General features: G+C 49.7%; 9 protein-coding genes across 48 annotated transcripts in view; 4 read left to right on the top strand and 5 right to left on the bottom strand.

Annotated features, from left to right (window-relative positions):
* PTPRF (protein tyrosine phosphatase receptor type F) overlaps nt 1–85,662 on the bottom strand; it is a 101,306-nt gene extending 15,644 nt beyond the window's left edge. For 2 of the 22 annotated variants that reach the window (XM_074334563.1, XM_074334566.1), the window contains exons 1-21: nt 59,342–59,360; nt 56,692–56,827; nt 48,079–48,224; nt 47,775–47,916; nt 34,445–34,633; nt 28,453–28,470; nt 25,585–25,695; nt 16,112–16,381; nt 13,974–14,555; nt 13,578–13,714; nt 13,018–13,162; nt 8,907–9,212; nt 8,067–8,260; nt 4,959–4,985; nt 3,502–3,619; nt 2,844–3,422; nt 2,082–2,179; nt 1,653–1,906; nt 1,472–1,565; nt 629–847; nt 137–291 (exon numbers count right to left, since the gene is read on the bottom strand). In XM_074334563.1, the coding sequence (XP_074190664.1) occupies nt 137–291; nt 629–847; nt 1,472–1,565; nt 1,653–1,906; nt 2,082–2,179; nt 2,844–3,422; nt 3,502–3,619; nt 4,959–4,985; nt 8,067–8,260; nt 8,907–9,212; nt 13,018–13,162; nt 13,578–13,714; nt 13,974–14,555; nt 16,112–16,381; nt 25,585–25,695; nt 28,453–28,470; nt 34,445–34,633; nt 47,775–47,916; nt 48,079–48,224; nt 56,692–56,782 (3,875 nt within the window). In that variant the 5' untranslated portion in view covers nt 56,783–56,827; nt 59,342–59,360. Of the gene's footprint in view, nt 1–136; nt 292–628; nt 848–1,471; nt 1,566–1,652; nt 1,907–2,081; nt 2,180–2,843; nt 3,423–3,501; nt 3,620–4,958; nt 4,986–8,066; nt 8,261–8,906; nt 9,213–13,017; nt 13,163–13,577; nt 13,715–13,973; nt 14,556–16,111; nt 16,382–25,584; nt 25,696–28,452; nt 28,471–34,444; nt 34,634–47,774; nt 47,917–48,078; nt 48,225–56,691; nt 56,828–59,341; nt 59,361–63,481; nt 63,559–70,436; nt 70,646–83,381; nt 83,577–83,730; nt 83,879–85,507 lie in introns of those variants that run through there. The other 20 variants (XM_074334565.1, XM_074334570.1, XM_074334564.1 and 17 more) reach the window with 17 other exon arrangements.
* Nucleotides 85,663–128,738: 43,076 nt separating this feature from the next.
* Nucleotides 128,739–131,467, top strand: HYI (hydroxypyruvate isomerase (putative)). The gene is made up of 8 exons (XM_019751086.2): nt 128,739–129,003; nt 129,081–129,192; nt 130,213–130,327; nt 130,539–130,617; nt 130,707–130,756; nt 130,859–130,928; nt 131,067–131,201; nt 131,308–131,467. Exons 1-8 carry the CDS (start codon nt 128,805–128,807, stop codon nt 131,379–131,381), a joined length of 834 nt encoding a protein of 277 aa, XP_019606645.1. The 5' UTR covers nt 128,739–128,804; the 3' UTR covers nt 131,382–131,467.
* On the bottom strand, nt 131,459–181,653 carry SZT2 (SZT2 subunit of KICSTOR complex). 2 transcript variants are annotated; one of them, XM_019751075.2, is made up of 72 exons: nt 181,533–181,653; nt 172,656–172,781; nt 172,170–172,343; nt 171,703–171,873; nt 167,636–167,767; nt 166,755–166,896; nt 166,232–166,338; nt 162,406–162,616; nt 162,043–162,213; nt 161,377–161,611; nt 161,066–161,195; nt 160,133–160,275; nt 159,731–159,883; nt 159,477–159,591; nt 159,073–159,290; nt 158,758–158,973; nt 158,288–158,366; nt 157,954–158,048; nt 157,517–157,685; nt 157,219–157,333; nt 156,993–157,106; nt 156,605–156,775; nt 156,337–156,428; nt 155,990–156,113; nt 155,705–155,884; nt 155,170–155,374; nt 154,788–154,903; nt 154,426–154,672; nt 153,360–153,501; nt 153,114–153,206; nt 152,879–152,957; nt 152,482–152,775; nt 152,172–152,313; nt 151,887–151,994; nt 151,738–151,801; nt 151,312–151,497; nt 150,780–150,947; nt 150,605–150,692; nt 150,395–150,466; nt 150,007–150,208; nt 149,075–149,174; nt 148,233–148,362; nt 146,274–146,426; nt 146,088–146,190; nt 145,893–145,998; nt 145,693–145,804; nt 144,947–145,065; nt 144,670–144,834; nt 144,304–144,388; nt 143,990–144,154; nt 143,735–143,902; nt 143,219–143,358; nt 142,617–142,783; nt 142,397–142,494; nt 142,175–142,307; nt 141,923–142,053; nt 141,703–141,803; nt 141,453–141,629; nt 140,988–141,255; nt 140,822–140,901; nt 140,611–140,736; nt 140,285–140,484; nt 138,359–138,449; nt 138,043–138,123; nt 137,889–137,963; nt 135,377–135,590; nt 134,854–135,007; nt 134,590–134,712; nt 134,079–134,484; nt 133,834–133,950; nt 132,443–132,511; nt 131,459–132,340 (listed from the first exon to the last, which is right to left on the bottom strand). In XM_019751075.2, exons 1-72 carry the CDS (start codon nt 181,557–181,559, stop codon nt 132,197–132,199), a joined length of 10,317 nt encoding a protein of 3,438 aa, XP_019606634.2. In that variant the 5' UTR covers nt 181,560–181,653; the 3' UTR covers nt 131,459–132,196. The 2 variants fall into 2 exon arrangements, with proteins under 2 accessions (XP_019606634.2, XP_019606635.2); XM_019751076.2 differs by lacking the exons at nt 162,406–162,616; nt 166,232–166,338; nt 166,755–166,896; ... (3 more) ...; nt 172,656–172,781; nt 181,533–181,653 and adding an exon at nt 161,698–161,767 and having other exon boundaries at nt 162,043–162,083.
* On the top strand, nt 181,634–186,593 carry MED8 (mediator complex subunit 8). Of its 2 annotated transcripts, none has more exons than XM_074334556.1 (7): nt 181,634–181,770; nt 183,103–183,221; nt 183,900–184,044; nt 184,339–184,479; nt 184,676–184,757; nt 185,118–185,366; nt 186,213–186,593. In XM_074334556.1, the coding sequence occupies exons 1-7, from the start codon at nt 181,765–181,767 to the stop codon at nt 186,275–186,277; spliced, it is 807 nt and encodes a 268-aa protein (XP_074190657.1). In that variant the 5' UTR covers nt 181,634–181,764; the 3' UTR covers nt 186,278–186,593. The 2 variants fall into 2 exon arrangements, with proteins under 2 accessions (XP_074190657.1, XP_019606644.2); XM_019751085.2 differs by having other exon boundaries at nt 181,762–181,905.
* An 11,458-nt stretch (nt 186,594–198,051) lies between these two features.
* On the top strand, nt 198,052–204,326 carry ELOVL1 (ELOVL fatty acid elongase 1). Of its 2 annotated transcripts, none has more exons than XM_019751087.2 (8): nt 198,052–198,152; nt 202,107–202,166; nt 202,351–202,541; nt 202,721–202,801; nt 202,937–202,993; nt 203,084–203,189; nt 203,278–203,414; nt 203,587–204,326. In XM_019751087.2, the coding sequence occupies exons 1-8, from the start codon at nt 198,116–198,118 to the stop codon at nt 203,806–203,808; spliced, it is 891 nt and encodes a 296-aa protein (XP_019606646.1). In that variant the 5' UTR covers nt 198,052–198,115; the 3' UTR covers nt 203,809–204,326. The 2 variants fall into 2 exon arrangements, with proteins under 2 accessions (XP_019606646.1, XP_019606647.1); XM_019751088.2 differs by lacking the exon at nt 198,052–198,152 and adding an exon at nt 199,323–199,459.
* Nucleotides 204,327–204,497: 171 nt separating this feature from the next.
* On the bottom strand, nt 204,498–208,610 carry CDC20 (cell division cycle 20). Its single transcript, XM_019751078.2, has 10 exons — nt 208,030–208,610; nt 207,767–207,915; nt 207,583–207,679; nt 207,271–207,399; nt 206,977–207,173; nt 206,783–206,877; nt 206,405–206,633; nt 206,111–206,236; nt 205,099–205,216; nt 204,498–204,761 (listed from the first exon to the last, which is right to left on the bottom strand). Exons 1-10 carry the CDS (start codon nt 208,208–208,210, stop codon nt 204,583–204,585), a joined length of 1,500 nt encoding a protein of 499 aa, XP_019606637.1. The 5' UTR covers nt 208,211–208,610; the 3' UTR covers nt 204,498–204,582.
* A 4,056-nt stretch (nt 208,611–212,666) lies between these two features.
* Nucleotides 212,667–226,421, bottom strand: MPL (MPL proto-oncogene, thrombopoietin receptor). The gene is made up of 12 exons (XM_019751099.2): nt 226,253–226,421; nt 225,972–226,104; nt 225,503–225,681; nt 224,727–225,025; nt 224,176–224,338; nt 223,794–223,920; nt 219,740–219,921; nt 219,436–219,578; nt 216,875–217,034; nt 216,582–216,678; nt 214,208–214,295; nt 212,667–213,999 (listed from the first exon to the last, which is right to left on the bottom strand). The coding sequence occupies exons 1-12, from the start codon at nt 226,329–226,331 to the stop codon at nt 213,712–213,714; spliced, it is 1,938 nt and encodes a 645-aa protein (XP_019606658.2). The 5' UTR covers nt 226,332–226,421; the 3' UTR covers nt 212,667–213,711.
* An 11,253-nt stretch (nt 226,422–237,674) lies between these two features.
* Nucleotides 237,675–255,803, bottom strand: TIE1 (tyrosine kinase with immunoglobulin like and EGF like domains 1). Of its 2 annotated transcripts, XM_074334555.1 has the most exons (24): nt 255,716–255,803; nt 255,374–255,504; nt 252,411–252,728; nt 252,184–252,294; nt 250,591–250,746; nt 250,296–250,427; nt 250,000–250,140; nt 249,650–249,778; nt 248,706–248,851; nt 248,319–248,463; nt 247,039–247,194; nt 246,721–246,858; nt 246,227–246,523; nt 245,467–245,757; nt 244,944–245,134; nt 242,503–242,713; nt 242,241–242,351; nt 241,837–242,027; nt 240,714–240,827; nt 240,537–240,607; nt 239,468–239,508; nt 239,286–239,382; nt 239,105–239,204; nt 237,675–238,145 (listed from the first exon to the last, which is right to left on the bottom strand). In XM_074334555.1, the coding sequence occupies exons 2-24, from the start codon at nt 255,429–255,431 to the stop codon at nt 238,074–238,076; spliced, it is 3,417 nt and encodes a 1,138-aa protein (XP_074190656.1). In that variant the 5' UTR covers nt 255,432–255,504; nt 255,716–255,803; the 3' UTR covers nt 237,675–238,073. The 2 variants fall into 2 exon arrangements, with proteins under 2 accessions (XP_074190656.1, XP_019606657.2); XM_019751098.2 differs by lacking the exon at nt 255,716–255,803 and having other exon boundaries at nt 255,374–255,576.
* Nucleotides 255,804–272,104: 16,301 nt separating this feature from the next.
* On the top strand, nt 272,105–276,095 carry LG06H1orf210 (linkage group 06 C1orf210 homolog). Of its 15 annotated transcripts, none has more exons than XM_019751112.2 (5): nt 272,105–272,264; nt 272,389–272,475; nt 274,085–274,115; nt 275,049–275,157; nt 275,302–276,095. In XM_019751112.2, the coding sequence occupies exons 4-5, from the start codon at nt 275,139–275,141 to the stop codon at nt 275,622–275,624; spliced, it is 342 nt and encodes a 113-aa protein (XP_019606671.1). In that variant the 5' UTR covers nt 272,105–272,264; nt 272,389–272,475; nt 274,085–274,115; nt 275,049–275,138; the 3' UTR covers nt 275,625–276,095. The 15 variants fall into 15 exon arrangements, with proteins under 15 accessions (XP_019606671.1, XP_019606664.1, XP_074190662.1 ...); XM_019751105.2 differs by having other exon boundaries at nt 274,085–274,132; XM_074334561.1 differs by having other exon boundaries at nt 274,085–274,178.
* The last annotated feature ends 5,561 nt before the right edge of the window (nt 276,096–281,656 follow it).

Below are 281,656 nucleotides of genomic sequence, written 5' to 3'. Positions count from 1 at the left end.
TCCTGGCTTCCCGCTGAGCCCGGGGCTGAGGTGCAGGCTGGTGCTGGCTGCCCTGTGCCTGGATGCACCACGCCTGGAGGGCCTGAGAGTCCAGGGCCAGGTGGCCGTCCCCTGGAGTCCTGAGTGCAGCACTCACCTCTTGAACAAGAGGATGGCGATGACAATGAGGATGATGAGGATGACCGCCAGGACGGGGCCTGTCACCCACAGCATCTCAGGCTCCTCCTGCTGCTGGGCTGGTGCCACCTGGACCACGATCTCATCGGAGTAGGGGCTGGAGGCATAGCGCTTCTGTGGCCCAGTGGAGGAACAGCACGGCTGGTGAGCTCAGCGTGAGATCTCCCACCCTCTGCCCACCAGACTTAGAGAAAGGGCTCTGGGGCTGGGCTATGCTGGGCCGGGGGGGGCCTGGTCTCTCAGACCTAAGCCCGGTCAGCTGATTGGGTCCCTAGGGTAGATTTGGTCTGGCCTTCTGGGTCCTAGGGGCTGGTGTCTTGAGATCTCTTGTGTAGGTCTGGGGCCTCTAGGGCTGCCCCAGGCCTGGGATCTCAGGGTCTTAGAACCTGGCCTGGTCTCAGGTCAGGCCTGGGGTCTTGGGGTGCTGAGGGCCTAGGCGGCTCAGGCAGACCTGGTCCACAGGCTCCTTCAGGGAGGCGAGCACAAAGCACTGGTAGCTCAGGTCCGGGGACAGGGGCCGGTTGTAGAAGCCCCGGTAGCTCTTCTTGTCCCCCAGGGTGAAGGTCTCGGGGAGCACGTCCACCTGAGCGGCCACGTACGGCTTCAGCCGCTCTGTCTGCCGCCGCCTCCGCCGCCGCTCCCCACCGCCCTGCTCGATCGCCTCCAGGAGCTGACGGAGCAGAGCACAAAGTCACACGGGTTTTGGAGCACATGCCCCTGGGTCTGTGGCCTGAGACATTAGTTTCCGGGGCTGAGACCGGAGCTCATCTTCTGTGTAAGGGGCCCGAACCCGTCCACTGCCTGGCCCACTGTCCTCACAGAAAAATGTCAGACTCCAGACACGACAACGCCACTCCTTCCCGCCAACCCAGTATAAAGACACCCTCTGGGTAACCTGCCTCTCTACCTAACTAGAATGCGCTGGTTCCACACTGCAGTGACAAGAGGAAGGCGATTCCAAATGAGCTGGGGACTCCGTTCTAGCCCCACCCTGGCCTCCAGACCCTCAGGACCCTCTAAAATCTACAGGACTCGGGGCTCTCTACACCCACAGAGATGTCTCTGCGTCTTCTCACCCCAGGAATCCTCGGCAAACCCCTCCAGGGGATCCTCTGTAAGCCTCTAGGAGTTCTCTAAAACTCCTGGGGGCCATTGCAAGAGTTCCTCTCCCCTGGGAAGGGGCCGGCTGCCAGCCAGAACAGCCAGAGAAATTCCAATTTGGGGAAGCCACTGGGGCCACAGCCAACCACTGCCATGGGGCTTTCATAAGTGCCACCTGGGCCCATCTCTATACCTCGTCCAGCTCCAGCTCCTCCGGTGTGTTCCACCTCGGTGTCAGCAAGCTCCCGCCCACACGGTCAATGGGCACGACCACCACATAGAACCACCTGGGGGGCAGAGCAGGAATCGGAACTGTCATTACCTGTGCGTGTGTCACTAGCCCTGCCCTCCTCCCCAAGGCCTCGTCTACACACCTAATGAGCGAAGGGTCCTGCACATGGGGCATGGAGAGGGTGAAGCGGCCATCCTCTATATAGGCGGAGGCAAGCAGCGGCTTGTGCTGCAGGAGGTCAGGGGCCGTGCGGATGGACACGAGGTGCTGCAGGCCCCCGGCGCTGCTGCCACGATTCATCAGCACAAACGAGTATTCTGTGTTTGGCTGCAGGTCTGCGATCAGCTTCTGCATCGAGTGCCCATCCACCTCCACACTCTGCCCATTGTATAGAATCTGCGGGGAAAGGGGCCGGCAGCATATGGGGGGAGGCGTCTCATCCCTGGCCTGCAGAGCAGAGCTCGCATGCACATCTAACTAGGATCCTGCATCACGAATGCACACAATGGGACTGAAACGATGCCCGCAGCAACCTCGAGTGTGGGCTGGGCTGGCCGTGGCCCTCACCCACCTTGAAGGGTACAGGTGACTTGTAGGAGTCGGGAACCTCCCAGCTGAGCAGCACAGATGTCTTCATTGCAGCTGCTACCCGGAAGTTCTTGGCAAACACTGTGGAACATAAGGAAGAAGTCAGTACTGGCTGTGGAACAGGTAGAGTGAATGGCCTGAAGGGTTCCCCGCCAGGAAGATACCTGTTGGGGCGCAGGGCTTAGGAATGGTTGTAGAGAACCATGTACCCCACTGCCAGGCAGTTTCAAATTACATAGTTCAGCTCCCAGACCCCCAGATCTTCCACACAGTAAGCACCCAATCGGCAGATGCCACAGCACCCACAGTCAAGGATCTCCGCAAGTGCTTGGGTCAAAGCTGGAGCTCACAGACACCAGGTGAGAACGATCACAGGTCAGTGGGATTTGGTCATGAGAAGCATGTGGCCACACACCAGAGCACGGTGGAGCATGTTCATTAAAGGTCAGTGGGTCGTGGCCCCGAGATTAGTGTCGTATACTCAAGAATGGTGATACAGTTAAAAGAGATCAATGGGTCAAGGTCACAAAAGATTGGAGTCACACAGAAGAGGTCAATAGGTCAAGACAGCAGAAGTCAGGGGGTCACACACCGAGAATGTGGCGCCCATTCACTAGAGGTTAGTGGTCACGGTCATGAGAGACTGGAGGGTCACACAGCAGAGGCTGGTGGATCAGTCGCCAGAAATCAGTGGGTCAAGGACAGCCGAGCTCCCCAGGCGCAGCCGCATGCCCACAGCACACACCTTGCTCCATGGGCATGGTCCGGGACTGGATGCTGGGGCTGAGCGGGCCGGCGCCTTTGCTGGTATGTGCGCGGACCTTGACGTCATAAGTGGTGTCTGGCTTGAGGCTGAAGAGAGTAAGGCAGGTGTCCGCAGTGGTGTTCTGCAGCTCCTGCTGGCTGTTGATGTCACGGTACACCACGGTGTAGTTGGTGATGCGCCCGTTCCTCTCCGCCAGCACCGGAGGGTCCCAGGTCAGTTCCGTGGTAGAGGTAGTCAGCCCTATCACACGCAGGTTTTGGGGGAAGCCGCTGGGCACATCCTCGGGGGTCATGATCTCCTTCTTGAACTCCTCACCTAGGCCAGCCCGGTTCTTGGCAGCAAGCCGGAAGATGTAGGTCGCCCCCTTGTGCAGGCCGGTGACCGTAAAGTGCTGGTCGTCCTTGCCAAAATCTATGGTGTTGGGGCTGACCTCGTCGGCCCGGTGGTACTGCAGCCGGTAGCCCAGCAGCTCACCCGGCAGCTCTTTGGGTGGGTGCCACTGGAGCAGGGCGGTGTTCATGGCTGTGGTGCTGACCATCATGGTGGGCCGGCCTGGGACTGAACAACCACGCACTGGGCTCTGGCGCTGCCCTCCTCGCCGCCCCACCCTTGGCTCTGTCCCAGACCCCTCACTCACCTGCCCCTGTCGTCGTGACGATTTTGGGCTTGCTTCGGGCACCATCTCCTTTGGTGGTATAGGCGGCAACAGTAATGGAGTAGGTGGTCTCTGGAGTTAGGCTACTGATGGTGGTTTCCTAAGGGAGGAGGAGGGGCCCATTCCCATCACAGGAGAGCAAGGAGAGGCCAGACCAGGCTAGCCACCTCAGGATCTTAGCTGGTGGGGAGTCCCCGGGGCACACAGGGCCAGCGGTCCTGAAAGAGGGTGCTGTGCAATGCTGGCCTCTGCTGGAGGCAGGGCAGGCAGGTGGGATGTGTGCCCAGGAGGATCCCGCCCGTCCCAGGAGCCGCACGCCGGGGCAGACAGCTCATTCTTCCTTTCAGACAAGAACAAAGGGCCATACTGTCCCTTCGCTCCTTTGCACTGTGAATGACACCTCAAGAGATCTATGTACACATGACACACAGGGCACAGGGCCTTGCACGCACGTAGCATCTCGCACGGCTCCTGGCACACACGTGCATGCAGCCTATAGCTATTCCTGCATAAGCAGGTGGAAGGCCACCTGTAGGTAAGAATGTACACCTACATACACCCACAGAGCAAGGTACAGGGGTGGGCTAAGGTGTTAGCCTGCAGGACCAAGTCAGGACCCCATCTGACCCCCATTAAGGCACTGGCTCTGCAAACACCTTATGCCCTGCAGGACCCCTGAGACAAGGAGGACAGACAAGGACAGGGAACCCCCACCCTGGGGAAGGCACTTCCCCATCAGCCCAGTGATGCCTGAGAAGTCAGCCAAGGCAGTGTCCCCTCGCCTTGGCAGGCCCTGCCCATATGCCCATGTCCAGCCAAGGCATCATTACCGGACATGCTGAGAAACACCATGGGAGGCCAAGCCACACCACACAGAGGGAAGAGTGGGAAGAAAGGAGGGACCACTGTGCAGTGGGGACAGAGCTGTCACCACCAGCCCTGGTATCCCTCCAGCTCTGAGCCCCGGGTGGGCCACTGCAGCCAACACCAACCCCTCACAGGGCCCCTCCTGCCCCAGCTGGAGGGTCTCCCAGGGCTGGGGCTCCCAAATGCACCAACGCCAGAACCCGGCTCTCCAGACTCCCCTCCCAGCCTGGGCCCAGAACAGGTGATTGATTTTTCACTTCAGGGATCAATAAGGCCTAACAATCAGGACCAGATTTAACTCCATCCCCTTCTGGCCAGAGCAAGGGCCAGGCCCTGGTCCATCATGAACATTGGCCTGAAACTGCAGCTCAACAGGCAAGAAGTAAGGATTAGAGGAAATGCCAATTGCTGCTCAGCTCAATGCTCCTGTCTAAATGCCTATTTTCTCCGGATGTGGCTGGTGCCCTGTAGATCTTGGCAGCTCAGGCTTGGAGGAAAGGCAGGGGAGGGGGAGTGGCCCACGAGCCCAGCCTGACCCAGGTTTTGTCCGTGCTCGCACACCTGTTACTTACATAGTCCTCGGACTCCTCTGGTTGCCACTGACCGCGGGAGAGGGAGAGAAAGGGAGACAGGATGTGAAGGATTCTGGCCAGCAGGGAGCCTGGCCCAGGGAAGGCAGATGGAGGACAAGGGCCTCTTAAGTGCCCATGAGGTAGCACTCCAGGACCACTCCCCACCCGACGACTCCAGTTCCTTCCTCATGAGCCCAACTGTGTGTAACGGCGCGGAGGAGGGGAGAGCTCCGGGCCACTGAGGGGTCAGAAGGTGCCACCTGGAGGTGCTTTGAGGGCCAGGCTGCCAGACTTGGACAGTGGGCTCGACAACTCAGAGGGGAGGGAAGACAGCATGGATGAGCAGGGAGGGTGACTGTACACCCTGGTTTGCCTGAGACAGCCCTGGCCTATGCTTATTGCTGTGGTATGATTATTTAGTGTGTCCTTTCATTTTCAAAAGTATCCCACTTGGAACGATCAATTATACAGTCATCGTAGGCAGAAGTGTCCCAGAGACAGTAAGAGCTGTACTGTGGCTGGGGGGTGAGGCTGGCTGGCCAGAAAGACGATGGAGGTGTGACTGCCAAACTTAGCGCGTGGGTCCTGCCTTATAGGTACAGGGGAAGCACTCAGACCCCTGCTCCTTCCTAGAGATGCCTGAGATCTCAAGTGAGGAAGGCAAGTTTCAGGGATGGCAATGTTGCTATTTCTTGACACATTCAAGGCCAGCCATGGTGCATGTGGAGATGTAGTAACTAGATAGATGGAGGGATTAACATCTCCATTCTGTGGTCCTGTGGCACTGGAGGTTGGCAGATGTACAGCACAACTCAGGGAGATGGTTCATGACATTTCCAAGATAGAGGTACTATGGGGTTCTCCAGCCCAGCCACCCCCATAGTGCTGGTCTGGCCTGTCCACCAGCCCCAGTGCTGGTCTGGTCTCTGTCCATTGTGCCAAGTTCCTCCTATTTTGGGAAGCTCTGTTGCAAAGTCCTTACAAGGAGAGTGGGACAGGATATGGGGAGAGGCCACTGACAGGCCCCTATAGGCCCCACTTTCCAAGGTGTGGCTGGGCCCCGTTCTGCTCTAGATCCCTTGCCTGGTGGGAGACCTGCACTGTCCAAGCTGGGCCTGGGCAGGGAGGTCCTCACAGGGCACATCTCCTGTGTAGAAGGCAAAGTGAGAGAGCAGAAGGAGAGACAAAGCGGGGGGAGCAAAATGGAGGGAGAGAGGATGGGAAAGGATCAGAGGAAAGAAAAAAATGAGACACAAAAACAGTCAGTGAAAGGGACAGAAATAGAGGAAGTAAAACAGAGACCATGAGAAAAGGACAGGAGGACACAGGCAGGTGCAGTCAGAGACCATGAGAAACAGACAAACCTGAGGTGGAGACATACGTAAAAGGAGATGAGTCTGGCTACACACTCGTGGGGGGCACGTACCCCACGGCTCTTTCAGAACAAATGGGGGCCCTGTGTCTAGCAGATGGTGCTGCTGGGTGAAGGGCAGGCTGTGGCGTCCTTGACAGGGCACTCAGGGGACAGCTAGGCCCTGTGGCCAGGCTGGGGATCAGGTCCCATCTGCTCTCCTACTGGCTTGGAGCAGAATGCCTCAGTCCCACAGGGCCGCAAGGGCAGGCCCACCGTTTTCAGTCGGCTTCCCTGGAGCCTGGGCTCATGTTTACCCATCGCGGGATGTCTGGGGCCAAGAGGGCCGTGCCTTTCCTTCTATGGCCCAGTTCCCTTCAAACCATTTGGGACCAGAAGGGGGCACCCGAAGTGGCTTCCCTGGAACCCCACTGGCTGCAGCTGTGCTGCTGGCCCTTAGGATGGGAGGGGCTGAAGAGAGCCCATTCCCGGGATGTTTCTGGGTGGGTGTGTCCATGAGGTTCCAGGAGGAGCCCTCAACCTGCCCCAGGAATGCAGGCGGGTACACATGCCCACCTTCTCCACCCTGTTCTCTAGGCACGGCATCGGCAGGCTGAGGAGAAGAGAAGGGCAAAAAGGAATTTTGTTCAGCGGGCTGAACCCAGTAGGAGACACAAAGGTCCCTGTGTGGGTGGGTTCACCCCAAGCACAGCACGTAGAGCACAGGGCATGTGATAGCACCTCATTCCAACCTGGGATGGGGTGAAAAGCTGGACAGGGAAGGCATGTGGTACTGGAGAGAATCTGGGCTCCTTCCCCCAGGCCTAGCTCAGCACTGCCCCATGGATGCCCCCCAGGCCGATTCTGGATGGGGAGACCCTGACAGCACACCACACCAGGTATGACTCTTCAGCAAAATATTTTGGGAGGGAACTTGAAATAGCAATTACAGCCCTTTCCCAGAAATCCAGAGAACTGGCTTCTTATCCAAGTTCAGCTACCCACTTACTGGGAAATTTGGACCACTCACATCACCTCCCAGGACCCCAGGTTCTTCACCTGAATGGCAATTCAGTGCTGAGGCTAGCCCCAGGGACCTCACCCCAAACTCATGGGAAGAATTATCATCCCGAGGACAGAAGCACGGAGGGAGATGTGAGGCTGTCTGGCAGGCCCGGCCCTTGAGAGTAAACATCAGGGGATGAGCCAGCCTCCTGGGGGCCGGTACAGAGCGACACTCCAGCCTGGCCATTCACAGAACGTGGCAATGGCCCAAGAGGGGGAGAAGACTGCCCAGGAGAACTTTCCCTGCCCTTGGCCATGGGAAGAGTAGCTGCCCAATATAGCACTGTCTAGGAGGAAGCCATATCTCAAAAGTCCAGCCTAAGGTGACAGTGAAAGTACTCCCTGCAAACCATAAAGGAGGGCTTAGCGGGGCTGAAGCCTGGGCAGGGGTGACAACGGAGGCCTGGGTCTGTGGAGACAGAGCTCCTCAGTGCTAGTGATGGTGACTGCCAGGCTGGGACTGTCACCAGGGCCTTGTTTGGCACAGTTTGGGCAGATCTGAGACAGAGGTTCCTGGAACCTAGCCCTAACCTCCTGGTCTCAGTGCCGCCCATGCCTGACATAGTAGGATGTCTCAGTGTCATAATCCATTTGAGGGCAGGCAGGGGAGGAAAGCAAACCTAAGCTCCAAAGAGGAAGCGAGCGCGTTGGTCTCACCCACCCTCCCACCCCACTGCCTCCCAGGGGCGCACCTGGGCCTCGGCCAGCATGACGTCCTGGATGACGGGTGGGCCCCGGGGCTCGCCATTCTCTAGCCGCACATAGGTGACCTGGTAGCCGCGGATCTGGCCATGCTGCTTGCTGGGGACAGGCAGCTTCCAGGAGACGTGCACAGCAGTGGAGTTCAGTGGCTCTACCTCTACCTTCCGTGGTGGCCCACTAGGCACTGGGGACCGGGAGACAAGGAAGTCAGATGGTATGCGTCCTGGCTCAGGTGGACACAGTACACTCCAGGGCCTCGCCTTTGCACTCTACTGCCCCAGGAAAGGCCCTGACGTAGCCTCTTTAGACGGTCTGTCCTTGGAGCGGAACATGGAGGGCTCCCTTTGCCTGGAAGAGGGAAGAACCCAGGACCCTGTGACCCCTATGGCTCAGGGCTACCTCACTTGGCGGGGAGGGGAGAGGGCTTCGACTACCCCAAAGTCAGCACAACCTGTTCTATCTCCTCCTGGGGCCCCATATCATGCCAATATCCACCCCAAGTGGAGTCTCGTTGATTCTGGTTTGAGTGTCTCTTGCACCAATCTTCCCAACTTTGACCTCTCAAATGTTAGGTGGGGCTGCTTCTTCCACCTTAGCCTCTTAAGGCTCCAGCTGCCTTGGGGACAGCCCCAAAGGCTGGGATTTGGGCATAGACTATCCCATAAGCTACATCTCCCCAGGTTTAGCCATTAAGCCTGCACCAGGAAGAGGAGTCCTCCTGGGCTTGTGAGAGGCCAAGGACCTGGGTGCAAGCTGGGTAGTGTCCAGCCAGAAGGCCGCCCCCGCCAGCCCCGCCCGGCCCCACCCATCCCCTCAGGGCCACTGCCTACCGTCCTCATTGGTGCGCACCAGCACCGGGCTGCTGTCGGGGCCGGGGCCCACGTCTGTGTGCGCCCGCACCCACACCCGGTACTCCGTCCACTTCTCCAGGCCCACCAGGTCCCAGCTGGAGTGCTCGCGGCTGATGCCATTCACCACATGCCGCCGCCGGTCCTCGCCGTCCACTGCCTCGTAGGCCACCGAGTACTGGGTGATAACGCCATTGCGGCTGTCGGCTGGTGGCGGGACCCAACTTACCCGGACTGTGGTAGAGCCCGTGCTCACACAGGTCACCTTCTGGGGAGGGGCGGAGGGGGCTGGGAAAGACAAATGAGGGGAAGCAGGCAGATGGAGGGGGCGGGTCACAGGCACGGCGACGAGTCACAGAGGAGGGAAACTCACCCGGACAGGCCATTCCCCAAGTACTCAATGGCTACTCCAGGGCCCCCCAGGAAGTCCGCTGTCACTGCTGCCAGACAGCCCAGCTACCTCTGGACCACAGACGCGCATGCACACTCCCTCTCTTCCTCTCCCTTTTTTCTTTCTCACACACACACACATACACACACACATATACACGGTGTCTCCCACACACACATATGGTGTCTCTCACACATATGGGGCTCTAACACAGCACCTCACACGCATATGCTGTCTCACCCAAAACACACACGGCATCAGACGCACATAAGCACAGGGCCACACCACCCCCGCCCTGCACACCCGGTCACACACACAACCACATACAGAGAACTCCAGATGCTGTGCCCACAGCTAGCTCTTGTCTTTTGAGGACAAGTGGCCCCAATGGCTCTTCCAGCACAAGGATGCCTCAGCCTGTGCCTGCCTGAGCCACAGGTGACCACAGAGACTGAAGGCCAGACGTGAAGGAGGCCAACAGCCCTTGGGGGAGTTTGGAGAAAAAGTACCTGACTGAGGTGCTCTCACTCAGCGGGTTCCTTGGGGGTTAAGAGGCAGGCCTGTGTCCTCCTTGCTCCCAGTGACACTCCCAGAACTATCCCCCCTCAGGATTCTGCTGCTATTGCATGGGCTTCCTTGCCATCTCAAGTTCTGCCACCATCCCCTACCCAGGCGACTTCAGCAGTCCTCTTAACCCACTGGCCCCAGAGCCCTTCATCTCCAAGGTTCTCTCCTCCCCAGCACTGCTATGCCCAGGCCCTGCATAATGACACTACTGGGAATGGCCCTACCTCCCAAACCCTGGCCTCCAACGTCCCCTCACAGATCTCACCTCTTGTCCCAGCCAAGCTACTCAAGGCCCCTGGCACTGCTCTTCACCCCATGGGGACATCCGTCCATCAACCTACCATCCTTAGCACCCTCAATATTCAGACTAGACAATAAAGTCCATCCACCATCCTACCAATATCCCAGACTCCCTCGCCTCCTTCTTGTTCCTCGCTCCTACCTGGCCCACACTAAAACCTGAATGAATCCAATTCTCTGCCCTCTCCAAGGTGGCGCTGGGGTGGGTTAGAAAAAGTCACCTGCCCAATCGAGCTGGCATCCTCTGAACACATCCCCTGTGGCCTTGACTGGGCCCTCCACACAGCTTGCCAGCCTGTTTTCTGTCCAGCGCCCTCTGCCGAGTGACACAGAATAGTTTCAACCTCCTCATGCTCCTAAGACCTTCAGCTCCTGGCACCTCCCTTCGTCTCAGCGCATGATCCTGTCTTCTACTTTGCAGAGAAAACCAAGCCTCCCAAAAGCAGCTCCCGCCATCTCTTGCTATCAAACCCACGGACGGGACAGAACTGTATTTGCACCGATTCTCTCTTTTCCTCCCCCAGAAGGGAGGGCTATGCCCTCCTGTCCAAGGCCAGTCACTCCCATCACCGGTGCTCTGCTGCTTTCCCTCCTCCTGACCCTCCCATTAGCCTTCTCTTTTCCGTATTTTCTACTTCTTGTCAACTTCTTCCCACTAGCATTTAAATATGCTCGAGAATTTCCTATCTTAAAAGACAAATCCCGTCCTCAGCCCCCAGGTCCCCCAGCTGCAGTGGTCCCCTCCCTCCTGACTAAACTGCCACCATCTGAGCTCTCTGTCTTTAGTTCCTCGCCTCCCATGACACCTTGTGAAATCCAGTCGGCTTCAGTCCCTCAAGCTACCCAAACTGTCCAGGTCCACTCCTGCACGTTCCTGGCTCCAGCAGGCACTCCACATTCCTCTGGCCCTGAACCCTCAGCAGCAGTGTCTGGTCTGCTTCTTGAAACTCTCTTCTTCCCACCTCCAAGACCGCTTCTCCTGGATCTCCTCCCATTTTCAGCCATCCTCCTCAAGGTCCTGCACCTCCTGCGCAGGCCCTGGATTCCAGCAGCCTGGCAAGCACCACCATTCAGACAGCAAACGGCACCTTGAGCTTTGGTGCCTGCTTCTGTCCCTCCCTACCTACCCTCGGCAGGGCCACCACTCTCCTCCCAGGACTGCACATCAGAAACAGAGGATTCCCTTGATGCTTCCTGATCCCCAGCAGCCCCATACCTCCTCCATCACCAAGTCCCAGGCAGTCAGCCTCCCAGACAGCTCTCAGATCCACCATCACCGCTTCCCCCGAGCCGTCGTCTTCTGCCTAGACTGCTGCACAGCCTCTTCACTGGTCTCCAGGATCCTGTCAAGTGGCCCCGTGCATTCCACACGGCAGCCAGTGACCCCTCCTGCCTGCCCTCTGTCCCTGTGGTGTGGCGGCTGCGCCACACTGGCCTTCTGCTCACCCCTCACCACAACCAAGCACCTTCCTCCTTTACTGCCTTGGCACTGATGACCCCCTGCCTGAGGCCCCCGTGTCATCCGCAGAAGCCCTCCCTGACACCCCCAGACCAGATGAGGTTGCCGTTCCATCATCTCTCCACTGTGTGTCTCCTCCACAGCACTCGACACAAATATAATTAAAAGCTCATTTGGATAATGGCAGGTTTAATGGCTGTCTGCCCCACTAGACTAGGATCCCCACGGGCAGAGGCCATGTCAGGGTCGTGCTGCCAGCTCTGTACTGTGCGTGGAGCCTGGTGCCCAGCAGGAACGCAAGAGGTACTTGTGGAATGAATGCATGACCATCAGGTCACACATGGCTCCCTGACATCACTGGTACATTCGCACCGTCGCATGTGGCATGGACCGCCTCCCAGACACTACTGTGCTTAGGGTCACCACCATGAGCTCGATGTCTCAGTGCCACAATCCATCCAGCCGCAGCCCTGTTACAACATAGAGCCTCATGGCCAGTGGCCCACTGTGGCCACGTAACCAGACAGCCAGCCGTGGTCCCATAGTCTGTCATTGAGGAGCTGCACAGACCCACAGACGGGGTTACGGGCCAGACACCCAGAGACACGCTCGCTGGATGCCAATCCTAAGAACAGCCTTACAAACCTAGTTACAGGAGCACAACAGAGACATACTGACACACACCTGCATTGTCAGGTGGTCGGACACGGTCACACATGCTCACAGCGTCAGCCTCACACACGTGGGGATACAGTAACACAGCAGCACAAGGACGTCAGACAAACGGACTAGGAGACAGTCCCACACACAGATGGCCACACAGTCCCCGTGTGGGCACAGGGACACGCTCAGTCACACAGTCGCATTCCTACAGATGTGCTCCCATGTGCAGTTGGCTCAGAGGCACGCACGGCTCACACGCATTTCTTCTTATAGTTGGGGGCAGGAGGCAGGGAATATGGGTGATGGGGAGATGAGATGTGGAACTATGGGGAGGGAGATGGCTGCCAAAGCAGGTCTGGGACACAGCGACTGTTGTGGCCCCACCACTGGGGACAGCCCAGTCAGCTAGTGACCAGCGCAAAGGGGTGGAGGAAGATGAGTGACAGACACAAAACTTACCTGGATGGGGTAAGGAGTATGTGGGGGGACGAGGGGGCAAGAGTCAGGCAGGGAGAAGCGAGGGCATCAGCCGCCTGGACGGAGACCAGAGGGCACTTACCTGTCCCTCTCTAGGGGTCCGGACCCGAAACCCAGACCAGAGCCCAGTCCAGGGCCCAGCAGACCTGACCACTTGCCTGGTAGGGGGGCGGGGGTGTGTGTGCGTCTGTGCCCCGGCCCAGCGGGAGCGGGCAGTGGCCTCAGGAGACACTTACTGGACTGAGCAGTGCGGGCCTCAATGGCGGGGGTGAAGACACCCACTCCTATCTCAGAGCGGGCAGCCAGCTGGAAGTGGTACAGCGTGTCCGGCTTCAAGTCCTCTAGGGTGTAGGACGAGGTGGGGTCGAAGGTCACCTTGCGCTGCAAGAGCAGAAAGCAGTCAAGGTCAGAGGCTGGTCCCCAACATGGGCTCCAGGGCTGGCTTCACGCCGTGTGACCACCTGGACCACACAAGGGACTCACTGCCAGGCTCATGCCACAGGCACCTCACAGAACACATGGCCATGTGACCCAGGAGAACTTTGGGGCTGTGCTCCGGCCATGTGAGCCACAGCCTGGGAAACTCAAGGACAGACCTAGTGACTGCCCCAGCGCAGGGTGACAAAGACTACAGAACCCCATAGGTGGCATGAGCCACAGAGCACCAAGGAGAACCCCAGGGACTGTGCCCACGGGACTACAGAAGTCCAGCAAGACCTGCCTGGGTGAGCTTACCACAGACCTTACAGACCAGGAGGAGCCCTCCTGCCTCCTCTTGTCCCTGCCGGGCACTCACCTGCTGGCCTTCGTCCTCTGCTGCCCAGTACAGCAGCTCATATTTGACGATCCGCTCCTGTGGGGGTAGCAGCCACGAGAGCTGGATCCTGGTGTCCGACTCCACCTCGGCCTGGAAGTCGGCCGGCTGGGCAGGCACTGCAAGAGCCCACCCCAGGCACCATCAGCCTTACCAATTCACCCAAGAGCAGGGACATCCAGGGGAAGGAGGCAAGGGAAGGCAGATCCTCACCCCCACACCCTTATCCTACATCCCAAGTGACCACATGGGTGTGGAATACGGGCCCTCATCCTCCCAGAGCCCCCAAGTGTACGGCCTGAGGAAGGAGGTGCTGCCACAGCCTTGCACACCCCAGCTCTGCCACGGCTGTCCAGTCAGCATACTGCCCACACCTACCTCCCTGCTGCGTCTTGACCTGGATGGTGGGGCTGGGTGGGCCGTCACCCACGGCGGTGAAGGCCAGTACGCGCAGGCTGTAGGTGATGCCAGGCAGCATGCTGCCCACAGTGGTGAGAAGCCCCGCATCTGTGTTGTGCTTGTGCCAGGCGCTCAGGGGGCGGCGGGAGTCGGGAGTATAGTAGACACGGTAGCCCCGCACCAGGCCGTTGGGCTCCTCCGGCGGCTCCCACTGCACCAGCATGGTGCTGGCACTCAGCATGCGTGCCTGCACACGGCGCGGCGGGCTGGACGGAGCCTGCTCCCCCGTGCGTGCTCGCACGGCCTCACTGGGTGGCCCTCGCCCAATGCTGTTCACTGCCAGCACACGGAAGGCATATTCTGAAAAAGGGCTGAGGCCACCAATGCTGTAGCGAGTAGTGGCCACGCCGTCCACCTCCTGGTAGGGCCCCTCGGTGCCCGCTGCTCGGTACTGAATGCCGTAGTAGGACACAGGCTCCGAGTTCCCAGAGTCCCATGTCAGGGTAACGCTGGTGGCAGTCGTCTCTGTTACCACAAGGTCAATCGGAGGTTTCGGCAGAGCTGGGGACAAAGCAGGAGGCTCAGGGCTGCCCAAGGTCATGACTCCAGGAGCCAGGCCTGCCCATGGGGGTCATCCAACCAGTTGGGTTGACACTCATAGCCCACCTTAAAGAACAGCATGGAAAGCCCACAGTAACCTCTGAGGATACCTAGTGGAGGATGGTGGTCAGACCGAACAGCGGCCCTAGGGGCCTTGGATCACCTAGTGTCTACTCACGTCACTTCTGGGACTTCCTGGATCAGCCCCTGTGACTCATATACCAAACAGACCCAGAGGTGATGTGGCCTGCCTAGGTTCCATGCAGATGGGAGACACACAGCCTGGGGAGCAGAGACTTGCCTCTGCAGCTCACCTGAGCTCACCTGTTGGCGGGTATGTGTAACATGGACTGGGGAGGGGGAAAGGTATTTCCTCAGGGAATGGCCTTGGATTTTAGAAACAGTGATGGGGCTGATGGCTTCATAGACACTGTAGATTGGCTCAAATCGAAGGTGGAGAAGTCCAAGGGCCACAGACAATCATTCAACAAATAATTATCGAGAATCAGGCACTGCGCTGGGGCTAAGGACACAGGCCACACAGTCAGCCAGCTCCCTGCTCTCATGGAGTTTGTAGTCCAGTGACAGAAGCAACCAACACGTCAATAATGAGGATTCTGGTATGTGCAAGGACTGAAGAAAGCAGGGTGCTAGGTGGGGAAAACGCCAGGGGATCTCCTGGGATGGTGTGATCAGGGAAGGCCTCACAGAGCTGAGACCTGGAGAGCAAGATGGAGCCAGTGATGACCAGGGCTGGGCGAGGAACCCGGAGCATCAACGTGGGGTGCACAGCAGTGAGGGAGGCCGCAGTGAGGGTCCTGGTCTTTATCCTAAAAGCCATGAGAAGGGGCTGGACGGCTTCTTTCCCTTCTTTAAAGGGAGTGACATGATCCTGCTTTACATATTAAAAAGACCACTCAAGTTGCAGATTGGAGGATGGATTGGAGGGGGCAGAGTGGAAGCCCATAGGAATCTGCTAAGGATGTGCGCCTAGGGCTCCAGGGAGCCCACATCCCCCTTGGCTACTAGTATTTCACATCCTTCCTGCCAGGAGACTAGGAAACCCAAGGGACTGATGCTATATAGTGGTTGGAGGGGCACACTGTGGGATCAGACCACCAGGGTTTAAGTCTCTGCTCCATCATTACTTCTGTGTGACCCTGTCTCTCAGTTCCCTCACCTATAAAAGGCGGATGATGAAAACATCTACCACCCAGGGTGACAATGAGACTGAACAATGTAATCTGTGCTTCCCAGCATGGCGTCTGCCTCCAGGACTCAGTACCTGTTAGCTATTATTATTAAGACTATTAACAACAGAATCCCCTCCCTCCACCACTGAGGGCCAGGAGGACCCCAGAGCCAGTATACCCAGGAGAGAGCAAAGACCCCCGACACACCCTGGCCTCACAGCAGTCACTCTCGCCCACCACGGGCGCCAGGACTCCTGCTGCATTCTGCGACAAGGCAGGCCATAGGCCACGGCAGGCACGCCCATGGGAGTCACTGCCACTCACCTTTCACGGTGACCTGGGCCATGGCCTCGATCATGCCCAGTGAGGAGATGGCCACACAAGTGTAGTTGGCAGAGTGCATGACATTGCTGAGCTCCAGCACACTGCGGCCGACTGGCATCTCGTCCTCCTTGGTGAGCTCCTCGGCCCCCATCATCCACTTCACGTAGGGCATGGGTGCACCCACTGCGACACATGTCAAGTTCACGCTGCCGCCCGGCATCACCTCCTGGCTGCTGGGAGGGATGGAGAAACGAGGAGCCACACGGCGCACTGTGGGAGGAGGGAGAGAGGTACTCACAGGCTGGGCAAGACATGCGTGAGGACGGAAGGGCAGGGGCCCCTCATCCAGGAAGCCCCTCTTGGCAGAGTCAAACCCACCTCAGAGATAGGAGGGAAGGTGTCTTTGGGCCCCGGCTTACAATCTCCCACCCCACTTTTGGGTCAGAAGTAGCCCCCACTCAGGGACTATCTGGAACACGAGAGAATCCGCAACCAAGCTCCCATTTTACAGCCTAGAAAACTGAGGCCCATAAAAGTCCTGTCTGCCCAGAATCACACAGGGACTCAGTGCAAGGGCTAGACCTAGTCAGGGCCACATCCCAGGTCACCTTCCAGTGCCCACCCCTATCTGCTCCTGATGCCCCCCACCAAGGGTTTCCAGAGCAGCTAACTCGGGCACCAGTGAGAGAAGTCCAGGCACCCCAGGATGGAGGGTCCTTAGGAGCATGGCTGGGGCAGGGCAGAGAGTCAGTCTGCGAGTGACATGGCCACTTTCTCTGGAGTCTCTACCGCTACCTCCAGGCCCAAGGGGAAGAGATGAGGGTGTAGCATGACCACCTGCGGGTACCTCAGCCATGCTCAAGGCACAGCCTAGGAACCCAAGAGGAGGGTCTGCTCCTCAGGAGGGACGGGCAGGGGCAAGGGGTCATCGGGGCGGGCCAGGAACGTGGTCCGCGGGCAGGATGGGCATGACGATGGCAATAACACGATGAGGGCGCCAAGCAGACGACTTTCTGCGCCAATGAACAAGGATCTCAAGGGGGAGGGTGGCTGTGCCTGGCCACAACCTCCAGCCTTGGGCTCCACGGATCAGAAGCTGTTCTGAGCTTCTCAGTCCAAGGTGCAGCCCAGTGACCCCCCCAAAGTTGCAGGCTTGGCAAAGACATCCGAAACATGCAGAGGGAGGGAAGGCAGGCAAGACCTAGCCATGGGCAGGCACTCTTGTCATGCAGACTGGTCATGCAGCTGGTGGGCAGAGGCTGGGGTGTCTCCTTCATGGGCACCACTGCAGACAGGGCCAAAGAAGGCAGGCAGCAAGGCCAAGTGACCAGAGGGTACCATTGAGAGTGTGGGTCTTAGAGGACCCTTGTTGGGGAGCCCAGGCATGCAAGACCCATGGTGCCCCATCAGAAGCACCTGCACTATAGGTTTCAGAGTCTGCTGCTCACACAGCGCACAACCACAGCATCAGAGCTGGAAGCAAACGCAGAGACTACCTGCTCCAACCTCCAACCTCACTGCACGGGGGTGAAGCTGCGGCCTAGAGACCAGACATCCAGCAGTCATCAGGTCCTGTTAACGTACTATCTAAGGTACCTTTCAAACCCATTAATTTCCACGGGCAACTGGCACCACCAAAATCTAAGCCACCACCACCTTTCCCTGGATTGCTCCATTGGGTGCTGCACTGTTCTCCTGCCTTGCCCCCTCCAGGCGCTGCCCCAGTAGCTGGCCCTCCACAAACAGCTGGCACAAATCTGCTCACATCCCTGTTGAAAAAACTCCTGCATGGTTCCCCAACAACTCCTCAGCCCAGACTACAGGACCCCACCGTACTCAGCTCCTGCCTCCACTCCATCCACACCACCTCACTCTGCAGAGGCCTCCAGACAGAACAGAAACACTGCAAGTCCTGAGTGGGCCAGGCATGACTGGTATAGGCTGGGTCATTTCCCTGTGTCCCCAGGCTCACTGGGGTCTCAGTGTCTCACAGACATGTAGCATTCTACCTTTTAGAACTAGCATCCTCATTTCCTTTAGAGGAACCACCCCATTCTTGCTAAGTGAGGTGTGTGACCCAGATCTGGCTAATGAGATACAGCCTTTGGAACTTTTGCAAAAACTATCAGAACAGAGACCTTTTCTCTCTCCTGTGGTGGTTAACCTTAGAGGGACTGGGAACCACCTTTCACAACATGAGACCTGCTTGATAACAAAGCAGTCAACTCAGGCGAGCAGAGCTGAGACAAGGACAGACAAAATGCCCACCCAAACTGTTTAAATATCTGGGTCCAGCCCTGCCTAACACACCAAATCTACTTCTATGGTAAGACAGCTGTTTTCTTGTTTTGCTTAAGCTGATATAAGTGGGTTTCTGTCACTTGTCCTAACGCTGGAAGTCCACACTGAACGATGATAGCACGTCAAGGATAGAGTTCTATGTGGCAGAGAAAAGGTGGATCCCAGGGCACAGCTGGCAAGAAGCTGCAACAAAGAGCCTCTACTGAGCACATTCCCCAAATTGCACAACGGTGCAGCTAGAAGGCACAGACAGAATCACTGACTAGCCTGGTGGTGTAGGCACCCTCTGGGCTCTGGAGGTAGGCCTGAGGGGCAGGCCATGGGAGCAGAAACGTAGGCAGGCCTGTCTGCAGACCAGGCCCAGGCCTGCCAATGAAACGCAGGTCAGGCTCGAGCAGAAAGGCACAGGGGAGCAGCCTTAACTGACCAAGTCTCTCAGCCAGTGACTGCCTCATCTTCTCGTTCATGGCATTTTGGGAAAGAGAAACCACTCGTGAGCACTTACTATGTGCTGAAGGTTTCCATGCTCCCATTTACAGACAAAGGAACTGACTTAAGGCTGATACTGTAAGTGACATGCCCAAGTTTACGCATGTACTACAAGTAGGTCTGTGTGATAAGCTCATGTCCTTTTGAGCCCTGGCTGACAGCTGAAAAATAAAGAGACCCAGGAAGCTCCAGGGAGAAGCTTCTGGGTTTCTGGGTTGGCCAAAGCTGGCAGGAGAATATATTCTCCAGTTGGTAAAAGAATGGGACTTAGAGAGCCTGTGTCAGGGGAGAGGTCTTGGCTGCAAGCTTGACCCCAGTCAATGGTGGAATCTTGGGGCCTGCTCAGGTCCCTGGAAATAAGAACAAAGAGCCCCAAGAAAAGGAAGTAGGTCCTTGATCAATAAACCCTAGGTTCCAACCTAAGCAGTATAGAAAGTTGACTGGACTTAACCCCAAATAGCCCCTAAAGGACAAGGTCTTCTGTTCCGTTAGGAAATGGAGGCCCTACAGGAGCTAACAATGAGAAGAGTTTTATTTAGTTATCCCCCCGCCCCCAACACACACACACACACACACACAGATGCAGGTGGAAGGGAGAACTCTAGGGGCTAAGGATGAGTTTGGGACCCTCAGGGTCATCCTTAGTACTAGGCAAGAGACTCCTGGGTGTGTAACCCTTGATGCTTTCACAGACACTGGGCTTCAGCCACACAGGCAGAGAAGTGAGAGACGACCTCCTGGGATCGCCAGTGCCTGTGGAACCCCGCATCCTGCATCTGCCCGGACAGCCCACCCATCCCAACAGCCAGAACTGGCTGGCACCTCACTGCAGCAGCACTCCCCACCCCCCATCATTCCTCTCGCCGTCACAAACGTAGGGCCTCCAAAAGGGACTGGACTTGCCCAGGACCCAGTCTACTGACAGAATCAACAGCAGGGGAGGAAAAACCAGAGCCGGGAAAAATGTACTTAGGGTCTAATCTTCAGCTCCAACAATACTGGTCTCTTACTGTTCCCTGTGCATCCTGAGTGCTGACATTTTATAGACAATTTCCAAAACAGGGCCCTGCCATTTCTGGATTATATTTCAGCTGTAACTTTTAAGTCTAATTATTTGCGCTGACAATCTCTATAATAGGGTGGTGTGGCGCCCGGAGGCACCAGCATTCAGTGGAGTGACAGCCTAATCGCAGGGGGAGGCTGCCCCGCAATCTGTATTCATTCGCGGAAATTTCTCTGATGAAAATAACACAACATTAAGGAAGGGATAAGGGGCAGGATCCACTGTATCAAGATAAAATAACTCTTTAATAAATAACCTTGTGGCTGCCGCAGAGCAGTAATTAAATGCTGGCGCGCTCGGCACACAGTTTTAAGTAAAGCTAGAAAAATGTAAGATGTAATTATCAGCGCCAAACAAATTACCAGCCCAGCAAATCTCCCCGGAATATTTAGAAACTCATTTCTGCCTTCCCGTTAAATATTTGTGTACATGCTTATCTTTGGTGGGACCACTGATGGGAGAAGGCAGACAAGGGACCAGGGACCAGGTAGGCGGGGGAAAGGGGCGTAGGGGGAGGCAGCTGTGGCCTGGGCTGTCTCTGCTGATGACTGTTTTCTTACTGCCCGGGGAGATCCGCCTGGTCAGCGAAATGGTGTAACCGAAATGCCCCCGAGCTCAGGAGTGCGTATGGATGGGTGCTCAGGGCTGATATCTGAGCCGAGGCCGCAGCCCTCCTCCAAACTGGCTCCCTCTCCCTCATGGAGGAAACTCAAGCCAGAGATGATGCAGAGGGGACCAGGTGGCCCAGCTCTGCTCCCTGGGGCTCAGTACAAAGCCCAGTGGACAGGTGAGCCTCTTCTGACCAATCAGACCATGTGACACAAGAAGAACCGCTAGCCCGTATGGGTGGGCTGAGAACCGAGCCCCATGTAAGCCTGCTCTGGACTGGGCTGGAGCAGAGTCCCCAGGAAGCCCTTCCCAACCTGTGACTGAGCCTCTTCTGGGCTCCTACGTGGGCCTCATTAAGCTGTAGTTGACCATTCAGTCAGGTGTGAACTCCTTGGGTCTGAATGTCCAGCACCCAGCTTGGAGCTGAAGAAATGTGAGCTGTCTGGGAGACTCGGGTAGACAGAGGGGCCTGGGGTAGGTGGGAAGCTTTTCATTTGGATCTGGCCAGAGAGGGAAAAGACAAGATAGGAGATTTCTTCAGTGAGCCAAGATGACGCCACCCAGCCTGTGCCACGGACACTAAGCTCAGTAGGCAGGACAGGCAGTGCCCCATTGAGCCTTGGTAGGGGCAAGATAGGGCAGACACTGCAGGACTTTGGTCCTGTGCTGCCGGATCTGGAGGGGTGAGCTCATTCTAGATGAGCCTTTTCCCTTTGTCTTCCCAGTGGTTTTAGCTGAACTCAGGCAAACATGGAGTTTAGGTGAGTGCGGGTTGTGGAAAGCCTCACAGGTACACATAAAGCACTATGGCTCTTACAGCTCCCACAACCTCGCCTGAGCTCCACCTGGAACAGACATCTGGCCTGGCCCGGGCACAAAGGTGGGGTGCAGCTTCGTGCCATGCACCATGCCTGCCCAACCACCCCTGCAGGGGAGCCCAGCTAAGGGGACATGCAGATATGAGGTGCATCAGGGACCCAAGCAGCAGAAACATGCGGGGCAGGGGGGCCTGCCCACCCACCCCTGGTCCTGCCCGCCTGCCGGCCCAAACAACAGAGAGCAGAGCCTGACTGGCGGGCAGGCCTGGCTGGAACGAGCCCGAGGGAGCTGGCCGTGCCCGCTGGTCCCTACTGATGGGAGCATCCCATCGACGGGCGAACTGTAGATGGATAAGAAGTGAAAAGGACCAACCTTCTCGCTGATCTGAGAGATGAGAGTTTGGGTTGATGGCAGAGTGCGATGAGGATGAGGAGGGAATAAAAAAAAGACAAGGAGAAACACAGAGAGAGTAAAAACAGGCCAACCTTCATCTGCCCACACAGCACGGAAACGAGACAAGACTCTTGTGCCCCACGCACACACACGTGCACGCAGGTGCACACGGACCACGCCGCTCACGAAAGACTCAGGACTCATGGAGGACACAGTGGACAGGGCTGAGTCACTCTGGCAGGTGCTGGGACACCAAGGGCGGGACGGGGAGGGGTGGAAGGGGGCACAGGCAGGCCCCCATGTCTCACGCATACCCCACAGCTCGGACAGACCCAGAGAGCTGGGCTCTGGGGTAGGAGCCCACCCAGCCCACAAACCCACCAGGAACATGGGCCACTAGAACCCCGCCACCATGAGGAAGCCCCACGCTGCACAGTACCACAGTGTGCGGAGCTGGTCTGGGCACCTGTGGGGAGAAAGGCCGTGGAGATATCGTCCTGTTTAGAGACAGCTGTGGCCCAGCAGCTAGCTCTCTGAAGAGAGGGGGGGAAGTCAGGGGCAGGTAGGGCGGGCTCTGCAGAGGGTGTGGCCCTGCCCTGGCCCAGGCAGCTGTACGTCCTGAGAGCTGGAGGAGAGAGAGGCTGTGAATGGAAGGAGAGAGTGAGTCACTGGGGGTGGGGGTGGGGGGAGGTGGATGGTGAGAGAGAGAGGCCGGTCCGCCAGGCCTGCCTGGGCCTGCCAGACTGTGGGTGGAGCTGTGTGCAACTGTGGGCAAAGTCAGACGTAACTGGAGGATACATCCATCTCCCAACAGTGCTATCCCAACAACAGCGGTGGCTACTGACTGCCAAGCACTTCCTGCACGCCTGGCGCCATGCCAGGAGCTTTACACTCACTGTCCCATTAAATGAGTCAACCGCAAGGCCTCAGAGAGGCAGTGGGAGCCCCGAGAGTCTGGGGGACAGATGAGGGATGTGGGGTAGACACTGAAGCCAAATCTGAGGAGGAGACGCGGCCTTGAGCTTACTGGACAAGAGTGAATGGCAGGTGGAGATGGCTGCCAGTGGGAGGCCATTCATCCAGAGCAGCGGTTCTCAACTGGGGTGGGGGGGGTTCTCCAGGTGACACTGAGCAAGGTCTGGAGACAGTCTGGGTTGTCATGACTACGGAGTGTTCCTGGCATCTAGTGGGCCAGGGATGCTGCTAAACACCCTACAATGCACAGGACCGCCCCACACAACTAAGTTATCTGGCCCAAAACCTTAATAGTGCCAAGGTTGAGAAACCCGGCTCGAGTCTACTTCACTGCCCCAGATGCTGAGGCTCAGATCCTGCTAGCTGACGCCCAGGGAGGGTATCCCACCGGCCTGGAGGATTAACACAGCTGCTCTGCAGACGGGCAGGCGAGCCCTGGTGGTGGGGTCGGGGGAATCTCCATGGGCAGCCCACCCACAGGCCGAGTTCAGGATACTGAGCTGGGGACCAGCACAGCAGAGGCTGGGGTAGAGGAGCTGGGCCGGTGGGCCCTCAGCACTGCTGGGAGCACAAAGCAGGAGCTGTGCCAGGACTGAGATGAGGGCAGAGGCAACCCCAGAGGCAAGGGTCCTAAGAGCAGGGTTTCCCAGGTGTCTACAATCTGGACAGTAGGGCCTGTCTTAGGGCAAGTCCTTCTCGGCGGCGCAGGGCAGGTGCAAGTTCAGAGAGGGCCTGGAGACAGACTGAGGACTGGCCCTGAGATAGCAAGGCCGACAGAAATGTGTGTGCAACACAGAGCGGGAGAGACAACTAAAGCCAGGTTGGGACAGCCTGTTTTAGGGTCCCGGGCAAGTGGCGCTAAAACTAAAAGAATCCCCACATTCCCTGCCCAAAAGACCATGGGAATGGCAAGGAAGGCAATTCAGGAAGACCTGGTGGGGTTGTGGGATGGGACATAGCAGGAGCTAGTCAGAGTCCTGACTGAGTCCAGCAGGTACGGACAGTGGGGGCCCCATAGACAGAGAGGCTCCAATGGGTTGAGGGTCAGAGCTCAAGCTGTCAGCTACAATAGCCAAGCTCAGGTCATCCCCAAAGAGACCCACTGTCCTGCCTCAGGGCTGAGGCCAGTGTGATGGTGACTTCGGAGAACACTGCCCAGCCAAGATGACAACACAGGGTTCATCCACCCGTGGGTCTGGGCCTTCTCCTGCCTCTATATGGCCTCCTGCAGCTCTGCCCCAGGAAAGGTGCCCACACAGCTTTCTTGCTGAGCTGCAGGATCTCCACTCTCTGCACCCTATGGTCTTTTGGAAGAAGTGCTTGGTCAGGACCGCCTGACATTTGGAATGGTCCAGGTGGGAGGATGCAGTTCTTTGACAAAGAATGGTCTTTCCAGCTGCTCGTCTCTTAGAGGGGACTTGTCAGGCCCGTGTGCCTGTCAGAAGCTCTGCCTGAAGCTTCAGTGGGGAATGGGGGCAGGCTGTGTAATTTACAACATTCATCTTGGCCTTTTGAGGTAGCTCTTAAGCTCCTGGCCTCCCTGCCCTGATGCCGTTCCTTAAGACAGGCTGTGGAACAGCGCAGGTGAGCCTCAACGTGCAGGACACCTCACAAGGGAGGCAGCATGGACTTCCCATCTTACACCCCACCCCCAACTCCAATTAAGCACCATCCATTGATAGGCAATTTGCCTAATAACAAACGGGCTGGGAGCCTGTGGTCTCTCAGAAACCTGTGCCCTGACACACAGCAGCCCTTCAGTAAGTACATACTTGATGGCCTAATTCTCTCTGCCCTGTCTGACCATGGAGCCCCAAAAGGTGGGACAGGCCACTGCCATTGTCCCACCCTGTGCCTGGCCCTGGGCAGACAGGAGGCAACCCTTGTGAAGCTGCACTAAGTGTGATGAAATCATCAGTGCAAGGAAGCTGTAGCCACTTTCCTTCACAAATCCCCTGAGAGAGACGGGTTCCCTTTAATGATGCCCATCTGTGCAGGAGAGCTAAGCGAGGGGACAGTGCGGGGCAGGAGGGGCTCCCAAGGTCCCTCCCGGGCTCTGTGCACACCAGACTCAACGTGGTCTCAGGAAGCAGCAGGTGGTCAGCTTTGGTCGCCCTTGGGCTGTGATCATAGCAGAGACTAGACACTCCAAAACAGTCCCCAGACCCTCTCTGCTGTGCACCTAGACTTGTGAAAGTGCATGATCCACTTAGTCCCAGCAAGGGACACTGGAGCATGGTAGGTGCTCACCTGAAGGGCTGCCTCAGCCTACCCCCTACTCAAGGGTCCTGGCAGGTGACAGGACAGCTCGCTCCCCCTCCAGGAAGGCCCTAGGCAGACCTGGCCAGAGGGCAGGCACACCTGGCCTGGAGCGCACCCTGCTGGGGGTGGGGAACAGGACAGACTGGAGGAAGACCAGGCTGGTGTGCACGTTTACACATAAATGTTCATGCCTGCACTCACACTCACACACACTCACTCACACACACACACTCACTCACACACGTCTGCTCGGAAGGCTCTAGACTCCCATGGGGCTCTGGGCCCATGTGGCAGGACCTACAAGAGACACAAATGCTCCCAAGAGTGGCTGCTTCCCAAAGGGCCTGCAGGGAAGGAAGGTAGAGTAGTGGCGGACATCAGGAGGCTGCCCAGCGGGAGCTGCTGCGGCTGCTGTCATGACTGCTGTGAAAGAGGCGGGAAGAAAGAGAGACTGGGCCCGTGACAGCCCCCCATGTGTCCACACCAAGGGCTCCGGGCAGCATGCCCAGCAGGAGCAGCTCAGCTTTGTGCAGACAGGGCCGGGCACTGCCTGAGTCCTTACCTCGCACATACAGGTTGGCAGGGGCCGAGTAGCGTGTGCCTGCAGAGTTGGTCGCCACACACTCGTACTTGCCTTGGTCCGATTCCTCGCTGCTCTCAATCTGCAAGGCACCTGTGGGGGCATAAAGAGAGTTCAAGCCTGGAACATGGGGAGGAGTCTTGACAGCATTTGTGGCTTGTGCTGACCAGACGCTGCATTGGGGCCATACCCCAGTGCCAGTGCTGCTTCCTGGAAGTTCTCCCTGACTAGCCCAGTGGCCTCCTGGCTGGAACCAAGGGTTGCACTCTGGAACACAATCCTGCCCCATCCTGCAGTCCAGTTGGGCCTATCGGCTCTGCCAGGGGCTCTACCCCTACCCCCCAACTCCACTGAGTGCCCACCATGCTGCAGCCATTACTGGAGCCTGTTTGCCAGTGAGCATCCCCATTAGTGTTCCCGGCTGGGCCAGGCCACAAGGAGCCAGGCGTGGGTGGGAGTAGCTTGTAGAGCTGCCAGCCTGGGATTTGCAAGCATGCAATGCCCTCATAAGACAAGAGCCTGGGAATCTGCCATCCACCAGAACCCACAGGAAAGAAGGGGCTTGCCTTGGGGGTCTGGTACCCAGCAGCTTCTGCTCACAGCACCCATCCTTCCTTCCCACCCCACACCCACCCTGCCAGACCCACCCATTCCGGCTCCTCTCCTCAGCTTGGTCCCACTAAAGTGCTTCGACCCACCACGGCTCCTGCATAATTCAGGAGGCTAATGGAGGCTGTAGCTCCTACTCGGGCCGGTGCCCTGAGGGGCTGCTCTGGCCGCAGACGGACACACAGGAGCCAGAATTGGGGGAGCAGCTGAAAAGGACTTCACAGAGGGTAGAGAAAACTTGGGCTCAGGGCCAGTCCTGGTAGGGCTAGGTGGGGGAGCCCAAGGCAAGGGTGGCAGTGGGTGGGGGGAGGCCGAAACCACTTCACTTGGCCACCTACCCCCAGCCCAGGCAAGAAACACTTGAAGAAACTGCTTGTGAGAGTACACTGGGCAAGCTGTCTGTGACAGTAACACCCTAAGGCACAGGTAACAGCGCTTCCCTGGAACAAGCCGACAGACAATCACACCCACACAGGACAGTCCAGCAGACAGTTAATAACCCCATAGGACACACCCTGACAGAAAACCACCACCTGCACAGAACAGCCAGAGTGACCCTCAGAACCCCAATCCTCCCAGGGCCCAGGCTGGCTTACAGTCATTCCCACACAGAACACAGACAGAACCTGTGGGACCCCACCTGACTGGACTGGACAGGAGCCACAGGTAGAGTTCCAAGAAACCCTTTCACAGCCCGGGCCCCAGGGGAGGACCACAATGGGTCCGAGCTCTATCGCCTTCACTGCCTCGCATCCCTCTTCCACCACCCAGACCCAGGGCAGCAGGAGGGGCTGTGAATACCCAGGGGCCCAGGAGCTAGAGATGGGGGAAGGGGTTGCCCAGGCTCGGCCCGGATACAGAACAAAGGGCTGGCCTGCTCTGTGGTCCTGGCGTCAGCCCTCCCCACTGGGCATCAAGGAGCATGAGGGCCCAGGGCACATGTCAAATACCCATCTCCTGCAAGAGCAGTCTAAGGGCACCCAACAGGTCATGTTCATGAAATGGACGGACGCTGTTACAGAAAATGTTCATTCGAGCAGGTGGGGGTCACATCCCTGGACGGGCAGGGCTGCACTAAGGTCAGCTCAGCTGGGGCGGTGGTGCCACAGACTGGTGCCACAGGCAGGAACAGGAAGTAGTGCCTGGGTGAGACCCCTGTTGGGTGAGGAGGCTCCCCTAGGCCAAGAGTCAGAACTGATCCAGGGACCCAATATAGACCCTGAGCCTATTTGTACACAGAAACCCCCAAATCTGGAACCAACCTCCATAGGGAGGCAACTGCTCTTCCCAGGCCCAACTTCTGTGCTGAGACCACCCTGGCCTTGAACTCTGAGGGTCTAGAAGTACCCAAGGACACTGAGAGGTGGGGAGAAAATGATAAAAATAAATCACAGTAGAAGCAACCATTTACAGGGTGTCTGCTCTGAGCCAGACACTGTCCCAATCCTCATCCTCTCCTCCATCCTTACAGTCCCACGAGGTAGGACCAGGGCCCCAATTTAAAGAGGAGTAAACAGACTTCTGAGAGAGGAATTGATTTTCTGAAGGTCATGCAGGTGGTGAGTCGCACTTGAATGGGGATCTGAGTCGAGTCTGGGCTTTGAGCCCCCAGGCTGTAGGGCCCTGCCGCACGCAAGCAGCCAGGGCTGATGGTCACGGAACCTAGTCACATCAGACCCTGTACTTCTCAGTTGCCATTTCAGTATCTACACTAAAATCTTTACTGCATGTTCCTCCTATGTCTGCTGGGCTGAGGGATTTATGGGTTGGTCCTCATTCTACTCTAGGGCCAGGATGTTAAACAGAAGATAAGTAATAACTGAGGGCCCACGACAAAGCAGGTTCTCAAGAGAAAAGGCAAGGCTTGGTCACACTCCCCCACCTCACAGGAAGACTCCCTCTGTGGCCAGCCTTGGGGACGAGGCTTGGCTGGCTTCACTGCGGTAGCCGACAGGTCCCTTCTGTGGGGCTGGCCCAGAAGGCCCGGGCAGTAGGGCTTGCTGTCCCCAAGGCAGGGCTCAGCCGAGTATTTGCACAATCCAGACTTGCAATGGATGAGTCCACAGGAGGGAATGACCGAGAGTGGATGTGTGTGGTGGCCGGTGGTGTTGAGGGGGCCAGAGCTGGAGATGAGGAGGCTGGCGGTCAGGATGGGGATGGGGGAGGTGACGGACTGGACGGGATGGAGTGGTGGTGACGGCAGTGGCAAGGCGTGGCGAGATGCACGGACAGCATTCTTACCTCTAATTGGTGAACCACCTGGCGAGGTAATTTGAATGCAAATAAGATCAGAGAGAAGCATTAGTACAAAAGGAAGGAAAGCCACAAAAAGCCAAATCAGATAAAAATAAAACACGAGAAAGGGCCTTCAATACATGAAGAAATCGAGGCTTGGGTTAGGCTGACGCAGGTAATGTGTGGGCAAGCACCAGGTGAGTGTGGGTGAAGCAGGTCACACTGGCACTGCTCTGAGGAAGGAGAGAGTGGGGCAGGGGTCAGCAGGGCTGGGGGTGACAGGAATCAGGATGGTGAGTCAGGGTTCCTACAGACCAGACCCTGCGGGCTGAGGCCAATGGCGGGTGGTGGTGAAGAAACGGTAGCAACCCCACCGTGCAAGGCCACCCAAATCCACAGGTGGGTAGATTGCAAAACAAAGCACTTACCAAAACAAACCAGGGCATTTAAGCAGACACAAGGGCCAGGTCTCCCTGAACAAACACACCAGCCCACCTGCCATGGATGTGGTTGAGCTCACAACCCAGTGGCAGATTCCCTGTGAAGCCCAATCAACCCTGCTAAAAACTGAGTGACTATTGAGCTTCTCCCCAACCTGACTGGTGAGAGCCAGAGGCCAGTGCCCACCCCTTGCCTCTTCAGAGCTTCACAACCCTGGGAATCAGGAACCAGAGGGCCAAGTGCTCGCCCTCCAAATGTCCCGTGCAGGGCCAGGATGTGGTCTCAGCAGGCTCCCTTCCCAATGGGGGCCTCCTCTGAGGCAGTGCTCATGCCCTTCTTCTACCACTGCCTCACCCAGAGCAGTGAGGAGCCTGTGGGCAGGCCCAGGCCCAGAGCTGTCCATTCTGCTCCTCTCTGTCCACTTCTGGGGGAGGGAAGTGTGCCGAGAGACAAACACTGATCACTAACTATCTCACTGAACTTGATGATACCCGCCCAGGAGGAATTATCCTTCTCCATGTAGGAACGAGGACACAGAGGCTGAGAAACATTAAGCGAACTGCCCAAACTCAGGAGCACAAGCTTGCGAGTGAAGTGGCAGGAACTGACCCGATTTGTCTGGCTCATGGCCTTCCCACTGGACGAGGCTGCCGCCGGCAGACACAGAGGCTGGGGAGAAGACGAGCAGCTGTGGGGACCTGTGGTGTGTGGCAGGGGTGCAGAGAGATTGTCTAGAAAGAACCATCGTCACAGTGATCCGCCAAACTCGGTCCAGGGCCCTTTAGTGTCCGAGACCCTTTCAGGGGCTCCACAAGGTAAAATAGTTTTCATAATACTAGAAATTATTTGCCTTTTTCACTCTTGTTCTTTCATGTACAGTTGAGTTTTCCAGAGGCTCATGAAGTGATATCGCCATACGAATAGACCGAAAGCAGAAGCAGATATGAGAATCCAACCCATCTTCTATGAAGCCCCCAATTAAAAAGATTTGTAAAAATGTAAAACAACGCTACTCTTTTCTCACTAAATATTTTTGTTTTAGAAACTATAACTATTTTTCATTAAAAATGTTATATTAACATGTAATGGATTTTTAAGTTATTTTAAAGTGGATTAATAAATATTTATGATCTTCTCAGTTTTAATATATAACATAGTAAATACTGGTGGATAAACAAAAGCTCTTTGAGGTCCTCTGATATTCAGAATCAGAAGTCCTAAGACCAAAACGTTGACAGCTGCTAATGTATTCCTACAGTCCTGGCCTGACCTGGGAGTGGGTGGCAGTGTAACTGGCCAAGGTCTGAGATCCTTAGCTTCAGACCCCAGCTCTTCTAAAACCTAACCTGCTGTGTGACAAGTCTCTGGACATCTCAGAACAGCCATTTGCACACCAAACTGAAAGAAGAATTTGCCTTTTCCATTTCACAAGAAGGCTGTGGGAGACTGGAGAGAACCCAGACGTCAGAAGTGCCTGGGAGAGGTGTTAGTGTACTAAGGCCAAAGGGAAATCGTGATACACGTAGATGGCGTGCCTCCTGGCAGACCCATTGGATGGCAGGGCAGAGTAGGGGGACAGGCCCTTCCCATGAGAGCTGGGGCTGGCCAGCAGAGTGCAGGGCCACAGGCCTCAGGCCCACAGGCCTCAGGCCCACCCCAGGGACTGCTCTGCACTTCCCACTGGGTCCCATCTGCTGGGGCCAGCGGGCCTCCTCTGGCAGCCCGATGCTGGCATCTCTGCTCGAGGTCTTGCAGTTTCAGCTCAGGAGCCAGAGGTGTGGAAGAACACTGCTCTCTGTGTGAGCACGTGAACATATGCGTTAGGCTGTCCTCGACGGTAATGGAGATGACAGCTTCCACACTCAGGCTGCCAAGAAGAGTGGAGCATGGAAGGTTTCCTCAGGGCCCTGTCCAGGTTTGGCAGAGCGTGTGGCCAACAGCTCCTCTCAGGAGCCAGCAGCAGCTCAGAGCCTCACTTGGGAGGTCAGCCCCCACTCACTGCTCTGGTGACGCTGCCTACTCCTGATTCGATTTCCACTCTCCCGGAGCCTGTCCCCATTTCTCTTGGGTCCACCCTGGGTTTCAAGTTCAAATTCTCCAGGAGGCTTATGCTGTGGCAGCACGTCACATCACTTCAGTGAGGAATGTGCCTGTTGAGCAGAGCTCACAGCTGGACACATGCTGCCAGCTGCCCTTACCTAGCTCTGCTCTGGGGTCATGCTCTGGTGACATGTGCTGTGGGTTGGCCCACTGATTCCTGAGTTCTGGGAACCAGTTGGGGGGTGAGGGGGCGTGTGGTCTGGAGAGGATAGGACTGTGGAGTTCTGCCCAGCAGGCTCTAGTTCAGCCCTAGCAGGGTCTGGCCGTTCCCTGGGCACCAGGTTCTGCATATGTAATACTAGAAGGCTCCTGGGAACCCCACAGGGGAGCTCCCTGACCCTGCATCTCCATGTGTGACCCCAGGTGACTCCCTTAACTCAGCTGTAGAGTGGGCAGGATAATCCCGGCCTGTCCTACTTCTCAGGGTTGCAGGAGAATCAAGTGCAACCAAAGGCAGCAAAGCACTTTGTAAACTGTCAATGATGCATAAACTGTGCAAGTCCCTGTAAATAGCTGAGTGCTCGGGGGCCCTGATTCCAATCCATGAAGAGATGTCCCTGTAAGTGTGAAAGGAATAGCCCCAGCACCTTCCTAAGTGGTAACAGGACAGGGGCCGCAGCCACTAGGGTCAGGAACCAGGGGCTAGGATCAGGCAGTGATGGGGGCGAGTCCTGTCCATTATTGCTAAGGGGGATGACCGAGTCCTCTCAGGCGCCATCTGGTTCCATCCCAACAGCTACTCAGCCCACAACTCTCAGGTCACAGCTGCCAGGGGGCAGGAAAGGTCAAACAAAGAGGTCTTCCCTGGACTTGGGAAGCAGGAGTGGACATCAGTCTGCAGGGACAGGGCCCATAGGTCACGTTCATGAAATCATTCTTCCACAAGGGCTCAGAGACACCTGTCCTAAGCTGGGTTGTGCTGGCCACTGGGGGTGGGGACCTCGCAGAGGGAAGGCAGACCCAGGCCCTCCCTGTAAAGAGTACCCAGCCTAAGTGAGCAGAGCTGGAGCCAGATGATAAAAATGTAAAGTGGGCATCCTGAAGGAGTAGCCTTAGGCAGAGAAGGTGGGGCTCCACGTACTAGGGAATGTGAGTGAATGGCCAGGATGGGGTCAGGGTGCCTCAGTGCAAGTGGGGAGAGACCGGATATAAGAAAAGCTCTGTTCCTGGGTCCCTCACCATACACCAGGCAGTAAACTAAAGCTCTGACTTACACTGTCTCCCTTAGTCCTAACTGCAACTCCTTTTTACGGATGAAAATACTGGAGCTCAAAGAAGTTTAGTAATTGAGGCCACAGAACGAGTAAGTGATGCAGGCAGGACCTGAGGAGATAAAGCGGGAATCGTGAGCAGGGTTAGATAGAGAAGGGTTCTGTGTGCTCTGTTTAGGGGCACACCTGACAATGTAGGCAGGGAGACTGTTAGAGCACCGAGGGACATTAGCAGAAAACTCTGACAGCTGCTGGAGGATGGATTGAAGGGGAGAGCCCAGAGGCAGGGAGAGCAGTGTCGGGCGACCTGAGACACGGCTAAGGCAGTGAAAGGAAACAAGGGGACCAACTTGAGAGCCATGGGGGTGAGAAATCAAGAGGATTTGGTGGTTCCTTCCTGGAGGAGGAGTCAGGGTGTGTCCCAGATTTCAGGCTGGGGGGCTGCTACTCACAGAGAGAGGGTCAGTGGGAGAAGAGCAGGCTGTCTGAGGAGGTCATCACTCACCATGGTCAGAGGGACTCCCACAAGGCAGATAAATGTGTTGGTCTAGAGCTCAGGCAAGATGTTTAGGTTGGAGACACAGAACTGGGAGGTGCAAGAGTAGAGAGGGCACCTAAAGCTACAGGAGTGGGTGAGCTGGCCCAGGGAAAGGCTCTGTCCATGGGGCAAGGGCCAGGCTCACGGGTTCCCTACCTGGGGGAACAAGCAGAGGAAGAGGCTGCAGAGCAGATAGAGAAGTAAGAGAAAAGCCAGGAAGGTGTGGGAGGGAGTGGTGAGGAAGGAGGAAGGGGTTCTGACGGCTGCTGAGAGGACCAGGAGGGTGTAGTACTGGGCAGGAGCCAACTCACAGGGCAGTGAATGGGTGGCACAGGGCCTGGCACACAGCAAGCACTACATAAATACTTGATGAACGAATGCGCGAGACAGCGTGCCTTCCCAGAACTGCTGCCACGGACAGTCAGTGCCATTCAGGGTGGAGGCCAGACCTGCGGGTAGGACCATCTGGCTGCTCGGGGAGCCTGCCTGGGGGACTGTGGGGAAATGCAGAGGAGCTGAATCGTGCCGGCCGCTGGGCAGCGCTGGGCAACGGCTGTAAATGCTGCCGGACTGTTTCCTGCCTTGATTATGGCTGTTTTAATTAACTGCGTTACAGCTGCCTCCATCTTGTTGAGTTTTAATTAAATTAAATGATCTAACACTTCGTAGGCTGTCTCAGGCGGCCATCGCTGGGGCCGGCATCCTGCCCCTGCTGGGCAAATCATCTCTCCCTCCTCCCCTGGGCCCTATGGGGGTGTCGACCTGGTGGGAGTTAGTGGGGAGGGGCTGGCACCCCAGGGAGTGGCAGGGTGCCTCTGAAGCTGGCAGAGCCCTGAACAAGCTGAGTCGTGTCCTCCCGTGCAGTGCTGATATAACTGAGGGGCAGCGGGGGCTCTGACCAGTACTGGCCACACTGACGGAGCCCCCAATCCCACAGCTGGCAGGAAGACTTCTAGACCGAGGCCTATCGGTCCAGCCATGCTGGCAGCAGATGCAGAATGCAGCTAAGCTGGTTCCAAGCCTCCTTTCCCGCCTGCTCCGTTCCCACAAAAACGGAATCAATTATCCTGGCGGGAGCCTCATGGGCAGATCGATCAATGGGGCGACACCTCCCTCCTGGTCAAGACGGCATCCTTGCTCCCAGGGCTCCAAGCTGGCTCTACTGAGACATCCAGAGGAGACAGGTGGCCCTGGTGGCTGAGGGACGGCAGCAAGTCCCCCTGGCTCCAAGCCTCTAAAGTCTGGCCTTTTGAAGCCTGATGAATCAGGCATCTTTGGCCTCTGTCACTGCGGTCTGGAGAAGCAAAAGGAAGCATCATCCAGACCCCTCTCAGTCCAGGCTCCAGGAAAGGTGGAGGATGAACACCCACAGAACAACTTCGCAGAGCCCATCACCAGACTGGGCATGGCACCCATGCTGTGAGGAGCAGGGCTGGCCCAAAGTCTGGAGTCTGACAATCTCGGGAAGGTAAAAGAATCACCAGTAACTAGCCCTCACTGACCAGCTCTCTTCCCGGGCCAGGTGGGCCTATAGCAAGATCCAGTCCACCCACTGGGTGCCCTCTGCTTAGCCATGGAGGGTCAGCCCCAGGCTGAGGTCTCCTGTGGCTCCCAGGCACCCAGGCCCAAGAAGGAAGGCTGTGCTGGGTTCTGGCCAGATACCTTTCCTCACGCCTGCGTGGCCTCTTGACCCTCGCCCTCTGCTCACCTGAACGCAGCTGCTTGATACGGCCATTGCTGGTGGTGGGATCCACGGGGAGGAAGTCCTTAAACCAAGAGATCTCAGGATCTGGATTCCCGCCTGCTGCACACAACATGGTGGCTGTGCGCGCTTTCTCCACCACCTTCAGCTGAGGCCCCATGTCGATGGAGGGGAACCCTGCGGGCAGCTGGTCCTCTGCAGACAAATAGCAGATGTGCATGTCAGGGCTAGGACACCCCTCTGTGGGCAGCTTCCCCTGACTCCCAGGTTGGCTAGGATCCTCAAGATTCTTCTCTTTCCAGTCCCTGACTTCTAAACAGCCCTGAGCCCCAGTGCCCAAGCCTGCCCTTCACAGGGCTGGGGGCTGCAGTGGGGCCCACACTGCCTTGTCAGGGAGTTGGTTTTCAGGTCTGAGAAGCAATGCCTCAGACTGAAGATGTCAGCACTTACCTCTCTGGGCCCTAGGAAAACCAAGGATTGATGCTCTGCTGGCTGCAGCAGAAAGTGCTACACAAATGCTGGGCTGTGGGTGGCCCACAGCTGACACGGTGGCATCAACAGCCACACTCAGCCTGAAGGCTCCTCGTGCTGTCCAGCACCCCCTCCCCCATCCCCGTCTGCACATGCAGTGTCCCCGATGCTGCCTGCATGCAGCCTTTAGCTCCACCGCATAGCAGAGCCGCATGTCACAGCCTGGGTTCCGGCCATGACTCCAAAGACCTCCTGCCCTACCAATGAGCCACCCTCACCCCTGGGCTTGACTCTGGCCCACTCTCTACTGCAGCCTTGACCATGATCTCCTCCCTCACTCAGGCTTGAGCTTGCAGCCCACTGTCAGGCCTGGGGACCATGTCTGAGCATGTGGAGTCTAAGGAGATAAAAAAGCTCTGAGGAAACCAAAAGTTGACGGGGGAAACAAAACTCCTCCCTGGCTGCATCTCCCAGTTCAAAGAGGAGTCACTTCCACGGGTGTAACAGAAGCAGACATCCGCAGCACACCCCCACTCCCACTGCACATGGACTCCTAAACCAGCCCTCAGGGGCTGGGGAGCAAGGCTGCGTTCTCCCCACTGTGGAAGCGTAAGGGGCTGGGAGCACAGGTGGTGCAGACCAAGTGGGACTCCCACTTCCACCGCTAACTAGTTGTGACCTGGGTGTGTGACTCATCCTCTCTGTCTCTTTTTATCTGTAAATGGTGTTCAAGTGCCCACCTTGTAAAGCCATCGTGAGAACTACCGTATTTCCTCGAAAATAAGACTGGGTCTTATATTAATATTTGCTCCAAAAGACACATTAGGGCATATTTTCAGGGGATGTCTTATTTTTTCATGTACAACAATCTACATTTATTCAAATACAGTCACGTCATCTTCTTCTGGAACATCATCATAACGTACTAAATGCGTCCGTCTGGCTGACGGTCTTACCTGGGGCTTATTTTCAGGGAAACACGGTACATATGATAATGTGTGTGAGGTGCTGCAGAGTGTCTGACAAAGACTCTGCTCTCAATGACTATTAGCTGACATTATTACTGTAACTAACAAGGGCTGCACCACTGGGGCCGACAGGTACCAAGACTAGGGCCTGGGGCCCCCTTCCGCATCCTGGGCTGGAGAGAGGCCCTTCCCCAAGAACAAACCACAGAGTGTGTAGGAGAACTCGCCAGAGCCTCTCCACCTGTGTGGATGTCTGGCACGCCCAACAGGGGAAAGGGAACACTGTCCATTGTCAGTGTCCTGGTAGGGGAGACCAGGAGACTAGCACAGATCTGCACCTCCCTCCTACAGGCCCAGCACAAGAGGGGTGTTTGGGGACATTTGCTGAGGTTAGGTCCTATGCCAGGGAAAAGGCATGTGGCATCCTTAGGAGGAAAGTAAAGACTGGCAGTGCTGTCCTCCCTGGAAACTCTGAGAGACCCAGACGGACTGAGTGGGGGTGAGGGGCAGGCAGGAGAGGGAGCTGGAGGAGCCCCAGCAGGCAGGGGCGAGACACCCTTCTCTGGGATATCAGACCCCCAGGATGGACTGCCAAGGCTCCAACTACCAGGTGCATCCCAAAGGGACCCCATCAGGAGATGGGGTTTAGGGGTAGGGAGCAGAATTCCCAGTATGGCCTCACCTCCCAGCCTCTCCCGGTAGCTTCCTGACCTGCAGCCCTATAAATTCCAGATGTGACCCCAGCGTCTCCTTGGCTGTAAATATGACACCACAGCATCCTAACTTTCAGCTGATTTTAAAAAGGAAAATGTTCAACAGTGGCAAGAAAAAGGAGAATGGAAACGAGGCAGGACTCGGGATGCACCCAGCAGGGGAACAGCTTCCTTTGGCCCCGCCGCCGCTTGCTTTCACAGAAAGCCCCAGGAAGGGCCTAAGCCCCAGCGCTCCCCACCCGCCTTCCCTGCCCTCCTCAGCAGCTAGGGGACACTCAGAACTGCCAGAGCCAACTTAGCCCACCGGGCACCAGTCTAGCTCTTCCCAGACATCAATCCTACCTCCTAAGTACCCCCATCCTAAACAGTGGGGTGCGGGGTGCAGAGGGGGTTCAGGGCCTGCCAGAGTTAGAGTCCAGGAGTCAGTTGGCCCCCAACTCTACCAGCAAAGTACTGATCAAGGAGAAGGAAAGAAGTACAAACATCTGCAGCCCTGTGTCCCAGCAATCTACTCTGAATTCCTCACACGGGGAAGGTCTTTGGGATTTATGCCAAATTAAGGACAATTAATTTTCTTCCCTCAATTATCGCACCCTCAATGGCTCTGTCCTTGGCTCAGATCATACCTTAGGCCCCACTGCCAGAGCTTAAAGCCGGCGTGTATAAAGAGCTGTCCATAAAACAGCAGGACCCAAAGCCAGTCCCTTGTGCCAAGGAGGCTTCCAGGCAGAACTCACGAGGCTGCATGTCTGCACCTCAGGATGGAGACGCGTGCCTCACAGGCAGACTGCAGCCCCTCAGGAGTCAGTGCTGTCTCTTCCTTCTAAGCTCACTCGGGGGCCTCCAGCACATTCAGACATAGCCAAGGACTGCAGCCGGTTACTGACGGCCGCCGTATGGCCGGCCAATCTGAGCGCATGTACACTGTTGTAACTGACCCATCACCGACTGGCACATTTACTCCCTTCAACCCCCAGTACCCACAGGAGCTGGGTTCACTGTAGCCTAAACCGCTCAGGCTAAAGACCAGGCGAATTCCTCATGTAGATGTCACATGATCACTCCAAACCCAGCAACAATTGTGAAAACTGAGGTCCAGATGTGAGGCAGAAAAGGTTACATTAATGAAGCATTCAGTACCTTCTAGGTATTAAGTTAAAATGCTTAACAAAGTAATTTAATCTTTACCAAAACCTTGAGGTATATGAACGGGGGCTTAGAGACATCTAAAAACCTGCCCAAGGTCACACAGCTAGATGGGAGGGGGAGCTGGGATGAGACCAGGTGTTGGGACCCTACACCTGGCAGGGCTGGGCCTGAGCAGGGCAGGCGGAGGTGAGGACGCACCTCTGGGGGTGCCCTGCCACTATCCTGGCTCACTTCCTTAAGGTTTGCCCCGCCTCCCCACGCCTTCCGATGTCTTCAGGCTCAGTGGCTCCACAGCAGACCCCTCTGCACACAAACTGCTGCGTTTTTATTTACTGCAGAACACTCGACTGTCCCCACACGTGGCCACCCGTGGGCAAGCACCCACGTTCCAACACCCTAATGTACAGGTCACACAGAGTCCCCTCAAAACCTGTTCTGCAGAACTGGAGGAGAGGAAGGGCCCCTCCCCCTTCCAGGCCACCCGGTAACCATGGCAACGGCAAGGCGGCTGAAGGGTTGCGTGTGCACACGTGTCCATGCATCACTGTCCAAGAAGCTGCAGCCCCTCCCTCCTGGCCTGGGTGGAGCCTCTGTGCCCCCTCCCAGGACCCAGATTCCCAACTCCAGGGAACCCTCCCTCTTAGGTGTCCTTCAGGATCAACGGATGCTTAGCTACTTCCAACACCGTTTGCGCAGCACAGCACGGGGGAGGTCCCCAAACCTGCCGCACAGCCTCAACGCCTGGCATCCGCAGCGTCTGTCCCTGTGGGGTCGAGGTCTCTCCACCCTCTCGTAAGGGACAGGAGAAGACCATGGGGACTTTAGGGGACTTCAGAGGTGCCAGGAGTCCAAGTCTCGACAGCTGTTTGTGGACTGCAGCAGCACACACATGTAGGGTGCACGCACATTCCCCAGGCTCTGCTGGCACAGACCTCTGTGTACCTGTGGTGGGCGCCCATGTGTACAAATGGCTCCTGCTCCAAACCGTGCTTGTTTTTAGATACTGCAGAGGGAAGCCTGACCCCTTTCCTGCTGTCCCCACTAGGCAGAGGAAGATGACAGGGTTGTGTGTGTGTTGGGGGAGGAGGTGGTAAAGGGGGAGGCTGGGAGCCTAAGGCTCAGAGAGGTGCAGGAGTTTGGCTGAGGTACCACAGCAGTGGTGTGTATCCGTTCAAACCCAGAGCTCACCTGCTACCTTGGTGGCTTCCTGGAAGAGGAAGGAGATGTAAGAGTAGGAAACACTTGAGTAGGGGAGGCAGGCGGAGCTTTCTGGGGGGAGGGAGGGACTGCCTGAGCAAAGGCTGTGGGAGGATACGGAGACAACAGGAAGGTGAGTATGGCTGGAGCTAAGGAAAATGTTGGGGTCCTGACAGATGAGACTAGGGTGGGGGTGAGCAGAGGATCAGCTTATGCTGGCTGAAATGACAGGACGGGGAGGCGGCTGGAGACCCCTACAAAGCACACACAAGTCTCTTTGTCCAGTTCGGCCTGGGATGCCTGAGGCAGAGTGTGGGCCAGAGGGAGGGGGCTGCACCAGGGAAGCCGACAGATGGAGAAGCCTTGCAGGGTCCCTGGGTGGGCAGCACCTTCTGTCAGCACAGCCTTCTCACCCTTGTTTACCCAGCTCCATGGCGTCTGTGTGTACATGCAGGCACACACCGGCACACACATATACAGGCTCCCTGGGGTGGCACCATCTGTAAGCCTGACCCCCTTCGCTGCGTGTGAATGTTGGGCCTGGCCACCCTGTGTCTAAACACACAGACACTTAGAAACAGGCACAGCCACAGAGATATACATGGGGAAAGAGACAGGTGCAAAAACAGAAACCTACATGTGCATGCGGAGGGGCACCTGCAGTGACAGGCACCTGTGGAAACAGACTCATGCAGCAGAGGCAGTGCACACAGACGCACACACACACACACGTAGAGACATGCAGTCACAGATACATGTGTGCTGACACACGTGCACCTGGAGAGACACGCAGGAACAGAGACATGGAAAACACGAAGACTTATAGACATACGAAGCACCTTGTGGGTTGCTGCTGGCTCCCCCAGCCCTCACGCACTCTGAGGAAACCAAGACCACCTCAGGCCCTTCCCTGAGACAGCTCCATCTTTAGCGGAGTCAGACTAAGATACCCCCTAGCAAGTCAGAAGGCACCCCCAGACCTGAAGGATCCCACACTCTTCCAGAGAGCCCCACCCCGCCCCCAGGCTTCCAGGCAGTGAAGGGGGGCCTGGGGAGCCTTGCCCATCTCCCTTCACAGCTTTCAGTCTTGATTTTCAGCTTTTTCCAAGAGAAAACTCCCACCTCTTCCAGCACTCAGATTTCATCAAACTTGGCATCTTAAAAGCCTGTTTTGTTTTTGAATCTGAGCTGTTTGGGGCCTGTCAGCAGTCCTGGCCTCCCCTCCCAGTCGCCACTCCCAACCCGGGGCTTACCTGGCACCTCACACAGCCCTAGTCACCCTTCCCAGCAATACACACCCAAGTGACCTGGGGGCCATCTCCTGGGCACACACCCTACCCACACTACGGCTTCTGGGCCCTGGCCCATGCCGGACTCACCTCCTGGAGGTTCCCCATCTCCCTCCTACTCCAGGAAGATTCCTTTGATCCATTTACACCTCACCCTCCCAACCCCGTGCAAGCCGTGTCACTCCAGACCACGGACAGCCTCCCACTCATTCCTGAGGCCCCTGCAGCCCAGCTGCCACTGCTTCCTGCCAACGTGCTCCCCAAGATCAATCATGACTCCATGGAGATAAACCCAAAGGATACTTCTCAGCCATCTTGCCTCACCTCTGGACAACACTCCTTCCTCCTCCAGGTCGTCTTTTCTCGTGACTTCCATGGCCTCACTCTGTTTCCCTCCTACCTGTCAGGCCCCTCCTCACTGGATTTCTATGCAAACTCCCCTCCCAACATGAAGAGTTAGCTTCTGGTGCTCCATGCAGGTCCCCTTCCTCCCCTCTTGGCTCTGGCTTCCTGAGATTTCCCATTTCTTGGCCTTCAAAACTCTATCTCCATATGTCCCTTAAGAGTGCCAGGCAAATCTGAACAAGGCCTCCCTGACACCTCCCCTGGATGCCGATACAACAGATTTCTAACTGGACTCACCAACCTGCCTCTTCAGACTTGGTCCTCCTCCCACACCTGAATCTTGGAAAACAGCACCGCTATCTACCTGGCCCCAGAGCCAGTAACCCAGAGGCTCCCGCCTCCCCAATCCCACAAGTAGCCAGGCAGGCCATCACTCTTTCTAAACTACTTGTAACCCAGTCTCCCTTCCTCCCTCACCCACTGCCTGGGTCTGGGCCTCTGCCACCAGCTTCTCACTGGCCTCCCTCCACCTCACTCTGCACTCCCAGGGACCTTTCGGAAACATACATTTTTTATTTTTTATTGGGGAAGGGGAACAGGACTTTATTGGGGAACAGTGTGTACTTCCAGAACTTTTTTCCAAGTCAAGTTTTTGTCCTTTCAGTCTTAGTTGTGGAGGGTACAGCTCAGCTCCAGGTCCAGTTGCCATTTCTAGTTGCAGGGGGCGCAGCCCACCATCCCTTGCGGGAATCGAACCAGCAACCTTGTGGTTGAGAGGACGCGCCCCAACCAACTGAGCCATCCAGCTCAGCGGCAGCTCAGCTCAAGGTGTCGTGTTCAATCTTAGTTGCAGGGGGTGCTGCCCACCGTCCCTTGCGAGACTCGAGGAATCGAACTGGTAACCTTGTGGTTGAGAGCCCACTGGCCCATGTGGGAATCGAACCGGCAGCCTTTGGAGTTAGGAGCATGGAGCTCTAACCGCCTGAGCCTCCGGGCCGGCCCCTGAAACATACATTTTGATTATGTCATTCCCCTGATTAAAATCCTTTCTCCTCTGGGAGCCAGGGGGAGAGGGCACGTCACATGGAGAATGTGCACACACAGGGGCACTTAAACCCTCCAGCTTGGGGTGGCCAGATGGCTCAGGTGGTTAGAGCGTGAGCTCTCAACAAGGTTGCTGGTTCAATTCCCACATGGGATGGTGGCTGCACCCCCTGTAACTAAAGATGGAAAACGGTGACTGGACTTGGAGCTGAGCTGCGCCCTGCACAACTAGACTGAAGGACGACTTGGGCCCGGAGAAACACACTGTTCCCCAATACAAAAAAAAATAAAAATAAAAAAATAAAACCAGGGGCCAGCCCAGTGGCTCAGGTGGTTGAAGCGAAGCGTGTGCTCCTAACACTGAGGTCGCCGGTTTGATTCCCACATGGGCCAGTGAACTGCGCCCTCTACAGTTAAGATTGTGAACAACAGCTCTCCCTGGAGCTGGGCTGCCGTGAGCTGCTGTGTGCTGCTGTCGGCTGCCGTGAGCGGCCAGTGGCCAGCGTGAGCGGCCGTGGGCTGCTGTGTGCTGCCGTAGGCTATCGTGTGCTTCCATGAGCGGCCGGCAGCCAGCGAGAGTTGCCGTGAGCTGCTGTGAACGGCCGACTGACGATTGGGTGGGGAGGAATGCAAGGCTCATAACACCAACATGGGCCAGGGAGCTGTGTCCTACACAACTAGACTGAGAAACAACAGCTTCAACTGGAGTGGGAGGGGGGCAGAAGAAGGTGGGGGGAATAAAAGAAAACCTCCAACTTGGCTAGCTGTTCCCAGAACTTCCAGTGCCGCTGTGGTCATGAGGCTGGGGGAGAGGGGAGTATTGAGGGGGCCATGTATATAGCAGGGTTTTGTAAGCACCTGTGGCTACAGAGGTTGGGGGGCCATGTGAGCACAGGAGAGGTGAGGTGTCAAGTGTCTGTGGCTAATAGAAGAGGCAGGTGTACTGCCCACCCCCAAGGAGGATCCATTCAGAACGAAGTCCGCTTGGGCCCTTGAAGGTAGATCAGAACTAGCAAGAATGAGGGATTCCAGGTACCAAGAAACCCAGTTTGACTTTCAAGGGCCTCCTGGCAGTGCCCACCTACCTGACGTCTCTCCCACCCCATGCCTGGGGCCTAGAACTCTCCAGGAAATGGTTGGACAGTCTCATATCTGGATGGTTTCAAATGCTACTTTGGTCATGATAGGGGTTGGAAGGTCAGAGACCAGTCAGTGGACCAGAAGCATGAAGTTTTGCCTCAGCTGCAAGGGGAGGGGCAGAAGCTGGCCCAGGTCCTAGGTTTTCTGTGGCTGCAAATCAGGAAGGTGACAGGCCCTGCTTCCACAAAATGAGCCTGTTACCCAAACACAAATGCAGGCAACAGGAAGGGGGTACATCCTGCCACTTGGGAAGTCATCCTCTGCCGGCAGTAGCCCTTTACCCCCCAAACTCAGGCCTGGGCCAGGGGGAGGGAGGAGGGTGAAGCAGGCAGAGCTGACTCCTTGGAAATACAAGCTCCCTTACCAGCTCTGCTCCAGGTCCAGCCCAGCCCAGGACTGCTCAGGACAGGGGCACAGGTTGCCCATCAGCCCTCGTGTCCCTGGGTCTGTTTCCAAAGAGATTATGGGTGGAGGTGGGTGGAAGGGGGTTTAAGAGGTCCTTCATTACACCACAGGTCCCAAAGCTGGCCAGGGTCAGAGCCAGGGCAGAGCCCAGGGATCCAGGCCCAGCACTGACTGTTATCCCACTCCAGTTACTACCCCACATGCCTGAGAGTCGGCCCCCCAGAGCCTGCCCTGAGGTAGACAAGACCAGGCACTCCATGCAGGCACCAGGATTTCTCGGTGCCTTGGCCAGTCAGCAGACACCAAGGCCAGGTGGGAACAGGTAAAAGGGTACCTAGTCTTGGTGGGGGGAAGGGGAGGGGAGGAGAGAGTCCCAAGGTCTAGGCAGGATCCCTGTCTGGTGCACCCTCCCGTCTGGCCTAGTTGCAGAAGAACTGCTGAGGTGCTGTTGCAGGCTCTGAGAAGAGCTCAGCCCGACCACTCTGTCCCACATTCATCTCTGGCCAGCTGCTCCAGCTGACCAACAACTCTGAGCAGGGATCCTGTAGGGTTCCAGAGACAATGAGCCCAGACACAGCATCTCTGACCTCCCACAGCACCAGACTGACAACACGTTCAGCTCAGGCTGTTTGCTGAGCACCTCCCTTGCTGTAGACACAGCCTATAAGGTGCATACCACCTGCTGTATAGACCACACCATGCACACACACTGTTGTGCGCATGTGTGCATGTACACACACACACACTGCGTGATGTATACCATCTCCTGTACACACCACACACCCCCAGTCTGCTACTCACCTCCTCCTGTATATACAGCCTGTAAGCACACACCTGCTATACACACTGCACCACACACCTCACACGCACACTGCCTTACACATGGCACACAGGGCACCCACACCACACACAGGGCGCACATTATCTGTTTCATCCCTGACCACAAGTCAAACGCTGCCGCCTATGCCCGAAGCCCTCAGAGCCAGCCCCTCCAGGACAAAGTCAGAAACAGCTCATCCCTGCCTTTTGCCTCTTCGACCTCCCCTCCTTCCTGGCCTTTTCTGAACCCACCCAAGTCACCTCGGCCACACCTCTGCTGTCTGGCCACCTCTGGGGCTTTCCTGACTACTGTCCTGCCTGGCCAGATAAGTCTGTGACCTCGAGACTGAGCACCAAGACCCTCACTCCCCCCACCTCCAGGAGGGAAAGGCCAAGAAGCAAGGCCTGCTTCCCCTCCCCCTCTGCTCCCCCTCCCCCATGAGGGAAAATGTCAGATTCCCTGTCTCAGTGGCGGCAGCGGGCGGGTTGGAGGGGGAGTGATTCAGCTGCCTCAAGAGTGTGGAGCGAGAAGAGCTTTTCCTGCCATTACCCAGCGAGGGAGAGGCTGGTGCGCTAATGGCTTCAATTACCACTCAGACAGGAACGCTGGGCGGCGGGCCCTGTGCTCCTCACGGCCCAGGCCAGACTCACCCCCAGCCAGCTTGTGCTGCTGTACAGCCACCTAGGCATTACCGGGCAGTGGGGACTCTGCCTGGGCAGCTGGGTGCAAAGGCCACGATCGGGGCACTCCCAGAAGCTCCAGGGGAGCTGAGTATGAGGGAAATGGGGCGAGATGGACTTGTAGACCTGGGCTCCCTTTTGGGGGAACACCGACCCCTCCTCTGATGCAGACTGACCTAGGTAGCCCTCAGCCACTGCCCTGAAGAGCCCAGATTGTGGTGACGGCCCCCGTCCAGTGCCAGTCATCCTTTTGCCCTGTTCCTAGACACACCAGGCTTTCCTGGCGAGCACAGGAGGCCTGGAGGGACAGGGTAGGGAGCGGGCGGGGCAGTCAGTCTGGGCTGCACCCTCGGCCCCGCCCCCTGGCACCTTCCAGGCCTCCCACCCCACTCTTTTCCGCCAAGCTCAGAGTCGGTCAAGGTTACACAGACCAACATGGTAAGTCAGCATTTCGCCTTCCGGGTGCTATGTTTCAGGAGAAGGAGGGGCTCATTCAGGCCCACAGCTCCACCCCCACCCAGACAGGGAGCAAGGGTAGAACAAGAACCTGCTCCATACTCTCCCCAACCTCCTCAGACACCGCCCATATCCTGGGAGCACAAACATACCCCAGACCCTGCTAAAGAAACCCTCATCTATGGCTCCCCAGGATGGAGCGATCCCCCTGCAAGTCTGACTCCCTCACCTTGGGCCCTGAAAGACCATCCTCCTCCTCCTCAATCTTCTAAAAGATAAAGCTGCCCAGGGCAGGGTGGGGGTAGGAGTTTGCCCACAAAGGACCTGGGGGGAGCGCCAGAGCTGGGGCACAGGGGCCTTGGGGGGACTTCTCTTTCAACATTAAGGAGGCCCTTTTCCCAGTATGAGAGCCCGAGAAGATGCCCTCCGGACCACAGTCTGGCTCTTCAGCCACTTCCCAAATGCCAGGGCAGGGCACACAGCTCCCTGCTGGGGCAGATACCAACAGGAGAGAAGGCAGTACTGAAATACTGTCCTCAGGTCATGAGTGGGGAAACTGAGGTCAGGGGTAGCAGAATCAGAATACTCAGCAATCAGCGATTCTGACCCAGGGCCCATCCTCTAGTCCCCCACCACACAGGTAAGTACCCCCTATGGGAGTAGAAGGTAGGGGCTGCATGACCCAGATAAAGCCAGGCAGCACAGAAGCTGCACATGCCTGGGCCTCCGGAGGTGCAGCTTCCAGCCCAACATTCTAGCTACCATTCATGATGGAATCCTGTGAAGTACTTAACTACATCATATTTAACCCTCCAAACCAGCATGGGCGGTAGGTATTATATCCCTGTTTACAGATAGAGCAAACAAGGCTCAGAAGCACAGTTACTTGCCCAAGGTCATAAGGTGACAGTAAGTGGTCCAGAGCCCCTGCTCTTAATCACTGTCCTCCACTGCCCCTTGAAGCTGGACGGTCCCACCCCATCTCACGGGAGACACACAGACACAAAGGAATTACTGAATGGATGTGTGAACAAATAAAGCCACAGCGTAAAAATGGCCAATGTGAAAAGATGCTCAACTGCTCTTGTAATCAAAGAAATGCAAATTAAATCGAGATGCCATTTTTTGCCTATTAACTTGGCAAAGATTTTTTTTAATGGTAATTCCCACGGCTGGGGAAGATGGGCAGAAAAGAGGCCCTCTTATAACCTGCTTGGTGGGAGTGTAAACTGACACAATCTTCTGGAAATATTGAAAGGCTTAAAAATTCATGTGCCATTTGATCCAGCAATTCCACTTCCATGAATCTAGAATAAGGAAATAATCAGGAAAGTGAACACATCTTATCTGCAAGGACGTGTATAGCACCTTATTTATAAAAGCAAAAAATTGGGAACAACCTATATGTCCAACAATAAGGGAATGGCTAAATAAATTAGGGTGCTTCCATGTGACACCCACAGCCATTAAAAATAATGATGCAGAAGAACACTTAATGGAAAGGAAGATGTTCACGAGATATATATGTGTATGTGTGTGTGTGTGTGTGTGTGTATTTTTTTTTTTTCAAGTAGTCTACAAATCACTGGGCAAAATGTGATCCCATTTTTGTTACATATATGTGTGCACACAAAATGAACTATAAGAAAATAATCAAATATTAATAGTAGAGGTAAAACAACCGATGATTTTTATTTTTTCCTATGTGGTATTTTATACTTACCAAATTTTCAACAGTGAACAGGTATTGTTATTGCAATTTTTTAAAAAAGCAATAATGAAAGCTATATTTTGAAAATATGTGCAGACATAGTCAGATGGATGAATCCAACATAGCTGGGGGGCTGATCAAATCACTCCCCACACCATTCATGGCTTCATATGCCCCCAGGGAAGTGCTGAATTGTTCTTCCCAACTTTTCTCTGTGCCCTCCAGCTCCACCCACCACCCAAAACCAAACTGAGCTGCTCAGGGTTCCTTGAAAGGTCCGTTCTCTCCTGCCTTCTCCTGCCTCCAGGCCTTGGCACATGCCAATGCTGTTCCATCTGCCTAGGCCCCCATCCCAACTCCCATGTATCCTCAGGACTAGCTCAGACAAAGCCCCCTTCTCCCCAATGCTTCCCCAGTCCCCTGGGCTGCCCCCACACTACTTAGTGCAGACTGAAGTCTTTAGGGCCCGGTCAGATGACCCTCTGGACGCACGGTAGCATGAGATAGTTTTTGTGAATGAACGGAGGAGCCACCAAGTGAGAGAAGAACCTAGGCTCCCCGCCTCAGGCCCTTGCAACAGGGAACACACCTCTCTGAAGCCCACCGGCAAGCTCCACATGAAAGTCAGATCCATTACCACAAGCCATGAAACCAAGCAATACAGAGCTGCAGCCCCTCACCTCAAGCCATACCTTAGGCCCCACCCGAGCAATGCCCTGGTCACTGGTCAGCAGGAGAATACGCACAGCTGGCCTCAGCACAAGCCAAACAATCCAGGCCAGATCCAATGACCATTCCTGGCCACCGCTGACCTTCGTCAACCCCAGGATGGCCAGTTCTCCTCTGCCAAACACACACCAGCCCATGGCGGGGACAGACGTGACTGGATGGATCTTCCCACACGTCAGTCTCTCTGTCCACCATGTCATGTCCCGCCCTGGCACATACCTTCAAGCACTGAGAGTTTGGCACTAGTGTTGATTTCTCCCAGACTGTTGGTGGCTGTGCACTCATAGATGGCTTCATCTCGCTGTACCCGCAATGGCTGGATCCTCAGCACAGACCCTGCCCCATCATCAAACTCAATTACCTGCCAGAGGACAGACGCGTGGTCACAACTTGCTCTGGGTCAGCCATCCTCCCGCTTCCAAAATGCCCCAAAGGAGGGAGACCAAGGGAAGTGGATTTAAGACCAGATCTAAGAGTAGGCAGACTCTGAGCCCTACCTGCCCCTTCCCACCCAAGCACGTACCTCGAAGCGCTGGGAGCTGACTTTCTTCCCCTTCTTCATCCATGTGATACGTGGCTTGGGTTCCCCTGTGGCTTGGCACACGAAGGAGGCCACCCCTCCTGACAGCCCAGTCTGGTCCTCGGGGACCTTAATGAAGACAGGTTTGCCTGGAGAGATGGAGACACTAAGTCACCATGGTACGGTCACTACAGACATGGTGGCAGTCATGGGGATGGGGGCTGTGGCAAGAAAGATCTCCAGAGAAAATAATAGCAGTGACATCTAACCATTATACAGTGCTTACTATGCGCCAGGCACTATTCAAAGAGTTGTAGGCTTATGAGGAGGGTGCTGTAATTACCTCTGCTTATATAGAAGAAAATTGAGGCACAGAGAGGTTAAGGGATTTACCCAGCATGACACAGCTGTTTAGTGGCAGAGCTGAGATGTGAACTCAGGAGTTCTGAGTCTGGAGTCCACGCTGTAACCTGTAACCCGCTACACGTCTCCCATCCCCCCATCAATTCCAAGCTCTAGGACAAAGGCACGCTGAGAGCTGCCAGGAACAGCCCCAGCATCTCCCCCAGATCTGTGTCTTCCTCACTGCTCTCTACCTCAGTAATGGTACCTCCATCTACCTCAAGCTCAAGCCAGAAACCATGACTCCTCCTCTCCCCCAGCCCCCACATACCAGCAGTCCCAAAGGCCTAGACATTCCACCTCCTAAGTATCTCTGGAAATCTTCCCAGGTGAATGCTTTCCTGTAAATCTGCCCCCCTCATCCCGCCCCCACTGACAGGGTTATTGCCTTCTGACAGCCTGGGTGTCTCCCCAAAGTGTCCACAGGGAGGTAGGGGGAGAGGACAAAGGAGGGGCTCAGACACTGTACTGTCACGCCCACAACACCTTGAGGCACACACCACGGCCAACCTGGAGCACCTGTGTCTATGAACCCCACCACCAGGGTCACATGACCAGAGCAACCCAGTCTTCACTAAGACGTAGCAACGCCTCGTTAATCCTGACAGCGGATCCATTTCCCATTAATCAGGCCAATGAACAGCTCCAGGAAGGCTAATACCGTGAGAAATGACCTTTCAGTCCACCTGCTCGGTGCTGAGTCCAGGCCTGGCCTGGTCCCTGGCACAGAAATGTGTATGCAGTGACGACAATACTTCACTAAGCACCCACTCTGCACCCGGTACTTGATATCATTTAGTCCTTCATCAGTAGTATCTCCAGTTTATAGGCTCTGAGAGGTCAAGTCACTAGCCCAAGGTCATACAGCCAATGAGTGGCACATTCGAGATTTGAATTCAAGCCTGCTTGAGTCCAAAACATCAGGCACAAAATAGTTTGCATGGTATTGAAGGCCTTGTCAAGAGCAGGGTCAGTGGTGTGTGGGGACCAACGCCAGGCCAAAGATTGAGGAGTGAGTGGGAGGTGAAGAAGTGAAGAGAAGAGTGAAGTGACTATTTAAACAAGACAGGCTGTGATGGGGAAGATAAAGAAAACATGGCACCCGGAGGGGATGAGGGCTGGAGGGGGGTTTTACATTTTGTGTCTTCTTTTTTTCCTAAGATGTGAAATAATGCTTAAACGCTGATGGGAAGCAGCCAGCAAAGAGGGACAGGGAGCCAATCCAGCAGTGAGAAGGACAGCAGGTGGGGCAAAGTCCCTGGGGAGGGGAGGGTCCAGGGAGACCACCAAGGTCAGGAGTCACAGGTACAGAGAGTAGGGGGTGCTTAGCCTTTTGGGAACAGGGAGGGAACCATCTTACTGAGCACCCTAGGGCCCAGTGGGTTCTGGAGGTTTTATGTAGCTATTAAGCAGGATACTCATCATCTCTGAGCCTCCGTTTTCTCATCTGCAAAGTGTGACACGGATCTGTGCAGCCGAAATATGATGCTGTCTGCAAACTGCCTGCACTGGCTCAACACATGGGGGGCCTTTCATGAGGGCAACCATCACCCTCGTCAGCATTATCAGTCTTAAAACAATCCCATAAGGTGGGTAGTACTATCATCCCCATTTTAGAGATGATAAAATGGAGGCTCAGGAGGTTGAATAATGGGCAAATCAGAGGGATTTGGGGGTAAAAAAGGGTTTGATCCAACGTTCCAAATCCTAAACTCAGGGACCCACCCGACTGCTCTTGGAGTAGTAGAGGGGCAAGGGCAGCTAGCTCAAAGGAACCCAGGGCAGTCTTGGTGGGAAAACACATAAGTGTGGTAGGGACCAGAGTGGCATGGGGACAATACAAAGGTTCAGGAAGCCTTAGTTTGTCTTACCCTTCCCCCAAATGCCCCCTGAAGGAAGCTCCAGACTCCCCTGTCTGCAGTTGTCTGCACAGCCTGTTCCTTTCAGATAGGTGCTCTCAGATTGGACGCTGACCACTCAAACTCCCCCAGGGGGTGGGGAGGATTCGCAGCCCCCCACATACACACACTGCGTGCCCCTCCCCCACACCTGCAGCCCTCCAGGCAGAGGCTCCCAGCGCTCCTTCTGCACTGCCACCACCTCAGTCCAGGCATCACCTTCCTTTGGACACTCCACCAACCTAACAAGCTGTGTTCCTGCCTCGTCTTGCCCCCTGTGGTCTATATTCTTTATTCAATAGCCAGGGTGAATTGACAGCCTCTCTCCCCTAGTTAAAACCCTCCAAAGGCCTCTTACTGCTCTCCAAACAAATTTAAACTCTTATCATGGCGGACAGAGCCCTGACAGGTCTGATCCCAGCCACGCTCTCCATCCCCTATGGCCACCTATGGTCCCCTATGGCCTCAGGGCCTTTGCATAGACTGTTCCTCTGCCACAAACCACTTAGACTATCTCTTTACCCACTAACTCCTGTTTACCTTTCTGAACTCAATTTAAATATCATTTCTTCAGGAAAAGTTCCTTGGTCCCCCTGTCACCGTCCCTACTTCCATTAGCTCAGTTCCTGGTTTAAAGCTCTGTGGTAACTCCATCTGCCTCTTTCATAGCGCTGCTCATGGTTTGTTAATATACGTGTGTGAGGTTATTACTTTTGCTCATGGTTTGTTATGTACATGTGTAAGGTGCCTGCTTTTTCCACATTTGGGGGGAGTATTTGAGTCATAGCCACTTTTCCACCTAGAACAATAGCCCTGGTCAGGGCAGACACCATGCATGCCTGCCTTGCTTCCTGCCCTGTTGCAGTGCCAGACCTACTTGCTGGCACCCAGAGGTGTGGAAGGAACGAAGGAGCGACTGACAAGTGAAGGCCTGAGGCGGATGGAGTCTGCAGCCCCTCACACACCAAAGGGCAGCCCCTCACATACCAAAGGGCAGCCCCTTATATACCAAAGGGGAGCCCCACCACGAGGGAGAGAAGCCCAGGATAGAAACCCTCCTTGGCGCCTATCTCAACGTGTCTGCACAGTAACCAGAGACTGTAACTTGCTGAACCGGAATGGCTGGGCGAGTGTGCCTGGGGGGTGGGGCGGGGCCTCAGCGCCAAACAAAGAACCAGAAACTGGGGAGAGCCAGGTATGGGTCATGAGAGAGAGCCAGAGAAGGGGAAAGGCCTTAGAACTGTGTGGAGGCTGGACAGGGCCCAAGGCCTGCGGCCATGGAGGGGGCAGAACACCCCCTGGAGCCTGGAGAGGGGCCAGTCCCCAGCAGGGCCCCCCACCCACCAGACTCTGGAAAAGACTAGCAACTGCTGCCCAAGCCTGGTGCAGCCCAGGGGACAGGCCCTTCCCCTTAGTCTGGCCTCACCCCTGCTTCCTTCGAACCCACCCTTACCTCTACACCTCCATCCCACCAGAGGCACCTCACACAAGCTCAGGAGCCAAACCAAACTGCAGCTCATCCTTGTCTGAAAGCCCTGCCAAGCCTTTGCCCCTTCTGTTCACCAGGTGGACTTTTGGGGAGCACAAATCTGACCACGTTTCTCCCGAGCTCCAAACCCTGTGTTTGTGTGTGTCCCCCCCACTCCCCGCCCCATGTTTTGCTCCTACTGACCTCTCCAGGCTCACTTTCCTTGACATTCAAAAAGGAGAGTCTGCCGTGGGCAGAGCACTGTGCTGGAACCCAGCTCAGCCCGGTGGACTCGCCAACCCCCACCCAGGCCTACTCCAGCAGGCCAGGCCGGTGGGCCCCTCCTTGACTTTGTGTGTGCCCTGCCCCTCTCAGGCATGCCCCCTCCGCCCAGCCTGTGGGAGCCTGCTCTGCATCACTAAGCCCCTGGGGCTCCCTTCCCAGCACTCATCATCCTATGCCATGGTGACTGGTCAGGTCCCCAGGAAGGTGGGCAAAACTAGGCAACTTGACCACTCTGCTCAGTGCTGACCCAGAGCTGGTGTTCAGTGAGGGTCTGAACAGAGCTTCTGAGACCTTGTGCCAAGAGGGGATTTCTGCTCCACCAGAATGTGGCTCTGCCTGTCTCCCACTCCCACCACGTGGGTGGCACAGGCCTTTGGGCAGCAGCTTCCAGGAGCATGCCCTGTGACACTCTCTGGCAGCACAGACGCTGAGTCCATGCAAGGTGGGAGGGAGCGGCCTATGAAAGCAAACAGTAGGCTGGCCTGGGGGTGGGTGGGCATACTGCCCAGGGTCCAGCCCTGGGGACAAACTGGGCCACTTCCAAAGTTCCTCCATGGGAGACAGAGGGCTATTTTGTGCCTTCACTACAGAGTACCCATACACACTACACAAACAGCACACGGAAGCAGAGAGCAGACACGGAAGCAGAGAGCAGACACGTAGCAGCAAGGGACTGCCAAGCAGGGGAGGGAGCTCCTGAAGAGGCGGATTTCCCAGGCAGGCCCTGAACTGCCTAATGAGCTGGGGACTCATTAGTGCTGGCTCTTGTGACTGCTCCTGGCGCCCCCCAGAGGGAGCCTGCTCAGAGACATCCGTGTTCTCCAGCACACACAGGGAGCCCTAGTAGGTCATGGCCTTGGAGCGGGGAGCACATGCTAGGTGCCGGGTGCCTTGAACACGTGACCTCAGGTAACCTTTCCAGGTAGGAGTGCTCACTCTCATTGTGCAATAGAAAAACAGGCCTGAGAGAGAAAGCAGGCCGCTGGCAGTTCCACAGAGGGCAGAGTCTAGACGGGCCAGCGGGTCCCGCCTACCCACCTGTAAGGACGAGGGGGAGGACGTGCAGAACGTGTGCAGCACCCTGCCATGTTCCAGCTCCACAGGCTCTGGGCGGCAGGGGGAATATGATAGACACATCCTCAGCTACTCAGGCACTTGTCCCCATCTACCACCCACCCCTCCCGCCATTAGGCATCCTGCTCTGGGCTCCTAAGATTCCAAGTAACTGGGCCATAACCCGGACCCCACTCATACCTCGTCACCTGGTCCTGCATCCCCGCCTCTGTCCCAAGCAGTCTGGGGACAAACAGGGATGGTTCTCACTGTGCCTCTCCCATAAGCTCCATGGAGGAGCCCAGGCTCCTCCCTTCTTCTTCCCCCAATCTCATCCCATTATGCAATGTCCCCAATTAGCAAATGCCCACTCACCCTTCAGGGCCCCTCTCTTCCAGGAAGCCTCCCAGCCCTCCTCCTAAGATACTTAGGTCACTGCCTCTGTGCCCCAACACAGCACACACTGCAGTGACCCACACTGCAGGTTCCAAAGGCAGGCCTGTCAGGATTCTTCCCACCTAGCACCTGACACACACGGCAGATCAGCAGAAACCTCTTCCTGTTCAGGACCACCTCTGGCCCCACAAGCTTCCCCCTTAGAAGCCACCAAGCCCCAGCCTAGGGGAGTCGCCCAAGCCTCTTGTGCCTAAGTCCCCATCAGAGCTGACTCAGCATTGGCACTGGGGCCTCTGGGCTAACTCTTGGCAGCTGCTTCTCCACCCCACTTCCCTCCATTCCCCTCAGAGGCCAGGGCCCCCATTCATTTGTCTCGTTAAGAGGCCTATAGAAACACATTTGTCCGCTCCACGCTTCACTGCTCCGGTCGTCAATTCTCTGGGGTGCCTGCCCTACCTTTTGCAGAAGCTCTGTCCATGTTTGCTGCTCGACCCTGGCTAGAAGTCTCCAAAGTCCAGCCCAAGCCTGGCCAAGACGGGGGACAGATCTAAAAGTGTCTGCAGAGTAAGGCAGGCCTGTAGGACAGACTCTGCCTCCCGGGGCCAGGTCCCCATGGCCCCCAGCCCAGGTCCCTGTCCCACAGCTCTCTGCCTGGAAGCAATGCCCAACTCACCTATTTCAGGGTCTCCAGCTGGTTCCTACATTCAAGACCCTGGCCTTTGGGTTCTGGTCCTTCAGGGAAGAGCATGAAGGTTCTTAGACTCTGCTGTATAAACTGTTCTGCTCTGCCTCAATTTCTATTGGGGGTCCAGGCCTGACTCCACCCCTTCACTTACTCACCTACTACACTCCAGGACTTAAGCTGGACAATAACCTGAGCCCCCCAGAACTCACAGTCCAATGGGACAGGCAGGCCCAAAGCAGATGGTCACAGTCATGCAATCCAAGGGGAATACAGAGGAGCAGCACAGGCTCATGGAGGAAGTGAGGTTCCAGGTGAGCAGGAAATGGTCAGGTGAAGGGGATGGGGAAGTGTTCCAAGCAGAGGAAACAGAAGGAGAGGAGGCCTGGGAGCACGTGAGCAACTAAGAGAAGACAGCATGGCGGGGGTGTGGGGTAGTGGGTGGAGTGCAGGATGAGACTGGCAGAGGCTTGACAACACAGGGCCTGGAGAAGGGTTGAGACCCCTAGGCTTGACCCTGAAGGCAACAGGGGAAGAGAATGAGGGGTGACACACTCATGCTTTCATTTTGCAACATGACTCTTACTTTGGAATGGAGCATTCTCCATTATAGGGAAGAGAATGGAGGCAGGGAAGCTATCAGGAAGCGGTTACATACAAAAGCCCAAACCAGAGCTGAGGGTGGCTTGGGTGAATGCAGCGGAGAGAGAAGTGGATGCATTCCAAAGATATTTAGAAGGTAGAAACAAGAGAACCTGGTGATGGATTAGATGTGTGGGGTATGAGGGAGGAGGCTGGGAGGAGGCCCAGGTTTCTGACTTGGGTGGCTGGGTGGGTGGTAATGCCATTCACCAGAACACAGGAAGACGAGCAGGTCTGGGGGGATGAGAGTGAGGGGTACAGGTTGGGGCATGTTGGGTCTGAAGCAGGAGGGGAAGGCAGTTATTCTCCTAGGATGTGTTGACTCGGAAAGCCCAGCTGGGCGGTCTTCCCTGTGCCCTCAAGCTCCCATCTGAAGGCCCTGAGTGTCCAGGGTGGGGGTAGGGGCGCAAGATAGTACTGCAATGTCCGAGAGCTACTGACCACACCTGACTCTCGCCAAGCCTTCACCTTCCTGCCAATGTGGGAGTCACACCCGATGACTTCTACCCCAACCTGCCCCTGCAGGCTCAAGCTCTCCCAACAGCACCAACCAGGCCTGGAGATCACCCCCATCCCCTAACCCCACCCTATTCAGGCTTGCCCAGCCCTCTCATTGCCAGCACCTCAATGCTCCCAGTACCCCTCACCCCCACACCCAGGAGGAATGCCCTCCCCTTCCTCTTGCCCTTCTAGCCCTACCAGGGCCCAGCTTAGGAGGACAAAGGGCGGGAGCTCTAGTCCAACCCCTCGCCAGATCTGGTCCTGAATAATTAATGAGCCATTAGGAGAAAGGGCCAGGGTGGGGCAAGTAGAGATCTTCGCCTAGAGACTTGGAGAGGGGGAAACCCTATGGCCTGCTGACCCCCAGGGTGACCCCTGGGTTGGCCCTTGGCCATCTCTGGGCTCCTGACAAGCTGGGAACAACCTCCTCCCCCAAGGACCTTGGCTCCGACCTCGCCCCTCCCCCTCAGTGTACAGATTGGCTAAATAGGCTCTGTGCCCCGCCTCCCACCGGTAACCAAGCAGAGGTAACCATGGTGACGGGGCGGGCTGCGGCCAGTCTCCCAGTGCCAGGCAGGGGGAAGGGCGCAGGAAAGGGACCAAAGTTCTGAGTTGGATCTGAGCAGGGCACAATCCCACCTCCCCCAACACACATAGACAGAGGGGCGCTGGAGCCCAGCTTCCTCCTGGCCAAGTGCAATCTTCCCGATTCCTGGGGCTGAGGGGCTGGGAGAAGGGGAAGGGCTCAGTATCTCCACACCTGGATATCCAGGGTCTAGCCATGGGAAAAGCTATAACAGCTCTGGTTTCTGGACCCTCTCTGTACCTCTGGCTACATGTGGCATCCCATTTCCCCATCTAGACACACTCTGTGTGTTGCCACCCCTATTCCCATGCCAACCCCAACATGGCTCATGCTGTGCCTTCTGCACGCAGTGGCAGACTCAGCACAGGCCTGAGCACGTCACCCAATGACCACATGAATCCCAGACATGTCTCACCCCCAGCCCATAAAAAAGGGTCACGCTTAGACACGCCCCACCCTGCAGTGCCTAAGGGACATACGGGCGTGCCACAGGATGCGCCCAGGAAGTGTGGCGCTGGGACACTCCTTGGCTGGGGACTCGCCATGTGTGTGGGGAGGTTCTCTACGGGACAGAAGGTGTAGAAGTGTATCTAGCCATCCTGTCTCTCCTAGTAGCTGGTCCTGTTCTCCATCCCAGAGTCCTGCTAGGAGGGGCGGATGCCTTTTAACCTGGAGATCCCACACCTCGAGGGGTCAGACTTACTGTCACCATGGGCGCCCGCCACCAAACCAAGCATCACGAGTGCAGGCACAAGGGGCACCATTGTCCTTCCTGGGATGGGTTCAGGGGTCATCCAGGGCTCAAGCACCACGGCCAGCCACAGCCCAGGGCAATCTACCTGTGATGGAGAGAAGGGCAGAGCCAGTTAGCTGGTATCCACCAATGTCTCTATTGCCCACCCATGCCACCTCCTGGCCTCACTCACACCCAGACCCCCGCTCATCCTCACTGAGCATCCAAAGCCCAGTTCAACAGACCCCCACTTTGGACTATCCAATGACCACCCAGACCTTCTGACCCCTGTGACCACCCTGGCTCCTTAATGATCCCTCAGTGACCCTCCCCCCCCCAAAATAGCCAAATAGTCACACTATCGGGAGAGAGACTACAAGAAGCCAAGGGCATTCCTTAAATCTGAATGGGGCAGGGTCTACTGAGACCAGAGGATGTGCAGGGATGCGCTGTCCCAAACCTTGAATTTCCAACTTGCCTCCATAAGGGGACAGGAACAAGGAAACGAGGTCAGAAAGACAGAGAGACCAAACAGAACAGGACAGGCACAGGGAGAAGTTAGCAGACCCATACAGGCTAGGGACTCCCGAGTCCCTGGGGCACCCTCTTCCCCCTCCTTTCCCAGCAGGGAGGGAGGAGGCAGGGGGCCAGACCCCACATGCCGAGTGCAGATCCCAGAGCACAAACTTGATAGTGGCAGACAGGATCCAGGTATCAGGGGCTTAAAGCCAAAGCCACAACCTGTCCGGGCTCGCCAGGACACGCTCTTGACAAGTTGCAGCTGCCCACCTGGCCACCCTCATCCTACCCAATTCCCATGGCACCTTCCCATTCTAAAGGGAAATTACAGGGAGGCCGTAGTGGCCAGGAATGGGGGTATTGGACCCTAAGATTCAGCCCCACACCTCCTCTGTCCTTGTCCCAGCAGGGTCACAGGAAAACTTCAGGGCGCCACATGTTCAAATGGGCCATCCGCGCTGAGGCAGGACCCTGGGCACAGGGAAAACTGTATTCTGGATTGGCTGAATGCCTCCAGGCCTGGTGTTCCCTCCCCACTCTGCTAGGCATCTGTGTGAAGCTTTCCGCATGGCCACACCACCTAATACAGACACACTGCTCCTGCTCCCCAGACCCGATGGGGAGCTCCCGAGGGTTTCCCTCCCATGTCCCCCACAGAGTGAGCTTTAGGGGATTCACACCAATACCCACCGGCTTTGCTCATGCCTTGCTCTGGGCAGGGGCTGACATATGGTTAAGTGCCTCATTAATGCTCTAAAAACACCACAGGACATAGAGGGGGAGTGACTGATGGTGAACACACATTGGGGCCCAGCACTGGTACCCACTGACTCTGGTGGGAGAGTCAGGAGGCAGCTGACCCTCAATTATAAGAGAACCTGCAAGGAGGTGACAGAACTGGTGAACACGAAGGGGCAGGGCTCACAGACGCGTCTGCTCCTTCCTAGAACCTGGACCCTAGTCTCAACTGAGGCACTCAAACAAAGGTCATGAGATCAGGGGACAGCAGGTGAGCAAAGGTACTGGGACAAAGCAGGCAGGACTGTGAAGTGGAACGGGGTTGAACACAAAGGGAAAGGGGTGGAAGATGCCCCTTGTCCCAGATCTTGCCAAAAGTCTGAGACAGGAGCTGAGCATAAAAAGAAGCAAGTTTGAGGGGCCTGGGGGGCATCCAGCACCATGTACACCACGCCTAGGCTTCCGCTCAAAGATCAGAGCTCAGGCGGCTGAGACCAGGAGAGGGAGCCCCCACAATGATGCCCTGCATGGCCAACTGGGAATGGAGGTCACAGATCACAAAGCCCTGCCGGGACTTGGTCATCATGGTGCAGCAAACAATAGACTTCAACATCCCAGCAGACATCAGGTGGCGAACTGCCCAGCCAGGCTGTCACGGGGGGCACGGTCCCCTGACACAATCATCCTGTAGCCCCTGGTACAGATATCCTGGGTTTATAGCTCAGTGGTGTGTTGTACCAAAGAACAAGGGCAGAGAGGCCTAGTATAGACATCATGGGGGCAATGATACACTATTCAGAGGTTTAATCTGAGGTATAAACGCCCAGTGTGAACCCCCTCAGTACAGACATCGCAGGGGCTTAACGCGCAGGAACACACATCATGGGGGTAGAGCTCCCTGGGACAGACATAAAGGGTCTGAAGCGACAGAGAACAGACACCTGGATGCAACTCCCCAGGACAATCACAGGGCGTAACCCCCTGCAGCTGCCTTGGTCCACACGTAGGGTAAGTGTAACTCCCAGATGCAGACATCACAGAGGTGTGGCCGTCTGGTCCAGACATCAGGGATAGACCGACAATACAGACATGATGGGGGTGTCACCGCCTGATAGGCATTATAGGGGAAAACTCCCCAGTACATTATTATAGAGGTGAAACCCCCTGGTATAGACATCATGGAGGTGTCAACCCCGGTACCAATATGAAAAGGATATATGTCCCCAATATAGCCATCATGGGGGCGTAACGCCAGAGCAGACATCATGTGGGACAATCTTGGATGAGATTCTGACCACGGGTGTCAGAGAACCTGGGCCTCTGGTAACCCCACTCCAACGTGACAAAGACAAGTAACCCTTACTTGGGGACTCCAGGGACCCCGGGTATCCAGGTCTGGGGTGTTCAGGACACTGTTCTGATCCAGGACGCAGAACAGACAAAGGTGGAGAAGCCGAAAAGATATCTCCTTCCCAGAAAGCTCTGCCAGCAGCCCATGGACATGGGGACACAGCTGCCCAGAGAGAAGGGGAGACACTAGAACACACAAACACAGACACATACTCAGGCAACCACGTAGCTGCGGGAGCCAGGGCCTCTCCCTCACCAGCTCCGTGTGTGGGCAAGCTGCCTCCTGCCCCACAATCAGCATAGTCCCTGCCCCGTGTCAGGCAGTGCAGGCCGCTCCCAGCTCTTGGGCCCCCTTGTCAGAGTCCTGGATCCCTGGGCTTGCCCCCACTCCAGGACTCAGGGTCACCTGTGGGGAGAAGGGGGAAGAGGAGCAGGGCGGCGGGACCAATGCTAGCTAGCCTTGCGGGGGTTGCTGAGAACCTTCTGAATCCAGCGTGACAGTGTTAAGAGCAGACCTTCCCCTTCCACCAGCATGGCGGGGTGAGTCTGGGCTTTTAACACCTGAGATGCAAACAAGGCCTGAACATTTACACACTCAGACACGTCTCTGAACTGCACTGTGGACCACTGCTTCTACCAAACTGACATACTTGGGCAGGAAAACAACTCCATACTGTGTGATACTGTAGAATATAACCGGATGTCATTTTTTCTACATTCAGAATGGTTTTAATATATCCTTTTTCTTTGCTCCATCACTGTAAACCTGCCAACTGCCCTTTCTTGGGAAGAACTGTCCTTTATTCTCAAATTTTGTCCTTGGTGTTAAAATGTCCTTTCTTGTATAAAATGATGGTGATAGCAGATAGCAGTTATTTTTTTATAATGTCCTTACTTGGCAAAATTAAAAATTGCCAACCCCATGTCTGGCCCCCAAGTACGTTTGGAAATTGTAGTTGGTTAGCGAAATCGAAGGGAAGAGGAAGGAGGAGCAGGCACCACACACAGCCACAGGATTCAGATATTAACGTCACGGAAATGCATGTTACACAGAGGTCACGTCACCTCCATGCAGCGCACTCTAACCACCCATCAGCCTCAGAGCACCCCCCAGACCATATGATGCCAGAGATTGGGGTGGGGGGGGTTTCCTGGCTAGAGAACAGCTGGGATCATTCCGAATCCTCCTCATGAATATGCAAACACAGATTGATTTGTTTCTCTTGGGCACGTGTTATTATTCACAAATATTAATTAATCTCCAAATACCACCTGTTCCTACAGCCTCCTCCCTGCCTCCTCCCCAGGCCAGGACCCTGGCTCCCAGGAGGCTGGGGCCCCAAAATGGACACCAGCAGGAAGGGTATCCAGGGCCCCACAGAGCACTGGCCAAGGGGAGAGGCGGGTGCTTGGGCAAGAGAAGCCTGAGGGCAGGGTGAGCTGGGAGCTGTCACCTTCTGACCAGTAAGCCCTTTTGTCATGTCCTGGACAGTTCACCGCGTGGCACTGCAGCAGCGGCCACGGAGACGGAAACAGGCTTGTTACACTCGGGAAGGGAAAACCAACATGTTTCCAGCTCTCACCAAACCAACCGCCGGATTATGACGGGAATAAATCACAGGCTCAGCAGCGACCCCGGCCCGGGGGAAGGAGGCGGCCAGCAGCAGGCTGCCTTCCTCCTGCAGCCAGTTGGCCAGTATCTGTGAGGGCAGCCAGGAACCGCTCGTGTGCCCTCTTGCAGCTGGGCTCTACCCTCTCGAAGCCCTCAGCTTCTCAGTTCCCCCTGGGAATGGAGGGGGGATTAGGAAGAGTGTCCCAGAGTCTCTGGGGGTGTCACAAGGTCCAGCAGAGGCTTAGCTCTGGGGTCAGACCACAGGGACTAGCAGAGGCCTGTTCCTACAGTTATAATCCCTGCGCCACCAGCCGCAGCCTCTTTCCTCAGGAGAGTGGAGCCTCCCCTGGGGGAACGCTCACCGATGTGGCTGCGTCCGGGCCTATGAACTTGCTGTTCTCTCTGTGGGGATGAACGCCCTTCTCCTGCCCCCAGCCACCTATTCACCCTTCAGAACTCAGCTCACGTGGCCCATAACTGAAAATCTTCCCGGACTGGTCCTCCCGTTTTCCAGATTTGTACAGATTAGTGAAGGCAGCAAGAAGTGGGACAGACCAGTAGTTCTCAACCCAGGGTGATCCTGTCCCCTGTGGGACATTAGGCAATGTCTGGGGGCATTTGTCAAGACTGGGGATTGGGGTGGGGAAGACAGGTACTACTATCATCTAGGGGGGAGAAACAAGGGATACTGCTGGCATCCTACATAACAGGCCAGCCCCCGACAAGAAAAGATTATGTGGTCCAATATCAACAGTATTGAGGTTGAAAAGCCCTGATCTGGACAACAAGATCTTTTGTGGATGCAGCCTAGGGCCTACCCTGGCCCCTGCCCTAGAACCCCGTCCCCTGTGAGTACCCTGGGCCCCATACCCAAGGCCCCGGCCTGACTTAACTCTTGTATTAGCAGTCCCTGGGCCTCAGGGTCTCAAAGCACCTTCCCCTCCCCCTCCAAATCAGCCTTGTCTCCAGAAGCCAAGCTTTACAGCACATCCCACCCCTACCCCTTCAGACACACCAGCAGCAAGTGGCCTCCCCAGAAGATAGAGGACTCCACTTGCAGGCATCTCTTCTGGTGAGACTGGGCTCCCAGGTAGGTCTGACCCATCATCTTAGATGGACAGGTGAAGGGACGCACAGTATTCCCTTACCCACCCTCCCCATCAGATCTCTCCGACCTGTGACAAGGCCCTACCTGCTGCAGTTTTTAAATAACCCCAATGGCCATCTCACCACGCACAGGGCCTGGCCCCTAGCAAACACCAAATACATGTTTATTTCCCTCCCCTGCCCAGGCCAGACCCTTCTCTTCCGTGCCTTCTTCATTCAGCCCGCCACGCAGAACTGTTCAGTGAGGCTGCTGGGCCCTGAGCCAGGAGGCAGGCTGATGAGCAGAACAGTCATGGCTCTGCCTTCGAGGGGCTCCCAGAGGACAGCTCACCTAGAACTCCTCCTCCCGATCCCACTCCTCCTCCAGGTCCCCATTTCAGTGACAGCAAAGCCATCAACCTGGGCACCCTAGCCAGCCAGTTCTCCTCTAATTCTCTCCTCATCCCACACACCCAGGTGGTCAGTAAGTTTCAATCTGCCTTACATCCATCCGAACGACCACACTGTCTGGAAGACCTCATCACCGCCCACCTCTTCAGTGGGCTTCCTGACCCAGGTCACTCCCTTGCAATCCATCCTGCACAAACTCATGCCCCCCGTTAGCTTACAAACACGCAAATCTGATCATGTCCCACAAGCGCAGCTTTGTTTGCTGTTTTATTCCACAGTAGACACGTAGACAATGTTTCCTAAATAGATAAAAGGATGGGCAAATGGATAGATGAATGCATGGGTGTTGCTTCTCTGCTTAAGAACCTTCAATGCCTCCATGTCACCCTCAGGGAAAAGTCCAGAGTCATTAGCCTGACATCCAAGGCCCATCGGGTCATGACTCCAATATAACTCTCCAACCTCATTCCCTACAACTCCAACCCACCTCTTGTGCTTCCAGCAAAAAGGAAAGAGAAGGAGACCTCAAGGAGGCAAGGAGGGATGTGCCCCACATCCTGTGGGTGTCCTACTCTTTCTACCACAAGGAGTAGGGAACAGTCTTTTATACAGAAACGTGGCCAATGGAAAAGCAGACGAGACTGGTGTTAAGTCCCAGGATGTCACCAGGAAGCCTATTTCACACCTACAGCAGCTGACAAGCTGTATATCAGTCTTTACTCACCTCCATCATCCATTCCGGTCAGAAACCCAGGCAGCATCCCTGACACCTCCCCTCCCTCATGCCCCACATTCAATCCTCCACCATGTCCTGTCTGCTCCACCTCCCTAAATAGCACTCAAATCCCCTTCCTCCACTCCATCACCACCTTCCTGGTCCAGGCCTCCATCACCTCTCAGCCACACACACACTGGATCATGTCATAACCCTAGTGACAATCCTTCCACGGGTCTCCACCAGCCTGTGTCAAAATCCAAACTGCTCAGCCTGTCCCACAGGACCCCTCTGCACCCCTGCCCCCAGCACACTTTGGGTACACTCACCAGGTCTTTGCTTCCTCAAACTAGTCACTCTTGGACAACCAGCACTGAGGGCAAGGCCCCCGGGCCTCCGCTCCTTCCTGGAGAGAGAGGAAAGGATGAGAACATCACGAATTTTATCACAGGGCAGCCAGATGGCTCAGTTGGTTAGAGTGCGAGCTCTGAACAACAGGGTTGCCGGTTCGATTCCCACATGGGCCAGTGAGCTGCGCCCTCCACAACTAGATTGAGGGACGACGACTTGGAGCTGATGGGCCCTGGAGAGACACACTGTTCCCCAACAAAATTTATTAAAAAAAAAAAAAAAAGAAAGAATTTCATCACAGCAGAGTATTTACTAACATGGAAAGATATTCAAAATTTGCTATTTATGCAGGGGGAAAGCAGGTTATAGAACTGTCACATAGGACGATCCCCACTTAGTGAAAATGCCCATTTCTTCACTTCACTCACTCATTCACTACTCCTGAGCACCCACTATGTGCCAGGCTTTCTTCCAGCCACCCAGCTTACAGCTGTGAACAACACAGACCCAGTCTCTGACCTCCGCAGTAACTGTGTCCAAACTCCTCAGCATAACCATCCTGCCAGCAGGGCAGTCGGTGCCCCACCTCTGCAGCCCCACCTGCCCATGTTCCCCTCTCTTCCACCAGCCAACTTCCAAGAACTTATTCTCCTGATCCTCAAATGTGCCACATTTCTTCTAGTCTTCCAGCTTTGCCCATGCTATGTGCCACTGCCTGGAATGCACTGCCCACGTTCTAGCCAATCACCCCTCGGATCTCAGAGCCAGTGGCACTTTCTCCGGGAAGCCTTCCATGATGTCCCAGACTACATGCTGAATCTTGCCTTCGTGCAGTGACCACAAATGCAATGATTTATTTATTTACACATTTGCTGAGTGGTCGCTGAGTCCCGACCATGAGCTCAGTGTGCGGCCAGCTGAGCTCCGTATCCCTAGCACCCAGCAGAGACCTGGCACATAGTAGGTGCTCCGTCAAGGTCTGCTGAGTGGATGAATGAACAAACGAGATCACAGAAAACAGCCCAGCCTAGAAGAACCACACCAGCATACATGCAGCCCTCAAAGAAGCTTCAGAAGCAATATTTATTTTTGACTTTCTGCTTCTCCATAATTTTTAAAATGAAGGTGTGCCCCAGGATGCCTCCTCCGCTGGCACACAAGCAGCGACGAAGCCCGGCCCCTTCCTTCTAGATCCATTACTGAGCCCCCACCAGCATGGACACCATCCTGGGTGGGGGCAGGGGTCAGACACACCCACTCCACCTCATCACCGCCTCACCCAGCTCAGCGACTTGGCACCGCTGGTGCCCACTCGAGGCAGACTGCACCTCACAGCGGGTTTCTCCTCAGCCTCACGCCCCCACATGCACACGGATACCCGCCCCACACAGCAATGTCAAGGCGGCTCCTGCCAAAGTGGACACACAGGAACGGGCTCAGGGAGCGTCCTTACCAGCCCACGCCAGCCTCCCGCACCTGGGAATCGTCCTCACGTCCTCATTTGAGACTGACCGCCTTTGCCAACATGGGGGATGTCCTCACTGACTGAACTCACCAATCCAGTACCGTCCGCACTGATCCTGTAGCTCATAGCCTCTCCTGCCTCCACCACCCCATGGCCCCCAAGAACCCACAGCCCTGGGCCTCACTCAGGATGGCTGCTTGCTTCCCTGCCCCAGCCCACCGAGTTTCTCCACAAAGTTCCCTGTGGCCACTGCTCCCAGCACACAGGCTGCCAGGCGGGTCTGGCCAGACAAACCAGCTTCCGTGTCCCAAACTCAAAGGCCCATTTGTCTGGGGACGTCCGCGGGGCCTCACAGTGCCAGACGTGAAGCTGTTGGCTCCACTGCTGCTCAGGGACCCTGGGGCAGAGGGGTAGAGTCTCAGGCGGAAAACAGGGAGGGTCCCTCAAGCCAGCAGGCAATACTGCCATGCCCATGGCCACACCAAGAGTACTGGGCCTGGTATCTGGAAACTGGACTGAAACTGAGCAGGAGCCATACCTGGAAAGATGAATGTGCCCCAAATGGCCTGGAAACGGTCAGAGAACAGATAAAACAGATACCTGGAAAGACCCTAGAGCACACAGAACAGCACCAGGGCAGCATTCTAGAACAGCTGTAACAGCACCTGGAATCACACCAGTCCGGGATCAAACTGGCCCCCAAACCACCTCGGCAGGCAATCAGAATCACCCCTCAGCTTCACCAGAACCACGCTAGACTCACCCTGGGAAGAGCCCAGAACAATCAGAACTGCTGGATACACCCAGAAGACCAACTAGAAAGCTCCCCAGAAAGAAACTGACTGGTACTGGAACCAGGTTAGAAATCACTGGTTGGCACCCAGAAAGGCCTCAGGAGGGGTGAGGTTGGCAGCAATGACCAAGATCAGGTAAAAAGGCCTTGGCACCAATCAGGGCTGCCTTGCAACAGGGCTCTCTGTCATCGGTCAGACCTAGAACCTGGCCTGGCAGCAGGGCCAGGGACGAACTGAAATCTGGAGAAGCGCAGATGGCCCTCTGGGACAGCCCCCTCTGGCTGCACCAGGAACTGTCCCCAGAAGCAGCGGCTAAAACACTGCTGAGGAGCAAAAACCATCCTTAGATGTGGAGGTGAGGGACACACAAAGTCCAGGTGCATCTGGACCTCAGAAGCAGACATGGGAGGCAAGAATCCCTCACTAGATGCCCAGGGTCCAAGCTGGGTAGAGGACATGGGGAACTGAACACGCTGAGGCTGCCCCTTCTCAGAATTCCCTGAACCCACCCCCAACATGGGGTCTCTTCCCCAGGGCTTCTTTTTCTAGTCTTCTCACACCAGCCTACCTGAAGGTCAAAAATACCTGAACAACACATACACGGTCCCATAGATGATGAGGGCTGAGGTCTGGGCACTCCCTATGTTGAGCTCCTCCAACTTGGTTGCCTAAGCTCAGAATTGTAGCTACTTTAGGTGAGCAGGTGTCCTAACCTTAACAATGTAGAGTTTTTAAAGCCCCCCGCCATTCCGATGGGGGTGGGTTTGTACCACCCCTGTTGGTAACGATTATAACAACTGCTAACACTGAAATAGTGCTTACTGGAAGCACTTTCTGCATATCAACTTTAATCCTCATTAAGAACCCATTGAGGCGTAATATTATACACATCTGACAAACAAGAAAATTCAGAGATGTTAAGCAACTTGCTCAAAGTCACACTGCTATTATGTGGAGTTGAACCCCAACAGTTAGAAACCAGAGTCTGTGCTCTTAACCACTGAGGCTGTCTTGATGTGTACAGCTCTACACTCACATAACTCTCCGTCCTTCCTCTGGCCCAGACTTCTCTCTCAAACTCCAGATATTCACACCCAATCCCCTCCTGGATGTTTCCCCCACCCTGGAAACGGAAACGCAAATGCTGCATCTCAAAGGCAATGTGTCCACCCCTGAGCTCATCATCTGCCCCCTAAATCTACCCCCACCCCTGAGCTCATTATCTGCCCCCTAAATCTACCCCTCTTCCCAAGTCCCTAGCTCTGTGAAGGCCCCACCCAGTCGTTTCCAGGAACCTGGACCCCTTCCTCTTCCTCACTCCCCATCCAACAAATCATCCTGTCCCAATAAATGTGCCTTCTAAATGGCTCCATGTTACTGCTCTATCTAAGCCACCATCATCTTTCACCTGACTTACCTGCACCCTCCTCGTCACTGAGTATCCTATCTCCATCCACTTCCCACTGCCACAGAATCCTCACTCCAAGCTTCAGTCCTTTGGTGTCTCCCTTCTGTGTTCTCAGAGTAAAATCACAGCTACTTAACAGGGCATTCAAAGCCCTCTGTGATCTGCTATATCTCTGAATACCCCAAAAGCAACAAGACCTCTGAATCTTCACTCAGATTGTTTTTTCCTGCCTAGAATGCCCTTTCTTCAACTGGAAAACTCTTATTCAGACCTCAAAACCCAATTCAGATAGCCCCTTCTTGGTGTCCTCTGGACTATCTCATCTTGACCTCAGGACTCTCCCCTGCCTTATCATGTTGAACGCTGTCAACCTTCTAACCTCAGCTCAGAACTTCAATTGCTTTAGGTGAGTTGATGCTGAGCTAAACCTCAGCAGCTTCTAAGGTGTGGGCTGTCTCTTCTACACAGCTGTTAATCCCACAGAAAGCAAGGCAGCCTGGCTGGAAGTGCCTAGCCCAGAGTCTGGCACACAGTCGACAATCAATAAGAGGTTACTGAATTGCTCTGCATTTCCCATGATGCAATCTGTTCCCCCAGGGACCATGAGCTTCTCAAAGGCAAGGCCCTGGCTGCAAGCTTGGTCCAAGCACACAGCAGTGTCAGTCACACGGAAAGCGACTGCCACTGCTGTTGATGCACTGCCACACAGTTCCCTTGGTTTCTCACAATAGTCTTGACACCCAACCAGGGTTAAATTAGCTTCCCCCTTTCACAGGAGGTGAAACTGAGGCTCAGGGAGGAAGGAATCTCCTTCAAGGTCTCAAACTGGGAAGTGGAGGAGCTGTAGTGCTTGTCACAGCCTCTATGAAGGAGGTCCAGGTCCCTCTTCTCCAAAAGACTCCCTGACTGAGGGCCCCCACCACTGGACTCCCACAGTTAGGGTGATGGGAGAGAGTGGAGGGAGCACAGATCGCCAGGGGCAGCATACTGTTGCATACCAATACAATTTCCAAGAAAAGTTTTGGCCAGTCTCCTCCTGCAGTGCCCCCTGCCCAAACTGCTTCACCAGCACCCAAATCCAGCCTCCTCTCTTGCTAGCCAGACACCACATCCACCCTCACTGGGTACACAAAGATGAACAGAGAGGAGGTCAGGAGCTGTGGGGGGAGAAAAACAAGGAGAAAGGAACGAATTATATTAGAACAATTTCCTCGTTAAAGGAAAGAAAGAGGGAAGAGGAAGAGCAATGAAAAGAAAACAACTGCAGAGACATTTCAAACGATAAGGGGTACCCTGAGCCAGCAAAAACGTGTAAGAAAGTGTGCACACACCCCTCCCTAAATGTGCACAGGGGTGTTATAAGTGCACAAGCACAGCAGTGGTGCATGCTGTGCAAACACAGATTTCTGAGCTCTGGCTGTTGTGCAGGCCCAAGTGTGCAAGTGTGAGGGCAGGAAGGCAAGTTGGATGTGGTGGGGGGAAGCTGAGTGTGGAAATGAGGGGGGTGTGGGTGTGTGGCTTGTGCAGGGACAAGGGGGGTCCTGCGGATATAGGGGACTGTGTTTGGGGAGTTACACCTGCTTCTTCTTGAAGCCCTAGGCTCATTCATGTAATCAGTGAAAAACAGGGATTTTCTTGCTTCCTGAAGCAAGAATTAATAAGGAGCCAAGCAGAGAATTTCCTGAGATTTCCTGTCAGAACCCTCCTGTGGATCCCATCGGATCCCTATTGCCTCTCAAAGGATCAGTCAGATCCTTTTCCTTCTCAGGGGATCCCTTACCCTTCTCAGGGGATCCAAGTACCCCCTGGAAGCACCACCCCAGTTCCTTTTCCAGGCCTCCCACCCCAATGCATTTTTCTGGATTCTCTGGCCAGATTCCCCCACCCGGTCACTCTGGATCCCTGCCCTAGTCTGTTCAGCAGCCAAAGTGGAGCCTTTATCACCACCACTCAGTAGTCCAGCCTCCCAGGCTCTGCCTCACTGCCCCCAGGGGAATCCAGAGGTTCCCCTAACTGGCAGCCTCCCTTCCATTTCACAGCTCAGGCAGGGACAGGGATCCCACCCCCAACCTGCTCCAACTGGGGGCCCCTGCACTAGAGCAGGGGATGTTGAAATGGGGAGGAAAGCTAGCCCCTCCCTCACCTTGGGGTGGAAAAACCAGAGGGGCAGCATTCCAGAGAAATGGGGAGGGGGTCTAGCACAGCGGGGCGGAGACTCGGGTCAGTGGGAGACAGAGACACCAAGAGACCAGTGAGAGACAAGACAGAGAGATCTGGAAGAATCAGTAATGGGGGCGGGAGCAGAGAGACCCGACGAGAGAAAACAGGGACCTGGGGATGGAGAGCGGAAAGACCCTGGGATTGCAGGGGGTTGACACTGGGAAGCAGTGACACAGAGAGACAGATACAGAGATGATGAAGGGCAGAGATAGAGACCGAGAAAGAGAGAAAGAAGCTGAGACAAAAATGTGGGCACCGCGATGAGGACCAGGGCACACCAGGACGGGACGGGACGGGACGCCGGGCGGCGACTGAGTGAACTTTCCGGAGCCGGTCCGAGTGGACACGTCCTCCCGGGACAGGTCAATGCAGAGCCTCCAGGTCGCCGCACCGGGGTGGGGTGGGTACGGCCCACCTTGGCCCCTCCCCAGCCCGCGCTGGCAGCTGAGTGGGGGTTGGGGTTCCAAATCCGCGCCCGGCGCACCCCGGGACCGCACGTGCGCCGGGGCGGCGACCGAGACCCCGCCGAGTCGGCTGCGGATCCTCTGCCGGCTGGGAGGGGGCGCCCGTGCGGCGGGGGCGGGGGCGCGGCCTGGACCCGCCCGGGGCTGGGGTGGTGGTGGGAAGTGGAGGGCCGCCCCCGGAGCGCGTCCGCGCTGGTGGAGGGGGGAAACAGGGCGGGACTGAGGAGGGGGAGCACAAATGCAAAATGGAAACTTTGCACTAGGAGGGTGGGGGGCGCGGGCTGCGGCTCAGGTGCGGCGGGGAGGCCGGGCGAGGCGGGGGAGGGCGGCGAGAAGCCGGCCAGCCGGCGGCGGTGGGGGGCGCGTCTGCCGCGGGGTAGCGCGGGGAGGAGCCGCCGGGCTTGGGGGGGTGGCTGAGCCGAGGCTGCGGGCTCGGCAGGTGGGGGCGCGGCCCGGCCTCAGCGGCGCCCCCAGCCCCCCGGGACCGCCCCCAGCTCTGCTGGGTGGACTCGGGGAGAGAACGGGGGGAGTGGGGAAGGAAAGCACACGGAGAGGACTGGAGGGGGCGCGGGGGTCACTCACCACCTATCCAGGGGCCGTCGGTCCGCATGTCCCCCCCAAGCCGCTGGGGCCGCTGCTCCCTCTCGTCTTCTGCCGCCGCCCCGAGGTCCCACTCCCGCCACCGCCACCCGAGCTGGAGCCGGAACCGGTGCCCGAGCCGGAGCTGGAGCCGCCGCCTCTGCCGCCGCCGCCACTGCTCCCGCCGCTCCCGCGCCAGCTCCAGCCGCGCGCCCCCGCTCGCGCCCGCGCCCGCGCCCCTGCCCCTGCCGTGCGCGTCCCCGGCGCCGCCCCTCCCCTCGTGCACTCTCGCTCATACAGCCGCGGAGCCTACTAGGCCCGGCGAGGCCATAACCCAACCTCGAATCTGCACTGACTGGAACTCTCAGTATTGAACCAGAACTCCAATAGTGAGCATGGATAATCCCGAACTCCCAGACGAAGTCCAGATCCTATTGGGGGCTCCCAATCCTAATATGAGTCTAATAGTTCTCTAGGACACCATTTCCTCCCCATACAAATCTGAACCTAATATTGAGCCCAGATACACCCCAAACCCCAAATTGAGTTTAAATCCCTAAATCTGCCCCGAAATTGGCTTAAATAGTAATTTAAATCTGAAGCCCTATGTTGATCCCAAATACTAATTCTGACTCTAAATCCTTTTACCACCTTTACCCATCTAAGCTTGATAGTGATACTGGCACCAACTCTGGTTCTTAAATGGACCCCAGTACCAATACTGAGACCTCCATCCTTATATGAACACTAAAATCTAATAGCTACCTTGTTATGGACCCCAGTACGCTCTCTTTTGAACCCCAAACCTTAACATAAAACTCCAATACTGCATTCCCAATTCCAGGTCAACACCACCACACTTTCTACATTTTTGTAAATTGGGACTCTGACTTCCTAAATCAGGATTGAATCATCAGACAATGACCTAACACAAATACTGACCTCAAACCCCACCCATCCTTGGGGCCATTTAAGACCCTAACTTAACCCAACTCTAATAATAATCATGGAATCCAAGATTAATGAGACTGGCTTTGCAGAAACTCCATGCAAACCCACTTCATCCCCATATCCACCTTCTACTTCTCTGACCTGATGTCAACCTCAACTCAAGGCTAGCCAACACCCCAATATTTAGACCAATTCCTTCTGTGAACCTGAATCAAGTCTGGAATTGGCCCTTGAGTTCAAGACTTGCTGATGTCTCCCAAACTCGATATAAACCTTGGTATTAAGTTTCTGACTTCTGATACCAAACTTGTATACCAATCCTATACATTTCTGAGCTAAACCAATAACTTAAGTGAAGATTTATTTAAAGCCCTGACTCAGGGACTTGGTGATCTCCAAACCCAGAGTCATATCTCAACACCAAAGCCCCCAGCTTCAAACCCACCCTCCCAGTCCATGCCACCACCACTTAAGAGTCAGCCAAAACCACACCAGCCCTCTCCTGCTCACCCCCCTGGTGAAAGATGGAGAATCTGCCCCTACTGCCTTGGTCTCAGGTAAGGACTCCTGTGGGGTCTCTCATCTTCTATGGGGTCTCTCTGATACCTCTGTGAGTTTGGGGGTCAGGTGAGATATAAACAAAGTTTTGGGATTGTTGAAGCACCTAGATTCAGGGAGCACAGTGTAATAATGTGCAGGGATCTAGGGATCCAGGCTGAGGGGTCAAGTTCTGGTTATCACCTAATTCACTGCCTGCTTTTGCCCATGATTTGGATTCAGAAACAGTGCGTGTGCGCCCCCTGGTGTGTGAGAAGAGGATGGTACTGGCTTCAGTGTTTCTAGGCAAACAATTAGATCCTGATGACAAACAGATCAAAAATGAATATTCCCAGTCAGTGGTTTTTTACCCATTGGTAATTTTGGTGTACTGTCGGGAGAAATAGTAAAAGTTTTATGCGTTTTTAGACATTTTTTTCCAGTGTTTCAGAATTCAGGGTGGGTTTAGGTTTTTGTTTGAGTTTTCTTACCCCAACTTAAAAAAGTTTACTTTTCAACCAATTATGCCTGCTCATTTCTGATTTGTGAAAACAGTCCTTCCCCTTGGCTTCCATAGCCTGTACTCTCCTCACTGGCCACTCTTTCTCAATCTTTACCACCTCCTGCTCCTCCCAGGGTCTGTGCTAGCCTTCCCCCCCCCCCCCATCCGTTCTCTCTGGACCATCTAGACCACCACCAACCATATACTGATGACTTCCAAAACTCTATGTCCAGTCTGGGCCTCACTTTTGAGCTCAGGACCCACATAACCAAGAACCTTCTCCACACTACTCCCTGCATGTCCCTCAGGTACACCAAATTCACTCTCCCTCCTACCCCAGATCTGCTGGTCTTCAATAATTCCCCTCTCAGGCAGTGGCATCCTCATTCACTCAGTCACTGGGCCAGAAATACTTTCTGTCCTGTACCCCCATCCAATCGGTCACCAGTCCTGCAAACCTTGAAAAACAGAAAGAGACTAGAGATCATGTGGCTCTGTGAAGTACACATCAGATGAAGGAAGGGGCGGAAGGAGAGAAGGAAAGAGAAAAAAGAAGGGAGGGGAGAGGAGAGAGAGAGGGAGGAAGAGAGATTCTGATTTTTGGGGTTTGGACCACGCAAAACCAAGTTGGTCGTAAAATCTCTTGCACATAGTCATAGAAGAAAACACTTCCTAAGAGTTGCTCTATCTTGAGTTGGTTTCAGTATCTTGGAACCAATGGTACTTTGGAACCAATGGTCCCTGTTTAGAACCATCACTTCCGCCAGGAAGCCATCCATAACCCCTGGATGGGTTGGGGGCTTACCTGCTGAAACTCTAAGCCCTAGGTGTCACCAACACCTGTACCTATGTCTATCCCTCTACCCCACAGCCTGTGGATTCCCTGAAGACAGAAGCACCAGCATGGGGACCAGACACAAAACAGGTGCTGGATACATATTTATTAAAGGAATAAACAGGTAGATTTTTCTCCTGTGCTCAGGGATCCATCAGACGTGACTGGGTAGGGGAGAAGCTCCCTGACCAAGTCCCAGAGCTTGTCCACACCCGGGGCTTCTGTAGGCCTGGCATGCACTGAACAGGGGCTGTGATGTGTCCTGACCTGCGTGTCTGCTGCCTGGGGTCTCAGTAGGTCCGCAGCTCTGGCAGGCCAGTTCCCTCTGCCCAGCACTGCCCGGTCTGTGAACACAATACTTAGGTCAGTGGGTCAGGGACCTTATACTCCTGTGGCTGAAGTCTGCAGACCCATCCACTGCTGTGCTGACCGGGCTCTTGCTTCAACCTCCATGGGGACACAGGGGTCTTGGAACCTCAACTCATTGGTCTCTAGCCCCTGCTCACCTATCTTCGGACCCACCTGTGGTCAAGTGTTTGCTGAGGCAGGGCGTGAGAATGCCTGTGAGAAGCCTGCCCAGGTCTCAGCATGCCTAGCACCTGGAACTGAACTCAAGGCCAAGGTTAAAAAACACCCAGAGGCCCAGGCCCTGGGTCACCCAGACAAGAACCTCAGGTGACCAGGCCTGTGAGTGGATGACACAGAAGGAGAGGAGCCAAGACTCTGTCCAGACTGCCAAACTCAGCGTGGGATCCATGTGGGACTGACCTGCCGCCCTACTCCAGGGCCTGGCAGGGAGGGACGTCCTTGTGCTCATCCGTGAAGGCCGGGTGGTGCCACGTGGTAGTTCTGTGTCTGCCGTTCCAGCCCCAGGGTGCAGGGTGAGGGAGAGCCAGATGTCAGCTCCCCCTCACTGTTCACCCTTTGTCCGGGTTCTGGGCCCACTGGACACTCTGTTCAAACTCATGACGTGAATACATCTTTCAGTTGGGCTAAATCAAATTAAATTCAGCTTGAGTCCCTATCCTAACCAGATCAGCAAGAATTCCATATCACTCACAGCCTTCCTTCACCTCCCTCCAATTGCCCAAGAACTCAGTAGCTTGCACAACCCCAAAGGTGGTCAGTATGTGCTCATAGCCTTGCAGGAAAAGGCTGAGGTCTTTTTCGGGCCACTGCTGCTGTTGCAGACTTTAGCTGTCACTGCCATGGGGCTTCCACTGTTTGTCTCCCATCTGTAGGACCTAACTTGTCCAGCCCAGTTCTTGGGAAGGGGACATACTACTCTCTCCATCCCAGACTCTTTCAAGAGAGCCTCTCCTGTAGACTCACAAAGTTGAAACTCTTTGTTCGTGGCATTTGCAGTGACACACAGCCACTTTCCTGGGGGCCATGTCAGGGTGGCATGGGGCCCCTCTCTTCCCTGCTGTAGAATCAACTGCCTGAGACACAGTGATGCTCTCCCTCTTAGTCCATCAGGAGCTCTGACACAGGAACAGCAAAGCAGTCTGTTTATCTTCTCAGGTGTGGGATGGGAGGAAAAAGGCCCAGGTCTTGGAACACAAAAGTCCAGCGAAGACCCTACATTCCTTCCTGATGAGTCACTATAGGGGTAAATGACACAAGTGTTAATTTCTCAATAGAACACTCTGCTGGTGACTTTACCTCAAGCTTCTCTGAGAAAACAGAAGTCATGGGAGGAGGACTCCTTCATCCCCCCCCCACCACACTCACCCTCACCTACGCCCTCCTCTCTGTCCTCCTTCCGAGGAGGACAGCCCCAGCTTTGGCTCCACTTGTGCTCAGGGTGCTTTGGCTCCTCCAGGACTTCGCTTCTCTCCCTCTCCCTTTCCCATCCTCTTTGTTGTATCATTCCCGTTTGCCCGTAGTTATGTCTAAGTCTCTCCCATCCTAAAAACAAATCTGCCTCCTTGACCTACCCCCCACTCCCCAGAGTGGGAGAGATTGAGCATTTCTCTGCTCACCTCACAATAAACCCGAGAGCTGTTACACACGAAGCCTCCACTCTTCCATTTCCTGCTCACACTCAGCCCACTAAACCCAGCTTTTGGGACCAACACTCCACTGAAATTGCTTTGACATAACGACAATTCACCTCCATTTTGCCAAATCCAGTGGCTGTGCCTTTGTTTCCAGCTTAGTGGACTTCTCAGTGTCCATTGCTACTTGCTCCCCTCTGCCTGGGTTACTTCAGCACCAGAGCAGGAGGACCAGCTCCTCGAGCTCCTCATCACAATGGCTGCCTCCTGCAGGCCGCTTGGGCCACCCACTCTTACCATCACACACTGCGCCTTGTCCCCAGCCCTAACTGCACCTCTGCTGCTCCCACCTTGCTCCTGCAACGTCAGGATAACTGTTTGGTCTGATCAGACCTCTTCCCTTTTGACCTCTTTGTGTTCTGCTAACATATCAGCTCTCTCCTTCCTTCCCTTTTCTTCTTGTCCAACCCAGATGCCAAGGCCCAACATAATGATTCGCTTGTCAATACCCCAAACCCATTTGCCACTCTACCTAGCCAATCCCCAGGGCCGGAGGAGCCCTCCTTCGCTGCCTTCTTGTACCATGGTCAAGCAGCCATGTGACTTCACAGGTCAGATTGACATTCCCACAAATCATAGCCACTGACTGCAGTTGGGCTCTGGACACATTTCTCCAGTCAGCTTGGAACCCCACCCTCTGCAGTGGCTATTTCTGACTTTCTCCATCCTCTTTAAGCCTCTATTTCCTCACTGGCAGATATGACCTTGCCTCCTTCTTTAGAGAAGATTAAAGCCACCAGATAGGACCTACCCCAGTTCCTCACTAACACATTCACACATCTCCCTTCATCTGCCCCTCTCCCAATGCAATAAGTTACAGAGAGCACCCCTCCTCCTAGCTCAGGTGAGTGCTCCTGCCCATCCTTAATTCCCTAGCCTCACCTGCTTCTCAGGTACCCCACTCTGCCCATTATCCCCCCCTCTCTGAGCACTTGATCCCACCCTCTCAACTGGATTCTTCCCTGCAACCTTAATTAAATTCAGCTCTTTCCCAATGTTGGCCATTAAGGCATTCCTATTCATTCCAACAATCAGTCAAATTTCGCTTTCACCTCCCACAACTCCTCTGAAACATGATATTTGAGCTAGAACCTCTATGTCTCAAAATTGGGTGGTTTTTTTTGTTGTTGTTGTTTTGTTTTTAGTATTCACCCTTTAGACCTTTCGGTCACTACTTCTTAAAAGACTAGCTTCTTTGAATCCCTTGGCACCATACTTTCCCAGTTTGTCTCTTAACTCCTTGGTCTCCTTTGCCGGGTCACCCCATTCAGCCATTCAACCCTCGTGTTCTTCAAGGCCTATTCCTAGGCCTTTACCCTCTCTCACTGTGAACTCTCCTAGGTGATGTCATCCATGCCTACAGCTTTGATTACCATCCATTTGGTGGTGATTTACACCTTTATGTCTCCAGTCTGGAGAACTTCTTGTCTAAGCTCCTGACCAATGGGAGCCTCGCCCACTACCTAGTAAACATCTCCACCTCATATCTCAAAGGCACCTTAGCCCCAACATTTGCACGACCTAACTCATGATCCTCCTTCTCTGATACCTTTCCAGTCTTCTCTGTCTTAGTGAATTTGCCATCTAATAGGTAAGCCACAATCCTAGGAACCACCACCAAATCCTGTTAATTTTACCTCCAAAGCATCTCTCTAATCTACTCCCTTCTCTTCATCTCTACTGGTACCTGGGTGGTCCAAGCTATCATTACCTCTTACCTGGACTCCTGCAGTGCCTCCTAACTGATCTCACTGCATCCGCTAAGCTCATCTCCAGTCTTAGCATGTCACTCCCCTTTTAAAACTTCTAATGGCTTCCCATTGTTCCTGGGATAAAGAGCCATCTCCTTAACAAGTACTAAATCCCACCCCACACACACCTTCCAGCACCACATTCTTCCTCAGCTGTGCTGGCTTCCTTTCAATTCCTCAAATGCACATGTGCCCCCACCCCCACTGCAACCACCAGGACTTTGCACATTCTTTCTAGAAGACTTTCCCACCACACCCGCTTCACCTTTTAGCTCATTCTTCACTTTCAGCTAAGCGTTGCTTCTTTGGGTCAGCCCTCCCTGACTGTTAGTTTAGATTAGAGTTGTTTGGTAGACATTCTTACAGAGCCCTGTTTCTTCCACGTCATTAATTATGCATTCATGTTTCTCTGGGACCCCAGCCTTGTGTGGAAGGTGGGTGGAGTCCTTCGGGGTTTCTGGCAATGTTGGCAATGGTATTCAGGAGTGTTTTGGGGGATTCTGGCCAGGGACTTAGAGCTTCATTGGTGTATATCATGGACACCTCCGGGTTTCCAAAAACTCCCCACATGCCACGGATACCATGTACGCCACCGGCTAAACTGGCCCCAGTCAGGACAGACCAGCTGCTGGGGGTAACCTGGCATTTGGAGACATACAGACCTGGCACTTATTATGGGTCTGAACTACACCGATGGCACTTATTAGCTGTTTGGTCTTGGACAGATTATTTCTCTCTCTAAGCCTCAGTTTCCTGTTCTGTAAAAGAGTATGTGACTTACTGCAGCATTGTAAGAATGACATGAAACTGTGTTTGTAAAGAGCTTTACTAGAGTTTTACATCACAAGTTCTTGAAAATAGAAGCTATTTGATGATTATTAGAATTAGCATAATTAAGCCTCTAATAGCACAGGCTTGGAGGACCATTTAAACGCTAATCCCACTGGGCAGCAATATCCTGGTAATCCTCAGTTACTGTCTGAATGAGAGCCTGTTTCATCGTCAGTCAACCTTCTGAACTTCCTCTCTCCTGATCCAACTTCCCAGTGCTCCCTCCCCCTTCCCCTGAGGCCCTCCAGAAGCCTTCAGCCCCTTCAGAGGTCCTTCCTCCAATTCCTACCTAACTGAGGACCCATTAAGTGTCTCCCCAAAAGCTGCTGTTCTCCGTAACCACAGAGGAAGGAGGAAGGACACAGCCTTCCTCTCGCTCAGCTCTCAAAAGCCACTCCCAGTTCATTATTCCTCAGCCTCATGGAAAAATTCCTGCTCATTTAAGGCTCATGCCATCTGGCTCTTGCAATTCCTTCATTCAAGCAAGATTTATTGAGTACTTTTTCCTCTCTTTCTCTACCTTTCTTTCAGAAAGGATTTAGGTGACTTACAAAAAACATGTAATACAAGATGTTTGGTACATAGTAGGACTATATACTTGTGAATAAATGAATACATTTAAAAATATGACACAAATGTTCACCTATCCCCAATTTCCCCTTCAGAGGTGGGTTTCATCTGACATAAACAGGGGAGGAGAAGGTTGCATGACCTCCCCTGAGTTGTTCAGTTGGGAGCCTTTCCACCATTTTAAATGTTCTGAGTTCTGCAAGGGATCACATCTCATAATACTGGTCACCACCTGGAGCTTGGGATGTGATCCCTCAAGAAATCTTTGCTTCCTCCCCATGAACCCTAGCAAAAGGTGGGTGTGGATAGAGCAGGCCCCCCGCCCTTTCACCATGGTTTCTTTTTATTCCCCCCAAAGCTGTCATATGAGGCTAGGTTGCCATATGTGACTTGCTTTAATGATGAGTAGGGCAGCTTAACAAAGGAATTACAGTGCAGAAAGAGAAAATTACAGCTGGGTAATAACTCGGGCTTTCCCAGCGACCAAAGAGAAAAGTATCTCAGGAGTCAAATGGTAACTTCACTCTCCTATCCTCCATTATACAGCTTCTCTCTGGACGGCATCCTTCATCAATGCCCCTGGCAACCCACTTTCCTCACCAGGATGGGGTCTGTCTCCCTGGATCCTTTCCCCTCCTCCATTCAGTTCTCCAAGCCAAGATAACTCATGAGTCATGTCTGCAGGGCTCATCAGGTTGATCAGTAATGTTCGAATTGGCAGCTCCTCCCAAAGATCATTCTTGGGGGAAAGGGCATCGGCATTCTACATCGCATCCTTCAAAGTGGGTTTCTTTTCTTCAAAGGCTTTCTTTCTGATATTCAACAGCCATACTGGTTTCCTTAAATATTGACCCTACTAAACAAATACACTCATACCTACAGCTCAAAAACAGATGTTACTTCTTAGGTCTAGTACATTCTAAAGCCATATTGAGAAAGGAAATAATTCCTTAACTGCCTCGTAATTAGCGGTGATTCTTCCTTTTTCCCTGGGAATCAGTAAATCCGATTATCGTGGCAAGGGTAGAATGTCTGTTCCTTTCTTGATCCCCTTTGGGATTTGTTTGAATAAGAAAATGGTCATAGTCCTTTTAATGACTTCTCAATGATTCTCACAAGAGAGGCTTTGATGACTTGATTTTAGGAAGGCTCAATTACATTCTTGCCAAGAGCTAATATCAATTTGGGGAAAGAGAAAGGAGATGACCTGTTCTCTCAGTTAAATAAACTTAAAGGTAAGTGAATGAAGAAACTGAAAACAAAGCAAAAACAAGGACAGTAATCAAGACAGTGTGATACTGGCATAAGAATAGACATACAAATCAATGGAACAAAATTGAAAGTCTAGAAATAAACCCTTACATTTATGGTCAATTGATTTTTGACAAAAGTGCCAAGGCAATTCTATGGGGAAAGAATAGTTTTTTTCAACAAATAGTTCTGGTACAACTGGATGTCCACATACAAAAATATTAAACACTTCATGCCATATTAAAAAATTAACTCAAACTGGGCCATAGATGTAAATGTAAGAACTAAACTCTTAGAAGAAAACATGGGAGTAAATCTTCATGACCTTGGGTTAGGACAAGTTCTTACATATGACACCAAAAGCACAAGTACTATAAGAAAAAAAAGATAAATTGGATTTCATAAAAGTTAAAAAACTTTTCAATTCAAAAAACACCACTAAGAAAGTGAAAACAAGTTACAGAGTAAGAGAAAATATTTGTAAATGTTATGTCTGATAAAGGACTTGTATCCAGAATACAGGAAGCACTCTTATAGCTCAATAATAAGAAGACAAATAACTCAGTTTAAACATGGGCAAAATAAGTGAACAGACACTTCACCAAAGACAATAGATGAATGGCCAATAAGCACATGAAAAGATGCTCATCACTAGTCCTTAGGGAAATGCAAATTAAAACCACAATGAGATACCACTACACACCCACTAGAATGGCTATAATAAAAAAGACAGATAATAACAAGTGTTGATGATGTGGAGAGATTGGAGCCTTCATACGTTGCTTGTGGGAATGTGAAATGGTGCAGCACTTGGGAAAACAGTTTGGCATTCTTAACATAAATTTACCACAGGATCCAGCAATTTCATTTTTAGGTATCTGCCCAAGAGAAATGAAAACACATCTACAGAAGGACGTATATGTGGAAGTTCATAGCAACAGTATTCGTAATAGCCAAAAAGTAGAAACAACTCAAGTGTTTATTAACTGGTGAATGGATAAACAAAATGTAGTATATCCATATAGTAGAATACTATATTTGGCAATAAAAAGGAATAAAGTATGATAGAGTCTACAGATGAACTTCAAAAACATGCTCAGTAAAAGAAGCCAAACACAAAAGATCACATATTGTGTGATTCCATTTATATAAAATGTCCAGAGAAAGCAAATCTACAGAAACAGAAGGTAGAGCAGTGGCTGCCCGTGGGAATGTGGAGTGCCTGGAGAAGAGCACAGGGATTCTTTTTGAGCTCATGGAAATGTTTTTTGGTGCTAGTTGCACAATGTTGTAAATTTACTGAAAATCATTGAACACTACACTAAAAAAGGACAACAGGGTAGGAGGGAAATAAATGGAACCGAGAATGATGCTAGTGTCCAAGGGGACACGGTGGAAGCGGGCTTTACATTCAGCTGAGCTTCCTAATAGCCAAAGGAAAAAAGAAAAAACAATTGCGTTTGTAATTCATAACGCCTTTAAGATTTAAAACAAAACTAACTCATTGTTTAAGAACTGCTTTGCTTTTCCAGGTTCTTAGACCTGAGAAAGTTTTTTCCCAGTGAGAGGACAATCCATGAACTAGTCAACATCCTGCTTACTAGCCTACAGTACATTTAATTTCAAGGCTTTATTGACAGTTTCATATAATGTCCCTCACTATCAGTGGTGGAATGAGGCTAGAGTTGTGCTGCCCAATGTGTACGCCCAATAAAATAATTAAAATTAAATAATTTTGGAAATTTAGTTCTTCAGTTACCCTAGCCACATTCCAAGTGCTGAATAGCCACATGGGTTAGTAGTGGCTGCCATACTGGAGAGTGTATCTATAGAACATTCCATCACTGCTGAAAGTTCTATTGGGTAGTGTTAGGCTACAGGATAGTTTAGTAAAAACAAAAGTTCAGAGTTCAGATTGTTGATAAAAGAGGGATTCTGTCTTAAACCGGCAAGGGCAGAACTTTCAATCTACTTTCACACCTTCACACAGTTAGAACAGGGGCAGAAAGGTGTGTTGGGGATAGGAGTGGAAGATTCATTTTAGAAAATAAGACAAGGTTTCACAGAAACATGTTTTGGCTTTTTCTAATTTTTGCACACAGAGTGGTGGGATAAACTGAGGCCCACCAGGAGCCACCAGAGAGACAACGTTTGGTTAGCTTAACTGCTTAGCTAATGACTGGGCTTTTGTTTTGCAAAGCGCCCTTTGGCTGGCTTCTCTTCTGCTGATTGGTATATTCAGGTTGGCAGGATTTTGATATACAAAACAGGAAAGGGCCAGAACCAGCCTGGCAGGGAGAGGCTGAAGTGTGGTCCGTGGTGGGGAAAAGGGAAGAGTGTGGGTTCTGCCTTGGGGAAAGGTGATGAAGCAGCATGGATCTGAGGGCTCTGCTGTGAAGAGGGTCGTACGGCCTTTTCTTCCTGCTCTCCAAGAAACTTCCTGTCACATGGGAGTTGGGTTGATATTTCGGGGAATTTCATGGTGCATAGAGACTGACTTCAAGTCCAGCAGAGGGTGGCAGAAGCAGTGGCTCAAGGAGATCCAGTCCGCTGGGTCTTGTCTGAGCTGTTTTATCTAATGGGGATTCTCGGCTGCCGCTTGGGTTAAATCGTTCATCTCAAACTCCAGAGTCCAACCTCACTATGACTGCCAAGTGTGCAGATTTGCAGATTTTTTTCCCTCCTAACAAACCACAACTGTATCACATGGTGTGCCCAGGGAACAAAGAAATGAAGATTGATCAGGCCTGAGCTGTAATGAAATTTGGAGTCCCATCTCAAAGTCAGGGGAAAATTGTGGAAACCACTCTGAGATAGAAATGACAACTGTGGTGGCACAGGGTCCCCTCTGGGCCTGTACCTGCCTTCCTGAAGCAAAGGACATACAAAGACCAGAGTGACAAAAGGAGCATGTGGCCATGTGACACCTAACCAAGGAGACAACAGCTCTTTCTGAGTAATAACACATAGGCCAGATGCCAAGAGGAGACTGATACTGGGAGTGTGAAAAGTCTGTCTTTCTTGTAGATATTCTGCCAACCAACGGCCACTATCCCCATTTCCACCCCTCCTTATCTGGAGCTAAACCAGACCGAACTGAACAACTGACAGCTTGTCTCAGAATCTAATGAGGCAGGCTCCTATGGAGGGACAAAAAGTGTTTATAGGACACAAGTGGATGGAGCCAAAGAAGAGAGCGAGAGGGTTCGAGAGGGACTTTTGTCCTCCCAGTGTGGAGGGGTACAGTAAGAGCCTGCATGAAAACGTCCTTGCATACTGAGGTACTGTGAGGGTTCAGCCACCCCTGAAAACACTTCTCTGCATAATCTTTGTACTGGTTGGAAGCAAAACTCAAGTCAGAAGTCAACATTGATTTTTGTACATTTTTCTGTGCTGTAAGTGTGTGTTTTTCTGGCTAAAAGAACAGTGGTTTCTAATAAAGTGTACTTCTCCCTCTTTCCAGGTTTAGGATGTAGTGTTGGAGTGGAAACCACCCAAAGGACTGACCAAGGTGGTGTCAGCTGTGAACAGACCTCACCATCCCACTGAACTGAGCGCATGTATGTGTTGCATTGTGGTATCTCCAAGGAGCGGTAAGGAGAAAAGGGCATCACGGGAGAAGGAACGAGAAGAGAGACAAGGTGGAGGCCACCATCATACCTAGCTCTGGAGCTGCTGGGCCGTAATTGCTGAGAACGAATGGTTTAAGCAGACAGGCAACATCGAGGGGAGGCAGCTCGTGCCGGGAGCTGTATGGACAGATATGTTCTGATCCAAACTGGAGCAACAGCTACAGTCATCGTGAAAGAAACGGGTGACGTGTCACTGCCATTCTCCGAACCTGTCCTTCTTGGACTGTGGCCAAAAGAATTGGAGAATTAGTTGGTATGCGAGGGCAATCACCAATTCTGTATATTCAATTTGTTTGTGGTTTTACTAACATGCTCATCCCAGGGGTGTAGCATTCCTTTTATTTTGCTTAGAGGGAGAGGGAAATCCAGGAGCTCACCTTAGGTCGTTCTATGAAAAAAGCTCTTAATCCACATGAGTCAGGGATGTGGGTGGGGATCAGGAGATGCTGCAGCTCTGGGTTCTCGTTACACCTTCAGGAACTAGGAGGATGATTGCAAGATCGGGTTGGGGCCTCCCTGGGCCTTCTGTGAAATGGACTCAGGTTCAGATCTCCATTTGCTCCCAACCTCATCCACTCCCACTCTAACCAGGGGACCCCAGTGGCTTCCTGGAGCTTTAGGAATCAATATTAGGTCTGTGTGTGTGCCCAAGGACCTCTAAAATGTCTAGGCCCTGAGAGAGGGGAGGGCATTCAGAACTCCAGGGGTCAGCTAGTCTGTGCTCCTGTACTGATTTGGTTGCTCCACTTGGCCTTGGCCTCTCTCACCACTCCACCTTGGAAGGATTCGTCCCATTGGACATGACAGAGAAAAGACAATGTAAAAGTCCAAGGTGTAGAACAAAAAGTTTAGATTCTCCATTGTGGTTTTAATGTTTCCTGCTCTAATCAGTATTTGTTTTTCTTGCGTAACTTCTGCAAGAGGAACAAAACTTACAAATACTTTGTCCAAATGCCAAGAAACTCCACTACTCTTATACTGCCAGTTGATTTAAATAAAACAAGAGCACTGAAGTCATACTTATCAGGTTAAACATTACAAGGTTGATGGAAAGTTCAATTTCCTATAACAAACTTGCAATGAGTAAATACAATTTCCTACAATAAACAAGCATCATAGTCTCAAGGTTAAGGGTTATAAAACAATAAACCATTGTAGTTAGAGTAGAATATTATAGGAGAGATTCTTGCATACAAACTACTCAATATCATTATGACAAGATACGAAAGAACAAATTTGAAATAAGATCTTAATGCTATATGGTTAATATTCTCTCTCTCTCTCTGTCTCTCTCTCTCACCTTTCAACTTACTCTTAATCTTTGCCACACAAAAAATATCTAGCCCAATACTTTGCAGTTTCAAAAGCCTTCATGTCAGTAACTTCTCATTCCCTCAAGTCTCTATTTATTGTCACTGAAACCTCAAGTCTCAATTACAATTTTAAACAGAGATGAAATAAGAGATTGGGGCCTTATAATATCTTATTTACTCAAAAGATAGATATTCAGAAATGGCTGGGTCTGGGGGCTCAAATGGTGACCAAAGTTATCTGTTTCTGTCTCTCTCTCCATCTCTCATCTCTACTTAACCTCTAGCTCAACTGGCTTGTGGGCCTCATTCTTTCTTCTTGTAGAATTTTTCCTCCATGGGGACAGTGAAGTGGCCCCCGCTTGCACTCCCAGAGAATAAGAGAGCATTCTCTTGGGAGGTCTAATTGAAAACTCCCAGGGAAGAGCCAGATTGGCCCTGTTTGGTCATGTGCCCACCCCTGAACTAATCACTATAGCTAGAGAAATGGAATGATCTCCAGGCCTCTGTCACGCACCCGCCTGTGGGCTCTGGGGGGGGAGTGGGCATCAGTGCCACCTAAACCACATGGAATTAGGGAGCGTTGTTTCCCCAAAGGAAAGGGTGCCAGGCAGATAAAAAACCTTGGTTTAGGACAAAAGAATGGAAGGTGGTGTTATATTAGGTCAATGGAAATAATACAATTGTGACATTTGCTCATTAGGGACCATCTAGCGGTGAGGCCGAATAACCCATCAACAGACTAGAGTTTGACTGCTGAAGTGGATGATCAAGAACACATTTAAGGAATATGAGTGTGGAGCACCCTTCCAGGGGTGGGCAGCTACCCGCCTGCCTCACTTACCAGCACTGACTTGGATATTAGGAGGCATGTTGGATGGAAGCTCCAGTGGTCTGGAATTCCAGCATTGTTATCATCTGCTCTGAAGGTGCAGCTGCTGTGTTACAAAGGTCATGTCTTCCGGTCACTGAGACTGGCTTTAATGAGGGAGTGTAGGCCATTTGGAATGGCAAATCGGTCTGGAAGAGTCTTGGCTGACAGCCTGGGGCAACCCTCAGAAGCTGTCCTTACAACCTTGAATTACATAACCCAGATCTCCCTCCCTGCCCCAGATGGAGGTAGGGGGAAGTCGGCAAAGAGCTTTACTAGGAAGTGAGCAGCAGTTGAGAGTGAAGGGGAAGAAGTGGTTCCTTTCAGCAGGGAGGGCACAGAGCTCCTCTTATGGCCTGAATGTCCCACTCTAGGAAGGACAGAGGTGACCCCGATTATTTGGTATTGCACAGGGTCCTGTGTGCCTCATAAACGGACTGTGGAAGCAGTTGGTACTGTTTCAAAAAGCTGCCCCTCAGCACTGAGGTCCACACATGATGATTCTGGGCCTTGGGGAGGGAACAGATGCTGGAGCTAATTAGGGAATGATTCCTCTGGCCCAAGACGGAGGACATCCAAATAAAATAGGACACCTGCACCCAGTACGTTACGTGGACACCACTGCTCACCAACTAGCCTACGTGGAGATGACTCTGAGTGGCACGCTCTTAGAAATGGGGTGCCTTGAGTGTCCTCTTCTGGAACCGCACAGTCAAAACCTGGATGCACAGTTTCTCCAATGCCCGCGTACCCCACCAGGGATCAGAAAGCATTGTCTGTGTCAGGGGTGCAGTGAGAGAGGTTCTCAGTTTATGGGGTTCCTGTGTTTATACAACCTCACCAAAAAATTATAAGATTTTGAGAATCGTTTTAACAGCAGAATTATAATTGGCAAGGCTAGGACCGCTCCCCAACAGGGACCCCCAACCCAGAGGAGTCACAGAACTCTAATAAATGTACATGGAATGCTCCCTCCTGATCAAAAGTGGCAGTGGGGCTGGTCTGCAGATGCTCTAATCCGTACAACGCCCTGGGAATGATGCTGCTGACGGTGTTCTCTTTATCGGATGGTTGCACTGGAGCCACGGCCCCTTACTGATCTTGTTTTGGGCTTGATAATAAGAGGACACACTGAGGCAGTCTCACTCCATATGCCACCAAGATGAGGGATATGCCCCGCGGCAGCTCAGTGTAACGCTGCATAGAAAACAAGATCAGAGCCTGGAGAGCAGGTATCTGTTGTTTTGGCCTGCTCAGAAGCCATTTATGCTTCCCCTAGGGATCACACCCCAATTTTCACTTGGGGAACCACACTCTCAGTCTATGGAGATTAGGGGCCAGGGGTGAGAGGAACGAACAATAACATTCAGGCCAGAGATAAAGGTAGATTCCTGATGCATTGTATAAGCCAGGGGTTGGCAAAGGTTTGCTATAAAGGGTTAGTAGTAAATATTTTAGTGGTCTGTGGGCCATGTGGTCTGTGTCGCACCTACTCAACTGCAGTTGCAGAGTGAAAGGAGCCACAACAATATGTAAATAATAAGCATGGCTGAGTTCCAATAAACGGTTATGTATGAAACAGGTGGCAGGCTAGACGTGGCTTACAGGCTGTAGTTTACCACCCCTTTGTTTAAGCACCTGGATCCAGCTGAGCCTGAAGCAAACTCCCCTTGTGCCTTCTCAATTTACGAACCAGTGCATTCCTCTTTTACTTAAAGCCATTCGAGCTGGTGCTCTTGCCAACATTACAGAGAAGTCTCTTACAGATGCACCCAGGTACAGAGCCAGGGTTGCAGACTGGAGATTGGGTTTCACACTGGATTTGGTGGCCCCACATAGGCAGGAGACAGCTTAGTGCTAAAAGAAACCCCATATATATATATTTTTTAAATCAAAGATTAGATTTGATTTTCCTGTGTTTATTAGGTTCCAGTTTGGTGCATTTTTTTTAAATTTATTGGGGTGACAATTGTTAGTAAAATTACATAGATTTCAGGTGTACAATTCTATATTACATCATCTATAAATCCCTTTGTGTGTTCACCCCCAGAGTCAGGTCTCCTTCCATCACCATATATTTGATCCCCCTTACCCTCATCTCCCAACCCCCACCCCCCTTACCCTCTGGTAACCACTAAACTATTATCTGTGTCTATGAGTTTTTGTTTCTCATTTGTTTGTCTTGTTCTTTTGTGTTTTTTTTTGGTTTATATACCACATATCAGTGAAATCATCTGGTTTTCTACTTTTTCTGTCTGACTTATTTCGCTTAGCATTATACTCTCAAGATCCATCCATGTTGTCACAAATGTTCCTATATCATCTTTTCTCACCGCCGAATAGTATTCCATTGTGTATATATACCATAACTTCTTTATCCATTCATTTATCGAAGGACATTTTGGTTGTTTCCATGTCTTGGCCACCGTAAACAAAGCTGCAATGAACATTGTGTCTTTATGTATAAATGTTTTCAGATTTTTGGGGTAGGTACCCAGGAGAGGGATTGCTGGGTCATATGGTAATTCTATTCGTAATTTTTTGAGAAACCTCCACACTGCCTTCCATAACGGCTGCACCAATCTGCATTCCCACCAACACTGTATAAGGGTTCCTTTTTCTCCACAGCCTCTCCGACACTTGTTACTATTTGTCTTGTTGATGATAGCCATTCTGACTGTGGTGAGGTGATATCTCATTGTGGTTTTCATTTGCATTTCTCTGATGATTAGTGATGTTGAGCATTTTTTCATATGTCTATTTGCCATTTGTATGTCCTCTTTGGAGAAATGTCTCTTCAGGTCCTCTGCCCATTTTTCAATTGGTTTGTTTGTTTTTTTGTTATTGAGTTTCATGAGTTCCTTGTATATTTTGGATATTAGCCCCTTATCGGAGGCACTGTTTGCAAAAATCTTCTACCATTCAGTTGGTTGCCTCTTTATTTTGTCGATGGTTTCTTTTGCTGTGCAGAAGCTTTTAAGTTTATATAGTCCCATTAGTTTATTTTAGCTTTTATTTCCATTGCCTTTGGAGTCAAATTCATAAAATGCTCTTTAAACCCAAGGTCCATAAGTTTAGTACCTATGTTTTTTTCTATGCAGTTTATTGTGTCAGGTCTTATGCTTAAGTCTTTGGTCCATTTTGAGTTAATTTTGGTACATGGTGACAGATAGCAGTCCAGTTTCATTCTTTTGCACGTGGCTATCCAATTCTCCCAGCACCATTTATTGAAGAGGCTGTCTTTCCTCCATTGTATGTTTTTAGCTTGTTTGTCAAAAATTATCTGTCCATATTTATGTGGTTTTATTTCTGGGTTCTCAATTCTATTCCATTGGTCTATGTGTCTGTTTTTCTGCCAATACCATGCTGTTTTGATTATTGTAGCCCTGTAGTACAAGCTAAAGTCAGGAAGTGTGATACCTCCAGTATTGTTCTTTTTTCTTAAGATTGCTTTGGCTATTCAGGGTCTTTTGTGGTTCCAAACAAATCTGATGATTTTTTGTTCTATTTCTTTAAAAAATGCCATTGGGATTTTGATGGGGATTGCATTAAATCTGTATATTGCTTTGGGTAATATGGCCATTTTAACTATGTTGATTCTTCCAATCCATGAGCACGGAATGTCTTTCCATTTCTTTGTGTCTTCTTCAATTTCTTTCAAAAATGTCTTATAGTTTTCAGCATATAGGTCCTTCACATCCTTGGTTAAGTTTATTCCTAGGTATTTTATTCTTTTTGCTGCAATTGCAAAAGGAATTGTTTTTTGTATTTCTTTTTCTGAGATTTCATTGTTAGTATATAGGAATGCAATGGACTTTTTGTACGTTGATTTTGTAGCCAGCAACTTTACTGTATTCGTTGATTGTTTCCAATAGCTTTTTGGTGGAGTCTTTAGGGTTTTCTATATATAGCATCATGTCATCTGCAAAGAGTGATAATTTAACTTCTTCATTCCCAATTTGGATGCCTTTTATTTCTTTCTCTTGCCTGATTGCTCTGGCAAGGACTTCCAACACTATGTTGAAAAGCAGAGGTGATAGGGGACAGCCCTGTCGTGTTCCTGAACGTAGAGCAAAGGGCTTCAGTTTTTCACCATTAATTATGAGATTAGCTGAGGGCTTGTCATATATGGCCTTTATTATGTTAAGGTATTTTCCTTCTATACCTATTTTATTAAGTGTTTTAATCATAAATGGATGTTGTATCTTGTCAAATGCTTTTCTGCATCAATTGATATAATCATATGATTTTTGTCCTTTATTTTGTTTATGTGATGTATCACATTGATGGATTTGCGGATGTTGAACCATCCTTGTGCCCCGGGGATGAACCCCACTTGGTCGTGATGAATAATCTTTTTAATGCATTGTTGTATTCGATTTGCTAGAATTTTGTTTAGGATTTTTGCATCTGTATTCATCAGAGATATTGGTCTGTAGTTTTCTTTTTTTGTGCTGTCCTTACCAGGTTTTGGTATCAGGGTAATGTTGGCCTCATAAAATGAGTTAGGGAGTACTGTCTCTTCTTCAATTTTTTGGAAGAGTTTGAGCAGGATTGGTATTAGATCCTCTTTGAAGGTTTGGTAGAATTCACTAGTGAAGCCATCTGGTCCCGGACTTTTGCTTTTGGGAAGGTTTTGGATGACTGATTCAATTTTGTTACTGGTGATCGGTCTGTTTAGATTTTCCAGTTCTTCATGGTTCAGCCTTGGAAGGCTATATGTTTCTAAGAACTTGTCCATTTCTTCTAGGTTGTTGAATTTGGTGGCATATAGTCCTTCATAGTATTCTTGGATGATCCTTTGTATTTCTGTGGTGTCCGTGATAACTTCCCCTTTTACATTTCTGATTTTGTTAATCAGTGTCTTCTCTCTTTTTATCTTAGTGAGTCTAGCCAAGGGTTTGTCAATTTTGTTAATCTTTTCAAAGAACCAGCTCTTTGTCACATTAATTTTTTCTATTGTCTTTTTGTTCTCTATTTCATTTAGTTCTGCTCTGATTTTTGTTATTTCCTTTCTTCTGCTGACCTTGGGTTTCACTTGTTCTTCTTTTTCTAGTTCTTTAAAGTGTAACATGAGGTTATTTATTTGGGATTTTTCTTGTTTCTTGAGATAGGCCTAATGATATAAATTTCCCTCTTAAAACTGCTTTCACTGCATCCCAAAAATTTTGGTAGGATGTATTTTCATTGTCATTTGTTTCTATGTGTCTTTTGATCTCTCCTCTAATTTCTTCTTTGACCCAGTCGAAGAAACCCCATATTTGATAGGGGAGTGGAGAGGGTCCCTGACAGTTTATAACGTAGTCAGAGGCCAAATAAACTTCCGCCCAAGGGAGACCTGGAAGGGTGGGAGAACACCTGTCTGAGGACATTGACCCATGACCAGTTGAACAGGAAATGCCCCCACTGTGGCCCAGGAGAAGCCAGCCCTCTCTCAGTGAGAAGTAGGTAGGAGCTGGATGGTGAGGCGGAGGATGGCAAGCCGGGCATTTGCCTGGTGACTAACTGGGAGCCCAGTGGTGTCTTGATCTCAGGTCACAGTGAGTCAGCCACTCTTCTCCATGGGGATGTGGAGAGCCCTCTCCTCAACACTTAATCTGGAGACAGTAGAGGATAAGGAAGACGAAAAGAGTATCAAGGGAATGGTGGTGGGTGGAGAGCTTAGGTGCTGGAGCAGAGGGACAAGTATTAGCCCCCATGGAGCACAGGGAAATCCACTAGTCACTCAGTTGATGGATTAGAGGGCAGTTTTGCCCAAGACGGGCACTGTCACCTGTCTAGAAGCTGCTTGCTCTGTGGGGCATTGTTTACCCTTGGTACCCTTCACATAGAAGGGATTTGTATCCCCTCTGTGAGAAAATAGGAAACTCCAGCCTCAACAGACTTACACTTCTGTAAGGGGTTGAATCTTTTCCCGGAGGAGAGAGAAGTTGGAAGAAGATACCTAGAGTGGTTTGGGGTCAGCAATGCTTCCTGCTGGGTGAGCAGGTGCCAGGGGACAGGCTATGGAGAATGATGCCCTCTGCTCCCAGGATGCGTGATGACTTAGAATGGTGGCTAGAACATGTCAGAGAAGCGTGGCAGCATGGCAGGTCTCAGATAGTAAGAGTTTTTATTAACAAGTAATTATAGAGAGACTGTAGCTGACGCTGCCAATGCTCTGCCCATATTCCCTTAGATCGTTTGTTTTGTTCTAGGTTTTTTCATTTTGTTTTCTTTTCTTTTTTTGTTTCCCTTTTGTTTTTTGTTCTTTTGTTTTCTTTTGTTTTTTGTTTCTTTTATTGTTTACCCTTGGATCGTTTTTTGTACACCAGCTCCCTGAGTGCTTTCAACCCAACAGCCAGCACTCCATCTTTGTCAGACTGAGCTTAGGCAAGGGCCTGAGAATTGACGTGAGGCAGCGGTAGCCGTTACCAGTAACCGAGGGGCTGCCCGGCTCCCTGGGCAGAGTGATCCTGCAGGGTGGCCTACACCGTCCTCCAAGCCTCCCTGTAGCAGTGAGCCAAAGTAACCCCCCTGGGACTTTGCTCAATATCCCACCTCATTTGACCCTTCCTTTCTGGCCCCAGAACTCTTAAATCACCAGCAAACAAATCCTCCTTTCAGGGTTTGCTCCTGGGGAACCAACCCACATTTCTGTGTCCCTGCGAGCTGACGGCTGTGAGTGAGTAGCCCCAGCTCACCAGGCGTGGGGAGGGGCTGTCACAGGTGTGTGCAGGCTCCAGAAACATTTGGAGTGAGCTGTTGACAATGCACACAGCACAGTTTGGAGAATCATTGCTGGAATGGTTTAGCCAGGTTTTCCGGAACAATGTTTGCTCTAAGAATCTGGAGGAGCCCACTGCATTCCAGCTCTTAGTGAAGGGAAGGAGAAAGGGAGGTTGGGATCAGGGCTGGGATCAGAGCAGGACAGACATGGGGAGCTGGAGGTGATATAGGTCAAATTCTCAATAGATGAGGCCTGGGGACAGAGGAAATAAGCCCCTAATCTGAGGCCCCTCAGATAAGCCCTGGGCCTCCCTAGTCTGTCTTTGGGGTGGCAAGTTTGGTCCATTGGGATTACTAGGTCTCTTGACAGGCACCCTGCAGGCCTCAGCAAAGCTCAGATAGCCTCAGGGCTTTGGGGCATGAAGCCCTCCACTCTCCCTCTTCTGCCCTGCAAACGTGTGTGGATCGTGCAGTGAAGGGTGTTTTATAACCAACTGTGCCTGTGGAGAAAAGCTTAGTGAATACTATGTTTCTCATGGGGAGGGGAGACTGAAGTGGGCAGAGCTACTGTCCAGGCTGCTGCTTTTGGAGAGAGGGATAAGAGACATGGAATGGGGGCCTGGCGAAGGTTCAGCTTGCTGCCTCAGTTCTTAGTGAAGCCCACGATTTGTGGGTTTGCCTCCATAGCAGTCACAGCCTTGACTTCAGGCATCACCAAAGCCTTTGGTGACTACCAAGAGTTCCTGCCTGCCAGCTGCACTCTGAGAAGAGGCCCTGGAGGAGAGAGTAACTAAAGAGCCAGGCCGGGGCAGGCAAGAACATCCCTAAGGATGGGGTGAGAAAGGAGGGGGGCAGTGGGCTGGGCTTGAGCCAGAGGGGACTCCAGGACACAAGCAAATAGCACACCCACTTTTCTTTGCTAAAGACCACAGCATTTCCTGAGCAGAAGTGGGTTGGGAGATAAACCAAAGCCTCCCAGAGGATGCTGGGTAAATGGCTGGTGGCCTCTGTCAGGCTAAGGATGCTGGGGTTAAACACACTGAATTTGGGGGTTGGTGGGAGGAGGCTGGAGAGAGCAAGGAAGAAAGAAATGTTAAAGAGCAGAGGAATGTGCAGCCACTGCGGGCGGAAAGACTTGTGGGGAGCCTTATGACCTTATCGTCTCACAAACCCGCAGGAAAATCCACATCCGTCCACGCCTGTGGAGCTAGAATTCTGTTTATCTGGGATGCAGGGAATAGCCTGTCAGAGGGAGAGCAGGCACAGCGCTGTGTGACCCACTCACACTCAGGTGACATGATAAGCCAGTGAAATCCCAGGATGGTTCACGTGGGGGTGTGAGGGAGGCCCTTGTGCTTGGAATCCAAATAAAGACTTCCTGTTTCTGATCCTCCTTTTTCCAGGACAAATAGGACTCCATGCAGCCCGAGAGGGGTTGGTCGGTCTAGAAGAATGGCTTCTGGACTCGAGGAAGCCCCCTAGCTCGGATCCAGCAGAACGAAGAGGGAGGCTTTGCTGCTTGGAGACCAACTCCAGCCTGCCCGGGTTCTGGCTGTAGCCTCAGCTAGATCATACAGACATGGCCTGGGGGACATTTTAGGGAACATGGACCTGGGGTAAAAGGGTTTGGGGAGCCCACAGTGCCTGCCTTTAAGTTGATCCTAGGCTCATGAGGTGTCCTTCAGAGCTATAGGGGCTTCAGGAAGAAATGGAGGGAATTGGTGAGACCCCAGGAAAAGCAGTGGGCTTGAGCAAGTCATATAGGCCACTGCTGAGTGATGGAGGGACACTCTTCCCAAGTCTGTGTGAGTCTCTCACTGCCAGGACTCTCATCTCTAGGGCTGGCCATTGGGGAACAGGAATGTCTACATGTGATGCTTGTGAGGGGAGCAGCTGGAGAAATCTAAGTCATGGCTGCTATTGGGACGCCAGTAGCATCAAAGTCTAATGAGTCTGGTGAAAGGCAGGTTACACCTTTACTATGGGTCTGTTACTAAAGAAAGTTGGTTCTGAACAGAAAAATATTCCTTCTTGCTGCTGACATCTGTCAAACTTCTAGAGTTGTCGTTTTCAACTCTAATACACCCAACACACATCTACGTATAACAAATGTTTTGTTACATCCCCTGTACTATCCTGAAAAAAATGCATTGGCAATATTGCCTACTATATACATAGTTTCAAATGTCCAAACTGTTCAAATGTCAAAAATGTCCAAATAAGGCCCAAGCAGTGATAGAAAGGAGAAATAAAGGGAGAGTGAGTATATGCATGTATCAGCTTATAGGTGCTCAGGCACGACTGCGTTAAGACGTAATGAGGGTCAGATGCTTATGTGAATGTGGAATCGCTGTGAACAGCATGGCTACAAATACAGTGTTCGGCATAAAAATACTCTAAGGGCTTTGCTCTTATGTGAGCAGCTATTGGAAATGTAAGCAGCTATTGGAAAAGTTCTAAGCAAAACAAAGGTCCACCTTCCATGGATCGACACGATAGCTGCTGCATTCCTGGAAGGGTTACCCATGAGTAGTGAATCACTCAGGATTCTGGTGGAACCTGGGGTAGGGGGGGAATGGTGGAGGGGAGCAGTAAGCCCCGATTCAAAGTCTCCAAAAGATGAGGAATAGGGTGTAGACAACCCCCCAGGAGGTGTTTAGAAAATGTGTGGGGGCATTCTTGGTTGACCTAATTGTGTGTCTCAATTGCAAGGGGCCAGGGATGCCAGGTGCGCTGCAAACTTAGGACAGTCCTGCACAGTGAAGAGTTGTCCTACATCCTGCCCAACTTGGGAACAGCTCACTGGAGTGTCATGCAAGTCAATACCTATTTACAATGAGCTGAACATAGACCCTAACTCTGTGTCTCATGACAACAAAATGTGCAGTGCCCTCAAAACAGCATGGCCCTGGGAGTTGTAGCTTCTAAGTTGATGCAGCAAATGCCGAGGGTCCTGGCTGCAGCCTCAGCTGGGTCAGAGAGACCTGGACTAGGGGACATTTCAGGGGACACTGCACATGCTCCAAGTGAAGCCTGGTTTGGGCTTGATCGTTGAACACAACCAAGGAACTGGACATCTAGACAGCCCCACTCTAGGTGAAGAGCCAGCTCCTCAACACATGAAATTGGACTGGGAGTTCTACCAACCTGGTCTTCACGTCTGGACTACAGAGGTGCAAAATGATTTGACTGAGACTGTGTGGCACTTCTCCAGTGGAGCGTCACTATGGCACAGAGATCCTCAGTGTATGAAAGAGTCACCTGAAGCCACTGTCCTCAAAAGGTAGCTTTGTGTATGGCAGGCTCAAGCTTCCTTCCATCTCCTCTCAGCAAGTGGACAGCACCTCAAGGAAAGAGCAATTCAGAAGAAGACAGAAAGAATAGCCTAAGAGGGAGGAAGAGATGCAAAAGCACTGGCTGCAAAAAGTAAAGAACGCAAGAAAACCCCCCATGTGATGAGGGGGCAAATATTGCATTTTCACAAGTAGCACATTTCTTTCTTCTTTTTGGTAATGCCTGCTATTCCTCTGGGGAATACTTCCTGAACTCTGAAGACATCTCGGTGTGAAGGTCATCAGGTAGAGGTGTGCCACCCAGGACTGGCCAATCAGAAGGCCCCATGCTCTTGGACACAGTGATCAGGACAGGGGAGGCATGTAACCTAAGATGGACCAGTCATCAGCTGTCTGGGCCCTGCAAACATACAGATGCTGAGAGAAACAAATGCTTTTCCCCTGGTATTGCTAAGCAGAGGGAGAATATGTGAATTTGGAACTGTCAGTACTGATCTCCCGTGGCAACATGGAGGAAATCCATCTAGAGCTGGAGAGGGTAAGTTCAACACACAGAGAGAAGCAGAGGGAGCCCTGTTGGCATCGAGGAAGGCTCTGGATCCAGCTGTGCACAATGCTAGAGCTGTCCACGAACTTCCCACTGGAACAAGCTGATGAATCCACACCCCCTTCCTTATTTTTCTGCTGTAGCTAGTTTGAGACCGGTTGTACCTGGAGGAGTCCCAACTTCTACAAATAGCATTAATTCATTCATCAAATGTTTACTGGGTATCTGTCATATACCAGCCATTGTTTCATATCCTCGAGGTACTAGAGAAAACAAGTGGATTTGATCCCTGCCCTCAGAGAGCTTACTGTCTTGTGGGAGAGGCAGAATGAAACAATTCCACAATCAATTCTTTTATATAATAATTCTAAAAAGTGCTATGAGGAATACCTGTAGAATTAAGTTCCATAAAGGCATTGCTCACTGATGTACCCCCAGCGTCTAGAACAGTGTCTGGTGTACCATATATAGTAGACACTCAATAAATACTTATATTATAATAGAAAAAATAAACAAAAGACAAAGTTCCGGACATAAGAGAGTGGAGGTGCAAGACTCAGGGAGTTTCCCCAGGAAGCAACATTTAAGCTGAGATCTAAAGAACACAGAGGAGTTGGCAGAAGGAGCAGAAAGTGTGAGGGTGGGGTGGGCGGGAGCAGGCCTATACGAAGGAGGAAGAGGAGGCTGGCACGGCTGGAGCATAGGGAGCAAGAGTGAATGTGAAGGAAGATGAGGTAGTAGGTGGGGGACACTCACCAGAGGTGGCAATGGCCGCACTCAGGATTTAGATCATAGCCCCAGAGCACTGGGAAATGAGTGTTCACAGAAGTGAACAAAGCATCAGAGTCCTCACCCTCAAAGGTAGTAAATGGAAGCAGAGAATGAAAAGGGAATAGGAGGCCGAGTGAAAGCAGATAGACGAGTTTGAAGGTTGTTGCATTCACCCTGGTGAGAGATGATAGAGAGGAGGGCATAGCCAAGAGATACTTATAATCACTACAATCAAATGAACGGAAGTAGTACTCACATACCCAATAGGAAATGACTTCCTGGGCTAAAAAATAATTGGGTAAATGAATCAATGAGTCCCAGGGACAATTAATAAAGACTTATATACCAGGACATATCCTGACAATGAAAATATTATTATTTTTTTTGATGAAGGAAAAAGATGACATGGAACCATCTATTAAGTTGGGTTACAAAGAGGAAATTTTAGGTTGGTCTCAGGCTTTGCCTCAGCATTTCTAAATGCTAGAAGGTAGGGAACCATGGTTATAGTTTTGAATGAAAAAGATTGAGACACAAGAATTCTGTACCCAGAAAACTGTCATTCATGTGTAAAAACAACAGAAATATATTCCAAATTTACAGAGAAGGGTGTATAAAAATGTACCACTCATGTGTTCTCCTTAAGTAAACAACTTAAAGACATACTTCAGCTGCTCAAGAGATGAATTAAAATTAAGAACTTGAAAATGGGAGCATTATAACAAAAAAGATCTGGTTGCAAGCATTAATACCAATCTAATCTATCATAAGAATTGAACAAAAAATTCTATTCGTAAAAAAAAGATATATGTGATTGAAATGCAGGTTGGATTTATAAACCCACAGTACATTTTAAAAGACTGGGAAATGAGTGAGGAGGGAGCAACAAAGGTAAAGAAAGATACACTGAACTCTATATTTGACATAAAGTAAAGGAGTCAGGAGACACTGATTTTTTTTTAAAACTTTCCTAATCAGAGAAATAGAGGTTTAAGAATATATTTGGTAAATCTAAAAGTCAATCACTAGTAAAATTAAAAAACAGGATTACTATCTTTTAAATTATAGTAGGCGACAAAAGAGAACAGGACATCCTATATGGCAAAAGCAGAAAGTACAGTATTCCTAAGTAAGAGAGATGCAATATGAAAAATGATTTAAAAAAATAATCTGGTACTAAGATTTCAAATGACTTCAGTAAAGCAGGGGAAATGAGGCATGAGGAGAAGATTTCAGGTGTATTAATGATCTCATCTTGTTTGGGGGAAGTTATTAATTTATTTGATTCTTGACATTAATAGAAGACTATTTTAATACTCGACAAAACATGCAAGGACAACCCCTGGAAGTGTAGAAACAGAATCAGAACTTCCAGACCACAAAAGGAACAAAGATATACTATCAAGCCCTCAAAAGGCAGGAAGGGAAAAACGAAATCAGAAAGCCATGTCAATAGAAAATGTAAAATAAAATAGTAGGCATAAGTCCAAATACATCAGTAATTACAATAAACCATTATTTGCAAACGATATGATGGTCTCCCTAGGAAAGAAATGATAATCAACTGTAAAACTATTGAAACCAAGAAAAATATTCAGGAAGGATGCCAGAAAAAAGACCAACATACCAAAATCAATAGCTTTTCTATTTGTCTGTAGTAATCAATTAACAACAACTTCAAAATACCTAGGAATTAACTTAAAACAATGTATGCAAGATAAGGAAAAAACAAACCAAGAGAAAAATAAAAAAAGTTATAAACAGTCAATTTACAGAAAAAGAAAAATGGTCAATAAACATAAAAACAAGTTCAACTTCACTAGTAATCAGAGATATGGAAATTGAAACAATATTAATATCAAAAGTGAAAAATGATTCTTAATATTTAGTCATGGTGATGGAGTGTGGAAGCAGACATTCTCATAGGAATAAAAATCAGTAAAGCAATTTTGTAGGGCAACTTTGGAATGTTTTAAGTTTAAATGCATATGTCATTTGACCCAGCAATTCTGCTTTCAAGAATCTGTTCTACAGAAACATCAGCACTTGTGTCAAGATACTAATCACAGAATTATTTATAATAATCAAAAAGGAGGGAAACAAATACCTAAAAGTAGAGGAAGGATCAACTAAATTACAATATATCCATATGTAACAAAGTGCCAAGCAGCTGTCCCTCTTCTCTGCTTAGATGCATTTAATATTTCACCTTGAAACAAACCTTCTCCATTCAAGAAGGATAGCCTTACTGGGATCCATTATTTATGGCAGTGGATGTTAGCTAGGCACCACTTGCCCTAAGAGAATGGTGAAATGAAACCTTCTGTGGCTTCATAAAAGCAGGATTCTTACATATGCCCTTGGTATGTGGAGATTTGGTCTTTGAAGAGACTGTAAACTAATTAGCATCGGAAGCCCACAGTCTTTGAGAGGGAAGGGGTAGTGATAGAAGGCCGTATTCTCTGACATTCGATGTTAGGGAGACCTGATCAGGTGGAGTGGGAAAGTCTTGATGCAAGTCTGCTGATAGGAAGAACAGCATGGTTTCTAATGGAGAAATCACCATGAAGGAAAAAAGAATCTGGGCTCAAAACAAGTATCGAAGAGATTATAGGGAAAGCTGTGCCTTTAGGCCCAAGTACCTCGGGATGATATTGTTTTGGGGAAACTATAGTTGAGTTCTAGCTCTACTAAGAAAGATCTAGGCCAACAAGGTCATCACCAGAGTAGAAAAGCATTCATTGGATTATACGAGCCAGGTTCAACAGGAACACCATGTGGCATTAATACTAGTGGCTCAAGGGGGTCAAAGTGACCCCCTTTCGTGGGCTGTCATGTAGAGGTAGGTAGATAACTACAGTGGCCTACGAGGCTCGGTGTTACCTGGCCCCCATAGCAATATGCCCTTATCTCCAGTTACTGCCCCTTCACTCTGCTTCAGACACATCAGCCTCTTTATTGTTCCCCAAACATGCTAGCGTGTTCCTGCTGAATTTTTGCTCTTGCTCTTACTGCTGCCTGGAAAGTTCTTTTCTCATATTGCCTCACTTCTTACAAGTCTGCTCAAACAACACTTTTTGAGTCAGGCCTTCCTTTTTCACCCTTTGAAAACTTGCAAACCCCTTCCACTCCCTCATAGCTCACAGTTCTCCCTATGGCCTTTCTCACTTAAATTTTCTCCACAGCAGTTAACACCTTACTTATTTATTTTGTTTATTGTTTATTTCTGATCCACCACTTCCGATCCTCACTAGAATGTAAGCTCCATGAAGTCAAGTTTTTTATGTTTGGTTCACTGATTTATCCACAGAACCTAGGACCTTCACACATAGCCAGAGTACTATGAATATTTGATGAAAGAATAAATAGAAACTTATAGAAAAACTCTAAAATATGTAGTAAGTAGAAAAAAGCAGATTACCAAATAACATGTATAGTATCATACCATTCATGCAAAAATAACATATATGTGTTTGTGGTTGTGCGTGTGTATGTGTGTAAAGGATAAATAGAAAACTATTACGGAGAGGGGAGTATGATGGGGTAATTAAGTGATTTATTTTTTAATTAGTTAAAATTACATTTTCCTTTGTATACTCTGTGTCATTTGGCAATTTTTTACATACGAGTATATATTAATTGTGTAATAAAGTAGAAAATAAATGAATACTTTTTATAACTAATATTAAAAGGTAACAGATCTGGAAAAAGGTCCTGACTTTTGGTACTAGCAAAGTAGTTTATATCAGATTAGTTCTCCTGCAGATAAAAATTATAAACTCTGGCTAAAATATTTTTTAAAATGACTTGAACCTACAGGAGAATGGCAAAAAGCAGGCTGAAAATTGAGGGCATTCAACCCTTGAAAGAAGGAAACCATGCTGGGTGAGATCCATGTTTACATGGTTTCTCCTTGCAGAGCATGAGGATAGAGAAGAAACAGAAAGCTGGAGCCCGAGGAATCATAGGCCAGAGTTTGGGGCTATCAGAGCAGTAGGAAATTTAGGAGGAAACACCAAAAAGGAGGGAGCTACAAAAGGGGAAGCACCAAATCTATGTATAAATTTTACTCAGATCCTTGGCTGACCCCTAAACTACATGAGTGGAGAGACACCAAAGAGATTAGGGGAAAATAACAGCTGGAAGCCTGAAAGAGCTGAACAGATACTAATATCTCTTATAAATATGGATGTAAGAATTCTCAACAAAATATGAACAATCTGAATCCAGCAACAAATAAAAAGAATTATACGCTTAGACCAAGTGGGAATTTATTCCAGGAATGTAATTAAAATGTTAATTTAACACCCCAAAACCAATTAATGTAATATACAACATAAATATACAAAAAAACAAAAACTACAGGATCATCTCAATAGACACACACACACACACACACACACACACACACACAAAACCGCCTGTAACAAAATCTAACCTCTTTTCATGATAAAGCACACAACAAACTAGCAATTGAAGAGAGCTTCCTCAATATTATATGGGACAGCTATGAAAAACTCACAGCTAACTTCCTACTTAATGGTAAAAGACTGGATCCTTTCCCCCCAAAATCAGGAACAAGACAAGGATGTCCACTCTTGCCGCTTCTATTCAACATTGTACTAGAGGTTCTAGCCAGGACAGCTGGGCAAGAAAAAGAAATTAAAGTCATCAAGATTGTTAAGGAGAAGTAAACATATCTCTACTTGTAGATAACATGATGTTGTATGTAAAAAATCCTAAGGAATTCGCTAAAAAACTACTAGAACTAATAAATGGGTTAAGTAAGGGTGCAGGATTCAAGATCATATACAAAAATTAATTGTATTTCTATACACTAGCAATGAACTCCGAAAATGAAGTTGAGAAAACAATTCTATTTACAATAGCATCAAAATGAATGCAATACTTAGGTATAAATTTAATAAAATATGTGTAACACTTCTACACTGAAGACTGCAAAACATTGTTGAAAAAAATTAAAAGAGACCTCAATAAATTTTTAAAATCGCATTTTCATGGTTTGGAAGACTTAATATTGTTAAGATGGCACTGCTCTTCAAACTGATCTAGAGAGTGAATGCAATCTCTATAAAAATTTCAACTACCTCTTGTGTAGAAATTAATAAAATAATCCTGAAATTCATACGGAACTGCAAGGGACCCAGAATAGCCAACAAAATCTTGAAAAAGGAGAATAAAGTTGGAGGACTCATACTTCCCAATTTCAAAACTTACTTCAAAGCTACAGTAATCAAGAAAGTGTGGTACTTGTATAAGGACTACCATGTAGATCAATGGAATAGAATTGCGAGACTATGGTAGATTGGTTTTCAACAAGGATGCTAAAACCATTCAATGGAGGAAAGAACACCTTGTCAAAAAATGGTGGTAGGACAACTGATTATCCACATGCAAAAGAATGAATTTGAATTCCTCCTCCACTATATACAAAAATTAACTCAAAATGGATCTAAGATCTTAATATAGGAGCTAAAACTATAAAACTCTTGGAAGAAAATATAGGAGGTAAATTTTTATGACCTTGGATTAGGCAATGGTTCTTAAATATTACACCTAAAGTACAAGCAACCAAAGGAAAACAATATGTGAACTAAACTTCATCAAAATTAGAAACTTTTGTTCATCAAAGGACATTATCAAGGAAATGAAAAGACGACCAACAGAATGGGAGAAAATATTTGTAAATCATATATCTGAAAAAGGACTTGTATCTAGAATATACAAAGAACTCTTACAACTTAATAACAAAAAAGACAAAAACTCAATTTGAACATTAGGTTATTTTAAACCACAAATAACCTAAAGGACCTGAATAGACATTTCTTCAAAGAAGATCTACAAATGGCCAATAAGCACATGAAAATATGCTTGACAAAACTAGTCATCAGGGAAATACAAATCAAGACCATAGTGAGATACCACTTTACACCCACTAGGATGGTTATAACAATAACAACTTTAAAAGGACAATAACAAATGTTTGGGCAACTGTTGAGAAATTGGAATCCTCATGCAATGCTGGTGGGAATGTAAAATGGTGTAGCTGTGGAAAGCAATTTGGCAGTTCATTAAAAATTTAAACGTAGAGTTATAATATGACCCAGTAATTCTGCTCCTAGGTATATACCCAAGAGAAATGAAAACATATGTGCACATAAAAATGTGTACATGAATAGCAGCATTATTCACAATATCCCCAAGTTGGAAACAACACAAATGTCCATCAACTAATGACTGGATAAACAAAATGTGGCATATCCACACAATAGAATATTATTCAGGCACAAAAAGGAATGAAGTACTGATTCATGTTACAATATAAATGAACCTTGAAAAATTATGATTCAGTGAAAGAAGGCAGGCACAAAAAAACAAATATTTTATGATTGCGTTTATATGAAACATCCCAAGCTGGCAAATTCATAGAGATAGAGAGTATACTAGTTTACGAGGGAAGGGGGAGAAAAGGAGAAGAAGTGACTGTTAACGGCTATGGGATTTCTTTCTTTCTTTTAAAAAATTTTTTGGGGGATTTTTTTCTAAGGAAATAGTCTGGAATTAGACAGTGATGGTGGTTGCACAGTTTTGCGAATATACTAAGAGCCACTAATTGTACACTTTAAAAAGGTGAATTTTATGGTATGTAAATTCCATCCAATTAAAAATAAGCCAGATTGGAAAACAGAATCAGAAATTAGGGAACGTGATGATGGGTCAATATAAATAATGTAAACTGAAGCACAGGAGAAAAAAAGGTTGATAAAAAAAGAACAGCACATCAACATGTGAGATAGCATCAAGAGCTAACACCCACGTAATTGGAGTCCCATAGGAGAAGAGACATAGAATGGAGCAGAAAACATGTTTGAATTCTATTTAGAGAAGTTTTGCCTCAAAATACTTCAAATTAGAGTAGAAATATATAGCAAACCCAGATTCACGAAGGTAAGAAATTCCCAAGCTGGATTAAAAAAACCACAAACAATCACACAGGTGCACGTCATAGTCAAACTGTTGAAAATCAAATATAGCAACAACAACAAAATCTTAAAAGCCACCAGAAAAAAAACATGCATTATATATAGGAGACCAATGATGAAAATGTCAGCTGATTCCTCATCAGAAACAATAGAGCCCAGAAGACAATGGAATGACATCTATAAGTGATCGAGGAGAAAAAAAAAGATTGTCAACCTAGAATTCTATATCAAGTGAAACATATTTTTTAAATGAAAGTGAACACCTGAAACTAACATAAAATAATACTGAATGTAAAATGTAATGGAAAAAAACCTAAACACGCTCTAACCATAAAAAAGTGAATGTTAAGGAAGTTAGCCTTCTGCCCATCGTATGTATTACAAGTATTTTTCCTAGTTTGCTTGAACCTTGACTTTGTTAACTGTATATTTTTCTTCTCAGAAACCTTTATTAAAAAGTTTTATCACATGAGAAAAGACAATAATGGTTTAATGTTGTAAATAAATTTTCAAATAAAATGTATTTGTCTTAATGAAAAACAAAATGAAAGTAAAATAAAGACATTATCAGATAAGCAAAAGCTAAAAGAATTCATTAGCCACAAACCACACTGCAAGAACTACTAAAGTAAGTTTTTTCGGTGTAAAGGAAGTGGTATCAGATGGAAAATTGGATCTACAGGGAGGAAAAAGAATACTGGAAAGGGTATATATGCATTTAAATATAGAATAACTATTTTCTATTTTTTAAATTCTTTAAAAGTCAATTGTTAATAGTAACAATGTATTGTGATGTTTATAAAATATGTAGAGGTTATATATATGACAACAATAGCACAAAGAATAAGTGGGGAATAAATGGAATTATATCATTGTATGTTATATATAATGTGGTATAACATTAACTCAGCAAAGATTATGATACAGTTACAGATGAATATTATAATTCCTAGAGAAACCACTAAATAATAATATAAAGAAGTATAGGTAGGGGCGGCCAGATGGCTCAGTTGGTTAAAGCGCAAGCTCTCAACAGCAACGTTGCCTGCCGGGTTCAATTCCCACATGGGATGGTGGGCTGCCTCCCCTGCAACTAAGATTGAAAATGACAACTGGACTTGGAGCTGAGCTGCGCCCTCCACAACTAGATTGAAGGACAACTACTTGGAGCTGATGGGCCCTGGAGAAACACACTGCTCCCCAATATTCCCCAATAAAATAAAAATAAAAAAGAACTATAGGTAAAAAGCCTATAGAATCCAAAGAAGATACATGAATGGCCACTAATTGTAAGCACATGAAAAGATCTCAATATCATTCATCATCAGGGAATCAAAAACACATTGAGATATCATTTCACACTCACTAGTGTGGCTATAATAAAAAAGATAATAACAAGTATTGGCAAGGACGTGAGAAATTGGAATCCTTGTACGTTGCCAGTAGAATGTAAAATGGGTCACTTTGGAAAACAATCTGGCAGTTCATTCAAAGTTTATAAACACAGAGTTACCATATGACCCAACACTTAAACTCCTAGATATATACCCAAGAAAAATAAAAACATATGTTCAAAAAAAACTTATACACAACTATTTATAGTAGTACCACTCATTATAGCCAAAAAGTTGAAACAATTCAGTGTCCATAAACAAATGAATGGATAAGTAAAATTTGGTATAGTCATACAATGGAAGTTATTTGACAATAAAAAATGAAGTACTGATACATGTTACAATATGGACGAATCTTGAAAACATTTTGCTAAGTGGAATAAGACAGACACAAAAGGCCACATATTGTAAAATTCCATTTATATGAAATGTCCAGAATAGGGAATTCTATAGACAGAGAAAGTAGGTTCGTGGCTAACTAGGGCTGGTAGAGTGTCAGATGCAGAGTAAAGAGGAACTAAAGGGTTTGAGGTTTTTTTGGAGGGGTGATGGAAATATTCTACAGTTGATTGTGTGTGGTGATAATTGCACAACTCTTTGAATATACTAAAAACCACTGAATTGTATACTTTACATAGGTGAATTATATGGCATGTGAATTATATATCAATAAAACTGTATGTTTAAAAATACCAATGGAGAAGATAAAAATGGAATACTAAAAATACTTGATTAATCTAAAAGAAGGCAGGAAGCGAACAAGGGGAAAAGACCATAGGGAATAAATAGAAAACAAATAACAGGATGGTGAACAAAAACCCACTCATATCTATAACTATATTAACTGTAAGTGGACTATCTTGATTAAAAGGTGGAAATTGGCAGACTAGATTTTTAAAAAAAAAAGGTCACTTTAATTCTTCCTGAACTTTGTTCTGGGATGCAATTACGTTACTTTTAAACAGTTTGATCCTTTCAGGTCTTGCTTTTATGATATTTTAGCTGGGTCGGCTGAAGTGCTGGGGGTAAGGCTAATTATTCCCCACGCCTGAGTGCTCTTTCCAATGCCTGGTGAATTTAGAGTTTTCCAGTCTGGTCTTATGTGAGTTCCAGGCACTGTTCCCTCTAATCCTTGTGGATGGTTCTTTCTCCAGTTTCAGGAAGTTTCTTCACACACATCTGTTGACCAGTATTCTGTTGAATAGTGGAGTGGGATCCTCTTTAAATCTTCAGGGTTCTCTCTGCTGCTCTCCACTCTCTTGTAGTCTGTTCTATAAACTCTAGATGCCTTGTCTCCAGACTCTCAGTTTCATCATTTCAACTCAGGGCATCTGCAGGTTCTGTTCAAGTTCCCCCTTCTTATGCCATGGCCTAGAAACTCTCTCAAAGCAGTAAGTTTGGGCAATCGTAGCGCTTACCTCATTTGTCTCCCAATTCTCAGGGATCACTGTTCTTTTTTTGCCTGATGTCCAGTGTCTTTGAAACTTGTTTCATGTATTTTGTCTGTTGTTTGTTTCAGATGAGAAGCTAAATTTGGTCCTTGTTACTCTACCTTGGCTGGAAGTATAAGAAAGCCGGTGTGGCCATATTAATATTAGAAAAAATAGATTTTAAGATAAAGAGTATTATTAGGGATAAAGATGTCATTTCTTAATGATAAAAGGATCAACTGTTCAAGAGAGAGGGTGTTGAAATTTCCAATGATTGTGGATTTAACTAGTTCTCCCGATAGTTCTGTCAATGTTTGCTTTATGCACTTTGAGGCTGTGTTATTAGATACTGCTATGGACTGAATATTTGTGTCCCTTCACCCCAAGATTTATGTGTTGAAGACTTAACCCCCAAAGTGATGATATTTGGAGGTAGAGCCTTTGGGAGGTGATTAGGTTAAAATGAGATCATGAGGGTAGGGCCTCTATGATGGGTTTAGTGTCCTTATAAAAGGAAGAGACCAGAGCTCTTATTCTCTCTGCCAAGTGAGGATACAGCAAGAAGGCCGTCCGTCTGCAATCCAGGAAAAGGACTCTCACTAAGAACTGAATCTGCTATACTTTGATCTTAGACTTCCCGGCCTCCAGAACTGCGAGATATAGATGTCTGTTGTTTAAGCCACCTTATCTGTGGTATTTTGTTATGGTGGCCTGAGCTGACTGAAGCATATACATATTTCAAATTGTTATTTCTTCTTGGTAATTGATAAAACAAGCGCACTACAGATAGTAAGGATACAGAAAATTTGAACATTTTCAACCAATTTGACCTAATTAACATTTATAGAACACTGATTTAACAACTTCAGAATATACTTTCTTTTCAAGTGCACAAGAACACTTACCAGGGTAGACCATATGCTAGGCAATAAGACAAGTCTCAATCAATTCCAAAGGACTAAAACCATACAGAGTAAGTTTTCTGATCACTATGGAATTAAATTTAAAACAAATGAAAATAAATTTTAAAAAGGCAAAAAACAGAAAATCTCCAAACATTTGGTATTAAAGAACATGTTTTTAACCTGAAGGTCAGTAAGAAATTACAAGGGATATTCAAAAAATATTTTGAACTGAATGATAATGAAATTATAAGATATGAAAATTTGGGAGATGAAGCTAAAGCAACACTTAGAAGGAAATTTATAGCTTTAAATGCTAATATTAGAAAAGAAGAAGCTTTAAAATCAATGATCTAAGCTTCCATCTTAAGATGCTAGAAAAAGAAGGGAAAATTAAACTCAAAGTAAGAAAAAAAAAAGGAAAAAAAGTAGAGATCAGAGTAGAAACAAATGAAAGAGCAGACAAACACAGAAAAACCAACAAAACCAAAATCAGTAAAAAGAGCCAACTACTGATATATGCAATAACATGGATTGAATCTTAAAAGCATGCTAAGTAAAAGAAGCCAGACCAAAAGAGTATGATTCCATTTTTCTGGGGTTTTAAACCGTGGTCCATTGGTCAAATCTAGCCCAATACCCGTTTTTGTATGACCTTGAGTTAAGAATGGTTTTTACATTCTTAAAGGGTTGTAAAGAAGGAGAAGGAAGAGAAGTAGTAGTGACAGAAATCCTATGTAGCCTGCAAAGCCTAAAATATTAACTATCTGTCCCTTTACAGAAAAGTTTTCCAATGTATGATTGAGACAAACTAAGCTATGGCCATAGAAATGAGAATAGTGGTTACCTCTGGGGGAAGAGTGGGAGGTGACTGGAGCACCAGGGAACACTGCTGGGGAATGGAAATGTTTCATATTTTGATCACAATGACTATTTGGATGTATATTCTTGTCAAAACTCATGAAAATATGAGCATTTTATTGTATATTTACCTTAATAGAAGAACGAGGAGGTCTTCCCCTACCCTGTGAGTTGCATTCACTGATTAAAACAAAAAAGCATTAAAAATAGGTTTCACTCACCCCCTCCCCTTATCTTTCTTTCTAAGTGGGATTCATATTTTGAATAAAGAGCTTTGTTCTTGAGGTCTTCTTTGATATTTTTAGCTTGATTGAGAGCTAATCAAATAAAAAACAGTGTTTATAGGGCTTCAGAAATTATTGTTTCCTTGGGACTGTGCTTCCCAAGTAACAATTTAACATGATTGAAGATATAAATTTATGTTGTGAAAACTGCAACAGATGTTCTCTTTCTAATGTTTGTCTGTCTATATGTGAATGGGGCTGAGCAGTGTATTCTCTCCACTTACATTAAAATTTATGAAAAACACAGGGTAAATCATTTTGCAACATGTTCTGTTTTCCATGCACTGGTATGAATTTGGCTGATAGAAAATCAACTTTTAAACGGATTTAAATTATATCCCAGTATGATTTTTAGTTTTGAGAATCTAAAGTTATGAAATCTTCTTTCTTTCAAATTTATGATTTTTAATGCAAAATGCTGTTGACCTGTGTTTTTTTCATCCATATGTCAGAGACCTAGCTCCCTTTTCCCTCTGATCAAATGATAAAATTGGATTGTTAGAAAAAAACCTTCATTGTATAAAATTGGATTGTTAGAAAAATAACATCATTATACAGATTTTGAGATATTTTTGATTTATTCATAAAGCAATACACAGGAGTGAAAAACTCAGAGCCACTAAAGGAGCCAATAACACTATAGTTTTTTTTATTTTAGGGATATTTCACTTCAAAATAGGTTTCTATGACTTTTTTAGATATCCAGCTGGCAATTAGCAACAGCAAATAGGGAGGAAATGTTGTTTTAAAAGTTGATTTAAAGATACCATTTCTGAGGAAAAAGAAGGAACAGTGAAAATGGTGGCAGAGTTCTTAGACCTCTGCCTCACACCACATATAAAAATAAATTCCAGATGGGTGAAAAATATAAGTAGTCTATTTCCAGCAATAGCTGTCTGGAGAAACCCTCCTAGTATAAGCACTTAGAATGCTGGATGAAATACAAAAAGCATCTTTCTTTTTAAAGGCATGACAATGTTGTCAGAAAAGGAAGGGAATTATCAGAAACAAGAAGAAAGTTCCACTCCTGAAAAATTCCAGCTGGAGCTAGTGTTTGCGTGGGGACATCTGTCCATCGCTGGTGGCCTAGCCAAATGCAGAGGACAGGAGTTGAAGCTTGAGGTCTAAGGGGCAGGGAGGTTGGATCGAGGACGCCCTATAAAGCTGGAATTCCCGGTGGGTGAAGAAGAAAAATGACTGAACTGGAAAAATGCCACCAACAGAAAAAAGACAACGAGGATACCTTTGTCCAAATCTGGGGCTGTGGTCACTGGAAGCAAGGCCTCATAACTGTGTGTTAAAAAAAACTCAAGCCTAAAACGTAAAGTTATTCTGGGTTTGTAGTGCCCTTAACTACCTGGCAGAAGCAAGCACGAGAGATTTTTTTCCAAGGAGGAACACTTTTCACCCAGGCCTCACTTCCCACAGATAAATGTCCAAAGAATGAGTTCATACACAAAAAATATCCTCAAACATAGGTGATAATAAAACACTATGTGTATGAATCAGCAGAAACAATACACAGCAGAATCAGACCCATACATACGATAGCTATCAGAATTATTAGATATAGAATATAAAATACGTATTTCATATGTTTAAAGAAATACAAAATACAGAAAAAGTTTGACATAGAAGCAACTGTCCATCAAGGGGGATTACGAAGAGTTGAAAAAAAAACAAACAGAACTCCTGGAAATTAAAAATAAAGTGGAAAAAATAGAAGGCGTACAGGGTAAATTATACACAGGTGGAAAGAGAAGATAAATCTGGGAAATTATCCAGAATGCATAAAGAAGAGACAAAGTGAGTAAAAATGTGAAAGAATAAAAGATATGGAGGAGCAAATGAGAAGATCTAACATAAACCTTGTCAGGACTTCTAGAAGGAACAGGACTTACAATCTTCAGAGATTACGGCTGAGAATTTGTAAAACAGATGAGAGATGCCAATTATCAGTACAAGATTCAGAAAAATAGATAATTCCCAAAGACGATAAATAAAAAGAAATATATGTATCTATACAAGATGAAGAAAAAACCAGATCATTACATTACAAGGGGACAAGAATTAGACCGAAACTATCTTTTCAACAGCCACAATGGAAGTCAAAAGATAGGAGAACATTATCTGCAAAGTGCTGGGAGAAACTAATTGTTTAATTATATGCTTAGCAAAATTTTCTTTCAAAAGTGAGGCAAAATAAAGGCATTTCTGGACAAGCAAAAACAGAGTCATTACCTTCAATTGACTAAAGAAGCTGCTAAAGGTTAAGTACATGAAATACTCATTTTCAATAGTCATTAGGGCAATGCAAATTAAAGCCACAATGATAACACTACACACCCACTGCAAGAACTAAAATTTAAAAAGACTGACCACATCAAGTGTTAGTGAGAAACTGGAACAACTGAAACTCTCATACACTGCTGATGGAAACTGTAAAATGGCACAACCACCTTGGAGAAAAAAATGGCAGTTTCTTAAAAAAGTTAAAACACACACCTATCCTATAATCCAGCTATTCCATTTCCTGGTAGTTACCTAAGAGGAAAGCAAATATATGTCCATACAAAGACTTGCACTAGTGTTTATAGCAGCTTTCAGCAAAAAACTGAAAGCAATCCGAAATCCATGAAGAGCTGAATGAATAGGTCAATGGTGGATAGCCACACAATGGAACATTATTTAGCAGCGAAAAAGAATGGGCTGTTGATGCACACAGAATGGATTCACACAACTCGATTCTGCTGAAAGAAGCCAGACCAAAAAGAGTACACCCAATATCATTACTTTTATAGAAAACTCTAGGATATGTGAAATGATCGTTAGTGACAAAACAGGTCAGTGGTTGCTAGGAATGAGACAGGGGCAGGGAGGGGCTGGAGGCAGTGATCACCAAGGGACACAAGGGAACATTTTTGGGTGCTTTAAATAAAATGTACAATTTGATAAGCTCTGACATCACCATCACCACAATCAAGACCAACAGGCCCATACTAAAAATTATTAAAAGGAATGTCAGGCTGAATTAAAAATGATCCAGTTGGAGGGGTGGCTGGTTAGCTCAGCTGGATAGAGCATGGTGCTAATAACATCAAGGTTGCCGGTTCGATCCCTGCATGGGCCACTGTGAGCTGCGCCCTCCTTAAAATAAAAAAGATCCAGTTGGAAGCATAGCATTGCAGGGTGGAATATCTATATCTATATATGTCTATATCTAAATCTATATCTATAACTATATTGTGTTTCATGAATATTAATTGTTTAAGACAACAATAATGCCTTATGGAGTTGAAACATGTAGAAATAAAAAGGATGACAAAAACTGCACCCAAGACAAGATGAGAAAGAAGTAAAGGGAATTAAACTGTCTTAAGTTTCTTTTATTGTTTAGGAAGTAAGAAAAGTACTAATTTAAGGTAGACTCTAGTCAGCCAAGGAATCATATTTTTTAAATACACTTTTTATTTTAGAATAGATTTAGATTTACAGAAAAGTTGAGAAGATCGTACAGAGAGCTCCCGTATACCCCACACCCAGGTTCCACTATTACTCATAGCTGACATCATTCTGGTATGTTTGTTGCAATGAATGAACCAATATGAACACGTTGTCATTAAAGTCCAAATTTTATTTACAATTCTTTAGCTTTTACCTAATACATTTTTTTCTGTCCAGGATTTAACCTAGGATACCACATTACCTTTACTTGTCCTTAAGTAATCCTTGGCTGTGACAGTTTCTCAGACTTTCCTTGTTTTTGATGACCTTGACAATTCTGAGGATCACCGGTCAGTATTTTGTAAAATGACCCTCAGTGGGATTTGTCTAATTTTTTCCTCATGATTAGATTGGAGTTTTCTGTCTTAGAGTCGAAGAACACTGTGGTAAAGTGTCATTTTTTTTCACATTTCAAGGGGGAACCTGAGTTATTGTTGTTGATGATAACCTTGGTCACCCGGCTGAGGTAATGTTTGTCAGATTTTGCCACTGTGAAATTACTCTTTTTCTTTGTGTACATACTATACTCTTTGGAAGGAAATAACTATGGTCCATACTTATGGAGTGGGGAATTACAGTCCACGCTTTAAAGGTGGAGTATTTATATAAATTATTTGGAATAATCAGGCAAGGGAGATTTCTCTCTTCTCCCCTACTTATTTTTTCATTCATTTATTTATATCAGTGTGGACTCATAGATACTTATGTTATACTTCGGGTTATAATCTAGTACCATTTGACTTACTTGTTTGTTTGTTTTGCTCAAATTGTTCCAGCTTCAGCCATTGAGAGTACTTTGATTCCTGTGTCACTTTGACATTCCCTCATCTTTTTTTTAAAAGCATTTCTTTATTTTCTGGCATTATAAAATAACATATGAGGTGTGACAATTCAGTTCTCAAACTTATTACAATGATGCTGTTAACCTTTTTTCATATCACAGGGATTATTCATTACGAATTAGTACCAACTGGACAAACAGTTAACCAAGTTTACTATTTGGAAGTGCTGAAAAGGCTGTGTGAAAAAGTTAGACGACCTGAACTTTTTGCAACAATTCATGGCTCTTGCATCACGACAATGCACCAATTCACACGACACTGTCTGTGTGGAGTTTTTAGCCAATAAACAAATAACTGTATAAGAACACCCTCCCTACTCACCTGATCTGGCCCCCAATGACTTCTTCCTCTACCCAAAGATCACAGAAATATTGAAAGGAAGACATTTTGATGACATTCAGGACATCAAGGGTAATATGACGACAGCTCTGATAGCCATTTCAGAAAAAGAGTTCCAAAATTGCTTTGAAGGATGGACTAGGTGCCGGCATTGGTGCATAGCTTCCCAAGAGGAGTACTTCAGTGGTGACTGTAGTGATTCAGCAATGAGGTGTGTAGCACTTTTTCTAGGATGAGTTCGCGAACTTAATTGTCCTACCTCATAGGCTCATTGTGTATATTTTCTTTCCCAGTTTTAGTCAGCCATTTCTCCAATGAGCCCTGGTCTCTTTGATTTGAGAATTGTATTAGAAAGCAAAGTCTGTGTGCTAGCTGTGCTTGTTGCTAATGGGGTATCTTCTTTCTAGGCCCTCTCAGCTGGCAGAGCAAAAAAAATATGTGTGTATAGTAGTCTGTGTACACACACACATACATATGTGTGTCTATCTAAACATTTATAAATATGTTTCTACGTGTGACCATCTTTACCTATATAAAGCTAAACATGGGTTTATACTGATGTAAGAAGATGTATTCAATCTCTATGGTAACCACTAAAAGAATAAGAAAAGAATGTAAAACTAACAAGGTAATAGAGGGAGAAATGGAAAAATAAAAAAAATAATTAGTATCAAAGAAGGCAAAAAAGGAGAAGTAAAAGAACAAAACCTTGATGAGACAAATAGAAAACAATGAACAAAATGGCAGATTTAAACATAAAGATAAACAAAGTGTTAGCATAAAATTAGTAGGACATCCACTCTCCAGATCCTTTGTAGGTCTTTTACCACCCTGCTCTTTGCCTCAGGGCTGACCTGCATGGACTATGTTAATGGGTTCCTCACCTTCTGGCTTCTTCTTGGGTTCAGACAATGCGGATCCCCAGTAAGACAATTCCCTTAGAAGTCCACTTGGGCTGGCTGTGTTCCTGACCAAAAGTCATTGCTTCTCTCCAATTGGTCCACTCTATAGAAATTTCCTTCTGGATTCCAGAAACTACTCCCTCTCCTCATCCCTTCAGCTCTACGGGTGCTAATAGTTCTGCTGTTATTAGTTCTGGGTTACCACATTATCCCTTGTGAGTCCCCTATACACTGCCCAAGACTTAATAAACAGTCTCTTCATAAAACCCTCCTTGAGTTATACTAATTTCAGTGTGCCATCTGTTTTCTATTTGGACTCGGACAAATACAATAATTGTGGGATCAGGAAATAGTCCCTCAAAATGGGATTCTAGAATTCAGTTGCCCATATATTTGAGAAGCACAGTGATAACCTTGCTGGGGAAGAATTTAAACGTGGGTAATCCATGGCATGTGGTGGCATCATCGTTACTCAAATTATCAATGGTGGCAGCATGTGATGAAATGCAGATGGAGGGTAAGGCATTAAAGAGATCAAGCGGCTCTGACACTTAATTGCTATGGCAACAGCAGTAGCTATAAAATAGTGGAACCAACAGGATTTTTTTTTTTTTTACCACCCTAAAAACTATACATTGGGAAAAAGAGAAAATAAAAGCTATGGAAATACAATTAAAAAGACACATGGAAAACCAGAATACCTCCGTGGTGGCATTGAAGGAGTCCCTTGCTTCCAGTAATTGCTGAGTAAATGTGGCCCAGAACCGAGTCTAGGGTCTAATTGTGAGGGTTGTAGATTTGCAGCACCAACTAAATGCTTAACTCTGCCAAGTCTCTCACACCCAGGCAAGGTTATTGGTGGGAGGAGTGGAACTCTGGGACAGGGAAAGGGATACATGATGCCCCAAAGTCAGACTTGATGGGGCTGAGAATTTTGACCCTTCATGTTCCTCCAAACCTCTCCTGCAGGCTGAAGGAGCTAGTTCTCTTCTGCATAAAAGCCTAACAATACTTGCACTAGGGCAATAGCCTCATGAGCTGAGGCTAATTCTCCTCAGGACTCATCTCCTTACCTCTTAGCACTTTCAGGCCCATAACAAGGCCCAGATGGAGGGGTATAAGGCCTGCTCCAGAAGAAGATGGCCTGTGCATAAAGAGTTACAAAACCTTGCCAAGGTGTAGAGTCCAGAACCTAAGGGAAACGTGTGGGAGTGGATTATAAGGGTGTTAGACGAGTGGCTCTCCAGGTGTGGTCCCTGGACCAACGGCACCAGCGTCACCTGTGAACATGTTGGAAATTCAAATTCTTGGGCCTCACCTCAGAGCTATAGAATCATAAACTCTGGGAGGAAGGCCCAGAAATCTTTGTTTAACAAGATCTCCAGGTGATTCTGACACATCTGACAGTTTGAGAACCACTGATACAATAGACCCATTATATTCCCGTTTCCCGAGTCTCCACACACCCTCCTCTGTAGCATTATTGCTCAAAGCTGTGCACTCAGATCAGAAGCACTGGCATCATCTAGGAACTTGTTAGAAAATGCAGACTCGTGGGCCCTACCCCAGACTTACTGAAACAGATCCTGCATTTAAAAAGATTCCCAAGTGAGGTGTATGCACATTAGGCCCTGTTCCACAGCAGTCGTTCTCAAACTCTGGCATGTAACGGAAACACAATTTGAGAGTGACTGTACCGGGTAAACCAGCTCACTTCTCCCTAACCAGAGCCCTCAAGAAGGCCTGGAGGACACTCCCCTCACTAAGGCATTAGGAAGTCCTTGAAGGGCTTGCAGTGGTTGTCATCTATAGACAGGAGATGACAGTTGGGGATAATGCAAATGAACTGGGTTCCTTGATCTCAATGGAAATAACAGGATCCCAATAGCAGAAAAGGTAGGGTGGCTGTGCTTAACTATCAGAGATGAGGTAGGCCCACAATGAGCTACAGATATGGAATGACAGCGTATTGTCATATATAGGAAACACGCAAAGATTTCTAGAAATGACATAGTTGGGCAGTCTATGAAGGTGCCGTTTGACGAACACAATTGAAAAATCCTAGGTTTCTGGGTAGGAAGTAGAGGAGTACTCAGCCTTTTACCCAATTCCCAGACCTACTTAAGTCAGTACACATTCAGAGACCCTCAACTGAGAAAAGATCCTGCAATGTGGCCACAGATACTGTGCGTCTTCCCCAAATGACTTACAGCCATTTACCAGGGTAACTGTAAACTAGTGAAAGGGAAACACTAGATCTTCCTGAGGTTAATAGGTATTGGCTCTGAATTCACTCTGATCCCCAGGTGCCGACCAGTGAGACTCGGAACTTTTGAAGGTCAGTTGATGTGTGATGACCTAGCCAAAGTCTGTCTAATACCGCGTCTATGGGGTCATGTACTCACCCTATGCTTTATCCCCACTCCCAGAATATAGAGTGAAAAGAAAGATACATAATAACTGGCAGCATTCTTATATTGGTCCTTTCACCCATGAAATGAACACTAGCATGATGAGAAGGGCAAAGTGGAAGCTCCTAAAACAACCTCCCACTCCTACCCTCACCACACCAAGAAAGGAAGTCAAAAGCAATACTTCAACCTTGGGGAAATTACAGAGGTTTGTGCTCCCATCAAAAACCTGAGATATGCAAGGGCGGTGATTTCCAGCACATCCCCGTTTAACTAACTTATCTGGCTAGTGCAAAAAGCCGATGGGCCATGGAGAAAGCCAGTAAATCTTTGCAAACTTGGTCAGGCAGTAATGCCAATCACAAATAGAACACCAAATTGTGGAACTTTTACTATGGCAAGTCAACACAGCCCATGGCACCTGGCATTAAGCATTTGGCCTGGAAAACATTTTCTTTCCAGGAAAATCTGAAGTAATTTACATTTGCACAGCAGAGCAAATAGTATGCCTTTACCATCTTGTGCCAGGACACTACCAAGTCTTCTTGCTGTCATAATACTTTGTGAGGGGAACTCAATCATCTTGATATCCTACAATACATCCTGGTTCATTACATTGATAGTATTATGCTAACTGGACCTAGTGAGTGAGAAGTGCTTAGGACTCTAGTTAACTTCGAAAGATATATGTATACCTGAGGCTGAGGGGCTGTCGTGCGGGGCGGCCTGCGGGTTCTCTGCTCCCGCTCCCCACACAAGAACGCAGGATATGGTGAGGCCAAAAAGGAACACCCACGGAGCCGTAGGTTGGGGAGTCATACCACTATGGTCTCACTGGAGGCTGGGTTCACTGGATGTGTGACCTGCTGTCCGTTTTTCTGCCAACTGACCGACGACTCTCCTCCACTCTCCTTGGCTCTCCTCTGTAGCTGCAGCAGTTATATTAGTGGCCAATGGCTCAATAGCTACAGCTGATGGCTAACCAGCCACAGCTGATGGCCATCTACCACTCGAGCCAGCACCCCTCCATATGAGGCCGAGAGCCTGGAAATTGCTCTTTGGGGCTCTGTCCCCACAGGGGCCTATCATATAGGTGCTATTTCTAGGGGCTCAGTGGTCTGGGGCATCCTTCTTAAGTTGCTACCTCTTGAATTTCACACAAGGAAAGAGACACACTGAGATTAGAGGGAGATCACCTTGGACCCCTCCATCTTGGAAGGAGCAGAGCTTTGTTCTCATGGTATAAATACGTATTCTGCTAATTTGCCTTCTCTGCCTGAAGTGCTTCTTCCACCATCATTTGCAGACTTACAGAATGCCTTATCCTTCACCGCGGTATCAAACTCAATATCATCTCTAAGAAGGGGACACATTTTAAAGCATAAATGTGGCAGTTGGCTTATGCCCATGAAATTCACTGACTGGTATTACCATGTGGTTTATCACCTAGAATCAAGTAGCTTTAGAGAATGGTGAAGTGGATTACCAAAGGCTCAGTTACAGTGCCAGTGGGAAGACAACATCCTCCAAAAAGTATATGCTTTAAACCAGATGTCGGTATATGGTGTCACCTCCCCCATAGCCAGGATGCACGGGTCCAAGAACAAAGGGCTGGTGATAGAAGTGGTTCCTCTCACTACCGTGTTTCCCTGAAAATAAGACCTACCTGGACAATCAGCTCTAATGCGTCTTTTGGAGCAAAAATTAATATAAAACCCGGTCTTATTTTACTATAATATAAGACTGGGTCTTATATAATATAATATAATATAATATAATATAATATAATATAATATAATATAATATAATATAAATATAATAATACAATATAATATAATACCAGGTCTTTTATTAATTTTTTGCTCCAAAAGACGCATTGGAGCTGATTGTCCGGCTCGGTCTTATTTTCGGGGAAACAGGGTTTTATACCTAATCATTAACTAGAAGAACTTTTGTTTCCATTCTTGCAACCTTAGGATCAGTGGATCTGAAGTTTCTAGAGTCTGCAGTAGTAATTCTTCCACCAGGAAACATGGTCATGGTTACAAGGAAGTGGAAACTCACAGAGATTTACCCTGTTCACTTTAGGCTCCTGCTGCCACTAAACCAACTAACAGAGAAGAGGTGCTCTAGTTTAGCTGGGTAATTGATCCTGATCTGATCCCTAGGGGAAATGGTACTGCTGTTACACAACGGGAGAGAGGAGGACTTTGTTAGGGCACCTCTGATTCCTCTCTTGCTCTCAAGTTCTGGTCAATGGAAAATTGACAACTCAATGTCAAACCCACCAAAACTCAGATCCTATAGGAATGAAGGTCTGAGTCATTCCACCAGGTCAAGAAACCCATCCAGCTGAGGTGCTGCATGACAAAGGGAACTTAGATTGAATGATGGAAGAAGACAGCAGTGATCACCAATTTAGGCCCTATTACAAGCTACAAAAATGGGGACTGTAACAGCTGTGTTTTGTGTTACTTTTTTGCCCCCTGTGCTGGTTTCTATTGCTATGTGACAAATTATCACAAATTTAGCAGCTTAAAACAACACAGTTCGTATTTAGTACATATTAGCCGACAGTTCTGTAGGTCAGAAGTCCAGGCAGGCATTAGCATAGATGGCTGGGTTCTCTGCTCAAAGTTCAAAGGGCTAAAATCAAGGTGTTGGACTGCATTCCATCTGGAGTTCAGAGTCTTCTTTCAGGTTCACGTGGTTGTGACTGACTTTAGTTCCCTGTGGCATTAGGATTGAAGTCTCCATATCCTTGCTGGCTGTTAGCCAGGGCTGCTCTCAGCTCTTAGAGGACATCCACGTGCCTTGTCCATCTTCAAAGGCACCAGTGGAGAACTTCTCATGCATTAACTTCAAATCTCTTTCACCGGGAACAGCCCTGGCCCTTTTACGGGCTCACCTGATTAGGTCAGGCTCACCTGGCATAATCTCCCTTACATAACTGATTTGGGACCTTAGTTACATCTGCAAAATCCCTTCATAGCAGTACCTAGATTAGTGTTTGATTGAATAACTGAGAGAAGGCGTGTGTACACCGTGGGCAGGAATTTGGGGAGGCCATCTTCCAATTCTACCATACCTCTCCTCACTTTTACCCAATTCCTATTTGAAGAACACCAGTAGTAGTGATGCTTTAGATTTTAGGAGGGATTATGCTGGATTGAGATTACCTCAAGAAAAAATGATAGCCAATGAGACGTTGTGCATCCCATTGATGGGGACATGACTTTTTTACCCACATGGAGGATAAGAGTGTATATACTGAGTGAGGAAAGAGGGGAACTGTACCAGAGATATTCTGTTTGTCCCTCTAGATTTCTTTTCTTCCTTGCTCTCTGTCCAAGAGGATCTATGTTGATTGCATAATGGGTTCCGTTGCCCTCTGGCTCTGGTTGGCTTATCTATGGGGAGAAAAGGAGATTAGAGGGGAGAAGAAAAGTAAGGTTAGAGTATTTATTTCTTCCTGCAGGCTGCCTCAAGCTGCCTGTGTCCTTCACATGAGGGCAGCTAGCTCTATGACCCTATCCTCCTGGATTTCAGTAACCACACTCCCACCCCTCTCACCCTTTCAGACCTAGGAGTGGTCAGCGCTGCTACCAACCATTGGTTGTTGCATTATCCCATTTATAACCCCTACACCCCACCCACACATTCGTAAATAGTCTCTTTATTAAATCTCCTGAATTATTCTAATTTGAATGTCCCATCTGTTTTCTGTTTTGACTCTAACTGATACAAGAACCTGTTAAGAGATAGACACAGAAATGTGGCAGATGGAGATACAAATATTACTTTTATTACCACAACTGATACTGGACAATATGGCTGAGGTCTGCTAGGGAAGCAGGCTTGCTAATATTTCACTGCTGAGGTCAGCCTTGTGAGGGTTTGCCCTGTAAAACTTATGGCATGGAGGAACAGAGACGGATGTGTGCTTTTTCACAGAGAGGAGGGAGGATGGGACTGAGCTGAGCACTCTGGCTCCTTCTTTTTGCCAAAGTCACCAACCACTTGAGTCACTCTCTTTCCCCTGGGGAAGACCTAGAAGGCAAGAGGCCAGGAGCCTTCCACACAGAAACATGAAGCTTGATAGAAAGGTGGCACTCTGCCAACACTTTGAATAGCAAATGATACTTTAAATAAAGTGAAATATAAGCAAAAATAGCCAAAGACTTAATATCCAGAATTTCTATAAAGAACACCTACAAATAATGAAAACACTAAGAGTCCAATTGAGAAGTGGCCAAATGCTGCAAATAAGCAATTCACAGAAAAGGGAATATTAATGACAAACAAACGTTTAGAAAGATGTTCAACCTCAGTATAATCAAAGACTTGATTTTTTAAAATGTTTTTTCCCTTCAGATTAACAAAAATCTTAAAGACTGATGTTATCCAGTGTTGATGAAGATAAACAGGCACTCACAGACTTTTAGTGGGGATGTAAATTGATAAAGCCTTTTTGAAGGGCAATTTAGCAGTGAATTAGAACTTTGTGCATATCCTTTAGCCCAACGAGTCCACTTTTAGAGATACATACTAGAGAAATACTCATATTTTTATACACACAAAAAATGGCATATATAAGGATGCTTATTGTTTGTAATGGAAACAATCTTGTTGTCCATCAATAGGGGAATGATAAAATCTTCATATTCTGGAATAAAATGTAGTTAAAAGAATGGCCAAAGAACAGGAGATGATTGAGTTTACATAAATATTTTTTCCCAAGGAAAGATATATATATATATATATATATATATATATATATATATATATATATATATCGCTACATATATTGCTATATGAAAAAAAGCAAGTTGCAAAAAATATATACATAACACACTGGGTAGAATTCATGAGTGTAAAAATTAAACAAGTGAAGAATAAGCTTCTGTAGTCAGGTTTACGGAAATTTTTCAAAATTCCAAATGTAAAAATAAAAAGTTTGAATATTCACATGCTCACCCTTTGAGTTATACATACACTGGTTGTATTTAACTAAGTTTAAAGTTTGCATGTGGATGGGTGTGTAATTAGTTAACACTCCATTAGTTAAGACTGCAAGAGCCTTCTTGTGTCACTAACAGCATGCCTATATAAGGGAGGGACACAAGAAGAGTTTCTGGATGCCATCCAACCACTCAGTAATAGAATAGAAACTAAAGATAAAGTGCCAGTTCTAGGCACCTCCTTTTAAAGATAAGGGTGTATTACACAGAACGGCAAATATTATATTCTTGCAAGAATGTAGATGATCGCTCATGCAAGCACAAATTTCGTAAAGTGATTCAATGCTGTTTTGTATAATGATGTTATTCAATATACTGTACATGTGAGATGATTCTGTTTAAATGTGCTGAAATTTTAGTTATAGAGCGTTAATGTAGATGTATCACAGATATTGCTTTATACATGCTTGAATACAATAGAAACCTATGAAAGAAAAGTTTAACCAAAGATTTAGTTCCCTTTTTGGCACAGTTACAAGCTCTCATGAATCCATGTGATATGGACTATTACTGGTAAAACTAAGTAAAGTAGGAAAGTTAAATTCTGAAGCAGGCTCAATGGCTCAAAAAAAAAAAAAAGATAGAGTGACACTTGAATGTTGATATTCTTAAATCGAGGCAGCTGTAACTGAACACATGGTTGGACGTGAAAATATATAACATGATATGTAAAATCTGATTTGAACATGCTGTACAAAAGTAATAAAAAGACTGGTAGCTCAAAAAAGAAAGTTAAATAGAAATGAAGATGCTCTTGTATTAGAACAAGGTAGGAAAGACTTAATGAAAATTGGATGAAATAAAAAACATCAGCATAAACTCATGACTTTAAAACATAAAGATTCCCTCTTAGACACTGAAATCCCTAAGTTGCTATGGGGTCATCCAGCATATCACTACAAGCTATATGAAATTATATAAATTCATGAAATGATATAAATACATAGCCCCAGTGCCCAGGGTTCAGTTCTCTAAATTGTATTTTTACCAAGAGAACCAAGTGTTTCTTGAAATGTGCATAATGCTGGATCTTGGAATGGGAAAAGCAAGTTAGTTCTGGGACATCTTATTTTTGGAACAAGTTAAGATGAAGCAATGAAGGCCAGCTGGTTGGTTCCCTTACGGAAGTTCCAAGGGCTGAACACAATGCTTCTCTCGGTTTTCTTTGCCACTGCATTCGTACATTAGTTTTATTCTCTCTGGCTGACTGTCCCCATGAGGTATGGTTCTATTAAGAAGAAGAAGAGGGAACAGATGTTGGGTAGGGAACTTACAATATCTATAATAGTTACCATGGTTAGGCCAGGTTGGGTCACGTGCCCACTCATTGACCAATCATCACTGGCTCCGAAGAGACAATCTTATAAGATGGCAGCACTCATTTATGCCTTATTAAGGTGAAGAAGTGGTGAAAGTGATATAGTTCCCCCAAACAAGGGAACTGTTTCCAGGAAAAGAGACCCTCTATTACTTATCTATTGCTGCTAACAAATTACCGCAAAACTCAGTCGCTTGAAACAACAAACATTTACCATTGAAGAGTTTCTATAGGTCAGGAATCTGGGTGTGGCTTAGTTATTTCTGACTCAAACCTTGTCTGTCACAAGGCTGCAATCAAGGTGCTGGCCAGGGTACAATCATCTTGAGATTGAATAGGAGTGGATCTGCTTCCAAGCTCACTGACATGGCTGTTGGCAAGCCTCAGGTCCTTGCTGGCTGTTGGCCAGAAACATCAGCTCCTTGACACGTAGGTCTTAGAACAGGGCAGGCAGCTCACAATATGGCAGTTGGTTTTTCTCAGAGCAAGTGAGTGAAAGAGTGAGAGAGGGCACCCAAGAGAGAAGCCACCACATTTCTGTAACCTAATCTCTGAGGTGACATTGTACCACTTTTGCTGTATTCTATTTGTGAGAAGTGAGTCACTAGGTCCAGTTCACATTCAAAGGGAGGGGGCATGAAAATCAGGAGGTAGAGGTCATTGGGGACCTACCAGAGGTTCTGAGCAGGTAATATAACAAAAGACCGCTACATTGAGCAGTAACGCGTTGAATCTAAAAAGTAATTACAGTTTAATACAAACAAGCTGAGTCTGTAGAAAATCCTTGAGATTATGATGATACTACAATGAGGATGTTATAAAATGTGATAACAGGTGGTGGTAATGCATACAGAGGGTTAAAAAATTTTTTATTAAATATGTAACAGATAAAAAATATATGTTAATATATGTAAGATATAAAGAATAGTGATAAAATGAAAATACATGACCACACCAATTAGTGTCAGAGAAATGGGAAGACCATTACTTTTGAAGTTTCCAATATTCCCCCCATCTTTTCCCTTCCAGAGGTCACCATCGCCCTGAATTCTGTGATCATCATTCACTTGCTCTTCTTCATAGTTTTACCACAGATATTTGTATCTTTCAAACATCTTACACAAGATATTGTTTGATTTTCCCTGCTTTTGACTTAATATAAGTGGAATCATACTGTATGTATTTCTCTGTGATTTGCCTCTTTCACTCAAGATTATGTTTCCGAGATTTATCCATTTGATGTGTTCACACTGATGTTTTCAATTTGATCCAAACTTCACCTAAGCTCTTTGTATATTACTCTCATACAAGAGCAAACTCAATTTTATCATTTGAGCCACCAACTTTCTCTTCACTTTTATATAAAACGTATGGCTATACTCCAACTCATCTATATATAATTTGGGTTAGTTCCACATTTTTGCTATATGAATAGTGCTGCTATGAACATCGCGGAACCTTTTCCTGGTACACTTGTGCAAGTTTCTCCAGGGAATACACCTAGGAAAGGAACTGCTGGATCAAAGGTGTATGAATGTTCAACTTTTAAGAGATAATGTCATATTGTTTTCCAAAGTGGTTGTAGTGATTTACACTTCTATCACCAATAAATAAATGTTCTAGTTGTTTCCAATCCTAGATTTGATATTGTCTGAGTTAAAAAATTTTGCCAATCTGGAATTTCACTGAGGTTTTGATTTGCATTTCACATGTGAGTTATTATTATTATTATTTTTTACCACATTGGCAAATGCAATCCAGTGATCAAATAAGACTCTGAACTCCACACTCACGTGGTAGCCATTATACGAGTAACTATTTGCAGATTATTGCTACCTTAACTGTCATACTTGTACACATTTTTTGGTTAAGAGTTAAATGCAAAGAATCAAGATTTGTATTAAGTTAGTGTAACACCTATGTTGCAAAGTGTCATAAGGTAGACAGTCAAATGGTGAGTAAAGAAAATAATTTTCATGGGCATTGTTCTCCTTTTGTATTTATTTTGATATATTAAGTGAAAGTATGGGAAGGGAATTAAGGGGAAAAGTGAATCATGTACATCTAGTTTATACACCATTCTTCTGCCCTAAAGGGTATACAAATAAAGAAGGAGTGGACCATTGGGGGCCGGACAAATTTTGTTCATGGTACAAACCCCAGCAAATGGTGGTGACTTTGAAGTCTTAAATAGAATATGCATAGAGATTTACAGTGAAGTATTAAAGGAATTACTTCCCTTAGATGTTACTCTGTATGGTCAACATTGGATTGTAAACACGCTGAAGTTGGGATTGATTAAGTTGTTAAATTTAGTAAGATCACATCCTGATTGGACGACATCCAAGAAACATGCTCTAGGACAAGTCAAAGTTCCAAGTATAATGCCAGCTGCAAACAGGCAAGAAATCACGTGATCTCTATGTACTAGCTGGTGGTGGCCTGTTACTAGAGGCGGAGCTAGAGAAATGGGACATGCCAAGCACTTGGATAAACTATGAGGACAGCCTGGCCCCCAGGTGTCTGAGTTTGCCTGCCTTGGGATGGAGGCCAGCAGTGACAACAGTGAAAGCTTGGGTGCTCCTGATGATGCAATTTGATCTTTCTTCTGTCAAAGCTAGCACAGAAAATAGACCAAGATGAGTTCTACTCATGTATTATTGAAGTATAAACTTACAACATTTTTGAAAAGCAATTTAGTGCAGCCATGAAGAATTTAAACATGTTTCTATTTTTTGACCATGTAATTCCAACCTTAGGAATCTGCCCAATGGGGGTGAGGGAGGGGAGTGAGAAATGGGACCGGACCAGGAGGAAAGAGAGATAAAGAGAAATGGAGGAAAGGGAAGTGAGTTTGTGCACGTGTGCGCCCGCGTGCAAGGAGCGGTGTGGACGGGTGTGGGTAGGTGGCAGTGGTGGCAGCTGTGGTGGCGGGCTCCCAACCCCCCTCCTCCTGAATCCCCCTCTTCCTCCACAGCCCTCTACCCTCATTCTCTTGCCAACTCTGGCCCCAGCTTCAGGAGGGTGCGTGGGGGTGGACAGCATGCCGAACCGCCTCATATCACCAAGAGCTAGCAGTTAACTTCAACATTGTAGTTGGGTCTGACATTTTCTTTCAACATCACAAACTAACTTGTTTATAATCCATTATAATCTTATGGGACCACTATCATATATGTGGTCCCTCATTGACTAAACACCGTTATGTGGCACATGACTGTAACAGACCTTGGGCAGGCAAACACTGTAATGGACATCTCTACAAAAGGAACCGAAGAAACCGATTCAGAAATGGGATTGAGAGGTGCATTAAAGTGTTTTTGTTGTGCATCCACACACATTGACAAAACCCTAATGTCCTTCAACAGAGTAGTACGATAAGTTCTGGGGCGGCCAGGTGTGGAACAATAAGCAGCTAATGTAATGACTTTCAAGAATATTGAAGAACACAGGCGTAAAAATTAAGGAAACCTCAGCTAAAACTGGAGTCAGGAAGGCCTGTACAGGAAGCTCTCACCCCCTACCACTCATTGTCAATTATTCCAAATAGGAAATGACATACCTTGCATCTCCAACAGGAAGGTGTATCTACTTCACTACCCTGGCAGGAGGAAGATTTTCTTCTTGCCCAGCAACAAGCCCAGCCAGTGGGAAACGCCACAACTCAGCCAATGAGAGGTCATGGCCACCCTGAACTCTTTCTTTCAATGAACTTTAATTTTTCTTTTGCTAGTGACTTTTGTCAACTGATGGTCGTCATCACCAATTCAACACCAACAGGAGTCCCCAGTTTGGGGTGTGGTGAGGGAAGAGAGACTTTATTCAGTGAAAACAGTTCAAAATCATGGAACAGCACAGCTCTGAGCCAGCTCAGGTGTTACAACTCTGGTGCTGCAACTCAACAGGGTAAAAAGCAACTTTCAAGGGAAACTGCAAGCATACTCCAGGGAAACAGACAGGAAGATGGCTTATACAGAGAAGAGTTCCTGTCCCCAGACCCTGATTGGTCCGTTCTCATGGAAATGAGGACTCTAATTCCTCACCATTTGATTGGTCCAAAAAGCAAGTCCTAATAGAGCCATTCTGATTGGTCAGTAAAGATGCAAATGAGACTATAGCTACACAGCTCCAATTGGATGGGGAAAATCTCAGTTCTATTGGTTGAATTTTGATCCTAGGCGCTTTCTTATGAGGGTTGACTCATGTAGGAGCATAGTGTAGGTTTGATATTGGGGTCTGTGCAATTTCCCGGAAGTGCAGCATGCTCTGCTTGTGAATTTGAGCCCCAGCACCTAAGAAGAGTCCTTTTTGGCAGGTATATTCTTCTTGGAGTCAACACTTCCTTGTCCCACCCTCTTTTCTATAAAAGCTTTCCATCTTGTAAAACTCCTCCGGGTATCTCTGCTTGTCAGATGAGATGCTGCCTGATTCATGAAACTTTGTTTTTAAAATAAATTTTATTGGGGAACAGTGTATTTCTCCAGGGCCCATCAGCTTCAAGTAGTTGTCCTTTAATCTAGTTGTGGAGGGCGCAGGTCAGCTCCAAGTCCAGTTGCCGTTTTCAATCTTTAGTTGCAGGGGGTGCAGCCCACCATCCCATGCGGGGATTGAACCGGAAACCTTGCTGTTGAGAGCTTGTGCTCTAACCAACTGAGCCATCTGGCTCCCCTACCGGCAGCTCATCGGCAGCCCACAGCAGCTCATCAGCAGTTCGTGGTCTTCAATCTAGTTGTGGAGGGCGCAGCTCACGGGCCCATGTGGGAATAGAACCAGCAACCCTGTTCAGAGCTCCTGCTCTAACCAACAGCCATCCAGCCGCCCTCATGAATCTTTTAATAAAGCCAATTAGTTCCTCATATACTTAGTTGAATTTTATGTTTTAGAACAGGGAAATGCTCACAAAATAATATGAAATGAAAAGCAGGCCATAAAACCGCATATACAGTATAATTAGAATTTTCTAAGAAAAAAACCTGCACATTTATTTTTTAATCTGTAAGGGAAAGTTAACTGGTGAGTGGTGTGATAACTGTTGGTTTAAATGTTCTTTACTTGGTCATACAGCTTTCAAATGTTCCATGATGAATGGATGCTATTTTTATAAAAATACTAAGTATTTGTTAAAGTCCCAATTCCTTCATTTTAACTGGGCCTTGGAGGCAGGCCAGCTCTTTCTTGCCACCCCAACCTCAGCCAAAAGGGTGCCTGGGCTCCCCACCTTCTTCCTGCTTACACCGGGGATAAACTGTCCTCGCTTGGCCCTCTCCTTCTCCCGGAGCTTCCCTTTCTCCTCGTTTGAAATACAGAGGGTGCCAAAAAAATGTATACACATTTTAAGAAAGGAAAAAACTGTATTAAAATCATAATACTCAATATATACCGATAACAAAAGATGAATACAAGTGACCATTTGATGTCTGCAATTACAAGAGGTGCTGAAAGTGGTTACCATCAGTGTAATTTTAATAGTTTTTTCCTTTCTTAAAATGTGTATACATTTTTTGGCACTCTGTATTTCACATTTCTGGACTGTCCACAGTTCTAACAACATGTTGCTTTTCTAACCAAAAAAGGGCCGCAGAGAGCTCCTGGCCTGACTCGCAGCCCTAGCGCGCCCCCAACCGGGGGACCTGGGCCTGGCTCCTCCGCAAGCGCCCAACGCGCCCTCCTCGGCTCCCCGCCCACTTCCGCCTTCCGGCCGCTTTGGACTCTGAACTGCACCGTCGCGCTTACTGGGCCATGGCTCCGCTGCGCTTCTCGGCCAATGTGTCGTGGCTGTTCCCCGAACTCCCCGGCCTCCCCGCGCGGCTCCGGGCTGCGGGCAAGTCGGGCTTCAAGGCCGCTGAAATCGGCTGGCCTTACGCTGAGACGCCCGAGGCGCTAGCGCGCGCGGCACGAGAAGCAGGGCTACAGCTGGTGCTGATCAATACGCCCCCCGGTGCGCCTTGGGGGCCCGGCCGGGGAGCTGGGGAGCCAGGAGCCCTAGCCGGGGGCTGAGGTCCATTCTCTCCGCAGGAGACCGAGAGAAGGGGGAAAATGGGCTGGGGGCCGTTCCCGGGAAGCAGGCGGCCTTCCGACAGGGGCTGGAGCAGGCTGTGCTGTACGCCAAGGCTCTGGACTGTCCCAGGTATCTCATTCTGTCCTCCTCCCCATCTATGACCCAAGACCCTGCCGCACGTGGTTTGGGGTCTGGGAGAAGAAGACACCAGGTGTTGAGAGGCTCAGGTGTCTGAGCGCACTGGCTCTTCTTCACCCCTGCAGTCGCGGTCCTGGTGTATTTTGTGTTGTATGTTACTATCAGTTGGCATCTCTTTCATGCTCCTCTCCTGCTGGGAGCTTAGTCTGACCAGGGAGATAGCAAAGTAAACATAAACGGTGGAGGGATCCATTTGAGGACCAGTCAATTCACTGTGGTTGTGGGAGCGGAGCAGGTACCTGTCTGGGATCGGCGAAAGCTTCCTACAGGTGTACTGATGTTGAACTGGGTTTTAAGGAGTGGACATTTGTTTGATGTAAGGGGCATTCCAGGCAGAGATGCAGCGGCCAGAGGCAGGAAGAGGGTCAGAGATCATGAGACTGTGGAGGTAACTTGTCCAGGTTGGATGTGGCTGAGAAAGATCAGGTGGTGATGGCAGAAGGTGGAAGCTCAAAGTGGGGCTGATTGAATGTCAAATCCTGCAGAGCAAATAGGCTGAGAAGGAACTGGCAACAAGCGGTCATTATGGGGGGGGGGGGGGTGTGGTAGAAATCAGATGGGAAGAAGCTAAGACAGATATAAGAAGCAGAGACAAGCAGCATGGAATTCTTGAGAAGGGTAAAGATCAAAATAATTTCTGAAAGGAGAGACAAGCATGTTTATCAGCTGAGGACTAGGGCCACGGGAAAGGAGAGGTTGAAAGTACAGGAGGGACTGACTAAGTGAGGGACAGGTCTGTGAGGCAGGTGAGGTCTCAGAAGGGCTGTGGGAAAGGGCTTGGCCTTCGGCCGACACATGAGTGTCTGAGGATGCTCGGGGGCCTGCGCGTCAGGGCCAAGTGATATGGACTAGAGACCTGGGGGGTGGGGGGCTGGCATGGTCGGAGGACAGCTGGAAGGAGGTGCTTCTGTGATGGACCCCAGGGCCCACTCCAGCCCCATTTCCCCACAGGATTCACCTGATGGCCGGCCGAGTACCCCACGGTGCTGATCGAGCAGCAGTCAGGGGTGAAATGGAGACCGTTTTTCTGGATAACCTGAGACATGCAGCTGAGGTTTTGGCTCGGGTGAGATGGCAGTGAAAACACATAGACACGCATACTTACATGAAAGTGTGTCTGAGCATGTGCAGGGGGGTTGCAGTGTGGAGAGCAGTGAGGCACAAGGCTGGCCTCTGGCCCAGGTCAGAGGGACTGGTGAGGGGCTTGACCAGCGGCTGAAAGGTGCGGGACAAACCTGGGGAGAAGTGCTCTATTCATGGATCCAACATGGTGCTAGGAGAACCTCGTGGGACTGCTGGAGCCCATTAACACCCGCATCACTGACCCCCAGTACTTCCTGGATACGCCCCAGCAGGGTAGGACCCTTAGCCTGGTGCCGCCTCCTGTCGCCTTGATTCTTGTGCTCTCCTGGAGTGTCATGGCTCCCTCCTGTTTTCCTTCCCAGCGGCAGCCATCTTACAGAAGGTTGGAAGACCCAACCTCCAGTTACAAATGGTAAGTGGAAGAAAGGGAGTGCCTCCCAGAGGGCCCTTGTTCTCCAAATCTGGGAAGAATGGTGGGGCCTGCGGGTTCTCTGACTAGTCATCTCTGCCCCAGGACATATTCCACTGGCAGATCATGGATGGGAACCTGACAGGAAACATCCGGGAGTTCCTGCCCATCGTTGGTGAGAGGGTCCCTTTCTTTGCTCCTTCCTTGTCTGCTATGCTGCTGCTTCTGTCCTCCCACTCTTCCAACCCCCTGCATCTGTCCCTCCGGCCTTTGCAGGAGCCTGGGCCCCACATCTGCCCATATCTGTCCCCAGGGCATGTGCAGGTGGCACAGGTGCCAGGCCGGGGGGATCCTGGCAGCCCTGGAGAGCTGAACTTCCCCTATCTATTCCAACTGCTGGAAGATGAAGGCTACAAAGGCTTCGTAGGCTGCGAGTACCAGCCTCAAGGTGAGGAGTGGGCCCTGGGCGAAGGGAGCATTGGAGGGGCAGGTATCGGACAAGGGCTGTTTGCTTCCTCATGGGTTGAGATGCCGCTGCCTCCCTCTCCCCTCAGGAGACACAGTGGAGGGCTTGAGTTGGCTACGCTCCTACTGGGATAGGCGGGGCCACCCACAGGCTGGCCAGTGAGGTCCTGCCCTCCATCCACGTGCTTTTTGGGGACAGTGAGTTGAGCATCCCGAGTCTTTGAATTAAAGACAATCTGCTTAACATTTTCCTATGTGTATGTTATTGGGAGAGGGGTGACACACAGTGTCTAACACTTCAGTTTCTCTGGGTCACTTCCCTTCTGTTGAGAAGGGACACAGCTCATGCTCAAGTCCTCCAGCTTGTGTCAGTGTTGCTATGGAGATGGGAGAGCTTTGAGCCCACCTCCTCATGTATAAATGAGACACCAGGGGTCTGAGAATAAAGGGATTTGCCCATTGTCACTGGTGCTTCAAAGGTAGAGCTGGGATTGGAACCAAGGTATCTTAGCTTAGTGGCAATGTCCAGCAGTGATGTCCCAGTGGGAAATGAAGACCAGAGGGCTCAACGTGGGAGGCGGGTGGCTGACAGCAATCAAAGACTTGGAGGCAGGATTCAGACACAGGAGCTCTCGGGTGAACGCTTGCCGCCTGGTGCGAAGAATTGCTGGGACTCCATTATGTGAGTGGGAAGGAGGAGTCCCCTTCTGGAAAGGTCCAGGGTCCTAAGAGGAGATGGGCACCTCAGTGAGTTCACCTCACCCCTTGGAGCTCTGGGTTGATCAGAAGCTGTGAGTGTTTTGGGAGGGCGGCCCCTGCTGCCAGGCTAGGGCTACAGACCCCCCCATCCCAGATATATTCACAAAGCTTCTGTGTGTGGGCTTGCACTGGGGCACAGAAAGGCTGGTCAGTCTGCTTCAAGTGGGCAGTCTTAGAGGTCCACAATTCGAAGAACAGTCACATTCACTAGTCCATTCCTCAGAGGAGACGGGTCCAGAGGGTGAAACAGGCTGTGTTGATGACGGACTCAAGGTGGTGGTAGGTGGACACCAGCTGGGCAGGGGGGCTCTCGCTGTCCTGGGGCTGTACTGGGAAGGGCTCTCGGAAAACCACTGTCAGAGACTGTGGGGAATACAGTCGAGGTACAGTGGTGAGAGGTGGAGCATTTGGGGTACAGCCTCCCACTAGGCTGATACAAAGCCCCTCACCTCACCCTGTTCTTACCGTCTTTCCCAAGTGGGAATCCAAAAACACAAGAACAAAACAGTCAGTGAACTTCTGATTCAGCACAACCTGCGCAAAAGACAAAAATGAGATGGGAGTGAGGTGTATGTGACCTAAGGAGGCAAAGACCTTCCTTGAAGCGTCCTGGAAGTGGGACCAGTCTGAGGAAGGCCTGCTTCCATCACCACACCTGACCTGCTCTCGTCACCCAGAACCTCATCTCCAAATTGAACCTCAGTTCTCATCCTCCCTGGCAGCCTGTCTACCCTCGTTAGAATGAAGCTGGGGGGCTCGACTGGAAGGTTCCTGAAGGCATCTATCTAGAGGCCCCGCACAAAGCTGGCACTGAAGCCTACAAATGAAGGGAATTCTCACCCTCGACACGACCCCTCCTGCTTCCTCTCCTGTCTGGATCTTGTATCTCTCTGACCTCCCCTGGGACCGTGCTCTCATGTCTGTCCCTAACGCTCAGCTTTGCAATCTATCCCCTGGGTGATTTTCACTGGCAGGGCTGCAGTGACCCAGCTATTCATATAGATGCTGCCTACACCTCTCTCCTGAGTGCCAATCCCCAATGTCCACATAAACTTAGATTGTGGTCCTAGAAGGTCTTTATGGTCTCAGACTTATCACCCTTGCCAAGCCCACACGTGCTTCAGCATTCCCACCACCTCCTGGAGGCCCCATCTGCTCACAGCAGTCCACACTACTGCAGCCTTACCCTAAAGAACCTCAGCTTGTCTGGACAACCCATCTGAACACCTTGAAACTAATCTTCCCCACAAGCACTAGGCTGCAGGACAACTATTTCTTTTGAAGCCTTCTCTTGAATGTCTCCTTTCCTGGACCACTACTCTCACTGGGCCCATTTCTCTAGTCTCTTAATCCCCACGTGTGGGCCCACCCCCATAGTTTTCTCTCTACCTGTCCTGAACAGTGCTTTCAACTACGAATGTGTACACCAGTCAGCTGGGGATCTGGCTAAAAGGCAGGCTCTGAGTCAGTGGGTCTGGAGTGGGGCCTGAGAGTGCATTTCGATGCTGCTGGTGTGAGGGCCACACTTTGGGTAACGAGGCTTGAAAGCCCAAGAGGTCCTTTCTGGGGCTGCAGCCTCCAAGACAAACCATAGATGAGGTTCCAGAGCTTGGCCCTCAGGGTCTCTAGCCAAAGCCGCTGAAGGCAGAGCTCTGGGTTGTCCTCAGGGAATCACATGCGTGGCTCGATGCTCAGGGCTCACAGGGTTTTATGTGTATCTGCAGTCCCATCCCATCTAGGCCTCTCCAGAGCAGAGCTTGTTTGGTCAGGCTGGCGCTCCTTGAGGGGACACCTGTCACTCTCTGATGAGGATTTCTGCTGAGTCTACCCTTTCTGAGGAGGGTCAGGGGACTTACCAGGTACTGAGTTCCCAAATCTGGGCTCTGGAAATGGCGACAGCTCTGAGGAAAGCGGCTTAGGAGAACCTTGATCAAACTCTGATACCAGGAGACGGTCATAGACAGGAAGCAGTCCTGGGGGACAGTCGACAGGCCTGGATCTGCTGTCCCACAGCTACTTCTGAGACCCTTGCACCCTTCACCCTGGCTGCCCATGGAATTCCTCACAACATCCCAGCCCCTCTTGGAACCCACAGCCTTACCAGCTGGGGGTCGATGTCCCCAATGGACTTGGCATGGACTGCTTCTAGGAGCTCTTCCAGCTCAGCCAGGGCAAGGCGCCCCCCAAGCCGCAGCCGATCAGGCCCTGGTGGCTCCAGTAAGAAGAGGCGCTTCCACAGGGTGTCCCGGCGGCAGTGACCTCCCGCTAGCCGTACCAGTTGAGCCAGCCGCGCCCGGGCCACGCCCACCTCTGCAGCCAGTGGGGGGAACAGAGGAGCTGGTCCAGGGGCCAGACCAATCCCCGAGGCCTCCCTAGGGCTACCAGCTGAGCTCCCAGGAGCCTCTGGCTCAGGGGGCAGTCTGGGCGGCTTCCGGAACCGGCGCAGGTCAGCCGTGAGTCTGGGGAAGAGCTCTCGTTGGCTGGTAAGCACCACGAAAAACTGCAGCCTGCGGTGGGGAGGGGACAAGAGTGTGGTGGCTGCAGGAGGAGACACATGGCAAGGGCAGGGGCCAGGGGGCAACAGGCACGTTCAAGGTGGGGGATCTGCTGACCGTAGAACATGCCGCTCTGCCTCTCCTTGTTCTTCAAAGGGTGCAGCACAGTGACAGACAAGCAGAGACACATCAAAGTCATCCTGGTGACGAAGTCCCTCAGAGTCCAGGTAGGAGCCCGAGCTGTGCGGTGGGGATGAGATGTCAACCCTGAGATGCTAATAAAGCCAACCTCACCCAAGAAAACACGGGTCTCCCTACTGCGAGGACGGCCCTGACCACAGTTCCATCAGAGTGCGTGCAGATGTCCCCTGTCCACCTTACCTGTGCCAGGCCGACACCAGGGCGTATTCATTATGTTCTGGGCCCCCTGGCCGGGCCATCCGCAATGGCTTCATGTGGTAGGAGCTGGCATGGTCAGCCACATAGTTGTACAGCTGGTGGGCAGCAATGAGTGGTGTGGGGAGCTCCAGTGTCCCTAAGGGGCAAGTTACAGGAGACAATGAGCCTGGGACAGGCACACTTATCTGGGGGGGTTGAGCGGTGAAGAGTCCTGAAGGCTCTGCCTTTCTGGGGAGCTCCTGAGGTCCTGTGGAACATTGAGATGGGACAAAGTGGCTTAGGACAGACAGAAGGCAGGGTATACAAAGTCTAAACTGATATGAAACAGACTGTGAAGAAGTTAAGACAGAGACATGGGGACAGGGTCCAAATGCTATGAGGTGATTAACAACATGGGATGGAGAGACGAGGTCTGGCCCTGGGAAGTGGTCCCAGTGGCCATGGCCTGGAGACAGCTTGTGGCCTGTTCTTTTTCAGGTTCACTGGCTTGCCCTTGGGCACTGACCTTGGTAAATGTGATTGCGGCCGAAGTGGGGCCCATCAGGGTGGTGGGCCAGGAAGTGTCGCAGGAAGGTGGTGAGGTGGTAGCCGTGCCGCAGCACCAGGTGGGCGCCCAGCACGTGCTGGTGCACGAGGCGCAGGTGGAAGTCATAGCTGAACGAATGCACGTGCATCAGGTCCCGCACCTTGTCACACTCCTCCGTGAACAGCATGGACAGCTGGAGGTGGGAGGCTGCGTTAGGAGGTGGTGGGACAGGCTGCCCAGCACCCCATCTCCCTCCCTCTCGCATGAGAAAAGACAGCTCAGAATTCACCCTGTGGCTCGGGCCTCCCCTCGGCCAGACGAGCTTCTCTGGGAAGCCCTCCTCACTATATTCTCTTTTTTATACTGTATCGTAACTCTGTTTACATGAAACCGACCCCTTGAGAAGATGGGCCTTTTTACTCCGTATTCCAGATTCCACTAAAGTCTGGCACAGGGTCACTGATGCGACAAGTCCTTGAGTGCCTGCCTGGTACTGTTCTAGGTGCTAGGGATATACACTAGGACATAGAAATAAACCCCTTCCCTCAAGGAGCTTACATCCAAGTAGTGGGGAGATAGGCCCATAAACAGTAGGCAGTACATAAGTACAGAGCATGCAAGAATGTCGTGTTATGGAAAAATCCAGTACTAAAGCAGTTACTGTTTTAAACAGGTGGTCAGGGTAGGCAGATGTGTATTTACTATGAGGAAGTTTTTCCTCGCCCGCCCCTTCCTTCCCTTCTCTCCAGCTTTATTTTCCCATCAAACTGCGTGCTCTTCCCACGTACATCACATACTCTCTCTACACTTTTGTACGTGCTGTTTCTTTGCCTGGAATGCTGCGCTCCCTGGTCCCCAAACCTGGCTACCTCCTCATTCATAAAGCTTCATCTGGGACATCCTGCCAAGGCTAGGCCAGGGTGGGCCTCCTCTAACTGATCTGTGAATGAATGGATGAATGAACCGTTGACGCAGGAAGAAAGGAAGGAACAGATGGAGCTGATGCGTCTCTTGGTGAAAATCACCATTACTGAAAGTGTGTTAACAACTGGCTCTGTGGTGCTAGAATGGCAGAATCTACATGACCATTTCCTGGGGGACACTGGGCCTAGGAGTTAATAGGAAAGGAAATAAAACTGTAGAAGAAGCAACAGCCTAGGAGTCCGAGTAGCCGCATGACCTTGGGTAAGTCACTCTCTGATTCAGTTTCCTTATCTAACATGGAGATGAAGTAAAGGTCTTCATCAAGTTAGAGGCAGGGTAATAACCTGCAGTAACCAAGGATGAGCCTCAGAGTCAGAGAGCCAGTACTGGCCCCCCAACTAGCTGTGTGTCCTGAGGCAAATTCCTGATCGGCGAGGCACCTGTTTCCTGATCTGTACAGCAGGAGTAAAACTCCTCTTCACTTAGTGTATATACTAAGCACTTCATAAACAACAGCAATAATACAGCAATCCAGAATTCTAAGTAGGGTTAGAGATCAGGTAAGTAGGAGCAGAGAGAGCCTAGCTGGATGGGGATCAGGGGGAAGAGAAGCCAAAAGGACTTCAGGAGGCTCAAAAGAATAAGGGGGGTGGGTCCTTCCCGCAAATGCTACAGCCACGCATGGAAAAAGGACCTGCCTAGCCATAGCTCCCTTCTGAACTCTGGCCCGAGTGGGCTCCTGCATTTAGTCACCCAGCTTTTCTGGATCACATTATCCTGTGATGACTGGATTAGGTGTCCATACCCAAGTCAAAGACAACCAGCTGACCCGATATGAGAGGAGTCTGCTGTCTGGACTGGACGGCGACAGACCGGGCCCAGGCAGATCCTGGTCTCTCAGAAACTAGGTGTGAGGCACAAAGAGGTAACAGGCCCTCACATGACACGTTCGACAAGCTGACGGAGCTGCACTCACTCAAGTACAGCAGGCTTCATTCAGGTCCCTGACCTCACTCGACCCTCTCACTCATTCTGAGCATCCTGAGTGCCTGGCCCTCATGGGGTACAGAGGCATAAATAATGACTAAGGGACAGGTACACCGCGTGGGTGGGAACTCTAGTCCATGTTCTAAGTGTTAGTGACTACACTGACAATGCCAGGCTGTCTCCAGCTCTTGATTAGGCCAGGAATGCCCATGGCACCGACGTACCCATGTGTCAGATTACCCGCTATGCCCAGATGTGCTCACTGTCTAACTCTCTATGGTTCTGGATGGACCACAGTGCTAGGCTCCTGTCAGTACCAGAATGACCCCAGGCCAGACCAGCCACTTGTGATGGGTGGGCTGCCTTCTACCCTCTTGCTATAGCTGAATACAGCTCTGGACCACCTGCACAGTGAAACTGGTGGACGGTCCAGTCACCAGAATGACCTCTGACCTAGCCAGCCACAGCACCAGATTGCCCCTGGGCCAGACTGCCTATGCATTGCTTTTACTGGTCACAGCACCCTGGGGATGGACTTACTATGCCTGAGAGCCCACATTCCTCTGTCCCTTCCACATACCTGAGAGTTGACGGCTTGCCCCATGGGGATTCGGGAACATTCCAGAGCAAACTGTTTGACACAGAAGTAACAGCCCTGGAGAGAGGGTGAAAATGAGGGCAGGAGGGCAGTGACAGGGCACTGGCTCTCCGCACTCAGTACCCCTCCTGCTCACCTGGAAAGTCAGCTCCATGAGGATGATGCCCCCGGGCAGTGCCCGCTGCAGGTGGTATGTGGTGACTGGAGAGCCAGTGCTCTGAAGAAAGGAAAAAGATGGATTCAGAGGCAAGGGTTGGGGGTTCCCCAGTCTCGGGCCAGTAAGAAAGTCCTTTGGGTCATTGACTTTAATGGTGTCAGGCTGGGATCAACAACCTCAGTCATCACCCAGGCTCACTGACCTCAGGACCTGGGGAAGTAATTCAGGCTTAATGACACTGGTGTCTGGGGCATCACTGAATCACTGTCGGGGAAGGTACATGATGACGTGTTACCTTGGGGCTCCCATCAGTCTTGGTTTTAGGGCAGGAGAAGGAGCCCCGACCCTCTGTTCCAAGGATAGCCATGGCCCGCAGCCGGCTGGTGCTGCAGGAAAGGAAGAGGGACAAGAGGATGAGGCAGGCCCGCGGGATGAAGGATCATGGCTAGCAGACTCACCATCTGTTTCACGTGGAATTGTTTTGGAGGAGACAGGACTGGAGAGGGCAAGAACCTGCCCAGGGTACCACACTGCAGGCCAGGCCTAGACTGCGGGGCAGGGCTCTCTACACAGCAGCTGCTGCTGTAAGGAGTCGTGGGAGCAGTGCTCAGTGGGGAGGCGAGCAGGCCTCTACCAGTGAGAGCATGAGGGTAGGGCCAGAGAGGCTGCTGAAACTATGGGGGACACCCATGAGGGGGTGGAGGTGTTGGCTTATGGGGGGGCAGCAGGAGAGGGTGAGAGGGGAGAGGGTCATGTATGTCTGAGGTTTCATTAGGAAAGTTCAAGGACATGCTTGATTCCCTGGTGAGGGACTTTCCTCTGAAAGGGAAAAGAGGTCTCTCCTGACTGGGGAACGGCACTTTCTGCATTCCACAGGCCTCCTGTTCATTTCTCAACTCAAAGGCAAGGGGAGAAGAGAAGCAGTGAAGGTACTGTGAGCAAGGACAGAACAGAAAGGGCCAGCAGGACCCACTTGTTACACTTAGGGGGTAGAACCCGTCAGAACTCTTGCTGGAGGGGTCTAAGCCTCTGGTGAGACAAAATGTCCCATTTACTCCTCAGTGAAATAGGAATAAGACCTACCTAGTGATTGGTGATGGTTAAAGACTGGTGACAGAGAAAGGCCTGACTTTAAATTTTGCTCTAGAGACGTGTTTTAATCTAAGGTGTTTTTTGTTTTAAAAAGGAATTCAGATTTCTGAGAAGACCATAACTGAATGGAAAGTAAGCAAACGAAAGTCTCTCAGAAAAGCTCCAACAGCCGGGACCTGGCTACCACGGGCAGCAAGCGGGGCAACTCCTCAGGGTGAGAGACGGGGGTGGGGGGGGTGGCGGGGGTGTCCTGGAGGCACAGGCCTGTCCTCTCTTCCTGAGGCCTGGAAAAGAGGGGGAGGCCTGGGCGGCGCAGAGCTGGCCATGAAAACACTAAGGAATCAGAATTGGTTTTCTGGGCCAAGGTGGTGTCTTGAGTAAGGAAGTACAATTACATTTACTAGCTTGAAAAGGCATCAAACTAAAAATAGAGAGAAAATAAACTCACAAATCCAGAGACATGAAAGGAACTCTGTGTAACGTGAACAGATACTTTCCCATCAGGCATTGGGAAGAGGCTGGGAACACAGAATCTGGAGGCTCATATTTGAGAAGAGTGTAGAGCAGGGCCACACAACTGAGAATTTGAGATTTGATACAGGAGGAAAAGTGGTTGTGGACTTGTCACTGAGCTCTGGGGAGATGGAAGGTGGTGACAGAGGGGCTGCCTACTTTCCAAGACTCAGACCTGTCACTACTGGCCAGTGAGTGAACATGACCAAGAGGCCAGAGGACAATGATGCAAGTAGGCCCAGTGCAGGGGTCCTTGGCGAGAAAGACACCTAACCTCGGCGAGGAAAGGATTTCCTGGGCCAGGAACCATGTCAAATCTCAGGAGGGGTCAGTGGGGTCAGTGGGGTGATCAGGACAGCAATGGTTAAGAGCCAGGTCCAGAAGCTTGGGTGCGTGTACCAGATCCACGTGTGTGGACTATGGATGTAAGACGTATGTGGGCACGAGCTCTGTGAGAATGGACACAGATCTGAGAGTTCCACGAGATGTGCGTGAGGGCTGCACGGAAGTGTCTAAGATCCTTGTGTGTGTGCTGGCCTAGTGGGATGAACATGCCCAAGGCCTGAGCTGTCCACGTGGGACCCATGTTAACACAGGAAGGGCAGTGGGGCCTCACCTGCGGGCGGGCGAGGGGGGCCGCAGTGGCACCAGCGCAAAGCCCATGCTCTGCAGGTACTGCACGTACTGCTGCAGGAAAGCCAGGCTCAGCTCCTTCAGCCAGGGCTCCTCACGGGCGCCCGGCGGAGGCACATCCAACGACTCACAGCTTGCGGGGGCCTCCCGGCTCCCAGACCCTGACTCAGGGCGATGGCGCCGCTGTGGGAGTGGAGAATAAGGCTGGCTCTACCCACTGTCAACCACCCTAATGGGGGTGGAGGAACTGAGGTCACTGTGGGGTAAGAGGAAGCCCCAGGGGAGATATCCAGGAGTCCTGAGCCTCACCTGCCCCTCAGGTGGCCCACAGGTCTCCGGGGGCCCATGCAGCCAGGCAGCTGGATCGAAGAGCAGGGCTGTTGCACAGTAATGCACCAGGCGGGATGACTGCTTCAGGGTCTCCAGCTCCCCAGCCTGGGGAAATGGGGCAGTGAACACTAGTGCTGATCAGGGAAGGGTCCCAGGACGCTCCTGGAGGGTGCAGGTTTGGGCCACTCACACTGATGGGCATGCTGGCTGGGGTGGAACGCTGCTGCCAGGTCACAAACAGGTTCTCCATCTTCATCTGGCGCTCCAGCTCTGGGGTTAGAGGCATTAGCAGTGGCCCCCATGACCTCCCAGACTCACAGATTGCCCCTGCCCACTGTCTGGCCCAGTGTCCTCACCTCGGCGCTCTGTCATCTTGATCTCCAGGAACTGCTGTCCATGGTAGGTGACGGGATCAGGAGGTCTGGGCACAGGGCCGAGTGAGGAGCTGGGACGGGCAGCTGTGATATCCCTCAGGGCCTCATCGAAGGGGAAGGTGTCCAGGGGAAGGGGACCCCCACCCCGAGAAGACCCACTCAACCGGCCTTGCTCACGGCTCAGAGGGGGGCTGGCACTCCGGATGAGGGTCTCTGCTTCCATGGTTGGCAGCAGAAATGGGTTTGGCTCCTGAGAGAGATGGAGCCTCACAATGGGTTCATGGCCTTTTCCCTCAGACCTGTCCCACCCCATGGCCTCCTCTTAGACTCTCCCTCCCCACTACCTCTGCCCTCAGTCTGTCCCCTCTGCCCTGCTTCAGGGCTGGTGCTTCCTTAAACCGACCCCTCAGCAGCCAGAACTAGAGGCGGGAGCCTGAGCAGCAGCACCTTTTCATCCCGCACGGGGAAGTCCAGCTGGCCGTAATGATGGAAGAGTCCAAGCTTCTGGCTGAGGAGGCAGAAGATGAGATGGGCGCGTGCATTCTGCCACTGCACGAGGCGAACCAGCGCTCGGCCCAATGCTGCCCCCAGGTCTGGAGCCCAGTTGTAAGTCAGCAGCTGTAGCTAGGAGTCGGGGGTCAGGGTCAGTGAGATCATATAAGCCCTTCTCCCACCCAGCCTCTGGCCCCACATCTACCTTCTTGTCTACGACCTCCAACAGCAAGAACCTCTGCCGTGGAGCATTTCGCCCTGAGCTCCCATCACCTCCTGGCTCGAAGCGCTGCAGGGCTTTGGCAGCTACAGGGTGGGGGACAGGAACAATGGGGTCTGGAGGCAGATTCCACCCTGGCCTTGCAGCGTCAGAGGCTATCCCATCAGTCACTCTAAACCCAGCCTTCCCTAGGCCATGCCCTCACCCTGCTGGGTTGGTCTCCTCCACTGCAAGAAGTTCCTTCCCAGAAGCAGCAGATGCCTCTCAGCTGCTGGGCGGGGAGTTGGGCCCAGTTGTCCAAGTGAACAAGGACTGAAGATGTCTGGCTCTGAACCCCTAGTGGGAGGGAGGGACACACAGAAAGCAGACTATCTATGGCCCCATCCACTGGCCATCACTTCCCTGGGTCTAGGCCTCCACCACTACTAGCTCAGCCTTCACGAGACCCCAAACTCACAAATGCTGCTCAAAGACGCGGACACTAGTGTCTCCAGCCATTGAGGTGGCAAGATTGGTGAATTCAGACAAGACGGATGGAAGGAGGAAGCGGGACACCACATAGGTGGAGCTCCTGGACACGGAGGCACACCCTGGATCCAGGGTAGAGAAGTCACAGTGAGGCTCCGGGATGGGGCCCAGGCCACGGGGTTCGTGATGGGAGATGGGGGCTGGGTCTTACCAATTTGAATCATGAACTCCATCCAGCACTGAATAACGTGAGCAAATACAGGCTGCAGGGTCCCCACCTCGCCCTCCTCTAGCTGCATGGTCCGGCGTCTGAAGACACAGCAGCAGTAAGAACCTTGCATCAGCAGGCAGTAAACAGGACGTGTGTTTACACAAACCCAATACCCACCCGTGACTTCACACCTCACCTCCATGACACAACACATACATACCTTTGTCTCTGCGCTCCAGAATCTGGGCCTGGTACCCGCTCAGTTCCACCAGGAGTCCGAACATTTTCAGTTTTGTGACGCCTCCGGCCCCGAGTGTCTTCTGGCCGATCCAAGACAATGTCATCAGTTGTTTTGGGGGAACCCAAGTCCCCAGATTCTGTTTTACTCTGGGGGCAATGCAGTGAGTGAGAAGGGGTTATTGGAAAGGGGAAGGGGGTAGAGGGTGGAGGCATCGTGGAAGGGTAAGAAGAGTCCAGAGGACTGGGAAGCCCGGGTTCAGGCCCTGGCTTCACGGGGGTGCTTAGCAGCCTTGCGCAGGCTACTCAACGTTCCTGAGCCCCGGATGCCTCCCTGGTAAAAGCCCTGCGTGTCCTGAAGGCTGTGAGGATCTGACAAGAAAGGTGGAGGTGAAGGCACTTATACGCTGAGGCTCTCTCTATGTCACTGAGAACTTGCCACCTTCTGGAAATGCCTACCCAAGGGACAGAGTAATTTTACATAACAGGTGATCTGAGGCAAGGCCTAAAAAAGTTTAGGGGGAGCTGGGAGGCAGGCAAGAAAGTAGATGTCAGCTTCACCACTTCCTCCCATTCTCCCATTACCAGCATATCCCAGAAGCTACGCCGGCCAGCTTTGCTGGGGGGAGTCACAGGCTCCCCAGGGCCAGAGCCAGGGCCAGGGGGAAAGGTGCTGGCGCGGCCTGCAGGGCTCTTGGTTTCCAACGACCCGCTCCTGAGACTTCCTGTGGGCCAGACATTACAGATTCCCGTCACTAGCCATCAATCCCCATTCCAGACAACCTAGCCCCAAGGCTGCTGTGGCAGTGACTTACCACTTACTCCACCTGTTAGTGAATGACGGTATATGTAAGTGATAGTACATGGCTGCTTGTGTTTGTGTGGAGTGAGTTCCTGAGGAGAGTCCCCTCTCTAAGCAGGTAACCCTAAGCGTGCACACGTTTCTGCCAGTGTGTGTATCACCTTGCTGATGCAGGCAAGGGAATGGACACTGTGAGTGTGTCTTTCAGATAAGGCCTCTGTGAGGTCTTCCCCCATATTGCACCCTTACCTGAAACACCATCTTGCCTGGATCTGTGATGTTCTCTGGCCCCCACATACCTGGGGACGTGTCCTCTGTGCATAACGAGGCCGGCAGCAGCCGCAGCTCCATGATGGCATCAGCCAGGGCCTGACGAGCTGCTCCTCGGAGTTTCTCCTCCAGCTGCACAATACTGATGTTCCCCTTTTCCCACACATCCAGGCGAAGCCGTGGGGCTCCACTCTGAGCTGCAGGAAAGAAAGGGGGTCACTGGAGGGTGCCCCTAGTTCCCACAGCACCAACTGAACCCCCTTCCTCTGACCAAGCTGCCCCACCTGAAAAACGGTCCGGCACGACTGAGCAGCGGGTGACCTGGGTCAGTTGTTCAAATTCTTCCTCTTGCGTTAGGTCTGGGGGCCCCGGATAAGAGGGGGACCATGATGCCAGTGAGATGGGGGCTCCTTCCTCATCCACAAAAGCTAGAGTAATGCAGGCAACTCCTGGGTAGAAATCCACAGGAAGACTCAGGTCTGGGACTTCCAGACTCCCGCTTCCTCTCCCCCAGACCCCCTCAGCTGCAAGCCTGGGCAAGGCCCTTTCAGCCACGAGACAGGAAAAGCACCAGCCCTCGCAGCGCCGTACACTGTACCTTTGCCCCCAGTGCCCTGTCCACCAGGCTTGTTATACAAGTAGATGTCCAAGTCGGGGAGGCTGCCCTGTGGTGGGAGTGGATGCTGGGGAGAGAACAGCCACAGAGCATTAAGATTAGGCAAATGGAGAAAAGCCATCAGGGAATGGGTGTCCACAGTGGGGAACGGGGGACAGGCACACACAGGAGCACAGCAAGACACAGGTAGGTAATAAAGGTGTGTGGGGGGGGCATGAGGGTACACCGTATGTGGGCAAAGGTACATATGGGGTTCTGTAGAAAACAGTTACACAGTAAGGGCGTGTGTGTGTGGAGCAGGGAGGCCTGGGTGCACGTGGGTATAGAGAGAGGTAGGTGAACTCTCACCTGGAAGTGGTTCCGGCTGTTGCTGTCTGTGTACTTGGGAGAGTGCAGGAAGATGAGCAGGTTCTGCCGCAGGTACCAGGCCAGGGCAGGAAGCCAGGGCCTGCAGGAGGTGGGTAGGGCCAGATGCAGCACCTCTGAGGGCAGACTTCCGGGGGGCTGGATGAACTGCAGAGAGTGGGAAGGGGAGTCGGAGCTGAATGAGCAGGTTCGGGCTGAGACTGTCCCTATGCCTGTGGCTTTGCCATGGACGGATGCTGGAGTGTGGGAGGGAGCTGACCTCCACATCAGCTGGTGTCAGCTTGCAGTTCCGAACAAGCATGACCGTGATGACGTCCAGAGTGGCCTCATCCAGGCGCCGACGCAGAACCCGCACTAGCTCGTCTGTGATCTCGGGACCTTGACACAGACATGGGAGGAAGGTAGAGACACTGGCAAAGGATCCAGCTACCCCAAACCAGCCCTTAAACCCCAGGCTCAAACATTCTCTCACACACTAGAGCAGCCAGCACTGGGTTCTAGTTCTGCTAAGCTGCTCACTATGTGACTGGACAAGTAAATCTTAGCTCTCAAAGCCGCAGTGCCCTCAGCCATAAAATGGGAATAACAGCAGCTACCTCATATGTAGCAATCTTAGCCCAAGACCTGGTACACATTAACTGAGCCATGAGTATCAGCTGGAAAATCCAGTTGCCTAACAGACACCTTACGCTTAACCTATCTCATATCAAACCTATCATCTTCACCCCAAACCCACCTCTGGTATCCAGCCAGTGGGACCACCATCTATCCACATAGTCATCCAGGCTAGATACCTGAGTGTCAACTTTAGTGACCTCTCTTCTCCAAGCTGCATTTCAATCAGCTGTAGGCCTTACCCCTTGGGTGTGCCTTTCCACCCAGCTCCTACTTGAGGGAAGCCCAGAGCACAGCATGACCTGGAGTAGGAAGGCTCCAAGAGAAGTACCAGAGGATTCTGGAAACTCATCTGGTCACTGTCCTACCCCTGACCCCTGCAATCCTCACCTGCCTGCCCTACGCCATGCACCAGCAGCTGGATATGTCTGTCCACTTGGCCCACTGGGCGAGCAGCGTCTGAACTGCGGCTAGAAGCCATGTCCAGGGGAGAACGAGGACCCTGCAGGGAAACTGTGGTCAGGGCCCAACACCAGGGAGTGAAGTCTAAGGGAGTATGCACAGGCACTGGGGAGCAGGGGGATACATGCCGAGGCTTCCTCAGAGTAGATGGGCTCCTGGCTTCGGGACAGAGCTAGGGAGGGGGGCAGAGTATCGCCTTCCCATGGCCGCTCACTGCAGGATGTCTCCAGGAGCCTGCGAAAGAGCGGCAAGGTCTTTGGACGTACCTCCTTCCGGGCCATCCTTAACCCGTGCTTTACCCCGTCTTCCCTGGGCCCACATACCGAAGATAGTACACAGCCTTTGTGGCTCGCTCCTGGTAAACAAACATATTCTTCCGGTTCACCACGGAGAAGGCATTGAGCACCGAGCGCAGGGCCTGGATGGCTGTGGGAGCAATGGAGGCTCAGGAAACTCCCTTCTCCAGATCCCCCTCCACACTCCACCCGACCTCTCGTGCCATCACATACCCCGAGAGACGCCCATGCTGGGCCCCATTTTGAGGCGTGAATGGACTCGAATCACGGTTCCCCACACAATGTCACAAGAGAAATGGCCAGGGACAAACTGCATTGTGGCTGCCAGGTACCCTCGGGGTGCACAGCTCTCATCGGCAGCATAATCTGATGGGGGAAGGGAGACAGTGGATCAGACACAGGACACAGCCCTCTGCCCTCACGGACTTCTCACCTGTGAACTGGCCTACTCATCCTCATTCCCCTGGCTCCTCAGCCCTGCCTATTATCCTGTAGGGGAAAAACGGTCATTTTGGGTAACAAGGCAGGACCATGCTCTTGGAAGGCAAGTCATAGCACAAAGGTTTTCAGAACTATCTCGGCGATGTAGTGAAGGAACTAAGAATAAGTGTCAGGAAAGGCAAAGCACGAGAAAATCCTCAAGATACTGCTAAGACACTGATCCTGTCACAATATACATCATCATATATATACCCCATCTGTTGGGAGTTACAATAACCCCTTAAACCAAAAAGTATAACTGCTTACATGCACCCACTACAGAGTACGGAAACGCCGTCCTGTGCTTTGGAGGACAGCTATCCCAAAGAATCCAAAGGGTAGCCTGGTGGTATTCAAGCACCCACAGCCACACTCCAATGCCTTGGTCAACCCTTTCCAGGTGTACAGGTTGACAAGAAATCTTCCAGTTGTCTAAAGGTGGCAATTTGGTTTCCCAGAGAAGCTGCTGACAGATGTGAGCAGCATATAGGAAACCCAAGAGGCTGCAGAGTCTGGAATGGAATACTGGTTGCTAAGGGTTTCAGCGAAAACACATGGAGACTAAAATGAGGAAGGGCTGTGTCTGGGTTCTGACTGGTCTTACATCTCAGGCTGCTGAAAGTCATTGTAAAGAAAAAGTGCCGGGCTGTCCTAGCTCATGCTCAATTTGCAGAAGATGCCATCAAAACCCCGAAGCCCACTAATTATGGGACTTCTGCTTTGATATGGAATACATCCCTGGATGTGCTGAGAGAGGCACTCTCTGGAGCTGTCAGGAACGTTCACCTACAGACTTGCTGAATGTTAAAATTAAGGAGTGGTCTGATTTTACTTTTAAACCAGAAGGGAGAACTGCAAAGGAATGGCATGATTTGGCTTTCCTCTATGAGTCAGGGCAAGAGGTCATCCGGGGTGAGAGAAGGGAGCAGAAGTGTGGGGACTTTAATTACCATCTCGAGGAGATCACCATGTTTCCTAACCATGACCAGAAATCTCAGAAATCCCAACGGGGTCCTGTGCCTGCCTGTCTGAAGAGACAGCCAATCACATGGCAAATCCTCCTCCTGGTCCTCAGGTTCCCCTCTGGTCTTCTCTCACCTATGAACTGGCCTGCTCGTCCACCCAGCTCCCCTTCGGGCTTATCACCCTGCAGAGGAAAGATGGTCACTTGGGAAAACAAGGCAGGGCCAGGCAGAGGCATGACCTTAGGAAGACGGTCACAGCCGGTGCCCCTTCCATGACGTCGCCTATATTCTTTAACCTCTCCCTCTCTACTGGATCTTCCAATGAGGAACATAAATGTGTTCAAGTCTTACCTTATTTTACAATTCCTGCCTTGCCCTCCATTTCCTTTAGTTCCTGCCATATCTATTTTTGTCTGTCCCTTCACTGCCAAGCCGCTAGAAAGAGTAGCTTTGCTCTGCCCCACCTATCTAACATCCTTTTACTTTGTCATTTCCTCTGATGTGCATTTCCATCTCTCCACTGAAAGTATGTTCACTAAAGTCACTGATGAACTTGAAACAGCCAAATCCAATGATCCTTTTGTGTCCTCTCCTCCTTGCTCTCCCTGTATTACTTGCCACTACCAAAGTAGTGGTGACTTTCCCCTCAGCTTCTCACCAAAGTCTTCGATAAAAGAAAGGGCAACAGCACCCCCTTGGTGAGGGAGGCTCCTGGGTGGGACCTCACCATCACTGGGCAGTGGTGCCCGCTGACGGGAGTGGAAGGGGGTCTCGCTGCGCCACAGATCTTCTTCACTCTCGGCCACGAGGAGAGAATTACACACGTGAGTGTCATGAAGGTCCTGAAGAAGCAGCCGCTGGGAGAAGGAGGAGCAAGGTATCAGGAACCTGGAATATTTCCTCACAAATTGGTGGTGGTGGTGAGAGGCGATCAAAGGCCAGAGAGAATGCCCATCATCACTGGGGTCAGAGGTCAAAAAGAGCATCAGTAATCACTGGGAGGTCTGAGAGCGTGTCTGACAGTCACTGGGCTCGGGGCTCCGAGCGCTGAACCAGTGAGAACTCTCGTCCCTCCTCTTTGCCAGAATCTGCTCACCATCCTTCAGGTCTCAGCTTAAAAATCACTTCTTCTAAGAAGCTCTCCCTGACACTTCAGGTGGTCAGATCCTGTTATATGCTCTCACAGCAGTCTCTACTTTTCCTCTGTGGAAGTCTTCACAATTGAAATCAAAATAATTTGTGCGATTTAGTTGTTTAATGTCTATCTCCTGCACTCGACACAAGCTCCAGAGTCAGGGCTCCCCTCTGTCTTGTTCACCATTATATCCCTAACACCAGCACAGTGCAATGAGAGGGAACACCTCATAGTTCCTGGGAAGGTATAAGAACCCACAGTGCCGGGGGTGGGTTAGGGAGAATTCCCTAGTTTGTGGGGAGTGGCGAATAATAACATCCCAGGAACTTCAGGGTCAAAGAAAATGTAGAGGATGGAAATGTAGAGTTCCCAGAAACTCCTTCCTCACCTGGACGGTGCCCCATGCCTGACAGCCCTGCCCTGCTGTCCCTTACCTGGTTGACCTCCCTGCAGATCTCCCCAACTCGCCGCACCAGGAGCTGCTGCAGATGGCGACACTCAGTGCCTGGCCCCCCGTCTTCTCGAATCAGGCTCCTAGGAAGGAGGAATAGATCAGATACAGAACTGCAGTGGGGAGGGAGTTAGAGGAGTTCATGGGAGCGGTAGCCAAGAGGAAACATGGAAAGGAAGTAGGACTAGACAAAGGGGAGTAAACACGATGGGAAGTGGGAAAGAAGAAATTCTCAGTAGCAATTCTGGAAGCCTAGGCTCCATGCTTGCCTCTCTAGCCTCCATGTGGGCACCACACTGCGGCTTCCATCATGTAGTTCACCTTTTTATTCTCAGATCTTTTTATCAGACTGGTGGTCTTCCCTTCTCTCAACCCCACCCCACCCCTGAGATAGAGCACTATTTAACCAGATGCCTAGGTATGAACTCCGGCTTTGCTTCTTTCTAACTGTGACCTCGGCAAAGTACTTACCTTACCTGTGCCTGAGTTTCCTCATTCATCCCATAAGGATAATAATACTTTGTAGGGCAGTTGTATGATTACATGAGCTGATCCAGGTAAAACGCTTAGAACGGTGCCTGCCACCTATATGTAAGTACTTGCTAAATAGTGCCCATTATTCCTTATTTTTACATATCAGCGTCTGAAGCTGCACTGAACTGCAGATGTCCTTAACGCTCAGCTAGAAGCCAAAAGCCCCATCAGCTTTTCCAGTCCTTTAGGTAAGTAGAATGACATGCCTTGCTACAACCAGTGGGAAGTGTTCAGGAGCCCCCAACCTTAGAATACAAGTCAGACCTCAACCCAAACCTTCAGTCCCATGTTTACTTTTTAATAACATTCAAGAAGGGTGTTGTGGAACAAGGGAAGCTAAGCTAACATCAGTCGGGATGCAGGGCCCTGGCGTGTACGTACCGTGCGTGTGCACACACTTCCACACGATCCTGCAGGATCCGTACGATGAGCCAGAAGTCAGGCAGGCAGGGTCTAGGGAGGCCTGGGAGTGAGGACTGTGGAGGTGCCGGCCCAGGCGGGGTTCGCAATGTGAAGGGGGCCTTCTCACCCAGGGTCTCATTGGGACCTTCACTGTCTGAGCCACTGCTGCCACCATCATAACCTGTGTCAAACGTGCTGAAGTTCAACTCCGTCCTTAGGCTCACCTGAGCCTCCAAGTGCATCAGGCTCAATGGGCTCCTCCAGGTTAGTCCCTTCTGATGCCCCCTGCCCAGGCCTTTCGCTGTGCGGTACTAAGTACACTTCCCATCAGCTCAGAGTCCTTCACCCCTTGCCCCAACTTACTTACCTAGGTGGTCTGAGTCCACACTGCCTTGACTGGACATGAGGCTTAGTCCCCGGCTGGGCCCAGGCTGGCTTCCTGGGAAGAGAAGAGAAATAAATGCCTGGAGTCTCTCTCATTCCCACTTAGGACCACCCTCCAAAAACGGAAGCAGGGCCAGGGATGTACAAGTCCCGGGTCTTGGCCCCAGACCTTGCTGCCCAAGTCCTCTCTTACCTCCCGGTGGCAGGCTGGGAAGACTGATGAGGGAGGGGCCCTCAGAATCCTCTGGGGAGCCAGGGGCTTGGGGGCTGGCTGTCAGGGCCTGAAGGGAGGAAGTCACGACTGAGTACAGGCCTCACACACCCACCACCACCCCTGCCATTTCCAGGTCAGCCCAGGAAAGACTCACCTCCCCTTCGATGGCTTCAGCCCTGTCCTCATGACTGTGCCAAGCCCAGGCCGCTGAAGGGGGCACCTCATGGGACCCATCCGGCTGTTGGCCAACTGCCACAAAGAAGAAGCCACTGTCAGGGTCCTCAAGAAGAACATGGCCAGGGAGGTGAAGCCGGCGGAACTCCTGGGGAGCAGGAGCCAAGGTCACAATTTAGGCAGGAGCAGCTCCCCTTATTTGTGGGACCCCATACTCCCTCATCAGGCCCTAACAACTACCTCATGAAGCAGACCCCAGCATCCCCACTGCTGAGGTTTGGTAAGGTTCTGTGACTGCCTAAGGTTCAACGGGCCAGTGGCAGGGCTGGGAACTGGGTCTCTTCCCACTTAGCTGGGCTGCCAGGCATGGCGTGAGGGACAATGAGCTGAAGAGCTGGGCAGGAGGAGAATTTTAGGGACTCAAACCAAGAGAGGGCCTTCCAGTTCTGAATCTGGAGTCCAGGGAAGGACGGGCCCCAAGAGGCCCAGGGAGAATTCTAAGAGAAGCGTACCTCCTTGAACTGTGTGAGGGAACGCTCTGGCCCAAACACAAAACTCAGTGGCAGAGTTTGGCGAAGGCAGGTGGAGCGTCCAGGAGAGCTATGGATGTGGGCAGCCGCACGGTGCAGGGCAGGGCTCTGGGGGATGCCCCCTCTTCGGAGTGCCCCCACCATCTCATCCTCCAGCAACCAGCGGATCTACAGTCAGAGGGCAATCCAGGAAGTGGCAAAGGGCACTTCCCTTGCTGACTGGGGCATCACCTCACTCCTAGACTAGAAGATACTAGAAAATAGTAGGCCTCACAGACTCGGCTTCACAGGTCTCACTTCGATCTCAGAATAAAGGGGGTGCCGCCTTACCTCACTGATATGATGGAAAGGGTATCAGGTACAGTGTTGAGGGGCTGTCACTCAGGTTGGGGTAGGGAAGGACCTTACCTCACTCATGGTGGTCTCGATAGCCAGTCTGTGGGGTGTGGCCAAACTGGACAATCCTGGGTGCCTAATTGGAAGAAAGGTTTAGACACTGGTTTCCAGAAAATAAAACTGAGGTGGGGCAAGGAACTGACAGGGAGAAAAGAAAATACCTATCTTCTTCCGGAGGTGGCAGTGGGGGCCCCAGGCCATCATCCGACCTTAAAGATGATGGTTGCCCTGGAGATCTTGGGAATGAAGCACTGCTCTCAGATGTTGACCTGAATAGGGTGGAAGCAAAGGCCAAAGGTCAGCAGCTAATCTCCTCCTAAGATCTCCTCAACACTCCTTTCTTAGAATAGTTCAGGTGCCTTTAGTCCCAAAGTGTCCCTAGATTCCTTAATGGTCCCCCTACCCCAATAAGGCCCCAGGTCCCCCCACCAAACTTGCTGCCACACCGGTGGTGCTGAGGGTCCGAGGTCGGGGGGAGCTCCACTTCCAGCGGCAAGGTCAGCACAAAGACATCCAAAGTGACACTGAGGTCCCTCAGGGGCACTCGGCCCCCAATGGGGGGGCCCTCCAGACTGGAAAGCACCTGGCCTGGGACAGGGGAAAAGTTAGGGGTTGCTGGAGGCCCCAGGACAAGCATAGATTCCAAGTTCTCAGCACTAAAGAGTTATACCCATAGACTCTCCCTCACCCCCAGACAGGCAGGCAGGCAGGCTGTACTGGGCCCTGTGGCCCTCCCCTGGGCATCCCCAAACTCACCCAGGCAGGTGGGCAGGCTGCACACGGGTACTGAGCTGTGCTGCCCACGCAGCCGCACGGAGCATGTGAGGTGCAGGAAGAGCGGTGGCAGGTCGTGCACAAGGCTCTCAGGCCCCGTGGGGGAGTCGCCCCCGAGGACACTGAAGGAGTCTTCGTCAGCGTTCACCGTGTCTGCATCTGACAGCGAGGCGGAGTCCAGCCCCGCAGGCCCCACGTCTGGCTCACGGCTCTCTCGGTATTCCACCTCCAGCTCTGGGTCACTCTCAGTGACCACACAGCAGGCAGATGTGTCTCCTAGAGATACATGTGGCGTGGTCAGTGGGAGAGGTGGGCAGTAAAGGCTCCTGAATCCTGGCTTGAAGCAGCCTTCCCCACCTCTTGCCACTTGCCCACACACCTTCTTCTCCCATGAGCTCAGCCTCTGAAAACTCCAGGTCACTGACTTTTCTGTCTGTTGTGTCCCGGGGGCCCTCATCCTGGGCAAAAAAAAAAAGACAGCTTGATCCAAGGCAGGACAAGAGCCACATCCAAGCCTCAGGGAACCAAGAGTCAAGAGGATCCAGGTGGGCCAAGAGGGACCTCTACGGCTACAGGTTGGGGGAAGGAGGGAGGAAAGGATAAAAGCCGCTCACCTCTCGCCTGCTGGATGGAGGGCAATAGAAGAAGTAGTGGGGATTGGAGGGCACTGTGCGGAAGTGGAGACCACTGATTTCCAGGAACTTCTCCTGTTTGGGTGTTAGAAGGAGGCTATGTCAATCACGCCTCAGAACACTGCTACCCTAGAACAGACATCTCTACGTACCCTCAACCCAGGAGAGGACATGGCCCCCCTGTGCAGGCAGGACTCTACCCCCTTCCGCCCTCACCAAGCTTCCCACCTGGATGAGGCTATGAAGGGCATCATGTGCCTCTCCTCTGAGCTGGCAGACGTCTGTCAGAGAGATCTCCAGGCCAGGGTCCAGGTTGCCAGGGACACGGGTGCTTTGAAACTCAGGTTCGCTTAGGTCTTCGGTCTCTATGCTGAGTTGATGGGGGTGGGGGGAGTTGAAGTGTTACAAACCACTAAGTCCTAGAGGAGCCTGCTCCCCAACTGGGAGCAGCACACACCTGTCTTTGTCTCTAGGAAAGGTGCTTAGGACAGTGGAAGAGGCAAGGAGAACCAACCCACCCACTTGGGCTCGAACCTCCATGCTTCTTAAGGCAGGACATTTCTGTGAAACAGAGGAAGGAGTAAGGTTGACTCCCAGTTTTCTGACTTGGACCACTGGGTGGAGGGTATCATTCACCATGGGTGGGGAACACAGGTGGAGAAACAAGATTGGGTGGGAAGAAAATGCATTCTTTGGGGGACATGAAAGGTGGGGGATTTAGAGCTCCAGAGAGGAAACTGGGCTGGAGTTTGGATCTGGGCATCATCAGCACTCAAACCTCCGCCGCTTCTGTTTCCCCAGTGCCACATGCTGCCGACACCAGACACACAGCTGTCTGCCTGCTTGCTTTCCTCCCTCCCTCCCTCCCTCCCTCCCTCCCTCCTTCCCTCCCGCAGCAGGGACATGCTGGGCCCCTCAGGTGAGCTGGGGACTCTGCAGTGGGCAAAAGTACAGTTTTTGCCTCACATATTAGTCCGGGGGATCATTCCTATTACATGAATGTCCTCAGAACAAGCTTTTACTTTCATTGATGGCAAACGGCAACTCCCTACCCCAACCCAGCACAATACTTCATAGCAGAACAGAAGAGATGGGGAAAGCCAGGAGAGAGACTGCTCCCCATGCCAAATGAGGGAAAGAAGTCTGGGCAGGAGGCAGGAAGCCAGCAACAAAGCACTACTGCCCTCTCTGGTGCTTGGGTGCTACCTTACAGGGCCATTCCCTGGGGTCAGACGATCCCAGTTTATGTGGACTCTGTGTGCCCCCTTCTGCGTTATTCCAGGACAATCCTAACCTGGACTCGGAAGCCAGGACAGCTCGTTCCCGAGGCTCGGGGCCCTCCTCGATGCTGCTGCTGAAGGGCCCAGGGCTGAGAGGACCCGGGCTTGGGGGTGCGTGAGGCAAACCCCGAGTGTGTCCACACAGTGCGAGCAGAAAAGGGGTGATGTCTACTTCTTGCAGTAGTTCCTCACAGGCATCCACCGCCATCAGCAAGTCCTGGGAGGTCACGCTCTGTGCTTGCTGCAAACTCCGGAACAGGCCTGACAGAAGTGGAAAGGGCCACGAGGGTCAAGCTCTGGCACGGCCTCCCCAGTCCCGGTCCCCAAGGTCCCCATGTCTCCTCCCTGACACTCCTGCCTGTGGCCCCCCGCTCACCACGGACATAACATCGCTGAGCGTGCTCCTGCAGCAAGGCACAATGGTTGGCTGCTTCCTTGGACCTGGGCTCCATCCAGGCTGAGGAGGGGGAGGGCTGGTCGAGGAACTGAGTCCTAGGAATGAGGGAGCTTGGCCACCTTCCCTGTGACACCTCACTCACCATCCACCCACAATCCAGTGGATTGTCTAGAGGTCCCCACTGAATGTATTCATAGCCCAGCAAGTTCAGCTGATTTGCTGAAGGAAGCCCAGCAAGGAGCTGGCAGGACACGGCTAAGCAGCTGAGTTCCTGCCACTGACCATCAACCTGTCTGTCCACACCCGAGTGTGTACCTGAGCCCTCGCTGGGGGACCCTGGGTCAACAATGAGGGAACTCACTGGAAGATGAGGTCTCGGGGCGCCTGAGGAGGCTGTATGCCAACCATTTGCTCCCTCAGCGCTTCCAGGGCACAGCTGTAGATGAAGACAGGACACCGGGTCCGGGGCCCATCTGCACCCTCTGTCTGTGGAGCCTGACGCCCAGTGTAAGCCTGTAAGTCCTGACGAAACGCTGGGCTCAGCTCTCCTGGAATCTGGGCACTGTCTGTGGGAAGAGGTGTCACATGATCTTCAAGCCCTCTATAGGTTCTCATTCCCGCTTCTGTGTAACTGACTTAAGAGTCAGAAGCCTTGGGGCGGCCGGATGGCTCAGCTGGTTAGAACGCGATCTCTCAACAAGGTTGTCGGTTCAATTCCCGCATGGGATGGTGGGCTGTGCCCCCTGCAACTAAAGATTAAAAATGGCAACTCGACTTGGAGCTGAGCTGCGCCCTCCACAACTAGATTGAAGAACAACTGCCTGGAGAAACACACTGTTCTCCAATATTCCAATAAAATTAAAAAATAAAAATAAAAAAAGAATCAGCAGTCTTACCACCGGCTGGGGTGACATTGAGGATGGGGACCTGGGCCTTTGTAGCCCTGACCCCAGTTCCTCCCAGATCTTTCTCGCTGGAGGCCCCGCTCCAATCTCCAAACTTAGGCTTTGTCCCCTCTTGAGAGGGTCCCTCTTGAGAGGCTCCCTCCAGGCTATAGACAGCCAGATGCTGGACATCTGAAGAGAAAAAGAAAGACATAAAGCAGAGCTGCCTGGTGACCCAGTGAGGGAGCTCAGGGGTGCGTATCTGAAGGACTAATGAAGAAGGTCTGTGGTTGGTACCTGAGAAGGTAGCAGGGAGGAAAGTCAGAAACACATGCTGGGGGGTCATAAGCCTCGCATAGCAGCGCCACTGAATGGGCTGGCCTGAGATGAGAGGCTTGAGAGTTTCAGGAGGGCCTGCACTCTGTAAGAGAGAAGCACAATTAGAGCAATCAATCTATAAAGGACCGCCCAACCCCTGCTCCCTTCCTCCACCCTAGAGGGTATAGAGTTTGCAAGATCCAGAGCAAAGGGGAACGACAATATTCTGTCTTTGGCAGGTGGCCTTTAGTATCCCGTGACGGAAATCTGGGGTATGTGATGATGGAAGGAGGTCAGTACGAAAAAGGAGATGAATCAGTGCTGACCAAGGTAGGAAGAGCCGCGTCTCCAGTCGCCTGAGTACTGACTGACTGATCCTTCAGGAGCCCAGGGACCTCCTCTGGTGGCCTCTCTGGACCTACAATGGGGGTAGAGATGGGTGGAAGAGGGCAGGCCAGCAGAGAGGCAGGGCTCTGAGGTGAAGAGAGGGGGAGACCAAAACCCAAAACCCAAAGACAGAAACCACCCTGTGGGGAGGGGGTGAAAAGGGGCTGGGCTAGAATCTGGTGTTCGGAAAAGTGGTGGGGCGCTCACCTGGACTGTGGTAGGTCCGCCGCAGCACCTCACTCAAGAAGGTGGCCTGGTCGGCTGTGCTCAGTGGGATCTCCCGATCACTCAGCTCCTGCCCCAGGCAGCTGTGCAGCAGGCACAGCACCATGTCGTTGGCGGGACAGGGCCCCTCGGCGAGAGGGGCGCCCTCTGGCTCTGCCCGACACACACTCCGCTCAGCACCGAGAGCCTCCTGCTGCCCAGTGCCTGGCTCAACCCTGACCGCACAGCCCCTCCCTCCTTCAGCCTGCAAGCCTCCTCCACCCCCATCACTCCTCCGCTGGTGAGCTGACTCATCTCCTCTTGATGCTCTAATATGCCTGGGCTCACTGGCCCTCTAGCTGTGGGGCAAGTGGGTACAAAATTCACCCACCTCTGGAAAGCAGAAGGAAGAACATCTGGAGCTGCTGGCACTGAGGCAACAGTCCCATTAGGTCAAAATGGAAAGGGATCTCATGGACACAGGTGTCTCCTCCCTGGTCTAATCCTAGGAGGGAGGGAAGGAAGACAGGAAACACGGCGAGATCACTTTTCGGTCTGTGGCTGCCTTCTCCCCACCCACTCGCCTGCTCCACCCCAGGGAACATTTCCCCACTGACCATCAGAGACCCTTGGCTCCGGGGACAGGGGACCCCATTCTTTGCTTTGGCACAGCTGTATCAGGTATTCAAAGCTCAGCAGGGAGCCTATGCAGGCAGCATCCCGAGGGTGAAGCTAAGGGAGGAAGAGCAGAAGTCAAGGGTCAGCCCTTCCAAGCCCAGAGACCCTGGCCTCTGGCTCTCAAGGAAGCCCACATAGCCAGACATTCAGAGGGATCCGGCAGCCCACAGGCTGTGGTACTCCCCAAGGGATGGCACCCAGCCTAGTAAGGGGTGGGGGACTTCTGAGGTCACTTACAGCTCGAGGGATCTCAGAGTATGTCAAGTCCTGGAGGTGCTTCCAGCTCTCGGGGCCGGGTCCTACTCGCCCATACTGTGGCTCTACCCACACCTCGGTGACCAGATTGAGCTCCGAGTCTCCCTCCAGGGCCTCTACCTCCACGTCGTTGTCATCATCTGTTGAGAAGCTAAAGGAGGAATGGCCCTGAGTCTGGGAGAGAGGAGAGTCCAATCCACAACCACATGGCAGGACTCAGTCCAAGGAAGCAGGAAGGCGGTGGACACAAAGGACAGCCACAAGCTGCACGTGGCCTTTCTAGACCTGTGCCTGCCTGAAGCATCTAAAAACAGCACCCCTGCGACTTCCTCAGGTATGGGAGACATAACTTCAGGGGACAAGCAGGAAGAAGGGTGAACATGCAGAAAGATGGCTGTCCGAGAGGGGCCAGAGCTCACCTGTCCTTGGTGGAGGTGGAGTGTGGGGGGAAGAGGACGTACTGCACCACGCACGTGTGCCTCTCTTCCACGGCAGCCTGCCCTGGAGGCTCGTTCTGAGGGGAGAGCAGGAGATCCTGGACAAACCCCAGCCCAGAAGATCTGGCCCTGCCCAGCTCTGGCCTTCAGAGCTTTAGTCCCCTCGCCACACCGTCCTGGGACGGGTCTCAGGCCTCAGTTCCTGTGGCCACAGGGACCCTGTGAGGCAGTTTCCAGTAGTCCCCACCTGGCTCAGAGGCAAGTGTCCCTGGGATGACAGACCTTGGTAGGAGGTGTCATGAGGGACGGCACTTACCTGAATTGGAAGTTCCAGTACCATGTTGATGATTCCTTCCCCGCTGCAGGCGAAGTGGAACCCTTCGGAGAGTCGGACTCTGAAGCCCCATAAAGGTAGGGGAGGGGCAGAATGAGGTGGGGGAGAGACACTCAGAGCACACACCCCTGCCCTCCACGCCACTTCTGTACCCACCTTCCAGTAGCCATCTAGGCAGACCTGTGCCCTGGTGGCCCTGCTCAGACTATTGGTCCCTCGGGTATAACAGGTCCAATTAGGACCAGAGGCCAAAATAAGTAGAGTAAGGAAGAGGAGGAGGGGACGGTGGTGGCATGTGCTGCTCTGTTCTGGACACTTTGCATAACAACAGCAGCACAGAGACTGGGGCTTAGAGAGGGGTCTAAGCTTGGGCTTTCTGCCAGTGTCCAAACCCAGAATCTACACTAGTTCTCTTCCTGCCCCAGGTTGCCCGGCGGGCTCAGAGGACGTACTCAGTGAGGATGGAGAGCAGCTGGGCAATAGCGCTGAGTGGCAGTGCGGGCGCCAGTCCTGATGGGACACTCCAGAGCCAGCGCTGATGGTAGAGGTAGCGGGACAGCGACGCCAGGCTAGAAGAGGCTGAGCGGCCTGACACCAAGGGCAGTGGCCCTGGTGGCTCCAGTGTAAGCAAGAAAGGTGCCCGGTAGTCCAGGGGCAGCTTCTCATACCTGGGAAACAGGGGCGACTCCAGTTGATTGCTACTCAAACCCAGCTAAGCCCCAGGCCTCCCACGTGCTCCTGGCCCCAGCCCCACCCTCTGTACCCACCTGATGAGTAGCTTGTCCAATGGCTTATGTAGGACCACAAGGCAGGGCCGGTCAGACAGGGCCTGTTGTGGCCCCAGCATGGGGGGGGACTTGGAGGGAGAGTTGCCCCCACCAACACCCCCTAGCCCTTTTCGTTTCACTTTGGGTGTTAGCTCCTTGCTTTGTACTCGGTGGGGGAAACGCAGCCGCAGAATCTCTTCCCGCAAGTCCGACACAATCTGAGGGGAAAATGTGATCAGATCCTTCTACTCCTATCTCCTACGGATCTGGAAGAATGGGCCCACATACAAGGTTTCTTAATCTGGGAGCTCCTCTCTCTACTGGCCCTGGCCCTGTGGGTTTGGGGAGGAGCCAATCTATACTCCAGGCTCCCTGGGCTAGGAGTCGGGCAGGGCCCAGCTCACCTTGTGCCGAGCCTGTGCTGGCGTGCCAATGGGGAAACCCAGGCGAAGAACCATGCACGGGGCCTTGGAGATGATGCGGACCATGTAGAAGGAGGAGGGGGGCTGGTTTGGGGCACTGAGGAGAAATGGGAATCCGTGAGCGGGCCTACGTTGCGAGTCAGTGAGTTTAGGAGCAAGTAGGGACGAGGTCTGAGGTTAGAGGAGACATGGGATGAGGTGGCAGGAAAGGAGTGAGGGGACAGCACTTTGCCCACCTGGACAGCAGCTTCACATAGGAATAGCCCTCCACTAGCACGAAGCTGCTCCAGTCGCGAAGCAGAGAGGTCAGCGAGGAGTGTGAGATCCTGCACTGGACAGTGCTGTAGCGCCCATTGCTGCCCGGGGTGTGCAAGTGCTTGGGGATTGGTCTGGGAAGAGGGGTGCACATGGAGGTCAGACTTCCCAGCCCCAATCTTGGGGGGATAGAACAGACTGCTACCTCTCTTCTAGGCCCTGTCTGAGGATATGGGGGTTGATGAGCAGGAAGACTAGAGAAGGGTCACAGTTTTTCTTGGCCAAGGTTGGTAAGGGCTCATCTGCTGCTCCCCTTCCCTATCACTCCCGGCCACCTCACCCCTGCTCCTCCATCACAACTAGGGCCCAAGAAGGATACCCACGTGTCGTGCTCCAGGATTAGCACGAGGCGATGCATGTGTAGCCAACGCTGCCATGAATTTGCATCCATGGACAGCACTGGCTTCCAGTAGGCAGCAAACTGGGCATGGGATGAGTCAGACCCACTGTGTTGAAGAGAGAGCACCTGGGGACAGGAAGTACAGTCCTATAGGCGCATTTGTGGAGAACCAGGGTATCACCTCCAAACAGCACACAGAACCACAGGGATCGGGGGTCAGAGATGGCAGGGGTTTAAAGCTAAAGAACTCACAGCCCAGCCTGGGACAGAGGCATAAACTGCCTCCAATACTAAAGCTAGATTAGGGTAAATGAGCCCAGGAACAGACGGTGTAGCCTTTTAAAGCTGAATCCAGGCAAAAGATGGGACTTGCCACGCTTCTATCACTGACTTTAGAAGTAAGCTGCAGAGTGATGGCAGGACCTCAGATGAGGCCACTGCTCATTAGCATAAGCTCCCTGCCTGGCAATGCTAGGCTGACAGGCGGGGGCCAAGTGTGAAGAGAGCACAGGACAAAGGAAGCTATGGTTTTCAGGAAGTGCTCAGTTCACAGTGGTTGGCAGTGGTGGGAAACGGGTGAAGGTGTGGCGAGGGTGGAGGCCAGAGTATGCCATGGGAGAGGGGGTGAGGGCTCTTGCAGGAGGCTGGGATACCACCTAGACATTCTGCAAGTCTTTATTTACCTCTGACCCCTGTGTTCTGCTGAGCACAGCCACAGCCTCTCTCTATAGATCCTTCTCTTCCCCTGGGGGCTTGGAAGGAGGGTGGGGAATTGCTCTCAGAGCTCAAGAGTTCTAATTTAGGTGCCTCAGACTTGAGTGGGAAGGAAAAACGTGGTGGTTCTGGGCTCCACTGCCATGTCAGTCCAAGTCTGGGTGGGCATGAAATGCGGATAATGAGTGTCAGAGCCACTCACCGGCGTGGTGGAGCCAGGAGGGATGTAGAAGAGGGGCACTCCGCTCTTGGTGCTATCCGGAAGCGTGAAATGTTCTGGGACTGAAGAGAAGGACTGAAGGTGGGCTAGCATCTGGTCCGTCTGGTTAATGCTGTAGGACAGAGCCAAACCCTGAGCCACACCTGACTCTGGTGGGTACAAGCCCCAAGGGGACAGGGTACCCTGGACACAAGCCTGGTCCTCAGAGTGACTCTCTCCAGCTCCCAGCTTCACACATCTGTCCCTCCACACAATAAATGGGGCATCACTGACTGAGCGGTGACCTCACTCACCTCTGCAATGTGTTCCAGAACCGCCGGATAACGTGTGTACGATACAACGAGCGAATGGGTTGCCTTAGTGCACAGGACACATCATGCAGAATGTCATAGCCACCTTCCATCGTCACTTCCACCCGAGTTCCTCGAGGGCCCTCCGGCTCCAGGGGCCAGGGTGCCACAGCCACATATTCGATACGCATGTTGTGTTTCCACAGCAGCACCAGCTTCACCTCCAGCTGGGACCCTCCTTCAGGGGAAGCAGGAGGGCTAGTTAGGGAAACAGGCAGAGGACTCCGGGCCTGGGACTGAGTCCTATCCGAATCCCCCACCTACCTCATGGAACTCTAGCCTGGCCAAAGGTTCCAAGCATGGTTCCATAGATTTCAGGCCCACAGCCTGCCAACTGACACAAACAGAATTTTGCAGTAATCTGAAACAAAGCCAAGTAGTTCAGGACCCCACAGCACCCTCAGGGAACTTACTTTGGGCAAAAGGAGGTGGAATCAAGCAGCTAAATGCTAAGAAAGCTAAGCCCTGAAGGCAACTCAGAAACTGCTTGTTTCAAATGACAAGGAGAATCTTTCACTGTGACACTTGCGTATGTGTCCTCTGCTTTGTCCCACTGCGTGTGTCCACACGCAAAGTCTGTGGGATACGGCAGGGCCTAGTGACCCTTACCTTTGGCCAGCGTGACCTCTCGGACGCTGTAGCCCTCTCGAAGCCGCACAGACACGGTGCTGACCAAGTCGGCTGGCACCTCCTTCTCAGTGTGCTTCTTCCGTCGCAGAGCCAAGGCAGGGTTGCTGCTGGCGGAGACCAGGTGCTCATTAAACAGGCGGTGCTGAGAGCCTAGTGAGGGTGGGGGAGGGGACGTGGTGATCTGTTAGCTGACAGAGACACAGGGGAGGGGCTACACTGAAATCAGGGGGACAGAACAGTGCCAGAGTGTCAGCCCGTTATACTACCAGTCCCCCCAGGGACCCAAATCCTAGCCCTTCCTACACTGCCCAGTTCCCACAACCACCCCAGTCTGCCTCTCACCACAATAATATTCAGGGTTCAAGGCTTCCCCACTGCGCAGGAAGGAATAGAGGAGAAATGCCCGGTGGTAGACGGTCAGGCCCAGGTTTCCTGGCTCGGGCTCGGGACAAGTGGACAGGTAGGAGCCAAATGTTGCCATTGCGATGAACTTCATCAATTCCACATTGGGCACATGGCCAAAACTGCAGTCATAAGAGTAAACTCCTCCCACCTGGAGAAAGTGAACAATTGGAGATCTCACTCCCAAAGCGGCACGGGAGAAGGGAGTACAAAGAGAGGAAGAGACTGGGTCGCCCCTGGACCACTGAGTGGGAAGTGGGCCAGCGCTCTCCCAGGACAGACCACTGCTCTGCAACTTTCCTTCCCTCCCTCTTCTGTCTGAAGCCTGTGCCATCTGGTCACATCCTTCTTCCTCAACATCAAATACCAGCTTGTTCCCGTTCACTAAAGATTTTGGCAACTGGTTCACTGGCTTCCTGTCATCATCCTGACAGACTTCAGTGTCTCTCTAACAAAGTGCTTCTCAAATTTAGGGTGCATACAAAACACCCGGGGATTTTGTTAAAATACATTAGGCCTGGGGTGGGGCCTGAGATTCTGCATTTCTAACAAGTGCCCTGGTGATACTAATGCTGGTCTCTGGACCATATTTTGAACACCAAGCTGTAGATCAGAGATTGGCAAACTATATATAACCTGTAGGCCAAATTTAGCCCATCAGCTATTTTTATAAATAAAGTTTTATTGGAACACAGCCATGCCCATTTATTTTCATATTATCTATGGCTGCTTTCACACTATAAGAGCAGAGCTGAGTAGCTGTGACAACCATATGGCCCACAAAGCTTAAAAAACTCTCTAGCTGGCCCTTTACAGAAAATGTTTGCAGACCTACTCTAGATGATCCATTCAATTCTCTGATCTCCAGAAACTTGCTCTATTCCACTCACCTGCCTGCTGGTTACATGCTGGCCCTTGGCTCTACCTGGAACTACAGTATTCCCCGTCCGTGGTTTTACTTTCCATGGTTTCAGTTGCCCATGATCAATCATGGCCCGAAAATATTCAATGGGATATTCCAGAAATAAATAATTCTGAAGTTTTAAATTGCGTGCCATTCTGAGTAGAGTGATGAAATACAGGCACCATCCTGCTCCATCCCGCCCAGGACATGAATCATCCCTTTGTCCAGTGTCTCCATGCTGCATATACTCCCGCCCATGAGTCACTTAGTAGCTATCTCGGTTATCAGATCAATTGTCACAGTATCACAGTGCTTGGTTCGAGTAATCCTTATTTTATTTAATAATGGCCCCAAAGTGCGAGAGTAGTGATGCTGGCAATTTGGACATGCCCAAGAGAAGCTGTAAAGTGCTTCCTTTAAGTGAAAAGGTATATATGTGTATGTACAGAAAAAAACAGTATATATAGGGTTCAGTACTGTCTACGGTTTCAGTCATCCATTGGGGATCTTGGAACGTATCCCCTGCAGATAAGGGGGGACTGCTATACTTCACCTTTGCAATTTCAATGGCCACGTCCACTGATTACATACAATCTTATCGCTTTAGGTTCTTTCCATCCTCCTTGTCCTGCTGCTCCTGACCTTATTAAGACTGCCAGGCTTTCAACCTCTGCTCTCTCCAAGTCTACCAGCAGTCTCCTCACTGTCCTTTCTCAACCCAGCCTGGACCCCGTATTCAAGCAACTTCATAAACATCATTCTCAACTCCCTGGCCCTCTTCACTTTTCCCTGCTTCCACCTCAAAACCCCAACTAGGATGACAACCTCTACATCTGGCTCCCAATGAGATTTCCACTGGACCCCAAATAGAGAAAACTGCACAGTTGGGTACGTTGGTACTGCATCCAAACATACGCCACCCAACCCAACTCGTCCTTCAACGCTGTCCTCAATCCTGTGCCTTCCTCCCAACTCTGTCCTGCCTCCCTTACAGGACCCATCCTCACCTTTTCCCTCAAAGAGAAATCACAGGCCCTTGGTAGAATGTGTCTACCTCTTCACTTCTATCCTTCTAGTCTCAAAGAAAGATGTGACACTATCCTGTTCCAAAGAGTCCCTCAATTTGTTTCTTAAGCCAACGCCCTCCTGTCAATTTAGGGACTTTATTCCATCAGGCTTCCTTTTCTTTCCCCTATTTTCAAACTCTGCTTTACTGTGCCTCCTTAGAACCATGCTTAAGTCTGTCTCCAGCTTAAGAAGCAAAACAGAAAAACACCCCTCTCCTTCCACCCTGTATTTCCCTTTGGCTACCATTCTCTCTCGCTCCCTACTTGATCTGAACAGTCAAATTCCTTGTGTCAACACTTCTCTCTACTTCCTTCTTGTCTATCCACTCGTCAGTCCATTGCAATCATTCCCCTCACCCCCTCTTCACTTACATGGCCTGAAAAAAATCCCCGTGACCTCCTAATCACCAAATCCAAATAGCACTTTTCATTCCTCATTTTACATAATCCTTCTGCTACATCTCACACTGTTAACTACTCCTTTCTTCCCAAAACTCTGACTTCTCTGACACCAGAATCTCTTGGTTCTTGTCTGATTATTTCCCTTCATTCTATGCTGGGCCCTCTTCCTAGGAGACCTTTAAACATTAGTGTTCCCCAGGGTTCTTCAGCGACCCTCATCTCTTCTCATTTACCATCTGTAGGCTGACAAATCCTAACTCTCTCTCAGCTATGCTGTCTCCTGAGTATCAGATCTGCATATCCAACTGCTAACTGCTACGAACAGCAGCCATTTATCAAGTAATTATGCACTGCGTTAAGCACTTTAAATAAGGTAGGTACTATCATAATCTATCATAATCTCCATCTACATATGAATCCAACCTAGAAGTGAAGTGATGTGCTGTGTCACACAGCAAATAAACTGGAGCCAGGATTCAGGCCAGGCAAGCCTGACTCCAAAGGCGATGTTCTTAACTGCTATCCTGTTGACCCTCCACCACAACACGCATGCACCTAGATTCGTCATCGGGTCCTCGCTACGCTCATCCCACGTGCTTCTCTTCCTGTTTGCTCTGCCAGCTACTCAGTCAGCACTGAGGTCAGAAACCTGGATACATCCCTAACTCTTTCTTCCTCACCCCTCACACCTTGCTAATCATGTCATGTTGACTCTACCTCTTCATTTTCTCAATCCTAGCCCCTTCTCTTTTACCCTAAATCCCCTAACTTAAGCACTAATCCTCTCACCTGACCACTGCAATTAATAGCCTCCCTGCCTTCATTCCTGCCCTTTACTCAGCATCAAGAGTGGCCTTTATAAAACATAAACCCAACTAGCGACTTTCCTTCTATTTATCCTCATCACCCACAGAATTATGCTGCAATTCCTTAATAGAGCAGAACCAGCTTTTCACGCTCTGGCCTATGGCCAGCCTTGTTTCCCACAGCTCTTTGCCTCCTACCCTACAGTCCATCACTCCAAATTGGCTGTGGTTCCCTGAATATGCTACTTCCCTCCTTTGCATAAGCTAGTTTGAAGTGGGTTTACAAATGAAACATCAATAACTAATCTAACGAGGGAGGTGGGATTGGAACTGACTGCCAGATTTCCAATTCTGCATTCTTTTTACTATAACACGCTGTCTCCCACCTCATAAGGAAAGGACAAAGACGAGAGTGCTGTCTTCTCACTGCCACCTATCCTGTTCTAGACATGACACCTCTCCCCACCACATACATATAATTCTGCTATTGGTTTTACCTGGGAAATCATTGCCTCAAGAAAATAACTAGCCCTACCCATCTTGTGAGATGCCGCACTTCCCTCTCCCCCTTCCTAGAAAGTCCTCACCTGCACAAAGGAACAAGCCACAGTGCCACTGCGAAGCTGGTTCAGCAGTGTCTCACAGACAGCAACATCAGGGACACTGGTCACCCCATCCGTGATCACAATGATACCTGGAGCAGGAAACATCAGACTCACACCCAAGGACACTGACCGGTCAAAGCACAGGGAGGCACTCAGTTACGGGGCCCCGAAGACCTCAGTGTCTGCCCACCAAGGTGCTTTATAAGCCTCAAGCACCTCTCCTCTCCCCTTCCCGCCTGCTTCTTCCTCTTGCGGGCTGGATCCATATCCTCCTAAGTGACGGCCTTAGAGCTCTACTCCTTCCCACTAGGGCCCTGGATGGTTGTCAGAGCTGGGGGAACTTGAGATACACACTTACCTCTTACAAACAAGGAACCAGATCCTCTTCCCTGGGGACCACTGACCCCCTGGAGCCTTTATCTTTGCTGATAATGGCCCCACAACAACCCCCTCCCCCCCCGAGTCCTCCTATTTCCCCAATCCCACCAACAGTCCTTCTACTGACCTGCACTAGAGTTTGAGGGGAGCAACTGCAGCGCCAAGATGCCCTGACGAATCATACTGACCAGCCCAAGATCAGCTGTCACCATGGAGACTCCCACTTTCCGGCCTGGAGGCTCCCCCAAGTCTGGGGACTGATCCTCTGCCTGGCACAAGTTACAGAAAAGACAGAATGGGACAGATGGCATTGCCCAATCCATAGCAAAGCAGGAATTCACAGCCTAGCACTGCCAAGGCCAGACAGGCCTAGTCCTGTGAGGACCCCAGCCCCCTGACTATGCAGCTGAACCCCGCCTGTGCTCCGTCCCCCAGTGTGTGTTCAGACACTGACCCTCCGACAGGCAGGAAGTCCGGTACCAGACGAAGCACTAGATTGTACTGGAGCAGGGCTTCCCTACCTTTTGCCAATAGGGCCCCTTTTCCAGATTTTTCCACTGCCATTATGACGTATTTTATATATCAAGGAAATTATGTCTGCAGACATATAGAGCTGCTACTTGCTGGATACTTCCAGGGTATCAAAAAGCATGACAGAGTGTATCCTAGTGAACCCAAGCAGCTTTATCCCTGATTGTATAAAATACTGACTAGAGATCAAAACTACCCATGATCACCTTGCCAGATCCACTGGGGGAGAAGATCCAGGACTAAGATAACCACATGCAAATGGCCTTCACATTTTCTCCCAGCAAGACTCTGTGTCTTGAGGAGAGTATCCGAACCCTCCCCCAACTAGCACTTCTACCCCCGGCTCACTCTGCCTCCTCTGGCTCTTAGCCCTTTTCCCCGTTTTCCCTCCGTATCAGGTCTGTTCCTCCTCTTTCCCTCTGTCCCTTAAAAGCTCCTCTTTCTAAGTGGTCTCCACCCACTTTCTCTCCCACATACCTGGCTCTGGGGGTCAGACTGCTGCTGCAGCATGGTGGCTACCTTATCCTCAAAGAGACAGAGCTGCTTATATACCTGCTGCAGGAACACTTCCCGCTGGGAAGGATCCAAAAGGCAGCCCTGGACCAGCACCTAAGAAGTACAAGGGGAAGAGCAAGACATGAAGGTCAGGGTGACACTGGGCAGTACCCCTCTGGTGTCCCTGTTTATTCTCCACAGCTCCCTCTAGGTGATTCTCACTTCCTACCCACGCAGGCCCTGAGGCTGGCCAATTCCATAGCCAGTTCCTCCCTCATCAGATCATCTACTCCAGCAGGCCTCAGCCCAAGTCCACCGTATCCCTGCTCAGGGCCCCCAGATCATCAGTCACCCTAATGGGGGTTCACAACCTTCCTCGGCTTATCTCCACACTGCGTTCCCCATGTGCCCACAGGGGGGCGCCATAACGTCCTCCAGCTCCGTCCATCTTACGCTACCAGTTGTCTATAAGCTGCCCTGCCTCACCTGGCAAAGCCTTTTTCATTCCCATACGTTGTTACTCTTGCTGATTTCTGAGCACTGCACTCAGAGGCTGTTTGGAACTTTTCTTTTTTTTAAGCTCAAAATCCTCTTATTCCTCCAGTGAATACTCCTTCCTTCCCTTTACTCTCAGCGATAACTCCCCCTCCTCTTCACAGAGAAAGGAAACCAGTCAACAGGAACTCCCCGCTAACCCTAACCCTGCGGGTATACTACTCTCCAACCCACAGAAAACACCCTCAGTGTTTGCTAGATATTTAAATCTGTGTTCTTGTGCCTCCTCTGAGGCTCTGAAGAAAAGATTCCTCATCCTCCTCTTTTTCCCTAAAGCGAATCTCTCCTTCTAGTCTTGGACCTTTTGTCTCTCATATATTCATTCTCTCTCCATGGGATTCCTTTCCTTTTACTTCCACCATAAATAAGTGCCCCCATCCTAACAATGTTATACAGGCCTGATGGCCCTTGTGGTGACCCTCGGGCTCTCTCCTCTCTCTCCCTATCAGACTCGCACAACCTGTCTCACGTCACTTCTCTCTAACCCCCAGCTCTTGTGCAACGCTACTTCTTCACTCCCTATTCAGAACTAGGGGAGGGGTGAGCACAGGCAGACGAGGGGTGGGGGGACTCTGTACCACTCTACAGGCTGGACCCTGAGAAGCAAGACAGAATCAGAGGAATAGTAGGGACTGAGGCTATAAAAAGAGAAAGACGTTTATAGCTGTATTGCTTTGTTTTTTTATTAGTTTCAGGTGTACAAAACAATGCAATAGACATTTCACCCCTCATAACTCCCCTCCCCAATCTATTGCCCCTCTGACATCGTATATATCTATTACAATTCCATTGACTCTATTCCCTATGCTGTACTCCATATCCTGTGACTATACATATTACAGTTGACATACAGTATTATTCAGCTTCAGCTTCAGGTGTACAGTGCAGTGGTCAGGCATCTACACCGTCCATGAAGTGGTCTCCCTAATAAGACATGTGCCCATCGGATACCCAACAAAATCTTTACAACATTATTGGTTATATTCCCCAAACTGTCTTTCATATCCCCGTGGCAATACTGTAGTTGCCAATTTATGCTGTCTAACCCCTTCCCCTCCTCCCTCATCCCCACCCCCCGCCCTTCTAGCAACCATCAGTTTTTCTTCTATATCTCTGAGACTATTTCTGTTTACTTTATAGCTGTATTGTTTAGAAGAGTGAAATTTGGTCAACCCAAGGGTTTAACAATAAGGGTTTGGCTAAAAACATAATAATAAAATGCGATTAAGGCAAGCAGCCATTAAAAGTCATGCTTTCAAAGAATATTTAGTGACATGCAAAACACCCGTATTATACATTTAAAAACAGGAAGTAAAACTGTGTCTGGAATGAGTCTGATGTTTCTGCTCTCTTTGGATGAGTGATGGTGGTGAGGGAGGATAAACACAGACTCAAAAACAAGAAGGAAATTCCATAAAATGTTAATAGTAGTTATTTCTGGGTGGTACGTATGTTATGGGTGAGTCTTTTTTTTCTTTTATGTATTTTCAAATCTCCTTCAATGGACATGTATTATAAATGTGATTTAACTGTTTTTTTCTTTTAAAGAGCAGGAAGATACATCTTGAGGGAGCTATAGAGATAGCGAGGAAGCTGGCTCAGGGCTGACAAGTGGCCCTGGGGGCTTAACTAAGTCCTCTTCCCTCCACAGCTGCTGTCCTTGCTCAGATCTCGTCTCCTCTCCCATGCTGTAATCTGCTATTCTCCCTAATCCAGAATTTATCCCCTAATCGATTGTCCTCAAAGGCCACAAACAAGTGTGAGTTTCCTAATGTACAAATCTGATCCTGTTACCATCCGCTTAAACCTTCAAAGGTTTCCCTGCTACCTATGGCTAATAGTTCTCATAGCTAACCTTTGCATTGTTTTCTATGTGGTAGGCACTGTTTTCAGTGCTTGACATGTATTGATTCAATTGCCATATAATACTGGTACTGTTAATATCCCCATTTTGGAGAAAAGCACAGACATACAAAGACATTAAATAAATTGCATAAGGGCACACAGCCAGTAAGTGATAAAATACAGACAATGTGATTCCAGATCCAGAGCTCTTCACCACAACACTAAACTCCCTGACAGAATAGAGTACAAGTTCTCAGCCATGACATTCAAGGCCTTTCATAATCTTGCCCTCACTTACCTCTCCAGTCTCCTCTTTTCACTCCCCCCACCCCACCGCATTCAAACTTGACTGTGTCGAACTGAATAACATGCGGTTCCCTAGAATAACTGTGACTGAGCAGTTTCACAGCTCTGTCTTTGAATTTGCCAGCCCCTCTTCCTGGAAAGCCCGTTTCCCTGTCTTTGAATCGTTACCCTCAATTCTCCCTTCAAGACATAGTTCAAACCCCCTTTGTCTTCCCTGTCCCTGCCCCAGGCTTGGCTCCGCCCTCTCGGTGCTCCCACAGCACCTGAGTCATTAAGTTATCAGTGCCCTTATCACGTTCCACTGAAATTACCTCCTTCAGTATCAGTCTCCCCCATTAAACTCTCAACTCCTCCCATCAGTATAGGGACAGTGTCCGATTCATTTGTGTCTCCAGCATCTAGCCCAGGCCTGGCATAGATCGGGCCCCAGTAAGTGTCTGCCAAACCAAACCAAGTGTTGAGTGATTACCTAATACCCATGCTTTCTCTGCCTTGGCTATCAGCACCTACAAAGCCTGGTCTCTGGGGACGGAGCCCACAGCCGGCAGTCCTCACAGCTGCACTAGAAGAGCACTTTAATCCAGAGCAGAGGGCTGGGATCCAGGCATGGGACCCAGAGTTGCCTTGTTGTGTATTTCAGACCCTCAGATGCTGTTCCGTGCATCCCTGTTTCTCAAAGTCAGTTTGATAGCCAAAGTGACAATGTAGCCATCAGGGACAGTTTCAGGGTTAAGCCCCTACCAATGAGTTGAGGGTGACTAAGAGCATGTGAGGGGAAACTGGGCTAGGCTTAGCTAAACCAATAACAGATATTCCAGTAACAGACTTGGCCATTTTCCAAAAGGAGTGTCTTGTGATAGCCAGCTTGGGTGTTAGATAAGCCCTGTATGCCTAACACTTCACAGGGCCCTCAGAGAAAATGACCCACCTCTGTCCTGGGAAGAAATTATGTTTCTGGGGATTTGTTATATTTTAAAATCATAAAACTATTCCTAGAGACCATCTTCTGGAGGTAGTACCAGGAGATAGGACACCAATAAACCTTCTGATGGAGGAGGGGCGAAACAGAGAAAGTAGACATCCAGTGGCCAGAACAAGAAACTTACAGGAGGGAGAGAGACATTTGTCTAATCAATGCTAACGGACCTAAAGCATATGGGAAGGCTCTTTGAGACCAGAGGAACTGATTCTTTTCAAGAGGAGAGACTCACAGAGATGACTAGGAAACAGTTTCAAGAAGCCAGCGAGCTGGGGACTTTGGGCACATGCAGTAGAAAAGGGATAGTCAGAGGACTATCAGAAATGAGGTCTTGGCGTATAAACCAGGAGAAAGGATACAATACCTGGTGGGACTGCAGACCGATGATTGAGGAGTAGGCCTGGATAGTTACGTAGATCTCGGGCTGGAAGTCGATGCAAGATCCAGGCACTCGGAAGGGCCGAAGCAGCCCGCCTAGGCAGCGGGAGAGGGCATGGAAAACTTCATCAAACAAGATCTCCCCTGTGGAATCATCCTGAGGGCAATGCAGACAAAGATCTCTTAAGGGTAAGCAAAGGCAGCCCTGAGCAGATGGCAGAAACAAGACGCTTCCGTGAGTCAGTGGGACTCTTATCTTCAGGTTGATCACACCCCCAAATACAGTGCCATAGATGCAAAGGGACCTGTCTTAAAACACCCCTCTTTCCTTTAGAGCCTGTCTCCTTTCTACAATGATAGGCTGGAATCATTTTTCACTTCTTCCAGGCCTTTCCGTCTCCTCCTCACCCACACCACACCCTTTCTTCCCTCCGTCTCCCCCCAGCCCCTTACCACAATGCCAGTAGACGGGCTAAGGTCCAGCTCAATGACAAACCGATACTGCCAAGCCAGGAAGGTGACTCGGGTGGAAGGTACAAGGAGGAATGGCCTGGGGACCACTGGTTCATCGGGCTGCCACCCAGGGGGCAGGACACTAAGGACTTCCAACTCTTGCTCAGACTGAAGCTGACAATTAGGATGAAGAGAAAAGGAAAGGGTCAGGGAAGAGTCACCCTTTTCTTTCCAGGGTCTGAACATCTATCTCCAAAGTGACACACCGTTGGCTCCACTTCCCTCAACCCAACCAAACACTCTTCCATCTAGAAAAATCACTGAATCAAATTTCCCCTGTGGAATCACCTTGTGGGCCAAGTCACTTGCCCCTCCTGGAATCAGAGCCCTCAGACTTAGTCTCCCCTCCCTTCTCTTTCCAGTACCCTCTCAGGTAACAGATCTTCTGAGCCAGCCCCTCGCATCCTGTATGTCTCTGGGCCTCACCAACATCTCCTGGGGTGTGGCCTGCACAGTTTGATGCAGGTGATTGAGGAACCAAGCCAGGCGAACATTTCGGGAGATTCGATAATCCTTTTTCATCAACAGGAACACCTGCCCAGCTTCTTCCACCTGGGGACAAAGAGGCATGAACAAATTTATAAAAATTCACTGAGTTCCTAGTATACATAAATCACTGCGCAAGTAACTTGACCAAGGAGCTCGCCATCCATAAGTAAGAGGCAAGGCAGCAGCGGTGAAACAGTTACCTCCACCTCCAAGCAAGGTGTTCCCCAGGATTCAGTTCTCAGCTCCCTGCTCCCGTTCCCCCTATACATCTCTATGTAGATGAAGTGACCTTTACATATTATCAAACGTCTACGCGAGTTTACACATTATCAAATGTTTATGTGAGTTTCTCCAATAAACTATAATAAGTTCCGTGAGGGCAAGGATTGTATCTTGTTCTATTTTTGTGTCCCTGTGCTTGGCACATTGTTGAAAACAGAGCAGACACTCACTAACGCCATAGTGCCTCCTAATCACCCTTGACAATGGCAGGGCTAAAGGAATCTGCACGGGGTGAATGGCACACCTGCTGAGTATCTCAAAGTCAAGCTTCTGTGGGTCGTAATCTCCCAGCCCCGCACTTGTCAGTTATCAACACTAGTTCTTTCCCTCCATTGCCTCATGGGCAGTCGGTTCAACAATGTCCTGACACATCAGCTCCCTTGCCCAGGTCCCTGTCCTTCCACGACATTAAGCCCTGACGAATCTTAGCTCAGGATGAGGTCGACATTCTCCCTTATTCAAACACATAGCATGCCAGCTGCACTTTGACAAAAAGAAACTTGCCACCTCTAGCAGGCCTTTACCAGTCCGTTTACTTCTCCCTGGCCAGCAACCTTTCCTATTCCCCTCAGAAGGTTTTCCAATCCCTCAACCCTCACAGCCCCAGCAGGTAAAAATACCTACTGTTTCACAGAGAACATAAGCGTCAACTGCTCTGAACTCCCCAATGTTTTTTCCTAAGTAATCCTTATCTGTAACATTCCTTTACTCCCTTACATTTGCCTCAGAGGAAAACATTACTCTCTTCCTGTTCTAGACAAATTGCAAATTTCTCCCCTGGTGTCCCTGACTAGTAAGGAGGAAAATGCCAGGCAGTGAGGATTGAAGACAGAGTCGTAGGAGAGAAATGAACAGAAGTCAATGACTGCCTGTTGAGAAATGTGGTGTTGAAAGGAAGTGAAGTTTTTTCCCCCCAAAGATGGGGAAATATGCATGGAGAATAGATTGAAATAGCCCTGGAAAAGCAGGAATATAAGGTGCCTAATGTCAGAGAAGAATGTGGAGAGCAGAGATGCAATGACTGAAAATGAAGAAAGTCTTTCTTCTTCTCCAAGACAGAAGGTAAGCATAAGAAGATATAGAAACAGATACTGGGAAGTGGCAGGGATGAAAGCAGCAGGCCAGAAGAGGAAAGGAACTCATATTTATTGAGCACCTAAAGTATATTCAATAGTACAAGTATATTCAAGGTTAAGTGCACGGATTTCAGAGTCAGAAGCCTAGGTTGGAATCCCAATTTAGGCACTGATTAGCTGTGAGAGTGCAGAAAAGGCATTTAACCTCTTTAAACCCCTGTGTTCTCATCTGTAAAATGGAAACGATGCTAATTCCAATCTAATAGCGCTGTCATGTGGACTAAGTGAAATCATGCATATGAGGCGCTCAGCAGGGCCTGGCACTTAGTAAGAATACAATAAAATGTTACTGCTGGTTATTAGCAGACGCACAACACTAGGGGCTTTACATAGATAGGCTCATTCAGTCTTCACATAAAACACTTAACAGAAGAAAACCAAGGACCAAAAAAGTGAAGTTGACTTAACATGATGAATAGGCATAGGGACAGAAGTCAAACCCAGGCCTGGTGAGCTGCAAAGCCCATTTACTGAGAGTGATAAATGGATAAAACTCAGGACTTGAGAACAGACAAGATTTAAAGTGGTCACAGGAAGGAACATGATGGGAAGTTCACAGGTAGAAAGGATACTCTGACATAATCAGAAAGACAGAAACAATTCACACAATGATATGATGTAGTTCAATATTATTGTGTTATGTCTCTACATCTTCAAAGATCACACTTTGGGAAATCCCAGTCTCTATTCTACTGCTTCCATTCACTGGGCTGAGGCAGGCAAGCCCTGGCTAGGATTTTGGCTTTTATCCTAAAAATTAGGTCTAGCTACCGAACTCTTTTTCCTTTTTTTTTTTTAGCAGGGCAGTAATATGTCCACATTTTAAAAAATTCCCTCTGGTTACCAGGTGATTCAGAAAGATCCCCTACTGACCAGGGGAAATGATAGTGGCCTAGACCAGACCTACTCTAAGTAGCCATTCTGTGAACTATTTGAGACTGGTCCCCGACAAGAGGAGTTGTGTTAGAATGTAAAACCACCACTTTCATTGAGAAAGTCTTGTAATGAAGAAACAAACAAACAAACAAATGTCAGCTTGAACTAACCTTTAAGACAAGTGACCTTAGCTGCATTTTAAGTCACCTTTAGAATAAGACAGATAAGAACTGGTGTTTAATTGGAAGTGAGGAGGAAAGTAACAACAAGGTGTCAAGGACGACTAAGGTAGCATCGGAAACCAGTAGTGGCAGAATGAGTTCCAGGTCAGCTAAATTAAATTGATATAGTTATTTACCATCATTTCTAACCACCAGCCACCAACCCCCTCCAAAGTTCCCATCAAATTATAGTCTTATTGTCAAGCTCCTAAAAACAGAAAAGGGGTCTATTGGCAAAGAAGGAAAGTGCAGCAATTACTTGCCATTTCTCTGGTCCAAGGTCTCAGGGTGGGATACTCATAAACTAGGCAACCTCTCCTTCGGGATTGACTGAGCTGGTGTGGGTGGGCTATTAGTGACCGCTCTTGTCTGTGAGTTGACTATGCTGGATCCCTAACAAGGTTCTTATCTAAAAAAGGATAGGTTGGGGCTCAGAGTATTATCAGAACAGGAAGGCTATCCCAATTTAGCAGTCCTTTCTGTTTTTCACTCTATCCCTGGCGCCTAGCGCAGTGCCTGGCACCTAGCGCAGTGCCTGGCACATAGGATGCTCAATACAATTTTAACAAATACCGTGTTTCTCCGAAAATAAGACCTAGCCGGACAATCAGCCCTAACGCATCTTTTGGAGCAATAATTAATATAAGACCCAGCCTTATTTTACTATAATGTAAGATAATTTTTGCTCCAAAAGATGCATTCAAGCTGATTGTCCGGCTAGGTCTTATTTTCGGGGAAACACAGTAAATGAATTCACTATATTCATATGTCATAAGCAAAGCAAACTCAACATTTAAAACTAATCATAATCAGTACAATTGTTCTCAGGGTGAGATAATCTTAACACTTGTCTGGACACTATGTTCCTTTTCCTCTTTGGTAGTTAGTAAGGACTTTTTTCAAATGCCAGCCTATTTCAACTATGCAAGGAAACACCAAGGAGGAGTTTGGGCCCATACTGAGCCAGGGTCAAAGGGCAGAGAGCACATGTCCACAGGTCAACACTATAAGCATAGCTGGAGACACCTGGTCACTCTATCTTCTAGGACTGAATCTTGGCGATTTGGGGTATAATAAATAAATCTTTCCATGATTCCCTGCCCTGTTAGGTACCCCTGCTGGGCATTCACAAAACAGTCTATAGTTCTTCAGAGCTGCCAGTACAGTTTATAATAAAGGATTTATGTATTTTTTAATGCGTTTCCCCTATAAATCTGGAATCTCTAGGGAGGTAGGGGCTGTGTCTATATATTGTTCTTTGCTGTATCCCTAGCAACTAGCACAGTACCAAGGCACACTAGGTGTTCAAATATTTGTTGAAATACATGAAAGGGAAATTGCTCTCACAATCAATTTCTTACTATTTATTCTTAATTTTTCATTTTTATCAACATCTGCTCTTTGTTGTTCAAGAGTTTCCATCCTTCCTCAGCCACTTTATGGAAAAACTAACTCATTCTATTGTTTGGATTTTTCCTTTGCTTCCATGAAAGTTTTTTTTATTTTGTTTGTTTGTTTTTTTACCAGTGTTTCACTAGTATGTTCTTTTCTAGTATTATCTTCTTTTTTGCTGTTCTTGGAATTTGGGTAGGGGGTTCTGGTGTGGGTTCTAATAGATCTGTTTTGAAAGAAACTGTGATTTGATAGCTGAGACTCTGGGCTCGAGCTTTAAGTTCCTCCTCTATGAAATACCACTATCTACACCAATGGTGTAAGTATAATTATAATATCAGTATAACAAGTAAACCATGAATCAGTTGCTTCTCTGAGTCTATCAAATATCTGATGACAGCCTCCAGTCTTTGTTTCTCCATAATAAACATCTCCACCTTCTTTAAGTATGTCTCAAATGGCATGGCTTCAAATTTCATTACATCATATGCCTCTGAATAAACTCTGGCTGGTCTACTTTTCAACTTAAAATGTGGGGGCCAGAATGGACCAAGGTGAGGTCACAGATTCAGTCTCCTAGGTTCCATTTACTTTTTTGGAAGCTTTACCATACTGGTGACTTGGGAAACCTCTATGACTTTCTTACTTGTGCGGTTGTTAAGACACATCGCCCCATTCTGTCCTCATGCAGCTGGCTTTTTGGGACATACAATTATTCAATTAGTCCTATTACATTGGATAAATTCAGTCTATTATTCTATTATGAAGCTTAGAGGGCTGTTTTCTCTTCTAGTAAGCCTCTTTCCAGCTTAATTGCCCTGCTAATGTGATCAGGGTGCCATTAAGTCCTCATCCAAGTCCAAAGAGGACAAAGGCAAGGTGAGCGTGCACTCATTCATCAGCCAACACATTTATGGAGAGCCTGCTACGTGCTAGCACTGGGCAGAGTCCTAAAGATACAATGGAAAGCCAAAATTGGCATTCTCTGCTCTCACAAAATTTTCACCCATGGAGAAAAATATTAATCAAGTAATCACTCTAATTATTGTATTATTAAAGACTGAGTATGCACATCAAAGGGTAAGAATGCGGTTCAATGATAGCGTGTAACCAAGTAACATGACCTAGGCTAGAGTCTTAGGAGAAAGTAACGCTGAAGGTTGAGCAGGGTGTGCTAAGTGAGGAGGGAAAGGGGGATAAACCAGCTGGATAGTGTAGACGAGCACTGTGCTATTAGAAAACTTTCTTCAGGTTATTAGTTAGTAGGCTGCTTAATTATACAACTGTACATCTTCCATTTCTCCATCTTATCTCAAAGGTTATTTTGAATGATGGACTGGCTATCCAAGGCCATGCTGAAGTCCAGTTCATCAATCAGTTCTTATAGAATCTACTCTCTTGACACTAGGAACATTTGCCTAACTCGAGCTTGCTCACAACATTCCCCCTGATACCTGATGCTTCAAAATCTACAACCACGTTTTCAAATCATCATCTCTAAGTTATCTTCACATTCAAGATGTAATTTATCAAAACCATTAGACGTCAGAATTAATTTAAGCAGCTAGAATGGTATTTTTCAGAGTGTGCTCCAAGGACCAGCTGCATCAGAATTACCTGGGGTGCTTACTAAAATGCAGATTCCCGGGCACCACCCCAAACTGAATTAGCGTTGAGAGGGCTCAGGAATCTGCATTTAACAAACTCCCCAAGTGATTCTGCCACTTCAATGTTTGAGAATCCCTGAATTAGTTGTGTTCTCACAGCATCCACAGTCATAGGAAGCTTCTAGTCCCTAATCTTTAATCCCCGAGTCTGAACTACATGACTCTTGTGGTCTGGCAAAGAGAGAGCAAGGGTTTGGAGTTAAGAGAACTGGAATCAAATGTGGTTCTACTACTTGCTATCTAGGTGAGCTTGGACAAGTTACGTAAGTTTTCCAGGCCTCAGTTTCTTTATTGATATTATGCTGATATCTCCTTCAAAAGGATGTTATTGCAACTAAACAGGAGAGTCAGAACAATCAGAGAGGAAGCCTATCATTCTTTGGATCATTTATTGAGGCCTACATACATACCAGTTATAACAAGAAGAAGAAAGCATCATCAGGTGCTGTGCTGCATACCATGTATACCAGCCTCAAGGAAACATCCCCATCTCATTTATTTGTTGTTTTTGGCACCTGTCCCTTGTGGTTAAGGTATAAGTTACGTTTTGAGGCTTTTCCAACCCTTATGCTGCTTTCTGTTAAGAGACCCATGAAATAATGTAGATTTCCCCACCTTGGACTGTCTGAAGCCTCCTTACCACTATTCATATGCCAAAGTCTTGAACCTCTAGCACGGCCTCATCCTGAACCTTCTTCTCCAGCCTCTCTCACCCATTACCCCTGAAGTATAGTCCCTAGGAGCAAACACTGGTTCTGCTGCTTGTCAGTGAAGTTACTTAAACGCTCTGTGCCTTAGTTTCCTCATCTGTGAAATAGAGATACTAATAGTATCCATTTCATGGGGACTTTAGGACTATTAGATGATTATTTGGTATGCACTGTGTTAGCTATTCTCATTGCCACACTGCAACCATACTAGCAGCTGCTTCCTCTCAGTTCTCTAAAGGGTCTAAGCTCCTTCTCATCTCGGGATTTTCACTACTCACTCTGCCTCTTCTCATAGCCAACTTCTACTCATTCTTCAGGCTTAAATGTCATTCCTCTGTGGCAGCTTCCTGATCCACCCTGCCTCCACCACTTCTTAATAAAGTAGGTTAAGAGCCCCTGTGAAACACTCATTCACTCTGTATTTTTCCTTTGCAGCACTTATCATAACTCGATGTTTGTTTACTCTATTAAAATAGGCAAGGTGTCCGTCTTACGCTGCTCCGCATCCACCCTGATAATTAGCACAATTCTGAGTCCATAGTAGCACTCATAAATATTTTAAGTATTTGATGAATGAATGATTTCTTAAATCTGACTATGCCCAATCTTTCTCTCTTGAGAGTGTAACAAACTCTAAAAGTCAGTCACTTTTCTGCCCAGGGGCAGAAGTACTCTTCACTCCCTTCACCTTGTGCCATAAAATTTTCAGAAATACAAATCAAAAAATTAAGAAATGCTTAGCTTTTAGCTGAATGAGATCCCCAGGTGCATGTGTCTTGACTCCAAGTTACTTTAGGTCTGTAATGTTCAATGTGTTTGGTATCCCCTACCACATGGGGCCACTGAGGACTGAAATGGTGCTTGTCTAAAATAAGATGTGCTGCAATATAAAATACCTACTGGATTTTAAAGACATGATACAAAACAAAAAATGTTAAATGTCTTATAATTTTAAAATATTTACTACATGTTGAAATTGTAATATTTTGGAAATACAGGGTTAAATCAATGTATTACTAAAATCTTCACCTATTTCTTTTTATCTTTTTGAATGTGGCTACTAGAAAATTTACATATATGGCACGCATTCAACTTCTATTGGGTAGTGCTGTTTTAGACTATCTGCCTATAAGGCATGTTGTATTTCCCCACAAAATATCTGTATTTCCCCCATTTGAATCCATAGCAAAACATAACTCCAAATGGTTTTTCTCAATACTGATATTTCTGATGCATGGCCTATTCTACCATCCCTGTGAACATGTCTGATTAATTTAAATAAGGCATAGTTTCTTACTTAATCTTTGGCCTCGTCATAACAAATCCCAATGAACTGGAGATTTACTATCCCATACCTACTTTCTTATTTACATTACAAACATTATGGTTAAGAACACAAGATCTGGAGCCAGGCCACCTGTTTTGGAGTCCTGGCTCTACTACTTACTAGCTGTATTTTTATTGCTCTGAATCTCTGTGTGCCTCAGTTTCCACAACTGAAAAATGGGGATAATAGTGCCTACTTCATAGGGTGAGCACATTAGTTGGTATTGGCGAAGTGCTTAGAATGGTACTTGGTACGCGGTAAGCATTCAATAAGTAATAACTACTATTTGTGTCATTATATACACCCCTCACCCTTCCCACCTATTCCTATATTCTCTTCTAATACTGGACACCTCTCCTAGTGATGTTGTTCCTTCCAAATCTCAGCGATATTATGCCCAGAACTTCCAACTCCAAAACTCTGCTACTCCCCAGCTGAGTAGCACTTAGGTAAGGTACTTAACCTCTTTCACTTTTCAGTTTCCTTATCTGTAAATGAGAATTGCTACTGCCACCGTCCTTGCACAAGTATGAATAACACAATGTATATGAAATTCCTTGCGTGGTCCTTAGCAACTGATGGATACCTCATATGCGTTTTCTGGTTTAACACATGCGATCCTCACAACACACCATAAGATAGGTATTTTATGAAGAAGGAAACAGGATCTGGGAAGTCAAGAACTGCCCAAAGTTGCACAGATAACTAAACAGCAGCGCCAATATTGGAACGAGGTTTCACTCCGGGTTAAAAATTTTTTCAGGAAACCAAAGCTGCTTTCCCACAGCATGAGCGCTAGAACTAAATTAATTCATGCTGTTTATGGGATTACAATGTTTGGAGAAATGCAGAAACCGGCCAAGTATATATTGCCCTGTTGCCCGCTGAAACTGCAACAGAAAAATCAAAATACAGTTTTTGTTAATACCATTATTAGGTCAAAGAACCCGACAGCCCTAGAGTCGGCGACGTGGATGAAGTTTCAGTAAACAAAACAAAGCGACGAGTCTCTCCTCAAACCCCCAGAAGAAACTGCGGACCACGAGGAGGTTCAATTGTCGGGCCCCAGAAGCTGGGCCGGTCTCCGGCCCAGACTACACGTCCAGGTCGCCCCCAGACCCGGAGGAGGCCACGGCAGCGCGTGGCCGCCGTACCCTCCCCCTCGGATCTCAGGGACCAGCGCTGCGCCCGCCCGCCCCTCACCTCCGGCTCCGGGCGCTCCGAGGCCATCACACAGCCCTCCTGCGCCGGCCCAGGCCAGAGAAGATGTTCCACTCGTGACCCCTGACCCGGCTACCTCGCACCCCGCAGTAGCCGGAAGTGAACGGGCGGGCCGAGTTCTGAGCTCTCTGATTGGTGGACGGAGGCCTGTCAGAGTGACTCGCCGACTTGGAAACCGGTAGAGGAGGTCGTTGCGGCCGCTACTGCTGCCGCTATGCAGGTGAGAACCCGGTCGGGACTATTGATCGCCAGCTAACTTCGAGTAACGGGGCCGAGAGTGAGCAAGCCGAAGAGAGATGGAGTTGGGGCTGAGAGGAAGGGGCAGAGCCCGCGGCTGATGGATGGGGAAAGTGGGGTGAGGGACGAGGCCTGCTGGAGAGGGAGAGGCGGAGCTGAGAGATGGGTTGGGAGCCCTGCTGACAGGAGGCAGAGACTGCGGCTAAGTCGAGAGGGAGAAGGCAGCACTGACTTGCTGGGATGTGGGGGAGGATCAGGCTGTAATTGGGGAAGGTTGAGATGCAATCCAAGGAAGACAGCGTAAGAAAGTGGCCGATTGGCTCAGGACCCGGCCTAGGCTGTTGGACGCTGCTGGGTGCAGACTGAAGAGGGCATCTGTCATTGGAGAGAAGCCGAGGGGTGACGGAATTGTGGTGCCGCGGTGGCCAAAAGCTACGTTAATGAATCTGAGGCCGTGGGTAGAACCCAGGCTCAAGGCTCCTGCCCAACACATTGGCGTGTTTGCAAGACGCTTTCCCAGCCTGTGCCTGTAGTTGTTAAGGGTGAAGAAATGAAGTAAAACTGGAGACCATAGATGGAAAGGAATTGCTTTGCAGAACCCCAGCATTTAGAATTGTCTAGTGCTTAGGACGTATACATTTTTTTGGTTTGTCATTTGTCATTTAGTTTCTTACGCCTGGTAGTCGGTCAGTTAGGTTGACTAAGTTTGTGAAAGGGGCACAAGAATACTGGCACAGAGGTAAAATGAGTGCAGATTAATTTCGCAAGGAGGAGGTTGAAACATCAAATGCTGAGGGCAAATGCAGAGTGAGTGTGTGTGTGTGTATGTGTGTGTGTGTGGTGCAAGGCCCTATTCTGAGAAACTTTCATGTGTAGGTAGATTTCCCAGAGATTGTGTGCCATTTGACAAGAACAGCCAGGCTCACAAGGCAGGTTCTAGGCCAGAGGAGTACATATGCTGCAGAGGTTCACAAAAGATAATAAACCCAGGTATTAGGTCTGGAGAGAATTTCTCAATGAGAGAGAATAGAGTGTACCTAATCCAGAGAAAAGACAGGCATGGATTAGGACGTGATGAGAGAAAGAATCAGTTGGTAGGAGGAATGGAGGTCAGGTGAATGGGTTGAAAGGTCTAAGGGTTGATGTTCTCTGTAACCCAGATACCAAAGATAGAAAATAACGTGGCTCTCGTATGCCAGTGAGATCGTATGTCACTTGACTAGTGTTGCACACTGTCATCCTGGCTTTCCAGCCTTCTTCTGTATGTGTCATATTTACACCCATTTGGGTAACCAACATGTTCCTATTGGTGCAGAGAGAGGAGAAGCAGCTTGAGGCATCATTAGATGCTCTGCTGAGTCAAGTAGCCGATCTAAAGAACTCACTGGGGAGTTTCATTTACAAGCTGGAGAACGAGTATGACCGGCTGACCTGGTAAGTGTTGCCAGGGCAATCTGGGGAGGACTCCATGGGTGGCAGGGCAGACCTCCTGGTGGATGGGACATCTCCAGTGATGTAACCATTGATCAATTTGCAAACATCTTTTGATTTGGAAAGAGCTGGCTTTCCCAACATTTAACAAATGAAGTTTAGCTTAGGGCCTCCATGGCAAGGAAGTAGAGAAATGCCCAGTTTCCCAACCTAGGTTCTTCCTGGCTTTTGATTCTCGCCCTTTGACTTCTCTGGGAAGAGGTCCTCCCTTAGTGTGCCCCCCCACAGCAGTAGGCCTACAGTGGTCATACTGGATCTTTTACCACAGATGTTGCTGAGTCTTTTAGGTACAACCTATTCTGGAAGCGTAGATCCTATTTCTAGGCCAGAAAGGAGGCTTTTGCTCAGTTTCTGAATTTTCAGTGGTAACAGTGTAGCCGTGGTTCCTATTTTGCCACTGTTCCTCACCCCATTCAAATAATGAGCTGCCTTTTTTCTCCATCTGTGTCAGAAACTGAAAGCGTGTCCCTCTTTCCTAACCCCACAATCCTTGTAAGCTAGTCTGATTCCCACCCAGTCCAGCCATGGGCTGTCTTTTTTGGGTAAGCCCAAGTATTCCTAATCTGAAAGACCCCCTTTGAGGCTACTTGGAACATTCTGACACCTTCTTACCACCACCAGGCCCTCTGTCCTGGACAGCTTTGCCTTGCTGTCTGGACAGTTGAACACTCTGAACAAGGTCTTGAAGCATGAAAAGACACCACTGTTCCGTAACCAGGTCATCATTCCACTGGTGTTGTCCCCAGACCGTGATGAAGATCTCATGGTAAGAGGAGGAGAAGGGTGCAACATGGGAAATTAAATTCTTTGATGACCTAGAGCACAACTGTTGGTTGGTTATTCTAGAAGTTTTGAGTGTGGCGTAGTGTGTGGCAATAAAAAGTGTGTGGCAATAAAAAGTGACGGCTGCATTTTGGTGTCCTAGGAAGCTAAATATTGTAAGTCTTAAGCTGTGTTTTCCCTGAAAATGCACTGTTTGCCTGTGGCAAGAACTATATATCAGGCCAAATTGAATCTTCTTGGAGTGCATAGAAGGACCAATAAAATCTGTGTTTTACAGCGGCAGACTGAAGGACGAGTGCCTGTTTTCAGCCATGAGGTGGTCCCTGACCATCTGAGAACCAAGCCTGACCCTGAGGTTGAAGAGCAAGAGAAGCAACTGACAACAGATGCTGCCCGCATTGGTGCTGATGCAGCTCAGGTTGGACTGAGTCACTGGCCTGCTGCCGCCCCCATTCCCTGAGTCCCATCATGAGAAGCTAGGCATTACCATTGCTGTCTGGTAGGGATGTATAGTTGGTTACACGTAAGTTGCCCCTAGAAGAGCACAAGGAAAAAACTTCCCCACACAATTTCTTGCTTGCCCTAATCTCTGAACCAATTTCTGTGTGTTACAGAAGCAGATCCAGAGCTTGAATAAAATGTGCTCAAACCTTCTAGAGAAAATCAGCAAAGAGGAACGAGAATCAGAGAGTGGAGGTACGGAGGGATCGGTGGCAAAGCGGAGAAGGAAAGAAGGATAAGATCAGTGTTATAGGAATAGTGGTTTTGGTAAGAAAGATGTGAGAATGAACTGCTCAGGAAAGGCTTACATCCATTCTGTCAGCCTTTTGTATTTAAGACCAGCCCTGGAGCAGGTGGAGGAAATGGGCAAAATAAAAATGGAGACTCCTGAGCTAGTCGTGAGGGTCCTCTGGCTCTTCCTCTGGGCTGCCAGGGAGCCTAGATGCTGCTGACGTCAGAACTGCAAGCCCTGGTTCTCAGACTAGTCTTCCTGCTGCTAGGTTCAGTCCAGGGCCAGAGGCATACCTCAGGGTCCTCACCTACCTTTTTCTTCAGGTCTCCGGCCGAACAAGCAGACCTTTAACCCTGCAGACACCAATGCTTTGGTGGCAGCTGTTGCCTTTGGGAAAGGGCTATCTAATTGGAGACCTTCAGGCAGCAGTGGACCTGGCCAGGCAGGCCAGCCAGGAACTGGGACAATCCTTGCAGGAACCTCAGGATTACAGCAGGTGCAGATGACAGGAGCTCCAAACCAGCAGCAGTCAATGCTCAGTGGGGTACAAATGGCCCAAGCAGGTCAACCAGGTAAGGTGGCAGGGATTGAGATGGTGGCAGACCTTAAGCAGGGAAGGGGGAATAAGCTGAATTGTCTGAGCCTCCAGCATCCCCAGAGCTGGAGAATTTCTCCTGTTCTCTTAGACTGTGACCCAGAAAACGATTTTTAGGGGTAAAATCTCATTTGAGACTCTTAACAAACGCCAGAGAATGAGCAACAATTTTGAATTGCAGAAACTGCTCTGGCCTCCCACCCCTATCTCAGAACTCTGTCTCAGCTACCCTTCTGTCCTATTTACTCTGGATAGTAGGTGTGTTGTCCGAGTCTTTTCTTAGAGAAATCAATGGTCAGACTTTAATTAAAACTATGTGGTAGGTGGGTTGGAGATTGAGAAGCAGGCAAGTTTGCCAGTGCTACCTGTATCCTTTTCTTTGTATCCTGTCTCTCCTGCTCACTTTTAGTAATGATGAGAATAGTCTGGAGGAGTTCAGATGCAAATAGCTAGAAGAGATATTTTCTTCCAAGCTGTCTAGGAAAAGGGACAATTAAAATAAGAGAGAACATATTCTTTTACCTGTGACAATAAATGGGGGTCACACAGGTTTTGCAGTCTTTTCCAGGAATAGATGAGCAGGAGACTGACCCTCCCAGTACCCCCCCCATCCACCCCCCGCCCATCAGCCCTTTCTTCCTCGACACCTTTAGGGAGAGAGCTGGTGAGGAACCACATCACTGATCTTTGTCACCCAGGGGCAGATGCCTCAGAGATTCTGAGATGATGGAGGGGTGGCAGAAGGAAACCTGAGAGACCACATTTCTGATTTATCATGCAACCCTTACCATGCTTCAGGTGTCTTTCTTCATGTTCCTTTTAGGGAAAATGCCAAGTGGAATAAAAACCAACATCAAGTCAGCTTCAATGCATCCCTACCAGCGGTGAGTGTGGCCGGCACCCTCCACTCCCAGGTGCTCTTTGCAGAGTCGGGCAGTGAAATTGCCTTTTGCCCAAAGCTGACCTAGATGGGTACAATAAAAAACATGGGCTTTCAGCCACAGACAAATCCCAGCTCACCACTGACAAGCTGTGTGACCTTGGGCAAGTGACCTAATTTTTCTGAGCCTGTTTTCTTATTTGTAAATGATGATGATACCTATACTTCATAAGGTTTTTGTGAGGATTGAAATAAGAAAATGAATGTAAAACACTTAGCACAGTATATGAAATAACGGGTATTCAATAAATGATAGTTTCTACAGCCACTTCTCCCCGCTGTCCTCCTTAATCTTCGATACAGAACTGATCTTGATCTGATACTGGTGCATGTCAGTGGTGAGATGATGGATACAAGATCATGGACCACTCGGTTCTGTTTGAAACACTGTGCTTATTTTGCGCTGCCAGAAACTATGGCAGCCTCTGTGTCCTGAGAGGCACACTCTCTGCAGGCCCTCCTGCCCAGGTTCCATCCTGGCCATCTCTCCATGCTGTGGGCGATGAGGCTTTTGGGCTAGGATAAACTGTCTACCTGTAACCCTCGTGAAGCTTGGGCCTGCTCTGCTCTCCATCCTCTGAGAAGCCAATTCAGCTCTTACCTGGGAAACAGTCACAAAGTCTCCTGTCCTTTCCCCCACCCTGTACAGATGGAGGAAGCTGTCGAAGATCCAGTAGGTGGGGACTTCTCAGGAAGTGGCTCTATCAGGCAGGACTGTGTGGGAAAGGGTTTTTCTTAGCATATGAAAAAGCCCCTTCCCTGGACTCATTTTTCTTTTGTTGGAGGGCGAGAGGGATTTCATCTCACCATCTTTCATCAGGGTTTAGTTCTCCTCCTCATATGCCTAGTTCCTGGACTCCAGCCAGGACGGCTTTCCTCCAGTCCACAGAGCCTGTGGCTCAAATAAGTGCCAGATTGATGGTGGGAAGGGGCAGCTGTCAGTACTCTGCCTGCTTGTATAAAGCTTAAGAGCAGAGTGAGTTTGGGTCTCCAGCCTAAGCTGCCTCTCTCAGCATTCCTTTGTGGGTGAGGGCAGGGGTTGAGTCAGCAGAAGTGGACAAAAGGTTTCTCTGAATAAAGTTATTGAAATTTTGATGGTCGTTGTGTCAGGCTTATCTCACAACAATTTATGAGAGAGCTCTGTAGGGGTCAGAGATCATGTATCAGAGACTTTCAAGGTTGCTGCAAGGCAGTTCTAATTTGCTCTCCATAAAAAGTTTTCTTATCTTGGATTAGCTTTGATCTAAAAGTCCTGAGAGGTATGAGGACCACCGGCTCACACCTTCCAGCTGCCTTTTTTCTGTTCTCTTTCGTCACACGCTAGTGCTTTGGCATTTGTTCAGTGCCAGGCAGAATTCTGCCAGGCTGTGGCAGTAAAGGACGGGAAAAGTGGTCTGAGATGTCACATCCATTTCTGTTCCGTCAGGACAGGCAATGGTACCCAGAAAGCACGGTGACCATAGTGCCCAGCAGCACCGGGAGTCCTGTCATCAGCTCTGAGGCAATGCCAGACCTTTGCCCCATTTCAGCAGTTCTGCTTTACTGCTGTCAGTCATTCAGGTGTCCTTTATCTTCTGATCAAGTCCCTTCCTACTGGTGATGTCAAAGCTGTCATATTGCCTAGGGTTCAAGCTGTGCTTCGCTAAAGTCTCTGGAGCATCTCTTAGCAACTGCTATTCTTTATTCCACCAAAAGATGCCTTCCTCTTAAAAGGCACCGAACCCAAGTTTCTTTGTTGTCCAAGGTTAATACCGATTTCATTCCCACCATATGATTTGAAATGGATTCCTTGTCCTCCAGGAATGGAAATGTCCTCCTGCCCCAATGTAGGCCCTCCCCTACATCTTGTGCCCGTAAGCAAACACTCCTTATTCTGCAGGCACTCACATCTATATTCTTTACTCTGGGAGCACATGCTGTCGTTTCCAAGCCCACCCTCCACCCCCAAATCCTCTGGAACACACAACCCAGTAATCGCCCCAGTGGAGAGTATGTATCTCCTACCCCTAACACTCATTCCCTCAGAAGAGAATATTATGGCGTTTCCTTTGATGAAGAAGACGTGACCTGCTTACTTGCTCAGATTTAGGATTGGCAAAAGATAGCTTTTTTGCCCCACTCTGGTAATAGTCTTCCATTTCTGACTGCTCTGTTTTGCCTGGGAACTGCTTTCTCCTACTCTTGGGGCCCGTGAAGGATGAGATTAGGCTGTTGTCTTCCAGGTTTATGTCTTGGATGGAGAAGGAAGCAGCAGCTGTGAAATCTCGAGATCTTGCTACAGAGTTCATCCTGCTGAAGGCGGCAGCTTACTGAAGTGTCTGTGTGACGCCCAGTGCCTAGCACCTTTCCCTCTCCAGCTCTGCCCTGAGGCCAGGATTGGGATATTATTGTTGAACCTCCTTTGCTCATTGCCACAGTCGCCCCATTTTCTCTTTCTGGTGTCTTGCTTCCCTACCTAGCTAACTTAACTTCAGTTAACCTTGTACTTCCTTGGGAAACAGCCAAGGTAGATAGGTTGTAGCTAAGTGCTCCTTCCAACTCAATAATGGGTCCTGGCATTAGGACTGAGCTGGAGGGGGGTGTATTGCCCACCTCCTGTCCTACTGCTGGAGAAAAGAAGCTGAACTCGGCAGGAATGCCCTAGTGCAAGGCTGGTCTCTTTTCCCACCCCCTTCTCACCTCCCCCAGGCAGTGGGAACAACCTCTCCCTTTGTCTGAGCTTCTTGTACAGAATAATCCTCCTGATGGACAATGTATTCTCTGTGTCCTGTGGACATAGCAGCCGTGTGAGCTGAGCCCAGCACCAGGCAGGACGGAGGCTGAATCCTTCCAATGCCCACCCTGGGTCAACTTCTGATTACTGTCTAGAGAAACTAGTAAAGGATGTACATTTTCTTCCATTTGCTTCAGATTTGGGAGGATAGCCTATTGAAGTTTAGCGACAGGCTAGGAGTAGGGCCAGAGGCTTTGGTCCCTTTTTGGTTCAGTCCTAAGGGTTCGCCGTGCATAACTGGAGGCTTGATGTGGCTCTGGCTTGACAGCCTTGAACACACAGGGGCTAGCATTTGGAAGGGATTTGCCACCCTGTAGGTGGGGCTTTCTAATTGGAACAGAAGGCAGACCCTCCATCTGACAGGGCCATAGCACCCCATCACTTCAACATGTGTTCTGTCCCACAAGGCAAACTTCCTCTCTCCTTCCCATTAACTTCTCTCTCTTGTTCTTGAGCTCCTGTGTGTCACTGTGGCAGATCCTACGTCCTTATTGTGCTCTCTTGGTGGGTTCACATGCCCTCAGCATGTCACCTACCGTTTGGACATGGCAGCTTCCACAAGTGCATCACGGACAAGGCGCCTGACTTCCCTGGGCCTCCATTTTTCCACCTGGGTGATCCCAGTGGTCCTTCCTAGCTCCAAAGTCTCCAACAACGATTCTTTTTTCTTTTCCTCACTGTATGACTGTGTTATATAAAATAGGCCACTTTTGTCCTAGATCAGTCCCCAAATCCCTCGAACCCCTACAGACTGTTCTTAAACTTCCCTCTCTGTCACCTGCAACTTAGCATACCAACATCCTTCTAGAGCACCACCCTAAAATTGTTCTTTAGCTTGCACTAGTTCTGTAGTGAAAAGTCATCTAAGAGGTGGTAAGTTACCACAGAGATACATGTATTGTATATCAGACGTCACTTTTCCACTCTCAGGCATCCCTCTGTCTCCCCTGCGTAAGATATATGTGCAGAGAGACTCCTCCAGTACAAGCAGTAAATTATACTTCTTCCATGTGATGAGAACCTTCCCCGCTGAGTCAATCTAAAGAGCCCTGGCTACTCCCCTTCCTGCTTTCCCTCCGCCATTCCACTCCCTTCCCTCCTCTCACGCATATTTCCCTAATTGGTGGTCATTTTCATTATTCTTCTCTTGCCCACACATCACATGGAGACCATCTTTATTCCTTTTACTAATTTCTCTGGGCTTCACTCATTTTCATGGCCCTGGTTGTTGCCCTTTTAGTGTCTCTTCCATATTAATCTTTCTTGACCCCACGTCCCCAATCACTGACTCACAGCCATGCTCTTGAAATAAAGAGTCTGCAATCACTGTCTCTTCCACACGTCCCATTCACTCTTCCACCTGCAGTGGGCTTCTCCTTCTGCAGTGGGCTTCTCCTTCTGCCACTCCTCTGGAACTACTCTGTCATTAACCTAACGGCTAAATCCAGGTGGTTTTTTTCGATCCTCGTCTTACTTGATCTCCACAGTGTTTAACGGTGCTGACCATTTCCTTCTCAATTTTCCCCTCAATAGGAGAAGGAATGGCTCCTATTTCTGTGACCATTCCTTCTCTGTAGTGTTTGGCCTTATGGCCCTCTGCTTGCTTCTTGAATGTTGTCACTTTCCAGGACTGTCTTGAACCCTCTTTTCTTTCTATTCTTTCTGCTGTCTGTGGTCACCACTTTTAGGCACATGACTCAGTTTTATTTTCAGCCTAGACCTCTTTTGCTGAACTGCAGATGACTTTTGGGCATCTCTACTCATATGATCCACAGGTACCTCAGGTCTAAATCCAATCATCCTTCCCTCCAATCCTATTTCTTTTCGAGTTTTCGTCGGTGTGACCTAAGCCAGGTCTATGGAAGCCACTCTAAACTCTTCCTCCTCCACGTCCCCAGCCCCCATACCCAATCAGATACCAAATTCTGTCAATTCTCTCTTCCCAATATCCATCCATTCTGCCCTGCAGTTGAGGGCCTGGGCCTCTCACCCTAGAAATATTATTCAGACTCCCTTGCCCACTCCAAGTCATCCTCCACGTGGCTGCCAGATGGCTCTTTCTAAACTTCAGGCCTGACTACGTTACTCCCTTCATTAAAATCCTTTTGACAATTCCCATGTTTCTCAAACATGTGCACATACCTGGCAGGTTGGTAGGGGCAGTGCCAGGCATACTGAGAGGATAAAATCACCCTGGACCATCCATTTTACTTGAGAGTAAATAATTTAAAATAGAGAATGCAAAATTATCATTCATGCATTATTGAGAGAAAATAGACTTCAAAGAATTTCTACTATAGACATGCATTGCTTAATGACAAGGATATATGCTAAGAAATGTGTCATTAGGTGATTTTGTTGTGCAAACGTCATAGAGTGCACTTACACACACCTAGCTGGTACAGCCTACTACACAGCTGGACTGTATGGCACAGCCTTTTGCTCCTAGACTGCAAACCTATATAACACGTTACTGTACTAAATATGGTAGGCAATTGTAACATAATGGTAAGTATTTGTGTATCTAAACACAGGAAAGATACAGTAAAAATACAGTATAAAAAAGGGTACACTTGCACAGGGCATTTACCATGAATGCAGCCTGCAGAAGTGGGATTTGCTGAGTCAACGGATGAGTGGTGAGTGAAAGTGAAGGCTTAGGACACTACACAGCTGTAGATTTTGTAACCGCTATACACCAGTACCACCACAAACGTTTGAGTAATGCATGGCACTATGACACTATGACAGCTACGACATCACTAGGCGATAGGAATTTTTCAGCTCCATTCTGATCTTATGGGACCATCATTGGACACACGGTCTGTCGTCGACCAAGACTTTGTTAGGTGGTGCATGACTGTAGTCTGACGGGCTTCAGACTAAGCCACCAGATTCCCTGGGAGTATTTATTTACTTTTTTCTTTCCCTTTGTTGGTGGTGTTTTGCCATTACATTACTTCACTAGAAAAGTTTGAAAAACAGCTCAAATTTCCTGGAAAGGCAAATAAGAGTCTGTGTGATCTAGCCCCCTGATTTCTTCACCTGACTTCTATGTTGTCCTGCCACCCAATCTATTCCTAAGCTGTGCAAACTGCTTGAAGTTTCCTGAATGTAACAGGCCTCCATTCCTTTATTCCCACTGGTCCCTCTGCATGGAACACTTTGTCCCATCATTCTGTTTGATGAATACCCAATCATCCTTCAAAATTCAGCTCACGAGTCACTCCCCTGGGAAGGTTCCAGTCTGTTCTCATCTCAGTGCCACTCCCACCAGGTAAGGTCAGTCACCTCCTCTTTTATGCTCCACATTTGTACTTTGTACAAACTAGCTCTTGCTGCCCTTTATTGTCCCCCAAGTTCAAGCACCCTAAACTGTTAGGATTTGAATCCCAGTTCTTCCACCTGAGAGTTGTATGATCCTTGGTAAGATAACGTGTGTGTCTGGCATACTACAGCATCCGGCCCATCATAAACACTATAAATGGTCACTGTTATTATTATTATTATTATTACTTAGTTGATTTTAGAGCAATAGTATAAGGTAGCATTTGAGTTAAAAGAGCAGGTTCTAGTGTCAGACTGCCTGGGTTCAGGTCCGAGCTGTGCCGCTTACTATGTGCCTTTAGGCAAGTTATTTACTTTGTGCCTCAGATTATCATCCTCCGTGAGGATGATAATAATAGTGGCTACTTCATTGGATTGCTGTGAAGTTTACATAGATTAATATATACCAAGTGCTTAGAATAGTGTCTGACGATAGTAGAGGCGCAATAAATATTACCTATCTTCAAGGTAGTGTCTAGAATTCTACTCTCAGTAATTGTTGCTTAAATCAGTGATTGATCAATATCTCTAAGGAGGTAACCACTTCCTCCCTCTGCTGCTTGTCGATGCTCACATATTAGGAGCTTGGCCTCAGGAAACACCCTCTGTGCCCATTTCATCCCCCACAGTGTCTGCTTAGTTCCTAGGCACTGAAACATGTTTACACCATCTTGCTTGATATGATAAGTCACTTTTGAATCTAATTTTGTGAATTTTCTTTCTCCCACTTAGTTGTCACCTATACTCTTCCATTAAAGCCCAGTTTGGTCTATTAAATTGCGTGCTTTTCATTTGAGATTAAATGACAAGCTCCCTCACCTGAAATGCTCTTTTTCATCCCTCCAATACTGTATCTGTTCCAAGTCCAAAGCAGCTAAATACTCGGTTCCCTAGTCTGCCTACATTCTGTCCCGAAAGGGGGCCTGCACCACTCATAGATCTCTCCGTGCTGCTGTGATCAGTTCTCTCTTTGATTGTCCTTACTTACTAGGTCAGGGCTCAGGCCTTCGTGGGTGGCTGTGTATGATTCACTGGGTATCACAAACCAGAGTTCCACACGTGCCTCTCTTCCCTTCACCCTCACCACCAGTCCTTGAGGCCTTGTCCTGTCAAGTCAAACTCCACTGTTCTTACCACTAAACTATAAGTACTCTCACCTATAGCCATGAAGAAATACCTGGGGCCCAGGTGCTGTTTCCCACCTCCGTGGCTTGCACATGCGCTACCCTCTACTTGGAATGTCTGCCCTCTTCTTCCTGCTCCAGCCGCCTGGTTCACCCAGTGAACAACTCATGCTTCCAGTTCAGGTGTTACCTACTCCTGTAAAGTCTGTCCTAGCTCCTCTCCTGTACATGACCATTCTTGAATTATACGTCTCCTGTACCTTCTATACACCGCCATTACAGTACGTGTAATGCCATTGCAGTTTATTTACTTACAAGTTCAAGTCCTGACCAGGACACTTATCTATTGTGTCGCCTTAAGCAAGTTACTTCACTTTCAAGCATTTGTTTCCACCTCAGTAATATAGGATTATAGATAGCATTGACCTCAAAGGCTACATTCAACTGAGCATATTTAAAATAAATTTCAATCTTAATTTTCTACAGGACAAAGTCCAAACTTCTTAGAAGGGTATATGAGACTCTTCAGGCATACAGTCAGGCCTCAAATGCTAACTACTATTTCCCTCTTCCTCTACTCCCCTGAGCAATCTCATTTCTATTGAATGGTATATAGACTGTTTTGATTGCAACACGTTACAATTAAACTAGCGTAACCGAAAACAGGGTACCCAGTTGATTTGTGTTATGCAGACATGGAGTGAAAAGTGACTGGCTCTAGGCGGGCTCAGGGGCTCCAATGTTGTCTAAACTCTGCATTTCTCTACTCTTATTTTTTTTAAATTTTATTGGGGGACAGTGTGTTTCTCCAGGGCGCATCAGCTCCAAGTCAAGTCATTGTCCTTCAATCTAATTGTGGAGGGCACAGCTCAGCTTCAAGTCCAGCTGCTGTTTTCAATCCTTAGTTGCAGGGGGCACAGCCCACCATCCCATGGGGGAACTGAACAGGCAACCTTGTTTGTTAAGAGCTCGCGCTCTAGGGGCCGGCCCAGTGGCTCAGGCTGTTAGAGCTCCGTGCTCCTAACTCCTAAGGCTGCCGGTTCGATTCCCACATGGGCCAGTGGGCTCTCAACCACAAGGTTGCCAGTTCAATCCCTGGATTCCCACAAGGGATGGTGGGCCGCACCCCCTGCAACTAAGATTGAACACAGCACCTTGAGCTGAGCTGCCACTGAGCTCCCAGATGGCTCAGTTGGTTGGAGCGCATCCTCTCAACCACAAGATTGCCGGTTCGACTCCCTCAAGGGATGGTGGGCTGTGCCCCCTGCAACTAGCAACAGTAACTGGACCTGGAGCTGAGCTGCACCCTCCACAACTAAGACTGAAAGAACAACAACTTGAAGCTGAACAGAACCCTCCACAACTAAGATTGAAATGACAACAACTTGACTTGGAGAAAAGTCCTGGAAGTGCACACTGTTCCCCAATAAAATCCTGTTCCCCTTCCCCCCCCAAAAAAAAAAAAGAGCTCGTGCTCTAACCAACTGAGCCATCCGGCCGCCCCTCCAGAAGCTCAGTGGCAGCTCGTTGTCTTCAACCTAGTTGTGGAGGGTGCAGCTCACTGGCCCATGTGGGACTCGAACGGGCAACCCTGTTGTTCAGAGCTCGCACTCTAACCAACTGAGCCATCCAGCTGCCCCAGCATTTCTCTGCTTTTGAGCAGTATAACTCAACTTGTGAAAGAACTCTGATTGTTCTTGCCTGGATTCTGTGCCATCAGAATTCCATGATTAATGGACAGGTGGGGTGGGGCAGGAAGTCCTTAGAGGAAATGAAAGCAGGGGAATGGAAAGTGTCTGAATACAACCCAAACTAGAGCTACCATGGTCCACTTTGTATGGTTTCTTCTGTACAGAAAATCCTTGTGTTTTTTTCTTGAGCCCCATCCTTTTTCCTAAACTTACAGTACTGTGTCTCAAATTGCCTGCTGAATGTCTTACCCTGAACTTAGGATGTCAAAACTGCATTCCTTTCCTTCATCCTGCTTTACCTTCTTAACTTTGCAGTCAATTCTGGGTCCTCTTTCTGTTCTATCCCCTCTTCTCTCTTCTCACTCCCATTGCTCTAGGTCAGGCCTTCACTGCATCACACCTGTGCCTCTGAGCTGGTCTCTCAGTTGGTCTCCCTTCCTTTTTCCTCTTGATAAACTTACTGTCACCAAGTTTGTCTTTGTAAAGAACAATGGGGACCATACCAACCCCTTTCTTAAAAATCTTCAGGGACACCCCCAATATAAATGAAACTCCTCATTCTTTCATTCAAAACGCTTCATGATGTGGAGCCAACTTACTTTTTAACCTTCTTCTGTCATATGTGGGCTTTTCATTCACCTAATCCGTTCATATGTGGGCTTTAATTCACCTCACACGGAATCACTTGCAGTTCCCTACACCTGCCCTGTGCTTTTCCTGCATTCATCATTTCGTCCACACGTCCACACTTTCTTCTCAGCCTGGAACACCTATGTTGCTTCCACCTTACTTGCTATGTGACCTTAAGAAAAATCCTTTACCTTTTCTTATTCCATGCTTTTCATCTGGTAAGTGGTGATAATACTACTTACCTTGCAGGATTGAACCATGAGATCATATGGAAAGCAACTGGCCCCAGGCTTGCCAGAGACAGTATTGAATACTAAACTACATTTCCTCTTTTCCCCTTTTGGCCCTTCTTGCACATCTTCCAGATCTTGCTAACTCTCTTTCCTCCATCTTGATAACCTCCCCTGATTTGTCCACTAACCAAAAGCCTCCCTTTTTCTCTCTCCAGAGCTCTTCCTGCAGGTTCTATCATTGCTCCTCCTACCTGAGTTTCTTTAGTTCACTCCAGCAAACACTGAACGATACCCACTCTTATCTCTGGCATTGGCTACCCACTCTTATCTCTGACCTCTCAGGAGTCCAGGCAAACCCCCAAATTCTGGATGATATGATAAGTGTTTGCATACAGTCTCCCTTCTGACGACCGGATGTTTTTCCAGCTTCAGTTTCTTCAGCCAAGGTCTCAGCCTTAGGCAGAAGCCACCAGCTAGCTGGCTAAGGCCCAGGGACATGCAGAATGATTAACTGACAAATCCTTCACCCTCATCTTCACTTGCCTGTCCTCATGGACTCAGCCCTCCTTTCACCTCCACTGTGTGAGCACCGTGTAGAAAGTGCCCTTTGTCCTTTGCAGGATGGGGATGGGGGAAGCCTGACACAGCCCCTAGAAGGCTGCTTCCGTCTCACCTGCCACTCCTGTTGTCCCTCAGCCTAGACCCTCAGTTCCTGTTGTTCTTAGCCGACTCCATGTCTCCTGTACTCTATTCCCGCCACGGATCCCCCTGCTCGCTCACTCACTCACAAACAGGCACACCTTAGTCCTCTTTTCACCCATTGTACCATTCCTGCTTCTTTGATCCCCCTTTCCTTTAATTATTCTGCTGAAACGTATAAAACCTCAAATAATTATGGGAATAGGGTTGTTAGCGCTTATACAGGTGGTGGTTTTCAGACTAAACCCTTGGAGAAAGTAAATCAGTGCCTTCTGGGGAAAGAGGATGGAGAAAGGCCCATTAGAGAGCGGTGAGTGAGGAATGAGTCAGACAGGGTGGGACGTGGAGGAAGTTGTCACCTCATTTCCTGTTAGTCAGAAAAGCTCCATAAAGGAGAGGGAATTTTAGCTGTTGGACCAGATATTCTTTTGCCGCAACACCGGACCTTCATCCTTCTCCAGACTGTGAGTTCCTGGACCCCTCCAGTTTCTCCAGTTTATCAGCCTGCCCCTCGTGTGGGGAGCCGTCCCTGAACCCTCTGACCTGGTCCAAGGCCTTCCACCACTTCCCTGCAGGTCCGAAATGGTTCCATTTCCTCCCAGTCCATTGACAAACTCACTCTTCTTTTCCACACATTTCAGTCTGTGTGGAGTTCTCCTTAGTCAAAGGCTAATCCTTCCAGTGTGTATGCTGGAGCCCATTGTTTCCTTCCACACAGCACATAAACACACTTAAGCCTCTTCCCATTAAAACAACCATTAGAATCAATCTGGAGGTGAGAGCCAGGCATTGATACTTTAAAAGCTCCCCAGGTAATTCTAGTGTGCAGCCAGTGCTGAAAAAGATAAACAATAAAATCCAAACCATGGCATACAGGGCTCTTCATAAACTGACTCCTGCCTGTGTTTCCTGCCCTTACCTATATGCCCTCCATACTGGAGCCACACCAGACTACCTAGAGCTCTCCAAACCTGCAACATGTCAAGCTGCTATGCCTTCACACTCTTGCTTCCCTCTGCCTGGAATGCCTTTCCCTGCTTTCTAGAAGCTGTCCTTTAATGCTCAGCTTAGGTGTCATTTCTGTGAAGCCTTCAAGAACAAACCCCCACCTTGGGGTAAGGTGCCGCCCACCCCCGTGCTTCCATAACCCTCTGGTTTTATCTCTATGGGAATACTCAGTACGTGCTACTCTAATTGTTCATTTATATGTCTGCCTTCTCCACTAGACCGTGTTTTACAGGAACTCCATGGCCATGGGGTGCCATTTGCTAGGACCTGGGCCTAAGTGGTCTATAGCACATATTTGAAGATGCTTTCTGCCAGGACTGGGACAAGAACAAAAAGAAGTGAGTCTTTAGGCGTGTTCATTCATGTAGCCAACCAACACTTATTGAGGGCTTGCAATGTCATTTGCCAATGTGGTACAGGTGGGTACATGGATAATTGATGAGTGTGTGCAGGTGAGGAAGCTGGATAGACAAGTGTGTGTGTGTGTGTGTGTGTGTGTATGTGTGTGTGTGTGTTTTTTCTCCAGCTGACTCATGGAAATCTCCATAGTGTCTGCCTCCCTCTCCATTCCCATCAGTTTCCAAAGCTTCTTAGGCCAGGCTGTCTCTCGCACTGGTTTCCCTGCAATGCCCTCTTCATACTGGCTGCCAGAGGAAAGTGATTCAGCTAGACGGCAAACCCCATAGAGGGACAGCTCTGCCTTGTTCATTGATGTGTCACCAGTACTTAACACAATCTTGCACATGGTAGGTGGTCAATAAATATTTGATGACTATTTGAAAATACAAATCTGATTGTAGACTCAAAAAATCTTCAGTTTCTCCTCTGCTTCCAGAATAAAATCAAACTGCCCCCGTTTGGCCTTCAAGACCTACTACATTCAGCCACAGCTAGCTTCACTGCCCTTTTTCCCTTTCACAACCTTGAGGGCCAGTGTAGACTGTGATTCACTCACTATATCTGCCCCAGGCCACTTTATTTTCCCACCTCCGTGCCAGAAATTCTCTCATCTCCTTCTAATGCTAGGGCTCATCTAGGTTTATGCGCTCGTAGAGAGGGCTTCCATGCCCAGCCGCTCCCTCGGACAGAGACCTCTCTGCTACTCCGGCCCATCTCTACGGTCTCACCCTCTCAAGAAGGGGCTCTTTGGAGGGAAGGGCTAAGTCTTGGAACTTTTCCCAGGGTCCTAAGTTGGGTGGGCCTGCCACAAACAGAAGATGTGTTGGCTGTGCTGGATTAATCACCAGAGGACCCAGAATGAGGTCATCCAGGGGCTGAATGTCAGGGGGAAGCAGGGTGCAACTCCAGCGGCCGGGCCAGGCCGCGCCACCTGACAGCAGCAGGCTGAGAGATGCGGAGGGAAGGGGTGGGGAGTCGAGGCTGGGCGTGCTTCCTGCCCCGGGATCAGACGGCCCGCCCCTGCTCCCGCCCTTCCCGCAGAGCCCAGTCGGGGACCGATGGCCCCTCCTGCCTCAGCCCGAGGCCCAATCAGCAGGCACCCCCCCACCCGGCCCGCCCCCTCCCCCTCTGGTGACAGAAAGTCGGCCCAGCAGATGAGGAAGTGGCAGGCAGGCTGGCCCTGGGGACTTCTCTCTGGCCCTGCACCCTCCGAGCCCTCCATTGCTGCCCGCCTGGCACCCGACTGGTGAGTCTGGACTGTCCTGGGCGGGCGCTGCACTTGCCCGGGCCCCCTGCCTGGCTGGCCAGGCCCAGCCCTGCCCTCTCGTGCCCAGGCTGTGGGCGAGGCTGTTCCTGGGGAGAGTGGGTGGGAGGTCCCAGCTCTCTGGGGCTGGGCCTCTCCGACAACCTCCCTCCCGTCCCGGCCCCCATTTACTCAAACCTAGGCCTTCCTCTACCACCTCCTGGTCTTACCCTTCGCCTTTCTTGTCCCCGCCCTCCCCTCCTCTCTCCTCCCCTCCCTTCCCTTCTCTTCCCTTCCCTCCTCCCTTCCCCTCCCCCTTTCTTTGCCTGTCTCCTCTTCTTTTCCATCCATCTTAAAGGAAGGAAGGACGGGACTGAGTTCCCCTACCGGAGACACACCCAGATTCTCTAGCTCTGAGAGAGGTCCTTTCCAGAAGCCTTGAGCCACTCCTGACCTCCAGGGTGCATGCGTGTGTGCATGTGTGTGGTGAACTTGGGGGTGGTGGTTGAGAGAGATAACAAGCTGGCAAACTCACATGGGTCAGGGAGGAACTGTGTGTTAAAGCGCATGCTATGCCTTGTGGGGTAGGCCCTACCGAGAATAGGCAACCAACAATCTGATTGTGAATGAATGAATGAATGAATGAATGATGGTTGTCATCTGTGAAAAGAGATCTGTATGTATGACCAAGGGCAGGTGTGTGTCTGCATGTGGTATGGGTGATTTTATATTCATTCCCCTCTAAGTGGGCTGTATGAGTTTATATATGTGACCACATTTATCTGTGACTCACGTATGTGTGAGTAAACCTGTGTGAGCATCAGCATTTGCATGGGACCTGTAAGGGAGGATGTGTGAGTGTCTCAGGTGTGTTCGTCAGTGTGAATGTAGTTAGGAGCAAGTCTGAGTTATTAGAAACTACGCATGTCAGAGTCCGTGGAAGCTTGTTTGGGTGGTGTGTCAGAGGAGGGCAGTTATTGCCAGCAGGTGTGTGGGCTCTGTGTACATATGTGAGCTAGCCACTGATGAGTTTGTCATTGGGTGGGGGTGGGGAGGAGAGGGCTGTGTGACAGGGTGTGTGTAGGGGAGGACTTGGGCCTAACCGTGATGGGGCAGTTGGGGGTGGACAGGGGGCTGGGGGAACATCTGTGAGATATGTACCCAGTGATTGTGTGTGAGGGGCGTGTGTACAGCCTCCGTGGATGTCAGGCATGTTCTTCACTCGGTACCTGCACAGGTTGTTCTCTGAGTAGAAGGAACCTGGCTGACTAGAGTACAGACAGCTCACACAGCATCTGCTGCCCTGGCTGTTCAGGGACTGCCTTGTCCCTCTGGGACTGCCTCAGAGCCCCAGGCTCCCCTCCAGCCAGCTTTTGTCTCCCTGGGAGCTGCTGTGAGCCCTCCCCCTGGCCCTCCCCCGACATTCCTTCAGGCTCTGAGGGGGAGAGGGCCTAGCTTATTAGACCCCTCCCTGAGGGAGGGGAAGATTCCTGAGACCTCCCCCACTCCCCCACCTCCTCACATGCCACTGGCTTCCCTGCCCCTCCCTGAGAGAGAAGGGTAATTGTACCCATTCTGAAGTAGGACAAACTGAGAATTTATGGCTAGATTAGGAGAAGATGCTGGGTGTAGGTTTTCTGCAGTTCTCTTTGGGTCAAGGTTTGGGCTGGGGCTGGAGCCCCCGGAGGTTGTGGCTCAAAACCTAGAACCTTAGCCCATCTGGCTGGTCTATGGTGGGTGGGTGGTTGAGTATGGCTTTACTTGGCTTTCTCAATCCTCGTGGGTCCTGCTCCTCCAGGCACTGACCTGTGGCCTGGACCCACCCTCCACCCCATGTGCAGTGCAGCGGGGGTGGTTGGAGGGCGGAGCTGCTGCCAGATCTAGTCAGACAGGTGGAGCCACTGGGGCAGGAGTCTCAAAGAGCCAGGCTCCCAGAGAGGAAGGGTGAGAGGAGAGCACCGGAGAGGAGACCGAGGTGAGAGCCCAGGAGGAGTGTCCCTGTAGAGGAGGGGAGGAAGGGGCAGGAGGGACCGCGCGGTGAGAGTCCCGGAAGGGACTGGAGGGGCCGAGAAGTGGGAGTCCCAGCAGAGGGGAGGAGGGACCCTGGGGAAAGGAGAGTCCCGGAAGGGACAGTCCCAGGAGATGAGCATCCTATAATGGGACAGGAGAGGTTGAAGGAGAGGATCCCTGGAGAGAAGAAGGACCCAGAGCTGGAGAATTGAGACTTTGGTGAGGAAAGGAGAGAGGTGGTTCATTGTGGAGATGAGTTCCCTATTGGTGAGAGCTTAAGACTTTCCAGAAAGAGATCGAAATTGAAGAGTTCTCTTGTGGAGGAAGAAGGGAGGGGAGGTTGTGAAGTAAAAATCTCCAGAGAAGAGCAGAGAGTGATGAGAGGAGAGGAAGGTGTGGAGAGGAAGGGCGGAACAGCCCTTCCCAGGCAGGCAGGATGTGTGGGAAGCAGATGCCCCCGCCAAATTGCCTCCTCCTGCCCCTGGTCCCCAGCAATTCCTTCCTCTCACGGTTAATGTCCTTTTTTGCCATGAAGCATCTGCAGTTGTCTCATCTGGTCTGTGTCCTGTCTGTGGGTCAGGGCTGGGATGGCGGGGGCACAGTCAACCCTGGCTGACACCCACCCTTCCTACCTCCCCAGAGTCTTTAGCCAGGATGGAGGCCGTTGTGAATTTGTACCAGGAGATGATGAAGTACGGAGGTAAGATGCTGTGCACCTGCCCTTCCTCCCTCCTACCCTGCGGTCCCTGAATCTAGGGCTGTCTCCTAACGGAGAGTCCCTATACACCCCTTGACCCTTTGTGACCTGACCTCATATCTGTACACCTGGTGGGGATCCTTTGAACCCTGTGGCCCCTCCTGACTCCTTTGACACTTATTCACAGATTCCCGGATCCAGAGCTACCCTCTGATGGGGTCACCCCTGCTAATGACCTCCATCCTCCTGACTTACGTGTACTTCGTTCTCTCACTTGGGCCTCGCATCATGGCCAATCGGAAGCCCTTCCAGCTGCGTGGCTTCATGGTTGTCTACAACTTCTCACTGGTGGCACTGTCCCTCTACATTGTCTATGAGGTGGGCCCCTGGGATGCCTAGGCTTTAATTCCTGTTGGCAGGAAAAGGGGCAGGCCTAGATCCAGAGCATGGCGTCTTCCTCCCAGAGAGGCTCAGATCCATCTCTTCAGCTAGGAAACGGGAGGGATTGGGGGAGTGGGAGAGAGAACCCTGGTGGTCTAATTCACATCCTTTCCTAGTTCCTGATGTCTGGCTGGCTAAGTAGTTACACCTGGCGCTGTGACCCTGTGGATTTTTCCAACAACCCAGAGGCACTGAGGGTAAGTAGGGGCAGGGGCTAGGTCATAAGCAACCTGGGGACAGGAGCAGGTTGGGTGTGACCTGTGCTCAGGGGCCAGTCTAGGGAGGCTGTTGGAGTAGTGTTGGGGTTCTAAGACTGCACTGACTTCTTGCAGATGGTTCGAGTGGCTTGGCTCTTCCTCTTCTCCAAGTTCATTGAGTTGATGGACACGGTGAGAGTATATGAAATGTGAGAACTTGGGGTGGGGAGGCAGGAGTGAGAGGCCCTGGCTCTGAAACCCCTTTCCCCACCCTTCTCTCAGGTGATCTTTATTCTCCGGAAAAAAGATGGACAGGTGACCTTCCTACATGTCTTTCACCACTCAGTGCTTCCCTGGAGCTGGTGGTGGGGGATAAGAATTGCCCCAGGTGAGTGGTGAAATCCTCTGGGAGAAGAGGGGCAGGCACTGGGAAGCAGAGGCTCGTCTCTCCTGACCCTGTTCATTGCCCCTCACAGGAGGAATGGGCTCTTTCCATGCCATGATAAACTCCTCTGTGCATGTCGTCATGTACTTGTACTATGGATTGTCTGCCCTCGGCCCTGTGGCTCAACCCTACCTTTGGTGGAAAAAGCACATGACAGCCATCCAGCTGGTGAGGGGCCTGGACCTGGCCTATAACCATTACCCCAACATTCCTAGTCTGGATCCTTTATCCAACCTCTCATCTTTGACCCTATCCTATCCACTCAACATTCAGTCTTGCTCTACCCCCGCCCCCTTTCCTTCCAGTCTTATTTCCTCTGACCTTTGCCTTTCTGTCCTAGATCCAGTTCGTCCTGGTCTCGCTGCACATCTCCCAGTACTACTTCATGCCCAGCTGTAACTACCAGTACCCAGTCATCATCCACCTCATCTGGATGTACGGCACCATCTTCTTCATGCTCTTCTCCAATTTCTGGTATCAGTCTTACACCAAAGGCAAACGGCTGCCCCGTTCAGCTCAGCAAAATGGAGCTCCAGGTACCACCAAAGTCAAGGCCAACTGAGAAACATGCTCTATCTAGCTAGGCGCCCACCTAAGTGCCTCAGGACTGCACCTTGGGCAGCATCCGTCATTGTCCTCCCTACCTACACCTGTGACCAGGGCTTCTGTGGTCAGGACTGAGCAGGGGACAGGCCCTCCCCTCCCCACAGCTGGTACAGGGACCACTGCTTCCGTTCCTCACCCACTCCTCCAGGCCAGCCCCAGGGATGTGGCCTGATTGCCCTCTGCCAGTCCAGAGCTGGGGGCTGAAAGGGCTGGACACTTACTTCCCCCTCCCTGCCTTAAACTTGGGAGAGGAGCACTCAGGGCTGGCCCCCACCAGGGTCCTGTGGCCTTTTTCCTCACAATGAAGAGGTCAGCAATAATCTGTCACTGTGGACCCAGGCTCCCTCCTTTTCCACCCCACAGCAAAGCAGGAGCTTCTTTGGCCAAAGGTCAGAGTGGGTGGGAGGCCTGGGAATACAGCCTGTGAAGGCTGCTCACTCACTATGTCTTCATTAAAAGTGACAGAGGACACCACTGAGGCTGTGTGTGTACGTGCGTGAATGGAGGAGGTGGGGTACAAAGCCTGCTAGCTCTGTCTACGAACAGGAGGGATGGTCAAGGCTCCCACAGGATGGATGTTTCTAGCTCTTTGATCACAGAGAGGAGCCTCTTGGGAAGGCCACTGGGACAAAGGTCACACAAGGATAAGAGAGAGACATGACTTTATTAGAAAAAAAAAAAAAAAAAAAAAAAAAAAAAAGCAAACAAAACTGAGGTGATGAGTTGGTCCTCAGCGGATGCCTTGATGGATGAGGCTGCTTTTGGCCGCGCTGGCCTTCTCCCGCTCCCGCCGCCGTGCAGGGTCCAACTCAAAGCAGCGCCATAGCCGTAGGGTCTCATCTGCCGCTGCTGATGCGACTGTGGCCCCATCTGGACTCATGGTCAGACTTAGGACCCGGGCCGTGTGACCTGGGGCATGAGGGAAAAAGTGAGAGCAGCACATATGAATGTAGATATACTATACAGCCCTCCAGTTTTGAGGACCACCTACCTTTTTTGGTTTTTGCTTTTATAACAACTTTGAAATAATTCAATAATTCACATTCCATAAAATTTTTCTTTTAAAGTGTACAATTTATTGATTTTCAGTATATTCACAAAGTTGTGCAACCATCACAATAATTCAAGAGCACTTTCATCAATCCATAAAGAAAGTCACTCCTCTTTTGTCTCTTCTGGCTATTTCATGTAAATAGTCATACAAGATGTAGCCTTTTGTGTCTGGCTTCTGTCATTTAGCACCTACCTTTGAGTTCAGCCACCTTAGCCATGGTTGGGTACTTCCAAATAACCAGCTGGTTCTGGGCAAAGCCATGGCCTGAGATGAGTTCCTTGTAGTGGGAAGACCAGAGGATGGAGCACACCTGTGGAGAGGGGATGGTTGGGCACGACAGAGCCAACGCTACTCAAATCAGAACTAAGTCCATTCTAGTGGTAGGCACCCTGCCAGGAGCTACGGACTCAGACTTGAATGACCATATCCTTTTGAGAATTACAACTGTTGTCCATTTCACAAATGAGGAATCGAGCAAAAGGAAGATCAGCAAGTTGCCTGAGATCACATGCAAGTTAGTAGGTGACAGAGCCAGATTTGAATTCTGGCTCCAAAGCCCCAATGCAGAATGAAGGATGCATGGGGGGCATGGGGGCGGGGTAAGGAGAGGAAGCTGGAGTGGTTGCAGGGACCCACCAGCAAGAGCCTCAAATTCTAATGGATTTGGATTATATGCTATAGGTGATGGGGAGCCATCGCAGGATTTAAGGACAATAAGAGACCACTCAGACCACAGTATATAGGACAGGTAAGAATGAGATGAGAATGCAGAGACCAGTGCAGTGGGCTTCCGCTGGGAAGAGCATGAGTCTGAAGGAAGGGGACACATATAAATGATATTCTGAGGTAAAACTGATATATCCTGGTGACTCGGTGAGGAGGATGAAAGATTCTAGAAGCTTCTTCAGATTTCTGAGTAGGTTCTGTCTCAATATAAGAGGAGGAGGAGGAATACATTTCAGGGAGGCAAGGGGAAGTAACAAGTTTAATTTGGGAGATATTAGGGTGGTACCATCTATAGGACGTGGGATTGGTGATAAGCCACACGGTATTGGAAATATGGGTCTGGAGAGCTGATTTAGAAGTGTGGAAATCATTAGGGTGCAGAGTTAGGAAAGCCACTGGAGGGGACATGATGGCACAGAAAGGATAGAAAGACTCAGAATACATCTGAGGGTAAGAGGCTGCAATAGGGAAAGACTACCTGGGAGTGGGCATCCACAGCATTCAGACAGGCCCCAGAGCAGACATTCCAGATGCGAATGTGTCGATCACTGGTGCCCCCTCCTGTTGCCAGGATATTGGACTGCCAGGGACACCAAGCTACAGCCTAGATGGGATTAAACGGGGGGGGGAGGGGGGGGTGTCAGCAGGCACCAGACAAGGAGCTATAGCGGTCACAGATAGATCAGTCCAATCCCACCATCCCATCGCCCCATAGTATTTCCCAGGTTCTGGGTAAAGGTCTGCAGAGGCCCCAGCCCAGCCCCATTCTCACCTTGACAGCCCCTTGATGCTGGGTGAATGTCTGCAGGGGAACCCAGCCACCCTCTCCAGGGGCACTAGGCCACACGTTGACCAAGTTATCATTGCCACCACTGGCCAAATGTCGTCCATCTGGGGCCCAGCGCAGCCCACACACTTCCTGGCTGTGACCGCTCAGTGTGGCCACATGGTGGTCTGCTACGCGAACATCATGGTGATGGATGTGGCCAGAGCGTGAGCCACTGCAAGAAGGAAGAAGGGAATCAGGTTCTATGGCAGCACTAAATGCCACCAGCAGGCCAGAGCTGCTTCAGTTCAGAGGTGTACAGTCTGGGAAGAGTGGGCAAAGGTTATAGCCTGATTTTACAACAGACTAGCAAAAACCACTGACCTGGACAGGATATAGCTATTCCAACACAGGGAGCCCACTCGGGCAGAATGACTGGTCATGTTTCGAAGCCGCTTCTGCTGTTGCACGTCCCATAGCTGGAGAGAGAGAGGACCACTATGATCAGAGATTGGGCCTTGGCATCAACATCCTCCTGCTGGGGGACAAGAGAGCTGTAGCATAGGGACAAGTCTCACCTGCACCTCAGCGCTGCTGGTGCCCACAGCCAGGTAGTTTCCTTCTTTGATCCAGGACACAGAAGATACATAGTCCCCAGGCTGCTCCATCTGCAGCAGCTGAAGGATGTCACCAGAGCTAGCACTCCACAAGTACACACTGTTGTCCAAAGCCACAGCCAATACATTCCCAGAGCTCCAATCCACCAGGTTCAGGTCTGCCAGGGGGCAAAGAGAAGAGCATGAGCTTCCTTGTTTGCCTGGTCCCAGGCCCTCTTTTCTCCATTCATACAGCAAGGAGCAGGCTGCACTTACAGTAGTCATTACGGATTTCAGGGGCATCCAAGATACGGTCTGGCAGGGAAGGAATGTAACGGCAGGTCTTCCGGGTGGAGCCAGGCGTGGCCTTCTGGCTATAGAGGACTTTCAGTCTGTTCTGGTAACCTGTGGCAACGGAGTGAGTCTAGACACTGGAAAAAATGACACCTCTCCCAGTCCCTAGTCTGGGAAGCCAGATAAAAACTTCCTCTCTCCCAGGCTTGGGTGGGAAGAGCAGACAGCCATCTCAACTCAGCCCTGAGTTTGGGCTGACACCTCTCTCCAAAAGCCAAAAACTTCAGGTCTTACCCTCTGGGACTTTTTGTGGTTTTCCACTGAGCCGAAGGATCTTGGCTTCCTCCACATCAAAACCATTCAGGTTCAAAGCCCAGGCTTTCTGATGTTCCTGGCACACAAGAATGGTGGTGAGGCCATGACATTATGCAAAGTACACAGACGGATCCCTTGCCTTAAGTCCCTCTGCGACACATACCTTCTTAGTGGGCGTCTGGCTGTTTTCAGAGTGGTTCTCTTTGCTCAGGAGGAAGTTGGCCACTTCCATCTGGGAAGCACTGCGATGGGGGATATAGCGGTCACCGCCAGGTTTGTTGGGAGTGGTCTGAGCCTTGGAGCTGGATTTGCCTGGGGCGGGGAGAGGGAAGCCAGATAGTCTGCCAAGGTTCCCGAGGAAGGGGGCATGTAGGCTGCTCTCAGCGGTTCCCTCTCCCTCCCCATGTCCCTCCACACCCCACTAACCGGGAGTTCGGCCCGGGGTCCTGCCGGCGCTGTGGGATCGGTTGGCGGCCCGCATGGGTGAGGGGCCCGGCCCCGAGGCTTCCTTAGCTTTGCGCTGCCAGCGCGCGGGGGGTGCATTGGGGATGGGTGTGTCCAGCTGCAGCAGCGACTGCAGGTCACTCTCGAACACGAATTGCGCCATGAGAGCCGAGCGTCTGGGGGGGAGGGGTCCTTGAAGGGGGTTCCTGCCGAACCCGGAGGAAGACAGGCGATTGGGCTCTGGGAAGGCGGGCCACACAGTCAGGGCCACACCAGCGACAGTCTCTCTCAGCCCGGCACCTCCGGCCGCAGTCCCACCTCGGCTGGGCCCAGTTGCCTCACACGGTCAGCTCGGAAAAGGTTCCGATCACGGACCGGCCCTACAAATGCCGGCCTACGCTTCTTGAACTCTCCGCTCTGAGTACTCATTGGTTCCTTCAAAACCCAACCGTCGCAACCGTCGCCCTCTCCCATTGGCCTCTATGGCACTGGGGGCGGGTCTTCCGGGGCAAGTCACAGGTCTCACGAGAGTCCAGCTGTGGAGCGTGATTTGAAGGGTAAGAGAGAGGCGTAAGGCGGGTCCCAGAGAACTCGTGTCTGAAAGCGAGAGGGAGGGACAAGGAGCATCGGGGGCGGGGCCTGCGCTGCCTCCGCCTTCCTGAGTTGCTTTCATTCATTTCTCCGATTCCCCTGACCCGCCCTTCGCACTTAAAGCCATGTTTGTGGATCGTATTTAGGATACCTAAGTGCAGAACTCGGTGGAGCTACCTAAATAAGGCACTTGAGCCGTTTAGAGAAAGGAAAGGCAGCGGCCGGCCGGCCGGCGGGCAAGGGTGAGACGGGGGAAAGGGCTGAGAAATTTTGGAACAGAAAGAAGGCCAGAGCTAGTAGTTAGGGTGCATCTGCTATTTGGTTGGTGCCTGTAGCAACACTGCTGGGAAGGAAGTACATAGTACATGTGTTTGTCTTTAAAATCTGTGTTGTTTGTTGTTGTTTTACAAAGAGGGAAAATGAGGCCGAAAGAGGTGAATTCCTTATAGTCAAGAAAAAGGATCAGGTGTCAGGAATTTTAGAGACCCACTAGTTTAATCTGTAGTGGCACCCTCCCTATCCTGGCAACGTATTTTACAGATGAAGAAGCGGAGGCCCGGGGAAGAGATTTGCCCGAGGTCACACAAATTGGGAATCCAGGTCTGACTCCCATTCTATCCAGTGCTCTAACAATGACTTGAATGAACTGTGTGAATATGCTTAGAATTGAAGCAGCAATAATAATAATGGGTACTATTTACTGGCTATCTGCTAACAATTGTGTTTAAACAGTTTACATACATTATTGAGTTTAATCCTTACTCCCATGAGGTGGACACTCTATCCTTTTATAGGAAAAGAAGCTGGGAAAGAAGAAGTTAGAAACTTGCCCAAAGGCACACAGCCAATAATAATAAGTAGTGAACTCTGATGACAGAGAAAAATCTGGGGCCCTTAGCCCAAATTTAATATTGGTATTATCTTTGATTTTGAAGTGTTTATGTTCTCTATTTCCAATTACCTAGGAAAACAAGGAGTTGGATGTCCTGGGGCTTTAAATGGGGAGTCCCTGAACCCCAGAAAACATAGAAAATGCAGTTTAGAGTCAGGCTGATCATGGCCTTAAATGTTAAGCTAAGGAGTTTGGACCTTATCTGCTAGGCCTTATAGAATCAGTGCAAGTTTCTGTGTAGGGAAGGGCCAAACAAAACGTGCCTGAGGGTGGGACATGGCCAGTGGTTTGCAGCTTCTTGGGTATGGGTTAACTGCAGAAAAAAAAGGATAGGGTAAATACGGGTATAACCTTAAGGAATTCATACATTTTAGAATGAAAGAAGCCAGATTATACTGACATGGACCTTGAAATGGGAGGAATTCTAATACGTACAATGATCAAGCAGGATGATGACAGAAGAGGTCAGCTTTGGCCATGGAGACACAAGTCATCAGTGACCTTGGAGAGTGTGGGATCAGGAGAGTGGGTGCTCGGGTTCCATTTGAAAGGGTTGCAGAAAGAAGAGGGGAGAATGTGGAGGCAGCAAGCACAAGCTACTTGTGTGAGAAATCTGGGAGTGAGAAAGGGTCAGTGCATGGGAGCTTGAGGGAATACTAGCATCAGGAGGCCTGTGCCTATTTGAAGGTGAAGGCAAAAGAGTCAGGCGAAGTGAAAGAGGCCAGGCAAGGGCCAGCTGATAGAACAAGGGGCCAGGGTACTTCCCCAGGAAGAAATGGGATAGAAAACACAGGGAGCTTTTCCAATTCGGGAAAGAAAGATCATTTCCCCTTAGGCTGGAGGGAAGGAGAACAAGGCTTTAGAGATGGATAATTAGAGGGTGAGGAGCTGGTTAGATGGGAACTCCCACCTGAAGGACTTGAATCTAGGGAGGTAAAGGGCATGGAAGGAATAAAATATAGGTGATATTCAGGGGGTGGGACAACTTAATTGGGCCAACAATAAAAATAGCTCAATAAACACTGAGTATTAACTATATGATTGGCACTGTGTTAACACTTTTAATCCTCACATAGGGAAACAGTGGAAGAGAAAGAAATCAGGAGTGAGATGAATAGGAATATTGATCTGGAGGCAACATACAGGTTGAGACTGGAGAGATGAGAGAGACTGGAGGCAGAGATATTAATTAGAAGGCTATAGTAGTACCGTGTTTCCCCAAAAATAAGACCTAGCCAGACAATCAGCTCTCATGTGTCTTTTGGAGCAAAAATTAATATATTAGACCCAGTCTTATAGTAAAATAAGACTGGGTCTAACATATTAATTTTTGCTCCAAAAGACACATTAGAATTGTGTCTAGTGGAGATAGGGAGAGGGAATTTAGGAAGTAGAAGTGATTAGGACATGATGGCTGAGTGGGTATAAAGGTAAGAGGGTCAGTGGTTTGGGTTTCAATCTGTCTTGAGTCCCTACACGTAGAGTCGGAGCCTTAAAGATGACTGGGGAAGGAATTATGGGGAAAAATGAGGATAGTAGATGTCATCCATTTGTCCCATTCAGACCTGCCTTTCATCCTTCTCTACCCTGCCCTGTACCCTGTGAGGCTGATTCATTGGGCCTGCATCAGTGGATTCCCTGGGGCTCTGTCTTTATTTTGGCTTCCACCAATGGGAAGATATTTTGAAATGTGTCTCCCGAAAATTCAAATGTCTAATTCCTAAGCACCAATACTTCAGAGTGTGACCTGATTTGGAAATAGGTTCATTGCAGATGTAATTAGTTACGATGAGGTCATTTGGGTGGGTCCTTATCCAATGACTGGTGTCTTTATAAAATGGGGAAATTTAGGCACAGACATACACAGGGAAAACACCATATGAAGATGAAGGCAGAGATAAGGGTGATGCTTCTACCAAGCTAAGGACCACCAAAGATTGCCAAGAAACCACCAGAATCTAGGGAGGAGGCATGGAATAGATTCTTCCTCACAGCCCTCAGAAGGAACCAACCCTGCTGACACCTTGAGCTCCTAGACTCCAGCACTGTGAGACAATAAATTTCTGTTGTTTAAGCACCAAGGTTGTGGTAATTTGTTATGTCAGCACTAGTAAACTAATATAGAGATCAGAGGATGGGAGAATAGTGAGCTTGAGCTATTTATTCCCCTGGCTCTCTCCCTGCCACAACCTCCCAGGTTGGCTGTATCTCTCTGTCTAAGGCCACAGCTCCTGCCAGATAGCCCTCTCTACAGCCACTATCTCCAGATCTAGTAACCACTCTCTCCCCTCACCCCTTAACGCCTAGGAGTGGAACCAGCTCCCAGCTGTTGTTAGCCCTGGGGTACTGCACTATTCCATGATGGTTTTCCTAAATCCTGCCTCATCTTTAGAAATATGACCTTTATTAAATTCTCATCAAGATACCTAGTTTGAGGGGCCGGCCCGGTGGCTCAAGCAGTTAGAGCTCCGTGCTCCTAACTCTGAAGGCTGCTGGTTCGATTCCCACATGGGCCAGTGGGCTCTCAACCACAAGGTTGCCAGTTCAATCCCTGGATTCCCACAAGGTATGGTGGGCCGCACCCCCTGCAACTAAGATTGAACACAGCACCTTGAGCTGAGCTGCCACTGAGCTCCCAGATGGCTCAGTTGGTTGGAGCGCGTCCTCTCAACCACAAGGTTGCCAGTTCAAGCCCTCGAGTCCTGCAAGGGATGGTGGGCTGCGCCCCCTGCAACTAGCAATGGCAACTGGACCTGGAGCTGAGCTGCACCCTCCACAACTAAGACTGAAAGGACAACAACTTGAAGCTGAATGGCACCCTTCACAACTAAGATTGAAAGGACAACAACTTGACTTGGAAAAAAAGTCCTGGAAGTACACTGTTCCCCAATAAAAAATAAAACAAAAGATACCTAGTTTGAGTGTGCCATGGATTTCTGCCAAAATACAGTAGGTATGTTTAGAACCAGCAGAAAAACAAAAACTAAACAAAACATAACATTTGTTTGAGAATTTGAATGAGTCAGGGGAATCCATAGCCAGAACAGCCTGAGCACATTTACTGCTGCATATGAATTGCTTAGAGGATGAAGAAGGTTGGCATGAAGTTAAGGTGGTTGTATCCAGAAAGATTTCATTCATTTAGAAAACATTTATTGAAGGCCTACTACCATGCACCAAGCACTACTCTAGGTGTCGGGCAATGGGGATGCGGGGGGAATAGAAAGACAAATCATGGCCCTTGCCCTCAAGGAACTCACAATCTAGTAGCAGGAGACAGACATGTAAACAGTTACTTGCATAAGGCATCACAGGTGCTGTGGCTGAAGTCTGGGCTGGAAACAAGAACTTTGGAGTGGTTGGCATAGAATAAAGGCAATGAGAATGGATGGGATTGGAGACTGTTAAGAATGGACTCTTGAGGGACTGTAGTAATTAAGGAGTAGAAGAGATGCCAGGATAAGAGAATAGAAAGGAATAATCCTGATCAGATATATTAAACACTATGTCCTAGGCACTGTGCCTTATTTAGATTATCTCACTGAATCCTCTTCACAACTCTGTAGGGTTCTGTTAACTCTGATTTACAGATGAGAAACTAAGGCTCAAATATTTTATTTGCCCACAGCTCGTAAGTGGGATGACAGGAATTGAATCCAGCGCTGAATCCAGAGTTTATGCTCTTAATTACTGGTATACTCACATAGGCAGGAGCAGAGGCAGGAGGAATGGCGATGTTATGGAAGCCAAGGTAGGAGAAAATTTAAAGGAGAAACAGGCAGTCACCATGACAAATGCCACAGAGAGATCAAATAAATGGAGGGTTAACGAGATCCTATTGGATCTTGCAATTAGAAAAGTTTGAGGTGAACGATGCCTAAGCAGATTCATTAGCGAAATGATAGTAGGGAATTAATGGAAGTAGTCCGAAGAGCAAATCACAAGTGGGAACTGAAGACTTCTTTTCAAGGAGTTTGGCATTAAAGAGGAGAGAGAAAGAAGGTGGAAGTAGAGGAGCTTAGTCAAATGATCCTTGTCTGAGGAAAGAGTCAGCAGCAGTACTGAAAAATCAGTGTTGTGAAGCCCAGCTATGATGGTCAAGAAGGGGGATGGAAGAGAGGTCTGAGATATTTATAGTGTGGGGATGGGGTGGGGTGGGAAGAGAGGCCAGGAAGAAAGGTCTAGAGGGTTTGGATCTGTCCAGGGTACTGGGAGTGAGGGGCCTGCCAACAGGTCAGTGGTAAGTAGGAGTGGTTGGCAATGTGAGTCGTACAGTAGGACCCTGACTCAGCCATGGGTGGGCACCCAGACGGGGGCATGGTCCCCAGGCAAGAGTGCTGCAATCCTCGGTAGTCCATCTGGGCCTGGGAAGAACATAGGGGCAAGGGAGTCTTCTCTGAGGACTTAGGTAGAATTTCAAGGAGGCTGGGTTCCACTTCCTCACAGGCATCTGAGACTGCAGCCTTGGGCTGGGAGAGATGGGAGGGAAAGAGGTCTGGATTAGAGCAGGTCCTGTAGGAGGAGGACCTGGATTGTGCAGGAATGAGGGTTTGGCTAGGGGTAAGGCCCAGGAATGGAATTCTGGAGGGCCAGGGCCTTGAAAAAGTTTTGTTGTGGGGGCAAGGATCCAGCTCCGGGTAGGGCTAGTGGTGGGTAGTAGGGAAGGAGTGCACTCACCAGACTCAGAGCTGCAGTATCCCTAAGGTACTGGCCTACGACCCGGTGTAGGTCCGGAAGTGAGGGCCACAGGGCATGCCTCAGGCTCCTTGGGGAGAAGTAGAGAAGGAGACTGAGTCATCAGAGTGAGTTGGGAGGGAGAACACTGGGGTGGGGTAGTGGGGGAGGCAGTGAAGTGGGTAAATAAAGCTTAGAGAGGTAAGAGTATAGTCAAGGCAATAAAATAAGATAGAGTTGCATAGGTGAAAAGGAAACCTCAGGTGGGGGAGGGAAGTCAGTGTCAGAGAGATTCAAAAAAGGTGTGGTACAAAGTGTCCTCAAACATTCTTGCTTTGGGGTCTTTGCCCTTTCTTTTCTCTCTGGAACACTCGACTTATTTCCTCACTTCATTTAGGTCTCTGTTCAAATGCCACCCTGACAGAGAGGCCTTCCCTGACTACCCTGTCTAAAATAGTACCATTTCCCTTCCGCATCACTCTCTATCTCATGCTCTGCTTTATTTTTCTTTATAGCGCTTGACTTATTGTATATTCATTTTTGTCTGTTTCACCCCAGTAGAATGTGAGCCCCATGAGAGCAAAGAATTTGCCTATTTGCTCACTCCTGTATCTCCAGGGTATAGAACAATGTCTGGCCCATCATAGGTGAAGAAATTAGCTGAATGAATGAATGAATGCATGAATGAATGAGCCAATGGGGCTTATTATTAAGTTACTAGGGAAGGTGATCTATCTGGGAAGAGTATGGATTAAGGTATGCTGGCGGAACTGCCAATTCTCTAGGTTCATATTTCCACATGGAGGGACTTTAGCTGGACAACATTTCAGGTCTCTTCTGTGACCTCACTCATGTCTCTCCAGGGGAGGAGGAGTAACATCTGGTAATTCAGGGAAAGGAAACTGAGTATGTCTGGTTCAGCAGCACCACCTCCTTATTTCCCCATGACATTTTTTGTTGGATCTGCTACCTGCATAGAGGCTACAACCCAGTCTGCTTATATACATGAGTAGATTAAAAGTTCAAAGACAGACATGTTCACAGAGAGATGGGAACCCAGAAGAGAGGCATCTAACCTAGCCATTGGCCATCAAAAGAAGCTGCCTGGAGGAGTTGCCTTCTGAGCTGAGTCTTCAAGAATCAAGAGATGTTACCAATTGAAGGACCGAGGTGGTATGGATTCTATCCTTTCTGTTTATAACATCCAATGACATTTCTCCTCAGTCTTAGACTTCCCACATAAATGAGTCATTTATTAATAATGTTTATTTAAAGGCACGCTATTTGGCAGGCACTGTCTTGAGGACTTAAAGATGACCAAGTAAGGAATAGGAACACACATAAAGAAATAAATCCAGTGGTACCTCGGTTTTCAAACATCTCCGTTAATGAACATTTCAGTTTACAAAGGCCGTAAATTTTATGGATCTATGATATCATTAGATAGTAAAATACATAATAAATTTACAGTCTTAAGGGTTGATTTTAAAGGTCTGGAATGGATTAATCCATTTTGCACTACTTGCTATGGGGAAACTGTGCCTCGGGTTTTGAACGTTTCAGAATTTGAACAGTCTTCCGGAACGGATTACATTTGAAAACCAAGGTACCACTGTATAGTAAAATGCTACTGGTACTATGACTGACCTCTGTACAGAGGCACAAAGAGAGTAGCCAATAGGGGAGGGTTAGGAAAGGTTTCCCAGGAGTTGAAGAAAGTTATTTAGAGGAAAATGGGTATTAGTCATTCAGGGAGGATATTCCTGATAGAGAGGACATTATGTGCAAAGGCACTGAGAAGTAAAACCACTTGACTCCTGGAGGAAATCAACAACAGTTTGGCAAGGTGGATGCACAGCGTGGGAAAGGATGGAATTTTGCGGAGCCTTGCTTATCATTCTAGAATCTGGACTGTGTCCTGGGGAGCTAATAATGAGATTTAAGGAGGTGAGTGATAAATTAATGTGTGCGTTTTAGAAAGATTTTTCTGGTGACTGAGCGAGGCTAGATTAGAGGGGAAAGAGGCTGTGTTTCAGCCAGTCAGGTAGCGTAGGGCTAGAGAAAAGGGGCCATTTTTTGAGTGGAGTTTAGGCGGTGGAATGACCTGACCAGACCGGACTGGATAAGGAGGAGTGAGGTGCCTAAATGTGTTGGCCTTGTTCCTGAGATGCGGAGCCAAGGCTGTTTGAGGTGTTCAGTCTAGTGGGCATGTTAGCGTGTAAGGAGCTGGTGCGGCCCCCAGGAAGCGGCTGAAGCCTCAGGTGTGGACCTGAGGTTGTCTAGAGACCAAGTGTCAGAGAGAGAGCTCGGGATGCTTGTTTAGAGGCCTCCAGCTCGGCCCTGACTACCGCCGTCTCCCGCCTGACCAGGGTGGTACCTGTAGTGCGCAAGAAACTGCCACCTCAGCAGCAGCAGGCCCAGGAGGGCGCTGAGGCCCAGCATTAGGAGCAGAGCGGTCACCAAGGAGATCCAGGCTACGGGACAAAAACAGTCAGACCTCGGCCGCCCACTGCCCGCGTTCCGCCCCGGGGTGCGGCCGACCCTCGCCATCCCGGGACCCCGCGCACGTCTGCGCAGCCGCAGACCAGTGCGGTCGGAGCCCCGCCCCTCCGCCCCGGCGTGCCTCCGTTTGCTCAGCTGCAGACCGCCTTTACCCGGTCAGGCTCTCACCTGTCTCGGAGGCGGTCTCCACCCTAACTGGGTCTGACCAGGTGCTCCAGGGGCCTTGGTAGGTGGGACCATGGAGCCTGGCGCGCAGCTGTAAACGGTAGCGGGAGCGCGGGCGTAGCTCCAGGATCTCTCCCTGGGCCCCAAGAGGTGGCTCCAGTACCTGCAGAGAAGCGAGCGGGTGGTCAGGCTCCCAGTGCCCGTGGGTGGGCTTCGATAGGCCGGCATCTGTTGGACCAAAATCCTACCGCTCTGGATCCCAGGGGTTCTCCCCAAAGATCCTCACTGACAGAACACGCATCGTGGCGGAAACTTGGAATATAGAACGCAGAGAGCCTCCCCCTGAGCCGCCTCACCCTGTTCGAGGCATGTTCAGCCCCGAGAGAAACGCTCACTGACATACAGACCTCATCTGCACTGTGACCTGCTCATCCTGATACAAATACACACGACACACCCCGACAGAGATCCCGGTGCATTCACACGACCAGGACACACAGACATCTTTCCAGAAGCCAGAACTCCAGGTCCGGCGACGAAAACCCCAGACACAATCAGATACTCAGGGCCACAGAGGCCGTTTGCAAATGACACACATTCAGCAGCGGGTTCCAGAATTGTGCTAGATGCTGGGGGTACAAGGACAGATTCCAAGCAGAGGGACAAAGCATCGTTTGTACAAGCAAGGAGGCTTTATTAATTTAACAATTTAACAAGCATTTATGAAATGCTTGTGATATGCCAAGCATTGGGCTAGGCACTAAGGAAAAAGGTAAATAAAACGTGGTCTCTCACCAGTCTAATGAGGAAGACATACAAACAAGTAAATAATTATAAGTAATTAGTGCTATAATAATGATGTAAGTAAGCCATCAGGAGCTTGAAAAGCGTTTAGTGCTGCCTGAGTTGCTTGGTTGGGGGCTACAGAATAGTTAGTGTGCAAAGAGCACGGGTGGGCAGGCTTGGTGGTCAAAGATGAAGCTAAGGCAGTGGTAGTAGGGATCTGAGGACTGTTAGTACAATAAACTCACCTTATTTGTTGATCAACAGGGGGAAGAGACAAGGGAAAAGGAAGAAGAGACAAGGAGGAATCCGTGCTTGGGTAACTGGGTGAGTGGTTGTGCCATTGTCAGAGACAGGGCACAGAGAAGTAAGTTTGAGGGAGAAATACTGTATGGTTCCATTTTACTAAGTTTAACAACAGTCAAAACTTAGTGGTAATGTTGGAATAGTGGTTACCTTGGAAGGGAGGTATGTGACTGTAGGGGGCATGAGGAGGTCCTGGGGTGCTATAAATAACCTATATCTTGATCTGAATGATGGTGACATGGGTGTATACACATGTACAAATTAATCAACTGTATACTTAAAATTTGCACACTTTACTGTAGATGAGTTAAGTTTTGAGTATATAGTAATCCCCCCTTAACTGCAGCTTTGCTTTCCACCGCTTCAGTGACTTGTGGTCAGTCATGAAAATATTAAGTGGAAAATTACAGAAATATATAATTCGTAAGTTTTAAATTGTGTGCTGTTCTGAGTAGCATGATGAGCACGCACGTCATTCCATTGCATCCTACCTGGACAATGAATCATCCCTTTGAATCATCCCTTTGTCCTCTCTGTTAGTGGCTCAGTAGCTCTCTCAGTTATCAGATTGACTGTCAAGGTCTTGTGGTGCTTGTTTTCAAGTAACCCTCATTTTACTTAATAATGGCCCCAAAGTGCAAGAGTAGTGATGCTGGCAATTTGGATGTGCCAAAGGGAACCCGTATAGTACATGTATGTGTGGGAAAAAACATAGTATACATAGGGTTCAGTACTATCCATGGTTTCAGACATCCACTGGGGGTCTTGGGATGTATCCCCCACAGATAAGGGAGGACTGCTGTATTGAGTCTAAAATGCCCCTGGGGGCTTTTAGGTAGAGCTATCTGGTAAGAAGTTGTATGTACTGTATATGTGGTAAGTGAGAATAAAAGTAGAGAAAGAAACTCAAGATTTAACTAATGCATATGTGTACCTTCTATCTGCCAGGTAGTATGCTAGACATTTATAAAATTAATTTTTACTGTAACTCTGCTGATTTTACTAATGAGGAAATTGGAACTTCAAAAGTTTAGGTAATTTTCCTATGGTATAGAAGTTCCTTTCCTTACGGGAAGTTCGGGATGGTTAATCTATGGTCATTAAAACCATGGGGTTGACACACTCATGTAGGGAGAACATATATATTTATCTAGAGGAGAAAAGAATCTAGGATGGGACTGTGGGAAGCACAACATATTAGGGAAGAGTGGAACAGGAGAAGCCAAGAAAGGCGAGTTAGAAGTTTTGTCACAGAGGTGGTATGAGAATCAGGAGAGACTGATATCCCAAAGGCAAAGGGAAGAGAACGTTTTAAATGGGAGTAGTCAGCAGTGCCAGAAGCTAAAGAGGGATTAAGATACCCATTGAATCAGGTAAATATAGATATGCAAGCCCAGCCATGGATACACGGACAGCTTCACCCCTTATAACACCCTGTGTGGTGAGGTCTGCGGGCGTTTGTTCCTTGACCTTACCTTCCAGTCTTGATGGCCTTCTTCTATGTATCGGAGCTGATAGCAGGTCTCTTGGGCTGCCCAGGATGATGGGTGCTGCCATTCCAATTCCAGCTGCCCACTGGAGACCTCACTCCAGTGCAAGTTTGGAGTGGGGATAAGCACTACAGGGATGTCATCAGGGACTGGCCTAAGCCCTTCTGTGCATGAGACATCATGCCACCAGGGCCATGGATCAGAACTGTCAGAGTTGGTGATTCTGAGCATGGGGTGAGGTGCAGTAGGGGAGGAACTACGTGGGAGGAGAAGGGAAGAAAGTTCTTACCAGCCTGGTGGATCCAGAAAGGGGAGCCCAGGTAGCTGTGAAAAACACCCTGGGCTGTGGTCACCTCCACAAGGATGTGAATAACACTGTCATTTCGTGACTTGAAGTGGCAGCGGGAGAACTGGGAGGGCTGTAATCCTGGATTTTTCTCCTCCTCTTCACACTTTTCCCAGATGCGGTCCCTAAGAATCAGCCCCATAGAGTCATTGAATCAGGCCTGCCTCAGAGACTGATACTCCCCATCCCTCAGGGGCTGCAAGGATTATAATCTAACACCCCTCTTGGATGGGTCTCCAGGACTTTCTCTCTGTGTTCATGCCATAATGTTTTATTTTCTGAAGTTTGTTTTGGTGTCCAGCCTTTTCCTCTTAACGAAGGAGCTAGATGATACATGAAAATAGCACAGGCTATAGAGTTCGGGTGTGGCTTATTGGTAACGTGTTTCCCCAAAAATGAGACCTAGCTGGACCATCAGCTCTAATATGTCTTTTGAAGCAAAAATTAACATAAGACCCAGTATTATATTATATTACCCGGTCTTATAGTAAAATAAGACCGAGTCTTATATCAATTTTTGCTCCAGAAGACACATTAGAGCTGGTGGCCTGGCTAGGTCTTATTTTCGGGGGAACATGGTATATAAATCCAGGCAAATTACTTGACTTCTCTCTTCCCCAGTTTCCTCATTTATCAGATGGGTTAATAATACCTACTTCACGGGATTGTTTCAAAGATTAAAGAGACTTCATCTTTCTGCAGGAAAACATTCTTATGTTTTTAATCTGTTCTCATCCAGCAGCCCTCTTAGTCACGTCTATATTTTATTTTACTATTAGATTATTACAACAGGCTTCTCACTGGCTTTCCTGCCTCAATTTTTGCCTCTCCCTTCAATTTGTTCTCCACATAGCTACCAGAATTTGCTTCTAAAATGTTGATCTGATGATGTCCAGAATATATCACAAGTGTGTCCATTTATTTTGATCTTGACCGCTGCCACATTAGATGAAGCCACCATTATCTCTTGCCTGGATTGAGGCAAATGTCTAACTGATGACCCTGCTTCTACTCTTACCACTTTCTAATTTCACAGAGAAACATATCTTTTTAAAATGCAAATCATATCATGCCACTCTTCTGCGTAAAATCCTTTAATAGCTTCCCATCCCACCTGGAATAAAATCCAAACTCAAATCCCGGGCTTAGAGGTCTCTATATGACCTAGTCCTCCCTACCTCACCATTTTCATCACCTGCAATTCTCACATCAGTTTACCATCCTTCATCCAAGCAGGCCTTCTTTCTGTGCTACAAGTATACCAAACGCACTCTTTGCACTTAACCTTGCTCTGGATTGTTCTGACTCTAGATTTTCACGTGACTTATTCCTTCTCCCCACTTACGTCTCAGCTTACCTGTCACCTCCTGGGTGAGGCTTTCTCTAACCCCCTCACTCTAAATTAGCAACCCCCCATCCTCCCACTTAGTCTCTATCATAGAAGCTTTTTCCTTTATTTCTTGTTTGTTGCCCCATCCTTCCACCCCTCTAAAATGTAAGCCCCCAACAATGCTGGAGCCTTTTCTGTTTTATTTGTCGTTCTATCCCCAGTGCCTGGCACACAGTCACCTTTGACAATTATTTATTGAACAAATGAATTGTATGTCCTTCCTGATTATGTCCCATAAATGGCTAGCTATTACTGAAGTTATTTATCATTTTATGTATTTGCATGTATTTGTTTACTCATTAATTCAACAAATAATTGATACTGTGTGCCAGGCCCTACGCATGCACAGAGGAATAATCTCCAGCGAGCTCTCATTTCAGTGGGAGACGCAGAAAAATAAATAAACGGTATTTTTCTATGATGGGCATCGGCTGGTTCGGGAGTATCAAGGAGGATCACCCAGCCCAGACTGGGAGGGTCAGAGAATACTTCCTGGACAGGCCGTGCTTACACTGAGTCTCAGACTATAAATAGGAGGCAAAGGGGACAAACAGGCACCCCAGGCACATGTTTGGGTACAGATAAGAGATACGGGGCTGTGGGGGAAATTCTGAGTGGTGCAGAATGCTTTTAGCACAGAGGGCCTGGTGGTGAGTGGTGAATGTGAGACAGCAGATCAAGGTCTCAGATGATCCTGTGGCCTTTCTGAGGAGTTGGAACTTAATCTTGTAGTAATTATGGAGACATTGAAAGATTTTAAACAGGGAATTGTCAAAATTAGCTTTGTACTTTGGGGAGATTACTCTAACTTCAGCTTGTAAGAAAGGATTGGGGAGGGCGGACTAGAAGGAGAGAAATCCATTAGGACACATGTGCTTTTCCATATGCAAAGTGGTAGGGATCTGAACAAAGGGCTGTGGCAGTGCGGGTAGAGGGAAATCGATGGATTCGAGGGCTGTGGAAGAGGTAGAGATGACAAGGCTGTTTCTGATTGGGTCTGGAGGTGTCTGATTCTGTCTGGAGGCAGAAGTCCAGGGTGATTTCCATGTTTCAATCCTGGAAAACTGCGTTGATGGTAGGATGGAGGACAATAAGAGGAGGAGCAGGTAGAGGAAACAATGACTTCCTTTTTGCCACCCTTTAGTCATTGAAGGCAACGCTTATACTATGGAAATCTGTGCAGTTATTAAACAGAATGAGTCACATTTTTGTAATGATCTCCAAGACATATTTTTAAGTAACAAAGTAAGTTAACAAACCATATATGTGTACATATGTATATGTATATAAAGTGATCCCATTTATATTGAAAATTAAATATGTATAGACATACATATAAATGCATAGAAAAACTGGAAGAATACATTGAAACTGTGAATAGTGGTTTTTTTCACTATCCATTCTTTCAGTAATTTTTTTTACTGAGCACCTACTATGTTCCAGGCCCTATGGTAGGTGAGAATATGTTGGTTAGTAAAAACAGACATTGACTTTGCCCTCATGGATCATGTATAGTCAAGATTAGCCTTTTTCAACTGGAATTCTGGGAGAAAATTTTATTATTACTCATTTAAATAATCACGTAAACTATAAATGTAAAATTGTAACTATGATAAGTCCTTAAGAACGAGAGGTACATGGTACAACAAAGATGTATAGTAGTGCTATTGGAAGGTCAGGGGAGGTTTCCCTGAGGAGGTAACATTTGCGTTGAGATCTGAAGGGTGAGCAGAAGTTAAGTAAAGACAGGAGGGCTGGGTAAACAGCATGTGCAGAGGCAGGAGGGAATGTGGCAGGTAGGAGGGAACTAGAGAAGGCCCATCCTGGAGCATGGAGAGCAAAGGGCAGTATAGTGTAGGATGAGGCTGAAGGCATAGGTAGGGGCTGAGTATTTCAGGACTTTATAAGGCCATTATAGAGTTCTTTTTCTTTATCCTAAGATCAGTGGAAAGCTATTGAACAGTTTTAAGCAGGGAGTGTTGTGTTCATTTTTGCACTTTTAAAAGATTACTCCAGCTCCTATGTGGAGAATGATTTGAAAGATTCAAGAGGTGATCAGTTAATGAGTATTCTCAGTGGCCCAAGTGAGAGATGATGATGGCCCATACTGGGATAATGGTGAACAAAGGTGGGCAGATGCCAGACATATGTGTTAGGAAAATCAGCAAGACTTGGCTGTAGATTGGATATGGTGGGGACAACAGATCTGGGATGTGTTCGGTGGAAATTCTTGAAGACCAGGTGAAGTTTTGATTGGATTTGATAGATAGTGGAAAGTTACAGTAGATATCTGTGGAGGGGAACGTTTGAATTTAACAAAGGTCGCTCTGTCAGCAGCACGGAGGATACATTGGAGGTGAATGGGAATATAGGCTGTTGTAGTGGTCCAGGTGACATGATGAAAGCTGCACTGAACCAAGGCATTCCTGGTGGGAGTGGAGAGAGGTTGGGAGGATAAAACACCCACTGGAGGATGAGAGCCTGAAGGCCATTTGGTTTTGGGACAGGGAGGGGAGCGAAGAGGACCAAGAACAATCTCTCCCCTCTTTCTTCAATATTGTGTCTCTCTCCCATGACATCAAGCTCAATCAGTAGTTCAACTCTCACCTGTTTCTGGGGCAGCACCATGGGCTGCTGTGATAGAAGAAGCCTTGGGAGCTAGCATGGTCCTGTTGCTGCCACCGACAGGTGACATTCTTCAAGTCCCGGGTAAAGCATTGCAGTCCAATTTCCACTGAAGTCAGAGAAGGAAGTCTCATCAGGACCCACAAGCTCCTCCTCTATAGGGTATCCAGATCATCTTTACACACATAACTTGGAACATTTATTCCTATTTGTTGTTTTCTTTCTGAACATAGTTCACTCTGTCCAGTGGTAAGTTTGAGGTCATCAGGAATGACCATGGTTATCAGAGCTTCCACGTCCAGCCCAGTCCTCCCTAGAGAGCTTCCTATTTCCTTCTTATCTCCCTATTCCTTTATTGACTCACCTGCATCCTCAGGCAGGTCCATGGTTACAGGGAGGGACCAGGGTCCCCAGGAGCCACGGAGGGAGACCCCATCAGGTTGGCTGCGCAGCTGGAGCCGGTAGGATTTCCCAGGCTGGAGCCCTGAGATGAGGCAGCTTCCATCCATCACTGTCAGAGATGGAGCCTTGGGAGAAGAATCTCAGCCTCAGAATCTAGCTCTGTCTCTCAGCCCAGACAGTCTCCATCTCTTATATTTGAAGCCCCACAGCATACCTGTGGAGAGACGCTTAGTTCCTTACAGGATAGATCTGTTCACAGACTGGGGATCAGGTTGGTGGATTTCAGGTAGTGTTCAGGGGTTTTTAGGAAAATTCCCATTAATTTGCAGGCCTGCAGCTCTCAATTTTGTCAGTGTGAATGACCCTAAGTGAGAGATCCCTAAATAGACATGGTTCCTGAGGACTAATCAGAACTTGTACTAACTTCCCAAGGACCAATCCCGTCTGGAATTCCCACAGTATGGCCTGTCTTTTCTAGGAGATAGGAGATGGGGCACAAGAAGGGTAGGATACTTCTCTAGTTGGGGAGGTCTGCTCTGGTCCATCCTGTTGGGACGTCATGGGCTGAGCACATGCAGGCTGGTCCAGAGCTGGGGCTGGGTTTGGCCTCCGCAGAGCTGGGCAGCAGCTTTCAGTGGACAGCAGCTGCGTGACTGTGGTACCAGTGGAGTTCCCGGGATCCTTGGGGCCATAGCGGAGTTGGTGCCTCAGGAAATCACTGATTTCGGGAGCTGGGGCCTCCCAGCTGATCTGAAGCTCCCCTGGCTGGCTCCCGCTCATGGCCTTGATGATACTGGGGGGAGCTGGCAGGCCTGAGGGCAAGAACTCTCTGAGTGCCACAGTCTGTGGTTCCCCTCTCGGACTGAAGAGAGCGGTGAGGAGGGCAGGACAGGGAGTTCTCCTTATCCGGTCCTCCTTTCCTCATGAGGACAGTGACCTCATGGCAGTTAGCTAGACTCAGTGCTCCTCAAGAGCAGGGATCTCTTCTTGTCTCCGTATCCTGCCACCTAGCACAGTGCCTGGCACACACTCGGTATTCTGTGACTGTTGAATGAGTGTGTAAATGAATAGGTTAGTGATGGGAGGAGCAGGGTGTCTCTGAGGTGAAATGAAGTCTAGCTCTGGATGCCAAGGCTGGAAGGAATGATAAGGGGGTCTTGAGGTGCCTCTGGGGCCTAGTAATGGCGGGCATCCATGTTGTCCTGCAAGAGCACAGAGCAGTCTGACCCTAGGGTTTGGCCCGAGGGCAGCAAATAGAGGGGCCGGGGTGACCGGAGGAGGGCGCTTACCCACACTGTCCACAAAGAGCACCCTCTGGCTCAGGTTCTGGTTCAGGAATGTGTTCTTCACCCAGAGGTGCAGTGGAAAGAAGAGGCGAACTTCATCCTGGGCTGGAAACTGGCACACATATCGGGTTCCAAAGGGGGGCACACTCTGTGAACTCAGGGGGCAGGCACGGGGCTCCTCCCTGTGGGCACAGGAGAAGTCCATCTTACCTACACGGCCACCATGCCCAGCCCTCAGGACCCAGGTGGGCCCAAGCCCTCCTTCTATTTCCATTACTGCCTTTTTTTCTCAGTGCCTGGGATAGGCCTTGAGCTGGGTTTCTCCAAAGCACATCTATTCATTAAGGGGCTACTTAGGGCAGGTACTTGAAGTAATTGTCTGGTAGGGCCAAAGGCAAGGAAGCTACTGGGTAGGGCTCAGCTGAGACAAGGACAGGACAGATAGGGGTGTGGGGCACAGCCCAGCACATACCCTGGGTAGGCATACAGCAGCTGGTACATTCCACTGGGCGCTGCCTCTTCCTCATCCCAGAAGCAAGTGAGGTCCTCAAATGTTCGAGTAAAACAGTTCAGGGTCTCTGAGTCCAAGGCCAGCAAGGAGGCATCTGAGGAACAGCTGATGAGTCAAGCTCTGGGTCCTTCCAGGCATGTTTATGGGCAAGAGTAGGGGACGAGTGGGACCCTCCTACCTTGCACCCTTCCCAGGACTCCCTCTTCTGAGTATAGGTGATCTCTACCCTCCACACACCTCACCTTGGTTGGTGACTTGTGCCAGGTTTTGGGGGTCCAGGAGGAGGCAGGAGGTGACCACCAAGAGGCCCCAGGAGGGCATCTTCTCCGGCACTGTGTGCCTGCCTTAGCCCATCCTCCCTTCAGGAAGCCGGGCCCCAATCCCCTCCCGGGCCAGCCCCTCAGGTTCCTGTCAGATACAGCCCCACGTCCTGTCCCTGTCTCTGCCCCTGTGGGGCCCATCCAGACCACACTGGGGCCAGGGGCCAGAGGAGGGGGAGTGGGACAGGGCAGGAGGCTAGAAGGAATTTGAGAGGATACAGGCCTTGGTGGGAGGGAGATGGGGCTTATATTTTTGACCGTGTACCAAAAGGAGACTAAGCCTGTATGTGTGTCTATGTCAACTATCGTAGAAGGGTACATTAGCAACAAGAATAGCACCATTTGCTGAGAGCACTTACTATGCTGCTGTGTGTTAAGCACTTTGTATCTATTGACTCAACTACTCCTCACAATAGTCTTATTATTCCCATTATAGAGATGAGGAAACTGAGATGCAGAGAAGTTAAATATTTGCCTCAGATCACATCCCTGCTAAGAGGTAAAGCTTAGGAACCCAAGTGCTTAACAACCATGCAATGCTCCCGGAAGGGGTAACCTGCCACGAAATGACCTTCTGCCTCACAACCATGATAAAATGGTGGCCATTTCAACTTTAATAGGTTTTGGGACTTTGTGTACAAATGAACACATTCTCCCTGGAACTGGACATGCCTTCTCCATTGTGGGTAGCTCAATAGCTGCCTCTAATCCTTTGCTACTCAAAGTGTGATCTGTACCAGCAACAAAAGTATTACCTGGGAGCTTGTTGGAAATACATAATCTTAGGCCCTGTCCCAGATGTACTAAAACAGAATCTACATTTTACCAAAATCCCTAAATAGTTTGAATACATATTAAAGTTAGAGAAAAACTGGTTTTCAGTACTTTTATCTGGTTGGCTCAGAATCAGGGGCTGGTTGGTCTCAGCTCATCAGCTCCTGCTCTTCTTCACATTAGTATCAGAATAGTGGGTGTGACCCCCTTGCCTGAAGCCCAGGCCTCCTCCCTGGAGTGCTGTAACTGTGGGTGGCTTTTATGCCAGCGCTCAGGAGCTTTGACTCTTGCTGGGTGGGTGGGCAGGGTGGGGGGAATGCGTGCTGCATAAATTCCCACATTTATCCCCCTGGCCTCTGCTGGAGCTCTTACTGCTGGCTCTACAGACTGGGTGTCCTCAATATCACCTTTTTCTCTTCCTCCTGAATTGATGTTACTAACAGAGAAAATTATGGGAGGTGGGAGGAGGGAGAAAATGGAAATCCTTCAGCCCTCCTATGAGGTCTTAGTTTCTCTGGCACTGTTTCTCCGCAAGAAGTCCCTGTGCCAGATTTGTCCTGATTCTTGTTCTGCTTTCAGGTTACAAGGACCAGCATCCTCTGCCCAATGGGGATGACTTTGGGTCCCTCTCCCAGCCCCCAACCAGGGGCCAACCAACCTCTGTCAGGTCAAACTAGAAAGGAACCACAGCTTGAATGTTCATATAGGCCCATGGCTTTGATGTTATGTATATGCTGATGACTTAAAATTAATATTTGCAACTTCCCCCCAGGTTCACGATTTGGATCACCAACTGCCTACTTGGCATTTCTGTTTGCATGTCTAATGAGCATCTTATATACTCAAGGTGGCCAAAATAAAACTCTGTTTCCCACCCCTAAACCTGTTTTTTTCCTTCTCTAGTTTTACCCACCTCTGTAAATGGCACCACCATCTACTCAACTGTTCAAACCAAAACCCTCAGTACTCCTTGGTTCCTATCTTTCTCTTTTTCTATATTCAATCAGATATCTCTTCAAAATGTACCCTGAATCTGAACACTTTTTACCACGCCCACGCCTACCATTCCAGTTCAAGTCTGGGTTGCTGCAGTAGCCTCCTAACTGCCTCCACTCTTACCCTACGTCAGTCCATCCTTCACATAACAGTGTGATATGTTTAAAGTACAAATCAGATTTCTTCACTCCCTTGCTTAAAATTCTCTAATGATTTCCTACCACACTTCGGATAAAATCCAGACACCTCCTAATGGCACACAAGCTCCTGCCTGACCGAGCCCCACCCGACTGAAATCTCATCTCCTATTACTGTCCTTGTCACTCTGGACCAGCCACAATAACCTCACTGTGCCTGTCATCTCCTTATCAGACTCAACCTTTCTGCAACGTTTGATATTCTTCTCCTTCCTTGGGTTCTACAGTGTATCACATTCTCCCCATTTCCTCTTATTCCTGTAACATTTCCTCCCAGTTTCTTTCTTCTCTTTCTGAGTGAGCTCATGGTTTCAATTCCACCTACATAGCAGTAACTCCCAAGTCTTTATCACTCTCTTGAACTTAAAATTCTCAGTGACTTTTTGGACATCTCTCTTTGTTGTTCCATAGGGACTTCAACTCACCAATTCCCAAACAGAATTATTACTATAATAACTCCCATACACCCTTTTGCATCTTCTCTTCCTGTGTTTGCATCTCACCATTGGCCACGTGGACATCTAAGCCTGAAGCCTGACAGTTATCATCAAATCTTCATTCTCCTTCCACCCTTGCATTGGAGTTTTACCAAATCCTGTGACTTCTGCAGGGAGGCAGTATAATAGTGGTTAAGGGTACAGAGCCCACAAGACGAGAGGCTTATCTCTATGACTGTCAGAGAGTTGACATGAGGGCTTTCTGCTCCTGCATGGGAAAAGGTCCAACTACCTGTCCTTGTCATTTTCCCATTTTTCTCTGCTTCCACACAACTGGGAAGAGGTGCCTTCCCCAGTCCTTTACGTCTTTAGAATATCAAGCAGGAAGTGGAATAGGCCTTCGGGGAAGGAAACCACTTAGGTTTGCCTCCTCTTTGGCCAGAGAGTCCAGTAGGCTCTTTAAGGTCCAGCCCAGGTCAGCAGGTCTGGGCTTTCCTGTTGGGATGTGAGGTTGAAGCCTTGGCTTATAAGGTAAAAGCCCGTATATGATCTCTGCAGCCATTGCTGGATGAACTCAAGAGGTTGCTGGATGATTGGCTCAGGTAGAAGCTGCTGTTAAAAACTACTCTCTGAGGGTTGGGTGGGGGAGGAGGAGTCTTGTTTTGTAGCATTTGCTGCTGCTTGTGGTGTAAATACCTCACCATGGCCAATTTCAAGCTACTAACATGATGTCGTTGAACAGTGATCGGGAAGAGAATTGGCTCTCATGAGCCTGGAACTATCTCTCTCTTTTCCCAGATTTCTAACACCTGCATTTTTATCCGGTCAGAAAGTCCCAAATAGGTAGCTCCAGGCACTTGGAGTCCCATCTCCCCATCTCTCCCCACATTGCCAAACTTCTCTCCAAAATGGTTTTCCATTTATACCTCTAGCAGTGTGTGAGAGCACTATATTTTCCCCACACCTTTGTCAATGTTGTTTCAAGCTTGCCATTCTGATACTTGACAGATAGTATCTCCTTACTCAGTGCTTTTTCTGAACCTCAAATTTGCCTTTATTCTTTCTCTGCTTAAAACCCTTTCATGGGTCCACATGATCCTTTGAACCAAATCTCATCTCTTGATGCTGAAACACAAGCTTTCACACCTTTCATCTTCCCATTCTTGGAGTCTCTCGCTCATGATGCTCCCTTCACTACTTCCCAAACCCAGCCTCCATCCTGCCACAGAGCCTTGTTTGCTTGCTTCCCCAGGCACAGAACCCTCCAAATGCTCAGCCTGCTGGAACTTTCTTTGTGATTCAAGATCTGTCCCCAGGTCACTATTTCTTGAGGAGTCTATTCTTATTTCCCAACCATATGTAATTGGGGCGGGGCGGGGGAGCTAATTTAAAAAGAGCAGTGCAATTTCAGATTCCTTTCAGAGGCTTCCTAGTTCTTTTGTGATCAGAAAGAACTTGGTGAGCGTTTGGGCATGGCCTTGATAGGAAGGCATTAGAGAACTAAATCTGCTGAATATGATGGGGATTTGGGCGTGTTCTGTGCTAACTCCAGAGATAAAGGAAGAAGGCTAGTAAGTGCAAGCCAGCAACGCGAGGGGAAGAAAGCTACACCGGTGACAAATGCCAGTAGAAGGACTGTCTGAGGAGAATTTTTACACCGTGATGCCTACTACTCAGTTTTAAGTTTACACCCTATTCTGTGAATGCTTAGCTTCCATATAGCACCTCAGACATTCGGTAAAGGTGTCCCATACACAAAACCTGATATTCATGGTGGTTTGGGGACAAAGGGAGAAATACCTTCTCCAATACCTGTGGAGTCAAGAGAGGATTGCAGCCATGGAAAGTGAGCGACCTAATGATCAAGAATTTAGCAAGAGCAGGATTCAGATTGAGAGGTGATCGTGAGGGTGTGAATGAAACCTTGCAGAGTCCTAGTGAAAACAGAGGAGGGCGGGGGCTTCCCTGAGAATATGGAATAAGGACTGAGTTGTTCTAATTGGATATCAATGGAAAAGGTGACTCCAGAAGGTCTGCCTTGAGGACATTTAGGTTGCATGCATACAACCTGTCGTTCTTCTGAGTCCCCTAAAATGTTGTGCTTCTGTTGGGGTGCTATCATACGTAAACAGCCATGCTATGCCTCCACCTTAGCTAGACAAGATGCGAACCCTGCCATGTGGGGACTGGCGTCTTAACTCACTCCTCCTGGGTTAAAGTTGGGTGGCAGTGGGCCTCCCTCTTCCTCCCTGATTCATTATGCTGCCAGCTACCATTTATGAACACGTGATATTTGCCAGCACTGTGCTAACACACGTCTTATTTAATCACACAATGATTCTGTTAGGTGCCCTTACATTATAGAAGGGAAAATAGAGGCTGAGATGGATTAAATGAGTTGTCTCAAGTCATTATTAAGGAGCGGAACTGAGATTTGAATTCAGGTCTGTTTGACTCTGAGGTCTGTTCTTTTAACCACTACATGTACACCTCTTAATAAGAATTCTGATTCCTGCATGTTATTCATTTGTTTACTATTATATGCCTGGTACAGGGCCTGGTGTGAGTCTCTCCCACAGTATGAGGCTGAGTTCAAAACAGGCATCAGGAGAGGCTTAATTCAAGTGAATGGGAAAAGGACCAGTAGATGCTCAGCGGTGACCCCAAGTGAGAGAGCTGCAGTGGACCCAGTTTGGTCAGCCCTCTATCTTCCATCCTCTGAGAGACATCCTGGTTCCTGAGCTGCCTTTGCTGAGCTGCCAGGCTCTCTCTGCCCCCTGAATCCATGTTTCCTGTTGAGGAAACGTGAGGTTGAGCCTATTACAGCCATACTCTCGTTGGCCTGCCCTGCCCCAGGAGAGGGCCCAGGGTTAGATAAGAGGATGCACAGCCCATGGGAGGGGCCTGAGCTGGCCAGAGGGCCATGCAGGAAATCAGTCTTTCCTTGGGGGCCAAGAGGGAATGACTCAGGGCTGGACTGGTGGGAGTTCCGTTTTTGTGGCCAGGACGGGCTGCTGTGTGGCTCTTTGGATAGTGTGGTCAGGTTCTGCTTCCCCAGCTGCCTGCCTAATGAGGCTTTGAGAGGTGTGTCTTGGTCTTTCCTCTTCCCTTTTCTATACCGTGTCTCTGGAAAGAAGTTTGTGCTGCTGGACTGGTCTCTTGCTGCAACCCCTGCCCAACCTAAGCCACCAACCCCTGTGAGGCTATAGCTGTAGAGAGAAGCAGTGAGAATTGAAGTTAGACAGGTGTGGGGCAGGTGAGGCTGAGTATCTAGGTGCTCTGCAGTTTGTTGCATTTGTAGTGGGGCTTTGGGTGCTATGGAACGACAGTGGAAATGTGGGGATCTTCTGTTGGAGGAGGGTGCCCTTGGGGCCTGCCCTTAGCCCAGGACCTGGCATGCAGTATGAGAGTGGTGTATTTGTATTGAATTTGGAAGTTGTAGTGTACCCCAGTGTGACCCCTTATCACTGTGTCAGAGAAGCAGCAGAGCATTATGGCTAAGAAGGGACACTGAAGTCAGAATATCTAAGTTTGAATCCCAGCTCTGCCATTTACTAGTTGTCAGACTTTGGCTAAGTTACTTAACTTCTCTGAGCTTGTTTTCTCTTCTGTAAAATGGGGATGGTAATAATAGTACCTATCAAATATGTACAAAGTGCTTGGCAGAAAGGCTGGCAATTAAGTGCCATGTAAGTGTGAGCTGTTTTTGTTGTTTTAGCGACTGGCATCTCCATCACCCCAGTCATCTAAACAGAAGCTTGACAGTCATCCTAGACGCTGCCCTTTCTTTCCACTCCTGTATTCAACCCCTGTCCATTCTTTCCCCCAGGTGTTTCTTCCAGTTCACCACCATGCCATCATTTCTCACATGTACTGCTGGAATGTCTCTCACTGATCTCCTTGCCTTCACTCTCTGTCTTTCTTTAATAGTTTTATTGAGATATAATTCACCCACTTACGTGTACAATTCAGTGGTTTTTAGTATATTCACAGATATATGCAACCACAGTCAATTTTTAGACCTTTTTTATCATCTCAAAAGAAATTCATGTCTTTTAGCTCTTGCCCTCCTATCCCCCAACTTCCTCCCAACCCTACGCAGCCAATAATCTATTTTCTATCTCTATAGATTTGCCTATTCTGGACATTTCATATAAATGAAGTACAAATATAACATGTAGTCGTTTGTGACTAGCTTCTTTCACTTAGCATGGTATTTTCAATGTTCATGTGTGGTATAGTGTGTAGCAATACTTCATTTCCTTTTAATGACTGAATATACCACATTTTGTTTACCCATTATCAATTGATAGACTTTTGGGTTATTCCCACTTTTTGACATTATGAATAATGCTGCTATAAACATTTGTGGCCAAGTTTTGTGTGGACACATGTTTTCATTTCTCTTGGTTATATACCTAGGAGTGGAATTGCTGGGTCTTATGGGAACTCTGTGTTTAATTGAGGAACTGCCAGACTGTTTTCCAAACAGGGTGTACAATTTTACGTTCCCACCAGTGGTGTATGAGGTTTCTGATTTCTCCTTCTAACACTTATTATTATCTGACTTTTTTATTATAGCCATCCTAGTGGCTGTGAAGTTGTATCTCCTTGTGGTTTTGACTTGCATTCCCCTGACGACTGATCCATGTCACGTGAACATCTTTTCATGTGGTTATTGGCCATTTGTACCTCTTCTTTGGAGACATGATTTATTCAGATCCTTTACTCATTTAAGAATTGGGTTATTTGTCTCTTTATTATTGAGTTGTAAGACTTCTTTATGTATTTTAGATACAAGTCCCTTATCAGATACGTGATTTGCAAATATTTTCTCCCATTCTGTGGCTTGTCTTTTCACCTTCTCGATAGTGTCCTTTGATGAACAAAAGTTTTCAATTTTGATAAAGTCCAATTTATCTGTTTTTTATTTTGTTACTTGTACTTTGATGTCATATCTAAGGATCCATTATCAAATCTGAAGTGATGAAAATTTACCCCTATGTTCTTTTTTAAGGGTTTTATCATTTTTGATCTTACATTTAGGTCTTTCATCCTAGTTTTGAGTTAACTTTGTATTTAGTGTTTGGGTAGAGAGCCAACTTCATTCTTTTGCAGGTGGCTATTCAGTTGTTTCAGCGTCATTTGTTGAAAACTATTCTTTTCCCATTGAACAGTCTTGGAACCTTTGTTGAAAATTAGTTGACCATAGACACATGGGTTTATTTCTGGACTCTCAATTCTGTCCTATTGATTTATTTATCCTTATGTCAGTAGCACACTATCTTGATTTTTGTTGCTTTCCGGTTAGTTTTGAAATTGGGAAGTGTAAGTCCGCAAACTTTGTTCTTCTTTTTCACAATCGTTTTGGATATCTAGGTCCCTCGCAATTCCATATGGATTTTAGAATCAGCTTGTCAATTTCTACAAAGAATCCACTTGGGATTCTGATAAGGATTTCATTGAATCTGTAGATCAATTTGGGAAGTATTATCATCTAAATCTTCCAATTCATGAACATGAGATGCTTTTGCATTTATTTAGATCTGCTTTAATTTCTTTCAATGATGTTTTATAGTTTTCAGAGTATAAGTTTTGCATTATTCGTTAAATTTATTCCTAAGTATTTTATTCTTTTTAATGCTATAAGTGGAGTTGTTTTCTTATTTTCATTTTCAAATTCTTCATTGCAAGTGTTTAGAAGAAACTGCTTTTTAAAAAAATTAGTTTCAGGTGCACAAAACAATGTAATAGTTAGACATTTATCATTTATATCCCTCACACAGTGACAACCCCCCTCCCCCATCCACTATCCCTCTGACATCGCACAGAGCCATTACATTTCCACTGTCTCTATTCCTAATGCTGTACTCCACTTCTTGTAACTATATACATAACATATAAACTTGTAGTTGACATTCATTATTGTTCCGCTTCAGCTTCAGGTGTACAGTGCGGTGATCAGGCATCTGCATCATCCCTGAGGTGGTCTCCCTAACGAGACAAGTGTCCATCGGATACCCTACAAAATCTTTACAACATTATTGATTACATTCCCCAAATTGACTTTCGTATCCCCATAGCAATCCTGTGGTTACTGACTGTGCTTTCTAATCCCCTCACCTCCCCCCTCATTCCCACTCTCCCTCCCACCTAGGAACCCTCAGTTTTTCCTCTACGTCTCTGAGACTGTTTCTGATTAGTTCATTCATTTATTCTTTTTTTTAGATTCTACATATAAGTGAGATCATATGGTATTTGTCTTTCTCTGTCTGACTTATTTCACTTAGCATAATGTTCTCTAGGTCCATCCATGACAACTGCTTTTTGAATATTGATCTTGTGTCCTGCAATCTTGCTGAATTCATTTATTAGTTCTAATAGTTTTTTAGTGGATTCCTTAGGATTTTGTATATACATAATCATGTTATCTGAAAATATAGTTTTACTTCTTCCTTTCCAGTCTGGGCTGTTTTCTTTTCATGTCCAAGTGCCCTGGCTAGAAGCTCCATACAGTGTTGAATAGAAATGGGGAGAACAGACCTTCTTGTCTTGTTTCTGATCTTAGGGTAAAGCATTCACTTTTTCACGACTAACTATGATGTTCACTGTGGGGTTTTGTTAATGTCCTGTATCAAGTCAATGAGTTTCCTTCTATTCCTACTTGGGATGTTTAATCATGAAAGGGTGTTGGATTTTGTAAAATGCTTTTTTGGTGTCTATTGAGATGATTATGTAGTTTTTATTTTTGCTGTTGATATGTATTACATTTATTGACTTTTGGATGTTAAACCAACCTGGCATTTCTGGGATAAATTCCACTTGATTATGGTATATAATCTTTTTTATATGCTGCTAGATTCTGTTTGATAGTATTTTCTTGAGAATTTTTGTGTGCATATTCATAAGACATATTGGTCTGTAGTTTTCTTTTCTTGTGATATCTTTTTCTGCTCCAAGTATCAGGGTAATTTTGACCTTACAGAATAAACTGAGAACTATTCTCTCCTATTCTTTGGAAGAGTTTGTGAAGAATTTGTATTTACTCCTATTTAAATGTTTGGTAGAATTTACCAGTGAAGCCATCTAGGCATGGGCTTTTGTTGTTGGTTTTGTTGTTGCTGTTGTTTTATAATTACTAATTTAATCTCTTTACTTGTTATAAGTCTATTCAGATTGCATATTTTTTCTTTAGTCAATTTCGGTAGTTCCTTTCTTTCTAGGAATGTGTCCATTCCCTCTAACGTGTGTAATTTATGGGCATACTCCTCACCTTCACTCTTGCTCTTCTATAATCCAGTCTCCACACAGTAGTCACAGTGACCTTTTAAAAATGCAAATCTGATCATGACACACCCCTGTGCCCAGCTCTTCCACGGCTGCTCTCTGGCCTTAGGAGAGAGATCCATATCCTTAATGCTGCTGCACGGTCCAGCATGAGCTGGGTTCATTACCCTCGCGGAGCTGTTATTCCTTTGTTCCAGACACATGGAAATCTTTGCAGTTCCTGAACATACCACGTCACAGGTGCTATTTCCTCTGCCAGGAGCTTTTCCTCTGGCGAGCCCCCACTTCTTCACGGCCCAGATTAAAAGTTCACTTTCTCTGGAAAAGCTTCCTTACTCCATCTCCTTTCTATGTGTTACCCAGGTCCCCTCTCTTATAGCATACACTTCTATTTTATTATTTGTTTACATATCTGTCACCCCACAGGGGCGTCTTTGTTTATATATTGGTCTCCATCAGGGACAACGTTTTAATCCCATCATGGACCTGGCAATAACCCTGTAGTGGATCTGAAATGACATTTCTTTTTAGCTAATCCCATCTCCCTCATCCTACACAGCCTCCCGTTTACTCCAGTTAATTTCCTCTTAAATTCAGCCCCACACACCAATCATTCAAGTCTTTTCGGAATTCAGATTTTGATAACCGCCAGCTTTACCCCTACTCCCACCCAACGTCCTGCATTTGTATGTAGTGTTGGCTGACACTTACCGAGTACTTACTATGTACCAGGCCCAGTGCTGTGAAACATGTACCCGTGTGATCTCATTGAGTGCTAACAGCAGTGAGGTAGCTATTACTAACCCCAGTTTTCAGAGAAGCTAAGTGACCTGCCCAAGGTGACACAGACAGTAAGTGACATAGCAGGGACTTGCACACGGGTCTGTGTGAATGCAGAATGTGTGCTCTTAGCTACAATGCTGTACCATGCTATGTGTTCTTCAGTTCTATCTTATTCACTGAAACAAATGTGTGAAGCAAGACAAGTGTTTCCTAAGGACCAGTGGGAGAGAAATCAGAGGCCAGACAAACCCAAAGGATACGCAAATGTGAAGGCCATACAGCTTGGGGTAGGACATGGGACTGGCTTTCAGGACAGGGAGCACCTCCCAGCACACCAGGAGACCCTGAGGAAGGCAAAAGAATCTTACCAGGTTGGCTGAAGATGGGAGTGACCTCTGCCTTCCTCGTTTGGTGCCACAAGCTGGGCAATAAAGTGCCTACCAAGCCAGGAAAGGCCACGCTGAGACTTAAGGAAAAGTAGGAGCTCATGACAGGCCAGAGCTGTCTGGTGCTGAGGTGGCAGTTTGAGCTGAGGCTGGGCTACAGCTGATCCTGGTATGACTGTTTGGACAGAGCAAAGAATGCTAGGCTGGCAGCTACCTGGAGATATGGGCAGGCATGTTGGTGATGGGGCTGGAGAGTAGGGAAGAGACCAGAGGAAATCTGGGCTTTTCGTTATGACAGAAATGGGCTGGTGCAGATGTAAAATGGCTCTACCAGAACATCTCCCATTATGGAGAGGCACCCCCGACAGAGGGATTTTGCCTATAACAGTAATAGGCACAGCGTTTCCTTTCCTGGAAAGTCCAGTTTCTCTGTCTTTGGTTCAACTTTTCCCTGGGATTGGCAGAGTAAAAGGCAGACATTGGATGGAGCTTCTGAGAACATTTATTTTTTCTGATTACGAGGCCAGGAGGAGGGAGTAGCTGAACAGGGCATATTAGTGGTGTGAGTGCTGGCTTGGGGGGAGGAGCAGAAGTCGGGGTTTGAGTGTGGGCAGTAGAAGAGGAGCACATATGTGGAGCAGCTGAATTAGAAGGAGGATGTGAAGGTAGCTGTAAGAGTAACTACAGGAAGCACGGGGGCAAGTGCCAAGAAGAAAGACCCAATTCCCCACAGCCCACCCCATCCCTGGATCTCCTCTTCTCTTCCTTAAGTTAAAAAAAATTCCTTGAGGCAGCTCAGGTCAGAGGCCACAAGGATCAGAAGTCACAGATTGGAGAGCAGTCTGCTCTGGCCAGCAGAGCCTGGTTCTGGCTGGACGGCGGCTCAGGCCTCCTCAGCTGTAGCGTCGATGCCTGCGTAAGTGAAGTTCTCGAACAGCGACATGTTCACATAGGCCTGGGGAGCAGAGCAAGATTTAGTGGGGGCCGGAGAGGAGGGTAACTAGAGCCTGGAGGTCCTTGACTTCCATGTGGTTGGGGTATCTGAAGACACTGATTTGTTCTGGGGACGCAGGATGGCCCCATGGCCAAGGGGGACCCTCACCAGCCCAGAACAGCAAGGGCATCAGACCACAGTTGGAGGCCCAGGTGCGAGGCCCCTGACACAACTGTTAGATAGGAAGTTTCTCATGTACTCATTCAATGAGTTGTTTGCTTATTCATTCACTTACTCATCTATTTATAAAACTGTTTTTAATGATTTATCCGTTTATGTGGTTATTTGATCATTCCTTCATTCTTAAGATAGTTTACTAATTCCTGTAGCTATTTAGTCATTAATTCATATGAATAACTTTTTTTTGCATTTACAAATGCATTACATTTATTTTGACATATTTCTTCATTTATATTTATTTGATAATTCATTTATTCACATGATTATTAGATTCAGTTATTTAATTGTGTTTATTCATATGATCATACCATGTGATGGTATCATCCATCCACTAATTCTATTCATTCATTCATTCATTGAGTTACTGTACCATCCATCCATTTGGTTAGTTGACCATTCATACACTGCACTCCGGCTCCGTGCCAGGTGAGGAAAGCTGTCCCTGATGAGAATGGGCTGATGGCCCCAGCAGAGGAGGACAGGCAAGCAGTCTGGGACCTGGGACCTGGAACCTCGGGAGGGATTTCTGCTGGGGTTAGCAGTGGCCTTGGAAAAGTTTAGAAGGGCCTAATGTCCAATCCATTGAGAGCTGGAAAGGGGGGCTGCATCCTGGGTCCCGGCCTAGCTGTGGTGGCAACTAGTGGTGGGGAGAGGGGCCCAGAGGCTCCCGTGGGCTCCTACAAGAGGGCAGTCCTATGAGCCTAGGAAGCCCCAGTCCTCATCCCCACCAGTCTCCTCACCTTCCTGGCTTCCAGCATTCGGCCCAGCTGCATCGCGATCTGGGCAAAGGGGGGTCGCTCGTATGGACGGTCCCGCCAGCACTGACGCATCAGCTCGTACCTGCAGAAAGGGCATTGCTGAGATGAGTGGTCAGGGGACTGGATTGATGGGGTCGCAGGGTCCAAGGCTGAAGTGACTCACACTTCATCATCACAGTTCCGAGGCTGCTCCATGCGGTAGCCCTGAGGCAGCTTCTCATAGAGCTCAGCACAGGTCATGCCACAGTAGGGTGTGCCCCCTGCAGGAGGGGACAAAGCTCTTCAGCCCAGGGCCCCAGAGGGGGAAGGTGGGGGCACCCTGGGGAATGGGGGTCGGAGACTCACCAAGGCTCACGATCTCCCAGAGGAGGACCCCAAAGGACCAGCTGAAATGAGGAGGGTGCACTGAGTGCCCAGCAGTTGAGTGTCTACCTACCCCAGGGGTGCAGCCCATCCCAGCCCCAGCGTGTGTCTACTCTGCAAGTATCAGCCTTGGCCAGCTGTTGTCTCTACTCCACTGAAACCCAGGCACTGATCATTTAATGTATACATTTAACCTGCACACCAACCCTATGATACAGGTACGATCATTATCCCCATTTTATAGAAGGAGACGCTGAGGCATTGAGAGGTTAGCTAGCTTACCCAAGGTCACATAGCTAGTAAGTGTGAAAGCTAGGATTCCAACCCTGGCAATCTGACTCCAAAGCCTTTGCTCTTAACTGCCGTTTATACTATAACAACCTCTGTGCATGGGAGAGTCAGGTGAGGCCAGGGTGGGAGTCCTAGCAGGGGGAGGGAATTAGGGGTTTTGAGAGCAGACGGAGGAAGTGAGTGAGCAGTGGTCAGGGGAGCAATCGTGTGGTAGGCAGGCTAGGCCAAAGGGCTTGGGACAAATGGGCAGAGCCAGGGCTGGGCAGGCTAGCGAGAGGGGCAGGCATGTGCCAAGACGGTTGTCTGGGGGTGGGGAGTACAGAGAAGGACTCTTGGGGGTCATGTTCTGGTTAGGTCCTCGTGTGGGGATGGCCCTGCTCTTTAGAGAGGAAGGTGAGAGCATTCCTTGAATGATCGCTCCATCCACCTGGGCATTATTCACCAGAACCCCAAGACTTCTCCAAGGCATCCCCCAGTCTCTTAGACAAACCCTGCCCTAAACTACCCGTACCTCAGTCCTACGCCTGAAACGCCTTCTAAGATAAAACTTCCTTCCAGCTAGCTCCCCTACCTTCCCACCATGATGCTAAGTGTCACCAAGGGCTAGCCAAGACACACCTGTGTCATACCTGGAACACACCCTAGGGACATCTAAGTCATGCCTGGGACCACCTGAGACATGTTGAGATGTGTCCTAGTTATGCCTGTGTGCGTCTTTGGGGGAGCAAACCCTCTTGGCCCTTCCGACCGCCACACTCACACGTCACTCTTGGTCGTATAGACACTGTAGTTCAGAGACTCAATGGCCATCCAACGTACGGGGAGACGCCCCTGGGAGAGAGTAGGTTTCAGGGGTTGGGTGAGGAGAAAGGGCCTGTGAGGTGGTTCTGGGAAGCAGGGCCAGGGATGGAACCTGAGGGGGAGGCCTGGGACTTACCATTGTCTTCTTCACATAAACTTCCTCCCCCCGAGAAAGGCCAAAGTCAGCAATCTTGGAGGCCAGATTCTCTCCGACCAGCACATTTCGGGCAGCCAGGTCCCTGTGGATGAACTGCAGGCATGGTCAGAAGTCAGCGAAGACTGGGGAGAAGCGAGCCCAGGACTCCTGGGCCAGGGAGGGGTCTGACCCCACGGCCAGTCCCAGGCTTTGTGGCCACCCTCCATGCCTTTAGTAGCCCCTTACTCTTCTTCCCAACCACCCAGGCCTCCTCCTGGGTCAGCAACTCCTGTGTAAGAAAAATCACAGTGCTGGCTGTAATCCGTTCCTTGCTGTGATCTGACCATGGCCAAGCTCAGGTGTATCCCTCTTCCTGGGAAAATGGTGGGCGTTTCCCTGGTGACCTCATTGTACCTTCCCCTCTTTGCATTCTCCCTACCCCCTTCTCTCCCAACCTCTTCTCTCCCCTCATTGATGAGAGTGGGGAAGGCCCTTCTGTTGCCCAGAGTGACCCTTTCCCTTGAGTTTCAAGTTCTTGCTACTTGGCCCTCCACTTTTTTCAGAGACCTCTTTCCATCAACCCTTCCCTCTGTGCTGCCCCCTGCCACTTCTAAAATTACTCAGAACTTTACTACCTTTAAAATGCCTTTCCTCAGTCTCATGTTCCCCTACTGCTGCTGGCCCTCTCTCCTTTCATTCAGGCAGGGTGTCTTTGCACTTGGGCTCGGGCCTCCGCTCTCTGCTCTTCCCTTTACCCTCTCTGGTGGGTCCCACCCACTCTCACCATGAGTGTCCCATCTGTAGGGTGACAGCTTCCAGATTGTTGTCTCCAGCCCAGCCGTCTCTCTAGGGGGTTTAGGCTAGTGTCTACAACTGCTAACTCAACACCTCCACCAAGATGTCCCTGGGCTGCTTCAAACACAATACGTCCACCCACACCTGCTTCTGGTCCTGTGCTGTCACCTGTCCACCCAAGCCAGCACCTCAGGGTCAGGTCTTTCTCTCGAGTTCTCAATCCCACATCGGATTAGAGCCGCTGATTTTATGTCCTGAGGTCAGCCCAGTGGCCTCCCTTCTTCCCTCTAGCACACCTTCCTCCCTGCACTCACACACTCGCACTCACTTGCTTTTCACTCAGGTACTGCATGCCGTTGGCAGCATCACTGGCAAAACGCAGCAGCTGCCGGGAGCTGATGGTGGAGGCCGTTCCATGTTCTCGGGCAAAAGCTGGGTCCGTTTCCAGGACCCGGCTCTTCCGCAGAAAATCTAGCAGGTTCCCATAGGGGGCATATTCAATAGCGATATACAAGTAACCTGCGAGGTGGGGAGATATATGGTGGTTTATATACAAGGCAACCTGGTAGCAGCAGGTACCCAATGGTAGTAGACAGGGAGCCTGAAGCATGAAGGAGACTCAGTAGTGCTGTTTAGGTAACCTGAAGCTCCCAGCGAGCTACTGATGTGGGGGAGGTCACGGCTGATGACGGGAGTTTCAAAGAAGGGGTAGGTGATGAGTTGGGGGCTCACCTCGGTTCTCACAGGCTCCTAAGAGGTTGATGATATTGGGGTGATGCCCCAATTTGCACAGAACTTCCAGTTCTCCCGCAAAGTCACGATGGTCATTTTCAGAGGCATACTCTGTGTAAAGAATTCAGTATCATTTTTGTCCGAAATAATTCTGGAGAAAGGGTATGGGCTGGTAAGGACTGGGGTCAGTTACTGGAGGGAGCCAGGTGGGGCCGGGGATCTGTGTGACAAAGGAGAGGGTCAGGGGTCAGTCCCAGTGGACCTTTCAGCATCTTGATGGCTGCGTTCATTTTGAGCCCGTCCTTCTTGATCATGGCCCGGATGACCTGGCCGAAGTTCCCCTCTCCGATGAGGTCCTCAAAGGTGATGTCCTCCCATTCCAGCACTGGGTAGCTCAGGGGCTCGGGCTGTGCTTTAGGTCGCCGGGTGAGTGTCAAGGTGCCTGAGCTGAACTGCAGGATGGTCTCCTCGCCCTTCACAGGATAGGACAAGTGGGCAGAAAGTTCACACAAGAGACATGGTTCCGGGAAGCAAGAGGCACAGATAGGCAGACAGAGTAGTTAGACGCATGGACAGAGACCGAGACAGAGGCAGCCTGGTGGTCAGCTGGGGACAGACATACAGATAGAGGGCTCATACTGAGACAGAACCATAGGAGATGGAGCCATGGGTGGGCCGTCTGGTGGATGGATGTCCACGGATGGAGGCTACAGCCTGGGGGTCAGGTGTGTGGGGCTATGGAAGAACAAGGAGTGGGCAAAGTCGCTAGAAGCCAGGACGTGAGTCAATGGGAGGATCAGATTTCTAGCATTTAAAACAGAAACGAATTGGAACGAGCTGTGATGGGAAGTAGTGAGCTGATCCTACAAACAGGCTTTTTTGTCACCAGGATGTTCTAGAAAGGATTCCAGAAAATGGGCAGTGGGTTAGGGTTTGTTTACTGAGCACCTACTACATGCCAAGCCCAGAGCTGCTGGATGCCAGTGGAGGGGTTTTCTTCTCCACAGTAGCAGAAGCAGAGATTACCACCGTCCACTCACTTGGCGTCCGTACATAGTTCTAAAACCACCCTGGGGCCTGTCGATAGAAAGATCTTAACAAAGAGGAATGTCCACTCCCCCAACTGAGTAGGAGCTGGGCCACTTGGGCAGGGCTAATGGAAGGAAAAGGAAACTGGAACAGGACAAGGGAGCTGCCACTATGAGAACTGGAAGAAGGGTTAAGATAGTCCTGATGGTGGGGCTCCCTAAGTGAGCCAGAACCCAGCTTAATGGGGACGGGCTGGGGGAACGGGTCACATGGATTTGCCTGAGACACGGACAGCTGAAGGCACACACCAGCATGCACACGTGTATTCTGGTGGAGGCACTATATGTCGGCGCATCCATGCAGAGGTCCACACAGACGTGAGCGCACGGAGGAGCCCATGTAGAGGGAGACGTGTGTCAGGGACACAGGGACACACACACGGGGGTTCCCACAGGACATGTGCTCGTGCACACACGGCACACACACTCACGTGCATACCCGCACGCAGGCACGTGTAGCAGGCGTATATCTTGATATATGTCAGCATAACATATGTGCTAAAAGGCTGCTTCCCCACCTCCTTCCCTAACATTTGTACCCATTACCCTCCCCCACCACACAGTGGTGGCTTTCTGTACGTGCTGACCACAGAGGGAGGGCCAACCCAGCCTGAACAAAGAAGCCAATTGAATCTCTGAAGGGAGTTTTTAAAGGCATGGCAGAGACAATAGCTGTGGACACTAGGCTTTCTATCACAAGAACCAGCTCTTGAGAGAAAAGAGGGGTGTTTTTTGTTTGTAAGTATCAAGAGCCCAGACGTGAGGACCAAGGACAGAGTTCAGGTCATCAGTTGCAACAGTGGGGAAGATCTCAGAGGAGACAGGAGCCATGGGTAGGAGAGAGCTGGGAGGAGCGACAAGATGAGATCATGCAGGGTCCTGGAAGATGAGCCAGAACCCCACCCCCACCCTTCAGTAAGTAGCTCCTATAGGCCGGAGGGGCATGGACTACAAAAGGATGGAAAACTCAGACAGGTTTGCAGCAGCGATGGGTGAGGCTGCAGGCCTCGGGCAGCGCTCCCGTGGTAGAAACAGCTGTATGAGGGGTGGTAGCAATGGGTCTGAGGGCCGGAGGATATGCTGCCCTCCCCAGGGTACAGGGAAGCATCCCAGAGTACTTAAATCTCCCCAAGGAGGCCCTGGGGTTTACAAGGAAGGAAGACGGGAGGAGGAGCTCCCAGAATGAGTGGTCTGTTGGCAGGAGGCCACAGAGGGGCTGAGGCCATCAGCCATAGACGTTGCAGATGGAAGCTGGCTCCCAGGTCCAGGAGAGCCTGTGAGGATAGGCCAGCATGAAGCCAGGCGCCCTTCCATGAAGTCACCATGCTCCCTCAGCTTAGGTCACCCCCAGGGACGAGGGGGAGAATCCTGAATTGACCGTGGTGATATATGGACATAACCAAATTCTTCTGAACTGGGAATATTAAATATTTCACCACTAATATCAATGGCTCGTGGGCTGAGTTCAGTTCTAGTGAAATAAAGAAAATTATTTTATGTCCTTGAGTGTCATTGAGTGTAGCCCTTATACCTGTATATAAACACACACACACACACACACACACACACACACACACACACACACACACATTTGGGGCTGGTACAGGGGACTGACCGATCCTGACTGGTAGGTGAAGGTCCGTCTGCGGTGCAGGCAACTCCTGCGGATGCACACGAGGGTTAAGAGGGCAGCCAGGATGGTGAGGCAGGTGGCAGACACGGAGCCCACCACAGCCAGGATCAGCTGCCGATCTAGGCCCTCTTCTGCTGCCCGGATCTTTTGGACGGGGCCCTCGCTCTGCAGCCCTAGACACATAAGATGGGCAGATCCTGGGGACACCTGGGTTACAGAACCCAGAGGCCACCATGGGATGACACAGAGGGAGAGGTCAGAGATCCCACCATCAGGGAGGCACCAGGGCTGTCGGGTCTAGGGCCAGCAGGTGACGTGATTTTCCCAGCACTAGGGTAGCAGATCCTAAGAAGGGAACGGTCAGGGTCCCGAGTACCAGGGCTCGTGTCACTTGTTAATAGGGGTGTGGGATGCCCTAGCTCCAAGGCAGGGGGGTCACATGGCAGGAGGGCTTACTGAGACTGACCGCAGGGCCCAGCAGTCCCCATGGACTTTGCCCTCTCACCGTTGCCCAGGGTGGACTCTTCTACCATGTTGCTCCAGTCACCGGGACCCTGGACGCTGGCCCGCACACGGAAGAGGTAGCGCGTGCTGGCATTGAGGCCGCGGACAATGGTACTTGTCTCCTCAGGCCTGTCCACATCCATCCACAGTGGGTCTCCTGAGCCCCCAGCCACCTGCATCTCCACGATGTACTTGGATATAGGCCCAGCCGGAGCTTCCGGGCACTGCCACGTCAGCTGGATCTCAGAATCTGAGAGAGCCTGGGCATGGAGGTGTCGGGGGGCGGGGGGCCCTGGGGAGATGGGGATGGGAAGGCAGGGCTTAGACAGGACCAAGTTATGGAGCTGTGGTATCAGTCAGATCTGTTCTAGGGGTGTCCCCTGCTCTGAGGACCCCAGAATGGGAGCTACCTGCCAACCTCCTCCTTTCCTCCTGGGCTGAATTCCTCTGCCTATGGCCTCCTTCACCCCTGAACTTCAGCTTCCCCTTATTCTCCTTCTATCCCAAGTCTTCCTGTTGTCCCAGATCCTCCCAGTATCCTCGGTCCTCCCCATTTCCCCCTGTGCCCTGTGTTCCCCATTCCATGCCCTTCCTGTGTCTGCGTCCGCCTGATGCCCTAGGTCCTCCTATGCCCATTTTTCCACATGCCCTGGGTTCTCTCCATGTCCAGCCAGTCTCCCATAACCGCCCATGTTTTATCGGGTCTCATGAGTCCCCTGTCCTCCCTGCATTCCAAGCCCATTCCCCCTTCCAGAGCGTACCACTTGGGGGCAGAAGCACGCGTGCGGGGGGCGAGGCAGGGCCCAGAAGGGTACAGTGGTAGAGCCGCACATCCAGCTGGTAGTGGGTGCCAGGCGTGAGTCCAGTCAGGAGGGCGGTACGGGCCTGGGGGGACGAGACGTTCTCCCGCCGCTCCTGTCCCCGTGACCCATCCCATAGGCGCAGCAGGAAACCATCGCCCACCAGTGGCCCAGCCGCCGAGGGTAAGGACCAGCTCACTCGCAACCGGTCAGGGCCCTCCACATGCCAGCTATCCAGCCATGGCTGCAACAAGGGCTCTGGGGCCAGAGGTCAGGGGTCAGAATTGCCCAGTGGTACTTGGGTCTGGAAGCAACAGTGATCCCCAGGGGATAGGGCGGGACAACCTCCAGTGGGAAAGGCAAGGGACCCTGGGGTGGACAAGACATGATAACCCCTGAGTGCACAGGACAGTAGCCCCTGGGGGGACAGGAAGGGATGACTCTTGGTCTCTCACCGGGACAGTCTGTGGTCATGAGGGTGGGAGGCCCCCAGGCCCCCTCCCCACCTTCCCCTGGCCGGCTCAGCTGCACACGGACATTGTATCCTGTCTTCGGCCTCAGGTTCATTAATGTCACATTCTCACTGGGGTCCACTGGGGGTGGGGTGCACAGCATACATCATTCAGTTCCAACCTCTTCCAGAAGCTGCCATTCTCCCTCAGCCCCTCTCTCCTTACACCACTCTCCCTCCGCCTCCATTCTCCCTCTCTCCCCTTATTATTACCCCTGCTCTGCCCCAGCCCCCATCTCACCCCAGCTCTCTCCACACTCACCCACAATGGCAGACCAGGCCATGCTGTCCTGGGGCTGGTAGTGCAGGCGGACAGAGGCAATGGGTCCGTCCCCAGAGAAGGAAACCAGCGGGGACACCACGAGCTGGCGGCTCTGCTTGGCCAGGAGCCTAGGAGCAGTCAGGGGCACCGGGGGCACTGCCAGGAGACTCAGGGTAAGGCCTGGCCCAGAAAGCCTACCCAGTCCTCAGAAACATGAGAGGATTCTGTGCTTTGGCCAACAAACACCTGGGGTCTCAGTTTGGACCTGGGGACCTTCTGGGCTGGGAAGAGACCAAGTTCAACAGATGACCAGAGTGGCCAGGGCCCAAGGAGGACAGAGTTCTGCCCCCTGGTCAGCTTGGGGCACAAGGGTGTGGCCCTGTGATACATGTTTAAATGCTCATCTCATTTACTCTTCCCGGCAACCCTATCAGGGGAGCACTGATACCCTCATTTTACAGAGAGAATCACGCTAGGACGGGCTAAGTAACTTGCTTAAGGTGATGGAGCTAGGAATTTACTGTCGAGTGAGGATTAGAACCCGAGCTGTGTGGGTCCAAAGCCTGGGGAGTGTGAGAAGAGAAAGGCTGGAGGTGGGATTTCTATTTCCTGGTAGTGGCAGGGGCTGCAGAGTGGTGGGAGGGGGATGGTGAACAGGTAGGAAGAGTGAGAAAGAGGAAGTGAGAGCGGTCTGGGCTTATGTGGGGCGGGGGAGTGCTGGGAACAGAGGGGAAGAGGAGCCAGGAGGTGTGACTAGCCAAGGCTTATGGTGCTGAGAAGGTGAAGGGACACCTGCACTGGATGGGCATGCTATGCTCGGAGCACGCGGCGCTGACCGCTCCTTCCTCATTCACCTGAGCAGCACCTCTGGGACGCTGCGGGTCAGCCTCTAAGCTCCCCATGTCCTGGCACTGAGTGCCCTGTGGTGTGACGCGGGGGGAAGCAGCATCCCACAGGCAGAGTTAAGGCCACTCTGTGTGTCTGTGGGGGGTGGGGGGGGTGGAGTGGGCAAGTATGACCGGGCAGGAGGCTGGGTGAGGCCAGAGGGTATCCCATTTCTGGGTCACGGGATGTCCTTTCCAGATGGGACTGAGCAGTACTCCCACCCTGACACCCCCCAGCCCAGACCTCTGGATGACCACATCCCTTCGTCTTTGCCAGGTATTGGGCATGACCTTAGATGCCCTTGCCTTTCCTGCTACAATGCCCAGTCTGAGCAGCACTGGCTGGTGCCCACTCTGCCTGCTGTCCGTCTTCCATGGCCCCAGGACATCACTGACCTTTGACATTGACCTTGAAGCGCCGGCTGTCTTGACCACCAGATGTGGAGACACGGCATTCCCAGATCCCACTGTCCCCAAGAGCCAAGCGTGGCACCTCGAACTCGGCTGTAGTCCTATCTGGCTCCACAATGGCCTTGGTGGACTAAGAGACAGAGGAAGAGGACATACCACAGACAACATACATCCATGTGGCAGATACACATCTATCTGGACTGATGAGGGACAGAAGCCAAGGGGCAGCCCTTCAATAATCGGTCTGACCCCCTGTGAGCTGTGGTCAGGCCAGTGGGTAGAGCTGGAAGGAAACCCTGAAGGGCCAGGGGTCTGAGGGAGCAGCTGTGAAGCTGGCAGTCATGGGTTCTGGGTCAGGGGCATGGGGCTGACCAGGAGGACAGTGCCATCCGGCTTGCGGAGCTCCATGCTGCCTCGTACAGGGAAAGGGTTCCCTGCAGCTGCACAGCTGACCCGGGGCATCGTCTCCAAGTTGAACTCCAGTTCTGAGGCCATGTCCAGGATCTGGGGAATCCGGTCTAGGGAAAGAAAGGCCACTCATCCTGGAGCTGCCACGGGGCAGACACGTGACCACCAAAGTGCCCCTCATCCTGTGTCATGCATCTCAGTGGAGGCACTGCCATGTGCCCAGTCACTCAAGCCTGAAAGCCAGCAAAATCCTATGCGAGTCCTCGAAGACTCGCCCCAGTTCTGAGCAGCGGCAGAGTCTAGTTCCTGCAACCCTCACCTCCTAAGATCCTGTCAGACAGAAACTCAGGCCCTTATCAGCCTCAGCCTCGTGGCCAGAACAAGTTCAGGCCTCACTGTGGCCCTGCCACAGCTCATCTGGGGTCCCCTGTTCCTCCCTCCACCTAGCAGCTTGAGTCCTTTTTCAAACACAGATCTGACCACTGTGTGCCTCTTCAATAACTCCTTCCTGCCCCTATCATATTAAGCGCAAACTTACTTTGGCCTGCCATTCAAAGTCCCCAAGATGTGACCTCCGCTGACTACTCCCCAGGTTCCCTTTACTCCACTGTCCTGGTACCTGAGCCTTGGTCCATGCCCTTTCCCCAGCCATCTCTCTCGTCTTTCATAACCCACCTCAGATCTCGTCTCTTCCCAGAAGCCCTCTCTGACCCTCAGACTGGTCAGGGCGTCCTCTGGCCTCCCACCCACTTTGGGCTGCTGCCCATCTCTGAATGGATGGTGTGGACTGGCTGGTGAGAACTTCCAAACCATGAGATCCCTGAGGGCAGGACTTAAAGCATGAACAGGGAGGTATGTCTGGTGAAGGTTGGCTTGTCGTGAGGGGTCTGAGACCCTCGTGTTCATACCTGACTTCTCACAGTACACTCCATGCCACCCGGAGGGGCAGACACAGCCGCTGAAGCGGTCACACGTGCCACCATTCTGACACTGGCACTGGAGGCGGCAATCAGCCCCAAAATGACCAGGGGCACAGGCTGGGAACAGACAGGGTGTGGTTAGAGAGGCACAGGTCAGGGGGCAACAAGGGCACAGCTGAGTCCTGGGTAATGACAGGCTGGGTGGAGAGGGCACTCGTCAGGTGAGCAGGTGACTTTGGAAGGCTTGGTGTGCAAGTCAGGGCCAGAATAAAGGGTCTAGGTCAAGCCTGTGGCCGGCTCTCTGGGTCAGGGACCACGGAGAGTGGGTTAATGCATACCTTCCTGGCACTGGCTTCCTCTCCAGCCAGATCCACAAGAACAGCCATAGGGGTCTGGGAGGCAGAAGGTGAGGCCCCGGCAGCCTGCTGTGCTTGGGCACTGCTCCTGGCAGCTCTGCCCAAAACGGCCCTCTCTGCAGGCTAGAAAGAGGGCACATGGGTATAGGTGCCTCTTTTGGGCCCCAGGGTCCAGGACCTATTTGGCACTCTCACCCTCCAAGCTCCATCCCCATGGTTTAAGGGTATTCCTGAGTTAGGCATCTTTTCCTGCTGAGGTCCTAGCTCCCCCTCCTTACCCTGCTCACAGCGGGTACCAGTGAATCCAGGGGGGCATACACACTCGCCGTCCTGGTCATGGCAGACACCTCCATGCAGGCAGCCTGGACATTCCTTGGTACAGCCTGGTCCCCAGCGCCCTGCCCCACAGCCTGGAGGAATATGTGTTCAGCAGCTGACCCTCATCCACCTCACCATTGCTGCTGAGGACTGGGGCAGCCCTGGGAACCCAGGGGACCCAAGGGACCCACAGGAAGTACCCACAGGGCTCCCCGCCTCCCATACCACCCACCACCTCTGCTCTCTGCCCCTAACCCCGCACGATGAGCCGAAAGAAGGCGCTGCCCAGGGGGCTGGCTTCCAGGTAGGTGGCACTGTAGATGCCGCTTGATGATGGCTGCACATTTGGGAGCCGCAGCAGGAACCGCCCATCCTGGGCCTCATGCCTGTCCAGGGTATAGAAGTAGGATCCTGGGGGCATAAGTGGGTCAGGGGCCTCAGCACCATGTGAGAGCTGGTGTCCCCGCCCTCTGCTCACCTCTGCCCAGGTCACATCAGTGTGCACTATGCATTGTGACTGGACCTGGGGGAAGGCACCTTCAAGTATTTGTACCCAAGCCAGAAAGCTGGGAAGCACTCTCTGTCCGTGTTCTACCAGCCGCTCAGTAAATCACCGGTCCTGCTCATTCCAGCTCCTGTCATCTCCTAAAGCATCCTCTTCTCTTCACACCTACGGCCACCTGCCACCCAGGTCTCAGCCTCTCTGCTTCCAGTCTCCTACTTCCCCATGCGCCCTCCACTCAGCAGCCAGTGTGTTTTTCTGCAGCAGACTCCCCTGCAGCCCCCGCCTAACCTCTTCAGTAGTTCTCCACTGCCCTCAGGACCACATCCAACTCCTGCGCATGGTTTGCACCAGTTTGGCCACTGCACAGCCCTCTGGCCCCATACCTCTCCACACCCTGCCTCCCTCCCAACATTCCTGAATTCCTGAATGGCTGGTTTCTCTTCTAGAAACAACTGCACAGGATTTCAGAGCTTCCTGCCTTTGCTCTTCTTCTTTGTCTCGCTAATTTCTGTGCCTCCTTCTGGGTGCAGTTCAGATGTCATGTACTTTGGGATTTCTCCCAGGAGCCTCTGCCCCCAGGACCTATAGCCCCAAATATTAGACGAGCATCTCTGTTCCTGCCCCACCCGCTGCTTGCCTCTGCCCAGGACTGAACAGAGACTCTAAGGAGCTCAGGTCTACCTGACTATCCACATCCCTCCTCAGTTCAGTGGGCCTGGAGCTCAGGAGGCAAACTCCTTGGCCCAAGGGAAGGGTCCTCCTCCCTCAGGATCCGAAGGACGCAAGAGGCAAGCAAAGGGCTGTGGGTCTGAGGGCTGAGGCAGGACTCTTTGGGGTCACAGGATAAACAGCTTTCTCCCATGGGGTGGCTGAGCTCCCCAAGTTTGGCCAGGCCCCAGCACACATCTGGACAGATCTCCAGAAGAGGCTAGACCTTCTCTGTCTGTGCCAGGACTCTGTTGTCAGTTCTCTTCCCCTTGGAGACTGCTGCTCCCCGCTATGTGGGCTATGTGACAGCACCTGCTAGGTCCCAGGGGAGAGTCAAGGGTGAGGGCTTAACATGGTGCTGATTTGGGGGTGACAGGGAAGGAGGTAGCTAACCATGAGGCTGCTGGTCCTCTGGGTACAGTAGGGGGACAGCTCAGAGCTAGAGATGGATGCAAGTGCTTCCCACGCACCTGGTCCAGAACAAAGGGGGCCAAGGAGATTGGCCAGGGGAGTAAGAGGTGTATGAGAGTGGCAGGTGCGTAAGGGGCCAAAGCTGGGGATGCCTATGGCCATGGAGGAGTCCAGGTGTGGGATCTATGTGTTTCTCTGCCCAACCAGCCCAGAGCCCCTCTCACCATTGCTCTTCCAGATCACATCTGTCTGCTTCTCTTTGGACACACGCGCCGAAAGCACAGCCGTGTCGCCTTTGTTCACTGTGTGTGTGACCTGGTCAGGGAGCAGGTGGGCTGCGGGGTGGATGGAGGGTGGGGTCAGAGGTTAAGGGCTTCGGGTTGGATGGAAGGTGGGGTCAGAGGTCAAGGGCAGTCCCTCTTCTCCCTGCTGACCTTTGGGCCAGACTCACCTCCTGGGCTGTTGTGCACGTAGAGGACGCTCGTGCGCCGCGCCCCCGCGCCGCCCACGCAGGAGAAGACGCCCACCAAATCCGAGGGTCTGGAGAAGCCGCGCAGCGTGATCCGCTGCGAGCCATTGCGGGCCAGCTGCGGGGGCGGCCAGGGCCGGGGCGTGCGTACGATGCGGTCGTCCTTCTCTAGCTGCAGAGCCGGGCCCCAGGCGTCTGCGCCCCTGCCAGCGCCGGCCTCCCCAGACACGCAGGTCAGGAAGAACTGCTGCGGCTCCGTGCGGCGCAGGTCGGCCAGCAGCGTCAGGTCCGATGCTGCGCCTGGCACGGGACAGCCGTCCTCTGATCTGACGGGGTCCCCAGACTGCCCCCTCGTTCCCCTCCCCCTCCGTTCCATCTCCAGGCTCTGCACTTGAGCAGGCATTTCCGTCCTCCTCCCTTCCTGCCCCTTTCCCCTTCCCGGTGCACTGGCCCCTTTCCCTCTTCATCCTAAAAGAACAAAAACAAAAACAAAGCCCCTTCTCTGGCCTGGTCCCCTCCCCTTCTCCTGCCAGATGGCTTCCCTTTGCCGCCCAGCTTTGGAAAGAATGATCTATGCTCGCTGTCTCCGTTTCCTTTTTATTGCCTATTAGTCCCCTTTTCCCGATCTGTCTCCCAAACTGCTCTGCCAAGGGAAGGCCCTCTCCCTGCTCCCCACCACGAGGGTGCAGGCTGGGAAAGCCACGGAGAGTACAGTGTCTTGGAGGAACCTCTCCCTTTCACTCCGGAAATTCAGACATGTTTTCTGTGCTGGGATGTCAGTCGGGAGAGGCTGCAACCAGGTTGTTGTGGGGCAGAAAGGAAGAGACTTGCAGCCCCACGAAAGGCCAGAGACAGAGCACAGACCAGGGCAGGCCCCAGGCCAACATGTACAGGTGGGGGAGGGGAGGGCTAGGGCTTTATCTTCCAAAGAGCTCCCTGCCTCCCCGGAAGACAGACATGGACACACCTGTCAAACTCAGGGCACCTGTGTGGGAGCAGAGAGGATGGGTATGGGTACCTAACCCATTAGGTGTACCATAGGGGATGAAGAGATGCCTTCTGGGAAATAAAGACCCACCCAGCAGGATGTTGAGCGGTGAGAAGAATGGGGATGGGGAGAGGTCAGTGATAGGAAAGGGCATTCTAGGTAGAAGGCACAGCCTGAGTTAAGATATGGAATGAAAATTATTTATGGTGTGGACAGCGGGGTGTCTAAGCTCAGTGTTGCTAGGACAATACAATGTGAGGTAGAAAGTGGGGAGAGACCAAGGAGAGCCAAAGTCGGTGAGACTCCCCCGCCCCATGACCCCACACCCTTCTGAGCCCCTCCTTCTCTGTCCATGCCTCTTAACTGCCACATGAGTAGTTTAAATGCCTCTTAGCTAGTCAATTACTATTCTTCGACAGTCTACCGCGAGTAAACGAAGCTAGCATTTGCTGACCGCCTGCCATGTGCCGAGCACCTGATTTCCAAAGGATCCTCACACCTTTCAGTGAAGTTGATGTGTTTCCATTTACAGAGGAGCGTAACAATTGTTCTACAGCTTTCCTTGGGCAAGCTCATCCGCTCCCTTGGCTTTAACAATCACGCCAAGTCATTAACGCTGGGATGCGCTCTCAGCTTGGGCCTGCTTGTCCATCAGCTTTCCCCACACCTGCTCCTTTCCAGCGCGCCCTGACTCAGCGGGTGGCATCAGCCACCTGAGACACAAACTTCCGAGTCATCTCATGTTCCTACTGTCACAATAAGTAGTGTTTATTGGAGGTCAATTGTATGCCAGGCACTTTACGTATGCTATCTCATTTTATCATCCTATCTGGGGAGGTGGGTGTCATCACCCAGATTTTATAGCCAGCGAAGGAAGGCTGAGAGAAGTAACTTGCCCAAGGTCATACAATTAGTAACCGGCAGAGCCAGGTTGTTTGACTCTAAAGTCCACACCTTTAAGCATTATGCCGGCTGCCCTAATCAGTCACAAAATTCTGCAAATTCGATTTTCTCCAAGCCTCTTGACTTTATCCCCATCGCCAAGCCTGCACTTACCTAGCCCTCACCTTGACTCACCTGGACCATCCCAAAAGCCACACCCCTCCTTTCTCAACTCATCCTCCACAGTGATCCATCTAAGAGCTTGTGATTCTAGCCTACAACCTCCCATGGCTCCCTGTTGCCCTCAGGGTAAAATGCTTGCTTTGAGCTCCTTGCTTCTCACACGCTGCCCTTCCTGCTGTGTTCCCTCCAGGGACCTTCTCTCCCAGGCACTTCATGCCTCTGAGATTTGCATCTATTGCTGGCTGCCTGGATGAAGACTGTGGCTCTTCCTGAAGTCATTTGTGACCACTTTTCATATATTGCCTGAGGTGGAGTAAGCTGACTCCTCCTCAGTGCTCCACGGGGGCTCCTTGTGCTTGGGTTTCGCCCTCACCCCGTGTCCTGTGCCGCCCGCGAGGCTGTGAACCGCTTCAAGGCAGCCTCTGCCTTCTCCTCCTCTTTGGCCAGCACACTGAAGGAATCAGCCACCACTTACTCAGAAGCCCTTAACAAGTGCCAGGCATCGTGCAAAGCACTCTGCATGCATTACCTCCTGGAATAGGGTTGGTTCTTGAACAAATGTTTGTCAAGTGAATAACTGAATGAATGCAGCACACTGACAGTATGATCACTCACCGAAAACTTCACGGGACCCATAGGCCCTGCTGTTCTGGACTGATCTTAGATCCCACACAGTCAGTGGCCGCTGCCCTCCCCTCCCTCGCCCTCCCCTCCCCTCCTCCAGTCCCCCCGCTGCAGTGATTTCCAGCACTTGCCTAGGTTTTCCTGGCCCTGATCCCACTTTCTCTCTGCTCAGGGTATGGATGAAAGTTATGGCGGTGATGATAGGGCTTACTGGGGGCGAATCAGGGCCTTGGGGGCTGGATTGGGACATAGTTCCAGGGAGACTTACCAACATGAGAAGCCAGGAAGACAATGGGGAGCAGCAAAGGGGGCCCCAGCCAGACCATGCTCCGGAGGCTGACCAGGCCAGCCAGGACAAGCGGGGCCCTCGGTCAGCGACTCTGGGTCTGGCTGCTCAGCCTGTGATAGTGTGTGTTGGTGTTGGGGAGGAAGGGGAAGTGAGGTGGCTTGGGTGGGAGGGGTGGGAGGGGACAGGGTGGGAAGGACTTATCCTGTTTCTGGGCCTCTAGGCCCCTCAGTCTGATCCCCAAAAGGCTGGGGATTGGTGGGGTCAGAAAGACCCCGGAATGGGGTCCATAGAGGTGGGGAGAGGGTTGTGGTAAGGACAGACCTGCGGACTACTGGGCTGATTTTTCCATCCTCTCTTCTCCCTTTGGTCCTCAGTCTTGCCAGGGAGCAGGAGGCAGGAAAGGGAGGAAGCCAGTGGCTTCCTCCTATTGAGGAGGGATGGGGGGAGGATATTGTTCTGGGGTCGCCCCTCCCCCTCATGCACACAAAATGACCCACATGATTCCCAAAGCAGTGCCCCGGGACGCAGTTACATAGGTGTCCTAGAGAGCAGTTCACGTATGCAACACATGAATGTACACACTCAAAGGAACAAAAGAACTCACACTCGGGGCAAAAAAGGACCTTGAATTCTATCTTGTGTAATGCTCTCATTTAACAAATGGGAAAACTGAAGTCTGCAGTGCTTGAGGGCACTTTGAGGTCATGGCAAAGCTAGAACTTGAACTTCTGACTTACTTGGTCGCTCCTCACAGGCATGAATCAAGCAGACCCAGGGAGCCATGCATTTACAGTCCTCAGCTTAAGCCACTAACAGAGACTACAGCTCTTTGTCTGCCTGATGTCATTTTTTTTTTTTTGCAGCAAACCCTGCCTGTCCCTGGGCGGTGCAGGAGCAGAAGTCTGCCCAGGGAGTGCACTCCCTCTTGAGGGCTGACAACAGCCTGGAGCAGTCCCAGACCCTTGGCAAAGCCTCCAAAGGCCCATGGATCTTGCCTTTGCTGTGCCCTTCATTTCTCACTGCCTTGACACCACTGGTCCCACTGGCACCACAACTGGCAGTTTCTAGAACAGACCATGACCTGCAGGTGTGGAATGCCTGGCAGGGTGTGTGTGTGTGTGTGTGTGTGTGTGTGAGCGCCCCTGGCAGGGAGCAGAGTGAGAAGTCTTGGAGCCATCAGATGTCCAGAGAAATCTGTGGCCCTCTGGCCTGGAAAGGATGGTTGGGATGGGGATGAGACCTGGTGCCCTCTTAGGTGATTTGGGTTTGGAAGTGTAAACCCTCCCTATGGTGCTGGAACATCTTCCTAGAGTCCATTCCTGGGTGAAGGATGGACTCTCCTTTGGATCTTCCAGGCTCCAATTCACGGTCCTGGGGAAGTTGGGTCTCTGTAGCTTGGTTGAGCTGGCTTAGTCCTGGGGCTCTTCTGAAAATCCCTGAAAAGCCCCAGGAGAGGCTTTGACTCCTGGTATAGCATGAAAAAGGATCAGGGAAGACCCCCCACTCTATAGGCCTTCAGGTACCCCATCCTAGGTCTGAGGCTGGGAAGAGCTTTCTCTGGACAAGACTGGGTGGGAGTGAGACTAGGAGTGGATGTGGATGTGGTTGATGCCTTATACTTCAGCTCATCTTGGTGCCAAGAGCTTGCGATTCAGCATGAGACAGGAGCTGGGAAATGCTGGGGCAGTTTGTCTGGCAGAGTACACTTTTGTGGTGCTTCTACCTTGGTTCTGGGAAAACCTGGAGGGCCTGATCTCATTGTAGAAATGTAGAGAGCCCTTGGGCGGCAACCCTTCTTCTTGAAAATGACACAGATACTGGCGCAGGTGTTTTCTCTGAATGAAGTTTGAGACTCCGTGATGCCACAGCACGTTCAATGACTCCAGGCCTATCTGCCTTCTCCACTTTCAACTGAGAAACAAAGCTCAGTAGTAATGATCTGTAGATAAATACAATGCAAATCTTGCAGAGTTTGTATACAAGGATTCGGAGAATAATAAAATGTCCTATAAGTGTAAAAGTATGTATATTGGTGAGAGGTTTTGGGAACGTACGGGGGGATGGTGGATGGGGGGAGGGGGGTTCACACAGTGTCAGGGATGTAAATGATAAACGTCTAAGTTTTGCTTTGTCTTGTGCACCTGAAACTAATTAAAAAAAAAAAGTATGTATATTTTTACATGTATTAGATTATGTTGCAAGTAATTTAAATAGCACCCATTTACAAATAGCATGTCAAAATGAAATATCACTGCACAAAAAATTTTGAGTGGGTTGTGTGTACATCTGCTGTTGCAATAAGAATACTTAAACCATAATACATATCTTAAAGTCTCAGTCATCAGAAAACTATAGGTAAAAAATAATGTTAATGCAAATATACAATACAGTTCTATACGTTGTAAGGTCAACCCTCAAACTCGAAACAAACTAAATTGATAATAGAGCTAAACTAAAGATAATTTATTTTTTTAAAAAGGAAAAATAGCAGCATGACTAACTCCACACAAGGCTGATAATTCACTGTTAAGAAAGCCGCCTTCCTGAAAATAGTGGGAATTCCAGCTGTCGGCACATGGGCACGTACAGGAGTCTTGTCAAGTTGCCAGGAGTTTCAGGGTAGCCAGTAGAGATTTAATAAACTCTACTTGCCAATTTTAGTTTCTAAATGCCAAACTTTAGTGATCTTCTATTAGAATGTTACTAGTCAGGAGCCTATAGTTGGACCTAAAAAGGAAAGGTAATGAAATCTGTTACCATTTGCCCATAACAACTGGAAAAAGGATGTGCATTTTTGGAACTCTCTGTGACCCTTGGGACAGCCTCATGTTCCACTGTGGGCTGTGGAGCTAAATAGGTCTGTGTGTTTGCTCAATGGTGTCAACTGTTTTGGGTCATACTGAAAATTCCTGTGTATTTTTTCATAGCTAATCTGTAGATTTGGGGCTGCTTCTTTTGGAGAAGTAGTCTGTCTTGGTTTTGTTGGGCTGCCATAACAAAACACAAGACTGGATGGCTTGTAAACAACATTTATTTCTCACAGTTCTGGAGGCTGGAAGTCCATGATCAGGCTGCCAGCATGTCGGGGCGGGGGGCCCTCTTCCAGGTGGAAGGTCCTCACAGGGTAGAAAGGGCAGGGAGCTCTCTCAGGCCTCTTTTACGCAGGTATTAATCTCATTCATGTGACCTAATCACCTCCCAAAGGTCCTACCTCCTAATACCATCATATTGGTATTAGGGGACACAAACATTCAGACCATAGCAAATCCTTCTCTAGGTTAATGAAACCAAGGTGGGGACAGGCTTACAGCTTCACAGGATCCCATCCCTGCCTGTACCTGTTTTCTGAGCCCCTCCTATGTGCCAGAGCCTGTGCCACATGCCGAGGTTACTAGCATGAGAAGGACAAACAGCATGCTTTGAAATATTTAGCCAAAAAGGCAGGAGAGATCCTTTCATGGCAGAAACCTGAAGACTTGAAGCTTCAGGGCATGTGTCCAAAGAATGCGAGGCAGTGTACTTTTTGGGGGCAAGGCCCATGTTTTACTGGGGTTCCTCTTAGAGATTCAGTATATGATTTAGTGACACACATGGTGATGTCTGACCCATATTGAGGTTCCTTTGGAATGATGTTTCTTTTGGGGGTCTAGGTCCCAGAACAACAGCTGCTGAGCACAGGGAAGGACAAGGCTGGAACAATGCACAACTGACTGTGCTTTCTTTCCTGCACGCGCTAGTAGTTAGTGTGAAAAAATGATAAAATAGAAGCTGTCTTTTCTTTTTCCATTTTGAAGGGAGAGTTATAAATCACCCTCCTCAACCACCCCACTGCACACACACACACACACACACACACACACACACACATGATGCCCAGCTATTGCCCGACTACAATGTGTGTGTGCCTCCTCGGTGACCGTTACACTCTTTCATGGCCTCCTGTACCTCTCCATTGTGTAACCTTCAGCTGCCTTGCAATACCTGGTCGATGCCTCCTACTGGACAGTGAGCTCCGTGTGGGCAGGGACCACAACTACAAATAATTGGCTCTCAACAAATAGTTGGCAAAAAATAAATGTGTTTGTTGCATTGTATTATGACAGGGAAAGGCATGGGCAGGGGCTGGGTCTTCCTTGAAGGCAATTCCCAGTTTCCATCATCCCAGGAAAGGTGGTCCCCTCACAGGAATCCAGCCCCGAGTAGCAGCCTGAATCAGAAGTGGCTTCATTCCTGGTGGAGACAGTTTGGGCAGATGCACTGATGGTGTGAGTATTTATGGAGGTTCTATCTGGCGACTCAGGTTGGGTTGGGAAAGAAGTGAAACCAGAAGGGGAGGGGTGAACGCCTTGACTTTGAAGTATTTCTCTTGAAGAAGAGTTTCTTCTCCAGGAATAGGTTACAGGGGGAGTAAGAAATACCTGCTCCAAGGTTGAAGATAGGAGAGGTGGAGGAGCAGCTTCTCAAGTGCTATTGACTAAGATGTGGTCGTACGGTGCATGCCTCCAAGGCAGCTCTTGCTACTTGCCACTTGCCACTTGTCTGACTTATTCAACACCTGATCTGGTCTATACAAGTCCACTGGTCACGCACTTGGATATCGCAGCAACCTCCAATTGCTATGAAAGTTTCTGAGTGCTTACTCTTAGTTTTTGCCCTTGTCTCTTTGTAACAGTTCTCAGACTAGTGCTGGATCACTGGCCACATTTTGAGTAGCACTAGTCTAATGGGGTGTCAGACAAAGAAGGTTGGGGCAGGGGTGGGGGGAATGGCTGAAGTCGGAGCTGAGGTCTGATTTGTTTGAGAGTTCCAGCATTTCTGGGTTATGACAGAGTCTATGGCTATGGAGTGGCAAGAACGGGAAGGACACAGGAGATGGGGAGGGCCTACAGTGGTTTACAGGACTACGTGTAAGGATATGCTACTTCCCCCCCCCCTCCACCATTCCAAATACACTGAATCTCTACATAAACATAGGCATTTAAAGACTGCACTGGGCCTCTCCTATAGAGGCCTTCCTGATGTCTGTACCATTTGCATGTTTGCTGTAACACATCAAGACCCTTAAACTAAAATGGAATTTCATCTTTCCTACAAAGTCATTCTAAGTTCTCTTGGTGTGGTTATGGGAAAGACAGACCTCCTCTAAAATGGTGAGAGCTAGGGCCGCAGTGCTGGCCTCCTTTGTCAGGTCTGATCAATGTGTGTCCTACCTGACCTGGGGTCTCTGTATGGGAGCACCCCAGACCATCAGAGACCTGCTGTATTTGTTTATTTGGGGCTGAGGACTGCTTTTCTCCATATTGGACCATCCCCCATCTTCCATCTGTCCTCTACCATTCTCTTCTGTGAATGAAGGTTGGGGAGGGGCAAAAGGAGGACATGGGAGAAATAGGGAGCAGCAGATCATGCTGGGAAGTAGATAGGGGCCTGTGGGGGGGGGGGCAGAGCTCACTCTTAGGGATGAGGGCTGGCTGGCCAAGGCTGCACCTAGTTTGTGTTTTAGATGGTGGTGGTCCTGGGGGAGACTATCCCTTTTCCTCATCCTAGGTTTAAATCAAAGGACAGCCTGACCTTTCACCTTGACCTAGTAGAGAAGTGAAGGATAGAAGGCTGGCGATGCCTTGCTGGGCTTCCTCCGTCCCAGGACAATGGTGCAATTGGGCAGTGGGGCACTGGGGCAATGGCTGGCATTGTCCACGGCCACAACCCATGAGCTCCTGTGAATCTTATTTTCCTGAGCTAGAGGGGGCAATGCTTTTTAATTTTTTAAAAATAGATTTTACTTTTTACAACAGTTTTAGATTTATAGAAAAATTGAGAAGGTAGTACAGAGAGTTCCCACATACCTCACACTCACTTACAAATGTTTTTCATTAGTATAATATATTAACTAGTTTATTTAGGTTTCCTCAGTTTTTCCCTATGTCTTTTTTCCCTTCCGTAATACCATATTATACCATATAACATTTAGTTGTCATGTCTCCTTATGTTCTTCTTGAAATGACAGTTTCTCAGACTTTATTTACTTGTTTGCTCACGTTGTTCCAGCTTTGGTCGTTGGGAACTCCTTCAGTTGGCTCCTGAGTTCCTTTGGCACATCCCCACCGATGTAGGTTTGTTGTTTTGTTTGTCTTTTAGCATTTCCTTACTTCCTAGCACTAACAAGATGCTCCAGGCTCATCTCATATCTCCTGTTCCAGTCCTAGAATCAGCTCTCTCTCTGAGGAGTCCTTGTTTCTTTTGAGAATGACATTAAAAACCAAAAGCTGGGTGCAGGTGTGCTCATTGCTAGTGGGGTATCATTGCTTGTAGTTCCTCTCAGCTGATAGAGCAGGGAAATATATGTGTTTATACCAATGAGTGCATGTACTCATATCTATAAATGTTTATTTAACAATTTATATTGAGCTAAACATGAGTTCATAAGGATGTCTCCAACTCTAATCCATGACCACATGAGTCAGGGGCAGTGCTTTTTATCTCAGAACCATCCTCTCCCCCACCAAACACAACATTCATCCCTAGTGTTTGATGTTTTTTTAAAGCATATTCAGAAATTAACCACATCTGATAGTGGGAGTTTATCTATAATTAGAACTAAAAGTACTTTATGAATAATGATAAAAGGTTAACGCATGATTATCAGCATATTCACCTCAAGTATCAGATTTCTAAAAAAGACTACTTGAAAGAAAAGAAGTTTTCTCCTGGTAAGAATAACTAGCAAAACTCTGAAATAGACCAAGGAAGGATGTGCCAGCCCCATCCAAAAGTAAAACATGGCAGATTGTATTTTCCCAAATTGGCTACAACGGTCTCTCTTGTCCCACATGTTTTTCTTACAGATGTGACCCTGACATTTGTGCCACTGGGAGGAGGGTCCATGTCTCCTCTCCTTGGCTTTGGATGAGACTGACTTACTTGCTATCAAATGAATGCAGAGAATGTGATGCTGTGTGGGTCAGAAATGTGAGATGGCTTTGAGTTTGTTCTTGGAAGCACTTGCATTGCTGCTCTGAGCTACATATAAACAGTCCAACTTCTGTGAAGCCACCATGCTGTGAGGAAGCCCAAAATATTACGTTGGTGAAAAGTAATTGCGGTTTTTGCAATTATTTTTAACCTTTTAAGCCGCAATTACTTTTGCACCAACCTAATAGCTCATGCAGAGAGACCACATAAAGCATTGAAGCTACATGAAAGATGCGCCCCCCCACACACGTGTTCCTGAATTCTTGACTTACAGAGACTGTGAGATACAGTAAGACAATTGTTGTTTTAAATGACTCAGTTTTGGGGTGATTTAATTCACAGCAATATTTGCCAGAACATAAAACATGTAAAGTCTCAATAATTAAAACAATGTAGTACTGGCACTGAAATAGACCAATAATAGAAGAGAAAAACCAGAAATGGACCCAAATACACATAGGAATTTAGCATATGTAAAAAATGGCATTTCAAATCAGTAGGAAAAGTGGGTTTTTTTAAATAAATGATGTTACAACTGGTAACTGTCTATAAAAACTAAAGTTGGATCTATACTTTACATCATATATTAGGATAAACTCCAAATGGGTCTAAGATTTAAACATAAAAAATTAAATCCACAAAAGAAGTAGAAGAAAATATGGGTGAATTCTTTTATAAATTTGGACTGGGTATCCTCCCTAACTAAGCCTCAAAATCCACTGATCTTGAAAGAAAATTAACCAAATTTACTACACATAAAAAAACCTGAAAGGCAAAAATAAGAGACAAATATCAAAAATATGTGTAACTCATATTACAGATTAAAAATAAATAAAAATGCATAAAATCCAGTGGATGAATGGGCAAAGATTATGGAAAAGGTAACACATTGATACTCAATTTTGTGATTATAAAAAGTTTATGAAAAAATAAATTCAAATGGCACTTTAATAGTCTTGCAGAAATTGTGGTGAAATCAAGACGCATTTGGGTGAAATTGTTAGGCAAATTATGCACAGAAACCACTGATGAAATTTAAGCCTGGGTTGATATAGGGGAAGAAAACTAATCTCTCCAAGTTGCCCCTCAAAGTTGAAATCAAGGCCATCTGAATAGGAGTGTCAAATGGGTACCCTTCTAAGTAACGAACGCCTCCCAAGGAAGCCCACTACACAAGGATCGAGACTACCTGGGTGTCCATGTAATTATTTCTCAAAATAAACAGAGTGAGAGGTCCATCTTTGCTTCTTGGATTTAAGTCAAGCTATTATATATAAACTGTGTAAAGTCAGTATGTGAAATTGAATGCTGCTTTGTTTTCTTCAGTGATTTTAAAGGAAATGGGTAATTCCAATATGCTTTCCCCCTCCCCCATTACATTCCTATGTTCTTCTAAAGCATGCCCTTGTGTGTTGGCTCCTAGAATATTTTGAAAAGCATTTAAGATATTTCTTTGTTATGTGCCACCCCAAATGCGGGTGTCTTTATATATTCCATAGTCCTTTAACTCTATCTACTGCTTGTGCCAATTGCTTTATGAAGAATCAAGTAAAATGTTGACCAAACATTTACTAAGTTTTCTTTCAGTTGAAATAAGCCACATGTTAACCAAATTCCTAAGTCCTGTCTTTGCCTGAAATGGACTTTACCAATAAATCATTCTTCATATTGATCAGCAAAGGGAAAAAAAAATAAAAGGAAAAGTACTTTTCATTTTTTTAGGCTAATAGTTGGTAACAATGGTACTTTCACTTAACTTCAGTAGTAACTAAAGCCCAATTGTCAACTCAAAAACAGTTTTTGCTGTCCTTCCAGGAAATACCTCTATAGTGAGAGGAAGTTGCCAACAAATGCTTTTGGAACTTCAGGCTGAAGCTGTGTTCCTGAAGTTAGCAAGTGAGAGTGTGTGTGTGTGTGTGTGTGTGTGTGTGTGTGTGTGTGTGTGTTTTCACTCTGAGCTGCAAAGATGTGCCAGGTGTTTGTGACAAGCTGTGATGAAGACCATAGATTACTTGGAATCCATTGTGTTCTTTTTCCTTGTTGGAAAAAGAAGGCTTCTGAAAACAAACCCTTATTTAAAGGAAGTCCCACTTAATCCAACAAGGCTTTGAATGAAGTCCCTTTTATATAAACTACTTGACAAAGGACATTTGGCCCCAAGGAACCAGGTAAGGCCAGAAACTGGAATCAACACCCCACAGATGATTCAGACAGTTCAAAGCTCAGGACCTACTTAAAACATCACAGACTTTTACTGACCTCGATCAGAATGAAATTTACCCCAAAATATAAGCAGAGGTCTTATGTAGAACACCAGCAAACCTCAGTTGCAATGACTGAGGAAATCAATGTTTTCTAAGGTTAGTGAAGTAGTGGAGCTCACTTCTGACCCCCCAAAATCTTTAAAAATGATTTTAAAAAGACAATTCTTATGTATTTAGAAAGCATAGAGATTTTATTATGGGAAAATAGTAAGCTGAACTCTGTGCTGTGTTATGATCCAGTGGGACCCCTTTAAAAGGCCAGGGTGGACCAACAGGAACAGGGACAGGCAGGCACCAAGGTTCAAGACGGCTGGCATGTAAGGTACAGCAGGTTCTTGCTTCATCCCAGGTCACTCTGAAATCCTAGAACCAATAGCAGTCAACACAAATGACCCATTGTCCTTCTGTCTCCACCAGCAACAAGCCTGCTTAGAATACAAAGCACATTTTATGAGCAAAAGCTGCCACCACAGGCCGCAGCCACACATTCCTGCAGGATCCGGAGGCTGGGTGAACCGTGCTGATTGCTTCCTGGTCAATCTCATTTAAATGTTGTGTGAACATAAGAGGCAGCAACAACACAATGAATCTCATGATTCATTCGCGTGACCCAGGGATGAGAGGGAAAAATCGGAAGGCAGTGCACCAATTCCCACCCTTTTCTTAACTCTTTTTACCTGAAGGCATTTTGGGGCTTTGCCCTCTCCATCTTGCCTCCATCCTGAGGAACGGATGCTACTAGGGCAACAACACGCAGGAGTGGGCTTCCTGTGCCCAAGGTAGTCCCCTGCCAGGTCTGCTGAGCTCTGTTCTCCTAGACCCAGTAACCCCAGAGATAACTGATCACGGGGGGCCCACAGACTGCTACCTCATTACATTGGGCACGTGTGATGTCTAATTATATAGTCTACGTGGCGAGATGGAACTTGTGGCTTGGGACAAAGTTGTCCCATGAACCCGGATGTTGGCTCTGATGTGGTAACCGTATGAGTTAATTATACTGGAGTTTCAGGGTGGTGTGTTTGGGGATATAAGAGGCTTGGTAAGCTCTCCCTAAGGGCTTCATGGAATACCTGACAAACTCGTCCACCATGAGGAAGTGAATAAACCCTAGAAGCTGCAATCGATTCCAAAGCGGTCCCTTAGTCTCAGGCCTAGGTCTGGGAAGCTCCACTGGGGATGTGTCCTTTGAGGTTACCTCAGTGAACGATGACTTCTCAGTGGTGACTGAGTCAGAGGGCTTGTTTTCACCAAGCTTCACGCCCAGTCCCCACTGGGACTACTTCAGGGATGCTCTGGATGCTGAGGCATAACCAGAATGTCATCAGTGGCAAACCGCGAGTGGGGCAAGGGCAGTCTCCTAGGAAGGTGGGTTTGAATAAAGTGGGAAGAGTGCAGGGAGGTCCGAAGGAGGTGCTGACTCTACCTCAGGAGTCTGGATGCGACTGGAAGCAGGAAATGGGCAGCCTCCCAGAGGCTTACAGAGAAGAAGGGGATCCTCTACCTATTCAAAGGGGGCATGTTTACAATAAAAGAGAGGTTCCTGCACACAGAGTGCAAAGGGTTAACCACACCGGTTCTTAACCTGGAGGGAACAAGTGAGCCCCCTGGAAATCTAACCATTCATTCATTCATTTATCGGACAAGTTTTTATTGGGCACCTACTATATGCCAGGCCTGTGAGCATATTTGTGACTGGGTGTGCACATGCATATTTCCCTGCTCTCATCAGCTTCTCGGAAGGCAGCTACAACACCCCCAAGGCTAAGACTCATGCAGGGAGGAGTTGGGTTAGATGGAGAAGGGAGTAAGTAACAGGTGGGATCGGAACATCGCCTTGTTTTGCTAGGTCAGCATCCATTTCTTTTAGGAAATGTAATCAAATCTTTAAAAGCGGTGTGATTACTGCCTGTCACTCCAAATGATTGTGAGGAATCAAACACCTTGGTGGTAAATCTTACTCATAGGACCTGATAAGAAGAAAATCGTGAGATGTTCTAAATTAATTCATAGCGGCCGGAACATGAGAAAAAGAGACAGAACTGCTGGTTTGTTAATGGCTGCTGACCAGCTGATGAGGGACTTCTCATATTTTCTGCTTTGCCTGTTGGAATTTTGGATTAATTTCCAGGTGGCTATTTCTACAGATTATTTTAGCCAGAAACCATCTAACTCCAGAAGCCCCCAATCTACAGGAGCGGACATTTCTTTATGTGGACGCTGCTATCCCAGAACGGGTCCCCTTTGCCTTACCCCACCCCTTTGCGTATAGCCCATGTAAATTTTTTTAGACTACCTCTTTCTTCTCCTTTCCCCCTATTTGATGTATAAAATGCTTGCAAAACTTTGGGACGGAGGACATGCTATCTTTTCTGTGTAGCCATGCTGCTGATAGTTTAGACTCCATACCCCAAGACCGGTCTTTTGACTAGTATTTTTGGCTCAAAAAAACCTTACTTACAAAGACTTTTAGCCCTGGAAGTTAAAAAATTTTTAGGTTAACAGAGCAGAGGGATGTAGTTGGGATATAACTGGAAAGGTGCTGGACCTAGAGTCAGAAGACCTGGGTTTGAATCCTGGCTCTGCCATTTATTAGTAGGGCTGTTAGTGTGTTATTATTAGACCGCTGATCTAGAAGTATGAGTTAATCACATGCTTCAGATAATAGTAAAACCCCCATTGGTCTGCAGGCCCCACCCACAGGACACTCCATGGTTTATATCCCAGGGCTTGTCTTTATCAAGAATTGCATCCCTCCTAGCCTCCATTTCCATATGCCAGCACTTCCTATTTATTTCAGCTTTCTCTAGTATGCCAGCAACTGCTCCTAAAATCCATCGATCTTTCTCAGGGCTACTCACACCTCCAATTCCGTCCTCACTGCCCTCTTTACAGGGCTCAGGTTGCACAGGCCATCATGGCTACCGCTTGCTTGTCTCCAAATCCGGCTCCCTTGCCCCTCCCTGGCTTTATGAGATTTGCCCCGCAAATCCCCATCCTGGTAAATCCCTCGCTCCATCTTCTCCCCACTTTGGAGTGGCTAGAACACAAAATCACTCAGCCACCCTAACTGACCTCAGATTCACCTGAAGGGGGGCCTTGCTGCTGCCTGGGGAGACTTTTACATGCTGGCCGGTTCCTCATGACCAATTCACACCTTCTCTTCTCTCCTTGAACCCCAGTACCCCCACCCCACTCTTCATTCTCAGCTGATGACATTGCTTTCTATTTCTATGGAAAAACGGAAGCCATGGGAATAAAACTCCCTAAGACTCCCATCATTTCACCTGTATGCTCACCTTTGTTCAGCAGAGGGTCTCTTCCTGCTTCTGCCCAAGGTCAATCTTCCATCTGTGTACTCGACCCCACACCCCTTGATGCCTGCAGGACTTCACACCCCTTGTCCCTCCTCTCTTCCTTCTGCACCATCAATTTCCTCTCCTAGATTATTCTGGCCAACATACACACATGGCCTAACAGCTCCTAGTCTTAAAAAAATCCTCCCTTGATTGCACCCCCGCCTCCAGTGTCTGCACCACTCCTCTGCTTCTTTTATAGCACAATTCCTTGAAGATGTGGTCTCCACTTCCTCTGCTCCCATAGTCGTGCATTGCTCTAGTCCGGCATTTGTCTCCAACACACCAGTGAAACTGCTCTTGTCAAAGTCACCAGTGACCTCCACGTGGCCAGCTTGTCAGTCCGTGACTCAGTTGACCTACCATCAACATTTGATGTAGCTGACCAAACCCTTGCCCTGGAAACACTTTCTTCTCTGGCCTCCAGGACACTTCTCTCACGTCTGTCTCCCACTGTGCTGCTGGTCATGTTTCAGTCTTTCCTGCTTCTCCCTCCCGTCCTCCATCTCCTCCTTTACTCCAGGGCTCAGCCCTCAGCCCTCTTCTCTCCCTCCAGTTAGATGACTGGCTTTAAAAATCATTCACATTTGACTGGTTCCCAAATTGATATTTTTAGCCTTTACCTCCTCTGCGTTTCAGCTAAATGTATGCCATTGCCTACTTAGGATGCTACCTGGATGTCTCACGGGCATCTCACATCTAACATGTCCAAAACCAAGGTCCTGATTGCCCTCCCAAATCTGGTCCTTCCAGAGTCTTCCCATTTGAGTAAGTGACAACTCCATCCTACTACTAGTTGCTCAGGTCAAAACTTTTGAGTTCTTCTTGGTTTTTTCTTTTTCTCAAATGGACATCCAGTCAGCAAATCGTGTAGGCTCTACCTTCAAAATATATCTAGAATCTGAGCACTTCTCCTTATTTTTGCCTGACTACCCTGATGCCACATGTCCTTATGGGGGCAAAAAAAATTAATACTTTTCCTCCCACCTTCTAAGTTCTTCCAGTTGGGCTAATAATCAAATTAACAGAGACAGATTAACAGGAGAAAATCAAATTTTAATGCATGCACATGGGGAATTCACATAAGCATGAAAATTCCAAAGACAGTGAGGCAACACTGGGTATATATGACATTTTGGACAAAGAAGAAAAGGGGAATGGGGTCTTAGATTTTAGAAGTGGGCGCGCACACACACACACACACACACACACACACACACACACACACGGAAGGCAAATTCTGGCTGGCAACTCAGAAAGAATGGGACACAGGGTATCTAGCTAAAAGGCCCCTGCTTGAAACACTCCTATTTACCACACTTAATTCAAAGTAGGCTAGGGTATCATCCTAAGATATCCTTCCTGAAGCAGGTTTTTCTGTCTGAATCTCTCGGGCAGGAAAGGGGGGAGGGTCCAAGGTTCTTTCTGAGTCTTGTTTCTTAATAAACGGCTGAAGATCAATATCTCAAAAAGGCAACTTCAGAGTGGCAAAGCTTTAGTTTCCTTTATCCTCTCTCCTGGGTGACAGTAACAGCTCCCTAACTGGCCTCCCTGCTTCTATCCTGGCCGCCTCGAATCCATTCTTCCCACAGAAGCCAGAGCACTGTCCTTAGATCACCAGCGGCCTCCCATCTCACTGAGGGGAGGACCGGAGGCAGCCCCACGTCAGCCGGCCCCTGACAGCTCCTGACGCAGCTCCTCCCATCTCTCCCCACTTACTGTGTTCTGTCCAGCTGGCCTCCGTTGTTGGCTGAAGAAGCTCCTGCCTCTCAGTTTGTCTTGGCTGTTCTCTCTTTCTGGAATGCTCTGCTCCCAGATATTGGCATGGTTGCTGTCTCACTCTTATTTAGATCTCAGCTCAAACATCCCCTCTTCAGTGAATCCCCTCTTTTTCTGACTATCCAATGTAATGTAGCAGACCCGTCCACAACTCCCTATCACACGAAGCTGTTTTATTTTCATCACAGCACTCACCATTGGCTGAAATAATCGCATGTATTTCTTGTGTATTGTCTGTCTTCACCACCAGAATGAAAGCAATAATAAATACTTCTGAAATAAATGAATGAAAGGGAAGTGAATACTATCCGGTATGGGGCAGTGAGGCGTCCAGGAGCTCTGTCCCCAGCAGCTCGCACAGGGCCTACCGGATGGTTGCCAAGGCTGCCATGGAAGGTTGTAAAGGACACCCACTGCACCAGAGCTCCTGGCTGAGGGGCCAGTGGGTGCCGATATCCAGACTGCTCTCTGTTCTCCATGCTTGGGGGGCAGCCAACAGGTTGCCTTCTGCTATCTCACAATGCGTGCTTATGGGCAGGCTGCGGCTTTGTGATGGGTGTGCAATACCTATTCATCGATTCAATGACTGACTGTGCAGACCTTTACTTGTTTTCTTCTCTGCGACTTCATGCAAATTCCCTTCTCAGGCCTTCATTTTCTTCATCTGTTAAGGGGATGCTTAATATCAATCTAATAATGCCGCTTTCAGGATTAAATGAAAGTTCATTCAAATGCTGGCACAAATGTGATTTCATTGGCATGAAGTATCCAGAATAGGCAAAGCCATAGAGACAGAAAGCAGATTCGTGGTTGCTGGAGCCTGGTGGGAGGGGGAATGAGGAGTGACTCCTTCATGGGTAGGGGGTATCCTTTTGGTGTGATGAAAATGTTTTAGAACTAGATACAGTGATGGTTGTACAACGTTCTGAATGTACCAAAGGCTACTGAATTGTGCACTGAACATGGCTAAAAATGGTGACTTTCTTTTGTTATGTGAGTTAGGTTATGGTACATGAATACCTCAATTAAAAACAAAGCAGCCCAGTGCCCAGGACATGGGAGGTGTTCAATTAATATCTTTTGAATGCTATGATTTCCTTGCTTCAAAATCAAAGCAAACCCTAAACCTTCCTTGATGCCTCATTGTCCCATCCCAGACAGTATTCACTTTCCTTTCATTCATTCATTTCAGAAGTATTTATTACTGCCATTTTAGATAGTGGGGCTTTGACCTGCCAAAGAGAAAATCACAATACTGTGCAGTCAGGGCTATGGGGGAGAAGGGCCAGAGTCTGCGGGGACACAGAGGAGGGGTGGAGGGATCCAGACCAGGGAGAGTCAGGGAAGGCCGTCTAGAGAAAAAGGCACCTAAACTGGGGCCTGAGAGATGAGTAGGCCTGGGAGGAAAATCAGCCAGGTAGGAGATGGACAGATGGGGGGAGGGACTGGAGGCGAGTTCCGGGGGAATGCCGGGTCCCAGGAACAGCTCATGGAGAGCCTGGGAGGTGAGAGCATGGTGGGTTCTAGGAATAGAGAACAGTTTGGTGCAGAGCACATAAAGTGTAGGCATGAGACAAGGTGGGAGAAGTAGAAAGTAGCCGTTGGTAGTGAGTTCAGACTCCATGCTAAGATATTCAAGGTCCTGCGTGAACTGGCCTCCACTTTGCAGCCACAGTTCTGGCATGTACCCTGGGGGTTCCTGTGAATTCTTGTGCCCGCATGGCTTAGCTTATGCAATCCTTCTTCCCTAGATATTTACAGAGTGCCTGCCTTGTGCCAGATGCTGGGAACCCAGAGAGGGTCAAAACCTGGCTCCACCCTGGGAGAGCTTGCGAGTTAATGGGGGAGGCAGCACAGGAAGAAATCATTACAACATAAGTAGAGAAATGCGGTGATAAAGAGGGAGCGCAGGGCATGGAAGAGGCGGGGCTTGCGGGGGTTGACTCCTGAACTGAGGTGACTCCGGAACTGAGACTAGGAGGCACTAGGCCTGGGGACAAGGAGTAAGGAAACAGGGAGACTCAGAACCTAACTTTGTGGGATCACAGGATCCTTGAGATCCAGATGAAGGCTTGAACTCTCTACTCAGGTCACACCAATACACGATACCCTTCTGCCCCAAAAGCACATACACACTCCCTCATACACTCCCTATAAGGCCTCTGAACTCACACTCCCAATTGACCTCAACTTGCCTACATCCCTCCTACACACGCACACGCAGACTTACACACACGTTTGCAGGCAATTTTTAGTGTTCTCGGTCCCTCCGGCTCTGCTCAACCCCCGTCCTTCCGGTTCCGGCCCACCGCCTGCACAGGCCTGCAAAGCTCCCTCTACAACTCTGGACTTTGCACCTGTCACCGGAAATGCACCGCTTATCGGGGCCGCCAGCCTGAGCAGCTGCCTGCGGAGGCGTCCGCCCCTTCCAGGGCCCGCCAGACCCCTCTCTGGATCCCAGCTGTACCCGCTCCCACCCCCCACGTACTGGGGGAAGGGGTGAGGCCTGCGCCGTTCTCACAAAAGCTTGGGAAGATGTAGAGTCCTCCCTTTTGGGGGCGTTGCCTACCGCCCAGCCCTCCGCCTTCACCTGCAGCTTCAGCCCCGCCTGCTTCGTTCCCAGGTGAGTCAAGCAGCAGCTCTGGCCCGCCCACCTGTCTGCCCGCCCCAACCGGAAGCTTCCTCCACCGACTGAGCACAGTTCCTACAGGTGGGGAGCAGAGGGGAAGAACTGGGGGGCTGGGAGGGGGAACCCAAGATCCCTGAGGTCTCCTGAGAGCTGGAAAAGAGCTGCAAATCAGGGTGGGTGTGAACGTCTGTGAAGATCACAGGATGTTTGCGTTTGTTGGTGGAAGAAGTGTGACCTGAGGGGGTGGGGTGACAACCTGTGGGTGTGGGTATGTGTCCTTGGGAAGAATTCACAGGGACAGGGCAGGAAGGAAAGGAGTAGGAGTAAGTAAAATCTTAGAAATGTCAAATTGAGTTAAATTCATTTCAACTTAACAAACTTATGTTTTTGAGGACCCAGTGCATAGCGTTGGACCCACAGTGAGCACTCAATGAATATTTGCTAGTAAATGATTTACCTTGCCTTTCTAATGCCCCCTCCCCCACATTCACTCAGCCACACAGCTCTCCCTCACTCGTCTCACGAGCCCATGCTGAGCAGCTGAGTGCAGCGCTCTCTGGCAGTCCCAGGGCACAGGTTAATCATCCTCGTCCTTGCCCCCAGGGAGCTGCCCATCTAGTAACTGGCCAATAGTTGATGGGGTGGGCCAGGAAAGGGGGTATCCAGGCGGTCCTGGGACAACCTCCTAGGCAGGCGTGGTCTGATTTGGCTTTGAGGGTGGTGGACTCAAAAAATTGAGGAGGGAGAGGGTGGCTGGGAAACAAAAGAGTGGGTGAGGTGGGAGGTGTGTGTGTGTGTGTGTGTGGGGGGGGGGATACTCAGGGAACTGGAAGAGTTTAGCCTGAGAGCCAAGTGCTGGATTGTGAGGTAGAATTTGCATGCAGTCCTAGGGAGCTCTTGAAGGATTTTTTCCCCTTTTTTTTAGTTTTATTCTGGAATTTTATTTTATTTATTATTTATTTAGTTAGTTTTTAATTAGTTTAAGGTGTACAAAACAATGTAATAGTTAGACATTTATCATTTATATCCCTCACACAGTGATAACCCCCCTCCCCCAATCTACTACCCCTCTGACATCGCATACAATCATTACATTTCCACTGTCTCTATTCCTAATGCTGTGCTCCACTTCTTTGTAACTATATATATATACATATATATATATATATATATATATATATATAATTATAGTTGACATTTATTATTGTTCAGCTTCAGCTTCAGGTGTACAGTGCAGTGAGGTGGTCTACCTAATGAGACAAGTGTCCATAGGACACCCTACAAAATCTTTACAACATTATTGATTATATTCCCCAAATTGACTTTCGTATCCCCGTGGCCATCTTGTGGTTACCGATTATGCTTTCTAATGCCCTCACTTGAAGGATTTTTAAGCTGGGGAGTGATGGGGTCAGATTTGGGCATTAGGTCCATCACTCTGGAATGGACTAGAGGTGGGGAGGACCAGTAGGGAAGTTACTTCAAGAGTTGAGGTACAAAATGAAGGTGGCTTGGACTGGGGCAGTGATGGGGGGTGCAGAGAAAGGGCATAGTCATTCCGGAGATATTTAGAGGAGGAACTTACGGGCTTGGTGGCCAGTTGGTGGTGAGGCGGGAGGGTCTCATGAAGGTATCGCTATGAAAGGCTATGGTGTAGTACTCCCCTGAATTATTGTTTCTCTCCTAGTAGGTGCTTTCCTAGCTTGGATACTCCTCACCAGGTACTCCTCTGATTCAGGTACTCCACCTCAGATAACCTTTCGCCCTAGCTGGTCCTCCAACAGGTACTTTACTAACCTAGGTGCTCTTCCTCTAACTGCTTTCCAGAGTCAGGTGTTGCTCCCCCAGACACTCCTCTGATTCAGATGCTCCTCCTCTAGGTACTCCTGAGCGTGGATGATTTTCCTCCAGATACTCCCTTCATTCAGATGCTCCTTCTGTAGATTCTCTCCAGCCCTAGTCATTCTCCTCCAAATAATTTCCTCACTCAGGTGATCTGCATTTGGCTGCTCCCTGCATTCAGCCTCCCTCTGAGGGCACTGGCGCCAAGCGATGTGCCTGAGGGCGGAGGGTAGAGGTAGGGTAGCAGAGGCTCCTGACTCAGGAACAGAAGGGCCAGGGCTTCCCTGGCTGTGCATGGGGCTGGCACCATCCTCCATGTGTGGTCTCCACTTTGGCTCGTTAGCTGCAAGCAATTGCTGTTGTCCAATCTCTGGAAGCCAGGACTGCCTCTGCCACCACCTCCCATCCTCAGCTTACCAAACAGTGTAGTGGACTGGGTTCTGGCCCCTGGTATCAGAGACCTGGGTTCAAGTCCTGGGTCTTTGGCTGCGTTATTGAACCCTTCTGGGCTTCAGCGTCCTCATCTGTAGATGGGATAATGTTTATACCCACATTACAGATTTCTGCGAGCATGTTGCCTGGTGCCCGAATCATAAGTTCCAGCACTGATTTATTGTGTCAGCCGTTTCAAGAGCTGGACCCTACAATGTTCCCTTACGAATAGCGAATGTCTGTGGCTCAGCCTGTTTCTCTCCTGTGAAAAACCGGTTGTGGTCCATTGTCCAGTTCCCACAGTTTGTGTAGCATCCTAACATGGCTGTGAGTGTGGCTGAAATGCGTGCCCTGTGGCCATCCCTGTGTGTGTGCTCTAGGACTGTGCCCCAGGGCTGCTTGGCACCTGGAGATCTCCTTGGATCCAGATCAGGCCAAGCCTGAGGCTCATCGGTGTCTTCAGGCCCTCCATGACTGAGATAAACCAAAGTGAGTGACAGTGGGAGGGAAGCTGGGGGGTAGAGGGGGCTCCCTTAGATTCTGGGATTGGGGGAAGGACCCTGCCCCCATTTCTCAGTTTTTTCAGGGAGCTCATCTGGGGCCCCATCCATGATGCTGTCCCTTTCTCTGCAGCTGTTGTGGGGCCCTCGGAGATGCCTACAGCATCAGCCTTGGCCCCTGAACCAGGCACGGGGGCCCGGGCATGGCCAGTGCTGGTGGGGGTTTTGCTGGGGGCTGTGGTCCTCTCCCTCCTCATTGCACTTGCTGCCAAATTCCACCTCTGCCGCAAATACCGCGCCAGCTACCAGCACCGCCCACTGCCTGAGACAAGAAAGGGTGTCTGCCCTGAGGTGGGTGAAGATGAGGATGATGATGGCTTCATCGAAGACAATTACATTCAGCCTGGTGCCAGTGGGCTGGGGACAGACGGCAGCAGGCACCACTTCTCCCTCTGAGCCCTTATGTTTGAATACCTCCCAGCCCCCTCATGCCTGACAGATTAAGGACAGCAGATACTGCATGGGAGCTGCGAGCCTCAGGGACAGAGGTGGCTAGGGTTTAGGGGCTGACCGGGGTAGAGCAATCCTGCCTTCCCAGACACTAGCCACCAAAGTGACAATGACCCTCTCTTACTCAATAACCCTCAATGGCTCCCTGCTATTCTCAGGATTAAGGCTACCAAGGGCCCAACTACGGAAATAAGGCCTCTGTCAGCCTCTTGGTTTCCTTTTTTGCCTTTCTCTACTTCCTACTTAACTAATTCTTATTCTATGCCAGATGATAACATTTTAGCAAGTGAAAATCAGTGTGCCAAGTTTCTTACTGAACAATTTCCCTATCAGTAAAGTGGGTAATCTAAATGGTTATATTAGCTTTTCCACAGGTATTAATAAATCTATTTTAATTCAAATAAAAATTAAAAGTTGCTCATTTTTATTTTCCTGACCTGGAACTTGGGTATAAAAATGTTCTTTGTTGCTCAGCCTGAAGATGCTGCTTGGACATCTGCCCCCAGGACACCTTCCGTGGGCCCCTCCCTCTCAGAACACCCTGTGAGCTTCTATACCATCACCCTCCGCATTTTACCTCCATTTTTACTGCAATTTGCACTTAACCCTACTGTGCCTGTCCCCATAGCTAGACTGTGAGCTCCCGAGGCCACAGGTTATATCTTATTTGTATCCTCACAGTCTTGCACCAGGCAGATGCTAAGTAAATATTTGTCAAATTTGTTGATTTCCTGTGGGCTCAGGAGTAAGTAGATGAAAGGTAAGGAAGTGAAGTCAGATGCAAAAGACCTAAGAACTGGACAAAAAGGAGAAGGACAGGGTCATAACTGCTGGTGGGGACATTGGGGCAAGAGAGGCAGTTAAGCTTCTTTTGGGTCTTTGCTTTTTTTGCATGCAACAAAAAGGTGCTTAGGTGGAAGAATCCTGGCTTTTGCATAGAATTAAAGGGACGGCTGACTCAGGAGGGCAGGAAGCAGGTGGTCCCAGCAGCCTGAGGTTGGGCATGGTACCTGTAGTGCTCTATCTAATTTAGGAGTATTAATGGGACTCCATGCCTGGGACTCCTAAACTCTCAATTCTGAGTGTCAAGTACTCGGGCGAGAGACTGATTGTTCCAGTTTGGGTCAAGTATCCACCACAGGGCCAGCCAGCTGTGGCCAGTGGGGGTCAGGCTCCTGTAGCACATATGTGATTTGGGGAGCCCACCCATTTGTTCTAGGTCATCCCAGACAAGGGGAAGTCATTAGGGACCAGGTGGACACCCCCTATGTGTCCACCTGGATGCAGTGTTGGCTTTTGAGGAAAGAGCCAGCAGAGAAGGAAAGTGAAGGAGACTAACGTAGGGAGGTACCTGAGAAAAAAGCAGGTGGTCGAGGGGGGCCGGAGCGCAAGGCCTGAGGGGTGCCCACGTCAGTGATGAAGCTGAAGGTTGGACCAGATCAGCTGGGGCCTTGGTGCCAAGATAGCCTGCTCTTCCACCTAAGAGCAACCCAAGCTCATCTGTGAACTCTTGGCAAGGGAGTGACATAAGCAGGACAGAAACGTCGTTCTGGAGGCTGTGCCGCGATGGAGGGGAGGGCAGAGACCGAGAGAGGTGACTAAGATGTGACTAAGGTGTGGCAGGGAACAGATTCCAGACATTTGAAGGAGGGGAGTTGTTGACGCTGGATGTGGGACGTAGGAAGGAGACAATGAAGCCGCCCTTGTTTCTCACTTGTTGGCTGGGTGCATCAAGAGGAGCAGGTTTCTGGGGAATGAGGATTCAATGCCAGAGGTAACATTTCTAGGGAAAGATGCCCAGGGGCAGCTGGATTCCAGGGGAGAAGTCCAGTCTGCAGACATAGGTTTGAGAATAGTCAACTGTAGGGTCACTGAGACCCTGGGAGTGGTTTAGATCATGGGGAGGGGGCAGAGTTGAGGAGGAGTTGAGAACTGAGTAGAGAAACACTGACATCGAAGGACTTGTCAGCAGAGGACATGGCAGGGGAGAAGTATCCAGGGAGGAAGGGAGCTGAGCACATGCAGCCCCAACTCCAGCAATTGCTCCTGAGTCCCGAGATGGTCAGACCGTCACAGGCCTGGGAAGTCTCTGTCTGGGAAGCCACAGAGACTGCCCCAGCCTGAGAACTGGAGGAAGATCCTGAGCAGAACTAAGGGGCCCAGGACATGTCCTGCCTCCGAGGGAAGAGCTGCTGCAAACACAGGGAGTCTGGGCCCTGTCCTCTTGCTGCCCCCAAGGCCCACCTAGAGGGGCCGTCCTGCCTGCAGTTCTGGGTCAGAAAGCAGCTCAGCTGTCCCTGTTTTCAGATGTTCTTTGGGACCTGAGTCAGAACATCTGAGGGATCCAGGAGAAGGTAAGGGCTGACCCCAGATTAGCAGCTGCTTTTCCTGAGCCCAGCACCCAGCAAGGTGGGCAGGGAAGGCTTCCTCTCAGAAGCTAGCGCATACTCTGGGGTTCTGAGAACCTTGGACTCTGTCCTGAGAGGCCTAGCTGGATCCCTTTGAGGAATTTTTCCCACTGTGCTCCACATGCCTGGCCCCAGGCACAAAGAGGGCGCATGACCTGGGTCTACAGGTCCAGGGGCCCAGGGATGCTGAACAGCTGGGAGGCCTGGGACTCAGCCAGACCTGGCGCTGGTCTGCCCTCCTCTGGCCTCAGAACCTGGCCTTTTACCCTGTCCTGCATCCTCTAGCAACTGCCACTACCTACTCTGTCCCGGGACCCCCAAGCTCACTTGACTGTGAGAACTACCCATCTCCTGGCTGCCTTGTCCTGCTGCCCCCAAAGCAAGGACATTCCTTGTCCTTGTGTGGAGGCCAAAGACAAGGGTCACACAAGCCGCGGACGTGAAGTTTAAGAAGCCCCGGCAGAGTACCAAGGTGAGTCGAGGGCAGAGACTACATAGATTCAAATCCCAACTCTGCCACTTCCATGCTGGGTGACTCGGGCAAGTTACTTACCCTCAGTGCTCCAATTTCTCAGTAAAATGTGGATCATAATAGTACTTGCCTCACATGGGTGTTAGAAGGATTAAATGAATTATATAAGTAAAGTGGAACAGACCAGCCTCTGCGAGTGTTAGCCATACGCCTATGATATCCCAGGGCAATGGCTCCACACGACAGGCAGCCTGTCTTAATCCTAAGAGAGGAACTTGCCAAGGCTCCTCCTTGCTCATTCACTATGGGCTGGGGATTTGAGTGTCCCTGTTTCCCAGGACTCAGCTCAGAAGATCTGGTCAAGATAGCAAAGGACTTGAATTAGAATCTCTGATGCTGTAGAATATAACAACAGCAAGAACAGAGATAGTCACAGCACTGCTGTTCTAGCACTTCTTATAATAGCCCTGCTGGGCAGCCACCCCCATTTTATAGACTGAGAAGTTGAGGCTCAAATACAAGGTAACTGTAACTTGCTTCTTCACTCAGCAATAACGTGCTCATCTCACTGGGAAGTAATGATTAAATAGATCCAGAGAAGCAACCTCCTGGTTGCTGTACTTGCAGCCACCAGACTTGGGCAGGCTCCCCCTTCCCGGAGTGAATGGGCTGAGAAGTCTCCAGGTGCAAGCTCCAGGTTTGGGAGAGCAGGCTGTGAGGATAGCAGTGCTATGTCCCTTCCCTGGGGGCTTTCTTGGTCCCTGGGGTTGTCTTCCATGAGCCCAGGGGAGTCTCACTGGTCCTGAGGAACAGTCAGGAAGGCAGCCCCTGTCCTGTGCAGAGAGCTGCGCGTGAGGGGACATGTGTCGGTCTCCTGCTGCCCAAAGGAAGTGCCTCTAAGGGGACCTGAGTGTCCCCAGAAGGCCTGAGGTCTCATGTGGGATGTGCCTGGATTTGATGTGAGCTGCACCTGGATTGGAACAGATTTGGAAGTTTCTTGAACACGTTCTTCCAGTATCCAGGCATCCAGGTGATATGGCTGAGAACCTAGAGTTTGGCTGTTGAGCCCAGGAAGCACATGTGGCAGGTCTGTCTCTCTCTCTCCACCTCACCTGCTACCTGATGGGAGCCTGTGGCTCCACACCCCTCTACTCTGTCTCCTCTAGCCCCTTCTTGTCTTTTCTCTTCCCCCACCCAATACCAGTTTAGATTTCAGACTCTATTATATCAATGTCTTTCTTGCCAATATCCTCAACTTAGCTGTCCCATTGTCTCACCATTGCACACGCCAGGTATCTCCAACCTAGGACCTGATGCTGTTAAGAAAACCCCACCACCTCCCAGTCTGGTGTTTCTGTTAATGCCTGGTGTTTCTCCAGCCTCCTGTGGGCTCTCAAAGCTTCCAGCAATCTTGCTGTTTTCTTTTTTCTTTTTTTTTTAAAGATTTTATTGGGGAAGGGGAACAGGACTTTATTGGGGAACAGTATGTACTTCCAGGACTTTTTTCCAAGTCAAGTTGTTGTCCCTTCAATCTTAGTTGTGGAGGGTGCCGTTCAGCTTCAAGTTGTTGTCCTTTCAGTCTTAGTTGTGGAGGGCGCAGCTCAGCTCCAGGTCCAGTTGCCATTTCTAGTTGCAGGGGACACAGCCCACTATCCCTTGCGGGAGTCGAACTGGCAACCTTGTGGTTAAGATCCCACTGGCCCATGTGGGAATCGAACCAGCAGCCTTCAGAGTTAGGAGCATGGAGCTCTAACTGCCTGAGCCACCGGGCCGGCCCAATCTTGCTGTTTTCTTGGTCATATCCCTCTCCCATTCTCCATAGAAGCTCTTTAAAATGACCTCTGCCTCACAGAGAGAATAGTTGTTGGTCAGGCCCTCCTTCAATTTTCTCCTACAAAACTCACAAACATAACCTGTGCCTATTCTTCCTTCTCTCCCAACCAAATGGCGTTATAAGGCCAATCCCTCCACCTCGTGCCCTGGATCTACCCTGCCTGACTCCCACTCAGGGACTTTAAGACTGGTCTCTGCTCTACCTTGTATCTTAAACCTCTTTCTATCAACATTAACCCATCACATTTCTCCCATCTTAAAAAGTTCCTCCAGTCAGTCACAAAAACCTGTTGGTCCCAACTTCTGAGCATCCATCAAATCTGTTCAATTTCACTTTGCCCCAACAGCCATCCCTTTGCCCTAGCATCTTGTATCTAGACTATGGCATTAATCAACCAACAGATTTCTCTGCCTCCATTTTGGCCCCTTCCAATGAATTCTCTGTGCTGCAGGCAGAATGATTGTTCTAAAACACAATTCTGACCAGGCCACTCCTCTCCTTGCAACTCTGCTGGATTTCTCTTGGCCTTGAGAAACTGTGTCACCGGCTAGGGAGCTGCTGAAGCCCAGGACAGGCCCAGGGCCCCTCCCTAGCTATACCCCCTTGCCTCTTTCCAGAGAATGCTCCAGCTCCTGCCATGCAAACCCTTCGTGGTTCCTCAAAGGAGCTAAGTTCTCTTGTCCCTGGACCCTTTCGCAATTTCTTCTTTCTGGGACACTTCTCAACCTCTCTACCTTGGCCAGATGCTTCTCATCCCTCAGGGCCAGCTGAGAAATCGCTTCTTCTGGGGCTGTTTGGCCATTTCTTCTTTTTCTCCGAAGCCGAATCCTGGCCCACACTGCAACCAGCGAGTCCTAAAACCTATTCTGACCAGAGTACTCCCCTGATTAAACTCTTCCTGTGTGTCTCAGTGTCCTAAGGACAAAGTCCAAATTCCTCAGCTAGCCTGCCAAGGCCATTGCACAGACAGGAGTAAGGAGGAGCAAGGTGAAGGCTCCCCTCTACATGACTCTCATTTTCTCACAACATGGGGGGCCAGGCCACCTGCAGAGAGTGGTGTTGGGGGTGATGCTGGGGTGTGAAGGAAGTGGAGGGAACTTGAGGGTCACTGTGGGAGCAGGAGCTGACCAGGGTAACAGTGTAACTGATGAGCTGTGTTGTGGTCCCAGCTGAGATTTGAGATGAGGAATTCATGGTGAGCCTGGCTGCCTGGCTGTGCGGATTTCTCTGCTAGTTGCTCACTTTGAGACAGCAGGTGCAGTGA

Source organism: Rhinolophus sinicus, linkage group LG06 (genome assembly GCF_036562045.2).
Source record: "Rhinolophus sinicus isolate RSC01 linkage group LG06, ASM3656204v1, whole genome shotgun sequence".
In the NCBI taxonomy this organism is placed as follows: Eukaryota; Metazoa; Chordata; class Mammalia; order Chiroptera; family Rhinolophidae; genus Rhinolophus; species Rhinolophus sinicus.
This window is presented reverse-complemented; position numbering and strand designations above follow the sequence as displayed.

What these genes read in the sequence shown, in the direction of transcription:
- SZT2 (XM_019751075.2), bottom strand. Translation starts at nt 181,559, where the DNA reads ATGGCCTCGGAGCGCCCGGAGCCGGAG. An exon ending in GCGGACCTACCACAGTCCAG is followed by an intron (nt 156,429 to 156,604) that starts GTGAGCGCCCCA and finishes CCCCCATTGTAG; the next exon opens with GTCCAGAGAGGCCACCAGAG. An exon ending in GCATGGCGTAGGGCAGGCAG is followed by an intron (nt 145,066 to 145,692) that starts GTGAGGATTGCA and finishes GTCTGTGTCAAG; the next exon opens with GTCCCGAGATCACAGACGAG.
- TIE1 (XM_074334555.1), bottom strand. Translation starts at nt 255,431, where the DNA reads ATGGTCTGGCTGGGGCCCCCTTTGCTGCTCCCCATTGTCTTCCTGGCT. An exon ending in CTTCCTGGCTTCTCATGTTG is followed by an intron (nt 252,729 to 255,373) that starts GTAAGTCTCCCT and finishes GTCCCGTGCCAG; the next exon opens with GCGCAGCATCGGACCTGACG. An exon ending in TGTGATCTGGAAGAGCAATG is followed by an intron (nt 250,747 to 252,183) that starts GTGAGAGGGGCT and finishes TTATGCCCCCAG; the next exon opens with GATCCTACTTCTATACCCTG.
- HYI (XM_019751086.2), top strand. Translation starts at nt 128,805, where the DNA reads ATGGCTCCGCTGCGCTTCTCGGCCAATGTGTCGTGGCTGTTCCCCGAA. An exon ending in CAGCTGAGGTTTTGGCTCGG is followed by an intron (nt 130,328 to 130,538) that starts GTGAGATGGCAG and finishes ACATGGTGCTAG; the next exon opens with GAGAACCTCGTGGGACTGCT. An exon ending in GGAGTTCCTGCCCATCGTTG is followed by an intron (nt 130,929 to 131,066) that starts GTGAGAGGGTCC and finishes ATCTGTCCCCAG; the next exon opens with GGCATGTGCAGGTGGCACAG.
- CDC20 (XM_019751078.2), bottom strand. Translation starts at nt 208,210, where the DNA reads ATGGCGCAATTCGTGTTCGAGAGTGACCTGCAGTCGCTGCTGCAGCTG. An exon ending in ACCACAAAAAGTCCCAGAGG is followed by an intron (nt 207,400 to 207,582) that starts GTAAGACCTGAA and finishes CCGTTGCCACAG; the next exon opens with GTTACCAGAACAGACTGAAA. An exon ending in CCAGCAGCGCTGAGGTGCAG is followed by an intron (nt 206,878 to 206,976) that starts GTGAGACTTGTC and finishes CTCTCTCTCCAG; the next exon opens with CTATGGGACGTGCAACAGCA.
- ELOVL1 (XM_019751087.2), top strand. Translation starts at nt 198,116, where the DNA reads ATGCTTTCTGCCAGGACTGGGACAAGAACAAAAAGAA. An exon ending in GGGGATAAGAATTGCCCCAG is followed by an intron (nt 203,190 to 203,277) that starts GTGAGTGGTGAA and finishes TGCCCCTCACAG; the next exon opens with GAGGAATGGGCTCTTTCCAT. An exon ending in ACATGACAGCCATCCAGCTG is followed by an intron (nt 203,415 to 203,586) that starts GTGAGGGGCCTG and finishes TTTCTGTCCTAG; the next exon opens with ATCCAGTTCGTCCTGGTCTC.
- MED8 (XM_019751085.2), top strand. An exon ending in ACGAGAATCAGAGAGTGGAG is followed by an intron (nt 184,758 to 185,117) that starts GTACGGAGGGAT and finishes CTTTTTCTTCAG; the next exon opens with GTCTCCGGCCGAACAAGCAG. An exon ending in GGCCCAAGCAGGTCAACCAG is followed by an intron (nt 185,367 to 186,212) that starts GTAAGGTGGCAG and finishes TGTTCCTTTTAG; the next exon opens with GGAAAATGCCAAGTGGAATA.
- MPL (XM_019751099.2), bottom strand. Translation starts at nt 226,331, where the DNA reads ATGCCCTCCTGGGGCCTCTTGGTGGTCACCTCCTGCCTCCTCCTGGAC. An exon ending in GGACCTGCCTGAGGATGCAG is followed by an intron (nt 223,921 to 224,175) that starts GTGAGTCAATAA and finishes CTCTGACTTCAG; the next exon opens with TGGAAATTGGACTGCAATGC. An exon ending in TGGTGCTGCCCCAGAAACAG is followed by an intron (nt 219,922 to 223,793) that starts GTGAGAGTTGAA and finishes GCTGATTCTTAG; the next exon opens with GGACCGCATCTGGGAAAAGT.